Source organism: Sapajus apella, unplaced genomic scaffold (assembly GCF_009761245.1).
Source record: "Sapajus apella isolate SASKATOON/1434 unplaced genomic scaffold, GSC_monkey_1.0 scaffold155, whole genome shotgun sequence".
Lineage (NCBI taxonomy): Eukaryota > Metazoa > Chordata > Mammalia > Primates > Cebidae > Sapajus > Sapajus apella.
In genome coordinates this window covers 666,543-902,281 of record NW_022437095.1, presented here as the reverse complement: position 1 = coordinate 902,281, position 235,739 = coordinate 666,543, and the positions used below count along the sequence as shown (strand labels likewise).

Here is a 235,739-nt window from a genome sequence, read left to right as displayed (position 1 = left end):
TACGTGAGTGGACACTAACCCCTTTGGAACCCCTCACCCCTCTGAGAGTAGAATGACAGCTGTGGACTGTCCAGGCACAATGCATTTGGGCTATGCCAACATATTTTTGCAGATAATCTTGGGAGGTCACACACACCACACCTCTGATTTACCCTTTCTCCACTACAAATGAAAACCCTAATTTTGTGTGCCCAAGACCCCAGGCTTTACCTGGCCTTCCCAGACAGTGGCTGTGCATGGTTCTGCATGGCTGTTGCCAGGTTCTGTGGCAGCCAGGATCCACTGTTTAGCCTGGGGCAAGCGGCCTGACCTCTCTGAGCAGGCTTTCTTCATATGTGAATTGTCTTTCTTAATTGTTGAGTTGTCACTGGGATCACGATGACCTAATGAACCACGTAAAGCCCTTGCACAGTCCCTGGCAAGTGGAAAGCGCTGTGAGAGGCACCTCTCATGCCCCGGGCCCATGCGGGTTCCCTGTTTCCTTGTTCTGCCAGGCTGCAGCTAAGGATGCCAGTAGACACACATCCCCATGGTTTGGGAAGCCATATATTTGGAAACTTCAGTAACTGTTACAACTAGTTAATTTAGATGATGAGGGAAAAGCAATGGCTGAAATACAGAGAGAAAGTGACAGTTGTTAAGAAGACAATGTGATAAAAGTTAGATTGTGTCAACCAAGTGTGAACACAAAAAGGACCAAGCCTTAGAAATACAGTTGTGATGTGTTTATTTATACTCTTTAAGAAATGCATTGCATGCCTACAACATACCAGCCTCCTGTGGGGAGCCAAGCACAGGAACAGCATCCCCGCAAGATGCTCATGTCCTAAACCCTGAAGCCTATGGCTTTGTCATCTGACTCTGGCGGGTGCCTTAAGGCTCCCAATCGGCTGAGTGTCAGGTAGGGAGATGATCCTGCATTACGCATGGGCCAGTGTCACCAGGGGCCCCTTGTTGTGGAAGAGGGAGCTGGGAGGGCCAGCATCAGTGACGTCAGGTGAGAAGGACCCAGCCGCCATCACTGGCTTTGAGCTGCAGTAGCCGGGAGCCAAGGGTGCAAAGGCAGGAAGTGGACTCTTCCTTCATCCTCCAGAAGGAATGTGGCCCTGCCAGCCCCTGGGGAGCTCATTTTGGGTCTCCAGCTGAAGAGCTTTAAGATAAACACACATTGTTTCAGCCCAAGGTTGTGGTCCTCTGTTACAGCAGCAATTGGAAACTGATAAACTCACTGACTTATCAATTTAGCCAAACTCAGCCAGTGCTTATCCTGCTAAAGAAGCAGCAGACGAGACTCACGACCTGGAGAGACAAACGTGCTGACAGCCGGTCACACAGATAAGTGGCAGATGCACATCTGTACACACACAGGTTTATAAACGGAAGAGCCAAACACAAAAGGAAAATGAGTAAAGGCCACTGTCTGAGTCCGGATGTTTTCATCATTGTGAGTCCTCTGGGACCCTAGATGGTCTCTATGAGGGTTTTAGAAAGTGAATGGTTACAGGTCGCTGTCAGCCACAGGCCAGGGTGGCATCCGGCCCGTCTGCCCTTTGTCCACCCCCGGGGGTCCTCCTCACTGACCAGCAAATCCACAGGACAGAGTTCTTGCCGCAGAAGCCATGCACACTCCTGGCGAGTTGTCTGGGAGGTGGGAGTCAAGCAGCCACAGCCGCTGTGCGGGAAGCCCAGCGCCACTCACTGAACGCACCAGTGAAGGCTTGGCTGTCACCCTGGGACCCTAGAAGTCCCCACTTCACTTTGTTAACCTCTGCCAGGTTAGACAATGCCAGGCTGCAGCATTGCTGAAAACGTAAAAATTGTCATCACAGAAATCTGTCCCACACACTTTCAACTTCAAACAACTCCATTTCAAACCTAGTTTTGAAAATATGAATGAATATGGGGGACCCTCCTGGATTCAGAAAGAATCCACAAATTGGTCATATCCGGCTGGTTGCCCAGCTGGTTACCATCGCATCCAAATTCCACCTGGGGTCTTTGCTTCCACTCCTGTCACCTAAGACTCTGCTTGCAGTTTCTGGACATCCATGGACTGTTCCAGAACATCCTGTTTGCGAGATGCTGGGTGTTTGTAATTCCACTCCTTGCTCATTCTGAGAAAGCCTGACTTCAGAACCAGCAAGCATCTTCAGAGGCTCCAAGGACAGGAGCTTCCACGTGGCCGGGGAGGCCTCACAATCATGGTGGAAAGTGAAAGGCACGTCTCACATGGTGGCAGACAAGAAGAGAATGAGGAGGAAGTAAAAGGGAAACACCTTATAAAACCATCAGATCTCATGAGTCTTATTCACTACCACTAGAACAGTATGGAGGAAACCACCCTGTGATTCAATTGTCTCCCACCGGGTCCCTCCCATGATGTGAGAATTATGGGAGTACGATTCAAGATGAGACGTGTATGTGGACACAGCCAAACCAGATCAGAGGCCCAGCTGCTCCCAGCACCTGGGGTGCAGTTCACCCTCAGGGCCTCTGAGCCACTTCCCAGCAGAGCTGCAGCTGGAGCCAGTGCAGCACCTGGCCTGGAAAAGACAGGAAACTGAGACAATCTCCCACGGAGCTACTCCCAGGGAGCTGGAAGGAACTCGCCGCAGTAGGCACAGGAGCTTTTCAGGAGGTGGAAGTGTTGGAGGCTGGAGCAGAGGACCGAAATCCCTACCTGTGGGGGCCCTGCGAGGGTGGGCCGGAACATTCCTGCCTGTGGGTTTAGAGGCAGGGACAGGCAGTAAACAGTCCCTGCGAGTGTGTGGGCCCCCTGCCCAGCACAGTCGCTCAGTGTGCCTCACCTTCCCAGCAGGCTCTTTCTCTCTGCACTCCTAGAATGTCCTCAGCAAAAGCATGTTAGGGCCACAGGGTGAAGGCCCTCTGCTGTGAGACTCCCCATTGTTCCACACCCAACACCTGTTCATACCTGGGAATAAAAATGACACACAGTGTGCCCACCTGTGCATCTGACACCCGTTCATGCCTGTGTGTAGAAATGACACGTAGCAGATGTTTGAAACAAAAACAAAAATGTGTCCTGGGGTAGGCTGTGCACGTAAAAAGAATGTAAGAGAACATCTGTGAGTTAAATAAGAATGTCCTAGACAGAGCATGATGGGGCTCAGCAGAACAGGAGGCGTAGGTTGGGGAGATGGGAGAGGGAGCCCCGCTGTGCCCCGAGAAGGCTCTGTGATGCAGACGCAGCCCCAGCCCCAATGCCCAGCCCATGCCTACCTGATGGCTGAGGTTCCATGTCCAGGGGACAGTGCTGGTTATTCCTGACCCAGGCTAGAGCCATCTCCTCAGAGGCAGGTCTCTGCCTCCCTCCCCACTCTCTGTTCCCACCCACATCCACTCCCCACACGTCTGCCCGCCTCCCATCCCTCTGTCACCTGCAGCTTACCATCTCGTCACACCCGGCCGTGGAGCGCCACCTGCCTGCTGTTGCCCCCCCGTCTCAGCCTGGTGCACTGGGGGCCTGCCCTTCCCTCCATTCCATCTTGAGGACCCTGCCTTGCCCCATGGCACCCATCTCCCAGCCCACAGAGGCACTCATCCCCCAGCCCACAGAGGCACCCATCCCACAGCCCACAGAGGCACCCATCTCCCAGCCCACAGAGGCACCCATCCCCCAGCCCACAGAGGCACCCATCCCCCAGCCCACAGAGGCACCCATCCCCCAGCCCACAGAGGCACCCATCTCCCAGCCCACGGAGGCAGGCGCCTTTCTCCCCGCTGCGCCTCCGAGCCAGGCTCCCGCACGCACCCTCCTGGTGTGGTCATCCCCAGTGGCGCAGTGGCTGGGCAGCCTCTTCCCACTACACATTTTGCTCCTTGAGGGCAGGACTGTGGCTGATGACAGCATCATGCTGTGTGCTTTGTAGCTGTCAGGGACGTTACTGATGGAGGTGGCAAATGATGATTGACGCGGCTGCGAAGACCGTGTGGCGGCAGCTCCCTACTCTGCAGGATTTACTGGCATCACTCCGCTGTGGCTATGCCAGCCGGGTCAGGCACGTGCAGTTGGCGTTCTCACCAGGTGTGTCTTACACGGCTGTCTTCTCCCAGGGGCACCACACTCACCCATCACCAAGAGGTGATGTCACTGATGCTGTCTGTCACCGTGAGAGGCTCCCCTTGCAGGGTTTGCAGCCCACATGCTTGCTCAGGTGAGATAATCCTGTGCTGGGAAAGCAGAGCCAGAGATCCGGCATCTATCGGGCATTAAGGGGGAAGGCACTGAGGGGACAGAGGCAAAGCTGCCCTCTCCTCACCCCACACCCACACCTGCCTGGAGGAAGTTTACCTGCAGCCCATCCTTCAGCTCAGCATGCCCCAGCCACCACCACCCCACGCCCATCACTCAGGAGACAGCCCTTCTCGTGATGCAACTAACACGTCTGCTGTGACACATTTTACCCGCCGATGAACTGAAATCACAGGACAGTGGAACCCTGAGGACCGCAAGGTACAGGGGGCACCTGGAAGTGGCAGGCAGAGGCAGAAGGCAGGGCTGGAGGCATGAAGGTCAGACTTGGAGGCATTCTGTGAATGACCCCAGGCTGTAGTCTCCTAGATTCTGTGTGACCCGAGCCTGTAGTCTCTCCACCTCCTCTCTCCTGCCCGCCTCCGAGTACATAACTTCTATTTCTATCCAGGAATCACCCAGCAGATTCCAGCAAAGGAAGCTCCTAGAACTGGATCTGGTCGCACTCCACCCATTTGGTAGCTACAGAGCCTGGGCTGAGCTCTTCGCTTCGATAACAGCTCCCGTGGTGGGGAAGATAATGGCCCAAGATGTCCACATCCCAATCCTCAGAACCTATGAGTGTGACCTTGGTGGGAAAAGGGCTTAGATGCAATGAAGGTTACCGGCCCTCAAGATGTGGAGATCGTTCCGGATTATCTGACCCCAGTCTATTTCCACGAGTCCTTGAAAGTGGAGACTCTTTCTCAGCTGTGGTCAGAGAGAGATGTGACCGTGGCAGGTGCGAAGGGCAGGAGCCGAGGGATACAGGTGGCCTCTAGAAGCCGGAGGAGGCAGGAAACGGATTCTCCCCATGAGCCCCCAGAAAGAGCCAGCCCTGCTGAGCCTAGAAGTTAGCTCTGTGAGACCTGTTTTGGATATTGGACCTACAGAACTGTAAGATAATAAATCTGTGTTCTGTTAAGCTATGAAGTTTCTGGTAATTTCTTCAGCAGTAACAGGAAATGCATCCACTTACAATAGGATTATTGCATTATATGAGATAAATGTGCACAAGTGCCTAGAACAGTGCTTGGTAAACAGTGTTTGACATACACATACACACAAAAATACATGCACACACATACATGCACATGGGCTTCCCACCCTTGGCACGTTGGCCTCTTGGGCTCAGACGGGGAAGACGTGGTGATGGGGGAATAAAGAGCAGGTCTGGTGTCCTGTGTCAGTGAGGCACGAGGTGCCTTTGCAGAGAGGCGAGCAAACGTTGGCAAATTTCAACAAAATGGTATAATTCAAGAAAGCAAAGTAAAATCTTCTCTTTTTGTCCGTGATAGCTACATTCTGGCAAAATTTGGGATGTACTAAAACTCTGAAAAAAAACACTGTGTTTCTAAGTAAAATGAAGTTGGGTTCTGGACCCAGATGCCTATAATTTAAATCAGATTATTTCACCTACTGTGTCTCCTCTTGTGGCTGTACCTGACTGACCATCACATAAAAGACCCAGGCCACCCTTATTCTTGAAATGTGCTGAACCTGTCTAACTTGATGGAACTTGAATTTCAAACTGTGTCTCCAGCCCTGGGCAGCTGCTGCAGTGGCTACTCAGCTCTTCAGCTTTCCAGCTGCTGGTTTCTGTGGGTCCCTCGGAGTCTCATTCTGCACATGTATGAGACATGTTTTTATGCAAATTTAGGAGATCCTATTTTGTGGATCCTTCCCTTAGAGGATTTTCTCTTCAGTTTCCAGCCAGTCTGGCAGCCTCAATATCTTACTTTGTTTTCTGCTACTATAAGAGAATTCCACTGACTGGGTAATACATAAGCAACAAAAGTTTTTTTTGGCTCATGATTCTGGAGGCTGGGAAGTCCAAAGCATGGTGCCAGCATCTGGTGAGGGCCTTCACATGGTAGAAGTGGGTGCAAGAGACAGAGGCCGGGTACGGTGACTCACGCCTGTAATCCCAGCACTTTGGGAGGCTGAGGTGGGCGGATCACCTGAGATCAGGAGTTCAAGACCAGCCTGGCCAACATAGCAAAACCCCATCTCTACTAAAAATACAAAAATTAGGGCTGGGTGTGGTAGCTTATACCTATAATCCCAGCACTTTGGGAGGCCAAGGCAGGTGGATCATCTGAGATCAGGAGTTTGAGACCACCCCGGCCAACATAGTGAAAACCTTGTCTCTACTAAAAATACAAAAAAATTAGCCAGGTGTGGTGGTGGGCACCTGTAACCCCAGCTACTCAGGAGGCTGAGGCAGAATTGCTTGAACATGGGAGGCCGAGGTTTCAGTGAGCCAAGGTCACACCATTGCACCCCAGTCTGAGTGACAAGAGCAAAACTCCGGCTCAAAAAATATGTATATTTAAATGTAAATTAGCCAGGCGTGGTGACACATGCCTGTGGTCCCAGCTACTCAGGAGGCTGAGGCAGAAGAATCTCTTGAATCTGGGAGGCGGAGGTTGCAGTGAGCGGAGATTGCGTCACTACACTCCAGCCTGGGTGACAAGAGCAAAACTCCATCTCCAAAAAAAAAAAGAGAGAGAAATGGGGACAAACTTATCAGAAGACACGTCCTTAGAAAACAAATCCACTCCCAGCATATTCCATCCACAGGGGCAGAGCCCAGGCCTAACCACCTCTGAAAGGCCCTGTCTCCCAGCACTGTTATAAGAGCAACTCAGCTTCCACCACGTTCAGAACACTGCCACTTCTTGTTCAGACTCTAGCTTCACACACCGTGCATGAACTAACTGGGAGGTGCCCTCAGCACGGTCAGATTCACGTAGCTACACTAAGCTCGTTCAGTTTGCTTCCCTTATTTCAATGGTCTTGTCCTTCCAGTTTCTGTTAGCTTCTGGGTGATCTCTAGTGCCTTCGAACTGTTGTTTTGATATCTAACACAGAAGTTATCATGGTTGGTAGCAGGAGAGCTCCTCCAATAAGGGCAACTCTGCCGTGGCCTAAAACAGATTATGCAAAACAGTTTCACCACGTGGGTGTACATTCAGATTATGGAATGATACGTAATCAAAATCAGAAATCTTTACAAATTGAGAAAAATATTTTTTCCTTCTATTGTTTTAAAATAGTTTGGGCCACTTCTACTTCCCAGTATCCCTGGATCACGTAGCACTAACAGCTGCGACCCAGCTCCACAGTCTGCTCTAAGGAGCGAGGAGTCGGAGCCACGCCTTCCTCCCTTGCCTCTCCCCATCCTTGTGCCTAACCTTTGCAGCATTATATCATACTTGCTAATAATTCACCCAAGGGTGACAAAAATAATTTTCATAAGCATGTCAAAAAAGGAAGGAAAAGTTTCTTTTCCACACTTCGATATTTGAACCAAATGGAACTCTGGGAGCTTTCGATAAAATTTAAAAAATGATTTAAATTGGAGAAAAAAATTCTGTTCCGAAGCTTACCTAAATGACTGTTTCCTAAAACTGCGGCTGGGCTTGCAGAACTGCCAGAGAGACTGGGCACGAAGTGCCCTGGCGGCTCAGCGTGCCCATGTGCACTAATGCCAATTTAATTGGATTTTGCAAACACGGACGATGTCCTCTGACACGCAGCAGAGCAATCTCAGGGCGGTCGAGCCAAGGCCAACATTGGAGCCTTGACACATCCTGTCATAAAACACTCAGCTGGGCTGGGAAGCACCCTTGCAACGTTTCCACCTGCTCTCCCCAGGCTCTGCCTTCCATTTCCTTTGCCATTAATCCTCCAGCTGAACCTGCAGCGTGTACTTCCAATTTCTCTCTTTATGTTGAGTCCAGTCTTATAGTTACCATACGAAAAAAACACATTTGTTACACATCGAGAAAGGAAGAAAACAACATCTCTGACTTTGAGAACAATCAAAGCTGACACAGCTGTCTTTTCCCTGTTTGCTAATGAGTCCAGCCACCCATTCGAGGAGCCAGAGTGAAATAAACACTCAGCCATCACTCAGTGCAGAGTGTTATGGCACAGAAGTCCCAATGAGTGCTTTCAAAGGACTGCTGTGCAAATATTTACAAGCTCATAGAACCTCAGTCCAGTCCCACCTGTGAGCCAGGGATTCTGATAATTCATGGAATGACAGAACCCCAAATTTGGGAGGGATGGAAGATGCCGCTTAATCTAGTGTGTAACACCATCATGGAATTTTCCCACAAACACCCCTGAAAGGTGGATGTCAGTTTTCTGCCCTGTGGCTGGAGCTCTTGCTTCCAAAAGCACTCCCCTACTGCTGCGAGCAACAATGGTTAGAACTTTCTTTTTCCCACTAAATCTTCCTTCCAGAACCTTCTGCTCATTGGTCCTTGATCTGCCCTTAAGCTGTATAAATGTATAGTCATCTAATCCGTAAATATAGGCATGCAAGAAACTAATTTCTTCATTTAAGTCAATTTATATTCATGTCCAAGCCTCCTTCCATCAGTGCTGTGGTGACACTTCATCTCTGTCATTATGGGTTCCTGCTCACTGCCCAACGGCCTCAGGACGACAAAGAGGTCCCAGGATGCAGAGCCAGGCACCCAGGGACCACCTGCAGGCGTCAGTTCAGGATCATGGCTGCCGAAATGCTCGCAGTCCCTACCCTCCATGTGGGCGTGCAGGTCACGGACTCCCACTAAGCGGTACCTGAGGTCTTCAGTTCTGGACATCTCCATACAATGGGGGTCAGCCTTCTTCTAGTCTTGGGGTAGTTCCATTTCCTTCTTCCCAGAACAGTTCTTTTTCTCCTAATTTCTTTTGAGATGGAGTTCTACTCTATCGCCCAGGATGGAGTGCAATGGCTCAATGTCAGCTCACTGCAGCTTCCACCTCCTAGTTCAACCAATTCTCATGCCTCAGCCTTTTGAGTAACTGGTATAGGCATGCGCCACCATGCCTGGCTAATTTCTGTATTTTTAGTAGATACAGGATTTTGCCATGTTGGCCAAGCTGGTCTTGAACTCCTAGCCTCAAGTGATCCACTCACCTCTGCCTCCCAAAATGCTGGGACTGCAGGTGTGAACCACCACACCCAGCCTTTTCTCCTAATTCTTAAAATTGTCACTCCCCTCTCTATCCTACACTAAATTCTTCCGAGCTTTTTTAAGAGTCAGGAGGAGCCCTTGTCATCAAGCTGTCTGGAAAACACCCATAGCAGCTGAACTCAGAGTCTGAACCGACACCTGGAGTGGAGTTGAGGTGGGGGAACAAACCAGAAAGGGAAATGGAGGGCGGCAGATGCAGGTTGTAACTACCTACCTCCTAAAAGGAACCATTTTTTTCCTCCCAAATATTTGAAAAAATCTTTCGCCTGAAAACTTATCCAATCCAGAAATTATTCCTGTTTCCTTCCACTGTTGCTCATAGGACAGAGTTCCTGGTGTTTTCCCTATCTCAGTCTGCACTTTGCTGCCCAAGTCTCTCTTAAAACATGGTGCCGCCGGGCGCGGTGGCTCAAGCCTGTAATCCCAGCACTTTGGGAGGCCGAGGCGGGTGGATCACGAGGTCAAGAGATCGAGACCATCCTGGTCAACATGGTGAAACCCCGTCTCCACTAAAACTACAAAAAATTAGCTGGGCGTGGTGGCGCGTGCCTGTAATCCCAGCTACTCAGGAGGCTGAGGCAGGAGAATTGCCTGAACCTAGGAGGCAGAGGTTGCGGTGAGCCGAGATCGTGCCATTGCACTCCAGCCTGGGTAACAAGAGTGAGACTCCGTCTCAAAAAAAAAAAAAAAAAAAAAAAAAAAAAAACATGGTGCCAAGGCCGAAGCACAGCAGTGAAGCTGTGTTCTGCTGAAGCAGAAAGCCACAGGCTTACAGAATAGTTATTGTTCCGGGGGACGCACAATTAATAAAGCATAAGAGCCTACGGTTTTCTCCCCAGACACAGCATTCTGATGGTTTATATTGAGTTAGCAGGCAGATAGAACCGCCTGTTCTCTTTCTAGCCCTTTCTCCATGCTGTGTGTTCACTGTCACGCACGAAGCCATCATACACGAGGGAGCTCATGCCTGCAGCTACCAGACTCTGAGAGAACGATGTTCCCAGCACTTCATTCCATCAGCCAAGTTCTTTGTGGCTCAAGGAATTTTAGCTGTTTGAAATATCATCAACAAAGCACATGAAATTGTCAGAGGCTCCGCGCTCAGGAAAACCCATGTACAACAGCCAAATGGAAGCCAGTCTTCGTCCTCGGTGACCATGTTTGTGTTCCTTCATGAATGTCGTCTTCTTTCTGCAGCTGTAGTCAAGATGCCCATGTGGGGTAAAACCCTATCAATTTAGGCTAACTGGCGGAAAGGCCATGGAATGAAAGTCAAGTATATTCAGTAACCAAAAATATGCTAATACTGGGTTGCTAAGTAGAAAAACAATCTTTGGAAACTGTCTCTAAGAATTATTTTGATCATCACACAAACTGCTTGTATGGTACATTTATAAAGTTTGACCTCAGTTTGCTCTTCAGCGGCATTACTTGCTGAGAAAGCCTTTTTATTAGCTCAACGCTGCACTCCAGCTTGAGCTCAGTATGATTAGTACAAATTACAAATTACCAGGTTTCATGTTAACGAAGTTTTCATGCCATAAGGATTATAGGGTCTTGGAGACAGAAGGAATCTTAGTGGGAATTGAATCCAATCTTTTATCCATCTCTAGAAGCCTCTGCTTGACTATTTCCTGAGCCAGAACCACAGACATGAGGGGAGAACGCCGTCCATCAAAAACACTGCTCTAGAAAATAGCAAGCTGCCTGTCAAGAAACAAAGTTCATGTCATAAATACATGCTAAAAAGATGTGTGATTTAACACACAAAAAAAACGTTTAATTTGGCAAAACTGCTCAAAAGGAAGCTTTGCATAATATTTGAGCTGATAGACCCCTCCACATACAAAGGAAGTGAAATATGAGTGTTACTATCCTCATGCCCCCTGGAGCCATGCTCGCTGTTTCTGTGTTCATGACGGACACCGTGTGGACTCCAGCTGATGAAATGGGCATTTTCACTGAGGGTTGTGAATAGAGCATTGTCTGATTCACAGCATCTCACAAAAATGCTGTTCAGACAGAAACATAGACGAAACAGAAAGCAGTCACACAGAACGTCCTGGGAGCATCCCCAGAGATGGCTGACCCACTCTTTCTATCCCATTAGGGCAGGGAGAAGAGGCCCGGAGAGGGCAGAGGTCACAGGTGCAGAAGACTGGGGCTCCAGGGAAGCAACAGTGCCACCCACACCTGCCACATGGAGTGCTGAGGCCAGAGCCAGACACCCAGGGGGGCAGAATAGAGACAGACCCTCTTGGGCACCCAGGCACATGGCCCAGCCCCCTTGCTCCTCTCCCCCTGGCTGGAGGCAAGTGTCTCATTGCTGCATGCAGAGGGCCTGCTGCAGAGGGTTTGTGGGATGGCCTAAGGCAGGTGCACACATAGGCGGGCAGAGGCCAGCATACCCTCAGCAGGCAGATGCTTCTCCTCGTGATGCCAAGCCTGACCTGGGTCCATTTATGAACCAGCATCCAGGCACTTTCTCTGGGAACACCTGTGGCCACTCAGGTGAGCAGCAACAGCAAGTGCAGAACCTCGACCCTTCCCAGGTCCCCGACACCAACACCAAACTGCCTTTCCCCTTACCCACATAACTTTGTTTTACCATGAGCCACACATGCACACTTTGCTCCATGCCTATTAGGACAAACACTGGTTTTGATAACAAACTGTTGTTTAAAGGAGACCACATGCGTGTGAGTGAAGATGGCGGGACATGGTTCAGGTACCTCCATTAGCCTGATTCTCAGACACAGACTGCCCGGCCCTGATGTCCTGCTCTGCTTCCCAGAGGCATCGTTTTTCAGCATTTGCAGTTCATTTTTGGGTGGTGGGGATTACGAGAGTGCATTTGCCTCCATCTCTTCATGTAAAATGCATTTGTGCTACATCTTGAGCTTCATATTTCAGACACTGCCCACTGACCTTCATCTTGTGTGACAGGATTGGAGCTGCTCACTGCTGGCTGTTGCTTGTCACCAAATACACACATGCACGCAGGCATTCACACACACGTGCACACACACATGCACATACACACATGCATACACATGTGTACACACATTCACAAAATGGACACATTCATGCACACACATGCACCCACACACATTCATACATGTGCACACACATTCATATACATGCACCCACACACATTCATACACATGCATACACATGCACACACATTCATACATACAAATTCATACACCCATGCACACAGACATTCAGGTACATGTGTGCACACACACATTCATACAGATGCACACATATGCACACACATTCATGCACACACGCACACATTCATGCACACACGCACACATTCATGCACACACACGCACCCACACACATTTATGCACACACATGAACACATACACATGCACACACACATTCCTACACATGCACCTACACATGTGCACACACATTCATGCCCATATATGCACTCACACACATGTGCACACACATTCACACAATGCATACATTCATGCACATACATGCACACATACCCACACATGCACCCACCCAGCCATCATAGACTCAACGTGTTATGTCACCAGCATCTGATTATTTGACTTGATCTGTGCACACGCCATCCCTGTGATAAGCTATGATTCCAGTTCCCTTCCTGCACACCATTTCCCCTACAGTGAGTGACTGTCCTTGTTTTCTTCCCATTGCTACGACTCTGCGCACCTTTATGAGTCCAACCCAGACTCTGCATGAGCGTGACTCCCTCGACACACACAGACACGCCAGTGTCCTGACCGTCTCCTCTCCTTCCTGCTGATCTCTGGGAGCCTGGGCCCAGCTTCCCCTGGGCTGGCGCTACTCTGAGCCCACTGGACTAACCCTGGTCTAGTTTTCTTCTCTCCCCTTCTGTGTCTGGAGAAAATCTTTCCCTGTAACCCCATCAGATAATGTGACTGGGTAAGCAAGCTTAATAGGGACGGTGTGCCCATGGAATTCCTGGCATTCCTCCCCCTGTTCCCTCCTGAAGTCTGGGGTTGCCTCTGCCTTGTCCTGGTCCAGCGTCGGGCTGGCTTCCGTTCTAGCAGCGAGGGCTGTTCCTCCTCCTCCCTAGAGTTCTGGGTTTGGTGACGTGCCTTCTGGGTCTCGTTTCTTCTTTGCTTAGGCTGGAACTTGTTTCTTCTTTGCTCAGGCTGGAACTCGTTTCTTTTAAATGTTTTAGCTACTCACTGAACCAAAAATGTATCTTTATTCTTTATTTTTCATCTCTTTGTCTTTTGGTTTTACCTTCCGAGAGTTTTTAAAGATTTTATTTTCCAACGTTTCTATTGAGGTTGGCATTTCTGATCTCATACTTTAATTTTTTTGCACAAGTTTTTTTTCCTTTAATACATTCCTTTTTAAGGTGTTCTGTTCTTGTTTTATGGGGTCAATGTCTGCTTCTTTCTCTCTGCGGCTGTAAATTCTAGCATTTTTATTCCTTGAGGTGTTCTTGTCCTTCACTGTGCCCATGTCCTCTATATAGCTTTCTGTTTGTCCTATTTGTGTGCGAACTTGACCTTGGATACTTTGCTCAGGGGTCTGGAATGTCCACCCGGCAACTTGGGCACCTCCAGGCTGACAGCAGCTCTGGGCGTGGCCACATTGTCCTGTGATCCTGAGGGAGGCTCATCAGGGACTCTTTCCGTTAAAATCTTTGTGACTTTTCAAGTGGACAAATGAGATTCTCTAAAGGAAAGCGTTTGAACGCCTTGTCTGGGAGACGATAATCCTTTGGCTGCCAGTGTTCCAAGAGCCAAGTGGGGAAAAGGGGGTGGCCCCCCACTCTAACCATTCCAGGAGAGACCTTTCTCTGTGCAATGCAGAGAACATACCTCCAGGCATCAGCCACAGTAGGGGTCACGCAATTTCTGTGAGAGGTTCAGGAGCAGGCTTCTTGCCCCATCTCCAGCAAGACTTTTATTTCAGGCCTGCCTTCGCCGGACACCCAGGGATGCTGATGCTCCTGTCCTGTGCCTCTTGAGTTCAGGGTACAAACGTGCTTGCCTGCGGCTCCACCAGCCTTCAGCTTCCTCAGAAGGATGTGCAGACACCGCTTGCCCAGCTCCCACGGCTCCTCGCCTATGCCTCCTCTTCTGTTCCTTTTGTCCTCAAAGGCTTGTACCACGGGGTCTTGCTCTGTCACCCAGGCTGTAGTGCAGTGGTGCAATCACAGCTCACTGCAATCTCGACCTCCCGGGCTCAAGGGATCCTCCCACCTCAGCCTCCTGAGTAGCTGGGGCTACAGGTGTGTGCACTGTGCCTACAGGTGTGTGCACTGTGCCTGGCTAGTTTTTAAAATTTTTTATAGAGACAGGTCTCACTGTGTTACCCAGGCTGTTCTTAAACTCCTGGCCTCAATCATTTCTACCTCGGCCTCGCAATGTGCTGGGATTACAGAGCCACCACACCCAGCCTCCTCCTCCTTCGTTTTCTCCTTCTCTGTTTTCCTCGCCTCTACTGTCTTTTTAGAGAGATTTTAGATAGAAACAAAATAAAATCACACACACACACACGCAACAAAAAAACCCACTCATGTAAAAACCCACTGTGTATTCAGCTCATCTGCACCTAAGTTCCCTTCTGCTTTTTCAAACAATGTTATGCTCCAGACAGGGATAAATGAAAGCCGTGAGTGCGTCCAGCACTGACGCTCTCTCTCCTAAACAGCAAAGCCACCTCCAGGGAGGAGCCCAAGCCTGCTTCCATGGCTGCCTCCTTCGCTTGTTTGACATAAGCCAGTTGTTGATTCTAAACGAAAATTTCACCTATTTATTTATCATGTAAAACAGGAGACATAACTTCTCTCCCTGAAGGCAGTCACCTCCTCGACGTGGGGACGTCACCCTGTTTCCTTCACAGCGCCAGGTCTTGGCATCTAGTACATGCCAGTTAACAAACATCTGAACAACTGGGCGGTAAACAACCATTCATGGCTTATTTAACTAATCAGCAACTGGTTAATGTAGAAATGACATGTTTCCTTTCTTCTTTCATTTGTGTTTGCTTACACACAAATACCTATCAGTTGCTAATTCTTCCCCAGCATGTGCTGTGTTCTTGGTGTCTCCGACAAGACTGTGAGCTGCTTGAAAATACGGATTGCTTTCGAATTGTAGAATTGGGAACTGGGGAGGGGCAGGCACAGCATCTTTGAGATAACCCAGGAGCCATGACAGAGATGGGGAAATGAGGGCAGAGAGAGCAGCCCAAACCCGGGAGGCCTCAGAGTGCAGGCAGGACCATGGCCTCTGACGGTGCCGCAGAAGTGAATCAGCACCCCTGCCTTCTGTCCTTGGGATACTCCACTGAGCAAAACCATGGGACACACCGACAGCCAAGCGGGGCCCTCAGCCCAGCCTTGCCCTACAGGCACTCACGGCAGGACAGACACGGCTGGAAGGAGGCGTTCTCCGAAGGAAACTGGCGCTGTGCGGACACAGGCAGGTGGGTGCCGAGCCATGAGGACCTGGTTGGTACCTCCTCCACTCCCTACCTGACCCTGCCTGGCTCCCAGGCAGACCTCTGAGGCAGCCCCGGGTGGAGGCCCCGGCTGGGGTCATTTGTCTCAGCCTGAACGTCTACCCCAAGTGTGTTTCAGAGTTCCCTGGGCCTCACTCCCAGGGCTCCCGGTAAGGCCTCGCCTGGCGGTAGGCATTCGTCCTCTCCGAGCTGCCTGTCCTGAGCTGACAAACGCACGGTCAGTGAGGTCCCACTGTCCCTGCAGCTGTGGCCCGCACAGTCAGCATAGTCCTGGCTGCCGTGGCCTTTTCTTCACAAACACCTTCATTAGTTAGCTGGACCGACAGCATTATCCTTAGAGGGCTCTGGAAACCCAGCGTCACTCTGGGCTGACATTGGACCCTGCGTTTTGTGGCCCATGACCTTTAACTTTGACGTGGCCTTTGATGTCTGACATGTCCATTGAGCCAGCCCTCTGTTGACTTCAGCACCTTCTGTTTTTATGGAGCCCAAACTGATCATCTGTTGCAGCAACATTTGACATCTTGGTTTTAGGTTCCTTCATACACCCTTGGCCCTGACCCACAGAAAAAAACAGAGATGTAACTGATGTCACAAAAATGTTACTAAGATCATATTTTTAAAAAATGAATCTGGGCCAGGTGTGGTGACTCACACCTGTAATCCCAGCACTTTGGGAGGCCGAGGCGGGCGGATCACTTGAGGTCAGGAGTTCGAGAGCAGCCTGGCCAACATGGTGAAACCCCGTCTCCACTAAAAATACAAAAATTAGCCAGGTTTGGTGGCACATGCTTGTAATCCCAGCAACTCGGGAGGCTGAGCAGGAGAATAGCCTGAACCCAGAGGCGGAGGTTACAGTGAGCCGAGATCACACCATTGCACTCCAGCCTGGGAGACGGAGCAAGACTCAAAAAAACCGAATTGGATCACTCTCAACTCATATCCTTACCACATTCTCCCTGCTGTGGTTTGAATGTGTCCCCCAAAAAATATGTGTTGGAAACTTAATCCCCAAGGCAACAGCACTGGGAAGTGGGGCCGTACAGGAAGTGCTTGGGTCATGAGGGCTCTACCCTTGTGAAGAGATTAATGCTGATGACAAAAGGCCTGGAGACGGCAGCGCTGAGCCTGTGCCCTCTGCTCCTTCCTGCCTGTGTGACTGACGCCTTCCCCCATGTGATGACATGGCAGGAGGGACCCTCAACCTTGGACCTCCCAGCCTCTGGAACCATGAGCCAGGTAAACATCTACTGTTTCTTAATTACCCGGCCTGTGGTGTTCTGCTAGTGTTGCAAAATGAACTTAGACACTCCCCTGTATTGTCATTGAACGCTTCTTTTCCTCTTTATTAGGTTGAATTTGTAAACTCCTGGAAGATGAGGACCATGACCCACTCATCTTTCTATTTCCCACACTTGTGTTTAGACACCAGAGGAATGATGTTTTAATACATCCCAAAGCTCCCAGGAGAACAGGCAACGCCAGGACCTGTGCTGATCATTCGATTCTGCACGTTAGAGGCAGGGCCCCAGCTCCCCAAGTCATGTGAGACAGGTGGCCCTCAGAGTACATGTCAGGAAATAGCAGCTGCTGGATAAGAAGCATGTGGTGAAAATGAACCAAGAAAGAAAATTATGGGGTAAGAAAGATCCAGTCACTCACCTGTGAAGTCAGGGGCATTTTGGAATCAAGCTTCATGAACTTGATCCTATCCTATTTTAAATGTGTGGTTAAAAACAGCAGGTGACTGTGGTGCTCCTGGGGTGGCGGAGGATCAAGGCCTGGACTACCATGGAGTGTGGGGTACAGAGAGCAGGCACCTGGCCACAGGCCAGAGGAGGGACTGGAAGAAAGGAAGGCCATGGCCAGTGTGGAAGATGCAACTGCTGCACAATTCAGCACAAGCTTAGAGTGGAGAACAACATCCACCAATCATCTCGGCTCCTGTGGGTCAGAATTCTGTGCGCGTGAAACTCAGCCTTCCTCTCAGGGTCTTGGGGGGCTGCAGTCTCATCTGGAACGCAGCTGCTCTTCTGAACTCACGAAGGCTGTGGCGGAAGTCAGACCGTGTGGCCGTGTGAAGGAGGTCCCTGGCTTTGGCTGGCTGTTGGCCAGTGGGAGTTCAAAGCCTAGGTCTCTGCATTCTTTTTTGAGGCCAGCCAGAGGAGAACTTTGCTTTTCAAGAGCTCACGTGATTGGATCAGGCCTACTCAATGTTATTTTTCTTTTGATTAACTGGATCAACTGGCTCGGGACCTTGACTCCATCTCTAAGCCCCTTTGCCACATGACATAGCATAATCACAGGACTTGTATCACACCAAGCTAATAGGGTCATCCCATACCCAACAAGAGAAGGGTCACTCAGTACAGTCATCTCTGTGTCAAGGAAGCCAAATTCTTATTTTAAGCCCTGACCTCTCCCTTGGACTCTTATGGACTGAGATGTGTGTTGAAGTCCTAACCCCTCAAGTGACTGTATTTGCAGATACGGCCTCCATAAGGGTAATTAGGTTAAATGAAGTCATATGGTTGGACCATAATCCAAAAAGATTGTAATTCTTTTTTTTTTTTCTTATTTGAGACAGAGTTTCACTCCTGTTGCCGTGGCTGGAGTGCAATGGCGCGATCTCGGCTCACTACAACCTCGGCCTCCTGGGTTCAAGTGATTCTCATGCCTCCGCCTCCCGAGTAGCTGGGATTATAGGCATGAGCTACCATGCCCGGCTAATTTTTTTTGTATTTTTAGTAGAGATGGGTTTCACCATGTTGGCCAGGCTGGTCTCTAACTCCTAACCTCAGGTGACCCACCTACCTCGGTCTCCCAAAGTGCTGGGATTACAGGCACGAGCCACTGCACCCAGCCTAGGATTGGTATTCTTGTAAGAAGTGGAGATTAGGACACAGACATGCACAGAGGGAAGATGAAGGCAGAGGGAGAAGTCACCTGCTGCGGTTTGGATATTTGTCTCCCCAAACCTCATGTTGAAATGTCATCCCCAGCGTTGGAGGTGGGGCCTAGTGGGAGGTGTTGAGGTTATGGGGGTGGATCCCTTGTGAATGGCTTGCTGCTGATCTAGCAGGAAAGAGAGAGTTCTTGCTCTGTGAGTTCCCCCAAGAGCTGGTTGTTCAAAAGAGCCTGGTGACTTCCCCCTTCTCGTCTCCTCTCTGGCCATATGATCTCTGCACAAGCAGCTCCCCTTCACCTTCCGCCATGAGTGGAAGCTTCCTGAGGTCTCACCAGATGCAGATGCTGGCACCATGCTCCTTGTACAGCCTGCAGAACCATGAGCCAAAATTGTCCACCATGTTGGACAAGCTGGTCTCAAACTCCTGACCCCAAATGATCTGCCCTCCTTGGCCTCCTAAAGTGCTGGGATTACAGGAGCGAGCTGCGGCACCCGGCCCCTCTCCCGTTCTTAGTCCACAGTTTACACTGAGGTTTCGTCTTGCTCTTGTACATTCGATGGGTTTGGACAAATGTATGATGACATGGATCCATCACTGCAGAACCCTAGAGAATCATTTTACTGGCCTGGTAATCCATCCTCTATGCTCCTCCCCACCCACCCCTCCCCCTCAGCCAAGCCCAGGCAGTCACTCATCTTATTATCCACAGTTCTGCCTTTTCCAAATGTCCTGTCATTGGACTCACGGAGAATGTGGCCTTTTTCAATTGGCTTCTTCCACCTAGTGGCATGTGTTCAAGGTTCCTCCGTGCTTTTTCATGGCTCGACAGCTCATTCACTTTATCGTTGAACAGTATTGTTTCCAAGAACTGCAATACATTTTCCCAATGAAGAATGCACACGTGTGGATGATTCGTGCGGGTGCACAAGGAGGCGGCGTTGCTGACAGCAGGAATGCCTTCTTTACATCTTCCAACAACAAATGCTGCCAAACCTCACTTTCTCACCGTCAGATCACAAGGGGAGACCACGCCTATTTCCACACCCCAGCAGCCCAGCACATTGCGCATTCTCTTTTTGTGTTTTTTTTTTTTTTTAAGATGGGGTTTCACTATGTTGGTCAGGCTGGTCTTGAACTCCCGACCTCAGGTGATCCACCTGCCTTGGCTTCCAAAGTGCTTGGATTACAGGCGTGAGCCCCCGCGCCCGGCTGAACATTCTCAAAAATGAAGTTTCCAAACTTCTCTGAGGGCATCCTGGGACCACACACTCTATATTTAAACTCAGTCAGCACCCACTGTCAACCACACTTTGTCCACCTGCCCTGCCTTGCCATCTCCAGGGACTCAGCAGCCACCAGCGCAGGGCTGTCGCCTGCAGGGACCTCAGGCGGAGCGCCCTTCCTCTGCCCAGAGACTCCATTCTTCCCAATGCCACCCCTCCTGGCTAAGGTCACTCCTCCGGGCTCTTTGTCCTGCTCTAATGTATTTTGTTTGTGTTCTTTCAGAATTAATGTTCCATGTTCAACCTGAAGTCTCTGATAAGTCCTTAAGTGCAAGCTGGTGTCGTGGATATGTGGGCGGCAGGCCTGTGGCTCAGCGTGGCCCCCGGAACATTGTCAGTAGGCTACACGAAGCTGTGCCATTTACAGGAGAAGCACTGGGCGGTGAGACTCGGACGAGGTCAGCAGAAAAAGCAGCCAAACGGATTCACCTGTTCCCTCAGGTGACTGTAGAGTAATGAAGACCTGAGGTAGGTATTTCTGGGCTAACAAGGAAGGATGTTTATGATGTAATTTTAGGAGAAAACGTAAATTACATATGCACAAAATCACAGCTGTGGGGTGTGCACAGACCCCTGCCTTCCCAGCGTGGGGACAGCACCTGCACCGGCCTCCCTAGCAAGGCTGCACAGGTGCTTTTCTTGGCGGCCATCAAGAGACAGGTATCTGCCTTAGGCTGCGGGGTGCGTAAATATTTCAAAGGTCAATTGAAGGAAGAAGCAGAAAGAACACTCAGCAGAGGCAGTGGTGCGCACCAAGGTACGGGGCGTGAGGAACGAGGTGCTTTCATGGGTGTCTGCGCCCAGGTGCAGCCAGCGTCCCTGGGCCTGACAGTGGCCAAATAGGCGGGTCCCAGGAGGGGCCTGTTGGCAAGCACCAGCTGAGCGAGGAGCAGCTGACCAGCAAGACGGGCCAGTTCCACGGGCCCTTCAGCCCGAGGGCTTTGGGGAGCACTGCGTGGATTTTCAGCAGATCCAAGTGACAAAACCAATGGGCATTTTAGAAATATCACCACAGTTACACGGAGAAAATTAATTGGAGGCCAGGCACCATGGCTCACGCCTGTGATCCCAGCAATTTGGGAAGCTGAGGCAGACGAAGCGTTTGAGCCTAGGAGTTTGAGACCTGTCTGGGCAACATGGTGAAACCTCATCTCTACAAACAATACAAAAATTAGCCAGGTGTGGTGGCGCACACCTGTAGTCCCAGCTACTCAGGAGGCCGAAGAGGAGGAGGGCTTGGACCTGGGAGGCAGAGGCTGCAGTGTGCCGAGACCAACCACTGCACTCCCACTTGGGCAGCAGAGTTAGACCCAGAAAAAGAAGTAAAATTAATTGAAAAGGGTGAGATTACAGGCAAGACTATTTTATAAAATCTCTAAGCATGATTCAAAAGGCCAAAATCATACCCCCCGAAAGCTTGGATTTAACCTTATACAGCTTTTACTATATTTGAGTGTCATAAGACCACAATTAAGTCTACATATAACTTGAAAAACAATCCCATCACATATTAAAAAGCATTTATAGTTTTGGTATACAAAGTCCAACAACAAAATAAGAACAACAGCTCCAAAATCAACAAATAAGCAATTCATATAAGTATCTAAAAACATTCATCGTCAATCCTAAAATTGCCAATAGAATAGTGAACTACAGGCTGGGCGCGGTAGCTCACGTCTATAATCCCAGCACTTTGGGAGGCCGAGGTGGGTGGATCACTTGAGATCAGCAGTTCAAGACCAGCCTGACCAACATGGTGAAACCCTGTCTCTACTAAAAATAAGACAAAAACCAGCCTAGTATGGTGGTGGGTGCCGTAGTCTCAGCTACTCAGGAGGCGGAGGCTGGAGAACCGCTTGAACCCGGGAGGTAAAGGTTGCAGTGAGCTGAGATTGTGCCACTGCACTCCAGCCTGGGCGACAGAGCAGAACTCTGTGTCAAAAATAAAAATAAGAAGAGGGTCAGGAGAAGGACCAGCTTGCCCTCCGTCCCCATCACAGAAGTGCTTGTGAACAGTGAGCAGGGCTGCTGGTTTGGGATTTGAGGCTTTGTTGTATTCCCATTTGGAGTCCATCCTCGGCACAGAATGACGGAATCTAAAGGAGCAAACTGATGACCCCATCTCAGGCTGCAGACGAGGCCTCGGCGACATCAAGCTCTTTTTCAGTACCTGCCTACATTATACCTCATGCCTTCCTGCCCAACTTACAGCTCCTGTGGCATCTCCTCTTTACCCTTCTCCTGACCCCCTGGGCATGGCTCCAAGCCACCTCCCTCAGGCCTCGAGAGACTTCCCTTTCAGCTAACCAACCGTGGCCCTGGCAACAGGTGTGGGAGCCCACAGCCCACTCCAGGGAGCAGTGCAGTCAGAACCCGCCTAGCGCTTGTCTTTTAGACTGAGAATTTCTGAGTGAGACGGCACTGCATGAACCCCTTAGACACAGGTGTACTCCAGGGCACACAGTCCGATAACATAACTCTGCAGTTTGTGCTGTACAGCCAGTTCCAGGCTTCTGTCACACTCCGCCGTAGGGGTTGGCTTGTGTGTAATTTGATAGAATCTCTCAGGGCTCACGGAGTCATTGCCTTCTGAGTCAGCTCCCAGAGTTTCTATGCAAAAAGGTTGGTGGATTAGGCTGGAAACCTGGCAGGGGGCCCCCTGTCCTGCAGAGCCTGCGTCCCCACCGCCCCTACCTGTGCGGGGTGCCTGGCGGGCCCCAGGGTGGGAAGTGGGAGCCTTGAACTGTGGGGCCAGGGTGTGAGGGAGGGAGGCTCAGCAGCAGGGGCGGTCACTTCAGATGGGAGGAACAGGAGGAAGTCAAGCCCCAGGTTTCCGAATGGCCTTACCGTTTCCCTTCTGCCAGGATTTTCAAAGGATTATAGTTGGTTTGTTCTTAATTAACAGTGCAGCTTCAAGATATTCCAGTGGACAGGGCTGCCTTTACTTGTTTATTTCCTGCTACAACTTAAAGCAGAAAGAACACTAAGCTCTTGGATATTGAAGTCAGGCAGCCCGGAAAAGCTCCTTAGGACCCAGAGTGTCAGAAAACATAAACTCCCCGTTCTGGCAACAGGTGGAGATGCATGTGGAGGGGCCGTGGACTGTCTTATGAAGAGGCAACGACTGAATTGAAGGTCTTAGTGTCAGGAGTGATGGCACAGCCTGATCAGCAGCATTTGAGAGGCTTATCAATGACTGGTACCAACATCACAGAACGGGGAGTCATCTCAGGAAACATGGAAGTGCCAGAAACACTTCTAATCCCTTGGGAATGGGGGACAAGGAAGAATGACCTGGCAGTGTATCCAGGTACCTGCGTAAGCTGCCTTCCTGCAGCCTGCCTGGCGCCTGTGCTATGGGCCCCCACAGGCAACAGTCCTGGCCGGAGTGAGGGGACAGGGCAGACTGAAGTGAGGCAGGGGTGGGGCCCTCAGTTCAGAGGTAGGGGCATTACCTCCCCCAACCTCGGAAGCCCACTAGGGTGAAGAGGGAGGGAATGTGGACCTGCTGTTGGGAGGAGCATCAGAGCCGCCGGGAGAGTGTCCGTGGGTGGGAGCTGTCTCTGGGAAGTGTGGGGAGGAGGCACTTGCCACGCATGTGTTGACCCACCACCGAGCGAATGCGCCCAGCCTGTGCCCTGAATAGCTCTGCTCCCACTCATGCCACACATGTAAACAGCTAGGAGGTGTGAACACACAAGCAACGAGGAAGTGTGAACACACAAGCAATGAAGAGGTGTGAACATGTAACCAGCAAGGAGGTGTGAACATGTAACCAGCAAGGAGGTGTGAACATGTAACTGACGCAGAGGTGTGAACACACAACCAACGAGGAAGTGTGAACACACAAGCAATGAAGAGGTGTGAACATGTAACCAGCAAGGAGGTGTGAATGTGTAACTGACGCGGAGGTGTGAACACACAACCAACAAGGAAGTGTGAACACACAACCAACGAGGAGGTGTGAACATGTAACCAGTGAGGAGGTGTGAACACATAAATAGCAAGGAGACGTGAGCATGCGACCAACGAGGAGGTGTGGACACACAGTGAGGAGGTGTGAAGACACAGAAGGAAGAAATTGTGGGTGCACAGTCCTCTTGGGACTTGTTCTGTCCCGGTTGGGGTTGGGTACGCGGGCTGGATAGAGGCAGAGGGAAGATGGAAGATGGTCCATCATGGAGCCAAGTGCAGAGTCTTTAATAGCAGTGTTGCTAGTCTACAGCTGCAAACCCTAAAGGTAAATCCACTTATTTCCTTCAAGTGGCTCCCACTGACAGCAAAATTCCCACACACCTGCTCAGCATGAGTGTCTGGAGGCTGTGGTTTAGTGTTATGCTGTAATTAAGTGAAATGCTGCGCAGGAAAGGAGGCCGGACAGCTGTCACTCACATCCGGGGCTGCCAGGTCCCTGTCCTCTGGGAGCGGCCAGCCCCAGGCAGCCAGCTGTGCACAGCAGCCTCACACAGAAACACTTCCCGCAGGGTCCGACGCAGTCTCTTCCGAGCAGAAGGGACCTCAGTGATGCTTTGAGGCTTTCTCAGGGAGCTCACCACTGCAGCTTCTGTCTCTGGGGCAGGAATAGAAGGCCTGGGGCGCCCCTGCTTGACGTGGGCTAAGGAGCAGGGCTGCCCGTGGGTTCCCATAGAGAAACTGGAGTCCTGCTGTCTGTGATCCAGCCCCGTAGGAACACCTGGCAGGCAGGCAATGCTGATTTCTTTCTTTTTTTGGAGACGGAGTTTTGCTCTTGCCCAGACTGGAGTGCAGTGGCACAATCTCGGCTCACTGCAACTTCCGCCTCCCAGGTTCAAGCGATTCACCTGTCTCAGCCTCCCAAGTAGCTGGGATTACAGACATGCACCACCACACCTGGCTAATTTTTGTATTTTTAGTAGAGACAGGGTTTTACCACGTTGGCCAGGCTGGTCTTGGACTCCTGACCTCAGGTGACCTACCCGCCTCGGCCTCCCAAAGTGTTGGGATTACAGGCGTGAGCCACTGTGTCCGACCAGCAATGCTGATATCTAACAAAGCCTAGCGAGGTGCTGTTGTAAACAGAGGCCCGCGTTCTCTAAATTAAGCCGTAGGAGGTTGTGATGAGAGAGGGCGGTTTCCATTGCTCCCCTCTGGACCCCTGCAGCCCCTTGGAGCAGGACGGCGCTGGCAGCTGCCTTGCGGCTGCTCTCTGCAGTGATCTCTGTCCTGTCCTCAGCTGCTGCGTGTGTCCTCAGTAGGTATGTCACGTGGCCCTGGGATCACTTGCTTCTTTACCATGAATTTCTGTTGTGATGAAAGAGTATGAGGTGTTTACAGCCAGAATGTAAAAAGCAACAAGGTAAAACTGTGTGTCCATGTAGGTTGTTTCTGTGCATAATTATTCAGTATCAGTGCTCTCACACTGCAACCCGGGGCAAATTAAACCCACCACCCATCCAATTTCTGCAGTGCCACAGGTGCAGAGCAGCAAAGACCCTCAGCAAGTGTGGATCCCCCGGGGCTGCTGTTCAGAGTCCACACCGGGTGGTGTTGGGCCCAAACGCACCCCCAACCAGGCTGGCCTCACTGCCTGGTCCACACCCACCAGTACCTTGAGTCTGAAAGGCCGCACAGCCCTTTACCCTGATAACAAACCAGGCTGGGCACTGTGGCTCACGCCTGTCATCCCAGCACTTTGGGAGGCCGAGGCAGACAGATCACCTGAGGTCAGGAGTTTGAGACCAGCCTGGCCAACATGGTGAAACCCCGTCCCTACTAAAAATACAAAATTAGCCAGGCGTAGTGGCACATGCCTGTAATCCCAGCTGCTCAGGAGGCTGAGGCAGGAGACTCACTTGAACTCGGGAGGTGGAGGTTGCAGGGAGCCGAGATTGTACCACTGCACTCCAACCTGGGCAACAAGAGCAAATCTCTGTCTCAAAACAAAAAAAGTACAATGCCAGCACTCCCAAAGTCAGAAATTTTTTGTAAGGCGGGTCTTGGCTGAGCTCTCAAGCATTTATGACTAGTGTTCCATTATTGGAACGCTAAGCACATGGGAGTTATTTATATCTTACTGCCCAAGGTCATCACCAAGGTCTAATTGCAAAAATTCAAAAAATTGCAATCTCAGACAAATGGGTTAAAAAGAAGGCTTATATTTTAAAGTAAAAGATTCTATTGCAATGCAGTAAAAATCATTTTTGGTCAACTTTAAGGAGAGAGCTGGGGAAGGTGAGGGCTCGATGTGTGTCCTCGTGTGTACGTCTGTGTGAAGAGGAGATCTGAGCGTGAGCGGCTGTGTCAGATGTGTGTCCTCTTGTGCATGTGTGTGTGGAGAGGAGATCTGAGCGTGAGCGGCTGTGTCAGATGTGTGTCCTTGTGTGCATGTGTGTGTGGAGAGGAGATCTGAGCGTGAGCGGCTGCGTCAGATGTGTGTCCTCATGTGTACGTCTGTGTGGAGAGGAGAGCTGAGCGTCAACGGCTGTGTCAGATGTGTGTCCTCGTGTGCATGTGTGTGTGGAGAGGAGATCTGAGTGTGAGCGGCTGCGTCAGATGTGTGTCCTCGTGTGTACGTCTGTGTGGAGAGGAGATCTGAGCGTGAGCGGCTGTGTCACATGTGTGTCCTCGTGTGCATGTGTGTGTGGAGAGGAGATCTGAGCATGAGCGGCTGTGTCAGATGTGTGTCCTCATGTGTACGTCTGTGTGGAGAGGAGATCTGTGCGTGACTAGGCTGTCTGTGTCCTTGTGCTCTAAGATTCAGATTAGCACAATTTTTCCAAATCTTTCTGTCTAAATTCACTCCACAATTGTCCCTTACTTCAATCATATTCGTACATTCATTCAGCAAATCCAGAAAGAGGATGGACAGTGCTGTATGGACAGTGTCTATCAGAGACACTATGGGTGAAATGAAGCCTGTAAGATTCTCTGTGTCACTCAGAGATTAAAATACAGGAACAAAAACGGTACTTCAGGTAACAATGCCAACAGACCAGGGGCCATGTTAATGATATGTAGATGAACTTGGAGAAATGGCATGGTTTTACTCTCCATCGGAGTGCATGCTGGCTGCATTTCTGCAGGAGCTGCGGTGGTGAGGAGGTAAACAAGGGGATTCGGGTAGAGGAGGAGAGAACTGACCCAGACAATAGGGTTGATCCCTTGGGGAGGGATGCGCAGTCCTCAGACCTAATTTCAACAGAAATTCACTTCCTGGAAGAAGGCACAAGAAGGCGGCTCACAGTGGCAAAAGTGGACAACAGATAGCCTTTGAAGCTGCAGGAAGTAACAGTGCAGCTCCAGGAAGAGCATGAGGAGAGGAAGGCCCAGGGCCGGGGAGAGTGGGAGAGAGGCTGGCATGAGTGTGCAGGCATTAGCCAAAGAAGCCAGGCTTCTGCGCAAGACTGGGCTATTCAGGAAGCCTCGCCAGCACACAGGGTTCGCGTGGAGCACAGCCCGGCGGGATACAGATGCCTGCCATCCCCTGCACAGCCTCCTGACAGGTGCCGCACCTGCACTAGGAGCACAGCTAGTCGTGCCCATCCCAGCCCTTCCATTCATGCTGCTTTTCTTGTGTGTTTGTTTGTTTGTTTTTTGAGACAGAGCCTTGCTCCATCACCCAGTCTGGAGTGCAGTGGCACAATCTCAGCTCACTGCAACCTCCGTCTCCTGGGTTCAAGTGATTCTCCTGCCTCAGCCTCCTGAGTAACTGGGATTATTGGCACGAGCCACCAGCCTGGCTAATTTTTGCATTTTTAGTAGAGACAAGGTTTCACCATGTTGGCTAGGCTGGTCTCAAACTCCTGACCTCAGCTGATCCACCTGCCTCGGCCTCCCAAAGTGCTGGGATTACAGGTGTGAGCCACTGTGCCCAGCCTAAAAAACTGTTAAAAAATATAAATAAAGGGGAGCTTCCTCAACTTAATAAAGAACATCTATAAAACACCTGCAGCTAACAGGATACTTAATAGACAAGACTGAAAGCCCCAGGCTAAGATCAAGAACAAGGCAAGGATGTCCATTATCACCACTCTATTCAACGTGCTGCTGGGAGTCCTAGCTATTGCAATAAGGCAAAAAAAGGAAATAAAAGGAAAAGCAGAAAGGAGGAAAGAGAGAGAGAGAAGGAAGGCAGACAGGAAAAGGCAGGCAGGCAGGCAAAAAGGAAGGAAGGAAAGAAGGAAGGAAGGAAAGAAAGAAGGAGGGAGGGAGGGAGGGAAGGAAGGAAGAAAGGAAGGAAGGGAGTTCTGTTTGCAGATGACATGATTGTCCACACAGAAAATCCCAAGGAATCTCAAAAAAAAAACTCCTACAACTAACAAGTGAGTTCATCAGGATCACAGAATACATGACAAACATACAAAATTCAACAATATTTCTATATACTAGTAATGAATACAAAGACACTAAAAGTAATATACAATATTATTTACAGTCACTCAAAAAATACTTAGGTATAAATCTAAGACATGTACAGGATCTATATGCTGAACACTACAAAATGCCAATGAAAGAAATCAAAGAAAACCTAAGTAAATAGAGAGATGCAGATTCATGAATTAGAAGATTCACTGTAGCAAAAATATCAATTTTCCCCAACTGATATATAGATTTATGCAATTCCGATTGAAATGCGAGCAAATATGCAGATACAGAGATTATTCTAAAATCCATATGTACAGACAAAGGAACTAGTGTAGCTAAAGCAATTTTGAAGAAGAATAAAATGATAGACTCAATGTACTTAATTTCAAAATGGATCACAGACTTAAATGTGAAATGCAAAACTATAAACCTTTTAGAAAGTAAACAGAGAAAATATCTGGGATTGAAGACTGAGAAAAGATTTCTTAGACTTCATACCAGCATCATAATATATAAAAGGAAAAAATGAAAAATTGGACTTCACAAAAAATAAAAACCGTGGCTCTGCAAAAGACTATGTTAAGAAGATGAAGGCCGGGCGCGGTGGCTCAAGCCTGTAATCCCAGCACTTTGGGAGGCCGAGGCGGGTGGATCACGAGGTCAAGAGATCGAGACCATCCTGGTCAACATGGTGAAACCCCGTCTCTACTAAAAATACAAAAAATTAGCTGGGCATGGTGGTGCGTGCCTGTAATCCCAGCTACTCAGGAGGCTGAGGCAGGAGAATTGCCTGAACCCAGGAGGCGGAGGTTGCGGTGAGCCGAGATCGCGCCATTGCACTCCAGCCTGGGTAACAAGAACGAAAAAACCCTCTCAAAAAAAAAGGCAATTCTCAAAAAAAAATAAGAAGATGAAAAGACAATCTACAGAGAGAAAATATTCTGAATATATTCAAACTACACATCCAACAAAGACTAGTGCCCCAAATATACAAAGAACTCTCAAAACTTATGGAAAAAAAAAAAGCAAAGGCCAGTCACAGTGGCTCACTCCTGTAATTCCAGCACTTTGGAAGGCCAAGGAGGATGGATTGCTTGAGCTGTGGAGTTTGAGACCAGCATGGGCAACATGGCAAAACCTTGACTCTACGGAAAAAACAAGAGTTAGCTGGGCAGGGTGGCATGCACCTGTAGTGCCAGCTACTTGGAAGGCTGAGGATGCACAGAGCTACCACTGCACTCCAGCCTCAGCAACACAGGGAAACGCTGCGTCAAAAAAGAAAGTGCCGTCCAATTAGAAAAATGGGCAAAAGACAGGAAAAAACATTTCACCAAACAGAAGATGAATGGCAAATAAGCACAAGAAGAGATGTCGAGAGAATGATACCCAACATAATGGGACCTTAGGGAAATGCAAATGAAAACCAGCACGAGATAGCACTGCAGGTGCATCTGAACGACTGAAGGTGACAGTGACACTGCACGCTGCTGAGGATGCGGAGAACAGATCACTCATGCGTGGCTGGTGGGAATGGGAGATGCTACAGCCGCTCTGGAAGACAGTTCGGCAATTTAACTAAACATGCAACCACAGCAGGGCCCAGCAACTTGAGGCCAGGGCATTCATCTGGGAGGAAACGAGGAAAATTTGCACACAACTGTTCATAGTAGCTTTATTCATAATGGCCAAAACCTGGAAGCTACAAAGATGGCCATGAGTGAATGTGTGGTGACGCAGCCGGTGGTAAACCCACACTACGGAATATACTCTGCGGTGAAAAGGCACGAGCTGTGGGCACAGACGGCACGGCCTGAACAAACCATCTGAGGATTGCCCTGGTGAAGGCAGTCCAGACCAAAAGCTTCCATACCATGAGATTCCATTTGTGGAACGTTCTTGAAATGACAAAAGTATAGCAGCAAAGACCCTAGCAGGGCCGAGGAGGAGTCAGGGACGGGAGAGAGGTGCCGTGGCTTTAGAGGCTAAGGAGGCCCCGTGGAGATGGGCGGCTGTGCCCGGGCCATGTGTCAGGAGCCTGATGGTGTCCCCTAACTGTGCAACATGCAACCACTGAGGCCAGGCGCGGTGGCTCACGCCTGTCATCCCAGCACTTGGGGAGGCTGAGGTGAGTGAATCACCTGAGGTCAGGAGTTCAAGACCAGCCTGGCCAACATGGTGAAACCCTGTCTCTACTAAAAATACAAAAATTAGCCAGGCATGGTGGTGCACGCCTATAATCCCAGCTACTCAGAAGGCTGAGGCAGGAGAATCGCTGAACCCAGGAGGTGGAGGTTGCAGGGAGTCAAGATCATGTCACTGCACTCCAGCCTGGGTGACAGAGTGAGACTGTCTTTCATCAGTCAATAAAGAAAATCAGAGCCTCCTCAGCCTCCTCCTTCCAGGGCCACAGGATGTTTTGTTCTGTTGTAGCAGGCTGTCACGTCTTTCGTCCTTCCTGGTGCTGCGTGGTGTGTCCTGACTGCCTGGAGGAGGGCTGTGGTGGCCTCAGAATATGTGAGTCACTCACTGGCCGTCCTGCCCCGAGGTCCACAGCACGTTCGCTGTTTGTCTTTCTGAATGGAACTGTGCCTTATATCTTCCATGGCTGAAAGAAGCAGAACAGAACTTTGTTTGTTTGTTGGCGAGAACTGGCAAGGCACACAGGTGACGAAATGCTGCCTTGCTTCCTTGTCACTCTGAAATAGGTTTACTTCTGGAGATCAGCAGATAAAAGCGCTTCTGGCTGGGCACACTGGCTCACGCTTGCTAAAAAAAAAAGTGTTTCAGAGTGAAAAGTTTGAAACTTCTCATGGCTAGGCGCCTTTGATTCCAGTCCTCACTGAATGTGTTCTACAAAGAAGAGGGAGGATGGCAAGATGGAAGAGGGAGATGAACTTTTAAGATAAAAAAAATATATATAACTGCTCTGTTAGTCACAGTACAGTTTCTAGTTCAGTATTTCATTCGACAGATGGAAGGAACAAGCCCCCAGGAGGTTAAATACTTGCCAAGAGTTAGAGAGACAGAGATGGGCCCCAGCCCCAATCATGTCACCATACTGAGTTAGGAGACAGAGTTTAAAGGAAAGCCCTATTCCCCGACCTTATGAGATTCTTGCATAACTGGAGAGTAAGTGGAGAAACTGCTACTCTAATTGCCCTGAAAGTTAATCAGGAAAGTAACTTGCTTACCTTTCGACATCCTTTTGGACAAATGCCAGTTTAAAAATCGCAATTATTCCCTAATCAGACAATTTACGAATCTTTGTATTTTCACTTTACAGCCACCTGATGGAATGAAGAGCTGACACAGAACGTGCAGCCCCTGGAAAGTGTTTCCATAGACGGGAAAGGGGGGCGAAGGCCTCCCCAGACATTTTCAGACAGAATGCATAATGTTTAAAAGCCCATTTTTATGTTTACTAGTTGATTTTCAGTATTCTGTGATGTGGTATCAACCAGGAAATGATACATGTGAAGAAGTGGCAGCAAACAATATCCACAGAGAGAGCCTCCTTCCGGGATTCAGCCTGCTGTAACGGAGTTTTTCCTGGCTGGAAGTTAACTTCAATTCAAGATGTTCAGAAGGCTCATGGACACACCACCACGTGGGATATGCGTCTACTCCACCTGCCCTAACAAAACGCCACAGGCTGGGCTTATGTTCTTGCAGCTCTGGAGGCTGGGAGTCTGAGACCAGGACCCCATCAAGGCTGTTCCTGCTGAGGGCCTCTTCCTGGCACACAGATGACAGCTTCTTGCTGTGTCTTCTGATGACAGAGGGCTCTGCTGTCTCTTCTTATAAGGACACAATCCCATTGGATCAGGGCCTCACCCTCATGGCCTTAACTAACTATAATTACTTTCTTATTCAAGGGAGAGCCATGGTGGGGGTTAGGGCATGAACAAAGGAATTTGTGGAGGGACACATACATTCAGTTTATAGCAGATAGTAATGCTAAAACGCCTCTTTTTTTGAGACAGAGTCTCACTCTGTCACCCAAGCTGGAGTGCAGTGGCATGATCTCGGCTCACTGCAACCTCTGCCTCCTGGGTTCAAGAGATTCTCCTGCCTCAGCCTCCTGAGTAGCTGGGACTACAGGTGCCTGCCACCACACCCAGCTAATATTTGTAGTTTTAGTATAGATGGGGTGTCACCACCTTGGCTAGGCTGGTCTCGAACTCCTGACCCCAAGTGATCTGCCTACCTTGACCTCCCAAAGTGCTGGGATTACAGGCGTGAGCCACCATGCCCAGCCTTAAAATGTCTTTAAATTATGTTTAAAAATGTTTATAAAATATGAATTATAAACATGGTTATAATCTATACTTACTTATATTTTTTGCAATATATATAAAAAAGGAGACATTTTGAAATCCATAAACGTAAGTATCAACAAACATTGCTTGAATTCCAAATTGCTAACATTTATTAAAGACTATCAGCAGTTTCCTGGCCATTAATTGTATGTACAACTTGGACTGTAATGCACTCCCTAGCTTCAGAGTGTCAGAGAATTGGCCTTTAGATGCTGACTTTGACCACCCATTTATGGACTGGATTTAATTAGAAATCAAAGAACACCAGAAATGGAAACTGGAACTTGGGGCCAGGACTTTGAGATGGAAACAGGGACTCAAAACTGAAGGCAGCAGGAAAAGTGAGTCACAGGCGGAGACCAGGATGGGGCGGGGGCAGAGCCCCTACTCGCGTGGGGCTGAGAGCAGATGCCCATGGCCGGGGTTTGCCCGGCACCGGCGCTGGCAGAAAAGGAGTGCTGCTTCCTCAGCGCTGGCTGAGTGGCAGGCACGTAGGCCACGCTGTTCTTCACGCCGGCGGCTGCACGGCAACGCCAGGTCTGTCCCATGCAGATGGGGAAGCAGAGACCTGGGGGTGACAGGGAAAGGGCGAGCTGGGGGTTGAGATGCAAACCCAAATCTGCCAGTTCCAAGACCCCCCCAACCTTTTCTAAGAGCCATACCCCGGCTGATGATGTTGAACCAAGATGTCCAGGTTCTCCTTGTGGTGAAAACAGGAGACGGGCCTCACCAGCCAGGCCTTGCATACAACTGTCTTTAATAGGAATATTTAGACTTCCCCACCTACAATTTTGGTAACTATAGATACAAACATAGCCACTGTTCAGAGGTTGGTAGCAGGTGAATGGTGAAGTTTTAAAAAGTCCTTGGCTACATGGTAACAAGTGAGTAAATAATTAGTGCAGCCCGGCCTGGCATGGTGGCTCACGCCTATAATCCCAGCACTTCGGGAGGCGGAGGCAGACGATCTCCCGAGGTCAGGAGTTCGAGGACCAACCTGACCAACATGGAGAAACCCCATCTCTACTAATAATACAAAAACTAGCTGGGCATGGTGGTGCATGCCTGTAATCCCAGCTATTCGGGAGGCTGAGGCACAAGAATCTCTTGAACCCAGGAGGCGGAGGCTGCAGTGAGCCGAGATCGCGCCATTGCACTCCAGTCTGGGCAACGAGAGCGAGACTCCTTCTCAAAAAATAATTAGTGCAGCCAATCTTCAGTACTTTATTGAGAACTCTAAAGAAACAGACAAGTCTGACCTCAAAATTCAATGTTTCTTTGGTTCATTTCTTCCTAATTCCCTTTGTTATACACCAGTAAGACCTCTTTTTCTTTTTGAATCATGCTATTTGTGTTTGTCTGTATTTTCTGTGGCCCTGTAGGACTGCAGGGTACGTGTCCCACTGAGACTGCAGTGAGCTTTGATGGTGCCTGCATCAGGTGCAGGGGATAAAGCAGCGGCGCTGATGTCGTGGAGCTTACATGAACATCACGAAGAAGGCTGCGAAGTAGAAACAATTACGCCAGAAATGCCGCTGTGCTCCCCGGGCCCTCCTGACCTGGGCCCTCCTGCCCCAGACCCTCCTGCCCCGGCCCCTCCTGCCCTGGCCCTCCTGCTCCGGCCACTCCTGCCCTGGCTCCTCCTGCTCCGGCCCTCCTGACCAGACCCTCCTGCCCCAGGCCCTCCTGCCCCAGCCCTCCTGCCCCAGCCCCTCTGGCCCCGGCCCTCCTGACCCAGCCCCTCCTGAACCATCCCTCCACTCCACCACCCTTGCTGCCCACTGCCTTCTTCACAATCTGGCTTTAAAAATTCTTTGTAATGTCAGTCTCAGTTCACCCAATCACCTCTTGGGAAAAGAGTTCAACAGAAATCATAACCATTCAGAATGGAGGCCAAAAACTAGCCCCACGTGGTGGCACATGCCAGTGGTCCCAGCTACTCAGAAGGCTGAGGTGGGAGGATGCTCTGGACCCAGGAGGTCCAGGCTGCAGTGAGCCATGATGGCACGGCTGCACTCCCGCCTAGGTGACAGAGTGAGACCCTATCCTCAAAAGACAAAATGAAACAATCCCTGGCCCCAGGTCATCCTCTTGCATGTGTTCAAATGCTTGCTGTCCCGTAAAGACGCTCCACATGCATCAGGAGGAGGGAGGCTGGCTGAGTCCCAGAATAACACACAGCAGGCAAAGTGCCCATTTGTGGTTTCAGAAAGGACTCTCAAGGCCGGGCACAGTGGCTCACACCTGTAATCCCAGCACTTTGGGAGGCCAAGGCGGGCAGATCACCTGAGGTCAGGAGTTCAAGACCAGTTTGGCCAACATGTTGAAACCCCATCTCTACTAAAAATACAAAAATTAGCCAGGCATGGTGGTGGGTGCCAGTAATCCCAGCTACCTGGGAGGCTGAGGCAGGAGAATGGCTTGAACCTAGGAGGTGGAGGCTGCAGTGAGCCAAGATCACACCATTGCACTCCAGCCTGGGCAACAAGAGCAAAACTCCATCTCAAAATTAATTAATTAATCAATTAATTAAGTGACCTTCGGAGTTGGAAGCGGCAAGACTGGGCAGTTCTGACTCAGCGCATATCCTGAGGCTTCCATAAAAAAGTCAGCTTGGCACTGGGCACCATGGCTCACACCTGTGATCCCAGCACTTTGACGTTAGATAGGCCAAGCAGTGGAGGAAGAGGGGCACGCATTGTTGAAGAGCAGTCAAATAAGGCAAAGGTCAATTACATATGTACTTTTTTTTTTTGAGACAGAGTCTCACACTGTCACCCAGGCTGGAGTGCAGTGGTGTGATCTCAGCTCACTGCAGCCTCCACTTCCTGGGTTCAAGAGATTCTCCTGCCTTGGTCTCGCAAGTAGCTGGGACTACAGGTACACACCACCATGCCTGGCTAATTTTTGTATTTTTAGTAGAGACAGGGTTTTGCCATGTTGTCCAGACTGTTCTTGAACTCCTGATCCCAAGCAATCTGCCCAGCTCAGACACCGGGGCCTCCTCTGGGTAGGCACCCCCATCCCCACATCCCCAGCCCCCCAGTCCCCGCGCGCGCACACACACACACACACACACACAGACACACACACAGCATCCAGGCAGGTGCCCTGCGTACATACATATGCCCGGTCCCCTCTTCCTTGTGTTCCTTTGTTACAGGCCCCGCTGCGCTGCAGACAAGCCTGGGTTTACGTGTTATTTTAGCTCCTGCTTCATCACACTCTCTGAAGGCTGAAACTTTACCTTGGAGTTTGTATCCTCATCACCTTTCACAGTGACCGATGGCCTCCCACAGAGTTAGGATTACAGATGTGAGCCACTGCACCCCACCACTCATTTCTTAAGAAGTCAAGGCAGGGTGCGATGGCCCACATCTGTAATTCCAGCACTTTGGGAGGCTGAGGTGGGCTGATCACTTAAGGCCAGGAGTTCAAGACGAGCCTGGCTAACATGGCAAAACTCTTTCTCTACTAAAAATACAAAAATTAGCTGGGTGCAGTGGCTCACGCCTGTAATCCCAGCACTTTGGGAGGCCAAGGTGGGTGAATCACTTGAGGTCAGGAGTTAGAGACCAGCCTGGTCAACATGGTGAAACCCCATCTCTGCTAAAAATACAAAAATTGCTGGGCATGGTGTCATGCACCTGTAATCCCAGCTACTCAGGAGGCTGAGGAACCTAGAACCCCTTGAACCTGGGAGGCAGAGGTTGCAATGAACTGAGATCATGCCATGGCACTCCAGCCTGGGCAACAGAGCAATACTCTGTCTCAAAAAACAAAAGGTACAACCTCTAGAGATGTTGAATTAAAGTCCACTTTGCTAGTTCTCCAGGAGCTTATGAAGTCTGGTTCTCTCCTCTTCCTGAAACATCCAATCCTCAACTGGGGAGTCTTTCCCAAATCTTATGTCTCATCAACTCATTCCTCCTCTTTATGAGGGCTATGGCCAGGCAGGTCATCAAGGTGCAGGTGACGTCTCTCCTCAGACCTAGAAGATAATTTTATGCCTATGTGCAGACAGGTGCTATGTAAACACCCCAGCAGGTTTCTGTGAGAAATCACATGAATATAAGCTGCAGCCTCAGACATCTTAGGCCAGAGCGGTGTTAGTTTCAAGGGAAACACACATCCAGCTCCAAGAAGCTGTTTCAGGGCAGCCTAGGTCTTTAACGCGGGTTTCTGCAAAGGCTGTAGTCCCAGAGAGTTACAAAGCACTTCTCGGCAAAGTTTCTCAGCTCTGCCTAGAGAGGGTCTTTCCAAAATTCCACATTCATGCAGAACCCGTGTGGTATGTGGTTCTTTCGTCGCTGGCTGCTCCTTCCTGTGCCATCCCCTCCCACCGAGACTGCACCTTCCAGATCTGGGCTGGACTCACCCGCTCAACTCCAATCTAGCCTCCCTGGCTTCCCAGGCTGGGAGACTCCGAGCTCTTTCTTCCAGCCGGGAAGAGTGGAGTCTTCTCTGACTGCTTTTTAGCCATACGCTGTCATGGAATGTCTATGATGAATTAAAATCCTCCATCTCTTACTATATTTTTATTGTCATGGGGAATTTAAAACATGTAAAAGCAGGAAAAACAGTTTCAGGAACCCCGCCTGTACCCATCATACCCAGCTTCGACAATTTTCACCATACCAGCTTGTCCATTATTTTTTACCTGTCTCTACCAACTGCTTCCTCTTTAGATTATTTTGAAGAAAACCCTAAACATAATATCATGTCATTCTGCAGTATGTGTCTCTACAAGATAACTTTCTATTTTGAAGAATTACAAATTTACAGACAAATTGCAACCACTTATATATCCTACCCATAGATCCTACCAATTAAAGTTTTGATATGTTCTCTCAGAGAGAGAGAGAGATGTATATACACACACATATATACGGACACACACATTCATATGTGTGTGTATATTTCACTAAACTTTTTGACAGAAACTTGCAGATATCTTAGCCCCTCAGTCCTAAATAATTAATTGATATCTCCTAAGATCAAAGACATTCTCTTACATAACCATAAAACCACAAACCAATTTAAGAAATTTAGCCTTGGTTAGAAGACTGACATACACTTCATATTCAAATGCCAGACCGGGCATACTGTCCCATACCTGTAATCCCATCACTTTGGGAGGCTGAGGCAGGTGGATCACTTGAGGCCAGGAGTTCAAGAGCAGCCTGGACAACACAAAGAAACCCTGTCCCTACTGAAAATACAAAAGTTAGCCAGGTGTGGTGGTGTGCGCTTGTAGTCCCAGCTACTCTGGAGGCTGAGGCAGGAGAATCACTTGAACCCGAGAAGCAAAGGCTGCAGTGAGCTGAGCTCACACCAGTGCATTCCAGCCTGGGTGACAGAGCAAGACTGTCTCAAAAGAAAAAAAAAAAAGAAAAGAGAAAACTCCAGTAATGTTAATCACAGCGAACATTGACTCTGATCTCACAGCTGATCTGGGATTGCATTTGCCATGCTTTGAGTTGTCACCTTACTCTAATTTGGAAAACTTCCTCAACTATTCATTGTCTTTTATGGCCTTGACATTTTTAAACATTTGTTTCGCAGAATGTCCTTTGATTTGAGTTTGCCTGATTGTTCCTCATAAGTTTGTGAATTTTAGCTGGAATACTGCATAACTGAGGCAGGCACATAGTGGTGTGGGGACGAGGGGTCAGGCCACCATTATTAGTGAGGCTAACTTTGATTACTTGATTCAGAGGGCAGCCAAACATACTTTTTCACTGTAAAAATGCTCCTTTCCCTTTGAAATTAATAAGCAACAAGAAATTAATAAGCTTTGAGGTGGTGTACATAACCTATATCCTCCACAGAATCTCACCCAGTGATTTTAGCACTCATTTTGTGACTCCTGCCAGAATTCCGATAATTCTGGCCAGGTGTGGTGACTCACGCCTGTAATCCCAGCATTTTGGGAGGCTGAAGTAAGTGGATTGCCTCAGCCCAGGAGTTCGAGACCAGCCTGAGCAACATGATGAGATCTCATCTCTAGAAAAAATGCAAAAGTTAGCTGGGCATGGTGGTGCATGCCTATAGTCCTAGCTACTTGGGAAGCTGAGGCGGGAGGACCACTTGAGCTCAAGGCTGAGACTACAGTGAGCTTGGATTGCACCACTGCACTCCAGCCTGGGTGAGAGAGCAAGACTCTCTCCAAAAATAAAAATGAAAAAAATCTCTTCTTCATATATTAGTCAGCGTTTTACTGCAAAGAGCTTTCCTTTTCACTTCCTCATTGCTATTTTTTTTACTTACCCACTCATGCATATTTCTTAGTATCTGTAAAAGCTCATGCATTCTTTTTTACGCAAAGTACTCAAATGTATTACCATCGTTCTTCATTTTAAGACTACCACCTAATTTGCCTAGGCCAGTTCCTTATTGTGTTTCTATTTGAGTGGCTTTTGTGGCCGGAGATACTCTACAGCAAAACCTTCTGAGGGCCTCTCTTGCCTCATAGTAAATCTTTTTTCCTTTTTTTTTTTTTTTTTTTGAGACAGAGTTTCACTCCTGTTGCCTAGGCTGGAGTGCAATGGTGCGATCTTGGCTCACTGCAACCTCCACCTCCCAAGTTCAAGTGATTCTCCTGTCTCAGCCTCACAAGTAGCTGGGATTATAGGCACCCATCACCACACCCAGCTAATTTTTTTTGTATTGTTAGGAGAGACAGGGGTTTCACCATGTTGGCCAGGCTGGTCTTGAACTCCTGACCTAAGGTGATTCACCAGCCTCGGCCTCCCAAAGTGCTGGGATTACACGCGTGAGCCACCGCATCTGGCCTGCCTTACAGTAAATCTTGACTCACTGCCTCTTTCTTTCCACCTGTGTTCCTTCTCATGGATGGTTTGTCTCTGGCCCTAGCTTAGTCATTGTTTTTTGGTTCCTTCCCAAGTTGGCTTGGACCCCGCTTCTGAGCCGCCCGAGCACTCTGCATACCCTCACCCTCCCTCCCTCATAGCCTGGTCACCTGCTTCTCATCTGTGACTCTCCCCTGGTCTTTGCAGCATTAGCAGTCCCTGAGACCAAGTAGGTGCTCAGTGAATATTTGTTTAATTAATGGGCAAAGGAATCGTCCTAAATCATTAGAAATAATTTTTTTTTTTTTTTTTTTTTTGAGATGGAGTTTCGCTCTTGTTACCCAGACTGGAGTGCAATGGCGCGATCTCGGCTCACCGCAGCCTCCGCCTCCTGGGTTCAGGCAATTCTCCTGCCTCAGCCTCCTGAGTCGCTGGGATTACAGGCACGCGCCACCGTGCCCAGCTAATGTTTTGTATTTTTAGCAGAGACGGGGTTTCACCATGTTGACCAGGATGGTCTTGATCTCTTGACCTTGTGATCCACCCGCCTAGGCCTCCCAAAGTGCTGGGATTACAGGCTTGAGCCACCGCGCCCGGCCCTTAGAAATAAATTTTTGAGCAGTGTGGTTACACAATGGAGAAGTAGTGTTTATTTTTTCACAGAAAATGGTTGGGGATAAAAGAAAAGAATGTTCGCCTGTAATCCCAGTACTTTCGGAAGCCGAGGTGGGTGAATCATTTGAGGTTAGGAGTTCGAGACCAGCCTGACCAACATGGTGAAACTCTGTCTCTAATAAAACAAAAAAACACAAAAGTTAGCTGGGTGTCATGGTGCATGCCTATAATCCCAACTACTCAGGAGGCTGAGTCAGGAGAATTGCTTGAACCTGGTAGGCGCAGTTTGCAGTGAGCCGACATTGCGCCACTGCACTCCAGCCTGGAGACAGAGGGAGACTCAAAAAAACAGAGAAAAGAATGTTCTCAGCTACCGGTTGAAACGTAGGCCTTTGCTAGAGGAGTATTCACGCTGTATTCATTAGGTAGAGACTTTGTCCCAAGATCACTGTGCTCACCATCTCTGCCCTTGGGGCCCCGACCATTTATTTGAGATGGCGGTTGGCTGAAAATCATATGACATGATGACATTCAACAGACTGCTAATAATGGGACCCAGAAGGGAAATCAACTGCCTGTAAGTCCGCTTTCGACTCCCAGCGCAGCATCTGGAGCTGGGTCACCTCTTCATTTCTTTTGTATAGGACTTTCCACACGGTGAACTGTGGACTTATCTTTCTGTCAACTGTGCAGTCTAGAGTGTAAAGTCTGTATTTTATTCAAGTGTAGATTCATCTACTCCCTCAATGCCTCCAAAAATGCTTGGAAATTGTGATTGGAAGGTAAGGGTGTCTTAGGATAAGGCAAGAAAGGAAATGGGCTGGGGTGAAGACAGGCGGGGGACAGCCTGTGAAGGGCCTTCTTTCCACAGGCAGATCTTGGACTTGATCCTCTAGAGCAGGCAGCAGGGAGCTGGTGAAGGTCGCATTGCAGGATGGTAAGGAGGCTTTTTAAGGAAATGTGTGTTGGCACTGTGAATGATGAACTGCAGCACAGACCAACTGCAATGCTACCGAAACAAAGCAGGTGAGTGGTAATAACAGGCAAAACCACTGGGGGAGGGGGAGAAGAAAAGAGATTTCAGGTGGGATTGATAGAATCTGTAACTGCCTGACGTGGGGAATGAGGGAGTATCTGACCATAGTTTGAGAAATTTTGACTAAAATCTTTTTTTAAAATTGATCTTGTCTAAGTAGAAATGTCATGAACATGTGTATCATGTTCTAACCTCACATCCCAAGGTGAAAAATGGATGTTGCTTCTGAAACACAGGTTTGGATAAAAAAAAAAAAAGATCATGAGGAAACAAAATGCCCAGTGGTGATTGTTGGAAAGGATCACATGATATGAAGAGAAAGCAAAACATGTAGTCATTTTAGATTTTGTTTTTTTTCTTTTTCTGCTGTTGAGACAGGGTCTTGCTCTGTCATCCAGGCTGGAGTGCAGTGGCATAATCACAGCTCACTGTAGCCTCCTGAGTAGCTGGGACCACAGCCATGCACCACCATGCCCGGTTAATTTTTTGTACTTTTTTTTTTTTTGGAGAAATGGGGCTTGAACAAATTTCCCAGGCTGCCTTGGCCATCTGCCTGCCTTGGCCTCCTAAACTGCTGGGATTACAGGCATGGGCCAAGAAACCTGTCCCATTACTTTCTTTTGTAGTAGACATATATGTCTGCCAGATATAGACACAGACGAAAAAGATAGAAGTTTAACCTACCAATTTTTGGGCAGAATTCCTAGACTTATACCACATCAATGGGCCTAGCAATGTTATGGACCACAAGTAAGCTCTCTGCAGGTTACCTGTAGAGGTAAAGGAACCAGACACCTAAGCAGGTACACTATGGCCTACTGGGCAGGGCAGGTTGTCCAGGTAAGCAAGTTTTCTGAAGTATGTACATACTTTTAATATTAAAGGAAATTTCAGTCTTATGTGGTTAAATGTTTTTTAAAAACATTGCAATGAATATAGTTACTTAACTTGCAAATTCCCTTAAAGCTAGGATGCAACAAGGTTTCACAAAGAAGGCACCCAACCTTGATGGCAATACACAGTCTACCAACTATGGGAAGTCGGAGAGGCTTTCTTCCAAAATGCAGAATTGTCAGCATTTGAACACTGCCATTAGGAAAAATTATAAGCACAGGCTGGGCAGGGTGGCTCCCGTCCATAATCCCAGACTTGGGGACCCCAGGAGTCGGGAGGATGCAGTATGCTATGATTGTGCCAAGCCTGCATAGAGCTAGACCCTGTATCAAAAATAATAAAATAAAAAGCAGTTGTAAGCACAGGTACACAGTTACCCATGAACATAGTATCCCTGAAAACGCTTTTTAATGGGAGAAGAAACCTAAACTTTGAAATGACTGATATGTGTATGCGTAGTCAGTCAAGAGAAAGAATCAGGAAATCAGGCAGCAAGCTTAAGGGAAATGAGACTTTGCTTTCCTTTTCTTGGGTAAAATTGATCAGGGGTAGGGAAAGTGTACAGCTATAGTTTGGAGTCGTCACCATCCACAAGGAAATGGCAGGGAGTGTGAACGCCTCCCTGAGCATCTGACGCTTCCAGCGTGTGCCCGACCCCAGACAGACCCTCCAAACTCAGTGTCTCTGGGAAATGTGAGGCCGGGGCCTTGGTCACGGGTGTGGGGTTGGAGGTTCGGGACACTGTCGGGGCCTTGGTTACGGGTGTGTGGTGGGGGTCCCGGGCAGGGCCGGGGCCTTGGTCACGGGTGTGGGGTGGGGGTTCGGAACAGGGCCCGGGCCTTGATCCCGGGTGTGGGTAGGGAGTTCGGGGCAGAGCCGGGGTCTTGGTCACGGGGGTGGGGTGGGGGTCGGGGGTTAGGGACAGAGCCAGGGCCTTGATCCCGGGAGTGGGGTGGAGGATCGGGACAGGGCCAGCGCCTTGGTTATGGGTGTGCAGTGGGGGTTCGGGACAGGGCCGGGGCCTTGATCCCGGGTGTGGGTGGGGGGTTCGGGAGAGGGCGGGGGCCTTGATCCCGGGAGTGGGGGGGGGGTTCGGGACAGGGCCGGGGCCTTGATCCCGGGAGTGGGGTGGGGGTTCCGGGCAGGGCCGAGGTCTGGGTCCCGGGTGTGGGGTGGGGGGTCCGGGGCAGGGCCGAGGCCTTGGTCCCGGGCTGAGGGTGGGGCAGGGCTGGGGTCGCGTCCGTCCTGGGCGGCGGGCAGGGGTCTTGAAAGGGAGCACGCGGTGACGGAGGCCCAGGACCCAGCCCCCCGGAAGTCAGGGCCCGGACGGCCCCGCAGCGTCAGGCGCTCTGGTCACGCGGGGGACGGCGGGCGGGGCGGGACGTGCGGCGTGCGCGGGGCGGGGCGGGACGTGCGGCGTGCGCGGGGCGGGGCGATGTGCGCGCACGCGCCAATGGCAGGGCCGCGAGCAGGGTGCGCGCGCGGAGAGGCCAGGAAGGCGGAGGGGCGGGCGGGGCGCTGGGTGCGCCCAATCAGCGCGCCGCAACCCCATGACGCGAGGCTCTCCCGGGTGCCGAGCGCCAGTCCGCGATCCCGTAGGGTGAGTGCGCTGGGGCAGGGCGCGGGGCGCGGGTCCGCGCGGGGGCGGGACTTCCGTAGGGCCCCGGAAGTGGGATCTGTGTGTTCTCATGCGAACGGGAAGGAGCGTTGGGGATCTGGAGTCCCGAGGTTGAGACATTTTCAGGCCCGAAAGGGGAAGGATCTGTTGCCGCCGCCGTCAGCCCGCGCCCGTCCTCCCCCCGACCTCCGGCCCGGCCCGGCCGCGCCGCCTCTCGCTGCTGTCTCACTCCTCGCCGTCCCCGCGTGTGGCGCGGCCGCCGGGCCCCGGGGCTTAGGCGAGGAGCCCGCGGGCGGCCGGTCGGGCGGGGCGGCGGCGCTGACAGGTGAGGCACCCCGGGCCGCGGTGGGCGGCCCCTCCCGGCCCAGCTCGGACCCGCGCCGTGCCGCTTGTCACCGCGCCGCCATCTTCCCGCAGGACGCGGCCGCGGCGGGCAGGGCCGGGCCTGGGTCGGGGCAGGGGAAGGCCGGGGCCGGGGCTGAGGAGGACCGGGGCTGGGGCACGGGAAGGGCGGGGCTGAGGAGGACCGGGCCGGGGCAGGGGATGGCGGCGTCTGGGGAGGACCAGGGCCGGGGAAGGTGGGGGCCCGGGCTGAGGATCGGCTGAGGCGGGGCGGCAGACGACGGGGCTGGGTGCCCGGAAGACTGGGCCGGGGTCAGGGTCGGGCGGCCGGGGCAGGGCCGGGGCGGCGAGGACTGGGGTCGGGAAGGGCCTGGGCGGGGCCGGGGTCGCGGGCCGCGAGCGCCCCCAGGCCCGGCGGGCGCCGGCACCCGCAGTGCGGAGCCGGCCTCGCTCCTCGCCCCTCGCCCCTCGGTCCCGGGTAGGCGGCCGTGCGGGGCGGGACGGGTCATCAGGGCATCGCATTCCTTTAGAACCAGGAAGTTGGGATCCTGTTGCTCGGTGTGTGTTTGGAACGCTCCCGTCTTTCTCTTGATAGATTTGAGCAGAGGTAGATTCTGAAGGAGTTAAAAAAACAGCCGGATGCGGAGATTGCTGGTGTTGGTCTTGGGGCTGGGATACGCGGGCGGCGGAGGAGCGGGTCGGGAAGCTGCTGCACCTGCCTCTCGGGGTGCGCTCGGGAACGTCCGGAGCCATTCCGCCTCGGTGCCGTTGTGTGTTGAAACTTCATGCGAACATCATCTCGCTTTTCTCCTTATTTTAACCTAAAACGGTCTTAAAACTTGCCTGAGATGAAGCTTGAGAAAGCTAACTGTAGAAAACTACCTTTTATCTGGCTTTCGTTCGAGATTCTCTGAGTGTATGCGCAATAACTTAATCGAAAATTGGAAGTTTGAGGTTTTGAATAACTGAGGAAACAGGAAGGTTTTCCTTGACAGGGCAGCGGAGTTAGTCTGTAAGGTATAAACAGTATGCATGAGGCCTTTTTTAGAGATAAGAGCTACTCCAAGGTGAACACTGAAGTGAACATACAAGTTATTTTCACTTTCAAAAGTTTTTTCCTCTTAGTTTCAGTTGTTTGAATATTTAAAGACACTTGAAATAGGCGCTGAGTTGTAGTTTCTGAAGACCACAGTGGGGAAGACTGGTGTCCTCTTTTTCCTTGGTGGTCAGGTGGTGTGCGCAGTGTGCAATTTCCATACTTCCCCAACCTGCCTGGCGCCCCTCATTACAGCCAGGGTAATTTACAGAAGTTGAAATGGTTGTGGCTTTTCAGTTTTTTCCCCCTGTGCTTAATATGCTGAAAAGCAGTTTTGTAATCAAACCTTAAAAGAAATAGGTTGAGGTTTGCTAAGTGAAATACGTTCCGAAAGGCATCAGATTAACAAGCTTATTATTTAACCATAAATTTAATTTATATACTTCTCTTTGAAACTGGCGTTGGTTAGAAACAAATTTTATCCCATATTTTGAAAAGTTAGTGTAAGTTGAGTTGACTTATTTACATGAAACTGAGGTATGGCTTACTCATTAGAAGTTATCCTTGTGTTGCTTACATTTTCTCAACTGTAAAAAAAGTGGGATGATGATAATCTCATTTTCTTAGGACTATTGTACCACAAACATGAAAATGTTGGCTCTTTTTGCTATTACTGCTTTTTTTTTTCCCCTGCGATGGAGTCTTGCTGTGTCGCCCAGGCTGGAGTGTAGTGATGTGATCTCCACTCACTGCAGCCTCCACCTCCTAGGTTTAAGCGATTCTACTGCCTCAGCCTCCCGAGTAGCAGGGATTACAGGCACGTGCCAACCACACCCTGCTAATTTTTGTATTTTTAGTAGAGACAGGATTTCACCCTGTTGCCCAGGCTGGTCTCAAACTTCTGGCCTCCAGTGAGCCACCTTGCCCAGTTTACTGAATTTTTAAAATATTCTACCTTGTAGCTGTCAATTTATTAGCAGAAAGTTTTATGTTTGTTTGTTTGTTTTTTGTTTTTGGCTTGTTTGCATGTATCTTGGCAGAGAAAACAGGTTCTGAGCACAGAATGTGTATTTGGAGAAAGCAGTTCCACTATTTTTAAGTAGGAACCAGAGAGAAAAAAGATAACATGAGTACAGTTCTGTAGGTAGTTGGAATTAAGTGGCAGCAAATTCAAAGAGAAATGCAATTTGATTTAATATTTGGGAAGATTGCCCTTTTTATTTTTATTTTTTTTTTAAAGACAGGGCCTCACCATGTTGGCCAGGCTGGTCTTGAACTCCTGACCTCAGGTTATCTGTCCGCCTCGCCCTCCCCGAGTGCTCAGATTACAGGCGTGAGCCCCCACACCCGGCCAAGATTGCCCTTTTTAAAAGACTTAAAGAATTGATTGAGTTTAATCCAATTTCCGTAAGTAAGCACAAGTTTTGGCAAGTATACATTTAAGCTGTTTTTATGAAGCAGGCTTCAAATTATCTTAAAATGTTATTCTAAAATACATGCAGGCTTGGTGGGGTGGCTCATCCCTGTAATCCCAGCACTTTGGGAGGCCTAGGTGAGTTTATCTGGGAGACCAGGAGTTCACCAGCCTGGGCAACACGGAGAGATCTCATTTCTACAAAAAATCAAAATATTAGCCAGGCATGGTGGCTCATGCCTGGAGTCTCAGCTATTGGAGATGCTGAGGTGTGAGGATCACTTGAGCCTGGGAGGATGAGGCTGCAGTGATCCTGTCACTGCACTGCAGCCTGGACAAGGGAAACCTTGTCTCCCCCCACCCCCAAAATATTCAAATTAGAACATTAAATTGTTAATGGTGTTTACAATGAACTGTGCCTTCTGGTAGCTGCAGCTACTCTACATAGATTTGCAAATTTTTGTAGTGAGGTTGTGGTAGATGTTACCACGCCTTTCTCTGTTATTTCATTGTCATGTTAAAATTCTTGTTTTCCATAAAAATAGTGATAACTAGGATTATAATCTAGGTCTTCAATTTTACTAATGTGTTGTCTATGTTTTGGTCTCTTGAGGTTATAAAAAAGCTGTATAGCTGTGTTACCATCAGTTCCATATGCTCTTATCCTAGTGTTAAAGGTACAAGTTTTTTTTTTTTTGAAACTGAGTTTCACTCTTGTCACCCAGGCTGGTGTGCAATGGGGTGTTCTTGGCTCACTGCAACCTCTGCCTCTTGGGTTCAAGTGATTCTCATGCTTCAGCCTCCGGGAGTAGCTGGGATTATGGGCCCCTCCCACCACACCCGGCTGTGTGGTTTTTTTTTTTTTTTGTAGAGACAGAGTTCTACCATATTGGCCAGGCTGGTCTCAAATTCCTGACCTCAAGTGATCCACCTGCCTTGGCCTCCCGAAGTGCTGGGATTGTATGCTGAGATACTGCACTGGCCAAAGGTACAAGTTTTAAATATGCTTTTATCATTCATGCAGTAGTCTTACAGATTCTCTCAGATTTAGGGATATTCTTTTCAGATGGATAAATTGCACAAAAATCTTGGAGTGTATTCTTATAATTCTACAAAATTCTCAAAACCTTTTTCCAATGGAGAGAAGACATGAACACTGAAGTAATGTTTTTGGAAAATACCTTGTTAAAAACAGACACCACTATAAAGGTGTGCTTGCTTATACACTTGTAAAACTTACTGATGTGAAGAATTCTCCTTTTTCCTTAAAAGCTAATTTTAGAGAATGAAGTAAATGAAGCACTCAGGATTAACCTCGTCAGGCCTAAGTTTAGTTCAGTTTAAACTTTTTGCTCATACTTGTTGATATCTTTGGAACAACTCTACTTCTAGAGTTGTTTTGATTAGAAAATGAATTCCTTTTTTAGAACATGGAATTGCAAGGTAGTAAACTGCTAGGTTGTCAAAAGAAGGAAGATAAATTCCAACTTAGAAGTTTTTTCCCCTAACGTTCTAATGCTTTGTTTTTCCTGTGTGTAAATGTCTTCCTTAGGAACAGAGAAAATTATGAACTCAGCTGTGTTTCCTTTCCTCTTCTTTCTCATTGGCCTCCCCCTTAACCTCATGCCTAATACCTTTTGTCCCCTCAATGCCTTTATAAACTCTGTCTTTTCACAGTTTTTCTGGTGAAGTTGTCATGGCTTCTATTTCAACCATAAAGGATTTGCAGTTCAGTGATGCTGCTGGTTTTACATCTTCTTTCGTAGTCTTGTTATTTATTTCCCATCAGCCCCATTGCCCGGTTAGGAGACCTAAGCAATGGAGTATGTTGTAATATTGAATGAATTTCATGTTTAACACAATTTTTTTGAGACTGAATCTTGATCGTTTGCCCAGGCTGGAGCACACTGGCGTGATCTTGGCTCACTGCAATCTCTGCCTCCCGAGTTTAAGCGATTCCCCTGCCTCAGCCTCCTGAGGAGCTGGGACTACAGGTGCGCGCCACCATGCCCGGCTAATTTTTGTATTTTTAGTACAGATGGGATTTCACCATGTTGGCCAGGCTGGTCTTGAACCCCTGACCTCAAGTGATGGACCTGCCTTGGCTTCCCAGAGTGCTGGGAATACAGGTGTGAGCTACTGCACCCTGCCATGTTTAACACAAATTTGAAAGTATACTACTAAATTTTTTAGGGGGAGTATGAGAATCACAGAGATGAGACTTGATCTTTGCCAGAAATGTTCTTTATGAAGTCTGATGTGCATACATTTGCCTGATAAAATACTTTTATTTACACAAATCATTTTAGTCACAATGTAGCCAGAGGTTGCTTTAAGGGCATAGCCTGATGGCTGGCCTCTTTTCAGAAACTCATCAGGACTGCCCTGGGTCTTGCCCTGTGTGTGGTTCTACTTCTGCATCTTCCTTCTTGCTCTGCCCCACCTTTCAGGCAGGACCATCCCTCCCTGTCTTCCTAACTTGGTGTTGGAAACATTGTAGACATTGCTGTTGGTAGATTCTTTGCCTGAGATTGAATGTCCTCTAACTTTTAAAAAAAATTTTAAAATATTTACTTAGCTCCTTAACCCATCCTTAAAAAGATATTTTAGGAGTCCTCCAGGCTTCTTTGCCTTAACTTCTGAGGTTATATACTTCTCTGTTTCTGTAGCAACATAAGTGTATCTTTGTGTTGTTTAGCACATAATGTAAGCTCCCTGTGAGTGAGATTCTCTTTTTATACTTGTAACCTCTGCCCAGCCCATGGCCTGGTAAACCTGTAGATGTTTAGTGAAATTAATTCAAGTAAAGGGATAAGAATGCTTAAAGATATCTTCCACCTGTGTTCCAGAGAAATTGTTTGCTCATCGTATTCTTGGATGGTTCTGTAAACAAATAGGAAATCTTTACTCAAAAAGGATACATTAGAAAGTTGCTTATAATAGAGCATAAAAGCTGTATTTGCAAATTTTCAACTGACTTTTCGTAGCCACATACAGTGCACGAAGTATTTTAAGGTAGAGTAATTTAACCATGTGACCTCTAGATTATACTGTTTCTCAGTCTTTAAAAACATGTCCGCTTTGGCTCATACCTGTAATGCCAGCACTCTGAAGGGCTGGGGCGTGTGGATCACCTGAGGTCAGGAGTTGGAAACCAGCCTGGCCAATATGGTGAAACCCTGTCTTTACTGAAAATACAAAAATTAGCCAGGTGTGGTGGTGCATGCCTGTAATCCCAGCTGCTTGGGAGGCCGAGGCAGGTGAATTGCTTGAACCCAGGAGGCGGAGGTCGCAGTGACCCGAGATCATGCCAGTGCACTCCAGTCTGGGTGACAGAGCAAGACTGTCTCAAAAAAAAAAAAAAAAAAAAAGTCCCCTTGTGATAGCCATAAGAATTTCTTACTTTTATTTTGCTTTAAGGTGAAAACATTATATTAACCCAAAATAAAATAATTGCAATATTGAAAATGTATCTCTTAAACGTTAGTGGATGTTTTTCCATTTTTTAATTTTCTGTTAAGTATTGCTACAAGGCTTGGCAATAAAGGAGGGCCACTGAGAGGTAAGAAAAGGGTTTATTTTCTTACTGTGTGGCAAGTGTTCTGACCATTTGAACACCAGGGATGCAAAGATGAAAGGCAACAGGATTTTTCTGCAAGATCCATCATCCGGAAGCAATAGGAAAGTGCACTGTTCTGTGTAAAGCCATAGAGACTGGCTTTTGCAGGTGGGTGGCTCTCGGCTCTGTGCTGCTTTGGATAGTCTGCTACAACCGTCACATGTATTATGGTGTATCCTGCCCTGGACTCTCCATGCCTCCCTTCCTTGCTGTATTTTTCTTCACAGTACTTATGATACTGTATAACATGCCATATAATTTACTTATTTTATGTATGGCCCATCTTCTCATACTTGATATGAAGTAAAGATTTATATTTTGCTCCTCAGTATGAACCTAGGTCTTAAAACAATATCTGGTGTACATAGCATCCACTAAATAGTTGATGAGTAAATCCCGGGTAATGGGGAACAAAAGGGATAAATTGCCATCTCTTTTGGAGTTTGCTGTCCATTGAGACAGGTGGACAATCACATAATTCAGTAGGAAAGTGCAGTGCACTAAGAGCCAGCGTGGAGGGATCAGGAGGCTTCTCTAAGGACGTGGTGGTGGCACTGAGGCTGGAGGGATGGTGGTGGAGTGAGAGGTCAACAGAGAGAGTTGGCTGTGTGGTGCCCCAGGTGGGAAGGTGCAGAGTGCTCTGAAGGAACTAGTGTGAATAGGCCGAAGGAAAACAGTGAGGGTGGGGAGTAGGTGGAGGGCTTTATTTTACAGGGTCTGGGAGGTCCCCATGTAGGTTGATTATTTTGCCCTTTATCCTAAGACCAGGGGAAGCAGTTGGAGGGTTTTACAGGATAGAATTGTCTTTTTAAAATGATTCTGCTTTGTAGAGAGTGGTATGGAAGCAGGGAGTGGTGCATATGGTGGGTGTTACTGGGCGGCAAGGTAGGGAACCTCTTTCTTCTTGTGTATTATCTCTCTTCATAGTTGAAAAGGCCAAGCCCTAGTCTAAATGAGACCAGCTGCCTTAAAATCCCTTTAATTTGTATTACATATAATGGTATATTTAAAAAATATTTTTTGAGACAGTTTGTGCCACCTAGGCTGGAGTGCAGTGGCACACTCAGCTCTCTGCAGCCTCAACCTGCTGGGCTGAGCGATCTTGCCACCTCAGCCTCCCGAGTAGCTGGGACCCACGGTTGCATGCCACCACACCTGGCTAATTATTGTCCAGGCTGGTCTCGAATTCTTGGGTACAACTGGCCTAAAAATACTTTAAAAATTGTTTAGAAAATATGTCTTAAATTTGCTAATATTTGCCATTTGTTTAAAGTATATTTGTTATTTCAGGTAATTTCAAACTAACATTCCTTTTTTAGGAATGCCTCTAAAAAAGGAGAACATTTTGTTTTCACATTTCAGAGAACTTTTGTTGTCAGTGCTCAAAATATGGAGATATAAACCTAGTGATCAATTTGGTATAGATTCACAAAGTGCTTCAATGATTGTTCTCTCTCTCTCTTTTTTTTTTTTTTTTTGAGATGGAGTTTTACTCTTGTTACCCAGGCTGGAGTGCAGTGGCGCGATCTCAGCGCACCGCAGCCTCTGCCTCCTGGGTTCAGGCAATTCTCCTGCCTTAGCCTCCTGAGTAGCTGGGATTACAGGCACGTGCCACCATGCCCAGCTAATTTTTTGTATTTTTAGTAGAGACGGGGTTTCACCATGTTGTTGACCAGGATGATCTCAATCTCTTGACCTCGTGATCCGCCCATGTTGGCCTCCCAAAGTGCTGGGATTATAGGCGTGAGCCACGGCGACGGGCCTGTTACCTCTCTTAATATCTGAAACATTGTCTTTTTAAAAAAAATCAAGTCCTTTAACATTTTCTTTAAAGGCTTCATGCTTTTCTTAACATTCTTTTTCTTTCTCTTTGTTGATTACATCATTGTATTTCATTGTTGAGATTGTCATCTGTGTAATTTTTGCCTATCAGAGAATACAAGTAACCTTTAGGAGGCAAGCGCAGGCTTTTTTTTTTTTTTTTTTTTTTTTTTAAACTGGGTCCATAAAGAGGGAAAGGTTAGTCAGGTTAGGGAGCATTCACACTTCTTCCTGAGAGGTAAGGTTCTCCATCTGGGCGGGGTGGGGGTGGTCAGTAGATCACCTTTGCAAAGGAAAAGACGCCATAGTTGGTAGGATTCAGACCTGTGCTGGGAAATCTCAATGGATTTCTAGTTTATTGCCTTAACCACTCAGCCCTGACTTTAAAGGAAGTTGCCTTCTAAAAATCTAGACATTTGGAAGGATGAAAGCATTGTTTCTTGTGCTTTTAGAAGGTTAAAAACAGTCAAACCATTGATAGAGCACTGGTTGGCATTTAGTGTTTCTTGAGTACCTTAAATGCGGTAGCTTATTGTGAAAGTCTTTTGGGGTGGTTTTTTGCCTGGCATGATTTTGAGTTCTATGTTCCATATTCCTCTGTGGTTAATATTCATACCTCCAGTGATACTTGTTATTTATTTGTTTGAGAGACAGGATCTCACTCCATTGCCCAGGCTGCAAGAGTGGAGCACAGTGGCATGACCATTGCTTACTGCAGCCTCCAATTTCTGAGCTCCAGCAATCTTCCTGGCTATTTAATTTTTTTTTTTTTGAGACATGAGGTCTTGCCATGTTACCCAGGCTGGTCTCCATCTCCTGGCCTCAAGTGATCCTCTAGCCTCGTCCTCCCAAGTTGCTGGGAGTATGAGTGTGAGCCTCTGTGCCTTGCTCCAGTGACAATTGTTACCAGGCTAAAGTGCTAGTTCAGGTTGCCTTTCAGTGGGTCACTTGTAGCAGGGGTCCCCAACTCCCAGGCCATGGACCCATACCCATCCGTGGCCTGTTAGGAACTGGGCTGCACAGCAGGAGGTGGAGCAGCAGGGTGAGTGAGCATTACTGCCTGAGCTCCACCTCCTCTCAGATCAGCAGTTGCGCCAGATTCTCGCAGGAGCACGGACCCTATTGTGCACTGCACATGTGAGGAATCTAGGTTGCGTGCTCCTTATGAGAAAGCCTGATGATCTGAGGTGGAACAGTTTCATCCTGAAACCGTCCTCCTCACCATCCCCCACCACCTGACCTCTGCTCTGTGGAAAAATTGTCCTCCATGAAACCTGTTAGTCCCTGGTACCAAAAAGGTTAGGTATTGCTGACCTGGAGTACTGACGGTTGTGAAAATGAGTAACTGATGAATCAGCAATAGTTGCCTCTTCACACTGTCAGTGAAGACCAAAGATGGGAAGCAGTATTACCAGTGGTGCTGTATGTGCACAGGGTCTTCAGTTTTTCACACCTCTTCCCATTTCTTTGTATAAGCTGATGAATTTAATCTCTTCTGCTGAAATCATTATCTTTTAGGACTCAGTGCAGGAGGGTTAAACCTAAGCATGAAAGGACTGGAAATGGGACATAGAACTGCCAGATAAACTGTAGAAGCATAAAGGCACTTAAAAATCTCCATGACCTGGCAAAATTCCAGTTAAGAGTAAACTTTTGCAGTGTGCCTTGGGATTCTGAGTGACCACAAGTTTTAGTATCTTTCAGGCAAGGCCACACAGACTCTTGGCATCCTGTTTCCTATAAATTCAGAATGGTGGAAGTGTGTTTGTCACTGTGGTAGTCCCCCCAACCCCCTGCCAACCTTAAGGGAAAGAAACAAGTGTTAGTTTTAATCTGTTATTGAGAATAGGTTTTTCATGAAATCACATGAAGTTACAGCTCAACAAAAACAGCTATAGATCAGATGTTTTCCCAAAGTCATTATCTGGCCACGAATTGTATTAGATAATTATATGATCAAGGCAAATAAATGCTGGATCATTAACTTCCAGTTTTCAGTTTGATCTTGGGAGGTGTGATTAGGTAAATTTATTGTAAAGGCATATATTTACAAAATTTTTAGTAATAATAGTGAACATAACATTTAATCAGCCTTAACCCAGTTGCATGGAGTATTTTTTTTAATATATATGTATCAGTGCCATTGTTATCAGTCTGGAATTACAAGACGGGAGGAACCTTTAATTCTTTTCTTTTTTTTTTTTTCCTGGACACAGGAGTCTCACTTTGTCGCCCAGGCTGAAGTGCAGTGGCTGGATCTTGGCTCACTGCAACCTCTGCCTCCTGGGTTCAAGTGATTCTCGTGCTTCAACCTCCAGAGTAGCTGGGACTACAGGCACACTACCACACCCAGCTAATTTTTGAATTTTTAGTAGAGACAGGGTTTCTCCATGTTGGCCAGGCTGGTCTCGAACTCCTGGCCTCAAGTGATCCACCTGCCTCGCTCGGCCTCCCAAGGCACTAGGATTACAGGTCTGAGCCACTGTGCCTGGCCTGATTAATTCTTAATTCATACAGTATTAGGTGTGAATTAAGTAGTACTTTTGAAGTAGGACATTTATATTCTAAGACTTTGAGTTTTGTTCTACATTATTTTGTCAACTGAAATTTGGCAGCTAGTTTCTGAAAATAATTGTCAGAAAAGCAGTGGAATATTGCAGTTGCAGTCTTAGGATTTTAGATCTCTAAAGACTCTGAAACTGAAGCCCTTGAGGTAAAATTAATTAGAGATACAGCTGGCTAGTTGGTGACAGAGCTAGGACTGTAATGGGTTTCCATTCTAAGTCCAGCATCCCTTTGCACTGTAATTTTAGAGCTTACTGTGGTCACTATGAAGGCATATCCTCCACTGTGGTTATATCAGAATAAATTGGTGAAAGCATTAACTTTATATGAGAGAATTTAAATAAGTGTTTCAATTTTTTGAGGTCAATTTTTTTTTTTTTTGAGACGGAGTTTCGCTCTTGTTACCCAGGCTGGAGTGCAATGGCACGATCTTGGCTCACCGCAACCTCCGCCTCCTGGGCTCAGGCAGTTCTCCTGCCTCAACCTCCTGAGTAGCTGGGATTACAGGCACGCGCCACCATGCCCAGCTAATGTTTTGTATTTTTTTTTTAAATAGAGACGGGGTTTCACCATGTTGACCAGGATGGTCTCGATCTCTTGACCTCGTGATCCACCCGCCTCGGCCTCCCAAAGTGCTGGGATTACAGGCTTGAGCCACCGTGCCCAGCTGAGGTCAATTTTTTAAAGCAGTTATTAGACTATACTTTTTAAAAGATTGAAATATATTTACTCCAGGAAAATTAAATGTTTTGTAATTTTAGATAATCCATTAACCTTAATCCAGATAGGGAGGTGCTAATTGGTGTTCTAGGTAACACCTTCCAGTTTGTATCATGTAATCAGACTGCATCTTACTGTTCATCTTTGAGAAATAGTCTAAGAGAAATTCATGTCAGTTAAATGGTTTTCTTCCTAAAACATCCAGAGAGAGTTGTGTATTCTAGTGTCCATGCTGTTAACACAGGAGTCTGTTTTCAGGCTTGGATCCAGCTTCAACACCTGTGTTCATACCCATCATCTTTGTGTAGAGGAGCTCACCCTAGAGAGAATGTGACCTGCTGTGAGCTCTCCTGGCCTTTCGGTTACTGACCTCAGGTAACTTTGGTGTGTGTCAGGGTCTTTTATACAGCCTTCTCACACTCTAAGAAATGACTGCGAATTGCAACAGCTCCCACCCTCGGCAATGTATTTGACTTGTAATTCAGAGGATTGAAAGCCACCTCCCCCACTCCCGTTTTCCCACATTCATTCTTCAGAACACTTCTTTTACTGTTTTGGGGAACTGAGTCCTGGTGACAGTTTACTTTACATCATCCAATACAGGAAAAACAGAAAATGGGATCTTTCTAGCTTCTTGCTTCTAAGCCTGTTGCAAGTAACACCTGACTCTTAGAAAGGGTCAGCGTTCTGTGCAGCACCTTGGATCCAAATAACATGATGTATTTGGAGGTTTAAGTCATATATCATAGTTAAGCATCAGAGATACAGGCTCTGTATTTAATAATTTAATAAGTTAATTGTTTAAATATTTAATAATAGTTTAATAATTACTATTAAAGTATTAATAGTAATTTTCATCATGGTTATATTTGAAGACAGAGTTATCCTATACTTCAAGGTTGAGAAAAGTTATCTACCTTTCTGAACAGTAATTCAGAATCATTGGAACTGATTGGAATTTTCAATGGCGATTCTGATAGCTTGCCTGAAACTTTTTTTGTTTTTGCGGTCGAGACAGGGTCTCACTCTTGTCCAGGCTGGAGTACAGTGGCGTGATCTTGGCTTATTGTGTCTTTGACATCCCAGGCTCAAGTGATCCTCCCACCTCAGCCTCCCGAGTAGCTGGGACGACAGGCACGTGCTACCACACCTGGCTAGGTTTTGTTTTTTTTGTAGAGGTGGGTTTTCATCTTGTTGCCCAGGCTTGTCTCGAGCTCCTGGGCTCAAGCAGTCCTCCGGCCTTGGCCTCCAAAAGCACTGGGTTTACAGGCATGCACCATCATGCCTGGCTTGTCTGAAACATATTTTGTGATGTTAGTGTTGACCTAAAATGAAGAAGCTGAATAGAGAGTTTATGTGGGCCAAGCTTGATGACTGCAACCCAGGATCAGATTCAAGTTGCTCTGAATATGTATACATCTTGATTAGTGGCAGTTACAAGTGGATTTTTATGATGGAATGGTGTATGACGGTGCTGGGGAAGGCTCATTCTCAGTCCTCAGTCAAGTCACTGTTTGTTTTTCTTTTTTTTTTTTTTTTTGAGACGGAGTTTTACTCTGTCACCCAGGCTGGAGGGCAATGTCTCGATCTCAGCTCACTGCACCCCCCCCATCCTGGGTTCAAGTGATTCTCCTGCCTCAGCCTCCTCAGTAGCTGGGATTGTAGGCGTCTGCCACCATGCCCGGCTAATTTTTGTACATTTAGTACAGACAGGGTTTCACCATGTTGACCAAGCTCGTCTTGAACTTCTGACCTCAGGTGATCCACCCGCTTTAGCCTCCCAAAGTGCTGGGATTACAGACGTGAGCCACCATGCCCAGCCCAAGTCACTGATGTATGTAACTGTCATTGCTTGTTAAATCATCTGTAGTCTTCGAATTTCATGATTTTGGTTTTCTTAGAGGTAAAACAATAAGATACATAGTAAAAAACCTATTGGATTGGGGATTCAGTCCAAATTGTGGGAAAACAATAAAAACTCATAAAACAATGGTCAAGGCTGGGATCTAATAACGTGGGTACTATAGTTTTCTTATGAAGCATAATTTTTCTCTCTCCAGTCCCCATTTTTACCAAAGATACAGATATTAGGAGGACCAGCTTACTTGCAAAATAAGCTTCAGTATTATACTTGGGCTGATTATTTGCATAAAATACAACAAGAATAATGATTAGCCATATAGGTTCTTTTAAGTTGTTCTTTGCTGGAACTTTCATAGGGAATTTTGGATTGAACTATAAGGCCTTAAGGCTGGGAAGTCATGCCAAGGTCTATGCAGGTAATACTTACAAGTATTGGGTAAATTCCTTTCTTTCTTGAGGTCCCAAAATATCTTGAGGTTCCTGGGCATATCAGAAAGTAAGTGTCTTCAATTGTGTCCTGTTATAATAAACAAATTCTTATTGAACTTATGCATATAATTAGACTGTCATAAAATACAAATACTCATGAATAGTTTACACATTTTGGAGAAATCAGGTAGAGAGGCAAATGTTTCATTTTTGCTCATAAAGGTGTATTTTACCCATTTTCTGTAAGCTATAAAAAGCTTTTTCTTGACTCCGGAAAACAAAACATCAAAAGAATCAGCAATGTTTCAAACAAAAAGTTGTAAAAATCATTTCAGTCGTCTGTAATTTCAGTCCCTTGTACAGTTAGCAACCTTCATGAACACAGAAGTTTATTATTAGGGTTCTGAAAGATTTTTTTTTTTTTTGAGACGGAGTTTCACTCTTGTTACCCAGGCTGGAGTGCAATGGCGCGATCTTGGCTCACCGCAACCTCCGCCTCCTGGGTTCAGGCAATTCTCCTGCCTCAGCCTCCTGAGTAGCTGGGATTACAGGCATGTGCCACCATGCCCAGCTAATGTTTTGTATTTTTAGTAGAGACGGGTTTTCACCATGTTGACCAGAATGGTCTGGATCTCTTGACCTCGTGATCCACCCGCTTCGGCCTCCCAAAGTGCTGGGATTACAGGCTTGAGCCACCGCGCCCGGCTGAAAGATTTTTTTACTAAGTCCAATGATACGATCTCCAAAATTATCAGAAACTTGTATTCAAGAATGCTTAGTACTTACCACCAAGAGCAGCTCATGGTTGTACTCTTAGCACTTTAGGAGGCCAAGAAGGGAGGATCGCTTGAGGCCATGAGTTCAAGACCAACCTGGGCAAGACTTTAGCAAGACTCCCATCTCTACAAAAAATGGAAAAATTAGCCAGTTGTGGTGGTGCCTGCTTATAGTTGTAGCTACTCGGGAGACTGAAGTGGGAGGATCACTTAAGCCCAGGAGTTTGAGGCTGTAGTGAGCTAGGAGGAGGAGTTTGAGGCTGTAGTAAGCTAGGAGGAGGAGTTTGAGGCTGTAGTGAGCTAGAAGGAGGAGTTTGAGGCTGTAGTGAGCTAGGAGGAGGAGATTGAGGCTGTAGTGAGCTAGGAGGAGGAGTTTGAGGCTGTAGTGAGCTAGGAGGAGGAGTTTGAGGCTGTAGTGAGCTAGGAGGTGCCACTGCACTCAAGTCTGCACAATAGGGCGAGACTTTGTCTCTTCAAAAAAAAAAAATTTTTATCCCCCTGAATTCCCTTGAAGAAAAAGCTAACTTTCGACTGTAGCCAATTGTAAACTACTTTTTGAGAAGAGTTGAAGCAGAACAAAAATTGTGGATGCCAAAAGAGTTAGAGTAGCTACAGTTAAAGAGACAATTTACAGGGAAATTCGGTTATTTTTGTGGCACACAACAATTTAACATAATAACTGTAATTATGTCTGACAGATCAAGACATATCAGGATTTCAGAAATCTCGTGTAATTTTGGAACACGCATTAGTAACATTCATACAAATATAACCCAAAGTTAAACACCATTTCTTAGTTGACAAAGCTTCACATGTGATTTTAATGTGCCAATTAAGCCTAATAGGTCTCTTGGACTTCCAGGGGGTTTCTTTTAGAAAATACTTAATTTTAGAATTTGAATGTTGATTTTGGAAAATAGGTCAGATATTAAAGGTTTAAAACACTTGCTCAAAATAGGATTACAGGCCACTATAAAATAATAGTCATTTATTTAGCTAGATAATTGAAAGATTTCAAAAAATGAAAACCTTTACTCCTTGATACTCAGTTTTCTAAACAGTCAAAAGACCTAACAAAGATAGCATGAGACCAACATTTTGCAGCTTATTCAAAAAGTGAACAAAAGTCTTTTGTTATCCTCGTTAATATTATATGAACATCTTGTTCAAAAGAGAAAAATCAATTTTACCATTTCATCGTATATTATCAATGCTAGAGCCTTTTTTGTTGTTGTTGGAGATAGGGTCTGCTCTGTCACCCAGGCTGGAGTGTATTGGCGTGATCATAGCTCACTGCAGCCTCAAGCTCCTGGGCTCAAGTGATCTTCTCACCTCAGCCCCCTAAGTATAAAGCTATTTTAATAAAACTGTCAATCAGCTTTGACCATGCAAGACAAAATTTCCCTAAACTTCTTACAACTACTTAAAATTTTTTATTAAAGAGCAGATCAATGCTCGGGGCCCAGACTCTGGCCCTGCATTAGTGTGCATTGTATATTAATGCTCAATTTTAGCAAAACTAAATAATTCTTTTCTAATTTAGCCAACTTGATTACACACAACATTTTTTCCATAAGATTAATCTTCCATAAATGTTCTACAACTTGTTTAAGCCTTTGGTTTTGACCTATACCTTTCTTTTATATATTGACATTTTACCTTAAGAGAAAAACTTACTTTCCCTTCCCCCTTATCATTTTGACCACTTAAAGATCTATCGTGTAAAAGGGAAAAACAATTACTTTCTCTTTTCACCTTTCCTTACATCTTACTTTTAAAATATGCTCTGTATATAACATTATTTCTTATACCAAATAGTTTTAATTACATATAATAACTACAATTTTAACTCTTAGTAACTCTAATTTTTAGTGAAAAACCAAGGAAGTAACTTTGAACTGTTTTATTCCAGATGAAAACAATTTCTTAATTTTTCCTCAATTTTTTAATTTTTATTTTATTTTATTTTTTTTTTTTAGAGACAGGGTTTCACTATATTGGTCAGGCTGGTCTCGAACTCTGAACCTCAGGTGATCCGCCCACCTTGGCCTCCCAAAGTGCTGGGATTACAGGTGTGAGCCAAACTGCCTGGCAATTTTTCCTCAATTTTTGTTTATTAACAGACCTAAATATACTTTTCTCCTGTACCATATAAATGACATTTTATGATTATCTATTAACATAACTTTAAATTTTTGAAAAGGATTTGTGAAACTATGAAATGTTTGTTTATAAATATCTCATTTACATTCATGTAATTTATTCTTTTTTTTTTTTTTTTTTTCTTTTGAGATGCAGCCTCACTTTTGCTGAGGCTGGAGTGCAGTGGCGTCTTGGCTCACTGCAGTGTCTGCCTCCTGGGTTCAAGCTGTCCTCCCACCTCAGCCTCCTGAGTAGCTGGGACTACATGCGTGCCACCATGCCCAATTAATTTTTGTATTTTCAGTAGAGAGGGGTTTCACTGTATTGGCCAGGCTGGTCTCAAACTCTTGACCTTAAGTGATCAGCATGCCTTGGCCTCCCAAAGTGCTGGTATTACAGGTGTGAGCCACTGTACCGGGCCCTAATTTATTCATTCTCAACAGTTATACTTGAATAGTTCATTAAACAAAGCTACCCATCATAGTTATTTCTTTGTTTACCATTTCTATAGCCTTTGAAACCCTAGAGTTAAATGAATATTTGCTGATGAGAAGACACAGCTGCTTTCATTAAACTGACAAACTTGTCTTTATTTACCAAAGATTTACCCAAGTCATAAACTAAAAGACATTTGAGTTTCTATTTGATAAAATATTTGATTTAAGCACGTTTTTCTTTAAGCCAGTTAATTATAGCTCTTTCATATATTTTGGTAGTAAAATATTACATATACATGATACATAAAAGTAAAGACATGTAGATGCACTAACAGAGCAGATCTTAAAGTTTTTTAAATAAGATTTTTCATTTGCTAATGTTAAAATAATCCCCCCCTCCTTTAGACTGTCAGTCTCTTGATTGTCTGTTCCATTGCTCTAAACAATTTAGGTTGCTAGGCAGCCCTAAATTTTCACTTCCAAAGACATGAAACTCAGGTGAAAACTTGCATCCCAATGGCACAGAACTTAAGAGTTAAACACTATTATTTGTTAAATCAAAAAGGGATAGTTAGGAATTGCCAGGAAAAGCATTAAACAAATGTAAGGTTGGTTCTGTAAACTTTGAGGCGATGTTTTTCCCATTGTAAAAGTTTATAGTGGCTTGAGTGCAGGGAGGGAGATGCTCTTGCAAAAGGACATTTCCTCTACACATGTAAGTTTTTATAAAGATGTTCAGGATAGTTAGCTCAATGTCTGAAAGTTATATTTTGTGTTTTTGTTTTTGAGGGAGTCTCACTCTCAGCCAGGTTGGAGTGCAGTGGTGTGACCTCTGCAACCTCTGCCTCCCAGGCTCAAGTAATCCTTCCACTTTTGCCTCCGTAGTCACTGGGATCACAGGCGTGCATCACAATGGCCCGCTGATTTTTTTTTTTTTTTTTTTTTGTATTTTTTTGTTGTTGTTGAGACGAGGCTTCTTCATGTTGCCCAGGCTGGTCTTGACCTCTTGAGCTGAAGGAATCTGCCCACCTCAGCCTCCCAAAGTGCTAAGATTACAGATGTGAGGCAGTGCGCTTGGTCGTAGAAAGTGGTATATTGCAGAGCAGTCTGGTTAGGTAGGTGGTCTTCCAACCTACCTTGCTTCTTGATTAGATAACTGACTTTAATGAGTGGAAGAAGAAAGCATTTGCAGTTTCCAGGGGCCTAATATTTAAATTTGAAAAGCAGGAACAGATGAAAGAGCATCTAGACCAAGCTTGTCCTACCCTCAGCCGAGGAGGGCTTTGAATGTGGCCCAACACAAATTGGTAAATGTTCTGAAAACATTTTCTTACGAGATTATGGAGGCTTTTTTGTTTGTTTGTTTTTTTGGTGATTTCTTTCTTTTCCTTTGTTTTTTTTTTTTTTTTAAGCATCTCATCAGCTGTCGTTAGTGTTAGTGTATTTTATGAGTGGTCCAAGGTAATGCTTCTTCCAGTGTGGCCCAGGGAAGCCAAAGATTGGACACTCCTCATCTAGATCTTTAAAAATCAGGGACTCTACTTTTATTAATACACTGAATCTTGTGTCCCCCCAAAGGAGGAAAACGCTGTAACACCCGCCACTCAGAGCTTCCACAGTGCCTCTTACCGCAGGGATGTTCCCTCAAGGCTGACGAGTGACCAGTCAGCCCACCCTGACCAGCCCATCCCACATGGGAATCTTATCACTTGGTGGTGAGCACTCTTTTTTTTTTAATTTTAATTTTAACTTTTTATATTACCCCTCCATAACGTGAAGCAGGTGAGCACTCTTATAGCCTCTAAGTGTTAAAACTGCATTTATCTAAATGTATAAAGAAACAGTAGACATCCTGCAATAACAACCATTCACTGTCAGCCACTTCCCAAACTGCCGCTTTCACTAGTGAGCTGTCCACCATCTCACAAAAGTCAGGTTCTCTCCCATAAAGTAATCCCTAAAGCCCCCCAAAACCAATAAAATTGGACAGTGCAATGCAAAAGGGAACAGAGCACTTTAGACCTGAGAGGAAACTACTCACAACCCTTCAGACTTGGCAAGGAAAACAGAAGACCCCTCCCACCAAAGCGGGTGATTGTTGCCTCTTTCTGTGTTGCTAAGGGGGCCTCAGAATCATTAGAAGTCTCTTCTAGATTTCTTCATGTATCAAATATGGCAAAAGGAAGAAGGAGTAGAAGTGGAAGGAAACAGAACAAGTCTTAGAGGAGCCATTTTGGGGAGATACAAAGCTTTCCGAAAGGCGCTAATGAGGTTTTGTATTTTCCTCAGCAAAAATCATGCCAACAAGATAGGAAGCAAATAGGGATCAAGCACATTTTAAGATGAGTTTCAGTTGACTGAAAAAAATTCCCAGAAACAGGAACCAAAAGAGGAAAAAGCAGAAAGGCTTTTTTTTTCCTTCCAAAAAAACGATAGCCAAAATATCAGCTTTTTATACTTCTGAACATAGAACTCTGAAAAAGCATCTTTTCACATTTTACTGTCAGTTTTCAGCACAAACATAAAGTCGGTCTTCCATTTAGTTTCCCAACTAGGTATGCAAATGATTAAATTTAGACACTTCAGAGGATCCTCATTTTGGCTACTGCTGCTTACAACTGTCCTGTGTTAGGTGGGCCCACTTTCTAGGTATCTATAAGAGAGTGCCCCATAAGTGCACATAACTCCAGCTGATGTTTCTGCAAAGAGTGCCCAAATTGTAAAGTCTTGATTTTGTATAACTTTGTAACTTTTGAAAAGTGACAAAGGCTGGGAATGTGTTTAGCATTTAAGTGTGATGTGTCTGGAATTGTCCTTAACTGGCAGATGGCAGGGAATTGGTCAAGCAAGGTACAGGGGACCAGACCCTCATACCCATCTGGAGGAGCAAAAAGACTGCACTTTTCAGTTGGGAACTAACAGGAATTGGTCACAAATGAAAGGCTAAGTCAAGATTTTCAAACAATAGAAAACAGCTGTAGTCTTAAAAGCATGCTATGTAAAACGTAACCACCAGTATCTAACTGCCAGTCCTTCATCCCAAACCTCTGCTGTGTGACAGAGGTGGAAAAACCTTGGCTCAAAATCCTGGCCCTGAAGCAATGGCAGAAAGAAGGCAGTTGTCTGTGGAATTTTTTACCCAAATCTCTTGTCCAAAAACAGCAAAGCCCTCACCCTTAAAGGAAAGAGGGAGTTTGAAAAACAGTTCAGGTGAAGCCTAGACGTTCAGCCAAAATTGAGAGTTCCAGTTTCAGGAGACCTCACATAAAACACCACATGAGACCTATGAAGATGGAGTTTCACACTGGTTCCCAGCGCTGTTCTCAGAAAAACCCAGTGATTGAGGGGAGACATTCTGAATCCTGCTGTCTTACATCAGATATGTCAGTCTAAAAGGAAGAATCTGAGGCAAAATTAATGTAAGTAGAGAGTTGTTTTGGGCCAAGCCTGATGATTGCAGCCCAGGTGTATGGATTCAGGTTGCTCTGAGTATACACTCCATTAGCAGAAGTTGCGAGTACATTTTTAAAGGAAGAAAAGGCAGTTCCTGAGTTGTTTACAAAAAATTTACATCAAAATAACATAAGCTGTTGATTGGCTGTACGTTGTTTGTTACAGATTTCAGGAACATGAAGAAAAGGGTAAGGCAGCCAGTTGGGAACACAGTGACGTTAAACAATTAGTCCAGCATGGATCTGGGGCGGAGGCATGACAGAAGTCCCACACTCATGTCTCTCTGGGCTTGCACACCTCACTTAGCTCAACTGCTGTCAGTTATTTTTCTTTTCACATTGTCTATTGAAGTAGGCATGTAACCATAACTGGCCTATAGCTGTAATTCAGTTTACTTATAGAATGGAGATGATACTGCTATGTCAAAGCTACTTATCATTTGGAATAGTAAACCAAAGTAAGATTTTAAAAAGTTCTTAATCTTGGAATTTAAATTCTTTTTTTTCCCTTTTTTCTTTTTTTTTTGAGATGGAGTTTTGTTGTTGTTACCCAGGCTGGAGTGCAGTGGCGTGATCTCAGCTCACTGCAACCTCCACTTACTGGGTTCAAGCAATTCTCCAGCCTCAGCCTCTCGAGTAGCTGGAATTACAGGCACCAGCCACCATGTCTGGCTAATTTTTGTACTTTCAGTAGAGGTGGGGTTTCACCATGTTGTCCAGGCTAGTCTTGAACCCCTGACCTCAGATGAGGAGTTCTAAATCTACTGAAAGCTATGATGTAGAGTAAAATCTTCAAATATAAATTCAGAAGTTCCAGGACTACTCCAAGTCCATCTACAAACAAGAAACGGAAACGTCAGGAATGCAGGATGCAATATGGGGGGCCGCCCTTGCCAGGTGGTGTTGGCACCGACCCACCTCTCCTCCTTCCGGGGACACCAGAAGCAGACAGCACAATGCCTGCATACACCTCGGCTTCCCAGAGTGCTGGGACTACAGGCATGAGCCAGCACACACCCAGCCTGTTTTTAAAAAAGTAATACCAGCCGGGCGTGGTGGCTCACGCCTGTAATCCCAGCACTTTGGGAGGCCGAGGCGGGCGGATCACGAGGTCAAGAGATCGAGATCACCCTGGTCAACATAGTGAAACCCCGTCTCTACTAAAAATACAAAAAATCAGCTGGGCATGGTGGCACGTGCCTGTAATCCCAGCTACTCAGGAGGCTGAGGCAGGAGAATTGCCTGAACCCAGGAGGCGGAGGTTGCGGTGAGCCGAGATCGCGCCATTGCACTCCAGCCTGGGCAACAAGAGCGAAACTCCGTCTCAAAAAACAATAAAAATAAAAATAAATAAAAATAAAATTAAAAAGAATATAAAAAAAATAAAACAGTAATATCACTTTTGTAAGGGGACAATTCATTTTATTTTAATGTTTAACAGTTTGCCCTGTTATCTGGGAAACAATTCTTGTCTGCAGGTGTAATGCCTACTATTTGAAGATTCTGTGCCTGGAATCGGTGACTTTGACTATCTGAGCAACCTGGAATTTCATAGCTTTCGTGCCTGCCGTTTGGCTCTGGTAACACCCGTGAGTAGGTGTTGTAACACGTGCTGTATGCCAGGCGTTGTGCTTCTGGTGTCCCCGGAAGGAGGAGAGGTGGGTCAGCGCCATCGCCACCTGGCAAGGGAGGCCGCCCCCCATATTGCATACTGCATTCCTGACATTTCCATTTCTTGTTTGTAGATGGACTTGGAGGAGTCCTGGAACTTCTGATTTATATTTGAATATTTTAGTCTATATCGTAGCTTTCAGTAGATTTCGAAAATAATTTTTGACCTTTCCCTCCTGAAGAAAAACCGTTTTTTCTTTGCTCTCACATCACAGCGGACTGCTCGTCACCGAGGAGTGTGCAGGGATTTCTCCCCATGAGCAACTAGTCATTTTCTACAGCAGACACCAGTGGGGCATCCTCCCCTCAATCTCAGCACTACCTGGAGGTAGTGTCAGGTCCCACAGGTTGAGGGCTCAGTCCTAGAAGTTGCCCCTTCTGATGCCACTCCCATGCCACAAGTGGTTCACTCATGCTTCTAAGGGACCAGCTATACATCAGAATCTCCATGGCCGCCCCCTCTTTGGGTTCCATTACTTAGCTTGAGCGGCTCACAGAAGTAAGGAAAACATGTTTCCTGGTTTATTTTGAAGGATATTACAAAGGAGCAGATGAAGAAATGTGTAGGGCAAGGTGTAGGGGAAGGGCAAGGAGTTCCCATGCCCTCTTTGGCCTGCCGCTCTTTAGGAACTTCCATGTGTTCAGCTATCTTGAAGCTCCCCAAACTCATTCCTTTAGAGTTTTTATGGAAACTCCATTACATAGGCATGTAAATCATTGGCCATTGGTGATCAACGTAACCTTCTGCCACTTTCCCCTACCTGGAGATTGGGAGTGGGCTGAAAGTCCCAACTGTCTAATTGTGCCTTGGTCTTCATGGTGTGACTAGTCCCCATCCTGAAGCTACCTTAGGACTACCAGCCCAATGATCTCATTAGTGTACAGAAAGATGTTTATTACTTTGGAGATTCCGAGGAATTGTATGCCATGAAATGGAAGGAAGACCAAATACATATTTCGCAATCTCACATCCCCCAATACAAATAATTGTTTTAGGTTTTTTGGTTTGTTTTTTTGTACCAACTGAGATGTGTTTTGTATTCATGTGTTTTAGTATGTTTTTGCCACTTAGGAACTTCTTTAGTGATTTGTATTAAAAATAAAATTAAAGCTTTTAGTGTCATCAGTTTGTATTTAACTCTTGTATGTTTACAGTGCTGAGTGCCAGTTTAAATGTATAATTAAACAGCTACTCTGAGATTAGACTCATTTCTTTTATCCATCAGTATCTTTGAGTGACACATGTACTATAAGAACATGAAATGAAAAGAGTGGACTATATAGAGATACTGATTCTTGAAAAAACAAGACTAAAATAACAGCTTTGTTGGAAACAGCAGTCTGTTCTGTAAATGTTCTCACTATTCAAGCATACAGATTCATTTGAGTATGTAATCTATATAAGGTATATAATCTGCCTTAAGGTACTCTCGAATTATTCTGTTGTAAGTTAAGAATGTACATTTTAAAGATTATAGAGTGATGCTGGCAGCTGTGAGATAAACCATACCATCCAACCAACAGCACAAGGCAGATGAATGAGGAACTGTAATTTCTATTATATTTTATTTTCTGTATTTCTGTATTTAGAGATGGACATGTGGGAATCATAATAAATGTTTCTATTAAGAAATATATCCTTTTTAGCCGGGCTTTGTGGCGTGCACCTGTAGTTCTAGCTATCTGGGGAGCTTAGGCAGGAAGATCACTTGGACCCAGAAGGTTGGGGCTGCAGTGAGCTGAGATCCTGAGATCTTGCCACTGCCCTCCAGCATGGGCAAGAAGAGTGAAACTCCGTCTCAAAAAAAAAAAAAAAAAAAAAAGAGTTTTGTATTTTTTACTAGAGATGGGGTTTTACCATGTTGGCCAGGGTGGTCTCAAACTCCTGACCTCAGATGATCTGCCCGCCTCAGCTTCCCAGAGCCATGGGATTGTAAGCATGAGCCACTCTGCCCAGCCATGATTGTGCTTTTAATGATTTGATTTAGCTGCGCTGATTTTTTTTTTTTTTTTTTTTTCTGATGAATTTATGTAGCTTCAAAGGGATCAAAGTCTGGATGGTAAACTGTCTTTTCTACAAACTATATTTGGACATTGAAAGTAAGGCATTTTGCCAGGCGCAGTGGCTCATGCCTGTAATCCCAGCACTTTGGGAGGCCGAGGCGGGTGGATCACGAGGTCAAGATATCAAGACCATCCTGGTCAACATGGTGAAACCCCGTCTCTACTAAAACTTCAAAAAATTAGCTGGGCATGGTGGCACGTGCCTGTAGTCCCAGCTACTCAGGAGGCTGAGGCAGGAGAATTGCCTGAACCCAGGAGGCGGAGGTTGCGGTGAGCCGAGATCGCGCCATTGCACTCCAGCCTGGGTAACAAGAGCAAAACTCCGTCTCAAAAAAAAAAAAAAAGAAAGTAAGGCATTTTGACTTTAATTGATTCCTAATGAGATTATATAGTACTCAATTAGAGCAAATCTTAACAGCCTTGTTGCCTTATTTGGGATAATCTCTGTTTACTTATCTAGTTGGTTATTTGCTGATTTTTATAAAATGGTCTTAGTTATTTTGGAGTTCTTGGATCACATGTATGTCTAGGAGCATCTTGTGCTATCTCTGCTCATGCTCCATTCCTTAACTCATTGCTCCTAATCACAGACAATTAGAAGAGAACTTAGCAAACTTTACAAATAAAGGAATGGAGTACTTAGACAATCCTGTAGTAAAACCGTGTTATTTGGATTTACTAACAAAAGGAAGATCATTGAGGTAAGTTGTAATATACCATTGGTAGGATATGTATATCAGTCCTGTTCTCAGTATCACTGTGTGCTATAGATAAGAAGATTAAACACAGGGATACCTGTGTTCCAGGAAAGAGGAATAGAATGTGCAGAACATGGCAAATGGAACTGGAAGTAATCTATTGGGAGTAGGGAGTTCCTGATTTCAGAATAATGTTTTTAGATTCAGGAGAAAGGTTTTATATTTGGCCCCCATATAGTGCATTCTCATGTGAAATGTATATTCTAAGGTCAAGCTGTAATGTAAAAATTATCAATATACTTGAAGATCCCCAAGTAGGGTACAATATATTTAATATTATCACTGATACAATTGATCCAATACCAGTTTTATTCTGTCATTGAATCACATCAATGTTTTTGTGTATAAAAAGGTAAGTATTTAGCTTATATTTAAGCACCATATTAAAAAGGATGCTTTACGTGCCAAAATCATGATCTGTACATTGGTGCAGTGAATATCACAGTAAAAGGGAAGGAGTGAAGACCAGCTAAGGAAATTGTAGGAGTACTTCTCTGGGATCATGTTATGATAGAACATACACCTGCACACAGGAATTCATAGTGAATTGCCTATAGTACTTAAATGATAACCAAACGTATATAGTTGAATAATAGCAAAATTATGTGCATTGATTTAGCTTCACTGAACTTACTAGCTTTGTGACCTTAAGTCCTCCCTGATCTTAGTTGCCTGCTCTGCCAAATGGGCATGGAACCTAAGTAACAGAATTAAATTTATTTGCTAACATGTAAAGAAAGCACTTAGAATAATCCTTACCAAATCCTTACCAAATTCATTCTTTCTCTTTGCAGATTTCTGATTCAGATACAAATAATTTGTGTTTCCACATTACCCTTTCATACTAAGAAAATAATTATATGCTGTTCAGGAGAATCCTCTCTTTGATTTTCTTAGAAATTATCAAGGTCTGAAATTATGATTTTGCTATTTGAAAATCCAGTGAGTTATGATAGACACACATACAAAAGGGAGGCTCTTAATCTTAACCTAATAGTTTACTGTTTGGTTGTTTCTCCTTTTTGGCTGTTATGAATAATGTTGCTTTGAAAATTCACTTACAAGTTTTTGGGCAGATACGTGTTTTCAGTTCTCTGGGATATATTCCTAGAAGTAGAATTACTGGGTCATTTGGTAACTCTGTTTAACATAGTGAGAAACTGCCAGACTGCTTCCCATAGCGGCCGCTCTATTTTACATTTGCACCAGCAGTGCGTGGAGATTGCAGTTTCTGCATGTACTCGCCACTCTTGCTATTACCTGTCTTATGATTGTCATCCAAGTAGATGCAAAGTGGTATTTTTTTAAAATTTTCTGTATTTACTTCATTTTATTTAATTTCATTTCAAAGTGGCATTTTGGGTTTTGATTTGTATTTCCCTCATGACGAATGATGTGGAAGATCTTTTCATGTGCTTGCTGGGCCTTTGTATATCTTCTTTGGGAAAATGTTGATTCGGATGATTTACCAATTTTTTTTTTTTTGAGAGATTGTCTTGCCCTGTTGCTCAGGCTAGAGTGCAGTGGTGTGATCTTAATTGTTTTACTGCAGTCTCTGTGTCCTGGGTACAAGTAATTCTCTTGCCTCAGCTTCCCAAGTAGCTGAGATTACAGGCACCCACTACCATGCTGGGCTAATTTTTGTATTTTTAGTAGAGACAAGGTCTCGCCACGTTGGCCAGGTTGGTCTTGAACTCCTGATCTTAACCTGCCCACCTTGGCCTCCCAAAGTGCTGGGATTACAGGTGTGAGCCACCGTGCCTGGCCCTCATTTGCCAATTTTTAAGTTGGGTTATTTGTCTCATTGTTAACTGAGTTGTAGGAATTGTTTGTATATTTGTCCCTTATTGGATGTATGATTTGCAAATGTTTTTTCCTGTTCTTTGGGTTATCTTTTCACTTTCTTGATAGTGTGCTTTGAAGGGCAAACCCTGTCTCCACTAAAATAAATAAAAAATTCCCAGCTACTAGGGAGGCCGCGGCATGAGAATCGCCTGAACCCCGGAGGTAAAGGTTGCCGTGAGCTGAGATCGCACTAGGTATTAAGAGTTTATAATAGAGGAGTGGTTCTCAAGCTTTTAGTCTAAGGACCTGTTTGTGCTGTTAAACATTACAGAAGACACCTAAAAGCTTGAGTTCACATGATTTGTCTCCATCTATGGTTTATCTTTATCTGTATTTACTGTGTTAGATATCAAGAATCAATAATTTTAGAAATATACATTTTTAATAATAACAAACCCATTAGACAATGTAGATCACATTGTTTATGAAAGGTAGCAGTACTTTTCCACAACAAAAAATAATTTAGTGGGAGGAGTGGCATTGTTTTTTCATGTTTTGTAAAACTTTAATGTCTGACTTAATAGAATCTTGGCTGGATTCTTACCTGCTTTTGCATTTCATCTTTTAGTAGGGTGTTATTTTGGTTGAAGTGTGTGAAGGAAATCTGGCCTCACACAGGTAATTTATTTTATTTTAGTAGTAATTTCATATAAATGAATATTGAGTATTCTTTGATGCTATACCAAAACTTCACTGTGCTTTTGTCAGGAGAGAATGAGAATGAAAAAAGCAAAGAACATCTTTGGATTATTTTGAGAATAGTTTGACTTTGTAGCCCTGCTGGAAGGGCTTCTGGGACTCTGAACTATGCCTAGACCACATGTTGAGAACCTTTGTCTTACTGAACAGGATTGAGTGGTGTAGTTTCACAAGAAAATTTGCCCACTGAATTGCACTTGATTTATCTATTTTGAAAAACAACTGCAAATTGACTTAGATGTTTCTGCATTGGGCAGCAGTGCCCTTTCTGTAGGAAGGATGGCAGGGGACTCAGTGACTGGTGGAATCAGCAAGCTGGATGTTTTATTAAGATGTGTAATAAGAATAATACGTTATTTAAAAAACTGATACTGTGGGAGATGAAGTAAAAAACTTATCACACATTGTTAGTCTTTTGGTATATCTTCGTCTCGTTTCTTTTGTTTTTAAGTACTTGCAAAGTTTTTTGTGAATTTTTTATAAATATATTACAACTTTAGTATCGGCAGTTTTATGTCTTTTTTTTTAATCTTTATGCACTCTTTGTGAATATTTTAAGTAATTGTAACATATTGCATTAGTTTCTACTCTTTCTTTTTTTTTTTTTTTTGAGATGGAGTCTTGCTCTGTCCCAGGCTGGAGTGCAGTGGTGCCATCTCAGCTCACTGCAGCCTTTACCTCCTGGGTTCAAGCGATTCTCATGCCTCAGCCTCCCTAGTAGCTGGGAAATTTTTATTTATTTTAGTGGAGACAGGGTTTCACCAGCCTGGTTGGTCAGACTGATCTTGAACTCCTGACCTCATGTGACCTCCCCACCTTGGTCTCCCAAAGTGTTGGGATTACAGGCATGAGCCTACTTCCTGTGTTTTTATTTCCACCGTTTTTTTTTTTTTTTTTTTGCTAAGCTGCCATTAACATTGTTGATAAATTTGTTTCCACGGTTAGTATTATTTCATTAATACAAATTTTAAATAAAAATAAGCATATGAAGTCTTAAGTGTGTACCGATAATATATCCAAGTTAGGTTTTCTTTTACTTATTATTGTGGACAATTTTAAACACATAGAAGTAGAGCAGATGCTATAGTGATCCTCAATTTATCAGTAATCTAGTTTTAGCTACCGTCAGCTTGCCACCATTCATGTTTTTTGGTTTCTTCTTTCCCCTTAAACTTAAAAAAAATTATTGACGTATTCTAAAGCAAATTCCAGATGTGTATCTTTATTCATGAGCCTTTTAGTTTCTTTTTTTTAATGCATGTTTCTTTTTTTTTTTTAATTGCATTTTAGGTTTTGGGGTGCATGTGAAGAACATGCAAGATTGTTGCATAGGTACATACATGGCAACGTGATTTGTTGCCTTTCTCCCTTTCACCTATATCTGGCATTTCTCCCCATGCTATCTCTCCCCAACTCCCCACTCCCTGCTGTCCCTCCCCTATTTCCCCCCAGCTGACTCCAGTGTGTGATGCTCCCCTCCCTATATCCATGTGTTCTCATTGTTCAACACCTGGCTATGAGTGAGAACATGTGGTGTTTGATTTTCTGTTCTTGTGTCAGTGTGCTGAGAATGATGGTTTCCAGGTTCATCCATGTCCCTACAAAGGACACGAACTCATTGTTTGGATGGCTGCATAATATTCCATGGTGTATATGTGCCACCTTTTCCCTGTCCAGTCTATCATCGATAGGCATTTGGGTTGGTTCCAGGTCTTTGCTATTATAAACAGTGCTGCAATGAACATTCGTGTGCATGTGTCCTTATAGCAGAATGATTTATAATCCTTAGGATATCTACCCAGTAATGGGATTGCTGGGTCAAATGGAATTTCTATTTCTAGATCCTTAAGGAATTGCCACGCTGTCTTCCACAATGGTTGAACTAATTTGCACTCCCACCAACAGTGTAAAAGTGTTCCTATTTCTCCACATCGTCTCCAGCATCTGTTGTCTCCAGATTTTTTAATGATCACCATTCTAACTGGCGTGAGATGGTATCTCAATGTAGTTTTGATTTGTCTTTCTCTAATGACCAGTGATGAAGAGGATTTTTCATATGTTTGTTGGCCTCATCTATGTCTTCTTTTGTAAAGCATCTGTTCATATCCTTTGCCCACTTTTGAATGGGCTTGTTTGTTTTTTTCTTACAAATCCGTTTTAATTCTTAGTAAATTCTGGATATCAGCCCTTTGTCAGGTGGGTAGACTGCAAAATTTTTTTCCCATTCTGTTGGTTGCCAATTCACTCTAATGACTGTTTCTTTTGCTGTGCAGAAGCTCTGGAGTTTGGTTAGGTCCCATTTGTCTATTTTGACTTTTGTTGCCAATGCTTTTGGTGTTTTGGTTATTAAGTCCTTGCCTACGCCTATGTCCTGAATGGTTTTGCCTAGATTTTCTTCTATGGCTTTTACGGTGTTAGGCCTTGTGTTTAAGTCTTTAATCCACCTGGAGTTAATTTTACTGTAAGGTGTCAGGAAAGGGTCCAGGTTCTGCTTTCTGCACATGGCTAGCCAGTTTCCCCAACACCATTTATTAAACAGGGAATCCTTTCACCATTGCATGTTTTTGTCAGGTTTGTCAAAGATTGGATGGTTGTAGATGTGTGGCGTTGCCTCTAAGGCCTCTGTTCTGTTCTTTTGGTCTATATTTCTGTTTTGGTACCAGCACCATGCTGTTCTGATTACTGTAGCCTTGTAGTATAGTTTGAAGTCCGGTAGTGTGATGCCTCCCACTTTGTTCTTTTTGCTTAGAATTGACTTGGCTATGTGGGCTCTCTTTTGGTTCCATATGAAGTTTAAGGTGTTTTTTTCCAGCTCTGCGAAGAAGGTCATTGGTAGCTTGATGGGGATAGCGTTGAATCTGTAAATTACTTTGGACAGTATGGCCATTTTCATGATATTGATTCTTCCTAACCATGAACATGGAATGTTTCTCCATCTGTTTGTGTCCTCTCTTATTTCGTTGAGCAGTGGCTTGTAGTTCTCCTTGAAGAGGTCCTTTACGTTCCGTTAGTTGTATTCCTAGGTATGTTATTCTCTTTGTGGCAATTGTGAATGGCAGTTCCTTCTTGATTTGGCTCTCTTTAAGCCTGTTATTGGTGTATAGGAATGCATGTGATTTCTGCACATTGATTTTGTATCCTGAGACTTTGCTGAAGTTGCTTATCAGTTTCAGGAGATTTTGGGCTGAGACGATGGGGTCTTCTAGATATACAATCATGTCGTCTGCAAATAGAGACAATTTGACTTTCTCCTTTCCTAATTGAATACCCTTTATTTCTTTTTCTTGCCTGATTGCTCTGGCTAGAACTTCCGGTACTATATTGAATAGGAGTGGTGAGAGAGGGCATCCTTGTCTAGTGCCAGATTTCAAAGGGAATGCTTCCAGTTTTTGCCCATTCATTATGATATTGGCTGTTGGTTTGTCGTAAATAGCTTTTATTATTTTGAGAGGTTCCATCAATACCTAGTTTATTGAGGGTTTTTATCATAAAGGGCTGTTGAATTTTGTCAAAGGCCTTCTCTGCATCAGTTGAGATAATCGTGGTTTTTGTCTTTGGTTCTGTTTATGTGGTGAATTACGTTTATAGACTTACGTATGTTGAACCAGCCTTGCATCCCCGGGATGAATCCTACTTGATCATGGTGGATAAGCTTTTTGATGTGCTATTGCAATCGGCTTGCCAGTATTTTATTGAAGATTTTTGCATCTATGTTCATCATGGATATTGGCCTGAAGTTTTCTTTTCTTTCTGAGTCTCTGCCAGGTTCTGGTATCAGGATGATATTGGTCTCATAAAATGATTTGGGAAGGATTCCCTCTTTTTGGATTATTTGGAATAGTTTCAGAAGGAATGGTACCAGCTCCTCTTTGTATGTCTGGTAGAATCTGGCTGTGAACCCATCTGGGCCTGGGCTTTTTTTGGGTGGTAGGCTTCAACTTCAGCCCTTGTTATTGGTCTATTCAGGGTTTTGACTTCTTCCTGGTTTAGGCTTAGGAGGATGCAAGTGTCCAGGAATTCATCCATTTCTTCCAGGTTTACTAGTTTATGTGCATAGAGTTGTTTGTAATAATCTCTGATGATGGTTTGAATTTCTGTGGAATCTGTGGTAATATTTCCTTTATCATTTTTTATTGCGTCAATTTGATTATTCTCTCTTTTGTTTTTTATTAATCTGGCTAGTGGTCTGTTTTGTTGATCTTTTCGAAAAACCAGCTCCTGGATTTATTGATTTTTTTGAAGGTTTTTTCGTGTCTCTGTCTCCTTCAGTTCTGCTCTGATCTTAGTTATTTCTTGTCTTCTGCTAGGTTTTGAGTTTTTTTGATCTGCTCCTCTGGCTCTTTCAATTTTGCCGATAGGGTGTCAATTTTAGATCTCTCCTTGCTTCTCATGTAGTCATTTATTGCTATAAATTTTTCTCTAGAGACTGCTTTAAATATGTCCCAGAGATTCTCGTATGTTGTGTCTTCGTTCTCATTGGTTTCGAAGAACATCTTTATTTCTGCCTTCATTTCATTGTTTATCCAGTCAACATTCAAAAGCCAGTTGTTCAGTTTCCATGAAGCTGTGTGGTTCTGAGTGTTAGTTTCTGAATTCTGAGTTCTAACTTGATTGCACTGTGGTCTGAGAGACTGTTTGTTATTACTTCCGTTCTTTTGCATTTGCTGAGGAGTGATTTACTTCCAATTATGTGGTCAATTTTAGAGTAGGTGTGATGTGGTGCTGAGAAGAATGTATATTCTGTGGATTTGGGGTGGAGAGTTCTGTAAATGTCTATTACGTTTGCTTGTTCCAGGTCTGAGTTCAAGTCCTGGATGTCCTTGTTAATTTTCTGTCTCGTTGATCTGTCTAATATTGACAATGGGGTGTTAAAGTCTCCCACTATTATTGTGTGGGAGTCTAAGTCTCTTTGTAAGTCATTAAGAACTTGCCTTATGTATGTGGGTGCTCCTGTATTGGGTGCGTATATATTTAGGATCGTTAGCTCTTCTTGTTGGATTGATCCTTTTACCATTATATAGTGTCCTTCTTTGTCTCTTTTGATCTTTGTTGGTTTAAAGTCTATTTTATCAGAAGCCTGACAGAATCAGGCTTCAGAAGGTGGGTAATAAGAAACTTCTGTGAGCTAAAAGAACATATTCCAACCCAGTGCAAAGAAACTAAGAACCTTGAAGAAAGATTTGATGAAGTGCTAACGAGAATGGACAACTTAGAGAGGAATATAAGTGAATTGATGGAGCTGAAAAACACAACACGAGAACTTCGTGAAGGATGCACAAGTTTCAACAGCCTAATTGACCAAGCAGAAGAAAGGATATCAGAGGTCGAAGATCAACTCAATGAAATAAAACGGGAAGGAAGATTAGAGAAAAAAGGGTAAAAAGCAATGATCAACGTCTCCAAGAAATATGGGACTGTGTGAAAAGACCTAATCTACGTTTGATAGGCGTACCTGAATGTGACAGAGAGAATGAATCCAAGCTAGAGAATACTCTTCAGGATATCATCCAGGAAAACTTCCCCAGCCTGGCAAGGCAGGCCAATATTCAAGTCCAGGAAATACAGAGAACCCCACAAAAATATTCCTCATGAGGAGCAACCCCAAGGCACATAATCGTCAGATTCACCAGGGTTGAAATGAAGGAGAAAATACTAGGCAGCCAGAGAGAAAGGTCGGGTTACCCAGAAAGGGAAGCCCATCAGACTCACAGCAGATCTCTCAGCAGAAACTCTACAAGCCAGAAGAGAGTAGGGGCCCATATTCAACATCCTTAAAGAAAAGAACTTTCAACCCAGAATTTCCTATCCAGCCAAACTAAGCTTGATAAGTGAAGGAAAAATAAAATCCTTTGCGAACATGCAAGTGCTCAGAGATTTCGTCACCACCAGGCCTGCTTTACAAGAGCTCCTGAAAGAAGCAGTAAACACAGAAAGGAACAACCAGTACCAGCCACTCCAAAAACATACCAAATGGTAAACAGCATTGACACAATGAAGAAACTGCATCAACTAACGGGCAAAATAGATCTAACATCAAAATGGCAGGATCAAATTCACACATAACAATATTCACCCTAAATGTAAATGGGCTAAATGCCCCAATCAAAAGACACAGAGTGGCAAATTGGATAAAATGTCAAAACCCGTCGGTGTGCTGTATCCAGGAAGCCCATCTCACATGCAAGGATACACATAGGCTCAAAATAAAGGGATGGAGGAAGATTTATCAAGCAAATGGAGAGCCAAAAAAAGCAAGAGTTGGAATTCTCATCTCTGATAAAATAGTTTCTATCTCTTAAAGACAAGATCTTTTAAAATAAATATCACAATACTATGATTACAACTTAATAAAATTAATAGTAATTTTATCATGTTTTTATTACCTAGGCAACCTTCAAGTTTTCCTATGTAAAAAATGCCATTTTAAACCTCCTTTATTTGACTCAGGATCCAAACAAGTTGTTACATTACATTGGGTTATTTTGGTTAAGGGTTTTCAATTCTGTGGCAATAAAAATAACTCCTTTTAAATACCTTTTATTTGGTATAGAAATAAGGTTATCTCTCTTGCCCACATTTTGGATTTAGATGATGGCTTTGTGCTGGTATGATTTAACATGTATTTCCCTAGAATTCCCTTTAAATTGGGAGTAAGATGTAGAGGTGTGATTAAATATAGGCTCTTTTTTTGGCATAAGTGCTTTGTGGATGGTAGGCTTTGATTACGTCAAAAATATAATGCCTGGTGGCCCAGGTTTAATGATAATACTGAAAAATAGCTTCAGTCCGTGTCTCATTTAACCATTTGATAACCTTTCATCAGTTCTTGTTTAATTTTAGCAGACATCAATGATTATTGACTTCATTATTGTATTTGACATTGGGATATTTTGATTTTCTGATGCTGTCATTCACTCCGCATTGACTGTGGTTCTTGCCCTGATCAACTTTTTGGTTATTTGGAAATGCAGGTCATCCAGGAACAGCAGTTTGAATGATGGTTTTCCTTTAGTGATCTTTGGAATAATGAGTGGGTGTCCTACAATCCCAATGTGAGCAGTGTGGTGGTGCTGGTAGCTCTCATGATTGCTGCTGACTTGTTTTCTGTTCATATTTCTTGATCCTAATGTCCCTTGAATGGCTTTTGGGAACCCCTCGCTTACTTTGCTGTGGCCTCCGTGTCTTCATGGCTTCCTTGCTTCACGTTAAGATGTCCTAGGTTCATCTCAAATTGAGGTACACTCCCCAAAGTAATTAGTACTCTGGAAAAGTGTAGATGAATAAGGCAAGACTGAGGAACTGTTGCAATATAAAGGAGACTCAACAGAAGTACAGCTAAGTGCACCATGAGGTCCAGGATCGGAGCCTAGAATAGGAAAAAGGACATCAGTGGTAACAGTGGTGTATGTGTGATCATTACCCTAAATCTTATTACAGACTAAATCTGAAGGGATAACTTTCAGATTAGTTTTATTACAAACTAAATGCAAATACAAGAGCCAGAGGACTTTACAGTTTGGTTGCTAATCTATTAATATGTCTTTAGTTTCTGGATTTGATGGTTGTGTGAGAATTGATGTTTAATGACATGTAGGTTTCTTTTACAACGGGATCCATCTGTTCTCTTCTAGAAAACCACCTCAGGGAGTAGGAGCTACTCTTCCTGTGTGTTACTTCAACGTTGCCTGGAAGTATTTGCTCAGGTGTTTCAGAATCATCTGCATAGTTAAAAAAAAGACAAACGTCTGAACTATAAAACTGCAAAATTACAGTTTTCTCCAGGGATCCTTCATTGCATCTGAGGACTGAGAACCAAGCACCTAGAATCTCAGTCCAGATGTTCCCTAAATTTGTGTCTTCTAAAACTTAATTACATTCTGTTTTCAAGATTGTTTTGAGTCCTGATAGCATTTATACTAGTACTTAATATATTTCTTTAAATTGATTCGCTTTTTTCGTAGTTTAATAAGACGACGTTGGTACCACACAGACTTAAAAAAAAGATACATGTACGTTAAAATTAAGATGTATCTGTTAAAATTTAACATTTGTCATACATCCCATATTTGGGAAAACAGCAACCTATGTGAAACATTTACTTCAACCATTTCTTCTCTTGTAGCTTACATTTCCAGCTCTGTTTTATAGCATTTAGATGTTTTTGTGATTGATGATACAAATTGCACAATTGGATGAGATTGCCTTTGATCATCAGATTATTTCATTAACAAGGTTTTTGAGAATTTATCACAAGCAGATTATTGAGAATAGGGAGCACCACTATACTGTGAGACACCTGTAGGGTTACCTAGTAAGAGAAAAATAGTTTCACTTTTAAAGGTATTTTTCTGACAGTCTGATGTTTTCAGATGTTCCTAAAAAGATAATCTGGGTTAAATAAAAATTTTTATCTTGTTTATGAAGCGGCGTAGCTTGCAGTGAAAAGAAGAAATACCTTGAAGTCAGACCTAGATGTCTAGGAATCCTCATGATACAGAATTGTGAGAGTTAACTCCCTACTGATTCAGTTACTTCTTTATAGTGAGACAGAGTCTCACTCTGTCTCTTAGGCTAGAGTGTAATTAAGTGTGATTTTAGATCACTGCAACCTCCGCCTCCTGGGCTCAAGTGATTCTCCTGCCTCAGCCTCACGAGTAGCTGGGATTACAGGTGTGAGCCACCATGCCTGGCTAATTTTTGTATTTTTAGTAGATATGGGGTTTTACCACATTGGCCGGGCTGGTCTTGAACTCCTGACCTCAGGTGATCTGCCGCTTTGACCTCCCAAAGTACTGCTGATCCAGCTACTTCTTAGGTTGTTTGAGAAAATTGAATGAAATGTTATATGTGAAGTGTAGTGGCTAGACATTGGGTTGAGTAAATGCTTCATGAAAAACCACTTTGAAAAACATGATTTCTTTCAATGTCATTTCAACATTGTGAGAAAGAAGTCAATTCCTGGCCAGAACTACTGTCTGTTTGGAGTTTGCACGTTCTCCGCATGTCTATATGTTTTTTTGGGGTATTGCAGTTTCCTCCCACATTGCAAAGGTGTATATGTTGGGTGGATTTGTGTATCTGCCTGGTCGCAGTCTGAGTGTGGGTGTGTATGTGAGTGACCCTGTGTTGGGATGGCATCCTGTTGGGGCTGGTTCCCATCTTGCTCCTTGAGCTGCTGAGATAGGCCCTGGCCACCTGTCACACTGAACTGGAACAAGCAGGTTGGGAAATGAATGAATGCATATAAATTATTGTGAAACAAAAATTCATGAAGTCTACTATAATAATATAAATGCACAACAAATAAAGTGCTCAGCGAGCCTGCCCTATTTGTTATCATTTGTTTGTTTTTTAACTGCTTAATGGTAGGAATATTCTTTTTTTAAAATTTTTTATTTTTTTGAGACAGGGTCTTGTTCTGTCCCCCAGGTTTGGAGTGCAGCGGTGCGATCTTGGCTTACTGCAACCTCCACCTCCTGGGCTTAGGTAATCCTCCTATCCCATCCTCCCAAGTAGCTGGGACTACAGGCGCATGCCACCACACCCGGCTAATTTTTGTGTTTTGTATAGAGATGGATGTTGTCATGTTGCCCAGGCAGGTCTCAAACGCTTGGGCTCAAGCATTCCACCTGCCTTAGCCTCCCAAAGTTCTGGTATTATAGGTGTGAGCCACTGCTCTCTGCCGTAATATTCTTAGAATTTTTACTTTGCAAACATTTATTCCTTGATTGGTTAAATCCAGTGGTGGTTACACCACCACTATAACCACTGTCACTTTCCGACTCACCAGAAATTACATACATAATTGTCTTGTTAATCTCTTAAAAATGTGTATGTCTCACACAACAGAAATCAAAGCTTTCAGAAAACAATTACCTGCCCTGACAATGTAACACATTCCAAATTTTTGTGTTTGATTGTATTCCATCCAATTCTATTTTATTTTTTAAAAATTCTGGTTAATCTACGAAATCAATCTCATGACCCCTAATGGATCTTGACCTGCAGCTTAGAAAACTCTTTTAAAACTAATTTAGGCTGGGGCCGTGGCTCACGCCGGTAATATCGAGCACTTTGGGAGGCCGAGGCAGGCAGATCATGAGAGACCATCCTGGCCAACATGGTGAAACCCTGTCTCTACTAAAAATACAAAAAAATTAGCTGGGCATGGTGTTGCGTGCCTGTAGTCCCAGCTACTCAGGAGGCTGAGGCAGGAGAACCACTTGAACCCAGGAGGCAGAGGCTGCAGTGAGCAGAGATCATGCCACATTGCACTCCAGCCTAGGGGACAGAGCAAGACTTTGTCTCAAAAAACAAACAAACAAAACCTAATTTAATACATGTACACACAGACTCATACAAACCCCTTTGAGATAAAAACTATTATTGCACCCATTTTTCAGTAGAGGAAATTCTGGCACAAAGAGGTGAAATAACTTGCCTAAGCACACACTGCTAAGGATGAGGTAGGAGAAACAGGTTCCAACTCAGGGAGCTAGCTCCAAAATCTGTTCTTTGAACCATTCTCTCACAGGGGGTCTCAACCCATCAGCCACATGGTGATAATATCTGTTTGAGCCGGGTGCGGTGGCTCACACCTGTAATCCCAGCATTCTGGGAGGCTGAGGCAGGTGGATTACCTAAGGTCAGGAGTTTGAGACCAGCCTGGTCAACATTGTGAAACTCCGTCTCTACTAAAAATACAAAAAATTAGCTGGGCGTAGTGGCAGGCACCTGTAATCCCAGCACTTTGGGAGGCCAAAGTAGGTGAATCACCTGAGGCAGGAGTTTGAGACCAACCTGGCCAACAAGGTGAAACTCCATCTCTACTAAAAATATAAAAGTTGGCCGGGCATGGTGGCTCACGCCTATAATCTCAGCACTTTGGGAGGCTGAGGCGAGCAGATCACCTGAGGTCAGGAGTTCAAGACCAGCCTGGCCAACATGGCGAAACCCTGTCTTAAAAAGGAAAAAAAAAAAAAAAAAAAAAAAAATATATATATATATATATATATGTATAAATTATCGGGGTGTGGTGGCACATGTCTGTAACCCCAGCTACTCCGGAGGCTGAGGCAGGAGAATCACTTGAACCCAGGAGGCAGAGGTTGCAGTGAGCTTAGATTGCACCATTGCACTCCAGCCTGGGCAACAAGAGCAAAAACTCTGTCTCAAAAATAAAAAAAATAATAAATATCTGCTGATACATATTTGGCCCTCCAAAGGGGTGATGCGAGTAATATTCTGACAGCTCTGTTAAATTTATTGGAGTGTTCAAGTTACAGCAGATTTAGGGAGCAGAAGTCATATTTTCTTTCTTTCTTTTTTTTTTTTGAGACAGAGTCTGTCACCAGGTGCCAGGCTGGAGTGCAGTGGCGCATCTCGGCTCACTGCAACCTCTGCCTCCCGGGTTCAAGCAATTCTCCTGCCTCAGGCTCCCGAGTAGCTGGGACTACAGGCGTACGCCACCACGTCCAGCTAATTTTTGTATTTTTTTTTTTTAGTAGAGATGAGGTTTCACCATGTTGGCCAGGATTGTCTTGATCTGTTGACCTTGTTATCTGTACACCTCAGCCTCCCAAAGTGCTGGGATTACAGGCGTGAGCAACCGCGCCCGGCCAGAAGCCAGTTTTTAATCATGGTTTTGAAATAAGAATATGAGGTCGGGCGTGGTGGCTCACGCCTGTAATCCCAGCACTTTGGGAGGCCAAGATGGGTGGATCATCTGAGGTCAGGAGTTCGAGACCAGCCTGGCCAACATGATGATACGCCATCTCTATTTTTTTTAAAAGATTAAAAAAAAAAAAAGATATTAAAATAAAAAAAATAAAAATAAAGAACATAGTATGGAAAAAAAAAGTGTATGGCTCATATTTATTGCCATTTTAAATATTAGAAGGAGATTTGGGTCTTTATTTAGAAGTTTGGTGATGTTTTTGTGACTGAAAATATGCTCTAAGAACTTAACTTTTGTTTGTGCATATGGTAAAATTGATTTTGCTACACATCTTTGACTTGAAGTCAGTTTCCAAGAACCTATCGATGATGTTAAGTGAGGATAGTTAAATATATATAAATTTGGCATTCATCAACAACTTATTTCTGTAGTTCTATTAACTTTGTAGTGTGTGTGTGTGTGTGTGTCAGATGGAGTCTTGCTCTGTCACCCAGGCTAGAGTGCAGTGGTGTGATCTTCAGCTTACTGTAACCTCTGCCTCTCAAGTTCAAACAGTTCTACTGCCTCAGCCTCCTGAGTAGCTGGTACTATAGGCATGTGCCACCAGGCCCAGCTCATTGTTGTATTTTTAGTAGAGATGGGGTTTCACCATGTTGGCCAGCTGGTCTTGAACTCCTGGTCTCAGGTGATCTGCCTGCCTCGGCCTCCCAAAGTGCTGGGATTATAGGCATGAGCCAACTGCACGTGACCTGTTTTTTGTTAAGACAGAGTTTTGTTTTGTCGCCAAGGCAGGAGTGCAGTGATGTGATCTCAGCTCACTGCAACCTCTCTGCTTCCTGGTTCATGCGATTCTAGTTTCTCAGCCTTCCGAGTAGCTGGGATTATATAGTCGTATGCTACCATGCCTGGCTAATTTTTGTACTTTCAGTAGAGGTTGGGTTTCACAATGTTGACCGGGCTGGTCTCGGACTCCTGGTCTCAAAGGACTGGGATTACAGGTGTGAGCTGCCATGCCTGGCCAGTTTTCTGTTTGTTTGTTTTTAGATGGGGTTTATGTTGCCCCGGTTGGAGTGCAGTGGTGTGATCTCAGCTCACTGCAATCTCTGGGTTCAAGTGATTCTCCTGTCTCAGCCTCCTGAGTAGCTGGGATTACAGGTGCCTGCCACCATTTTCAGCTAATATTGAAATGTTTTGTAGAGATGGGGTTTCACCATGTTGGCTCTTGACCTCAGGTGATCTGCCTGCTTTGGCCTCTCAAGGTGCTGGCATTACAGGTGTGAGCCACTGTGCCCGGCTTTTTTTTTTTTTTTTTTTTTTTAAGTTGTGTATATATAAGTCATATAGCATGATGTTTTGATGTACGTAGTGAAGTGGTTACTGCAGTCCAGCCCATTAATATAGCCATCATTTGATATAGTTACCCTCCTTTTGTGTTGGTAAGAGCCCCTAAAATACACTCTCCGCAAGTTTCTGGTGTATAATGCAGTATTACAACTCTAGGCCTCACGTTGTACATTAGGTCTCTAGACTTACTCATCCAAAATATCTGTAACTTGGTAACCTTTGACATTGATATCCTCATTTCCTCCCTACCTTCTAACCTCCTGGTAGTCACCATTTTATTCTCTGTTTCTATGTATTTGACATTTTAAGATATTAGATTTCACATATGAGTGAGATCATGCAGTATTTGTTTCTGTACTGGCTTATTCACTTGGCATAATGTCCTTCAGGTTCTCCCATGTTATACTATACAATGGGGTTTTCTTCTTTTTAAAGACTGAATAATATTTCATTCCATAGTATATACAGACATACACACATCACAATTTCGATATCCGTTTGTACATTGATGGACAAGTAGGTGGTTTATAAATCTTGACTATTGTGAATAATACCGCAATCAACATGGGAGTGCAGATATTCTTATGAGGTAGTGATTTCATTGCCTTTGAATATATACTCAGAAAGGATCATATGGTAGTTTTATTTTTAGCAACCTCCATACTACTTTTATAATGGCTGTACCAATTTATATCCCCACCAACACTGCACAAAGGTTCTGTTTTTTTGACGACCTTGTTACCTCTTGTCTTACTGGTAATAGCCATTCTGACAGTTGTGAGGTGAAATATCATTGTGGTTTAGTTCTGCATTTTCCCAGTAATTAATGATGCTGGGCACCTTTTTCGTATTTCTATTGCCATTTTTATGTCGTCTTGGGAAAAATGCCTATTCATGCTTTTGGCCATTTTTTAATCAGGTTATCTTTTTTTTTTTTCTATCAAGTGGTGTGAGTTCCTTATAGATCTTAGATATTAATCCCTTAATTTTCTGTGTTTTAAAAGAATTGAGTTTCCAGGCACAGACGGGTTTTTTTTTTGTGTTAGTGCATGGTTTTCAAGTTTTCCAGTGTGGTCTCACCAAAATGGTGTGAGGAAGAAACTTATTTATTTAAAAAATTAAGTATCACTTCTTGGTGAGTAGAGTATACGTAGCGGCAGATTTCTTTAAACTTTTTTGAATTAAGAGGGATAAACATATGTCCTGGAAGACTTGAGGATTTTAATTTTGTTTAAAGAATCAATCATACTGTGCCCTTCAAATGACTAATGTCTTTGCCATTTTACAGCATCCTGAGGTTAGCGTTAAACTTGTCCCAGTGGAGCCCATGACTTCTGATCAGGACGCTAAGGTTGTGGCTGAACCGCAGACGCAGAGAGTCCAGGAGGGCAAGGACAGTGCTCATCTGGTGAGTGCTGTCGAATGGGGTGATGGGGGAGTCCATTGCTTTTTTCGATAAAGAATTTTATACTGGATTCAGTAAGAGGCTCTAAACAGAAACACTGGCACATCTTAGGATTTGCATATGGATATTAGAGTCTATAGGGGAGAACAGTTTTCTTACCCATCTGAGGATCATGGCTGAGACCCCTATAACAAAAGATAGATGAACAAGAGAAAAGCATACGCATTTATTTAATAATAAGTTGTCTATGACATGGGAACCTCCTTTGAAAGGAAGAATCAAAGAAATAGGGAAAACTGTATGTTTTTCTGCTAAGTCTGATTCAGATGTTAGTTGTTGAGAAGCAGGATTGGACAAAAGGGATGTGACCTAGAGGTAATAAACTGGAGGAGCTTAGCAAGCCTGTGTGTTCAGGTTTTTCTTGACATCCCTGTGTGATATTCCTCCTGGTCCAAAGCAAAGCCCTTCCGGAAGGGTCTTCAGGGGAATCTCAGCTGTTTTGTGTCCTGCTTCAAGGAAAAAGGGTGAGGAGAATTCTTTCTAGTTTCCATGTCCTGATTCTGCTGTTTCCTCAAATGTCAATGTGCCGTATTTTTGGGGGGCAAGTCCTGAGCCCCTTCAGTCTGAAAAATGTATAGGTAGCTTAGTAGAGGAAACTATAAGTAGTAGGTGATAACAACAAATTTGTTACAGCTGTAGATGCTTAAAGCCTTTTATTTTTTAAATCAAATAAATGCAGTGATTTGTAAATACTTTAATAACATTATAGTTATTATGGTAGAATGTATTTAAAGAGTCCGGTTTTAATGTAAATTTTTTTGACTCCTTTTGTTCATTTAAAAATTTTATATCAAGCAGTAATATTTAAAGTCCCAAAACAGCTTTGAGAAAAGTAGCTCTTCTTACTTTTCCCCATTGAAACTGCAAAGAACTTTACCTGTGATGTTCATTCAGAATTTAAAAATTTTAAGGCTCCTACATTCTGAATATCTTATGAATTCATGAATTTTCATGTAAAATGTGCTGCATTTCTTGGTGGGTTTAGTTTTGCCTAATTACTGTGGGTTGAAAATATGTTTGTTTGTTTTTTAAACATTGTACTGATGTTGTGTTTGTTTTCAATTTTACAGATGAATGGTCCTATATCTCAAACCACTTCTCAGACAAGTTCCATCCCACCTTTGAGTCAGGTAATTCAGTTTTGAGATTAATTAAAGATTGTTTAATCACAGTCAAAGCTCAGGTATAACTTCCTTAAGAAAAATGTGTATTGTAACAAAAATTAGAAAATGTAGATACTTCTCGAAAAGTTGTGGTAGGGGATCCATTCATCACCACACCCCCTGGGTACAGTAACTTTCAATACTGTATGTCTTTTCTAAATTCTATGTGCCTGTTTGGTGTGGACTTCTGCAGACAACAGTGTACCACATAGATTAATTTGTTGTCAAATATTCATCACAAAATTTTCATGTGTCATTGATAATCTGTTATATGTATATGGTTAGCTTTACATTTTGGTAGCTTGTGTTCCTTAAACCACATAAATTGAATAGTAAGCTTTTTTTTTGAGACGGAGTCTTGTTCTCTGTCACCCAGGCTGGAGTGCAGTGGCGCAGCCTCGGCTCACTGCTACCTCCGCCTCCTGGGTTCATACGATTCTCCCATCTCAGCCTCCCGAGTAGCTGGGATAACAGGTGCACACCATACATTCAGCTTTTTTTTTTTTTTTTGTATTTTTGGTAGAGATGGGGTTTCAACCTGTTGGCCAGGATGGTCTTGATCTCCTGACTTTGTGATCTGCCTACTTCGGCCTCCCTTACGGCACCCAGCCTGAATAGTAAGCTTTTACTCAGAAAATTTGTTTCATGTTTTAGCTGTGATGAATAAAGAAGCAGAAATTCATTGGTTTTTAAATCCTGCCTTTCATTATTTGCATATGTACAGTGCTTCAGAGAACTACTACTTGAAATTCAGTTTGATCTAAGGATCTTATAAATTGTATAAAATTTAAAAAGTAAAAAATTTTTAAGTAAAAAAATAAAAATTACAATAAATCTCATTTATTCCCCCCATTATAGGAGTTCATGTAGGAATTAAAGGAGGAGTTGGATTGTTTATCTAATTTTGTTTTTTAAATAGAATTGAGGTCTCACTGTTTTGCCCAGGCTAGTCTCCATCTCCTGAGTTCAAGTGGCATTCCCGCCTTTGCCTCCCAAAGTGCCAGGATGACAGCGTGAGCCACCATGCCCCGTCAGCTTTTAACAGAGAAGAATGTTTAAAAAACAAAAGATACCTTCCAAATTATTATATTTTATAATTTTATTATTTATGTAGTTTTTGTACATTCTGTTTTACATTGATTTTTAAAAAATGAATTTTATAATATTTTAAAGTCATTTTAAATCCAAATATGAGAACTTTGGTAGTCTAGGCTGCAAATTACATAAGACAAAATACATTAGATATCCCTTGAATATAAATCTTTAAGAGATGTTATTTGTTTCGACAAGTTCTATCCTCCCCATGGTTGACTCGCAGCACAATATAATATTCAGACATCTTAAGAAACCTGTTGCAGGCATTGCTATGAGTGTTTTCTAATTAGCATTGTTTGTAGTGCACCTAAAGGTGGGGACAGTTACATGCTTCATAGTTGTCCAGGAGTTTGCACTGGCTTAGTGATTAGGTGTCAGTGCCCAGTAGCCTCCAGTTGTTAGGATGGGCAGGTGAATATATTTAGCAGTCAGGGTTGAGGAACCAGGGGGCTGTTTACAGTTCAGCCTTTCCATTAGAGTTGAGTAGGAAGAGACTTGAAAGAGAGATACCCAAAGAAATACCTGAATAATTCAGGAGCAGGTTTGCATTTATCCACTGGTACTACTTAGTTGTATTTATTATACAGCTTCCTGTCCCCTTCACAAAAATTCATTGAGCTAGTAACTGTTTACAGGTTAGCCAAAGAACACAAAAAAGCAATCTTTATTAGACTGTAAGAATATAGTTTCCCTGTTTAGTATTAGAACAGTGTATTATAATGAGTGACGTGATTGTCAGAATCACTTACATTTGTGTACATATGTTTTCTCCACTAAACTTCTGGTTCTGTGTTCTGTTCATTAAAAGTAAAACTTTATTAAAGTGTAACTTGTATTCTGTAAAATTCACACATTTAAAGTATGCCATTGAATTATTTTTAGTAGACTTACTGAGTTGCGCAACCATCACCATAATGTAGTCTTAGAACTTTTCCCCCAGCCTTGGGCAGCCGCAGACATGCTCTATGTCTCTGAGTCTGTTCCCTTCTGTGGCCAGCTCAATGCATTCTGTCTGGTAGGCAGGCAGCTAGTATTGTCTGCATAAAATTTGAGTTAGCAGTTCAACAAAACTGAGTGCAAGTGATAATGGTGTGATCACTAAAACATTTCCTGTGGCGAGGCTGTTGGGATGAGCGTGGGATACACGTCTTCACACATGTCTTCAAGGAGCCCTAACACAGCATGACTACGTTGTGCATGAGCCTTAGGTAGAGGCTGAGCATACACCTGGAGGTGGGAGGCGCTGAGACCTAGGTGAGTCTAGAAGACGCGCTCTTTATCTTGCCCCTAGTCAAGGAAGGTCATTTTTGAATGTTCTCACCTTGATGTAATAAGGATCTACTGATTTTGAAGTATATTACACTAATAATTATAATCACAGTACTTTGCATTAAGTTTCCCTGAGTTCTAGGCAGGGACAGTGATGAAACGCTGTAGTCCCTCAATATTTCAGAAACTGGAAGGAAACTAGTACTGGGAGTGTCAGAGGGATGGTAGGAAAGCCAGAGGAGTGTGGGGTGGAGGCAGAGAGGCTGACTTACGTGAAGTGTAGTAAGGTGGATTCGGCACAGAGTGAGGGGTCAGTTGGGACCTTAGCAAGAGTATTTCCTGGGACGGATATGAGCAAAAGCCAGATTGCAGTGGGCAAGAGACAGCAGCGGTAGACACAACTTGGACAATGACATGCCTCCTAAGAACTTGGCTTTGAAGGTAAGGCAATGGATAGTGAACGGGGATTGAAAGGGTTTCAAGGGTGTGTATGATGAAGAGTGACTACTGGCAGTGGGCCACTGTGATGGGTTCTTCTGGAGGAAGAAAAAATATCTAACCACTGGCATTCAGCAATAGTGTTGCTTGGTTAAAGGTTCTTTACCTTCCCTGTTAGGGCCACAAACTTCATCTATAGCAAACCTCATTCTTGGTGTTTTTTTGCCCCTCTTAAAGCCCACTCAGAGACTCCAGTTCTTACTTCTGCATATGACCAGCCAAGCAGCTGCTTTTCCCTTGGAGACACTGCATCATCTGTGAATTCATTTTCTATCAGAATGATCCTGTTGTGTTTTTTATAAATCAGCAGCAGGTTTAAGAGAGGAATATGAATGAATGACGATGTTTAAGGGACAGGTAATATTACATAGAAGTGTTTATGTTAAATTACCTCCTTGGAAGAAAGATGTGAAGTCATATCAAGTCTTTTCTGTAATCATAGTGTGAAACTGGAAAGCTGAGATTGGGACTCTAACTCGCCCCCATACTAAATTCTATATACAGTTCAGCAAAACATCTGTGTCAGAATGATTTTTTTTTTTTTTTTTTTTGAGATAGTCTCACTCCATCATCCAGGCTGCCTGTAGTGCAGTGGCGCGATCTCTGCTCACTGCAGCCTCCACCTCCCGGGTTCAAGCAATTCTTGTGCCTCAGCCTCCTGAGTAGCCGGAATTATAGGCGTGCACCACCATGCTTGGCTAATTTTTGTATTTTTAGTAGAGATGGGGTTTCGCCATGTTGCCCAGACTGGCCTCAAACTCTGGCCTCAAGTGACCTGCCTGCCTCAGCCTTCCGAAGTGCTGGGATTACAGGCGTGAGCCACTGTGCCCATCCCAGAATCGTTTTTGGTTTTTTGTTTTTTTTTTTAAACTGCTTTACTGCCTCAACTGCCTCCTCTTCAGTCACCTTTGCCTGAAAATCACCTTTGCCTTTTGATGACACAGCTTCTGAATGAATAATTCTTAGCTATTCAAATTAATTATAGCAGGCCTATATTTTGAATAAGAGTAGGCTAGCAATCAGAAAACTTGAATTTCTATGAAAATATCCAACTCTTGTGTTTGTATGCAAATAACATGTGGCTGCTCTTAGCATGGTATCTTGCAGGTTAAGCCTTTTGGCAGATTGTTGCCACCTTGTCAGTGTGTTTTAAGGAAAGACTTGACTGGGTGCAGTGGCTCACACCTATAAATCCCAGCTCTTTGGGAGGCCAAGGTGGGAGGATTTCTTGAGCCCAGGAGTTCAAGACCCTGTATTTACAAAAAACAAAAAACAACAAAAAAAACCCAGGCATGGTGGTACTTGCCTGTTGTCTCGGCTACTCAGGCGGCTGATGGGGGAGGATTGCTTGAGCTTAGGAGGTCAGGGCTGCAGTGAGCTGTGATTGCACCACTGCACTCCAGCCTGAGTGACAGAGGGAGACCCCGTCTCTTAAAAAATAAATAAATAAAAACTAAAGACCTAGGAACTTTCCTTAAGGATGTTGATACATTTTCCTGTCTTAGAAATATGTTTGTTACTATACCAGAAAGTGTAAAGCTGCCTTTACATGGAATGATTTAGTTACAAAACAAACAGATTCTTCTCTAGTTACCCCCAGAGTGTATGCACGGTTCTTGGTCTCCTGGTAACTTCTTAGAACTTGCCCCAGGATGAGGGATACTCTTTGACCAGATGCCATCTTTTTTTTTTTTTTTTTTTTTTTTTTGGGGGGGGGTCTCTCTTGTTTTCCAGGCTGGAGTGCAATGGCGCGATCTCGGCTCACCGCAACCTCCGCCTCCTGGGTTCAGGCAGTTCTCCTGCCTCAGCCTCCTGAGTAGCTGGGATTACAGGCATGCGCCACCATGCCCAGCTAATTTTTTGTATTTTTAGTAGAGACGGGGTTTCACCATGTTGACCAGGATGGTCTCGATCTCTTGACCTTGTGATCCACCCGCCTCGGCCTCCCAAAGTGCTGGGATTACAGGCTTGAGCCACCGTGCCCGGCCGACCAGATGCCATCTTTTCCTCTTAGAATATATTCGTGCTGAGAAGGCTAGTAGATCCTTTTTAATGTAGAAAATTTCTTTCTGATTAGATAGCATTGTAGCATTTTGATTATAGTATTTTGGTCATTGGCAGAAGGAATGCTTTCTATAACACATACCCCTGATCTTTTTAGTCCCAAGGCATATTTAAAAATAGAGGGATTTCTTCATTCCCTGTTTGGCTTACTATTCTTAGTTTTATCCTTGAGTAAATGAGTTACATGCTGCTAAAACTTCTCTTGTTGTAGATGTATTGTAATAGCAGTCTTTCAAGACACAGGGATCAGTAAAAACATCTTTCAACTTAGAACATTTTGTAATTTCTTTAAAACGATTAGTAATTTTACTGCTTAGTATTTGCATCATTTAGAATATGACAAACTGTTTTGCAGATTCTTTCATTTTAGGATTCAGTTTAATTTCTATGAAGGCATTTTGTTCAATAGTAGATCTACAAATCAACTTTGTGTGGCAGTACTGTGTAAACTGTTGTACTGAGGGAATAGTCAAATCTCTGGGAGGAAGTGACAGATGTGTCAGAGTTCTCTGCCTGGCACCTGGCTACCTTCATAGGCACCAGTTTTCTTACATGTATAAATAGCTACATGCACACATCATAAAAGTACAACTCAAGTGTTTTTCTGCAAAATAAACACATGTAGGTAATCCACTGCCAAGATCCTGAAACAGTCCTGTGAGTTTTTGGCAGCAATTCGAAGACATGTCCCAATTATAGAAATTGCGACAATAGCAGAAATGTGTATCTTCAAATCAGGGAACTTTTGTAGATAAGATACTTGAGGCTGGGTGCGGTGGCTCACGCCTGTAATCCCAGCACTTTGGGAGGCCGAGGAGGGTAGATCACAAGGTCAGGAGATCAAGACTATCCTGGCCAACTTGGTGAAAACCCATCACTACTAAAAATACGACAAAATTAGCTGAATGTGGCGGCATGTGCCTGTAATCGCAGCTCAGGAGGCTGAGGCAGGAGAATTGCTGGAACCAGGGAGTTGGAGGTTGCAGTGAGCCAAGATCCCATTGTACGCCAGCCTGGAGACAGAGTGAGACTCCATCTCCCTCCCCCTGCAAAAGAAAAAAGAAAAAACGATACTCGAGAGAGTCATGTAGTGGTGTCAAAGCTTCTGAGATGATTGGGCTGTTGGATTCTTTGTTTGTAGCTCTGATCTCATGAAGCCAGTGCTTCTCACTAGACAGCTGCAGTCACTCCTCCCTGGTGTCCCCAACCCACCCTTCTGTTCTAACACAGTGGCCAGAGGATCCCTTCAAGAAGACCAACTCAGAACCTGCACTCCTGTGCTCGACATCAGAGTCAGCCTGAGTCCTGGCAGGGCCCTACTTGTCCTCTCTGACTCTGCCGCCTGCTGCCTCTCTCCTGGCACGCCGCCAGTCCCAGTGGGCTCTTGACCCTTGGATCATTCCAGCATCACCTCACCGCAGGGCTCTCTGCCTCGATTGGTCCTGCTGTGCCCCTTTCCCAGAAGTCTTCGAGGCTTATTCTCTTACCTCTCTCAGTCTCTGCCTCACCTTCTCAGTGAGCCCTGTCTATCCACATCCACCTCCTTCTGGCTTGCCTCAGACTCCTTACTTGTAGCAGTTAGCATCTTCTAACAATGTTAGCTATTTGTTAGGTTTAGTGTTTATCTCTCTAGACTAGAATGCAAGGGTTTTATTTTGTTTATTGATGTATCCCAGTGTCTTCCTGACAGATAGGTGCTTCATAAATGTCTCCAGTATAAAAGAATATATCACATATGGTGGTTATCACTGCAGACTATCATGGCTCTTACTATGCACTCACCTAACACTTAAGTTTACTCATTAATTCCTGTGAGCCCTACACCTGTCCTACCCCTAGGTACTGTTATCCCATTTTGCAAAGGAGGAAACTGAGGCACAAAGAGGCTTAAGTAATTTATCCCCAGGATTACTGAACTAAAAAGTGGTAGAACCAGGATTTGAACCCAGGCAGTCTGGCTTCAGAATCCAAACTTAAGAGGAACTACTTTCTATTTGGCACTGTTATTTCATTTAAAAAGAGAAACAAGAAGGAAATAATTAAAAACACCCAGCTGTTTGTTTTGTTTTGTTTGTTTGTTTTAAGAGACAGGGTCTTGCTCTGTCACCGAGGCTGGAGTGCAGTGGAACAATAATAGCTCATGGCAGCCTCAAACACTGGGCTCAAGTGATTCTCCTGTCTCAGCCTCCCAAGTAGCTAGGACTACAGACAAGTGCCCCCACACCCTGCTAACTTTTTATTTTTATTTGTAGAGATGGGGTCTTGCTGTGTTGGCGAGGCCATTTCAGAGATCTTTAAGGCTGTCCCCTCCTCAAAGGCACATCACATTTGCCCTCTAGGAGGGCAAAATGGCTTTGGTAGATGAGTACTGGGTACTCATCTTGTACAGGCTTGCTGCCCAGAGCTGCCTTGGACCTCTGCTCCCCACATCTGGTACATTGCTTCTCAGTCACCCAACTGTGACTCAGGTGGGCCCAGTGGTGGCTCAGGGCATGGCTCCAGAAGGTACAAATCATAAACCTTGGTGGCATCCACGTGATGCTAATTTTCAGGCAAGAAGACTGCTAGAGCTGTGGAACAGCCTTCACCTAGATTTCAAAAGCTGTCATGGACAGCCTGGGAGCCCAGGCAGAGACCTGTCACAGGAGCAGAACAACTGCAGAGAGCCTGTACTCGGGCAATGGCAAGCAGAAATTTGGGATTGAGCCTGCTGCAGAGAAATCCCAACAGGGCAGGCCTAGTGGAGTTGTGGGAGTGGTCTGAGAGCCTTCAACTGTGGAGCTGCCAGCTTGCACCATCAGCCTGGGAGAGCTGTGGGCAGGAGACTCCAGCCCCTGGCAGCTGAACTCCAGTGCCTATGAAAGTAGCCAGTTGCCAGGCAGAGAACTCTGACACATCTGTCACTTCCTCCCAGTGATTTGGCTATTCTCTCAGTACAACAGTTTACACAGTACTGCCACACAAAGTTGATTTGTAAATCTACTATTGAACAAAATGCCTTCATAGAAATTAAACTGAATAGCAAAGCCATGAGGTGGGCCTGCCTGAGGACCTTGGGACCCAGTCCTTTACCAGTGTGCCCAGATGGTTGGGACATGGAGTCAAAGGAGATTCTCTATAGAGGCTTAGTATTTAATATTTTCTGCCATGTTGGGTCTTGGACTTACCTGGAGCCTCTTGCCTCTTCTTGCCTATTTCTCCCTTTTGGAAAGAAAATTTTTTGTGTGTGTACCTGTCCCACCATTGTATTTTGGATACACATAACTTGTTAATTTCCACGCTCAGGGCTGGAGAGGAGTTGATCTTGGGGTGAATTGTGCCTTGAGTCTCACCCATATCTGATTCAGACGAGACTCTGGACTTTTAAATTGACGCTGAAATGAGTTAAGACAATTGGACTATTGGAGGTATTGGGATGGAATGAATGTTTTTTGCATTATAGAAGGAACGGAATTGTGGGAGCTGGGGTGGAATGCTGTGGTTTGCATATGTCCTCCAAAGTTCATGTGTTGGAAACTCAGTCCACCATGCAGCAGCATTGGGAGGTAGAGCTTTCTTTTTTTTTTTTTTGAGACGGAGTTTCGCTCTTGTTACCCAGGCTGGAGTGCAATGGCGCGATCTCGGCCCACCGCAACCTCTGCCTCCTGGGTTCAGGCAATTCTCCTGCCTCAGCCTCCTGAGTCGCTGGGATTACAGGTACGCGCCACCATGCCCAGCTAATTTTTTGTACTTTTAGTAGAGACAGGGTTTCACCATGTTGACCAGGATGGTCTCGATCTCTTGACCTCGTGATCCACCCGCCTCGGCCTCCCAAAGTGCTGGGATTACAGGCTTGAGCCACCGCGCCCGGCGGGAGGTAGAGCTTTCTAAGGGGTGATAAGGTCACCAGGCTCTGCCCTTGCAAGTGGATGAGTGGATAAGTGCCATCGTGGCGGGAATGACTCCATATCCTCATGTGTGCGTATGATGGTGCAGCACAAAGGCCTCTCCAGATGCAGCCTCTCAGCTTGAGACTCTCAGCCTCCAGAACTGTGCAAAATGATCTCTGTTCTTTATAAATTGCTCCAGTTCAGATATTTTGTTAAAGCAGCACAGAATGGTTTCACAAGGGACTTTACGGCTTGAAAAGTGCAGAGAGAGGCCGGGCGCGGTGGCTCAAGCCTGTAATCCCAGCACTTTGGGAGGCCGAGGCGGGTGGATCACGAGGTCAAGAGATCGAGACCATCCTGGTCAGCACGGTGAAACCCCGTCTCTACTAAAAATGCAAAAAATTAGCTGGGCATGGTGGTGCGTGCCTGTAATCCCAGCTACTCAGGAGGCTGAGGCAGGAGAATTGCCTGAACCCAGGAGGCGGAGGTTGCGGTGAGCCGAGATCGCGCCATTGCACTCCAGCCTGGGCAACAAGAGCAAAACTCCGTCTCAAAAAAAAAAAAAAAAAAAAAAAAAAAGAAAAGTGCAGAGAGGAGATTGGAGAATAAAACAGCATTGAGGCAGCGTGCTGGTGTTGGTTAGCTGATCTTTTCGCATGAGTTACAGGAGGTTGGGGGAATGGTATCTTAGAAGCCGAGATTGTAGAGGTAGGCTGGGGCCAGATTATGGGGACTTTGAAGTGATATTGGGATTCTATTCCAAGTACTTAAAGTCTGCACAACAGCTCCTTGAAATAGGTGTCAATGTTGGCTCCATTTTACAAATGAGAAAACTGAGACAAAGAGAGGTTGTATAATTTGCCAGAGATGACACATATAGTAAAAATGGAGCTGAGACTCAAGCCCAGGCAGGTGATCTCGTGAGCTTTTCTACTTTACTGTATGCTTTCACCATACAGCTGGTATGAATCGTTTGTATCCTTAGTGCAGAATGTTTTTCCCATGTAGATATTTAATTCTCTGAGTAGCGTAACACTGTGGTCAGTGTATGATCTGAGTTTTGTTTTGTCATCCGAAACTGTTAGTAAATCTCCTGGTGCCTAATTTCCCTTGTCTGTACAGTGGATTAGTAGTATCTACCTTGGAGGTTGTTAAGAGTACAAATTAACACTAGAAGCAAAGTGGATGCATATATGTAATTAATACTTTGTGGCATATAGTGCTATATAAAGTGTTTACTGCCGTTATCATAATCATTATTATTGTGATTTCAGTACCTGAATTTAAGTATATTCAGAAGTGTTCCTGTTACCTTTAAGTTTAATTCCTAAACTTTTTATGATAAAATTTAATAATATTTTAATGATAAAATTTATTTATTTATTTATTTAGACATGGAGTCGTGCTCTGTCTTCCAGGCTGGAGTGCAGTGGCACAATCTCTGCTCACTGCTACCTCTGACTCTTGGGTCAGGCAATTCTCCTGCCTCAGCCTCTGAGTAGCTGGGATTATAGGCGCCTGCCACCACGCCCAGCTAATTTTTTTTTGTATTCTTAGTAGAGACAAGGTTTCACCGTCTTGGCCAGGCTGGTCTTGAAATCCTGACCTCGTGATCCACCCACCTCACCCTCTGAAAGTGCCGGGATTACAGGTGTGAGCCACTGTGCCCAGCCAAAATATTGTTATTTAAAAAAAAAAAAAAAAAAAAAAAAAAACACATTAATCAGACACTGGTTATAACTTACAGGTTAAACAGCAGAATCTCTCTTGCAGAGGAATTAAAAGAATTACTTTGTTTTTCAGATAGCATGTCAGAAACATAATAAAAAAGAATTATTTCTATTAAGAGCAAAACATTACAGATGTCAACATAAGACATAAGGGTCTTGTCTTATGTTTCTTATTATGACATCTGTACCCATCATGTTAGTCCAGAGTCAGAGCCCAGACCACATAGTGCAGTAGCAATTTGTTTAGTTGTAGACACCTGTTTTTCACCAGATGGCAGACTGTATGTTCCTGCATCAAGTGCTTTCAAGAGACTTTCTAGTTTTGGTACCAGAGCTTGAGATCTATTTTCCTTTTTTCTTTTTATCCTTTCCATTTTCTTAATTGGAGTGCTCAGACATCTGCGGAAGTGGAGAGAATAATATAATGAACCGAATGTAGCATCATGAGCTTGAACAATTACCCATCCCCACATTAGACTGCTGTTTGTTTTTGTTTTTTGATATGGAGTCTCACTCTTGTCGCCCAGGCTGGAGTGCAGTGGTGCGATCTCGGCTCCCTGCGATCTCTGCCTCCCACGTTCAAGTGATCCTCTTGCCTCAGCCTCCCAAGTAGTTGAAACTACAGGCATGCACCCCTATGCCTGGCTAATTTTTTATATTTGCAGTAGAGACAGGGTTTCACCGTGTTGGCCAGGCTAGTCTTGAACTCCTGACCTCTGGTGGTCCACCTGCCTTGGCCTCACAAAGTCTTGGGATTACAGGCATATGCTATCATGTCTGGCATGGACTCCTGTTTTTAAGTCTTTTCCTCCCCCTATGCACACAACTGTTTTAACTTTTTTATGTGTGTGTATGTTTACTATATGTGCGAGGTTATTTTAAAGCAAATTGTAGATAACGTATCACTTTATCCCAAATACTTCAGCATGTATCTCTGACATCATTCCATTTTCACACCTGACACACTTTATCTACAGATGTTTTTTAAATTGCCTTTTTTTGGGGGTGTCTCCTTTGTTTTTTTCAGTTTTTAATTGCTGTTTATTTCAGACGTCATTTCTTAAAGCTAGAAAATTAGATACAACCGTAAGTACCTAGATATTTTAAGGAACAAAATTCTGATACTGTTTTCCTTTGGGGGAATTTGTGAACTATTTAGTTACCGCCATCCCATGAAATGTAATTTGGGAAATACTATGAAACACTATAGAAAAATCAGAAGCTGAAATCTTTCTGACTGGAATAATATTTTAAGTTACATTTTATTGAGTTTATGAGAATAAGAAAAAATACAATGCAGCATTCTTCTGTTACTGTTCTGAGTGTTTAGATTCACGGCCCTGTTTGGAATTGAGCACATGGAGTGTGCTAGTTGTCAGGTCAGGCTCTGTTGTCATTAGGATTTGGGTTTGAGTGGCAGGAACATGTGACCACTGTGCAAGGGGTTATTTTTGGTCTCTGGGTGTTGGCTTCTCCTCAGAAACCATAGCAAGTTAGTGTCAGGTACGTCTGTGGAGGCTTGGGATTGGCACCCGTGTTGTGTGCTTGTGCGCTCTCAAACATGGGCTGTTGCTTCAGCAAAGGACTAAGTAGTGACAATGACAGTGAAAAAATTGGCCTGTTACAAAAATCTGTGGAGGAGAAGGAACCAGAAAACAAGATAAGTAAAACTTTATCTTCATTCTTCGGTACCTCTGAAGGTGAGCCGCTTCACGGTGTTGGCGTTGGTGCCAGCAGTGCAGCTGCTGGCCTTAGTGCGTGGACAAGTATTTTTGCTGAGTCTGAGCACAAACGGGGTCGTAGACCTACGCGGTTGTTGAACCCTATTTCCTCTCTTGCATATACATTCTTAACAAGGTATGAAAACTTGGATGTAAGTCACAAGAATTCAGATACTGTCGTTAATGAGCAGAATTCTGAGGGATCCTGTGATCCACTGTGTGTGGGTAGTGGCAGCCGAGGCTGTTATGAAGAGGAACTTTTCTCATGTGTGCCAGTGTCTTCTGACCGAGGACTGCAGGAGGAAACCTTTGTGAGTGGCCATCTGCACTGTTACCCAGCTATTTGTAAAAACTCTTTAGTAGAGAAGGAAATGGTCAGCATTCACCCCAGTAGCGGTGATGAGAATAAGTCTTTAGACATACCCAATAAGGAGAAGAAAGATGGAAACCCTGTTTGTGTTGGTCATCAGCAATGTCAGGATTTAAGAAAGTGTGAGTTTCACAGCATTTGTGTTGCAGACTCTGCCTTCCCGAGTGTAGGAGAGGAGCTGGGCGCCTGGGCAGGCAGAGTAACTGCAAGAGGAGAGTGTCGCTCTGCTGTGCCTTCAGCCCTGCGTTCCGTGTCAGGGGCTGGCGAGCCAGAGCCACCACAGGAAGAGCTGTTGCCCCAGGACGCACTGGGTCCAGGTGAAAGGACAGGAAAATGCAGTGGGAAAACCCAGCCTTGCCCTGAACTTGTGGCATTCAGCCATGCACCTTGTGAAGCAAATGCTGATAACACACAGGTCGAGTCTTTACAGGCAGAAGCTTGCACTGAATTCCCTAAAAATTACACAGAAAGTAGTGCACTACATAATGTTGACCTACTCCCTGAAGTAAATAATAACATGGACAGTGACTCACTGAGATGCGCGTGTGTCCTTCTGGAAGAAACTGAGAGCCGTAACTCAGGAGTAGGAAGTGAGATGGATCATTCACCTGTTAGCTTCCTTACTGACACTGCGTGTGTTGCAGGGGGTAATGACCAGGAGGCTGGTGTCGACCAGAATTTACATTCTAAAAAGGAGGGAGAAAATAACTCTGTCAAACCACTAAGAGACAATGATTGTTTCTACCTGGATGTTAGCAAATCAGATAGCATCCTTCCCGTTGATCTAGATAGCATTGATTTAAGTCCCAAGAGGCCTGTCACTGCAGTGAGATTTGGAAGTGGGTGTCTCTCAGGTCACACTAATTCAAGAGAAGCACCCCCAAGCCAGCTTGATGACTGCTGGGAGCTGGAATCTGTTCCTGGGCCAGTGAGGAAGGCGCAGCGCAGAGGAGACTGTGGCCTGGAGGCCAGAAGTCCCTTGCTGGCAGACAGAAGAGAGCTGTCTCTGCAATCTGAAAATAGTGTCTTTTACCAAGAAGGGGACAGAATTGGCGTTTTGGGGGCTAAGGGTCATGGTATAAGGGCTTTTGAGTTGAAATCTTGGTGTCAAGCAGATGAGGCTTCGACACAGTCTTGTGACCTAACTTGTGTGGAGCGTGTGGTGGACATGGAGGGGACAGTGCAGAGGACAGACAACTCGAAGCTTAGCGTGACACGAGGAGTGCCCCCCAATGGCAAGTCTCACTGTCACTCGAGGTCTCTTCAGAGTAACTGTGTTTCCTCCGCATTGATTTTCACCTGCACAGAGGAAGAAGAGAGGGAAATAAGCCCAAGTGACAAAACAGAGGGTGAAATATGTGTGAAGAGTTTAGTCAGTGTGTCAGGAGACCAGCTGAGTGACCCCCAAATGTTAGAAAGTGATGAAAAAGAATCACAGAAAGCGGAGTATAGAGAGACCAGTGAAGATGACACAGAGACTGTCAAGTCAGATTCTCAAACAACCTGTGAGTGGGAAACAGGTGCACAAAGATGTGAGGCAGTGCCAAATCAAGATGTACTCTCCTGCATTAGTTTTAGTACAACAGAGAACCCTGATTTTGAGACTAATCAAATAGAAAAAAATTATGAAACACACCGAGTATATGCTGGCAAATACAATGGTCTTAATGTGTTACCACCTTTAAGTCAAAGTTTTAATCCAGTTATACAGAAGTCAGAAATTACAGTAGAGAAATCTGTTAGTAGTGGTGAAAGCCGAAAATGGAAGGGAATTTACTCTGAATCAATTGAAGAAGCTTCTGTTGTCTTTGGTACTAATACATCAGGGTTGAGTAAACCAAAACTAACATGTGAAGAAGAGGAAGAGAGACTTTATTTGGAGAAAGAAAGTATTGACCCCAAAATTATGGACTGCCTGGGTCCATGTGGGACAAATGAATGTGCATACCGTTTCAAAGAAGGAAATGCCAAGTCCACTCTTAAACAATCTACTTTAAATGGTGAAATGGGTTTTATGGGAAAAGCTAAGGTGATTTTTGAAAAAATAGAGTCACGTGACACTTCCGATGGGCAATTCTTTTTGGTTGGTGTTGATCCCACCCTCGTGGACAGATACACAGCTCTCCCCTGTGATGCAGCCCAGGGGATTCCTGCTGTCCCCATGGACAGCAAGGATGCTATCGTATCAAGTAGTGACCACATTTTATCACTCACAAAAGGTGTCCTAAATAGATCAGAACATCCCTCAAAAATGGATTGGCAGAGTTTCCCAGAAGGAGTCTCCCGTTTTTTGGGTGAATTTTCCTATTACCCAATGGGAGGGCTAGCAAATCCAGTATTTTCTGAAAGACTGGCCCGTGGTTGTGGTGGATATCAAGTGGACTATCTCTGGACTGATACAGTCACCAAAGATGTACTAGAAGTTGAAAAAATATTTAGTGAGGATCTATACCATCAGCCACAGGACTTGGAAATTGCTTCGTTTTCAGAAAACACTCCTCAGCTACCGGTGTCAGAGGACGGTGTTATTTGGGGATGGCATGATAGAGATGGACAGTTCGTAAGTATGTTTTATGTGTGTTTACTGTTGTGCTATGGTATGCTAGGCTATACATTTTAATTCTTTTTATTTTTTTTATTTTTATTTACTTATTTTTTGAGACGGAGTCTCTCTCTGTCACGCAGACTGGAGTGGCATGATCTTGGCTCACTGCAACCTCTGCCTCCTGGGTTCAAGTGATACCGGGTTCAAGTAATTCTCGTGCCACAGCCTCCCAAGGAGTTGGGATTACAGGCGTGTACTACTACACCCGGCTAATTTTTGTATTTTTAATAGAGATGGGATTTTGCCATGTTGGCCAGGCTGGTTTTGAACTCCTGACCTCAGGAGATCCACTCACCTCGGCCTCCCAAGGTGCTGGGATTACAGGCATGAGCTACCGGGCCTGGCCCATTTTAATTGTTTTTAGCTTAAAACTAATACAGATTTATTCTAAACACTGGGCAGTTGTTTGAATGCTTACATATGGCTGTGAATTGCTATACCATTAATGATTTCCAAATTGGAAAATATGAATTTCTTGTTTGGTGTATTAAGCCAGAGTTTGGGTACAAACTCTTGTTAGCACTAAGGCCTGCCCTGCTAGTTGTCCTGCACAGCTCTGTGTTGACTTTTTTCTGTCTGAATTTTGCCAGCTGTTCTGTCCTCCTGGCCGCAGTGTGGATCAGAGCCCTTTGAGGGCATCTTATCGTGTGGGCAGTGTAGTTGATGCAGTAAGCATGTGAGCCCATTGAAGGTATAAGTCACACTGCAGAAGACAAACTTAGATAAAAATCGGTGCTTCCTGATATCCTTGTCTGTATCTGAGGCAGATAGAATTTCCTGATTTTAACTGGCTATAAAATGTTGGTTCTGTCTTCTGGGAGTTAGAATCACCGTGGAGCTCTTTTAGAACCCCGAGATGGGGCTGCCCCTCTGGTTTGGAAGAATCTTAGCAAATGATTCTATGGGTAGCTAGTTTGATCATCTTTCCAGAAATTCTGTAATAAATGCCACCATCATTCAACAACAGGAAATTAGTTTTGCTCACAAAACAGACATTTATCAAAACAGTGTGATTAGAAGCATGTACTCAGAGTACCAAGATCTCATTATTCAACTGATGGTTTATTAGTAATTTTTTTGGGCAGTGAAGCAAGAAAAAGTATTGATTGTTAAGGAGATAGAGATGACTCAAGTGTCAACACTTCTGTATGGGAATAAAGAAGCAGAAATCCCATTCTACAGTGTAAGGAATGATCCGTCAACCTCTTTTATTTCCATGCCCACACTGGGAGTTTTTCCAGAAAGAGTTATGTTCAAATTCATGAGTTTTGCTTCTTAAATAGTTGTGGAGGCACAGCAGTATAAAACTAGATCTTTAAGATAATCTGCAGTTAATCTTTTACAGAAGTGACGTAATTTGCAGTTGTCTACCAGTGTCACTGCCTAGCCATCAACACAGAGCATGAACAATGCCTAAGTGAGAGGTTGCTTCCAGTTTTCAGTTAGCTTTTCCATTATGAGGTATTCGCAAAACAGTATTCTACTGTTGGCATTACCACATTTAACAGTGGTGCTTTGCCTTTCAGAACTTCAATTTTCAAAGTGCTGTTACAGGTGTTTTTTTTTTTTTTACTAAATCTTAGTATAGCAGCTGTTACTCCATTTCCTAAATAAAGAACTGGAGGGAGAGCCTTGTATGGTTCTGAAGTCAGCAAATTGCCTTGAGTTTCTGAGGTTTTTAGTGCAACTTGAGGAGTGGTTTGTGCTTGCATGGCATGTGTCTTTCCCTAGTCTCTCACCTCCTTTCTATTGCCTCACCTGCTACTACCCCTTTGCTGGCATCAGTCACTCCAGTTCCTACTCAGTAACTTGTCAGAGAGACCCTGTCTCATGTCCATAACGTACATACTTACTAATTGGTATGTTATTTTTCAAAGTGGAGCATAGTGTTTTGCCCGGGGTGGGGTGGGGTAGAAGAATTTATTTAAAGCATCAGGACTCAGGGATGTTCACTTAGGAATGTGGCTGTTAAGGTCAGCTTGCCTCAGTTTTAATAACCATTGCTTAGCCATACAATTTTAATGGAAAATAAGACTTATAGCCAAGCAGACACACTGCAGTTCTTCTTGTTTGTTATTTTTTTAGGGGGGGGGGGATGGGGGGGGTGGAGTCTTGATCTGTTGCCCAGGCTGGCGTGTATTGGTGCCATCGTGGCTTACTGCAACCTCTGCCTCCTGTGTTTAAATAATTTTCCTGCTTCAGCCTCCCAAATAGCTAGGATTACAGGTGTGCGCCACCACATCCAGCTAATTTTTGTATTTTTAGTAGAGATGGGGTTTCACCATGATGGCCAGGCTTGTCTTGAATTTCTGACCTCAAGTGATCTGCCAGTCTTGGCTTCCCAGAGTGCTGGAGTTACAGGTGTGCCCGCACCTGGCCAATGCTGGAGTTCTTGATGATCATTTAGAGTTCCATATGACTGCAAGAGGATTACCATATTTTATAGAAATAGTAGGAGATCCAGATCTTTGTTTAATACAAACTATTTCTCTTGTAAATTATAAGTTTAATGAACTCTTGATTAATGTTATATTTTGCTGAACACAATTACCATTGTTTTTATGGGCAAGTTACTTAACCTTTCTCTGCCTTGGTTTTTTTTATTTGTGAAATGAGTCTAGTTAATAACCACCTCCAAGACTTGTTCTGATTCAGTACAGGTAAGCGCACAGAATGTGCTCAGTACCTGGTAAATCCTTGTATGTTACTAAGCCTCAAAAGACATCTTCATTCTTTCTTTCCTGGTCATATCTCTTCTGTCACAGAATTTATTGAACATTTGCTAACTGCATACACTTGATTTGGACTTCTTCACTAAGAGGTAGTCATCGTTTAAGGGTAGAGTCGTATTAATTTGTGGCATAAAACCTTGCAGAAGTTGTCAGATAGTGGAAAATAGTGGAAAATTCCTGTTATTTATTAAACATTGATTCATTCATGATATATATATCTTGAGCACCTCCCTCCTGAATTCAGGACTGTGCTAGCTGTCAGCAATGCTGCAGTGAGCAAAGTGCCCATGGTGACACCACCCTGGAATGGAAGGAACACAGACACTATTCTAGCCACAAGAGCTGTGGGAGCCCAGCAGCCTTGCTGCCACTGCTTTCAAAGTGCTGTTGGTCTGTATTAATAAACTACAAAATGTATTTTGGTACTATAGGGCAGTCAACTGCAAAACGTACTAATAATAGAGAAGGTTACTGTTAGTTTGTGTTGGGAATTTAAAGCATGTGTAGTATGTGCCTGAGCTGAGGGCAGCCAGCTAAGTGGACGGAATGGAACCAAGGCCGGAAAACTGCACTGTGTGGTGGTGGTGAAGAGACTGGGTCTCATTAGGAAAGGCCGTGTGTGGAAGAGTTAGGGTAGGAAACAGAATAGAGAAATGAATTTACGAAGGCAATAGAACAGGCAGAAAGGCGGAAGTGCTGCCAGAGGCAGTGTCGTGGGTGACTTGTGGCTGTCATCTGCACCCTCACACAGCTCCATGAGCTCCTGTCTGCTTCATTAACCATCACACCTGCCTGCTCAGCATCGTGCCTGTCACAGCCGTGCTGGTGCAAGTGTCAAGGCACTTGTTGGAAAGATGGGTGGATGAGAGAGAAGAGAGCAAGAAACACCACAGAACCAGAGGCCAAACGCAAAGTTTAGATGTGACCCAAGAGGGAAAATTGAAGAATTGGTGTTTGTTGATTATAACATTCTTGAAGGAACCCAATTCTCTGCCCTATCACCAGTACTTAACAAAAATGTAAAGAATTTGGGATAGGTCCTCATTGAAACATTAAGAAAGCCTAGCTTGTGTCAGAAAAATCAGGGGTTTAGGGAGTTTCCACATGTTGGGGGACTGTTGTAGGTTTATATACTGTGTCAGGAAGGACTGCCAGTCCCGGGTCTCTGGTCAGGATGTTCTGGACAGACGGGAAGAGCACAAGTACCATTGTGCCTAGAGACAGCAAGGAGGTCAGTGTGCCTGCAAGTGGATGAGGCCAGGGAGCACTGAGCACAGGAGGGTGCTGTGGCCACAGTGGGAACTTTGTCTTATACTCCAAATGAGCCAAGCCGATGGGGGAGGGTTTTGGGTAGAGGGCTGCCCTGTTGGACTAACTTAGCATGCCTGACTGTCATGATGGCTGATGAGCTCAGGATGTAACGAGCGCTAGCCATCAGGTTGATGGTGGGAGGTGGTACTGTCAGCATCCCCATTAGAGGGGAACCAGGAATTTTGTCTTCCAGGTGAGGTTGAGCCCAGGTTACATAGCTGTCCATGGCAGCTTTGGCTTCAGCCCCAGCGATCTGAGAGCCCATGTCCAGAACGCTGGACTGGCAGCCTCCTGGTCACCTGTGGATTCTCTTTCAAGGTGATACTGAAGCTCTATCGGGAATGGGAACAGATAGTTCTGTGAAAAATGTGAGATATTTCTTCTTCTTTTTCAAAGGATGCTTGAGCTTTCTTATCCTATAGTACCCCTGACAGACCTATTAGAACACCGTCGTTCTTAGGAGCAATTTTCATTTTCTACACCTTTTGTTTGTGACTTTTTGAAGTTCTCTCTCTCTCTTTCTCCCTCTTTCCCTCCCTCCCTCCCTCCCTCCCTCTCTCCCTCTCTCTCTCTCTCTCTCTCTCTCTCTCTCTTTGGAGATGGAGTTTTCTCTGTCACCCAGGCTGGAGTGCAATGGTGTGATCTTGGCTCACTGCAACCCCCACCTCCTGGTTTCAAGTGATTCTTCCTGCCTCAGTAGCTGGGATTATAGGTGCACACTACCGCGCCTGGCTAATTCTGTGTTAGTAGAGATGGGGTTTCACCATGTTGGCCAGGCTGGTCTTGAACTTCTGACCTCAGGTGATTTGCCGGCCTTGGCCTCCCAAAGTACTGGAATTACAGGCGTTAACCACCATGTCTGGCTGACTTTTTGAAGCTTTCTAATTAGAATTGTGTTCATCTACATTGTATTCAAGTTTGTAAAACCGTGAATTGTGAGTTTATTAGGTAGAATAGGAAGTCACCAGCTCTTCCTCAGGTACACAGTTTGTGAAACACTGAATCTTTCTGACGGCAGGCCTGTCCTTCCCCCTGCAAGTCTTGGTGTTGGGAGGAGGAACTTAAACCTTGTGGGTAATTTAAAGGAATTTTGACTGCATTTTTTTTTTTTTTTTTTAATTCTGAACCTGATTTTACCCTGAAGGTGTGTGTAAACAGATTGGCTCAGCCTCTGGAGCCTAAATCAGATGTCTCTTAACTCTGCATTAATGAGCGAAATTGTATTTGGTTGACATTTGGATACAAATGTTTATCTCACATTTCTTCCTAGGTACCAGCAACTAAGGTTTCAGAGCTGAACCCTAATGCAGAAGTGTGGGGGGCTCCTGTGTTACATCTGGAAGCAAGCAGTGCAAATGTGAGTGCCGCGTGGGAGGAGGCGCGTGGCCACCACTCAGACTGTGGCCAGCAGGGTGAGTTGAGCGTGGCTGTGGTGCGCAGTGGCCCTGCTTTCAGGCCTGTGCTTTTGTTTCCACTTTAATCTGCCTTTAAGATGTTCGTTCACAACTGTGTCATGGTTGACAGTGCTTAAGAAGAGCCCACAAGTCTTTTATAATCCAGTTAAAAAAGTTGGGTAACTGCTAGAGTAAGCTTTGTTTTAAGAGAAAGTTATTCTTCTTACCCTGCCCTTTTGGGGTAAACTCCTCTAACTATAGGATCGGATGCCAGTGGTGATGGTGACCAGAGCCATGAGAATGCAGCATTGCCAGACCCACAGGAGTCGGACCCAGCAGACATGAATGCTCTCACTCTGGGTCCTGCGGAATATGACTCTCTTCCTGAAAGTAGTGAAACAGGTAAACATGTTTTATGGATTCATTTTCACAGAGAATATGGGCTGCTTTATTTTTTGTTTTTTATTTAGCTTCTTAACTTTCTCTAAACAATGTATCTTTCTTTGCCTCCTTTTAATGCTACTTTAAACTCACTCTTATATGGATGCAGAGAGGATGAGAGAGGCCCTGTTTAGGGAGGGTGCCATGGAGAATGTAAGGTCTCAAAAGATGAATCCTATTTAGTAGTGCGAAGTGTCAGTAAAAATGCAGAGATGGAACTTTAATGTTGGATTTGAGAGTAAGACAGTTTAGGTAAAGCGAGGGCGATAGAGAGGGAAGGCTGTGGTATTATAAGTCAGAGCAATTGAGGCTGCATTTGCGAGTCTTAGAAGCCATTCACGTTTGAACATGTTGATGAGGGAGTGAGTGACATGAAGAAAATAAGAGACTTGGGGAAGACAAATTTTGCAAGAGTGTGAGACAATGACTTGGAGGAAAAGCAAACCTCAGATCAGCTGGATAGAAGCTGTTATTCTCGTGCAGGGTTGTAAGGACCTCAGTATGGAGTAGTGGCTATAAAAATGGAAAGGGAGAGAGTAGTTGGGAAGAGATGCTCAGGCCCAGTTACGCAGCGTACCACACATTACTGGAAACGCCACTGTCAGAGCAAACCTCTGTGGGAATTTTCATGTTTTCATTTTTATTACCACAATTGTGTAATGGTCTCAGTGGTTCTTAACCAGCTCCTGTCCCCTCCCCCTCCCCACTTGCCTTGGACAGTTCGTTATCCCAGTGACCAGGGAATGCACTGGACAGGGCCAGAGAGGCCAGGCCTTGATGCTATAAGGTACAGCCATGTAGAATAATGTCATTGGCTTAAGGCTGTCAAAATCAGAAACTGTCACTTGAGAGGGAAAATGTGTAGAGGTTCTTTAACAGTTTTTTGTTTTTTTTTTTAAACTTCAGTGAAACATATTGCTTTAGTGAGTAAAATGAATCAAGTATTTATAAAGGCACAAAAATTAAGTCATGTTTGTTCCTTGTAAATATGAATTTGCTATCTTGAATTTGCTTAAAGTGTATTACCCATCTACATGAGCAGTTTTCTAAATCTGAGGCAGTAAGTGCCAGTATTCAGCAATGTAATTTGGTTACATCTCCCTTGTTCACCAATAACTGGTTAATGACTTGGGAATGGCAGAACATTGGGATAAATTAGAGTCATGTTAGAGTACATTGGAATTTAAGATGGCAAAGGAAAGGAATGCTAGTCATTAAAACAAATTTTTACAAAAGATAAAAAGGCATTATACATTGAGGGAGTGAGAATCTCATGGTGGGAAGTAAAATGGCTTCAAAATAAACAATTTAAGTTTCAAACTAAATTGAAATGGCCTAATCTTGAACTGGGGTCACAGTGTATTCAGAGGATGGAAGATAGATGAGAGTAAATAGATGTGAAGATTTGTCTTGAGGACGGAAGATGTTATCAACAGTGAAAGAGCAGGTGAAAATCCACCCGAAGATGGGTGATAGATAACTTTACCAAAAGTGAAATAACATGTGAGAATCTGTCTGAAGATACAAGATAGGGAACATTATCAAAAGTGAAATAGCAACATGTTCAACTATATTCTGGAAAGTTTAATTTCAAAAGAAGGTGATTCTTTTTAACAGGGGTATTTAAAAATATTTTCAAAAGAAGAGAAAGAATGCCCTCTGTTCTGTCTTCCTCCTTCATCTCCTTCCCTCTACTCTTTCCCCCGTTCCTGTAAAGCGTGAGTGAGGCATAACTGATGTACAATAAACATCACATAGTTCAGGTGTACTTCAGATTTTCCATAGCTTAAAGAGAATTGAGGAAATATTCAATACATTATTGATTTATTGCCTCTTTCATTCCTCATTGCTTTGTCCACCCAGTTTGATAAGTTTTTCTGCACCTGTAAAATCCTCATCACATTTGAGATTACAAACGTCCCAGTCACCAGTAAGAGCTTCCTGTGCCCTCTCCTTTCTCCAGGGAACCAGTGGTCTGCTTTCTATCAGTATACGTCAGTTTGCATTTGTAGATTTTTTTTCTCTTTAAAAAAAAAAAATTGAACTCCTGGGCTCAAGCTGTCCTCCTGCCTCAGACCCCAATTTGCTGGTCAGTGACGTGTGATGGAATTTGACAGTGTGTATTGTTTTTGTCTGACTTAGGTTAGGGATTTGTGTTGTAACATACATTACTCATTTTTATTGCTGAGAAGTATTTAATGGTATCGATATACCACAGTTTGTTTTTCCACTTACCCATTCATGGATTTTGGGATTGTTTTTAAAATGTAGCTTTATCAATAAATAAAATGTTTACAAAAGTGAACATTTATAAGCAAGATTTCATATAAACATATTTTCATTCCTCTTGGATAAATACCTTGGAATGGAGTAGCTTGATCTGCTGGTAGGCATGTTTATCCTTTTAAGAAATGGTTAAGTGGTTTTCCAAAGTGGTACCATTTTCTGTTCTCAACCAGTGGTGGATTAAAGCACCACATCCTTATCAACACTTAGGGTTAGTCTTTAATTTTAACTGTTGTGAAATGTAGACAGTAGAATCCTATTGTGGCTTATAAGCATAAGTTTGTGTTTCCCTAAGGACTAATGATGTCAAACATCTTTTTTAAGAAAATTACATTTTTTGACACTTAAGATTCACAGCAAATTTTAGTGGAAGGTATAGAGATCTTCCACATACTCCCCTCCGCCTAACCCCACACATGCATGGCCTCTTCCACTATCCACATCCCCACATCTGAGTCTGGGTTTGTTATAATTGATGATCCTATATTGGCACATCGTTATCACCTGGAGTCCACAGTTTACACGAAGGCTGACTCTGGGTGTGTACATTCTGTAGGTTTGAAGAAATGTGTAATGGCATGTATCCTCCATGGTAGTATCATAGAGAGTAGTTTCCCTGCCCTAAAAATCACCTGTGTTCTGCCTACTCACCCCTCCCTCCCCTAACCCCTGGCAGCCATTGGTTTTTTCACTGTCTCCGTCGTTTTGCCTTTTCCAGAGTGTCATAGGGCTGGAATCCTGCAGGATGTAGCCTTTGCAGGTTGGTTTCTTTCATTTAGTAACGTACATTTAAGTTTGCTCCGCCTTTTCATGACTTGATAGCTCCTTTCCTGTTAGCACTCAATAGCATTCCATCGTCTGGTATACTACAGATCATCCGTCCACCCACTGAAGGGCATCTTGGTGGTTTTCAGATTTTGACAATTACAGATAAAGATGCTGTTAACATTCATGTGCAGGTTTTTGTATGGATGGAAAGTTTTAACTTTCTTGGGTAAATACCCAGGAGTGTAATTGCGGGATCATATGGTCAGAGTATGTTTAGTTCTGTAGGAAACTGCCAAACTGCCTTCCAGAAGTAGAACTTGTGGATCATATGGTAATTCTTATGTTTAACTTTTTTACCATACTGTTTTCCACTCAGGCCATACTATTTTACTTCCCCCCTCACCCCATCAGTGTGCAAGGGTTTCAGTTTTACTAAATCCTTACCAGTACTTGTTATTTTCTGATTTTTTTTTTTTTTTTTTTTTTTTTTGAGATGGAGTCTCATTCTTTTGCCCAGGCTGGAGTGCAGTGGCGTGATCTCAGCTCACTTCAACTTCTACCTCCCGGGGTCGAGCGATTCTTCTGCCTCAGCCTCCCAAGTAGCTGGGATTATAGGCGTGTGCCACCACACCAGGCTAAGTTTTGTATTTTTCGTAGAGACAGTTTTCACCATGTAGGTCAGGCTGGTCTTGAACTCCTGACCTCAAGTGATTCGCCCATCTCAGCCTCCCAGAGTGCTGGGATTACAGGCATGAGTCACCACATCCAGCTAACTTTTGCATTTTTTGTAGAGACGAGGTTCAGCCATGTTGGCCAGGCTGGCCGTGAACTTTTGACCTCAGGTTATCTGCCCGCCTGGCCTACCAAGGTGCTGTGATTACAGGCAAGAACCACCACGCCCAGCCTATTTTCTGATTTTTCTTTTTCTTTTTCTTTTTTTTTTTTTTTATAATAGCCATTCTATTTTGGGTATGTCTTTGTAGTTTTGGCTTGCATTTCCCTAATGGTTAATGATGCCAAGCACCCTTTCATGTTCTTTTTGGCCATTTGTATGTTTTCTTTGGATAAATGTATCTATTCAAGTCCTTTGCCTTATTTTTCAATCAGGTTTTTGTTAATATCTTTAGTTCTCGATATATTCTGTATGTTAATTCCTGATCAGATATATCAGTTGCAAATATCTTTTTCCATTGTATGGGTTACCATTTTATTTTGTTCAAATAATTGTCTTTTGATGTACAAAATTTAAAATTTCATGTTCGTTCAGTTTATTTTTTGTTTGGTTGTCCGTGCCTTTGGTGTCATAGCTAAGATAACATTGTTGAATCCGATATCATGAAGGTTTTGTCTATGCTTTCATCTAAGTTTTATAGTTTCCTGTCTTACATTTAGATCTTTGATCCATTTTGAGTTAATTTTTGTCTGTGGTAAAAGTATGGATCCCACTTGGTTTTTACATGTCAATATCTAGTTGTCCTTGCACCATGCATTGAAAAGACTGTCCTTCCCCTATAGAACAATTGTGGTACTCCTATTAAAAAAAATTGGCCATACATTCAAGGATTTGTCTCTGGGCTCTCTATCCTGTTCCATTGCTCTATGTCTAACCAGGCCACCGTAGGGAAAGCCTAATATTTTAACTGTCAGCCTACAATAAGCTAGAGCAGCCTTCATTGTTATCCCAAAGGGGATCCAAAGTTGGCAGTTTAAGCTTTAAAAAAAATGGGCCAGGCACCGTGGCTCATGCCTGTAATCCCAGCATTTTGGGAGTCCAAGGCGGGCAGATCGCAAGATCAAGAGATCGAGACCATCCTGGCCAACATGGTGAAACCCCATCTCTAGTAAAAATACAAAAATTAGTTGAGTGCGGTGGTGGGTGCCTGTAATCCCAGCTACTTGGGAGGCTGAGGCAGGAGAATCGCTTAAACCAAGGAGGCGGAGGTTGCAGTGAGCAGAGATAACGCCACTGTACTCCATCCTGGCAAATAGAGTGAGACTGTCTCTAAAAAAAAAAAGACTTAAATTTTGTCGTAGGTCAGATTTTTGCTCCTTAATTTTAAAGAGAATTTTTAAGGCTAACCATAGCACCCTATTGGGTCTTTCTAGAAATTCCATGTTTTTATCAATTGTTTAGGATGAGATCTCTAAAATCCTTTTTCAATTTAGAATTCTCATTTAAAGGATCCATCTTTTTGCCATTGACAATTAGAATTTTCAGTGATGTATTTATTCCATTAGTGACTCAGTCGGATAGCCTCTTGATGGAAAGTCCAGGATAGATCCTGGAGAGGACATAGAAGAAGCAATTCCAAAGATACCTCATGCAAAACATTCACTCTCAGGAATGGGCTCGATTAGCAAAGACTCTTGTTCACACAGACTAACCAGGCAACAAAAGTTGAGATGACAAAAGCCCCTTATACATGGGACCTCTTATTAAGACGGACTCCCAAGTGCTTGACGTACGCAGAACAGAAAGTCTTGGGTTCCTGTTTTCAGACTGGTCACCTGACCTGATCTGAAAATTGTGCCTCCCCTGATGGTGGAGACCAAAGAGTGCTCCCATTTGGTCACAGTTCAAGCTCCCAAGGACATAAAACAAGACCCAAAACACTTTTGTTTCTAAGGCCTTCATTTTGGGGTATTGTTATTCTGAGTCCCAACAGAGGTTCCTGTTGATAGATCCCCAAGCTGATTGTTTTCCTCATCCCTGTCTAATCTCCCAATAAGCTCATGAAAGGCAGTCTATGTCTCTGTTAGAGTAGTTTGGATCTCTCACCCCTCTTTTTTTTCCCTTGGGATTTCCATCTCTGCTTGCATTGCGCATCTGCTCTTACCTGCTGTCTGTTATCCTTAAAATTCCCTGTCTCGTAGTTCTAACATCCCTGTCATGGCTGGTTCTGATGCTTGCTCTACTCTTGACACTGTGTTTTTTGCCTTTGTGTATGCCTTGTATCTTTCTTGTGAGCCAGCTGTGGCGTGCTGGTGAAAGGCACTGTTGTGGTGACTAGGCTTTCAGTGCTATGGGGTGAGGTGTGGGCAGCGGACGCCTTCTACAGGAGGCCTGGGAGTCTAAGTCTGTAGTGAGCCAGGGCCCTGGACTGTGAAGCTCACAGGAGCTTCTCTCTTTTCCTCCCCTCTTAGGTGGGGCAGGATGGCTGGAGGAGGCAGGAGCTGTGTATTTCCCTTCCTCTAAGTATGTTTTGCTCTGATTAAACCCCAGCTAGTTGGACTCTGGTTAAACTGTCTTTCCTGAGAGCAGACCTTGTCAAGAAGAGCGAGCACGCTGGTATTTTTCAGAATGGTTACTTTTCCCTACTATTGTCAGAAGCACAAGGGGGTTTTTCTCTAATATGCACTGTGAGGACCAGATCGAGCTCCAGCAAGTATAACTGACAAAAGTGCACGGCCCCCTCGCCCCCCAGTGACTGGGACTCCCTGCGGTTGTTAACTCTCAGACTTGTCCACCTTGAACCTCCAGGAATTCATCAGTTATACAGTGCAGTGTTTTCTATCCTGGCTCTGGTTCCTGCAATGGTTTCTGCTCCGTACGTTAACATTGTGATCGCTTCTGTATTCACGTTTGTCTCTTCATTTTGGCACCAGTTGTTTGCCTTGTGACCTTACTTATCTTAGGACCTAAGAAGAGTTGTTAATTTTTCTGTTTTCTAGATTTTTTTACTTGTCAGACCAGAGTGTTGACTTCCAAGCTTCTCACATACAGAACCTGAAGTTGCAGCATCTTTGTGTAACGCATGTGTCTTCTTTGGTGTTGTGCGTGTTTGTGTGTTTTCTTATTGGGTTGTTTTATTACTCAGTTTTGATAGTTTGTTATATGTTTTGGATGTAAGTCCTTATCAGATAATGTGATCTACAGATACGTTCTTGTCTTTTGTTCTCCTAAGAGTATTTTAAGAGCAGTTTAAATTATAACCAAGTTTATCATTTTTTTCTTTAATGCATCTTTCTTTTGGTTTATACCTATGAAATCTTTGTCAGGGTTACAAAAGACTCCTCCTATAAGTTTAATTGCTTTAGATTTTACATTTTTAGGTCCATTTTAGGTTAGTTTTTGTAAAAGTTATGAAATAAGGATCAAAGTTATTTTCAATTCGTGCGTATGAATCTGCAGCTATTCCAGCACCATGTGTTGAAAGTCTTCTCTGCACTGTGTTGCCTTTGCACCTTTGTCAGAAGTCATTTGTCTGTGTAGGTCTGGATTTATTTTTGGACTGTCTCTTCTGTTTCATTGATCCGCTAGCCCGCTTTGACTCCAATAATGCACTGCTTGGATTATCAGCATAGCTTGCTTTATTGTGCTAGGCTTCATTGTGCTTTGCAGCTACCACGTTTTTTATAAACTGAAGGTTTGTGGCAACCCTGCATCAAGCAAGTAATTGGCACCATTTTTCCAATAGCATGTATTCACTTCATGTCTCTGTGTCACATTTTCGTAATTCTCACCATATTTTAAGCCTTTTCATAATTATTCATGCTAACGGTGATCTGTGATCTTCGGTGTTTTGTACTGTTGTCATTGTTTTGGGGCGCCAGGAGCTATGCCATTTAAGATGGCGAACTTAATCTATAAATGATGTGTGTGTTGTTACTGCTCCACTGACCGGCTGTTCCCCTGTCTCTCTGTCTTTGCTTGGGCCTTCCTATTCCTTGAGACATGTCAGTATTGAAATTAGGCCAACTAATAACCCTACATTCCCTCCTCTAAGCATTCCAGGAAGAGTTGCTTGTATCTCACTTTTAATCAAAAACTAGAAATGATTAAGCTTGGTGAGCAAGGCATGTAAAAGGCCGAGATAGGCCAAAAACTAGGTCTCTGGAGCCAAACAGTTAGCCAAGTTGTCAATGCAAAGGAAGAGCTATTGTAGGAAATTAAGTGCTCCTCCAGTGAACCCAGAAATGATAAGAAAGCGAAACAGCCTTTTTGCAGAGGTGGAGAAAATTTGATCTGGATAGAAAAACCAGTCACAACATTCCCCTAAGCCAAAGCCCAATCCAGAGGAAGACCCTAACTCTCTTAAATTCTGGGAAGGCTGAGAGGTGAGGAAGCTGCAGAGGAAAAGTTTGAAGCTCACAGTGGTGAGTTCATGAGGTTAAAGAAAAGAAGCAGTCTCCATAACATAAAAATGCAAGGTGAAACAGCAAATTATGTATTAGATCTGGGTGAGATAATTGATGAAGATGGCTACAGTAAATGACAGATTTTTCAATGGAGACAAAATAGCCTTATATTAGAAGAAGTTATCTGGGACTTTCATAACTAAAGAAAAGAAGTTCATCCTGGTTTCAGCATTAGAAACCAACTCTCTTGTTAGGGGATAATGTAGCTGGTGACTTTAACTTGAAGTCAGTGCTCATTTACCATTCTGAAAATCCTAGAGCCCTTATGAATTAGACTAAATTTGCTTTGCCTATGTTCTGTAAGTGGACCAACATAGCCTGGGTGACAGGACATCTATTTACATCATGGTTTACTGAATATTTTAAGCTTACTGTTGAGACGTGCTAAGGAAAAAATAAAAAAAGATATTTTTCAGATTTTAATTTCTCATTGACAATGCACCTAGTCACCCAAGAGCTATGACAGAGCTATGCATAAGGAGATTAATAGTGATTTCATGCCTGCCAACCCAACATCCATTCTGCAGGCCATAGATAAAGGAGTCATTGTGAGTCTCAATATTTACAAAATACATTTCACAAGGCTCTAGCTACCATAAATCATGGTTCCTCTGATGGATTCTGGAAAGGATTCACCATTCTAGATGTCATTAAGAATATTTGTGATTCATGAGGCAAGGTCAGAATGTCAACATTAATGAGATGTTGATGCCAACCCTCGTGGATGACTTTGAGAGGTTCAGGACTTTAGTGGAGAAAGTAACTGCAAGTGTATCAGAAATAGCAAGAGAACTAGAATCAGAAATAGAGCCTGAAAACATGACTGAATTGCTGCAATCTCATGTACAACTTGATTGTGTAAAATTTGCTTCTTATTGGTATGCTACATCCAGATCCATCTCACATGCAAGGATACATAAAGACTCAAAACAAAGGGATGGTGAAAAATTTACCAACCAAATGGAGAGCTAAAATAAATAAATAGAAAGCAGGAGTTGCAATTTTTGCTGATAAAATAGATTTCAAAGCAACAAAGATCAAAAGAAGCAAAGAAAGATATTACATAAAGATAAAAGGATCAATGTAACAAGAAGAGCTAAAGATCCTAAACATATATGCACCCAATACAGAAATACCCAGATATATAAGACTTACAAAGAGACTTGGACCCCCACACAATAATAGCGGGAGACTTCAACATCAATATTAGATAGATCAATGAGACAGAATGTTAACATCGATATCCAGGACTTGAACTCAGATCTGGAACAAGTAGACTTAATTAACATTCATAGAACTCTCCACTTTAAATACACAAAATATACACTCTTATCAGTACTACATCACACGTATTTACAGGTTTAAATGAAATATTGGTTGGCTGCTTGTTCATTATTTTCTTCCCTCTTTTTTTTATGTCTCTATTATTAAACACAATTACAGGCATACCCAGTTTTAGACTGCATTCTAGCCCGGGCAATAAAGCAACACCCCTGTTCTCTCTCCCTCTTCCTCTTCCTCTTTCTTCCTTTCCTTTATTCTTTTTCTTTTTTTTCTTTTTTTTTAAATTCTTTTTCTTCCTTTCTCTCGTTCTTAAAAAAAAAAAAAATTTGCTTCTTATGGATGAGCATAAAAAATGGTTTGAGTTAGAATCTATTCCTGGTGAAGATGCTGTGAATATTGTTGAAATGACAACAGAGGATATAGAATATTCCATAATCCTAGTTGATAACGTAGCAGCATAATCCTAGTTTGAGAGGATTGGCTAATTTTGAAAGAAGTCGTGCTGTTGACAAAATGATACCAAATAGTGTCATATGCTGCAGAGAAATCTTTCATGAAAGGAAGGGTCAATCTACTTGGCATACTTTGCTGTTGTCTTATTATTTTAAGAAATTGCCACAGCCACTGAAGCTCCCAGTAACCACCATCCTGAACAATCAGCCCTCAACATCAAGTCAGGACTAGCAAAAATATTATTATTTATTTACTGAAGGCTGAGATAAAAATTAACATTTTCCAGCAATAGACTTTTTATTTTTATTTTTTTGAGACAGAATCTCACTCTGTAACTTAAGCTGGAGTGCAGTGGCACAATCCTTCACCTCCTGGGTTCAAGTGATTCTTGTGCCTCAGCCTCCCAAGTAGCTGGGACCACAGGCATGCGCCACCATGCCCAGCCTGCCTGCCTACCTGCCCACCCTCCGTCCCTCCCTCCCTCCCTTCCTCCCCTCCCTTCCCACCTTCCTTCCCTTCCTTCCCTTTCTTTTCTTTCCTTGGGTCTTACTCTGTCACCCCAGCTGGAGTGCAGTAGTATGATCATGGCTCACTCAGTCTCAACCTCCCAGTCTCAAGCAATTCTCCTGCCTTAGCCTCCCGAGTTGCTGGGACTGCAGGTGGACACCACCACGCCTGACTAATTTTTGTATTTTCTGTAGACACAGGGTTTCCCAGGCTGTGGAACTCCTGAGCTTAAGGGATCCGCTCACCTCAGCCTCTCAAGTGCTGAGATTACAACTGTGAGCCACTGCATCCTGCCTGGGCAGGAGTTTTCTTTGTGGGAAAGCTTTCAACTACAGTTTCCTTTTTCGTAGTGCTACTCATGTATTATCTTCTTCTGAGAGCTTTGGTTTATATATTTGCAAAGATTTGGTCTGTTTCATCTGAGTCGTGGGATTTCAGCACAGAGTTGCTCATAATGCTCTCTTATCACCTGTGGAATCTGTAGTCCTGTTACATCACTCATCCCTGTTAATTGGTAATTTGTGTCTTTATAACCCCAATCAATCTGGATAGAGGTTTTTTGGTTTTATTGACCTTATCAAAAAGTGTTTTCGGCCAGGCACAGTTGCTCAAGCCTGTAATCCCAGCACTTTGAGAGGCTGAGGCTGGTGGATCACCTGAGGTCAAGAGTTCAAGACCAGCCTCACCAACATGGTGAAACCCCATTTCTATTAAAAATACAAAAATTAGCCGGGCATGGTAGCAGACACCTGTAGTGCCCACTACTCAGGAGGCTGAGGCAAGAGAATTGCTTGAACCCAAGAGGCGGAGGTTGCAGCGAGCCTAGATGGCACCATTGCACTCCAGCATGGGGGACAGAGCAAAACTCTGTCTCCAAAAGAAAACCAAAAAAAAAGTTAGTGTTTCATTTTATTGATTTTTCTCATTTGTTTTACTCTTTCCTATTTCATTGTTTTTCTTCTGATCTTTGTAATATACTTTCTTCTGATTTCTTTGGGTTTACTTTACCCTTTTTCCTGTGTTCTAAGTTGGAAGCAGAGCTTGTTAATATGAGGCCTTTTTTATTTTCTGATATAGCCATTTAGTTTTATTATTTTCCCCATAAATAGTGCTTAAGCAGAATCTCTCAAATTTTGATGCATTGTTTTCATTTTCAGTTACTTCCAAATACTTTATTTCCTTGATTCTTAGGTAATTTAGAGATATTAAATTTAGTATCCAAATATTTTGGGATTTTCCAGGGATCTAGTTTTTATTAATTTCTAGTTTAATTTCATTGTAGTCAAAGTACATACTTTGTATGACTTGTATGACTTGAATTTCTTTAAATGTATTAATTCTTGTTTTATGGCTCCAGATATAGTCTGTCTTGTTAAATGTATGATTTGCCCTTGAGAAGAATGTGTGTGTTGCTGTTGCTATGGGGAATATTTTGTCAGTGTTAATGAGGTCAAGTTGAGTGATAGTGTTCAGGATTACTGTACTCCTTCTGATTTCTTCATACGTGTTCTGTCAGCCGTTGAAAGAAGGGTTCTATTAGTTTTTGCGTTTGTCTATCCTTTTAGTTTTATCAGTTCTTCCTTTTGAAGCCTTGTTAAGATTCCCGGCCTCTTGATTAATTGACCCCTCTGTATCTTTAGTAGTAGTTTTTTGCTCTCAATTTACTTTGTCTCACATTAATATAATCACTCCAGGTTTCTTTTGACTCATCTTAACATGGTATATCTTCTTCTGTCCTTTGGCTTTTAACCTATTTGTGAATTTAATAAAGTGTGTTAAAAAATTTTTTTTTAATGGATGAGAGATTTCTATGTTGCCCAGGCTGGCCTCAAACATGTAGCCTTGCCTCCTCATGTGCCAGGACAAGTGGCCTCAGCTACTGTGGCTCCCACATTTTTTATGGATAACATTTGGGCTTTGCTTTTTTGTCTCCTAATTCTAGTGTTTAGAATGTTAACATTTAGTGTGGTAATTGCTTTGGTTAGGTTTAGATCTCTCATCTTGCTATTTGTTTTAGAATAGCTTTAGACTTACAGAAAAATTGAGACGATTGAGCACACAGTGTTCCCATATAGCTGGCACTCAGTTTTTCCTACTCTTCACACCTTTTATTAATATGGTACATTTGTCCCAATCACTGAACCAGTAGTGATACATTTTGACCTAAATGTCCTTTTTCTATTGCAGGATCCCAGCTAGGAACCATATTTTATTTAATCTTATGTCTCCTTAGGCTCCTCTTGGCTGTAACAGTTTCCCAGGCTTTCCTTGTTTTTGGTAATTTTGATATCATAGTTCTGAAGAGTACTAGTCAAGTATTTTGCAACATTCTCTTCTCTTAGGATATGCTTTTCTCGTTATGATATTACAGTGTTAGTGGGTTTGAGAAGGTAAAACACCATTTCTATCACATATATCAAGGGTGCACACTGTCAGCGTGACTTACCACTGTTGGTATGATCTTGATCACTTGGCTGTTTACTGGGTTTCTCACTCTGAAGTTACCCTTTCCCTCCCTGTTTCCATGTTGTACTGTTTGGAAAGAAGTCGCTGCATACAGTCCAAACATAAGGAATAGGGATTTATGGTCCCCCTCCATGAGGACACAAATATTTGTAAATTATTTAAAATTCTTATGTATGGGAGATTCGTCTCTTCTCCTTTATTTATTTACTTATTCAACTATTTATGGCAGTATGGGTTCGAGAATGTTTGTTTTATACTTTTGGTTATAATCCAGTACTGCTTTATTTTGTTGTTCAAATTATTGTTCTTGCTTTGGCCATTAGGAGTTCTTCTGGTTGGCTCCCTTTGACATACCCCATCAACGGAGGCTTTTTGTGGTTATTTGGTTTGGTTTGGTTTTTTTTCTCCTTGCTTCAGCCCTAGATTCAGCCATTTCTCCAAGGAGCGCTGGCTCCTTCATTGGAGAGTGATATCAGAACTCAAGATTGAGTACGAGGTGTGTTCTGTTTATTTTTGTCCCATCTGTTCTTTGTTCCTCTTTCGCTCTTTCTCTGTTTTTCTTTGGAGTAGGCTTCTTTTTCCTTGTTTTGCTGTTTTAATGGTTTCTTTGCGTTTTACTCCACTTCTTTCGGTTAACACAGTCTACCTTCAGATGGCTGCGTGCTGCTTCACGTAGAGCGCAGCATCAGGGCAGTCTGCTGTCATTTTTCATGGCTTGGATGCTTTGGTCATCATGCATTTTGCAGTTATGCTAAAACTGACAATATATTGTTTTTATTTTTATTTAAGTCAGTTATTTTTAAAAGAGATGTAAGTTATAATAAGCAAAAAAAGCATACATATTTATCCATGTCGTGGTAGTTTCTGGTGCTCTCTGTTCCTTTGTGTAGATTTTCTGTGTGTTGGGGGCTGACTGTGGCAGGGTCTCCTGTTACACTTGAGCTGAGCTACTTGATGTTGTCCGAAGCTTACTGATCCTCTGTGCTGGTTGGTCATACTTCTCATTTCTGTGTTTCATTTTGGGAAGTTTCTGTTACTGTATCTTTCTGTATCTTTAGGTTCCTGAGTCTGTCATAATGCCCACCCTGTTAATCTCATCAAGTATTTTTAGTACCAGACATTGGAGTTTCATCTCTAGCAGTTTTTTCTTTTCTTTCTTTCTTTTTTATTTTTTTGGTAAGTTTCATGTCCTTACCTGACTTTAAACATATGGAATACAGTTATGGTAACTTTCAGTGTGTCCTTATCAGTTAATTTTAACATCTTTGTCAGTTCTGGATTGATTTCTGTTGGTTGACATTTCTCAATGTCATGTGTCAGATATTCTTGCTTCTTTCTTTGCATGCATGCTAATTTTTAGTTAGATCGAATTTTACTTTATTCAGGGCTTAGTATTTTTGTAGTTCTTTAAATATTTGATTTTTGTTCTGGGATGCAGCTAAGTTTCTTAGAAACAGTGTGATCCTTTCATATCTTGTTTTTAAAGATGTGTTAGGCGTGCTGTGTGGGGCCTGTTTTCTACCGCGGAGGCAGGGCTCTGGGAATCACAAGATTTTCTTTTGGGGACAGTTACCATTTGAGGCCCTGCGCATGAATGACATGTATTGTTATACGTGGGGTAGTTTCATCACATCCTTGCTTTGCAAAGAACCTGTCTGACTACTTGGTGGGGCCTGGGCCCCTGCAGTTCTCTGGAGTCCTCTTGCTGTCCTGTACATTCAGCCTCTCCATCTCCTGCATTCTCTTGATCTCTTCATCACAGCCATACGCTGGGTTCCCACCTGACTTCCTACTCCCTGGGCACAGCCTGGGGCTTTCCCCAAGGGAGTGGGCTGAACGTGTGGGGGTTACTTTAGTGTCTCATGTTACATAGGAATCCATGTCCTTTGTTGCCCTATGTCCCACATCTGGAAAACCATCGTTTCATCTATCTTACTTGGTTTCTTAGTGATTTTAAAAGGAAAGCTATCCTAGTCCCTGTGATCCTATCTTGCCTAGGGGCAGATTGCCTCTGTCTTACTGATACCACATGCCCAACCTCCAATCTCCCTGAGAGCCCGCCTCACTTCCTTGTCATTGACTTTGCTTCCCGGTCTCCTCTGCAGTGCCAGGCGTTACTTCCATGGTTGGGTCATTCCCCATCTTTCTAAGGTGGTATTATTGCCCACCTTAGGTGAAACTACCCTGGGCAGCCTGTCTTTCACAGCAGAACACTTCAGCTATCTGCTTGCTGTCCCCATCTCCTTGCTTCCATTCTCTCTTGAATCCAATCCAGGTAGACAGTTGTCCTAAGTGACATTTGTCGAGCTCTTTAATGATGCTGGTGCAGCAAGATCTAGTAGTTAGTTCCAACTTCTTAACCTACCTGCCTTTACTGTGTTATCTTATTGTGGATGATTCTCTTGGCTCCTAACTACGCAGTACCCTAATGGTGTTCCCACCTTGCTGACTGTGAACCTGTGTCCTTTGGCCCTCATGCGCTTGCCTCCTGCTGAAGGTGGGAGTGTCCTGGGTTCATTCGTGGACTGCTTCTCTTTATTCCCTCGTGGCTTCATCACCACCTGTCACTTGGAGAGTCCTGTCTAGTGGTCTGTCCTCGATGATTGCATTACCTTGTGGCTGGTGTCTGTCTATACCATGGGACCAGAGATCTTTTCATTTTTTTTTTTCATTCAAGAATTTTCTTCCTAGACCACAGAGATCTTTTCAAAATGTCAGCCCTGAATTGGTGTTCTATTAAGTTTAGGTTATTCTAGTGTTCTACTTGATCTGTTCACATACATCAGCCTCTGTGACCCCATTTCTTACTGTGTCCGTCACCCCTCTTCTCAGCTGTGCCGGGCTCCTACTGCTGGACTTGACCCCTGTGCTTGAAGCACCCCACTTAGAACACACTTCCCACCTTCCTGCATGTCCCACCCCTCCCCCATCAGGTCCCATGGCACTTCCTGTCCAGAGGGCACCAGGCCTAGTCTCCCCTCATTCTGGGTTGTTTCTTCAGTGTCAGTTTCTCTCTGACATGATGTTTATAGTTGCTGATTAACCGTCTGTCATCTGCCTCTCCCATTAGAGTGTGGGCTTCATGAGAGCAGAGGCTTTGCCTTATTCAGGCTGAATTCACAGAGCCTGCAATAGTGCCTGGCACATAGAAATACTTGGTAAATACCTATTAAATATGGGGACGTGGAGTGTGAATTTAAATGAGTGATCTGGAGATGCCTTCTAGATGGACAGTGGCATCAGGTTGTGTTTTCAGTTTTTGGTCTCATTAAGACCCATGGTTTGGTTTTGTGTTGTGATTGCTTTAGCAGTTTTTTGTTTGTTTGTTTTTGCTGATGGGGTGGATTTTACTAAGCTCATTGCATAACACTGTGCAAACTCTCTGTCCCTCTTATTTGTCTTGAACTCTCCACTTTGTCTTTGTCTTTTTGTGGTCTTTAACTTTGACTTTTAATATACCAGTCTGTCTTGTGTTAGAATGGCTCATGTATGATTGTACCATGCTAATTTGTATAGGAACGTAGGAAAAAACTTAGTTCTTAGCATTTCAATGCCTGTCATCTCAACATGATCAAAATACCTGTTTACTCAGTGTCCAGAGTTCAGCTCCATCTTCTAGAGCTCCTACGTCCACAGCCCTGTCCTCCCTGTGACCACACACACCATGCCCTCTGGCGTCCTCTCAGAAATTTCTTCCAGGATTTAGAACCAGCTTTTGTTTCCTCTTGAAGATCTGGTTTATTTATCATTCTCTTATAAGAACTGTATAACACAACAATTCCTCAGTTCCTTTGACTATCTGGAAGTTTTAAAGGCAAATTTAAGCCTCTGTTGTAGAAACTGTCTAGTCCTAGGAACTGTGTGTTTATGATCTCCAGCCTGGGGTTTTTTGTTGTTGCTGTTATTTGTTTGGTTTTGCCTGTTATCCTTTTTGTTGTTGTTTCAATTTTTTCCTCTATATTTTATTATTGTTCAGTGTCTGTGTGTGTGTAGGTTACTTGAAAATTCCTTTTGAGACAAGACTTTAACTAAGCTTACAATTGTGATTCCTGGTTAGAAAAAAAAAGCCCTTGTTAAACTGCTTATGAGACTTAGATTATTTTTCTAAACTGTGCTGTTTTGTTTTGGGGAATAAAGGGGTAGATTTTTTTTTTTTTTTTTACATGATTTACTTTTTGATAGGTAAAATAGCATTTTTCATCCTCAATATGCACTTATGTAGTTGTGTTAGAATTTGAAAGCATTACAACTGCTGTACTGAATTGTCTGCTTCCTAAATTTTAAGCCATTTTTCCTAAGTTGATCGTTACTTTTCTGTAGGAGGAAATGAGTCTCAACCAGAAAGCCAGGAAGACCCCCGAGAAGTACTTAAAAAAACATTGGAATTCTGCTTATCTAGGTGAGGCTGGTGATGGTTTTTCTAGTACCTGATATTTCTGATACTGTACAAATAGTTAAGTTACATACAAATATAAGATTTTGTGAAAGAGTATGTATCTACTCATATCCATATAAATGTGTATATATATATATATATATATATATATATATATATATATGATGTGGAGTATTGAGTAATAGCTATCTTTTGACATTTGAGAATGGAAGGTAACCCTCATGTCAGTGGTCCCCAGAGTTGAGGCCACAGTGATCTTGGCAGTCACCGTCTGAAGTGCTGTCTGAAATGCCGTGCCTGGCCTGGCCTGGCCTGTGCTGCTGAATCAGACTCTTCATCACACTGAAATTTGAGAACAAAGGTGCTATGTTGTTTCTGAAAACACACCTCATACTGAGATAGCAGCTTGTTTTACTTATGTAACACTCAATTTTAATAATTTTTCCCTTGAATAATACCTTTTTCTTAGTAAAACCTTTAAAGTTCCAATGGCAGAACTGGACATAAAGGAAAATGGGATTGGGTTTGATGTAATTTCTCCAAGTATGACGATAAACCAGTTGGGCTTGTGTAAGATTTTCTGTCAGTGATGATGATTTTCCACGTGTTTTCTCTGGAGCCCTGAGGATTCCACACAGGTGTCTGCTAGGGGCTCCTTGAAGCTGGTGTGGCCGTGTGAGGTGGAGGTGTGAGGGGCTTTGCTGGCCTTCTCCCCATGCCCATGCTGTTCCACATTTGGAGCCTGAGCGAACCCGGACCATGACACAGTAGACACAAAAGGTGCTGGGGTACCAGTTGAGCACCCTAGTGGAGCACAAGTGTGAGCTCTCTGCCACTCACGCCTGTCTGTAGTCCCACGGGGCCAGAATCAGCTACACCTGGAAGGCCCCAGAGATGAGGGTGGAACAGGGCCTCTTTCTGCATGTCCTTCGTTTGATTGGCAGTCATGGGCCTTCACCGAGGGACACTGAGCAGAGGCTCCAGGAACCCAGCACTATGCTCAGTTTTGAAATGTTTTTTGGGCCTTCTTCAGTACATTACACAATGTCTTTTCTTGAGAAATCACAGGAAACATTGATCTTTGGCCAAAACACCAGAAAATAGCTCATCTTGGCCCAAACTGCTGATTATTTATGGCTCACCTTTGGATTTTTTGGGTAAAGCTACTGATTCTGTTTCCTTCTTTTGAATTCTGGCTGCTAGGAAGCCAGGACTGGATATAACCTCTCTAGTGAGTGCTCCAGAGTCTACAGGAAGAATTTTGGGAATGACCTTATCCTGGCCCATCCTGTTCCACATGGCTTTTTATGTTTTCCCTTCTTGTTCATTCAGCTGGATTTCTTTACTTAAAAAAATTTTTTTATTTTTTTTGAGACAGAGTTTTACTCTTGTCTCCCAGGCTGAAGTGCAATGGCACAGTCTTGGCTCATTGCAACCTCCACCTCCCAGGCTCAAGTGATTCTCCTGCCTCAGCCTCCCGAGTAGCCGGGAGACTCCAGGTGATCTGCCTGCTTAGGCTTCCCAAGTGCTGGGATTACAGGCAAAGGCTACCATGGCTGGCCTGACAAAATTGTATGTGTTTTTAGTAAACTCCTCAAATACTTTTCAGGACAAAAATGAGAGCTATCAATAGTTACATCTTATGTAAAAATAATCATCATCTCATGAATTTTGATTGTAGAAAGTGCAGTATACTTTTACTTGTGCTCTCCCAGCCTCTCCAAGGCAGAGATTCTGAAAAAATTTACCTGAGGCCAGAGAGACAGCAAATAACAGATGGACCCTGGGCTCAGATTTACCTCCAAAGCGATACCATGCCACACTCACGGCTCTTGTGAAACTGGAATTGCTGTAGGTGAAACTTCCTTTTAAAGAAATATTGATTAAAGGAGATTGTTTTCTTTCAACAGGGAGAACCTTGCTAGTGACATGTATCTTATATCACAGATGGATAGTGACCAGTATGTGCCAATCACAACGGTGGCTAACCTTGACCACATCAAGAAGCTCAGCACTGATGTCGACTTGATTGTGGAAGTGCTAAGATGTAAGTAAATGACAAGGTTAAATTAATAATGCTTATCTTTAGATTATTTGTCTTATCAGTATGAACCTTTAAACCTATAGCTATCAAATGTTAAGGTTCTTGATGGCAAATCACATCCTTCTCTGGACTTTCATTCCTTCCTGCCCAGGTCCAGTAATTCTGGAATAGTGCCTGATAGTCCCAGGGAGTGCCAATTGAATCCATCATGAAACCTCAAACAAGTTTTTGGTCATATGAAATAGAAAAGGAATATTTTTAATGGGGATTTTAAAGACAGATGTTTCATTCATAAAAAAGAAAATAAAAATAACATTTATAGTTAAAGTAAAATACATTTTAATTACAGTTTTGCCACTAAAGGAGTTTCTTTCAAATTGCAACTTCCTGTTAATGTTTTGATGAAATATTTTTGCATTTTTCTTAAAATTATGTTTTGGATGAAGTTGTTTCTTTGAAGTTTGGCAATATCAAACAGTGTTTAAGCATTAAGTGCAGGTGGTGCCTACTACTTAGTTTTGAGTGATTGGACATCACTAAGCCTGACTTAAAGTATCATTTAAGTCCACTCCTACACTAACACAGAAGGTTTTCACCTTGTCCCTGGCTTAGCAGCTCTGCTGAAGACTGCAGATTTTTTTTTCTTGTGTGGATATGACTTTACAAGTAGTATAAAAAGATGAGCATCTTACCTTAAAACTTAGTTGGATTTTTTTTTATCACAAATAAAAGTCTTCTATTTTTCTGTTTTTAGACAAATGTCATGGGTTATTAGATTATCGGAGACAGTGAGGAAACTGACAAACATAATTACCATTGACTGTGAATTCTGAGAGTGGCACTGCCATCTCCCAGGATGGCGCTCTTCTCCCTGGTGTCACCATGCAGAACAGAAGCTGTTGTCTATGCCAGCTGAATTTCGCTCCGTCTTTGAAAGGCCAGCAGCATTTTTATCCCTGTTTATACTCTGAAGTCTTTTTGGTTATGATTAGGAGTTCCAGGTTTAGTTATTCCTTTTAGGACAGACCTTGCAAACACTGCTACCCTACTGAGATGATTTCTCAGTTGTTAGTGGCAAGGGGTGTTTCCACCAACCATGAAGATATTAAATTGCTCTCTGTGGTTGCTTAAGAGAGCCCATCTTCCCATGGGCGATCCAGAGCAGCCTCATCACCTATTTTACCCCAGCTGCTCCCACCTTCTTTATGACTGTTAACCTTTTATCCATTTGCACTTAGCCCTTTAGTTTCTCATTTTGTCTTTTTTCACTCAATTTTTGGACAGAACTGTACATGCCTTTGTAAGAACCTGAGTGATAAGAATTATAGTTAGCAAGTTTATCACATTAATTGTAGTTCTGAAGAGGATGAAGATGTCATCAGTAGGTCCACAGGAGCAAAGTTCTCATCATATTTTTTTTTAATTAAATTAAATCAATGAATTTATTTATTTTTGAGATGGAATCACACTCTGTCACCCAGGCTGGAGTGCAGTGGTGCCGTCTCAGCTCACTGCAACCTCTGCCTCCCGTGTTTAAGTGATTCTTGTGCCTCAGCCTCCCAAGTAGCTGGGGATTATAAGTGTACCCTAGCATGCCCAGCTAATTTTTTGTATTTTTAGTAGAGACAACGTTTCACCATGTAGTATTGCCAGTCTAAAACTCCTGACCTCAAGTGATCTGCCTGTCTCAGTCTCCCAAAGTGCTGAGAGCCACTGTGCCTGATCTCATCTTATGTTTAAATCTTGTGCCCAAAATACCTAGCAAAGACTCAGACACATAGCAGATGCTTGATGAGTATTTAATTTTATCTTTTTAAAAATGAAACTCAAGATTGTCTGAATGATTTTACTTTAATTTGAATACTGCAGCTCTTGTATTAAGTTGTGTAAGTTACATTTCTAGATTATTTTTAATATCATAATGCACATACAGTGTGTGTCCCAGTATGTCTGATTCAAGTACTGTTTTTACCCTTAATATAACTGAAACTGCCAATTAAAAAGACATGCTAAAATATTTGTCACCAGAATAAATACATTATGTTACATTCACACAGTGAGTACCAGAGCTGTTACAGTGAGCTAGAACTACATATTCCAACAAGAATAAATTTTAAAATGAGAATGTTTATAAAAGCATGTTTCCAAATTTGTGCAAGATGATACCATATATATAAAGCTTGGGGTTGTGTAAAGCTGAAGCACAGGGATTTTTGTGGGTTCAGAGGAGCACAGAGGTGGTGTGAAAGCATAATGGGATTCATTGTCGCATCATGGGGGGAGGTGAGTTGGGCAAGGAGTGAAGTGCAGAGGGTATCACCCCTGCTGTATGGAGGTAGAATTTACATACCATAAACTATACATTCTAAGTGTGCATATTTATACACCCATGAAACTACCACAATCACAATACCAAACATAGCCACCATAGCCTGCCCCCGCCAAGCTTCCTCTCTACTCCCTCTCCCGGCAACCACTGATTTGCTTCCTGTCACTACAGATTAGTTTGTAGTGTTTACAAATTTGATGTGAATGGAGTCGATTATGCAATATCACTTTCTTTTGGTCAGGCATAACTATTTTTTTGTTTACTGGATTAGTAGGTGATTACTTCTTTTTGCTGGGAAGTATCCTCTAGAGTGGATAGTCCCAGTTGGTTTATGCACCTACTAGTTATAGTCATTTAGGTTATTGCCAGGTTTTGACCACTACAAATTGCTGTGAACACTTGTGTAAAAGTCTTTGTGTGACCATGTGCTTCCCTCTGTCTCGGGTAAATAACCAGAAGCGGAATGTCTGGATTGCGTGGTTAGCTGTATGATTAACTTTGAAACTGCCCATCTGTTTTCCAAAGTGGTTGGACCATTTTACAGTTGGCCACCACCAGCAGGGATGAGAGCTCCAGTTGCCCCATATACTTCTGATGCTTGGTATGTAGTCATGTTAATTTTATGTTTTCTAATAACTGGATAGTGGTATCTTATTGAGGTTTTCACTTCCGTTTCTCTAATGGTTAATGAAGGTGAGCATTTTTTTAATGTGCTTATTTACCTTCCTTTTTCTTCTTTGCAGAAGTGTCTGTTAAGAAGTCCCACACATACTTTATTAGTTTTAGTAACAATTGAGTCCTTTCTTTAGAAGTCGACTTTATTTTTTAAAACAGTTTTAGACTCACAGCAAAACTGAGCAAAGTAGAGACATCTCCCATATAGTACCTGCACACATGTATGGCCTCTTCCCTTATGAACATTCCCCACCAGAGGAACATTTACAACTGATGAAACTACACTGACACATCATTATCACCTGGAGTCCACAGTTTGCATAAGGGTTCACTTCGTGTTGTGTATTCTGTAGATTCGGACAACTGTATTGTGACATGTGTCTACCATTACAGTATTATATAGGATAATTTTGCTGACCTAAACATCCTCTGAGCACCACCTGTTCATCCCTCCCTCCCCCTAATCACTGGAAACCACTGATCCCTTCCAGAATGTCGTAGAGTTGGAATCCTATAGGACATAGTCTTTTCAGATTGGCTTCTTTCACTTAGCAATATACGTTGAAGGTTCCTCCATGTCTTCATGGCTTGATAGAGCATTTCCTTTAGTGTTGAATAATAGTTAATTGTCTGGATGTCCCACAGTTTGTTTATCCATCTACCCACTGAAGGACATCTTGATTACTTCCAAGTTTTGGCAGTTATGAGTAAAGTTGCTATAAACTCTGTGTGCAGAGTTTTGCATGGACCTAATTTTTTTAGCACCTTTGGATAAATACCAAGGAGCACAATTGCCAGATCATACGCTAAAAATATGATTTGTTTAATAAGAAACCACCAAATTGTCTTCCAAAGTGGATGTACCACTTTGCATTCCCATCAGCAGTGAATGAGAGTTCCTATTGCTCTACATCCTTGCCAGCATTTGTTGGTATCATTGTTTTGGATTTTTGCCGTTCTAATAGTTATGCAGTGGCATCTCATTGATGTTTTAATTTGCATATTCTTTCTCTCTCTCTCTCTCTCTCTCTCTCTCCCTCTCCCCCCCCCTCTCTGTATCTCTCTCTCTCTCTGTATCTCTCTCTCTCTCTCTCTCTCTCAAGTTTTGCTCTTCTTACCCAGGCTGGAGTACAATGACGCCATCTCAGCTCACGTCAACCTCTACCCCCCGAGTTCAAGCGCTTCTCCTGCCTCAGCCTCCTGAGTAGCTGGGACTACAGTTGTGTTCTACCACGCCCAGCTAATTTTTGTATTTTTAGTAGAGATGGGGTTTCATCATGTTGGCTAGGATGGTCTCAGTCTCTTGACCTCGTGATCTGCCCACCTTGGCCTTCTAAAGTGCTGGGATTACAGGCATGAGCCACCACGCCCAGCCAAGTTTGTTCATTTTCTTATTGTTGAGGTTTTTAGATTTTTTTGTATTTTGATGTTAACAGTCCTTTATCAGATGTATCTTTTGCAACTATCCATCTGTCAATGGCTTGTCTTCTCATCCAGTTGACATTGCCTTTCACAGAACAGAAGTATTAAATGTTAATGAAGTTTTTCATGGATGAAGCCTTTGGTGTTGTATCTAAAAAGTTATTGTCAGACCCAAGGTCTTCTAGATTTTCTCCTGTGTTTTGTACGACTTATGGTTTTGCATTTTACACTTAGGTTCATGATTCCTTTTGTGTTAATTTTTATGAATGGTGGCGCCAGGTCTGCATCTGGACTAATTTTCTGCATATGGATGTCGAGTAGTTCAGCACCACTCATTGAAAAAGATGCTGCTTTGCTCCTTGATCACATTGTCAACGATGTATGTGTGTGCACGTTAATATGTATTTCAGGTATTCTGGATACAAGTCCTTATCACACACGTGTTTAACAAATATGCTCTCTCAGTCTACAACTGTTTTGTTGTTGTTGTTGTTCTATCAGTGTTTTTCAAGAAGCAGAAGTAGTAATTCTTTATATAGTCTAATTTGTTAATTTTTTTCCTGTTACAGATCTTGCTTTTGGTGTTGCACATAAGAAATCTTTGCTTGGCCCAAGGTTATGATAGTTTTCCTTATATTAGTTTTATGTTTTACATTTGAACATTGGAGTCTGTGATCTGTGTTGTGCTGATGTTTGTACATGGTATGGGGTGTGGATCCTGAGTGCATCTGTTACAGCACCACGAGTGTCTGGGCCCTTGTATTGACTGCCCGTGCACCTGGGTGTTGATCTCTGGAACATGTGTTCTATTCCCTTGATTACTTTTCTGATTTAGTAAAGACATTGTAGTATCGTGATCGCTGTAATGTTATACTAAGTCTTAAAGTAGGACGGATCCTCCAGCTTTGTTGTGGTTTGCCTACATGTTTTGCTTTTGTGTATAAATTTTAGAATAATTGTGACAGTTTTTCAAAAAGTTCTGTTTGTGTTTCTATTGGGATTGCATTGATTCTGTAAATTTACTTGAGAAGAAGTTACCGATTCTACCAATGTTAAGTTTTACAACCAACAAGCACAGAGTATGTCGTTATTTTGGTCTTTAAAATGTTCTCTTGGCAGTGTTTTGCACTTTTCAGCATACAAGTCTTTGGTATCTTTTGTCAGATTAAGATATAAAAACTAAGTTATAGTCATGCACCAGTTACCTTTCTTGTAGAGTAAGCTTTGGTGTTTTGTGTCTTTAAAGAAATGTTTCTATTTCATGTAATTTATTAGTGTGAACTTTTTTATAATATTCCATTGTTATCTTTTTCCTGTTGATAGAACCTGTAATGATGTTGCCCATTTCCATTCCTGATGCTGTTAGTTTGCGTCTTTGCAACAGTGGGCACCTCTGAGCCCTAATTATGATCATTACGTGCCGTGACTCGAATCTGTGCATTGCATAATTTCATAGATGTGATACCAGAACACAATAAAAGTTTATGTAAAAACTGCAAAATCTAAACTAGGCCTATTGCTGCAGCCACGTGAGCACCCTAGTGTGAACAATGCCTGGCCGTTGGGTAAGAGAGCATCATCAGCGAGCCAGCAAAGGGCTTACCGAATCAGTTATAAGAAGACAAGATTATTTCATCTTAGGTACTTGTGGAAAGGAGAAAGCCATTAACCCTGTATTTTAATCTGCCTTTAGTACTTGACCGGTTTAGAACCTTTGTTTCATACTCTTGCATACATTATAGCTCTTGTAGGATTTTTAAATGTCCATAGTTTTGAAAAATTTAACAGGTGAGATTGGTTTAAACCTTTTGTGTTAGGCTAGCAAAATTTTTGACAGTTTGCCCAGTGTTTGCAGATTTCTTTAGCTTATTTAGTATACTATACAGTGTAACACATTCCACTGGCATATCACATTTTAGTATTTTTGTTTTACCATTGATTTTTCTTTTCTTTATAGCTTTGCCTTTAGTCCAAGTGGATGAAAAGGGAGAAAAAGTAAGGCCAAATCAAAATCGCTGCATAGTAATATTGCGTGAAATCTCTGAATCTACCCCTGTGGAAGTAAGTAATTTCTCCACTGAAGGTTACTTGGATGTTTTCCTGAAGGTCTTTGTTGGTTTTTATTTTTATTTTTACTTTTATGTTTTTTTGGGGCTGTGTATTTTGTAGACTGAATTCTTATTAATACTGTTTTCCCAGGATTTACACACACTGAGAGTTACAGAGTAGGAGGCAACGACTCCCAAACCTTTTGATCCCAGGACTCCTTTATACTAAAGATAGTGAGGGTTTATCCATTACTATAGCAATTAAAAATAACACATTTAAATATTTAGAAAATAAGATTAGCCGGGCACAGTGGCTCAAGCCTGTAATCCCAGCACTTTGGGAGGCCGAGGCGGGTGGATCACGAGGTCAAGATATCGAGACCATCCTGGTCAACATGGTGAAACCCCGTCTCTACTAAAAATACAAAACATTAGCTGGGCATGGCACTCCAGCCTGGGTAACATGAGTGAAACTCTGTCTCAAAAAAAAAAAAAGATTAGTAAACGCACAAATCACGATAAAGAGCACTTTTGTGATCAATAACTTTCAAAACAAGTATTTTTATGACAGAGGGACATTGTGAATAACTCTGAGCCACCAGTGTGGCCTAGTCCAAGCCAGCACAGCCACTCTTAGAGAACCAGTAACTTGGGCAGTAATTTTAGGGAACCATGGTATTTGATAGCTTAAAAGTAATGAAAAGCAATCTACTGTTATATGTTGCTGTAAAATCTGCTATTTGCCCAAATGCCTAAACTAAGTTGCTTTGTGTAGTAAACACACTGATGGTTACGCTTGAGATCATAAAGTCCAGTCTTCATGTCAGGTGCTGGGAACGTAGTTTATTCTGCCTCAGAAAAGGGAATCTGCCGTCTCGGGACTCGCAGAACACAGGAATCCTGGTTTGTTATTCGTCTGACATCTCACATGATTTCAGCCTCAGTCATTCATGCTGCATCTTCCCACACACCTTCTCTGTAGAGCAAATCGACATTGCTGCTCAGGCTTCCAAGATTTAGTTTTTCGGTACAAGTGGGTTAGTGTGTGTGAGGGTTTTTTTTTTTTTTTAAGGAAAACAGTTCTCGCATGTGACAAAGGTTAGGATTCCAACCACGTTGTCTGCCTAGCATAAGAAATTCTATAACTCTCATATAAGTATGGTCTTTTTCTAGCAAGTTTTACCTTCTTTTCAACACAGGCTGTCTTCACTAGTTCTAATATGTGGAAAAAAAGAATTCAGGATAATATATATATATATAAAAATATAAAAATATATATATACATATTTTATTAAGGGTCTGAATATGACGGACAAGCATATTTCTTATGGCTAATTTGGACATCTGTATTAATTCAAAGTAATATTTAAAACATAGATCCTAATTTTTAAGACTTGAAATGTTTATAAAACTTTAACCAAGAAGAATTTTTTGCATTTAACAGTGGACATTGATTTTGGAGTTCTGTTATTCAAAACTGCTGACCTTAATGTCTGTTGCAAAACTTGAGCAATGAAAGTCTTGAGAAGGCTTAAAGAAAACTCTTCAATAAAAATTAAAAGTTGTGGACAAAAGGGAAGGAAAATAAGTAGGCCAAAACAATCCACATAAGAAAAAAAATAAGTTCCCAAAGACTCTATAACACCCTTCTACTGGGTCTTAGAAGTGTAGGCCAGGAGTTTCCAGAAGATTCTTCCTTAGATGTAACTAGGTGCTTGTCAGTGATTAGTACATTTTAAATACTGATTCTGAGTTTCTTAAAAGTAGGATTTTCCCAGAGGCAGAGGAGTAAACCATTTTTGCCACCAGTAGATTGATAGTCTAGTGGCCTTAAAGTATTATTGGTTGAGTTTAAAAGTCATAATCCTAATTTACCATTAGTCAAGTATGACTTTTGCATTGATGTGTGTGTGTGTGTGTGTGTGTGTGTGTGTGTTTTATCTTTTAACAAGTAAGCATTTGCCAGAGATGAGACAACAACATAAGGTATTAGAATCCCTGGAAATCATTTTTGTAGTTCATTTTGGTTGTTCAATTCCTTTTGTACTTTTTGAAGTGTACCTGGCTAGTAATTTTTTATGGGATGGCCCTTCTTTTCCTGGTGCTGTTTTTCCTCTGAAATCTGGTATGAATATAGCCACTCTTGCTCCTTTTGTTTGGGATTAAATGTATATTTTTATCTTCTTTTTTTTTTTTTTTGGCTTATTAGGTATAACTCTTTGTTTTTTGTTATTTAATGGTGCTTTAGGGCATGCCTCTCCAACCCTATGCGGCCCAACACAACTCATCCGCTTTCTTAAAACATTGTGAGATTTTTTTTTTTTTTTTTTTAAAGCTCATCAGTTATCATTAGTATATTTTATGTGTGGCCCAAGACAGTTCTTCTACTTACAATGTGGCCTAGGGAAGCCAAAAGATTGGACGCCCCTGCTTTAGGGTTTTTAGCTGACCCCCTAATTTGACTAGACTCTGTGTAATTCACAGAGCACCTTGCCTCTTTACCGTCCAGCCATGCGCTCCCATTCTCCACTTCTGACCTATGCTGTTGTCATACATTCTAATTCTATCTAGTCATAAGCCTCACAATACATCGTTGTTATGTTTGCTTTAAACAAGTCATTTCTTAGATTAAAAATAAGAAAAACGTGTTTTATATTTATTCAATATTTACCATTTACAGTGCTTTATGTCCATCTGGACTTTCCTTCTGCCTGGTTATTCCTTTAGCATGTCTTGGACAGGTCTGCCGGTGATGAATTTTTTTTTCAGCTTTACTATGTTTGGAAAACCTTTATTTCACCCTTATTTATGAAAGATATTTTTGCTGCATATGGATTTCTGGATTGATGGGGTTTTTTCCTCCCTTTCTGTGTTTTAAAGATATTCTCTATTCTGGTATAAGTTTTCTGTGGTGGTTGTTATCTCCATCCTTCTGTATGTGATAAGTCTTCTCTGGCTGCTGTGAAGATTTTATTACTGGTTTTAAGCAAATTGATTGCAATACGCTTTGGTATAGTTTTCAAGCTTCTGGTACTTGAAATTTATCGAGCCATTATTTTGTTAAATGTTCTCCCTTTTGTCTTTTCTTCAGAAAGTGTTTAGTCAGCTGTTGATCTTACTTAGTGTAGTTTTAATTTCAGACATTGTGTTTTTCATCTCCAGTGAAGTTACTTTGGGTCTTTTATAAAAAAAAAATCTCCCATATATATTTAATATGCTTAGTCTTTCCTTTTATGGACTATGAAATGTATATATAGTAAGTGTTTTACTTTATGGAATATTTTGCATTTTAATAAACATTCTTGATAAACATTCTTGAGCTTTGTTTTGAAATGTAGTTAAATTAATTGGAACCAACATGTTAGGTAGAATCAGAACAGCCTTTTCTCTAGGGCTCTTTTTCCCCACTGCTGAAGCAGTGCTCTTCTGAGTACTGTCCCTGCTATCCTGTGGATTTAGGAGAATTTTCCATTTTGGCTACTGGGAAAACAAACCGTTCCTCTCTGGGTGAGCCTGCTCTGGGCTTGCTCCCTCTCATCCTCCAGGCTGAAGATGTGGGGAAGGCCATCTGCAGGTTCACCCTGCCGTCTCTGCAGCCCAGGCACTGAGGGCCACCCGCCTTGTTCTTGTTCATGTCCCTCTCGGGGATCACACTCAGGTACTGCCTGGGGTTCAGGGCCTGAAACCGTTACTTCATGTATTTTTTCTTTGGTTTTTAAATTGACGCATCTGGGAGAGTGAATCTAGCTCATCGTGGTTAGAAACAAAAGTCCAAGCAATTTTTTTTTCTTAAATTACCTTTTATTTTTTTTAAGTCATACAATTAGCCCAGAAAATGATGTGATGGTTTTCACATTAATTTGCTCAACGGTGTCTTGAGAGTAGGAGAAGCTGTAGGTTGTGTAACTGTTTTTCTCTATGGCATTGTGATTCTGATTCTGGAAGCCCCACTGAATCCTCATCCTTTTCGGAAGACAGATTTACTAGGCATCATGGTATGTTAGACTTTGTGTAAGAATAGCTCCTTAAGAGAATGCATTTGTTAAGAAAATTTTTGGTGAGGATGAAAAGTGGCATTGTTGAAAATTAATTTCTAACATCTCTATTTCCCTTAGGAAGTAGAAGCACTATTTAAAGGAGATAATTTACCGAAATTTATAAACTGTGAATTTGCCTATAATGATAATTGGTTTATTACATTTGAAACAGAAGCTGATGCACAACAGGTAAGTTCTTTCTACCGTCACCGTATGAAGTGCATAGTTCACCTGTCTTTGGTATTGGTACCTGTGGGGACTACTTGCCATTGAGTTGACTTGTGATGGGAAGTTGCAATATAATCGGCAGAGGAAACCAAGTTGTAGAAACTTAAATGAATGTCTTTGTATAGACAGTTTTTATAGTAATATAAAAAGCATGTGACTTTCTAAGAACATTGTAAGCAAAGCAACCTTGGAAAATCAGTTTTGTTCTTCTGTCTGGGCAGAGAAAAGTTTCACTAATTGCAAAGTGTTTGCGGGGAAATTTGAACTTAATCTTCATCTTCCAGCGGACATCATTGTATGCTGGAAGATGCTTTTAATGGTATTGAGAAGTAAGCTCTGTAAGGAGATGTAAGGGGTTAGTAGTTTTCCTCCCCTTAAGGGAAGCGTCTTATTTGTGGGGAAACTAACACATATATTATATAAAGTATTAAATGGTATAAACAATGTCTGGGGTTCCGAAAAGAAAACACAGAAACCTGAAAGATGGGTTTTAATTGGATGGAAGGGGGAAAGGGGAATGGAAGATAACCATGTTTGTGGAGCAGAGTGTGAGCTCTGCTAGTCTGCATGGCAAATGTGGTCAGACGAGATTGCATCAGAGATGCAGAGCCTTCACAGTTTTATAGGGGTTTAATGTAGAATTAATGTGGAGAAGAACAAGGAGATATGTAAAGAATGACTTCTGAATGTTATGATCATAACCCTTTTCCTTCCTGTCTGGTATTTCCTGAACTGCATACTCCTAACCTGAAATTGGGATTCATGCCAGGAACTAAGTATTCATCATTTTCCGCCAGATCAAGATTCTTAGCCAGTGGTCTTTGGGAGACTTCTGTGGTATCCATTAATACTTAGAAAATTGTATATAATCTTGTTTGTGAGAATTTGGGGTATACATTACATAGCTCTTATACCGTTATTTTAAGGGATCTGTGACCCAGGGAGTGTCAAGAATCGTTATTCTAGGTTCTGTTCACCGTAATTTAATTATATATTTCCCTGTTTGAGCTACTGAGTGAATTATTCGTGCATCTTATTCATAAGGTTAATTGAATGGAACTTTGCACTTTATTTTGCCGTTAGGCTTATAAATACCTTCGAGAAGAAGTCAAAACTTTTCAAGGAAAACCAATTAAGGTAAGCAAGACCATTGGTTATACTTGGTTTATTTGCAAATTGGTGTTCTTAAGTATTCGAATAGAAACTTGCATATTTTCAAACAGGCGCGGATTAAAGCAAAGGCGATAGCTATAAACACATTTTTGCCAAAGAATGGATTTAGACCCCTGGACGTGAGCCTGTACGCCCAGCAGCGCTACGCGACATCGTTCTACTTCCCTCCCATGTACAGCCCCCAGCAACAGTTCCCTCTGTACAGCCTGATCACGCCCCAGACGTGGTCAGCAACACACAGCTATCTCGACCCACCCTTGGTAAGTCTTTTCGTTACTTGGAATTTATGTTGTAGACACTATGCTAGATACTTGAATCCTCATCTAATAGGAAGCCGGACACGTGTGCAGTCTGACATAGTAAAAGAGACCTTCAAGTTATGTGGGGGATTTTAAATTTAGCTGAGAACAGAGCTTGTACATAAAGAACGTTGGATTGCTGGGCTCACAGTCCTTGCCCAGCCCTTCTCCCCTCTTGACGCACCTCTTAGCAAGACACAGAATTCGCTAAGAGCTGTAATGTACCCTGTGTCCGCCACACGGAGGACAGTGCAAGGGGGACTGACTGAGGTGGAAGAGGGGTTGAATAGGCTTTTGACAGCAAGGACAAGAAGGCCTGCTGTCTCACCAGCCTTATTTTACTCACTTCTCAACAGCCTTAGAGTTGGTTGACATGATTAATTTTTTATAGATTTTGGCCTTTGTGAAGGCCCGTGGTTGGCATTCCTGAGTCTGTACTGGGTCTAGACATTTTCTCTGTGTGTGCTGCTATAGATGCTTGAAAGATCAGGCGGGTCTTTGGTGGGAATTAGCATGAGTTTGGTGGCTCTGGATGTATGAGAGTCAGCAGTACACTGATAAGCATGTCCTTGAAACTGAAGTCTAGGTTAAGAAGTGAAGATGGTTTATGGACTAGTGGTTTGCATGAGGTAGCAATGCAGGTTAGTTGCAATTAGAGAGATCGAAGGGTAGAATACATAGAAGGTTATGGTCAGAAAGCAGAAATTGAGTTACTAGCTTTGAAAAGAGTTCGTGTCCAGGGTTTTGCTGTAGACTAAGTCAGGAAAAGACTTGGTGGTCCCTCAGGATCATCCGGTGGTTGGGAGTCAGGCACCCAGATGTGCAGGGACATCACTGCTGACAGGCGGGAAAGGAGGGTAGGTTCAGAGCAGAGAGAACTTGAGAAAACAGCGCCTGTGTACACTGGAGAGTAAAAATAAGGGTCCATGAAACAACTCAGGCTGGAAAATCAAGCATGCCAGGGAGGCACAGGTACAGAATACCAGAAACCGACAGTGTCGTCAGGGATCGTGTTGTAATCCAGGTCGAGCTTTTCAGGTTGAGTTTTTTCAGAAGGAATCAAAGAGAAGTTGCATGAACAGAAGATGGTCATGGATTTGTGGGCGTCTGAGCTGAAGCGTAGATAGGTGGCAGGGAGTTCGGGAGCCAGCTGGATGTTTCCAGGCCTAACTGTGCAGGTGCTTAGCTATTCTGAGGCATGTGTGCTTTGGCCTGGTGCTGTGGGAAGTTGTCTAAGGTTTCTAAGCAGAGAAATGAAACCATACTCCATTTAGAAAATAGGTCCTGGCCTGGCGCAGTGGCTTACACCTGTAATCCTAACACCTTGGGAGGCTGAGGCAGGCGGATCACCTGAGGTCAGGAGTTCAAGACCAGCCTGGCGAACATGGTGAAACCCCGCTTCTTATAAAAGAAAAAAAAAATAGAAAATAGGTCCTACGGCCATGTGAAGGGCAGGCAGGGACAGGATGTGTCAAGAGAGATTTTCAGAGGTTCCCCGTCTCCTCCTGAGTCTGGAACAACTGTAGTAGAAGAACCTTTGGCAAAGTTCCTTCTGTCTCTTTTGAGTAAATCCTAATGGTAAGAAAAGTTTCTGGTTTTTTGAAGTAGTACATTCTGTAAAAGTGAACACATAGCTGAATACTTCTTTTTCCCAAAAACATATCACGAGAGAACCTCAGAGGGACTTGAGTCCGTAGGCTCTGGCAGTTGAAGAATCATCCCCGCACGTGGCTTGCCATGCTTGTCCTATTTCATTCTTCCTGCAGCAGGTGCTTCTCTCATTTCTTTAATCATGATTGACGCTGACTGGGATTTCGTGGGGTCCTGGATCAGTTTACGGCCTTGTCTTGTCTTGTGCGTTGTCCTTGTGGCGTGTGACAGCCGCCTGGTCCTGCTCTGGGTCTGTGAAACTGGGTTCTCCATCGCAGCCTTTCACTTGCTCTAAAACGTGTGTCCCTTGTTCTGCAGCCGAAGAGATCATGCCTATTAATCCCCAACAAGTTATAATAGGAAGTTATTGTGTTAATAATCAACTTTTTTTTATATATGACCAATTTTATTTTTTAGCTTGAGCAAAATTACTTGAATATCAGGGCTCTGCCTGTAAAATGCCTTTCATGAAATGATTAGTCTTCACTGCTCTTGCCATGATTTACAGCCTGATATCTAAGTCTACATTAAGGACTCTTCTTGTGTGATTTATTTTTAAATAGCTTGATTCTTACAGAATATAGAGTTTCTCAAGTAGCAAATTGGAGATTCTAATGAAGTTTTAAGTGTTCCCCTTTTGTATGATGTTATTTTGGTCCTAAACTATCTCTAATACTCTTTTTCTGTTCTATCTTCCAGTTAGCTCTAATTAAGGAGAATTACTTGCTTTTTTCCTTTTGTATTTCTTTTTCTTTTTTTTTTCCCATACAAGAAGGGGGTCTATGTGTATCTCTGTTACTTTAGTGACATGGAAGGTGTGGACTGGAAGGCCCTCAGGAACTAAGTGCCCTGCGTCAGGAGCATTAGGAGCAAAATGTCAGTGATTCAGAACGTACTGGAAACCATGGGTCCAGAAGCCAGAGAATTAGAGTGATTGATCTCTTTTTTTTTTTTTTTTTTTAAAGGAACTGTTTTAACACTAAGTTTTATTTCATTTTTGTATGTGTCTAGATTTTAGAAATAGTTCACCAATACTTAAAATTCTATGCTTAATATTTTTAACTACTTAAGATCTTTTAGAGGTTCTGTGATCTTTCTAACGCTCTTCTGAATCTTATGTCAGTATATTTGCATGCCATACTTACCTTGTGACTTAGGGAATAATGATGATCTGAAAATACCCTGATCTGCAGAGCAGGACTTGTGTCGAGGCAAAGGTAAAAGCGCTGTCCAAGGCTGTGGGTATATGAAGCTGAATGAGCAGCAGTAAGTGTGCAGGTGTCCCTGAGCTTCAGGACGTTGAGAAGTTGTATTAAAGCCATCAGGAATCAAGAACTGTTGACTTCCTGCCAGTAATGGAGATAGTACAGCCTTTGGACTTTTTCAGACTGATGTGTCAAAGGTCACAACACCTGTTGGAGCCCACGCAGTCTTGACCACGACTCTCCTCTCAGTGCCAGCTTCCGTGTGTGTCGTTCCTCCTCCTCACTGGATTTTTGCAACGATTGGCTGAAAGGATGTAGAAAAGCTCTAGCCTACTTCTAAACAACACCCATTGGTTGTTCTAAACAACATCCATTAAAATTATAAGATACATGTCTCAACGTGGGTCATGACCCTGACAAGATCAAGAAATGTACTCGGTTTCCACAGATTTGTTGGTATTAATCAAATTGAAGTCTGTTTTTTAGTTTATTTACTTGTCTGTTTTCAAATGAATCTAGGTAACTCCATTTCCAAATACTGGATTTATAAATGGATTTACGTCTCCAACGTTCAAGCCTGCAGCGTCTCCTCTGACTTCCCTCAGACAGTATCCTCCTCGAAGCAGGCAAGTTCCGAGGTAGTCCTAGCGATTTTGGGCTTTACCCTACTGCCCTTCCAGAGCTGGGATGAGAGAGCTTTGATCACTAGTCCTGCTCCTTGCAGACAGAGCTGCCAAAAGCACACAGCTATATTCTGTAAAGACTGAGCACCACAGTCTGCCATGGGTGCCTGCTCAAAGGATAGATTCTCTCAGAGGAGGCTTTGGGGCAACTTGTACACATTAAATGTGCCTGCCTTCAGTTTGGGCCTGGACTGAAAATCAGCTAAGCAGGATGGTGGCACATTGTTAATAGATTTGCATTATCCTATACGTTATGGGTTAACCATTCCAAAGCCTGTTTTTATTAAACGGCAGATTTCAGCTTAAATAGTCCATGTCAGTATGCGTGTTATATAATACCTTGATCGTTTTATAACTGAACACATGAAACCATTTTTATTTACAGGAATCCTAGTAAATCTCATTTGCGCCATGCGATTCCTAGTGCAGAGAGAGGACCTGGGTTATTAGAAAGTCCTTCAATATTTAACTTCACTGCAGATCGATTAATTAATGGTGTCCGGAGTCCACAAACAAGGCAAGCAGGTCAAACTAGAACACGGATACAAAACCCTTCAGCATACGCCAAGAGAGAGGCTGCACCTGGGCGTGTGGAGCCAAGCAGTCTTGAATCCTCTCCTGGTTTAGGGAGGGGAAGGTGAGTTGTTGAGCAGCTACTGTGTACCATCATAAACTACTAATATTTTAGAAATTCTTTAATTTAGATATGTTTTATAATTGTCTTTAAATATTGCTAAATCTAACAGAAGGCTATAAACATAAAGGGATTTATGTAATTGCTGAGACTTAAATGGCTTCACCTTTTTTGTATTATAAAGTAGCTCAGTGAGAACTGTAGATATTTTAGATATTGTAGATATCGTAGACTCCACCCTGTGTGCCTGCAGTCTTCCCTTAGCAGTGTCCCTGGCTCACCAGGCCCCTCTGTGAGGGCGGCGTCCAGGCTCTGCCCCATGGCTCCTGGCCTGGCGCCCTCCAGCCGAGTGTGCAGCAGCACTGCAGGTGGAGACTGGAGCAGGTAACCAAGTCCCATCTCATCCACGTTGAGACCAGCCAGGATGGGTCGTGGCTGTGCTCTCTGCCCACTGTTTTTGGTTTTGTTTAATTTTGGGGGGGGCATCAAGACTGTAGCAGGTTTTTGATTTTGTTTTTTTGACAGGGTCTTGCTCTGTTGCCCAGACTGGGGTACAGTGGTGTGATCATGACTCACTGCAGCCTTGAACTCCTAGGTTCAAGCAATCCTGTTGCCTCAGCATGCTGAGTAGCTAGGACTTCAGATCCACAACACCATGCCTGGCTTTTTTTGTTTGTGTGTTTGACCCCCCCCCCCACCCTGAGTCTTTTTTATTTTTTTATCTTATTTTATTTTTTTTTTGCCTGGCTGTTTTTAAAGTTTTTTGTAGATGCAGGGTCTCACTGTGCTGCCCAGGCTGGTCTCAAACTCCTGGCCTAGAGCCATTCTCCCGCCTTCATCTTCCATAGTGCTGGCATAACAGGTGTGAGCCACTTCACGTGACCATTGTTGATCAGGCCAGTTAGTCTTCTCAGTCCTTGCCTTGATAAGGACCATCAGGAGTTTCCTCTCATAAGTGACAAGCAAGTGACTCGACTTCCTGAGCTTTGCTAAGTTTTCTGTACACAAAGTGCACAGCGCCATGCCTCATGCGCAAGCTCCTCTTCCCACCTGCTACAGTGCGCGTGCCCTGTGCAGTGAGAATTCAACATAAAGAGGCATGAGAAGCATCTCATTTCCTGCCTGTGGTGATTAAATGAGCACATGGGAGGCCCTGCAGGGATTGCGCAGTGGCGTAGGAAGGTGCCGTGGTTGGGGAGAGCCAGCACTGGGCTGTGTCTCACAGGAAACACGGCGTCAGATTGGCTTAACAGGCCTTGGAGATGCAAAGCCAAAAGGGGCCTACTGTGTCATGCAGAGTCAGCGACTTCAGGGAGCAGCTCTTATCCCTGGGGCTTAGTTTGGGGTTCTTAGGGCCCAGAAGCTTGGAGAAAGGGGGCCTGTAGAGCTGCGTCTCAGAGTTCGGGCAGAGCCCCACTCATCAAAGCCATCCGGCTCCCTATGAGGGGCATCAGTTTTGGGCATGGTGTGAAAGGAAGCAGACTAGTCGGACAAGGTCCTTGGCCTCAGCCTCCTGCGCCCTTCAGCATGCCCTGTTCATAAGAGCATCACTAGAAGCTTCCTGGCAAATGAGAGTGGGGTTTGTTGAATTTCAGCCACCTCACAAAGTGTATACAGGTGGCTTTGAAGGTGAGGGGCCAAACCTTGCTAACGAATGTGGTCTGCCTTTCAATAAGACTTGCACTTCCAAATGCAATTGTAACAGGTTTATGCTTTTGCCTAACAGATGCAGATTTTGTACCAGTGGAGACCCTCTGTCTCCCCACCAAATGAGGATGACTGTTCTCCCACCCGAAACCTAAGCACTGCAGCAGGGAGTGGTTTAGGAAGCATACATCACATGGACACCATAGGCGGGGAAAGTGCATGCGGCTCCCACAGCCTGTTTCTGCAATGGGTCGTGAAGCCAGAGCTGACTTGTAACCTCCTCCTTCCCTCTGTCTTTAGAAGGAGCTTGTGCTGCTTCGCAGGGAGGTGCTCCAGGCCTTGCTTCCCCTGAGAAACCTGATCCACAGTAGCTGTGCCTCAACCTCCCCCTTTTGGGAGGCTTTGTTTTTTTTCCATTAACTTCCTCTATTGGACCAAAGTGCTAAGATGCCCTGGTGAACCTCTTAGAGTCCAGACACACTTCCCTACCCTTGTGTGGGAGCCATGGCGGGGCACGGCTCAGCCTCAGAGTCCAGACACACTTCCCTACCCTTGTGTGGGAGCTGGATTGAATGGCATGAGGAGCCCCAGGCGCAAAGTGTCTTGCTTCCTTGGTGGAGCTACCGTTAGGTTCAGCTGGGGGAAGCATGCCTCTTCAGGGTCTCAGGCCTTCACAGCACCACGTTCAGAGTCGCGGGTGTCACAGTAATGTTTCCTCAGTGGTGCCAGGTACACCCTGGCTCCCTTGCTGCCCCTTATGAGCTGGAACCCCCTATGACCCTGTTGCTGAGCCTTGGCTTGGCCAGCCTGTTCTCTGCACGAATGGGCACTGACAGCTGACAGTGTTTTGAGGCCGAAGGTGGGCTTCTGGGTCTGACACGGGTTACGTGGAGCCCAGCGAGGGTGTGGGAGTGTTGGCTGGGCCCACTGATGGTGACTGGGATAGGACCCTATGGCAGGTAGGTGTGTGTCCTGGACACCACTGTGTTCCAAGGGATGGTGCTCCTGCGTTCCAGCCAGTAGTGATGAGCAAGCTGCCCTTGGCAGAGGCATGCCCTGTGCCGAGCCCTGCAGGACATCCTTCTCCCATGTTACTGATATCCTTCCATTTGGCACTCGGGGTGATGACTCTGGACAAGCAGGTGCTGGCACCATCCATCTCACACCCCTACCAGGTCCCCATGACCAGCTGAGTCCTGTCCCACTCGAGACTCTCATCCCGCTGTTACCCTAGCTCTGGTCATGAGCCAGTGTCACCCCACCTTTCCGCTACTTCTGAGTCCTGGCACAGCGGAGTGGGAGTTCAGCTCCCTGGGTTTTGGGAGCACCTTCAATTAGGGAGTGGTGCTGAGCTAGGTGTGTACTGCGGTAGCTGTCCATAATGCAGGCCAGGACAAGGAGCACCAAGCTACCTATTCCTACAGGAGGGAGGGTTGCCAGGATTTGTGCCCCGCCTGTGGCTCAGTGCCCATCCATATCCCATACTCTAGCCTGCGGTCTCCTCAGGCCCAGTAGAGAGCCAGAGCTATTTCTATAATGTTTCCTGTAGGAGATAACGTGGGTTTGCTCTAGAACCCTAAAGGTTTGTGCTTCCTTCCCCCAGAGGGGCTATCCTCAGGGTCCACGGAGTATTCCAATGTTTGGCCATCTTAGGCAAGACTACTTTTTGGTTTTCTGTAAATGAAGGAATTAGTTAAGACTGTTTCTTAACTCCTTTCCAGGTTATGTAACACAAGGCCTTTGGGGGAGTCTTTGCATTCTATTAAATTATAAAGTGAAATTAATGTGTGTCATGTGACTTGTTAGATTACATAAGCCTGTCCAGGGAAATGAGAATGTCTTGGCCATCCTAGTGTCTCAGGGTTTCATGTGAAGTCACCACTAGTCAGTGTCTGTCCATCTGGTTATCAGCTGTGTGTGTGGTGTGGCCTTGCTGCCTGCAGGGGCAATCCAGAACAAGATTGCCGAGGCTCGTGGGTGGGGACAGGAAGTCTTTGGGGCACAGAGGTCCTTGCATGCCTTTCGTGGAAGGGATCAGCCATTGAGGTAGTGGTGGTGGAAGCTGAGAGGGCAAAGGATATTTAAATCTAAAGGGATGGGACAGGGTGTTTGGGGCCTTTTAAATTCTGATGTAAAGCAAATCTGCATTGGAGAAATTCTCACCATTTTAAACAACTCACTGATGGTGCTCAGGCTCGTATTTTATGTATCTTTGTCATTTCGACCCAGTAGATCTTCAGTACTCATGTCTCAACAGACATCCCAAAGAGGCACTAGGGAGATGGCTTCAGTCAGTGTTTTCCTTTTTTGTTACTTCTGGACTCCTGCATTATTCCGTTGCTGTAAACTTTGTGTTGTTATGCTTATGCTTCTTAAAGTTGGGATTTTAGAATCAAAAGTCATCTTTGATAGTGTTAAAGACTGAATTAATGTGTACTTTGGTTATGTGAGCGCAAACACGCTCAACAATAAATTCTCCCAAGTGGGGGAAAAAAATAACAATCTTTCACTTTTCACTCCTCTAGGAAGAATTCCTTTGGCTACCGGAAGAAAAGGGAGGAGAAGTTTACAGTGAGTACATAAAGCATATGCTTCTTTACAAGATATTTAAATCTAATTTATACCAAACAAACCTGGTAAGGTAGTTTTTATCAGTTAATTCCGGTTGGAATTAGTGAATTCCTGTAACCATTTGGACTAACAGGGCGAGCATCTAAACATTGATTATGAAACGCAGGGGCACTGTTGTTCCTGATGTGATGTTTTCCCACAGCCGTTTCTGTTTCGTTTTGTTTTGCTTTGCTTTGCTGATGCGTGTGTTCATGACTGTGACCTGCTTAGAAGCTTCAGCATGTGGCCCCGTGTTGTACTGATGACAGAGTGTACGCTCATTGTCTTCAGTGCATGTGTTCAGGACCTCAGAAAGGTACAGATGCTGAAAAGTGTGTGAGCCTTGGGTCTAACCATGCTCATGGGACCTGACCAGTACTCGGACCTCACCAAGAGGCGCTCAGATCCTAGAGAATTTTAACACTGCCTTCCAAGTGAAGCCCCATCTGTTGTAACTCCAACATCAGGACGGTTGTTGCCGGCCCATTTTGCTTCTACAAGTTGAGATTTAAATACATTTTTGGGGAAGGTTGTCTGTAATAATGCTTATCTTCTGAAAAGCTATGGTCACCTCGGCAACATGCCGAGGGTGTTTAAAACTGCTTTGCCATCATAGTGGCCATGTGTAACTTACAGCTTTGCAGGATTACTTTGAGCATCGTGTTCGCAATACTAGGTTATAGAGAGCCAGTTGACAGCTACTTAGTAGGCACAAGCTTACTTCCAAGGGCACCTAACTGGGAAAAGCCAAGCTAAAATTAGGCGCCTGTACCATGGAGCAGAGAAACAAGAGGAATGCCCAGCACAGACTGGGATTCGGATCAGCCTGAATTCATTTTCGTCCTTTGACCTGCTTTCACTTGAGTTCTGGCATGCATATTTTCTCTAGAATCTACTGATGTAGGGAATCACCTGCCTGTGGTATAAGTTAGGTGAATTCTAAGAGAGCTTTGCATTCTAGTCGAAGTAGCTCATTTTTCCAACCAAAAATACTTGTATTCTTTAGTTACCATAAACTCATTTCTAAACTAAATAGAAACTCATTTCCGCTTTCTGTGCCATGTGTCCTTCAGCCAAGGAACTGTTTACTCACAAAATGACTGCCAACTTGTTAAAGCAGGTCGATAGATCATTTTCCAATAAAAAGGTATCATTGCCTTTCTCCTGAGATTTGGGCTTGCAAAGTATACTCACTTCTTGTTATACTGAGTTTGCTTTCTTGAAGTCAAAGAATCTGATCAGAATTTGTTATCAAATACTGTGTTTTTAATTATTTAAAAATAAAACCTTTAAGTTGATTTTCAGAGAATTCAAGCTCCCCTTTTGTTAAACCACTTTTTTGATATGAATATGTGTAACATTTCTTACACAGGTTGTGGAGAGTGGAGAAAGTGTCATATTTTGTTTTTTACAATTATCTTTGTGACTTACATGAAAAACTATGTGTAATCACAATACTTGTCTGGAAATGGGAAAGTTTAATGTCTAGACCCAGGCTGCCCTGCTTTCCATCTGATGGGCTGGAGTCACTCCAGAGCGCCTCTCTTGCCTTTAGCTGCCCTGCCGTTCGTGAGTGCTGGTAGCCATGGGTGAATGGCTCTTTGGATGGCACCTTAGCCTTACTGTGTCCTTTTTGACATGTTTCTTGGGCGGCAGCAGCCTTGAGATTTCAGTTTCACAGCTCTGCTCTAGGCGGTTGAAGCTGCTTGGGAGAGGACCTTCGATTGGGTGAGGAAGCCCTTGTCTGGGTTGAATGATCTGCGTGTTGTTTTTACAGATATTTTCCCAACAGGTGTGGAAATGAGAAGTTGCCTGGCCTTCTATTTCCATACCATGACCCTGGGGTGTCATTCTGTTGCAGAGCAGCCAGACGCAGTCTCCAACGCCACCAAAGCCTCCGTCGCCAAGCTTCGAGCTGGGGCTATCCAACTTCCCTCCGTTACCTGGAGCTGCGGGCAATTTGAAGACAGAGGACTTGTTTGAAAACAGGCTATCTGGCTTGATAATAGGATCATCCAAAGAAAGGGTAAGGGATCCGTTACATGTCTAATGGTTGTCAGCACTGTCTAGGTACGGGTTCCATGTCAGGCTCTTTACCGAGCTCTTTATACATGTTTGTTTTTAATACTCAGGAGAGGCTTGGAGGCCAGGTGATTGCAGAGGTCACACAGATTTGGAGTAAGGCCAGCCTTGAACCCAGGGCTGGGCCTTCTACTGAACCTTGCTGTCTGATGAAGTCCAAGGTAGAAAGCTGTGCCATGACATGCCGTATAGACCCTTTCTCTCACCCAGAAACTTAGATTGACCTCAGTGTAGTGTTGGTGGTTTCTGGTAAGGTCTGGGCTGCCCCACGGGGTGCTCCCCCCAGGGCAGTGAACATCATCCCAGGAGCCATTCCGAGCTGCAGATGCCAGAGGACACTCAGCCCAGAGCTCTGGTCTCTAATGTGCTTAGCGAGGTAAAGGGACTGGTCCAGTTGCCACACCTGGCGTTTGAAGGCTCTGGAAGGTGCAGAGAAACTTTCTGCCCAGTTACTTACTGTGCACAGGAAGAGCCTGCCAATTACTCGTGGTTGCCTTCGTCTCCTGTCCCAGGGGCCCTTTCCCCAGCTGTGCCTCAGAGTCACTGCGGGTCTATTCCATGCCACATGACCATGCCACCTGCTACCCCACTCAGGTCTGCAGAGTCAGCATCTCTTCCTCCCCAGGCTTTCGGGAAGGCACCGTAGTAGATAGAACAGTTCCTCAGTTTCTAGGGCAGAATTTAAGGTGGATTTTGAGGTAGTATCCTTAGGCTAAAGCGAGGTGACGTGTCTCTTCCTTTTCATATTGGTACATGGTCACACTCCTGTTTTCAACCTTGGAGGTTGAGTGCATTCCAGAATTCTGTCACATAGCCTTAAATTGCCACCCCATAATTTCTGAGGTATTCGTGCCCTGAGAAGAAATGCACTTGAAAGACCATGAATTCCAGTTTTCAAACTGTGGCCTATACCCCTTGGTACTGAGTGGAGGAGAAGAGACAGGCCTGCTTCAGAAACAGCAGCTACTGCCGCGCCCATTTTGAGTTTCTGTGTAACGTTTCTCTTGAAAAAAGAATTGCTGCTTTGAAAAGCCTGCCCCTGAGCCTCATGCCACCAGCCAGGTGCAGCAGACTCCATTGCTGCTGCTGCTTGGGAGCTTCTTAAGTCGACAGCATGGCCTGTGAGTTTCAAAGTAGGGTGGAGACTCCAGAAATGATGGGGTTCAGCCCTTCCCCTATTGACATGGAGCTTGTGATGGTCACTCTGACTTGCTTCATGAGTGCAGTTGTGGATCTGCATTTCATTGCATTGGGACGGAACATAGCCTGAATTTTTTTATTTTTATTTTTTGAGATGGAATCTTGCTCTGTCACCCAAGCTGGAGTGCAGTGGCATGACCTTGGCTCACTGCAACCTCTGCCTGCCAGATTTAAGCAATTCTCCTGCCTCACCTCAGCCTCCCGAGTGGCTGGGATTATAGGCAGGCACCACCATACCAGGCTAATTTTTGTGTTGTTAGTAGAGAGTAGGTTTCACCTTGTTGGAACAGGCTGGTCTGGAATCTCTAACCTCAGGTGATCCGCCTACCTTGGCCTCCCAAAGTGCTAGGATTATAGGTATGAACCACCGCGCCACCCGGCCCTTACACTGAGTTTAAAATGAGCTTTTGCAAAAGGAGTCCTTTGCCATCCTGTTTGCACCAAGCTGGATTCCTGCTGCTCAAGCACAGGAGTCGCAGCAGGTACTGGTTCTCGGGCTAGAAGGGCTCTCAGTCTGTTGTCCGCCTTCATTTAAGGGCAGAAGTTTGAAGACCACCTGCCCTCCTGCCTTTTTTAAGTTGCATGACAAGTGTGTCATGATGTCCCATGTGAATAAGATCAAGCACAGATAAAATAGCCACTGCACAGGGAGGGGCTTGCTGGCTGGAGTAAGGAGGGAATAAGTTTCGCTCAGTCCTTAGCTTTCTAACCTTGGACAGATTAACTTAGATGTATTGGGCCTCAGTTTCCCCATCTGTTGAGATGGAGGCATTAGCCCACCTGCTTCCTGGGGTTGTTGTGAATTCAGGGACAGCTGCTGTCAGTGCCTGCCATCTGCCTCAGGGAGCCCACATTTATACAGATGTGGAGGCACTGATCATTTTTGATCAGCTGTGTGAATGAGTCATGTTGAACTGTGTTAGGACTCAACACCCAGGAGATGTGTGTGTGGTTTTGTGCCACACCATGCTGGGCCCAAAGTGCCAGGTGGGTAAGATGTGTTTGATGACTGTTCGGTTAAGAAATAAGCCATAAAAAAACAATGAGTTCGTGTCATTTGTAGGGACATGGATGAATCTGGAAACCATTCTCAGCAACCTGACACAAGAACAGAAAATCAAACACCACATGTTCTCACTCATAGGCGGGTGTTGAACAGTGAGAACACATGGACACAGGGAGGGGAGCATCACACACTGGGGTCTATTGAGGGGGAACAGGAGAGGGACAGTGGCGGGTAGGGAGGTTGGGGTGGGAAAATGCGAGGTATAGGTGATGGGGGGATGGAGGCAGCAAACCACATTGCCATGTATGTACCCATGCAACAATCCTGCATGTTCTGCACGTGTACACCAGAACCTAAAGTGCAATTATTTATTTATATATATATATATAAGAAATAAGCTTGTAGATCATCATTGCAGGAGAGCAGATAAGGGCCCGTGACGGAAGAGCAATGGGGCATTTGCCAAGAAAGAGAAGGGTGAGTGGTCTGTGGGGCAGAGGACAGTCCCAGGCTCTTTGTGACATTTTTGCTGTAGAAGACTCTCTTTCCCTATGTCCTTGTGCCTCTCTCCCAAGGCTGTTCTCAGGTGGGGTGAATGGGCACTGGTACCAGCTCCACTTAGTGCCGGCAGAACTCTGATGAACACTCTCGACCCTGTTTCAGACCCTCAGTGCAGATTCGAGCATGAATACTCTTCCTGTAGTGGTCTCCAGAGAGCCCTCGGTGCCGGCGTCTTGTGCTGTATCAGCAACATACGAGAGATCCCCCTCCCCAGCTCATTTACCCGAGTGAGTATTGGTGTTCTACTGGCGCCTTGGTGTTTACTGACTTGAGTGGCCTGTGATGTTGCATGAGATTCAAATATTGGGTGGCATTTTTACAGTGATCCCAAGGTGGCGGAGAAACAGAGGGAAGCCCACAGTGTGGACAGACTTCCTCCCGCCCTCACTGCGACAGCATGTAAATCGGTGCAGGTGAACGGAGCCGCCACGGTACGTACCTCGTGCCTGCCTTCCTGCACGACAGCCGCGAGGCTCTGGTGTGAACAGACGCTGCGCACTCCTGCACCTGCTCGTTTTTTAATCACATCTAATTTGGTGGGTTTTTATTTGGATCTGTGTTGTGTTTCCTGTACCAAATACCTTTAATATTTGCTAGTAATTTCCCACTACTCCAGTTCTTTCTTGGACCACGACATAGTCCTTAATTTCATTGTTGGTCAGTAGAGGTTTCTTGAGTAGTCACAAGACCCTAGCTCCTGTTTCTGTGTGTGTGTCTGTGTGTGTGCGTGCACACATGTTGTGTGTCTGATGAAGAGAAAGGAAGAGTAAGATGGTGGCCTAACCACCCGCCGATCCCTGTGGGCCCAGCAGGCCTGAACCCCAGCGACTTCTTTTCTGCTGGTTTCCCTACTGGGTGAACCATGGCCTCACTTACTCTGAATTGTGTCTTCTGTAGTTTAATCTTGGGTGAGCTTTTTCCTTGATTTGGTAGATTAATCCATTATTGTCCCCTGGGCTGAGTCTTAAAAAGAATTTTTTAATAAGCTAAAGTTATTAAAGGCCGGGCCGGGTGCGGTGGCTCAGGCCTGTAATCTCAGCACTTTGGGAGGCTGAGGCAGGGGGATCACAAGGTCAGGAGATCAAGACTATCCTGGCTAACGCGGTGAAACCCCATCTCTACTAAAAATATGAAAAATTTGCCAGTCGTGGTGGTATGCATCTGTAGTCCCAGCTACTTGGGCGGGCGAGGCAGGAGAATCGCTTGTACCTGGGAGGCAGTGAGCTGAGACCATGCCACTGCACTCCAGCCTAGGAGGCAGAGCGAGACTCTGTTGTTCCCGCCCTCCCTAAAATACTATGAAGGCGATAGTTTTGTAGGTGAGTGAAATATTTTAGTTTAGCCTTTACGCTTCCACTTATCTGAAAACCCTCTTATACATTTCTGTGAAGATTTTAGCTGCCTTCATCATTCTTACACATTTCCAGTTCTTTGTAGTTTGAAATGTGCAGACCATTTTTATTTAAAGACTGTTTTTAGAGTTTACCTTTCAACGTTGGGTACCATGTGAGAGTCCATTGCTCGCTGTGGGCACTCGGGACACCCCTCTGTTGTCCTGAGGTGGGGTGGTGAGCACAGGCAGCATCAGGACTCCTCCTAGGCTTCCACATTGCTCAAGCAGGCATAGGGCTGGATGGGGCATGGTGTTCAGTCAGCCCTTTTCTTCTCATGCCTTTTCTAATTTTATCCATTTTTTAGGCATTATTAGAGTAGCACAGAGGGAACGTTATACTGCAGAGGAAACCAAATCATTGAATTTTATGAACTTTCTAGAAGTTAAAAACACTAGTGAAGATGGAAACTTAGTTACAATTGAAAACTCTTTTATCTTAAGTGAACTTGATTTCCTGTCTTGTCCCTTGAGGCACGGTTTCACACAGGTAACCCGGAATTGTCTGTTTTCAGGAATTGCGAAAGCCCAGCTACGCAGAGATTTGTCAGAGAACGAGTAAAGAGCCTCCTTCTTCCCCATTGCAACCCCAAAAAGAACAAAAGCCAAACACTGCTAGTTGTGGGAAGGAGGAAAAGAAGCTGGCAGACCCTGTGGAGAGATACCGGGAGCCCCCAGCCCTCAAGTCCACACCTGGAGCCCCCAGAGACCAGAGGCGGCCGGCAGGGGGCCGACCCTCGCCCTCAGCCATGGGGAAGCGTCTCAGCCGAGAGCAGAGCACTCCCCCCAAGTCTCCTCAGTGAAAACCGTACGTCTGGGAGGGGTCGCAGAGCGCTGTGTTAACCACAAATGAGACACTCTTCCCACTCAGTGCGAGGGCGAGCCGCTGGTTAGGAGCTTGCAGTGTCTGAGGCCCGTGGGATCCTCAAGTTGGTTTTCTTCTGTGAGTTGGATTCTCCCCTCTTGAAAAAAAATCAATTTTTCAGGATTTAATTAATACAAACCTTATTTTAGGTTGGTGCTTAACTGGAGGTGATGCATAAGTCTGATTTTTTTTTTTTTCCCAAGATAGAAAATGCATTTATCCTAACAAATTGGTATTTTTTATTAAGCCTCCATGTGGCTCTGAACTTCAGCAAGCTATATATAGTGAGTTTTTCTAAATTAAGGGAACTATACTACTTTTTTTTTTTTTTTTTTTTGGTAACTAGTCTGCAAGTGCGTATCTCTAGAATGTCCCCACAGATGAATGAGGGCCAGTGGCCCTGGCAGAGGCAGGTGTGGCCTCATGGAGGCAGTGCTGGCCACGCCAGGGTATCAGTGCTGATGTGGGAGCTGTGCTTCCACCTAAGCCGTTAGTAGGGGACTCTGGCATTTAAGAATGTAGAGAGCGCATCCGTTTTGATCTTGTGGGCAGAGTGAACCTGCAGGGGCCACCCCAGGGAGACACGGAACCTTGGTTCTGACGCACTGCAAGCAAGTAACCAGCTTCTCACTCCAGTTTCAAGTGGTTATTATGTAATATAAATTCAAAGCACATTGTGAATAGAACCTAAATGAAAACATAAACTGTTGCCCACTGACATGTTACCGGAAGTTGCACCATGATGTTATTTTGACCCCTATGAGCTGACGGCTCCGGCCCTGCTCTGTGCACATTTCTGTCTGTATTCCCCAGCACTCTGGTTGGAGAGAGTCCACATCTTGGTCAGCTCCATGTGGACGTCTTCCTGTACTTCTGCATCAGCACATGGATTTAAGAGTTATGTGATTGTGAGAGAATGGTGTTTGTGGTTTTTCCCCTCTTTGGCTGGTGGAGGTTAACGATCCTGCTCTTTTTCCTCCGAGACGAGGGCCTCATTGGTTCACTTACGGAAGTGCTGCACTTCAAGAACCAGGATGCACTAAAGTTAGCAAGTTTATGATAAAGTTAAATATAAATTATTTTGTTTTAAAATGCCTAAAATTTTTCTTTAAGTATTCTAAGCAGCAAACATTAAAATAAGAATATTTCCTGCTAAATGTAACCATACACTTTATTCCACAAAATGTTATTTAACAAGACTGAGGGTTTTTTTTAAGAAAAAATTATTTCCATCCAATATTTAAAGACTTGAATTTTATTTAAACTTGAAAATGACTTTGCCTTAACTTTTGTATAAGACAGCTTAGAGTCCATGGAGCCCGGCCCTGGGTTGGCGTGAGTGGGTCAGAGTTACTCAGTTACTGTGTGGATCTCCTGTCGCTAGTTTTACTGAGTAAGCATACTGTAGTACAAGAGCTAGCAGTAGTTTTTGTAATATACCTTAAAGATCTTAATAAACAGTTGATCTTTTTTTCAGAATGTTGGAAAATCCTGTAAATGCAAATAGTCAATACTGTATTAAATATGTGCACTTGGGAGTGTGCTTTGCCTGTACAGTTGTAAATAATCAGAACATATTAAAAAGGTACCCTACAGAGAAAATTCTGATAAAAATTATTGATATATTATAAATGTTGCTGTTGAGCTGGATGTAGATAAACTAAGTGTTGTGGTTTGAATATTATTTTTGATTTGTTGAGATTTTTTTTCTCTTACATCGGTGTGTTGAACTGATTCTGCCTCTTTGCTGCAAAAGGGAATTGGAAAGTCTTATTAAAAGCCTCCAGATGTTTTCATAAAGTATGAAATGCATACTAATCATATCTAATGTGAAAGAGTTTTAAAGTATAGAGAGCAAACCTGGCAGGATCATAAACGAAGGTAAAAAGTAATCTAGTTAACATCACCTGCAGCTAAGCATGATCTACCCGCCAGAGGAAAACATGCCTGACATACGTGACCATTTCCTTTAAAGCAATTGCATTATTCAGATGCAGAGAAATAGCCACAGGGCTAGTGTTTTTCAAATGCATTTGAAAGAAACACGGGGATTTATTTTTTTGTAGTTGTCAGTTCACTGACCCCCCACCCGCCAAAAAAAATCAGAAATAATTAATCTCTGAAACCCAAACTCAATACTCTAAAAGCTGGGAGGCAACCCTGAGGCCTGGGCCTTTGAGGTGCATCTTTGCTAGGGAAGGGCCAGGGCGCCATCAGCCATTCCCAGATCACAACCCCCCCCATCCCCAGTGAATCCTTGGTTTTTAGTAATGAGAAGTCCTTTCCCCCAAGGTGTGAGCATTGCAGCGCAGTGTGTGTGGTTAGAGCCAGCGCAGTCCTTCACTTTGTTTGTCAGCTGAAGTGTGAGCTCACCAGCTGCGTGAGGAGGGCGGCGTGTTCAACAGCCAGTCACCGCTGGAGGGCTCTGCTGCCATCTGGTCAATACACTGTAGTACTGCCCAGCCAGCAACAGTCTTTGCATCAAGAACTGAAACCTTGCTCGGGTGTGATTTTTATAGCATCCTTTTTAATTAAGCAAAGGTGAAATACCAGATAGCTATATAATCTCCAAAAAAAAACCTGATATTACTTTGAGCGTTTCCACTCAGAAGAAAATGGGAATTACAGTACGAAGCTGTGATGGTGCATGCGGGCCATCAAAAAGCGATGAGAGTGTCTTTCATACTTTTTTTTTTTTTTAAAGTTAACGCCTTCCTTTATCCCTAGTGGTATCTCAGGTTATAGAATCAGAGATGCAGCAATGACAAATGGCATTTTAACTTGTAAAATCGTGTGATGATGCTTATCATTTTGAAATAGAAGAATAAAAACCTGGCCATTTCTCCAAACATGAATTTCAAATGGAGTAGTTGTTCTCTGAGAGTTAGTGTCTTGACATTTCCACCCAGGCTGTCTGTCATCACATCACTGCTGTCACTGGCGGTGGCAGTAAACGTCTTGCATTGCTGTGTTAGTCAGGATCTCTGCAGTTCAGGCTTAAAACCAGTTTAGTGTGCCTGGGCGATGGGTAGTGGTGGTGCATGCCTGTCAGCGTGCCCCGCTGGCGAGCTGTAGTTGCGGCTTGCATGCCTCACGGCCCACTAGAGGCCTGCAGACAATCCAGGCAAGGGCGCTGACCACTGGCAGTTCACAGCGCAGGGGTGCTGCGAAGACACTCTTTGAGGGTTTTGTTTTTGTTCTGCTTCTTTTCATTAAGACTGGAATCAAGCTTACATGTAAACTATTGGTAATTTAAGTTTCCTTTTGTGTCATTCAGTGTAAAACTGTCTTAATTTGAAAAAAAAAATGTAGGTTATGAAAATAAAGATTTAGGCACTGTTCAATTTTTCTTTTCATTTTTTTTTTAATTAAAATTTCTTCAAGAATGCATCTTTTCTAAACATAGTTTTTCGTCTGTTCCCATAAGCATGAGAAAGAAAGATGGGCCTCATATATTATTGGATCCTAAAGGCTTCTCTCACCCACGTTGGGGCTGGCTGCGGCACATGGGGCTCACACTTTGTGTTTTCGTGGTTCAGAGTTGGCGTTAACATCAAGTGCTCATGGGGAGACAGTCATTACCCTGACCGCCAGGATTTACCACAAAAATAGATGTTCCTGTATCAGGGCTTTCATTTGTTTTGTGAAAATGGCACTCTCTCTAAAGCTGTGTTCCCGAAGCTGTTTGGAACTGAGCTTGGGTCCTCTTGGTGACAGACTCACCCTCAGGCAGCAGTGATGCCTGCACTAGGAAGAGGCTGGCAGGAGGCAGGCCCCTCCTGTGCCAGGCACTGAGTGGATGGGGGTCTGATGAAGAGGCTGGCAGGAGGCGGGCCCCTCCTGTGCCAGGCACTGAGTGGATGGGGGTCTGATGAAGATGTTGGTGGACTGACCTTCCTCCTCTGTGCATTGCCTTTTCATGTCGTCTTCCCATTTTCAGTCTTTTTGTGATAGAATTCATTATCTGTTCAGGCTATTAATCCTTTGTTATATATGTTACAAGTACTTTCTTTCAACCTACCAGTTGTCTTGACTCTTAACATTATTTATAATAGTATCTTTAATGGTGTTTAATTTTTTTTTTGAGACGGAGTTTTGCTCTTGTTACCCAGGCTGGAGTGCAATGGCGCGATCTCGGCTCACCGCAACCTCTGCCTCCTGGGTTCAAGCAATTCTCCTGCCTCAGCCTCCCAAGTAGCTGGGACTACAGACGTGCGCCACCATGCCCAGCTAATTTTTGTATTTTTTAGTAGAGACGGGGTTTTACCATGTTGACCAGGATGGTCTTGATCTCTTGACCTCGTGATCCACCCGCCTCGGCCTCCCAAAGGGCTGGGATTACAGGCGTGAGCCACTGCGCCCAGCCATATGGTGTTTAATTATTATGTAGTAAAATTTATCAGTCTTCTCCTTTATTGTTTGAGTGTCTTGGACTTGCTTAAGAAGGCTTTCCCTACTCCAGAGTCATAAAGATAATTTGTGTGTGTGTGTGTGTGTGTGTGTGTGTGTGTGTGTGTGTGTGTGCGCGCCTTTAATCTGGCTGGGCTTGATCGTGTGTGTGGTGTGTGCTTAGACAGGAACCCAGTTTTATTTTCTGCCATGTGGAAAGATTCTCTCTCCAGTATCACTTACCAGTGAGCTCACTTCTCTCCACTGGTCTGCAGTGCCACCCTTGTTACTTACAGACTTCCCATGTGTGTGTGGGTCTCTACCTGGGCTCTCCGTTCTACACTGCCTCTCGCTTTCCCTTTCTGTCCTAGCACCAGAGCATTTAACTCACCTGTCATCCTGTGTTGCAGAGAAATTCCTTCATAGAACTCATCACAGTGTGATTGTGCTCCCTGAGGGCAGGAATTATGCCATCTGGATCACCAGCCTCCCCTGCCCTTAGCACGCGTCTGAAAATCAGCAGATACACGGTAAATGTGTGTTAATGAAGTATACTTTGTGTCTTCTCTGTGCACAGCACTGCCCTGGGAAGAAATAGGATGAGGTATTGAGTCGCTGTCACCACATTAACAGATCCTCCCCCCCACCCCCCGAACTCCCTGGCTGGTGGTGATCACCATGTATCTGTGGATTGGCTGCAGGGCTCTGCTGGAGTCAGCAGGTCCCACAAAAGAGCCAGGGCTTAGTCTCCTCATGGCTGTCGGAGATGTATAAGACCCAAACCCTAAAGGTTTACATACTTCATGCCACCCCTCTCCACCAAGTTTGGAATTGTATTCCATTCCTTGCTCTAGCCACATCTTTTAATAGTGCTAAAATCCTGTGTTCCTCTAAAAGTGGATTGAACTAACAACTGAGTAAGGACCACGTGTGTGGCTGGACCTGCTTGGGCACAGGCCATTTCCCATCTGAGTAAACTGCTGGTCTCTTGGATGAAGGTGCATGTGGGCGTTTCCACCATGGAGAGGAAGGATAGTAGGTGAAGCCGAAGGCCAGGAAGGAAGGACGTAGCCTAAGCTGCAGTGGCTTAGCCAGAGGCCCTTCAGGTGTGTATGGAACTTACAACACAGGCCATAGCCAAGCGCGTGATGCCTTGGAGCATATACATGGCCAGAGAAGCTAAGCGCTGCCCTGGTGGAGCTGGAGGGCCGCACGGCCCAGGATGGCGTAGGAGATTGTGAAGAGGATCCTGATGCAGGCTGAGTCACCCTCTAGGCTTGAGCCCAGGAGCAAGGGATAAGCAGCTTCACCCAGAGGGGCTTGTGGGACCAAGTGGGGACAGGCTGTCTGGTGGGGGGAGAGCAACCACCAGGCCCCTGGGCAGATCAGTGAGCTTCCAGGAGATGGAGTTGCAGAGGAGAGCGGGTTTCCCCTCTGCCTTTCATCTGAGACCAGGATCTCCTTGGCTGGAGCAGCCGCTTTTCCCAGCTGAAGCTCACTATGTGTTCACTACACAGGATGGGAGTGTAAACACGTTCAGTGTAGGAAAGGCTCTGACGTTAGATGCGAGTGCAGAAACGGGGCGTTTACAGGTGCAGCTGGCCACCTCCGAGGGCCGCCGCAGTCTTCCTCACCCCCCTCCTAACGGGACTTGTTCCACGCATGCGCACTGAGGACCACGTGTCGTCGGACTGATCTGCCTTTAGGACCCTAGACTCTAGTTAATGTCTTTGCTCCGAAGTGTTGCTTGGATACTAACAAAGCCCGGCTCTTCTTCCCTGACGTCTGTGTGGCGTGCCGTCTTTCATCCTCCTCCTTTCGGCCCGCCTGTGTCCTATCTGAAGGGAGTTGCTTGCGGACAGCACGGAGTGGCAGGTGTTTGTGATCTACTCCGCCAGCCTCAGTCTTGTAACTGTTGCTTACGGACCAATTGCACCACCCCTTTTGCTGTTTCCTGCTGCCCTATTTCTTTTTTCCCTTGCCTTCCTGGGGATTATAATTTGCCATTTCTCAGTTCTCACGCTGTCAGCTCCTAGCTGACCTCCTGCTGTTGCGTCTCCCCTTTCCTGAGGCCAGCGGGGGCAGCGCCCTCTGCAGTGTCTGTGCTTTCCCACTGGGTGTTTCTTCCAGGCCCACACCTTTCTCCCTCCTGCAATGCGGTGCCTTCCATACCAGCTGAATTACATCAGCCTGGGCCCGGGGGCCTGTGTGATGCGCTGTCCCCTGTGGAGAAAGGCGGGGCTCCAGGCTGCTGTCAGGCCAGCCCACCGTGGCGGCAGTTTGGGGTATTGCAACCAGACATCTTAACCTCGGGGTGGGGGGGTGGGGGTGGGGAGGGAAGAGTTCCTTGTGTGACTTTGGGAATAAGGGAAAAGTTGCCAGTAAATTTTACATCTTATTGGCCAGATTTAGGACCTAAACACCATCACAGGGAAGAGGCTTTCATGCAAGTGAAGTCCATCCTGGGCTCTGGGGTGGGGCCAGGTCCCCCAAGGTGCATGGTGACGGAGAGGTGGGTCCCTGAACAAAACCGGGGCCATTGAGAAAAAAGGGGTAACTAAGAGTCTACTAACAGTCTACCCCGTACATTTGAGCTCCTCAGCCCTGGCCTGCTCAGCCTCCTGTGTCCTTGGCGTGGCCACCTGCATGCAGTCAGTGCATGTCTCTGATGGGACTACCCACTGTCCGGCCTCGATCCTCCTGCTCCTCACAGGAGCCCCATCTCCACGGGCAGCCCCGACGCAGACAGGCAACCCAAATCTTTTGCCAGCCTTGGTTCTTCCCTGTGTCCCTCCAAGAGTCCCACTCACTCCTGCCTTTGCCTTGTCCAGCCCAGCCATCTCGTCGCCAGTGTCCCTGCCGCTGTACTCCACCCAGCCCGAGGGTTCCTTTGTGGTAGTGACCGTGCCCTGTTCCCTTACATTGAACGCTCCGATGGTTTCCCGCAGGAAGGAATAAGGTTTAGACATACGCACCTTCAGGTCCCTCCCGGGAGCCCTCCGTAACCCACCTGCAACTTCAACTCTGAGCACACACCCTCCGCCCACACTGCCAGGGACCTGCTGGCCCCTTCCCTCGGAATTTCTCCCACTTTTCGCAAGATATTTGCCCTTCTCAGAGATGCCTGGCACCATCTCCAACAGCCGCCCGTCACCTGCCTCTGTCCCCGTCTTCCTCTGCAGCACTCAGCACTGTTTGCAGTCTTCTGAGGAGTCTGCTTCTGGCCTGAGCCCCGAGGGCTTGGCAGCCGTGGAGGCTCTTCCCCTGGGTACCTGCAGCACCTGTGCAGGGGATGCTCCTGGGTCCATCCCTAGCCCGGTGTCCAGATGCTGTGGACAGGCACCAGAGGTAGCTCTGCAGAGGCCATCAGGACCTGCACGGACTCCCGAGGCTGCGTCCATGACTCAGCCCGTGCAGGTACACGCCTCGGCTTGCACGCTTCTCCCCTCCCTGCGCGGGCAGCCTCGGCATGCACACCTGCCACGTCTGTGCCCGCCTCTTTCTTGGTCCCTGCTTGCTTGCTGGATTCCTGTCTGCCCTTCTCCGTGCAGCAGCCTAGGGGTCCTTCCATCCCAGCTCAAAAGCCCAGAGGTACCCACGTGCCTGGTTCAGAGCAGAGACCAGAGGCCAAGGGGCTGGCCGGAGGCTAGGCCCTGCACCCTCAGCGTCCCCTGCAACCTCGGGGCCCCCTGCGTGTCTTCCGGCCTCCAGACGCCCCTTTGAGGCCCAGAAGCTGCCTGGTAGGAACTAACCTGGAGGGAGAGGTCAGGAGGGAGGGGAAGAGCCTGGGCCACCTGCTGCTAGATGGGGGAGGGCTAGAAAGAAACCGTCAGCACCGTGAGCCCAGGGTGGAGCTCACATGGGTTCGTGGTGTAGACACTAAGCTGGGGAAGTGGGGAGAGAGGAGCCCCAGAGAGGAGAGGCAGGCACCGTCTTTTAGCCAGAGGAGCCCAGAGTGGCAGGAGGACGTGGCCTCAGCCAGGACTTAGGCTCCAGCCGTGCCGCACGCTGGGGATGTCACCAGCACCCACTTAGGGCGTGGAAAGCCATCAGCCCTCCCCATGCCCTTAACAAGAGCAGTTGTAAAGCAGCCTTTAAATAAGGATTTTCCCCAGGTGAGGAGAATCGGCACAGCTTGAGGTGTGAGGCACTCGTACCCCTGTGCAAAACCCACCCTGTGGACAGCGGGTTTGTGGTATCCCAAGGCTGGGAAGGTATCTTGGACTTTTCGCCTTGCCACTGTCCAGGATACATGTTTTGGCCTCATCCTTCCTATTAGAAACTCAGGTGGTCCCATCTCGTTGGCAGCCAGAGACCTCAGGGTGGCGCCTGATGGAGGGGCCTTCCAGGGAGGCCACCCCTCCTCAGGCCGCCCACCGTCCCCAGCACAGGTCTCCAAGGTCCTCCCTGAGGAGCCAGGGCCAGGCTCATCGGCATCACATTGCCCCTGCTGTGCTGCTGGCACACAGGAGTGGCGCAGGCAGAGCCCGCCCAGCCCTGGCAGCTCTGTGGGACCTTGGCTGTGCCCTCCCGGGCGGGTGGTCCTGCCACAGGAGAGCCCTGAGTGACTGCCGCCAGCTGCACCCTGCAAAGCTTCATCTTGCTTCCCCTGTGGCTTGGAGAGCGCGGTCAGCTTTGCTTGTAAGCATGTGTGTTACTTAGAGTCGTATTTGGTCATGCCAGGTGAAATTGCTGTTTTTAGAGGTCAAAGTGATCAAGTGGCAACTTTATATGGTTCCAGCTAATATTTAGGTTACATTTATGTTCTGATGAAACAGTTTTATGCTAATGACCCATGTTTGTGGATGACTGCAGAAAATATACTGAAGCTTAATGGTGACAATGAAAACTTCAAACCTAAATGTAAAATTTTTAAAAAATATGAAAAAATGTTGGCAGAGCTCACCCAAAGAAAACAGCCAACCCAGTTATTGTCATAGAGGCACAATGTTTAAGGTAAAATGCTTGAACAGCATTTCTGTAAAAATCACAATTTTTACATTTCAAGTTTGTTGAATTTTTTGCTTTTTCCTCCTAAACTACAGGCAGCTCACCCACCCACCCCACGTTCCCTCCCACTGGCCACAAATGGTTGGAAACATGACGCGGCCCCTCAGCACAGGACTGGCCAGTGCTGAGACTGCAGAGGGCACAGAGTGAGCTGAGAGGTTCCCTGCCAGTGACTCAAGTCGGGAGGGCCCTGAGTGTCGCAGAATCTAAGGGGCCACCTCTCCTAGAAGCACAGGCCTCTCACCTGTGCTGTCAGTGGGGAGTCCCGAGGAGCTTGTCCAGGGAGCGATGCTTCAAGGTGAGAAAGGCCAGAACGTCACCCAGCCCAGGACCGCCTCGAGGTGCCCACACCTCCCATCTGTGCACAGCCAGGACTGGGCAGGACCGCCGATGGGAGGTGTGGAGAGGCGGGGGTCATGGGCCCTGTCTGGCCAGACAGCAGGAACCCAGGTGGCACGAGTGTGGGCCCTCATGTCTCCAGGAGAAGCCGCCTTCCTTTCCTGGAGCAGATGGCCCCACCCTCATGTCATTGGCCCGCCTGACCTCTGGTTTGGCAGGAAAGAGGCATTTCCCACCCTGTTTAGGATGTCATTCGAGCCTGAAGACCAGACTTGGAGAGACAGGGCTCTGGGAGGGCTGGGTCGGGGCAGGGACAGGGGGACAAGCTGCACTGTGTCCTGGCCGTTCCATGGGAGGAAAACTGCTAACTCCCTCTGGGACAGCCATATGGGCTGCAAAATGGCTGCAGCCTGGACGCCAGGCTGGGCCTGTGGGAGCCAGCCTCACCCAGGTCAGTGACCGGCCAGTGAGTGCCAGGCAGACACCCCCACAGGCAAGAACCCTGGGCCGCTTCTCAGTAAACCCAGAGAAGCTCCCAGCCCTGCTCTGAGGGGCTCCTGCAGTGTGAATGGGAGCATCCTGCCACCCCCAGAAAAGCCCAGCAGGAGACAGGGGAAGTTATTTTTGAAATATTTTATTTGACTATGCCCAAAATAGGACCATTTCAACACAATCTACATGAAACACGATGAAGGAGACAGTTTGTGTTGTGTGGCCGTGACTGTGTCACATGGCACGAGGCTGAAGGGTGGCCCTGGCTGCTGCAGCCAGAGCTCTATCCTGGGGTCTCCTGAGACCTGGGACAGCACATGGGGGTCATGCCCCTCGAGGACTGAAGCTCGTTGTCCTCGTCCTTGGCTTGCAGGCAGGAGGGTGTGGGTTGAGTGGCTACGTGGCGGTGATTCCACGCTTCTGCCCTGGGGACATCAGAGCATTGCTGGCTTACTTTGCACAGCTGATCCAAAGGATTCTGATGCGTGCAGCCATGTGGGGCAGGCGGGAGGACCAGGACTGCAGGACCCACATTTCCACCAACAGTGTATCAGCATTCTCTTTTCTCTGCAGCTTCGCCAGCATCTATTATTTTTTGACTTTAGTAATAGCCATTCTGGCTGGGCACAATGGCTCACATCTGTAATCCTGGCACTTTGGGAGGCTAAGGCAGGAGGGTTGCTTGAGCCCAGGAGTTTGAGGCCAACCTAGGCAACACAGCAAGACCTCGTCCCTACAAAAAATAAAAGTAGCTGGGTGTGGTGGCACACACCTGTAGTCCCAGCCATTTTGGGGGGCTGAGGTGAAAGCATCCTTTAAGCCCAGGAGTTGAAGGCTGCGGTGTGCTGTGATCATGCCACTGCACTCCAGCCTGGTCAACAGACCAAGACCCTGTCCTAAAAAAACACAAAAATCCTAAATAATAATAGCCATTCTGACTGGAGTGAGATAGTGTCTAATTGTGGTTTTGACTTGCATTTCTCTGATGTTTAGCAATACGGAGCATTTTTTCACATTTGTTGGTCACTTGTGCTTTCTTTTGAGAAGCGTCTGTTCATGTCTTTTGCCTGCTTTTAAATTGGGTTATGTGTTTTTTGCTTGTTGATTTCTTTAAGTTTTTTATAGATTCTGGATATTACATCTTGGTAGAATGCATAGTTTACAAATATTTTCCCCTAGTCTGTAGTTCATCTGTTTACTCTGTTGATAGTTTCTTTTGCTGTTCAGAAGCTTTTTAGTTTAGGTCTGTGTCAAGTTTTGTTTTTTGTTGTGATTGCTTCTGAGGATTTAGTCATAAATTCTTTGCCAAGGCTGATTTCCAAAATGGTGATTCCTAAGACTTTTTCTAGGATGTGTATAATTTGAGGTTTTACATTTAAATCTTTAATGTATCTTGAGTTAATTTTTGTATGTGGTGAGAGGTAGGGATCCAGTGTCATTCTGTGTATGGCTAGCCAGTTATCCCCGCACCAGTTATTGAATAGGGAGTCCTTTCTTCATTGCTTATTTTTGTCGACTTTGACCAAGATCAGATGGCTGTAGATGTGTGGCTTTATTTCTGTGTTCTCTATTCTGTCCTATTGGTCTTTGGGACTGTTTTGGTATCAGTATCATGCTGTTTTGGTTACTGTAGCCTCATAGTATAGTTCGAAGTCAGGTAATGTGAGGTTTCCAACTTTATTTATTTGTTTTTTTTGCTTAGGATTGCTTTGGCTATTCAGGCTCTTTTTTGTTCAATATGAATTTTGGAATAGTTCTAAAATTTTTCATAATTTTTCTGGTTCAGTGAAAAATGATGGTGATTTGATAGGCATGCATTGAATCTGTAGATTGCTTTGGGCAGTATGGCCATTTTAGCTACATTGATTCTTCGAATCTATGAGCATGGAATGTTTTTTCATTTATTAGTGTCATGTGTGATTTCTTTCATTAGTATGTTTTAGCTCTCGTAGAGATCTTTCACCTTCTTCGTTAGATGTATTCCTAGGTATTTTAATTTTTTTCTGGTTATTGTAAATATGTGTTCTTGATTTGGCTCTCAGCTTGAGTGTTATTGGTGCATAGAAAAGCTACTGATTTGTATATATTGATTTTGTATTCTGAAATTTTACTGAAGTCATTTGTCAAGTCTAAGAGCCTTTTTGGCCATCTTTAGGGTTCTCTAGGTACAGATTCATATCATCTGCAAAGAAAGATAGTTTGACTTCTTTTCCAATTTGAATGCCTTTTTCTTTCTTTTCCGTGACTGCTCTGGCTGGTACTTCCAGTACTATGTGGACTAGGAGTGGTGAGAATGGGCATCCTTGTCTTTTCCAGTTTTCAAGGGGACTGCTTCCAGTTTTTACCATTCAGGATGATGTTGGCTGTTGGTTTGTCATAGATGGCTCTTATTATTTTGAGGTTTGTTCCTTTGACGATTTTCATGTTCCTTTGATAGTTCCTTGAGGATTTTTTCATTAAGGGATGTGGGATTTTATCAAAAGCTTTTTTCTGCATTTATTAAAATGCTTATGTCTGGGACCAGTGGCTCACACCTGTAATCCCAGCACTTTGGGAGGCCAAGGCGGGCATATCACTTGCCATCAGGAGTTCAAAAACCAGCCTGGCCAACGTGGTGGGCGCCTGTAATCCCAGCTGCTCAGGAGACTGAGACAGGAGAATTGCTTGAGCCCATGAGGCGGAAGTTGCAGTGAGCAAAGACTGTGCCATTGCACTCTAGCCTGGGTGACTGAGTGAGACTCTGCCTCAAAAAAAAAAAAAAGATATTATATGGTTTGTGTGTTTAATTTTGTTTAAGTGGTAAATCATATTTATTGATTTGTGTATGTTAAACCAACCTTGTATCCCAGGAATGAAGCCTACTTGATCATGGTGAATTCTTCTTGATGTGCTGTTGAATTCGGTTTGCTAGTATTTTGTTGAGGATTTTTATATCTGTGTTCATCAGGGATATTGGCTTGTAGTTTGCTTTTTTCATCTTGTTTTTGCCAGGTTTTGGTAAAAGGATGATGTTGACTTCATAGAAGAAGTTAGAGAGGAGTCCCTTCTCAATTTTTTTGGAATGATTCATTGGAATTGGTACCAGCTCTTCTTGATAAATCTGGTAGACTTTGGCTGTGAATCCATCTATTCCATGGCTTTTTTTGATTGGTAGGTTTATTACTGCTTCAATTTCATAACTCAGTATTGGTCTGTTCAAGCTTGGTTGGTTTGCTTGTTTGTTTCCTGCACAATCTTGGGAGATTCTGTGTTTCCTTTGTTAATCTAGCTAGCAGTATAACAATCTTGTCTAGTCTTTCAAATAACCAACTATTAGTTTCATCGATCTTTTGTGTGGATTTTTGCATTTCAGTTTCATTCCGTTCTGCTCTGATTTTGGTTATTTCTTTCCTTCTGCTAGATTTGGGGTTTGTTCTTGTTTTTCTAGTTTCACTAGGTGTGATGTTAGATTGCTAATTTGAGATCTTCATAACTTTTTGAGATAGGTGTTTATCACTACAAACTTTGCTCTTATTACTGCTTTTGTTGCATCCCAGATATTTTAGTATATTGTGTCTCTGTTTTCATTTCTTTTAAAGAAATTTTTGACTTCTGCCTTAATTTTGTTGTTTACTCAAAAGTTATTCAGGAGCAAAGTTGCTTAATTTTCATGTAGCTGTATGGTTTTCAGAGATTTTCTTGGTACTGATTTCTATTTTTATTCCACTATGGTCTGAGAGTATGGTTGGTATCATTTCAATTTTGTTTGAATTTATTGAGACTTGCTTTATGGCCAATCTTGGAGTATATTCCATGTGCAGATGAGAAGACTGTATGTTCTGTGGTTGATAGGTGAAGGGTTCTGTAGGTATCTGTTAGGTCCAATTGGTCGTGTTAAATTTAAGTCCAGAATTTCTTATTCTTTCATGATCTGTCTAATGCTGTCAGTGGCGTATTGAAATCCCCCACTATTATTGTATGATCATCTAAGTCTTTTTGTAAGTGTAGGAGTACTTGTTTTATGAATCTGATGGTCTAATGTTGGATGCATATATATTTAGGATAGTTTTCTTGTTGAATTGAAGCCTTATCATTATGTAATACCCTTCTTTGTCCTTTTTTAAATTTTTTAACTGTTGTTAGTTTAATATCTAAGCATAGTAACCCCTGCTCTTTTTTGTTTTCCATTCCTCTGACCCTTTACTTTGAGCCTATGGGTGTTGTTACATGTGAAGTGGGTCTCTTGAAGATAGCAGAGAGATGGGTTTTGCTTTTTTATTCAACTTGCCACTCTGTACCTTTTAAGTGGGGTGTTTAGACCATTTACATTCAAGGTTAATATTGATATGTGAGGTGTTGATCCTATCGTGAAGTTGTTAGCTGGTTGCTTAGTTTCTATTGTATGGATGCTTTATAAGGTCCATAATACGCTGTACTTATGTGTATTTTTGTGGCAGTAGGTATCATTATTTTGTTTCCATGTTCAGAGTTCCCTTAAGGGTGTCTTGTAAGGCTGGTCTAGCAGCAGTGAATTCCCTTAGCATTTGCTTGCCTGAAAAAGATTTTATTTCTCTATTACTTACGAAGCTTAGTTCAGCGAGATATGAAATTCTTGGTTGGAATTTTTTTTCCTTAAGGATGCTGATAATAGGTCCCCAATCTCTCCTGGCTTGTGAGGTTTCTGCTGAGACGTCTGCTGTTAGCCTGATCGGGTTCTCTTTGTACATAAATGACCTTTTTCTCTAGCAGCTGTTATGATTTTTTTAAGTGTTGACCTTGGACTGTCTGGTGACGATATGCCTTGGTGATACTCCTTTTGAATAGATCTCAGAGGCTGATATGGTTTGGCTGTGTCCCTACCCAAATCTCATCTTGAATTGTAGCTCGCAAAATCCCCATGTGTCATAGGAGTGACCCAATGGAGGTGATTAAATCATAGGGATGGCTTTTTTCTATGCTGTTTTGGTAAAGTGAAGAAGTCTCATGAGATCTGATGGTTTTATAAAGGGCCCCTGCATACGCTGTCTTGCCACCATGTAAGATATGCCTTTGCTCCTCCTTTGTCTTCTGCTATGATTGTGAGGCCTCCCCAGCCATGTGGAACTGTGAGTCCATTAAACCTCTTTTTTTTTTTTTTTTAAGTAAATTACTCAGTCTTGGATTTTTTTTTTTTTTTTTATATTCTTCAACATGGAAAGGAGAACATGGGTATTTCTTTATAGCAGTGTGAAAATGGACTAATACAGTAAATTGGTACTGGTAGAGTGAGGCTCACGCCTATAATCCCAGCACTTTGGGAGGCTAAGGCAGGTGGATCACCTGAGGTCAGGAGTTTGAGACCAGCCTGGCCACAATGGCAAAATCCTGTCTCTACTAAAAATACAAAAATTAGCTGGGCATGGTGGTGAGCACCTGCAATCCCTGCTACTTGGGAGGCTGAAGAAGGAGAATCACTTGAACCCAGGAGGCAGAGGTTACAGTGAGCTGAGATCATGCCAATGCACTCCAGCTTGGGTGAAAAGAGTGAGACTCTGTCTCAAAAAAAAAAAAAAAAGATACCCGAAAATGTGGAAGCAACTTTGTAACTGGGTAACAGGCAAAGGTTGGAACAGTTTGGAGGACTCAGAAGGAGACAAGAAGGTATGGGAAAGTTTGGAACTTCCTAGAGACTTGTTGAATGGTTTTCACCAAAAAGCCCAGGTTGAGGTAGTCTCAGACGAAGATGAGGAACTTATTGGGAACTGGAGCAAAGGTGATTCTTGTTATGCTTTAGCAAAGAGACTGGCAGCCTTTTGCCCTTAGCCTGGATATCTGTGGAACTTTGAGCTTGAGAGAGATAATTTGGGGCATCTGGTGGAAGAAATTTCTAAGCAGCAAAGTGTTCAAGAGGTGACTTGGGTGCTCTTAAAAGCATTCAGTTTTTATTCTTTCATACAGATATGGTTTGGAATTGGAACTTATGTTTAAAAGGGAAGCACAGCATCAAAGTTCAGAAAGTTTGCAGCCTGACAGTGCAATAGAAAAGAAAAAACAATTTTCTGACAAGGAATTCAGGCCAGATCAAGGAGCCAAATGTTAATTCTCAAGACAATGGGCAAAATGTCTCTAGGGCATGTCAGAGGTCTTCACAGCAGCTCCTTATATCACAAGTTGGGAGGCCTGGGAGGAAAAATGGTTTCATGGGCTGGGCTCAGGGTCTTGCTGCTTTGTGCAGTCTAAGGACTTGGTGCCCTCTGCACCTGCAGCCACACCTGTGTATGGACATCCAGGCATTTCCATACATCCTCTGAAATCTAGGTGGAGGTTTCCAAGCCTCAGTTCTTGTATTCTGTGCACCTACAGGACCAACACCATGTGGAAGCTGGCACGCCTTGGGGCTTTCACTCTCTGAAGTCATGGCCAGAGCTGTACCTTGGCCCCTTTTTGTCATGGCTGGAGTGGCTAGGACACAGGGAATCAAGTTCCTAGGCTGTACACAGCAGGTGGGCCCTGGATCCAGTCCACAAAACCATTTTTTCCTCCTAAGCTGTCTTGAAGGTCTCTGATATGCTCTAGAGACATTTTCCCCATTGGCTTGGTGACTAACATTTGGCTCCTTGTTACTTATGCAAATTGTTGCAGCAGGCTGGAATTTCTCTCCAGAAAATGGGTTTTTCTTGTCTATTGCATTGTCTGGCTGCAAATTTTCCAAACTGTTATCCTCTGCTTCCTCTTGAACACTGCCGCTTAGAAATTTCTAAGATACCCTGAATCATCTCTCTCAAGTTCAACGTTCCACAGATGTCTAGGGCAGGGGCAAAATGCTGCCAGTCTCTTTGCTAAAGCATAACAAGAGTCACCTTTGCTCCAGTTCCCACTAAGTTCCTCATCTCCATCTGAGACTACATCAGCCTGCACTTTATTATCCATTTCACTGGCAGCATTTAGGTCAAAGCCATTCAGCAGATCTCTAGGAAGTTCCAAACTTTTCCACGTCTTCCTGTCTCCGGAGGCCTCCAAGTCTCTAGTAAGCTCCAAACTTTCCCACATTTTCCTGTCTTCTTCTGAGTCCTCCAAACTGTTTCAACCTCTGCCTGTTGCCCAGTTCCAAAGTTGCTTTCACATTTTGGGAATCTTTACTCACTCCCAGTATCAATATACTGTATTAGTCTGTTCTCTCACTGCTGATAAAGACATACCCGTGACTAGGTAATTTATAAAGGAAAGGAGTTTTAATGGACTCACGGTTCTACATGGCTGGGGAGGCCTCACAATCATGGCAGAAGGCAAAGGAGGAGTAAAGGCATGTTTTACATGGTGGCAGGCAAGAGAGCCTGTGCAGGAGAACTGCCCTTTACAAAAACATCATCTCATGAGACATACTGACTATCATGAGAACAGCATGGAAAAACCTACCCCCATGATTCAATTATCTCCCACCAGGTCACTCCCACAACACGTGGGGATTATGGGAGCTACAATTCAAGATGAGATGTAGGTGGGGACACAGCCAAACCATACCAGAGGTGCTCTCTGGATTTCTTCTGTCTGGATGTCTACCTCTCTAGCAAGATTAGGAAAATTTTCTGGAGCTATTCCCTCTAATATATTTTTCAGGTTTTTTACTTTTCCTCCTTTTTTCTCAGGAATGCCAGTAATTTATAGGTTTGATCACTTTACATAGTTCTGTATTTCTTGAAGATTTTGTTCATTTAAAACTTCTTTTCTATATTTTTGTCTGGGTTAATTCAAAAGACTGGTCTTCAAGCTCTGTAATTCTTTCTTCTATTTGGTCCAGTCTATTGGTAAAGTTGCAATTGTCGTTTGAAACTCCATGAGTTTTTCAATTCCAGAAGCTCTGATTGATTTATTTTTAATATGTTTATCTCTTCCTTCGTTTCCTGGGTGGCTTAAGAAGTTTCTCTGTGCTGATTTTCAACCCTGTCTTGCATCTTGTTGATCTTCCTTGAAATCCATGCCTACATTTCTTATCTGTCATTTCTGAGTTTCCGTTTTGGTCAGGGACCATTGCTGGAGAGCTCCTGGGCTCCTTTGGCGGTGTCAGTACATTCCAGTTTTTCATGGCACCAAAATTCTTCCGCTGGCTCCTTCTCATCTGGAGATGCAGGCACTTCTAACTTTTGTAATCATTTTCTTGCAGGTAGGATTTTTCTCTTTATTTCTCCATATCATTATCTTTTAGTTCCTCCCCCACCGCCCCCCAGAGGCAGGCGTGTGACTGTAGCGAGTACTGCTAAGGTCTTGTGGCTTTGCCTCTAGAGCCCTTGGCCCTTCTGTTGGCAGGTTTTACATCGAGCTGTGCAGTTTGACCCATGAGCCAGTAGATGGTGTGTATGGGTAGGAGTGGCTGTGGCCAGTGGGGCTGGGTATATCCTGGATCCTGGTTTACTGGGAGAAGCTTTCTGTTGCCTTAGGCAGTGGGCTGATACTTAGCGAACAGAGGTCTGAGCTCCCTGCTGAGCCCCAGGTGGGGTAGGGAGGAGGGCGCTGGGGGGGGGTGTAGGGTTGGCCCGGGCGGGTCTACCCACAGGTCCCCGACGGCAGGCACAAGCACCAGCACCAAGGAAGAACCCAGGGGGCGGCCACCAGGTGCACAGAGGTGGGCCCAGGTGAGGAGCTGGGAAACCTTGGCCCCAAGCGCAACTGTGCTCTCAATTTTCAAGGTAATTTTGGCTATCCTAGGTCTTTTGTATTTCCATGTTTTAGTGGCAGCTTGTCATTTCTACAAGAAAGCCTGCCAGGATTTTATTGGGATTGCATAGAATCTGCACATCCATTGGGTGGGACTGACATCTTGACAGTATGGGGTCCTCTGAGCCTCTATTTAGGTCTTAATGCCACTGTTTGACTTAATTTCAGTGTTTGGTAGTCAGCATTCTCGGGCCTTACACATCTTTTGTTAAATTTATCTGTAGAGAGTTCATATTTTGATGCGATTTTTTTCTATTGCTTACTGTTCATTGCAAGCATATGGAAGTACAGTGTTGTTGTTCTTTTTTTAATATTGAATTTATTTTCCTTCAACTCTCAGAGCTGGCTCCAAACCTGACGTTTACTCACTCTGAACACCTGGGGTGAGTCTTCTTATCTCTGCATCCTTTGAACTTGTCTTTAAAACGTGCATGAGCAGCTCTCTCCTGCCCATTTTACGGTGTAGTAAAGGTCAAAGGAGCCCTTTGAAAAGGAAGAACCCTAGGGCTAATGTACTAAATTGTCTGCACAAATATCATAGATCCCACTCTGCCCAGGCCCTAGTGCTGGGCCAGCATTTGGTCCCGTGATGGAGCTGAGCACCAGGGGAAAGTTGGAAGGACTGTTTAAAAATGTTCATGTAATCCCAGCACTTTGGGAAGCTGAAGTGGGCAGATCACAAGGTCAGGAGTTTGAGACCAGCCTGGCCACCATAGTGAAACCCCGTCTCTACTAAAAAAAATACATAAAATTAGCTGGGCTTGGTGGAGGATGCCTGTAATCCCAGCTGCTCAGGAGGCTGAGGCAGCAGAATGGCTTGAACCCAAGAGGCAGAGGTTGCAGTGAGCAGAGATCGCACCACTGCACTCCAGCCTCGGCGACAGGTGTGAGATTCCATCCTAAAAAAAAAAAAAGAATTGCTCAAAAGCATGGTTTAATGTCTTGTGCCATTTTATGCTCAGACTCGTTTATGTTAAGGAGGCAAAGCTGTAGAGAGTGAGTGATGCCAAGCAGAAGCACTAGGTCGGAAACCCATGGCTGTGCCTCCATTTTAAGTGTCTGCAGCACATTACCCCATTTCTCCTGGTTTCCAGGCGCACCTCATCCCATTATGTTTTATTTGGAGTGTTTTTGATACACCTGAAATGGGTGACAGCAACAGACAGCTGTCATCCAGCAGCTCTGACTTAATTTGACACAGCAGCGACTTAGAGTGTGGTCTTTCAATGCAGCTGTCTCCAACAATAAGCATGAAAAGAAACAGTAGAGAACTTTAAAAACTTTTATTTTTAAGGTTTTTTTTTTTTTAAGACGGGTCTCGTTCCATCGCCCAGGCTGCAGTGCGGTGGTACCATCACAACTCACTGCCGCCTCCATCTCCTGGGCTCAGTGGGTCCTCCCACCTTAGCCTTCCAAGTACCCGGAAGTGCAGGGGTGCACCATTACACCTGGCTAAAAATTTTACATATTTTGGGAGTATCCTGTTTTCTAATTCATGTTATTCCTGTGTGCGGCCCAGCCCCGAGGGCCACCCTGCCCAGGCAGCTCAAGGCTTCACCAGACCAGGCCCCTCCCCCATGAACGCTGACCATGCTGGCGGTGAGCGTTCAACAGCAACACAACCTGTTCACATGTGGTGAGTGGCCTGTGACCTATGCTTACAAGGGAAGACTGAGCCACTGGGTCTCTGTTAAAAGGTGAACACCTGGAGAGGCACACACCCCCCCTGTGAGCGGAGGTCCTGGTGGGAGAGGAGGGGCCCCACACAGCCGCCCTGCGCCCACAACCCTGAGGGGCAAGCCGTGTCTACCTTTTCCGGAGGACCGATGCCCTGCAGTCTCGTCAACACTTGCGGCTCTTGACCGTTAGTCTGCGTCAGAGTTGCCTGGAGGCTTGGCCCCTAGATTTCTGATGAAGAACTGACTTTAAGAACCACTGCTCTACGAAGATGACAATCCAGTTTTGTTGTTGGCAAGTCACTGTCTAGTGAGTTGGCATGATCTGTTTGGCAACTGACTGCACACAGGCTCAGATACATATGAGCACACCCAGGTAGATGCACACACAGGCACAGACATGTACATACAGGCACAGACATGTACACACCCAGGTAGATGTGCACACAGGCACAGACTGGTACACATAGGCACAGACATACACACAGGCACACGTGCACACCCAGGTAGATGCACACACAGGCACAGACATGTACACACAGGCACAGACATGTACACACCCAGGTAGATGTGCACACAGGCACAGACGTACACACAGGCACACATGTGCACACCCAGGTAGATGCACACACAGGCACAGACATGTACACACAGGCACAGACATGTACACACCCAGGTAGATGTGCACACAGGCACAGACATGTACACACAGGCACACATGTGCACACCCAGGTAGATGTGCACACAGGCACAGACATGTACACACAGGCACACATGTGCACACCCAGGTAGATGCGCACACAGGCACAGACATGTACACACAGGCACACGTGCACACCCAGGTAGATGTGTACACAGGCACAGACATGTGCACACAGGTACATGTGCACAACCAGGTAGATGTGCATACAGGTTCAGACATACACACAGGCAGACAGGCACACATGCACACACTCATACATGTACACAGATACACAGGTAAATATGTGCACACACAGGCAGAGACACGTACACACAGGCATACATGTGCACACCCAGGTAGATGTGCACACAGGCACCGACATGTACACACAGGCACACATGTGCACACCCAGGTAGATGTGCACACAGGCACAGACATGTACACACAGGCACACGTGCACACCCAGGTAGATGTGCACACAGGCACAGACATGTGCACACAGGTACATGTGCACAACCAGGTAGATGTGCATACAGGTTCAGACGTACACACAGGCAGACATGCACACACTCATACATGTACACAGATACACAGGTAAATATGTGCACACACAGGCAGAGACACGTACACACAGGCATACATGTGCACACCCAGGTAGATGTGCACATACATGTACACACATGCATGCACACAAGCATGCGTGCACACGCTCATACATGTACACATGTGCACACACAGGTGAACACATGCACACTCAGCAGGCCGGGCCGGGGAGCGGGTGTGGGCTTCAGTGCAGATGCTCCTGGCTCCAGACTTGCCTGTGGCTCAGTGACTCAGAACCAGCTGGGAGAACTGTAAAGCTGGTGCTCGGCCCCGCTCCCAGGGGGTCCGGCCCCGCTCCCAGGGGGTCTGGCCCAGCTGGTCTGGTGGCGGGGCCGGCGTGCACTGGCAGCTCTGCGGCAGACCCCAGACAACTCCGTGACTTGCTGGTGACAGGCTTGCCTTGCCTCGACTCGTCCCTGTCCTTCCTTCCTCTGTGAAATGCATGTCACGGTCCAGTCCTCCTCAAAGTGTGGCCCAATCCCATACCCTGGGCTGTCAGAGCCATAGACCAGGCCCGGCCCTGTGCTCTGGCAAGCCCCCAGACAGGAATGTGCAGTTGAGAGGCCGACAGATGGATCTCTTGGAGGATCTCTTTGAGAGCCAATGGCCATGGGGGTAGAGGAGAGGAAGTGCAGCTGAAGCGGACACAGATGGTGCTCCAGGTAAGAACTGTCGCCCAAGAGCGCTCAGGGGACCGCTCAGGGATGCCTGCTGCAGGCCACCTTTCCTAGGAGGTCCCCCTGAAAGATTTCTTTTTAGACAAGCTCTGTTGCCTAGGCTGGAATGCAGTGGCATGATCTTGGCTCACTGCAGCCTCAAACTCCTGGACTCAAGCGATCCTCCCATCTCTGCCTCCCAAGTTGCTGGGACCACAGGTGCACACCACCATGCCTGGCTAATTTTTTTTTTTAGTACAGGGTCTTCTGTGTTGCCCAGACTGGCCTGAAACTCCTAGCCACCCAAAGCACTGGGATTACAGGTGTGAGCCACCACGCCCAGCCCTGAACAGTTTTTAAATACTGCACACACGGGGTCTAAGAGCCGGATTTTCCAAAGCTGGCTGTTTCCGCCCTGCCTCACAGGCTTCTGAGTCAGCTCCCTTGGACTATGGGTCTGTGGCTGCCAGAAACAGGTTGGGGGGCCAGGATGTGACCTCCTGCTGAGGGCTGAGCAGCTTGCTTGGGAGAGACAGGCGGGGAGAGAGACTCACTGGACCTGCAGCTGGGCCTGGTACAAAACAGCCGAGACCTCAGCCTCACAGCCCACATCCCCGCCCCCTCTGTGACTGCTGCCCTGAATGGGGCCGACTCGTGGCCTCTTCCTGCCTCGCCAGCGCCTGCTGGAGGTTGGGGGGCTGGCTGGGGACCTGGCCACGTGAGAGGCAGAGTGGCTGTGCCCATTTGGGTGTGTGCCCATTGGGAGTGGGCAGCGCAGCACCCAAGCAGGCAAGGAACGTGGGGCTGGCATTTGTCCTGGGAGGCGAGGCCCGTCTTCCTGCCCTCCTCGCCTGTGCTATGCTCCCTAGCCATGTTGAGCTTCAGGATAAACTGAGGACATTTTGGGAAATTCTTGGTGTCACATATTGGAAAGGCAAAGGGGTCTGAGGCTCCATCCTCAGATGCTGCGACCTGGACTGTGGAGCTCAGACCTCCCTGCGCCCCAGTTGCGTCGTGCAGACAATTGGGCCAGGAGGGGGTTCCGTCTGCCGCAGTTCCAGCCACAGCCAGGGCACCCAGGACCATGCTGGGTGGTCAGTGTCAGTGACAGAGAAGCCTGGCCCAGCCATCCCCATCCTGTGGGTGTGGCTTCAGCAGACCAGTGGCCAGTGTGGCCTCATAAGGGCGTCTTAGGCCAGGCTCACCAGAGACTGGGAGTTTCCCCGAGGACAGGGGCACAGACACCAACCAGCTGGAGGTGGTCCTCCTATGGCGAGGGGCCTCCACCATCCAGTAGCAGCTCCTTGCTGTTCTTACTGTCATCATCCCCAAATCCCAAGAGAATTCCACATCAGGAAAGAAAAGGAAATCCACACCTGCGGCAAAGGACCCGGCTCCACATGTCCCAAATAGACGACCATCAGTGTGGGGCAGAGACCCCAGAGGTGCCCCCTTGCCATCTGCGTCCACACTGGGTGAACCTGCAGTGCCGGGCAGAATGCCATGGACAGGGTCTGAACCCAGAACCCCTGGCCAGGAAATGCAGCCGCAACATCTCCCTGTGCGGCCTGTGGTGGGTGCTGGTGTCACAGGGCACATGGGCCTTGCAGAGGGGCCCTGGCCAGCCCCCCCCGTGGCGCTGGAGCAGCGCTCTGCGAGGTGGGACTTCCCCGCAGCCTCCCATGGCCACGTTTGGTTTTGATGCTATTTTGGGACGGCCGTGTGCCTCGTAGTTGCGCTCTGGGCTGAGTCCGTCTTCCTGACCCGTCACAGCAGCCGCAGCACTTTAATTCAGTCCCCCAGGAGGGCCATTTGAGCCCCGCAGGGCCAAGCATGTCCCTAGCCGGAGCGCAGAGAGGGCAGCCAGGAGTGCCCTGCCCCGGAGTGGACCCTGCGCTGGCGCTGTCTCCACAAAGCGCCGCCCGCTGGGTTATGTTCTTGTCGGTTTTTAGCTACATCTGTTTTATTTGTGGCCATTTGGCTTTACGGTGGAATATAAGTCAGCAGGAGCTTGTGCCCAGTTTAAGTGCCATTAAATCAAAACCCTGGAATCGGGAAAACCTTTTTTGTTTCTGTTAAGGAGGCTCTTGTGTTATTTCAGTCTGAGAAACACTGGGTCCCCTGCTCCACAGTGGCCACCTGCCGCATGTGGATGGTTTGGCGAGAGAAGCCACGTGGCTTGGAAGCCCCCCAGGCCCACCGGCTCAGTGAGCGCGCCTCCGTTGTCTTTCCACCTAGTCCACACCGGGATGACGGCGTGTTAGCAATATGTGGTGAAAGGATGCGTCACCGTCAGAATTAACAGTGCCCATCTCACGCTGCTCTCTAACGTGACTGCTGGGAAGCCTGGGACCCCCCTGCAGCGCATTCTGTGGGGCAGCAGCAGGGGCTGAGGCTCTGCTTCGGGTGCTTCCCCAGCCTCCCTGCAGCCGCTGCGGCCCTGGGCACTGACCCTGCAGCCAGGGGTCTCGGCTTGTGCCCTGTCACCAGCGGGCCTCTGCACCCAGCCGCAGCAGCTCCTTCGGCCATACCCTCCGAGGATGGCGAGGGGCTGTGGGCAGCTCCAGGCCGTCTTCTGCCATGTACCTGGTTTCTAACCCAGCTGGAGCCATCCCACGCGCTAAGCTCTCTCTAGCGCTCAATGTCTGGCCCAGCCTGGGATGAGGAATTCGGCAGGGACATGAGGTCAGTGTGGGCGAGTGAGGGGCCGCCTGTCCTGGCATGCAGCCTCCCTGCCTGAGCTCCCGCAGGGCAAGTCTGAGTTTGGGCACACACTTCTGCCTGCTCCTGCCTCTTTATCTTTCAACCACAGGCATCTATGAAGAACAAAACCAAAACCCAACTCTCACCAGATGTGGTGGCTCACACCTGTAATCCCAGCACTTTGGGAGACTGAGGTGGCAGTCACTTGAGGTCAGGAGTTTGAGACCAGCCTGGCCAACGTGGTGAAACCCCATCTCTACCAAAAATATAAAAAAGTAGCTGGATGTGGTGGCTCACACCTGTAATCCCAGCTAGTTGGGAGGCTGAGGCCGGAGAATTGCTTGAACCCAGGAGGTGGAGGTGGCACTGAGCTGAGACCACCTGGGCAACAGAGCGAGACTCCATCCCAAAAATAAATAAAAAGAGAAAACCCAACTCTCTCAGCAGCTTCTGTCTGGAAGTATCACTTGACATACTCCATTTCAAAGACCATCGGTAAAATCAAGGGCAATGGGGTTCGGGGGGCACTGCTGTCATTAGCTGAGTTCACTGCAGTCCCAGGGGTTTTGTTAAATTATCCTGAGCAGGGAGCAGCACAGTGAAGACATGGGATAGAAGCCGTTCACATGAACCATCATTCTCAGCAAACTGACACAAGAAAGAAAGCCAAGCACCACGTTTTCACTCATAGGCGAATGATGAACAGTGAGAAGACTTGGGCAGAGGGAAGGGAACGACACTCACAGGGCTAGGGTGGGAGGTGGAGGGGAGGGGAGGGGAGGGACAGCAGGGGGCGGGGTGGAGGGGGAGGGATAACACCAGGAGAAATGCTTGATGTAGGTGATGGGGGTGGGGGGCGGGGGGATAGAGACAGCAAACACCACCGCACGGATGTACCTACGCAACAATCTTGCAGGATGCAGGTCGTGCACATGTACCCCAGAGCCCAAATACAATTAAAAAAAAAAAGAAAAAAATGTGACTAAATGTTAACAGTTGTGATAATGGTTGGCAATAGGTATATGGAAGTTCAATATATTGTGCTTTCTATTTTTCTGTATGTTTTAAATTTGCCATAATAAAACTCTAAAAATAAAAAAAAAAATTTTTTTTTAAAAGAAGCACTTCACATGGACGCAGGGGCAAGACCTGGACCCAAGATGCTCGCTCCCCTGCTGGCTGGTGGCCAGGGACCCAGGGCTGGCGTCCGAAGGGCCTGCAGGACGGGCAGAGGCAGCTGAGGTCCAACCCTGGCTACGGGCGGCCCGGCTCAAGGGCCTCCTGAGTGACTCATTCATTGTGCCCGCATGTCTTGAACAGGCAGGAAAAAGCCTGAAGGAACAGCCCCACCAGCCGCTGATAACACGCCACTCAGTTCCCCGAGCTGATGCAGGGAAGTCCCCCCTCCACCCGGTATCCCCCACCCTTGGAGCCCAGGGCACCCGCAGCCCCTCGGCACCAGCCTGGCATGGCCTGCCTGAGGGCCCCCACTCACTGAGCAGAGGGGAGCCCGCATGCCCTCGTGCCCTGGAGCCAGGAGAATGCCCCAAAGGCGAGTCTAGTCTCAGGGACTGGTCCTGCCTTGAAGCTTTAGCTTGGCCTGCGCTCTGTCTGGCCAAAGACGGTCAGGACTCCAGGTTAGAAGCAGAAGATTCTCGAGGCGAGTTCACTCAACGTCTTGGAATTTAAAAAGCATTGGTAGGGGCTGCCGCCAGAGGCTCACATTCAGTTCTCAAAGGACCCGAGAGCTCTGCAGCAATGGCCGTGATTTCCTGTGTGGCTGCAGGTCGGCCGGAGTCAGACACTGCCTCAGTGCCTGAAGCTGGGCTCACAAGCTGCTTTCCCTGCAGTCTGTGCTGCTCCCCAGGGATCTGGGAATGGCCGGCACCATCCCTGCCTGCAGAGGACCCTGGCAGAGCGTGTGTCCACCCCAACACCACAGACACGGAGATTTATGTCTCAGGGTCTGGAGGCTGGAAGCTCTGGTCATGGTGCCAGCAGATCTGGCTCCCGGAGCCACCTGGTGCCTTCCCTCTGCACAGCAGACAGCGCTCGGTGTCTCTTCTCCCGGAGGCCACGGCCCCTGGGATCAGGACCCCACACGCATGGCCTTGGTTATGCTAACTGCCTCTGGAAAGCTGTGTCTCCAAATATCACACATTGAAGCTGAGGCTTCAGCGAATGGATCTGGGGGACGTGGTTCTGCCCACAGCAGCGCCTGTGATGACAAGGACGGTACAGGTCTGGGGACAGAGGAGGGCAGATGGCCCTGCAGAAACTGGGGAGGAAGAGGCAGTGCATTCAGCTGGGCCTCGAGGAGTGGGTGGAATCGCCCGTGGACGTGGCGAAGTCATCAGCAAACATGGAACAGTGTCGCATGTGACGAAGGGGCCCTGGGAGCCCAAGGCCTGAGAGCTGGCTGGCGGCGGCCGTGGGGCATCCACTCCAATGGCTGCACTGAGGGTCTGAGCTGAGCCTGAGGGCAGTGACGTCAGATTTACATTCAAGGGTGCTCACCTGAGAGAAGAGAAAGCCCCACCCTGTGCTGGCCACATCCTTACCCTAGACAAGGACCCTCCCCCAACAGGAGCCCCTGGGAGTCCGCAGAGACTGACAGTTACGGTTGTCTTTGAGCAGGGGGAGGAGGGACGGGAGGAGGGGCCGTGCTTCCCCTGCATACTTTGGGTTCTTGGTGCTGTGTACAGTTTTTGCCCATGAAAAGAGTAAAATTAGTTAGCTGGATGCAGTGGCTCACACCTGCAATCCCAGCACCTTGGGAGGCTGAGGCTACAGAGGGCCATGATCACGCCACTGCGCTCCAGCCTGGGTCACAGAGCAAGACCCCATCTCAAAAACAAATTTTTTTCCAGAAAAGTAAAACAAATTAATTGCATTTCTGAGAAATGGCATCCAGTGGTGAGGACCGAACCTGCCCCTTGGAGGAGCTCCCGCTGCTCTTTAGTCGGGAGAGCTCTTGGAAGGCTGCCTTCTGAGGGCGGAACCCCCGCTGAGGCCGGCACCCTCCCTGGTCTGTGTGGCTGGAGGCCTCGCCCGCCCGGGTGCCTTCCCCAGCCCTCCCTCAGTCCTGTCCTGACCTCAGAGACAAGGCGTGTCTGCACCCCGGATTTCTCCCCCAGTCAGCTCCATCCTGCAGGACGCTCATGCATTTAAACCTGGGGACTGGTCTTCAGGGTCCTTCTTACCTCTAGGTCATTCTGCAGCTTAACATTCACGGTTGGCTGCAAGTACCCCCCAAGGACCTCCCCTAAACACTGAAGGCTGGTCTCGAGGCTGGGATCCTAGCTGCACAGTGTGTTCTCTGTGGCGAACCGCCCCCCGCAGACATTCACGGTTGGCTGCAGGTACCCCCCAAGGACCTCCCCTAAACACTGAAGGCTGGTCTCGAGGCTGGGATCCTAGCTGCACAGTGTGTTCTCTGTGGCGAACCGCCCCCCCCAGCAGCCTCCTCTGCTTCTCACGTTTTTATCAGTTACACCCCCCACCCCCCCAGTCACTTGCACACTGGTAAGGAGCACCTCTGGGCCAGAGACCCCACGCGCTCACGAAGCTGCCACAGGGTGTGGGGCAGGGCCAGGTATCTTGCTCAAACAATAAAACCGGGCGGAAGTGACAGTGTCACCTGTGGGGGCACCTCAGGCTCCTCCCAGGGCTGTTCGGGGACAGCTTCTGAGACAGGACAGAGGGCAGTGCCCTGGGGGCTGAAGGACCCCTCCGACCAGCATGCCAGCAAGGAAGGCGCTTTTGCCTGCCATGGCCCGGCCTTGGGGGTGCCTGCTCCACAGCCCCTCGGCCTGTGCTGACACCCGGCAGCTTCCTTTGCAGCCCACCACAGTGCCAGATGCTGATCGGCCAGGAGAAGGGGCTGGAGGGGCAGGGGAGGAAGCAACAGCCGCTCTGCTCTTCTGTGCAGAAAGCTTATTGATGTCGGTGGCAGAGATTGGTGAGGGCACCGCCTGCTCCACGGAAGAGGATGAGGGCCGCTTGTGGGCCAGAGTGGCAGTCTTGGTGAAGACTGGGGCCAGTTGGGGGTCGGAGGAGCACTGGCCACTGGGTGGGAAGAGGCTGGGGCCCTCTGGTCACGGCTGCATGGCCCAGGGTGGACGATGGCGCAGGTGCCCGGCCCCTCCTGCATCCCAGCCCAAGCACTCCCCGGAGGAACAGGCAGGGCCTCCCCCGAGGGCCACGCTCTGGTTCAGGAATCCTGTGTCTTCTTGTGGAGAGGAGGAACCCTGTGTTTCCTGGAGGTCTCCGCAGTGTGGTCTGACGGAAGCAGGATGCCACCCACATTCAAAAAAGGAGAAACAGGCCAAGCTCACATCAGTTCATTCACCCAGTACATCCAGAATGCTGCCACTGCATGCCATCAGCATCAGAGATTGCAATGTGGTCTTCGTGCCATTTTCCACACTGGACCTTTGGCCTCTCATATGACATTGGCTGCATCTCAGGAGCCCAGCTGTGCGGGGCCAGGCCCACTCCTGACTGTGCAGGTCTCCACTGGGCAACCCCCCCGACTGTGCAGGTCTCCACTGGGCACCCCCCCCCGTGCGGGCCTCCACCCGGCGGCCCCCCCCCCGACTGTGCAGGACTCCACTGGGTACCCCCCCGACTGTGCAGGACTCCACTGGGCATCCCCCGCTCTGTGGGAGGCCTTGGTCTTACCACACAGGCTCCATCCCTCCAGGTTCTGCTGGAAATGAGGGCTTCTCTGAATTCTCACTCAGTATCAGAAATTCTGATTCCTGGACTGTGAGACTTAGCAAGCTTCTGAAATGCGCTTCCCAGCATTCCTCAGTGGCGCCTTAGCTCCGTGGTTAATGGTTCACGGAGCCTCATGTTGTGCTCAGTCTCAGGGAGTGGGAAGGAGTGACTCACCCTCATGCCTGCATCAAAGGTCCTTAGACAACAACCCAGGCACCTGAGGCCAGGTCCCGCTGTCCTCACTGAGGGGTCATTGACTCTGGATGGAGGGTTGCTGCCTCCCCAGGATGGGACCCACTCACCTCTCCCCAGGTAGGAGCTGCTCCCGTGGCCAAAGGCTAGCGAAGTCGCTGGGCCAGCTCCCACAGGTCCCTCTGCCCCGCTGCAAAGCTGACGCCCTCACCTGCCCCTCACTCACGGGCATGGTGGCCTCTGGAGACTGGTGCCTTCCACCAAACTGCCAGGCCAGGTCCTCGGCCCCAGCACAAAACACAATTGGGCTTTGCGGCTGCCCACTCTGCGGCTCTTATCTCTGCCTTTCCTCCCGGTTGGACCGCAGCATCTCCCAAGAGGCCGAGTTCAGATGAAGACCCTCCCTCCTCCCTCTCTCCTGCGAGGCTTCTGCCCACCAATCCGTCCCAGATAAACCCTTCAGCTCCCAGAGCTGGCCTCATCCCTGCAGGCCAGGGAATCGGGGAGTCAGGTAGAGGCCCCTACCACAGGAAGCACTGAGGGTGGCATTTGAGAACAATTGGTTTATTTGGTATGTGGCCCCAGGAAGGGGAAGGCCCCTTGCCCTGCAGTTTGACCTCGTGCGCAGCTGGTGCTGGTCCTGTGGGGCCTCCAGGGATGTGATTATCCCAAGGGAGGAATCTGCTGTGTTTATCTACCTGCTCCGGCTTGGTGGGGCATTTGTGGTTTCTACTCCCAAGGAGCCCCCGCAGGCAGATGAGATGTCTGGTTGGCACCTTCCAGCCCCCTGCACAGCTCCGGGGTGGCCCTCAGCTCCTCTTCCCATCCTGGCAACAAGAAGGGGACGTGGCGGAAAACACCCTGCATGGCCATCAGCCCCAGGTCGATGTGGACAGTGCCAGGGCCCACGCTGGGGAAGGAGGTTCTGGAGTCAGGGTTTCCCACTGACACGTTTCCGCATCACAGATTCGCCCACATATAGGTGCCAGGCGTCCTGGTTCCACAGTGGCACAGCCTGGAAAACCACCTTTCTAAAATGGGAGTGGTTTTCCTGGCCTCTCACCCCCTCTGAGCGGCGGGTGGGGGACAGAGGGTCTTTCAGTGCATCCCTGGCTGCCTCCAGGCCTCAAAAGGGGAGCAGACAGCTTAGACGGGCTGGACTGGACCCAACTCACAAATAATCCAGGAGCTGTGAGCTGCCTCCTGGGCTGGGGCTGCAGCGGCCTTGCCCAGGGAATATCTGCGAGAGGCTTGGCCAAGTGAGATTGCTTTGGTTTCTTGGGGAATCAGATGGGCTTCTTGGGCCCCAGGACACCTGGAGAGAGCTCGTGCGGGTATCCTGAACTGATCACTCCTGCCTCAGAATCAAATCGGGGGCAGAAAAGCCAAATCCAGACCTCAAACGAAAATCCCCCAGAAAACTTGTTAAAATGGAGGTTCCTGGGCCCCTTCCAGAAAGCCAGTCCCCAGGTGAAGCCGCCCAGGGCACTGGACTGGGCCGCGGCCATGCCCTGAGATGCAAAGTATGGTGGCGCCTTTAGAATTGACAGGCTGCGCTGAGGGGAATGCATTTTACAGAGCGGCACCTAGAAAGCGCTGTGGCTCACACCTGTAATCCCAGCACTTTGGGAGGCCAAGGAGGGCGGATTACCTAAGGTCAAGAGATTGAGACCAGTCTGGCCAAGAAGAGAAGCCTCTATCTCTACTGAAAATACAAAAATTAGCCAGGCATGGCAGTGCATGCCTGTAATCCCAGCTACTCGGGAGGCTGAGGCAGGAGAATCGCTTGAACCCAGGAGTTGAAGGTTGCATTGAGCCGAGATCACGCCACTGCACTCCAGCCTGGGCAACAGGAGTGAAACTCCATCTCAAGAAAGTACGGCTTGTGGGGAGATCTTGACATAGGCGCCTTCTGCTCCGGCCTCTCCTCTTGGGCTGGCCTTGCCCTGTGGAGTTCAGGGGCCTTGTCCAGCCACGCAGGACCTGCTGCCAGGATCAGGGCTCAGCCAAATGCACAGATGTCGAGGGCTAAGAATGGATACACCCCGTGCCGTTAGAGACCCAAGGCATCCACCAGGTGACCAGAAGGGCCTCTGATCTGACGGAGAATGATTACCTGAGGCCAGAGGGGCACTGAGGCCAGGGCCACCCCTTTGGGCCTGGATATGGAGGCCTGGGTTGGGCCCGGACGCTCACAGGATGTCTGTGCACCTGCACCAGCTGCCGGCCCCCGGTGACCCCCCTTCGCTGCACTGACCCCAGCCCCCACCCGCCCCGCCCTCCTGCTGCTCCCTCCTGGTTTCGCTCCCTGCTTCCTCCCTGGCTGCCCGCCCTTCTGAGACTCATGACTCATCTGACATTTCTCGGGAGGCTTCTCTGTGCCAGGCAGGCACACCAAGGCTCTTTTCCAATAATATCTCGGAGGGCTTTTGGCACTGGTGCTGCCAGTGGCTGGTGCTCCAAACACAGCATGCGATCCGTCTCAACAGCCAGCAGCCCTCACACCGGACACGGGGCCCAACGCCAGGCACTGAAGGCACGTGGAAAGCTGGCCACAGGCCCCTAAGGACACTCGGACTTCCTCTCCTCCTCTTTGTGGGTGGCGATGGCAGTCCAGAACTGGAGACTTTGGAGGAATGGGACCCTGGCAGGCGGTGCTGGGGGTTCTGGGGTGAAGGTGCGTCCAGCACGGCTGACTGCTCCTGTGAGTTCCTGCATCGGTCACTGAGGCTGTGGCAGGAGCCCTGCCCATCGGGGGATGGGAGAGCATGAGCGCCTGTATCTTCATCTCTGGCTTAGAGGAACTGCTCAGTGCACTTCTCCCAGGTGAAGGCCATGACTCAGTTTCTACTGGTTCTTTTGTGAAGTGACGTGAGCAAATTCAAAAGACTAAATAGCTTAGTGTCTGTGACACCCATGTCTTACCATTGTCTTTAACCACACAGGGAGGACTGCTCCTGCCCACGGGCTGGTCTCAGCGATCTGGAGAGGCCGGTGGTTAGGACAGGGAGCGGGTGACCCTAACCCTAACGCAGTGCTATGGACTGTCTCCAGAGCTGGCTGCACCTGCCGAAGCGGCGGCAGAGTGTATGTGGGGGTCTCGAGCAAACCTTTCAGAAAGAGCTTCCATGTTAGACTCTACTCCCAACCTCCAGTCGGGGCCACAATTAGGGCCAGTGGCCAGAATTTGCCCTGGGACACAAAAGCATCTTGAGGGGAAAAAATAAGATAACACAAAACTTCCAGCCCCTCGCTCTTCAGCAAACCTGGCTGCAGCCTCCAGCATCTCAGCGCCCCACGAGCCCCTAGAGAGGAAGCTGTACGCAGCGAGCTCTCAGGTGATTTGCCGCACGGGGGGTGTGGGGCCTGGCCCTCCGTGGGGCGGGCTCACCACTGACCCCTTCCTGAGCGGGTGGGCAGCGCAGGCCTCTGCCTCCTGCTAGGGGCAAATGGGTGATGCCTACACTTGCATTTCTGGGGTACGGCTCCACGCACTCATCTTCCAAACTCCATCTCTCATACCTGGTATTTTCAGCGCTGACGCTGCCTGCCTCCCGGTTCTACTTTGCTAAAATGAGTGGGATTGCTGCATCCCTGCAGCAGCCAGAGGCTGGTTTCCCTGCAGAACGAGTGACCCCATCATGTTCCTGCTCACGTGCCCCAGCTAGTGCCTGCCCCTCTCAGAACAAACCCAGAGTTCTCAGGGTGCCCCAGGAGGTTCTGGGGACCCGGCTTTTCCTGCCAGGGAAAGGGCCTCTGAGTCGGCTCCTGGCTTATTCACAGCCCGTCCCTCCCTGTGAGTCATCTGTCCCAGAGCTAGGCACAGAGGCACACTGGGGTCACTTGTGAAATGTGTGAATATTAAGTATCCCACTTCAGTGACTGACAAAGTAATCGGACTCCGGATTCCACATGGTCTCCCCCCCCCCAACAGCCTTCAGGTGCTGCGTCTTCCTCCCCACGGCTGGGAAGTCTGGTGTTAGTTCAGTGCAAAAACTTATTTACCAATAAAATAAAGTCTCGCCAGGCTGGGTGCGATGGCACACACCTGTAATCCCAGCACTTTTGGAGGCCAGGATGAGCACATCACCTGAGGTCAGGAGTTCGAGACCAGCCTGGCCAACATGGTGAAATTCCGTCTCTACTAAAAATACAAAAATTAGCCAGGCACGGTGGCAGGTGCCTGTAATACCAACTACTCGGAAGGCTGAGGCAGGAGAATCACTTGAACCTGGGAGGTGGAGGTTGCGGTGAGCCGAGATTGCACCATTGCATTCCAGCCTGAGCAACAAGAGTGAAACTCCATCTCAAGAAAAAAACATCTCGCCAGAGGTGGTGGCTCTACCTTGTCAGGAGCTTTTCAGAGACCGAGTCACCCACAGCTGGTGGTCCCGCCTCGAGTGCCTGTGGGAATTCGATGGGGTATCCTCACCCCACCCACTGAGTCGCTGTGCCACGAACGCCACGGAGCAGGTGTCCCAGTGACCCCCTTAAATCCATGGTGGGAGCAGGCATCCGAGTGACCCCAGCCTTAAATCCATGGTGGGAGCAGGTGTCCCAGTGACCCCCTTAAATCCATGGTGGGAGCAGGCGTCCCAGTGACCCCAGCCTTAAATCCATGGTGGCTCTGTTACACCAGTCTTCCCATCTGGCCACCATCGCACACGACAAACGGAACAAGAAGATACACACCTGTGTCATTTTAAACTCCTATTAGCCATGGCTAAGAAGTAAAAGAGAAGCAGATAAAATTCTGATAAAATATTTTACTTAAACTGCTATATCTGTAATATTATTTCAGCATGCAACCAATATAAAGATTATTCGTGGGGGTTTTGGTGCGAAGCCTTGGAAATCTGACGTGTTTTATGCTGACAGCCTGGCGTGGATCCAGCCCCTGTCCCTCTCATTCACCCCCCTCAGCCCCCATCTGCACGGCGAGCTGGTCCCAGTGTCTGCCACCCCCAGGGCCCCACCAGGCCTGCTGCCCTCTTCCCTCCCAGTCGCACCTGCGGGGCCTCAGGGCTGTTTCCGTGACTCTGGCCTGTAACCCAGGTGGGCCGGGGAAGTCCCCCTCTGGAGGCGGGGCAGAGGCCAAGCCCTAGCCAACCGTTTGCCTCAGGCAGCCCCAGCAGGGAGAGAGGCGGAGTCTGAGGGTGGCCTTGGCCTGCAGGAGGTAAGCAGGTGACCCTCCCCAGCAAGCAGCCCAGCGCCGGGCCGGCCGCAGGGAGGGGCAGCCCCTCCTCCATTTCCCCACCTCCCAAGCACCTTCCCTTTGCAGCGGATGGCTTCGTGGCAGCAGTATTGCCAATGATGCCTTCATCATTATCTTGAAAGCCGTCAAAGGTAAAGGTTTGATTGGTCTCTGGCATGACGGAAAACACAGACCATAGAGGAATTATTCTAGTTGCTTCAGAACTAGGGAGATGCGTGTGTTTGTGTGCTCAAGTCAAGATCCCATCAAGAACCGTTCGCTCTGTTTGGTGTTGTCTCTGAAGTCTCTGTTATTTAGTTCTGGGATGTGTGCAGGATGTGTAGGTTCGTTACACAGGGAAACGTGTGCCATGGTGGGTTGCTGCATCCGTCAACCCATCACCTGGTATTAAGCCCCGTGTGCATTCAATATTTCTCCTGATACTCTGCCTGCCCCACCCCACCCCTGTCATCGCCCGGCGTGTGGTGTTTCCCTCCCTGTGTCCACGTGTTCTCATTGTTCAGCACCCACTTATAAGAGAGGACATGCGGTGCTTGGTTTTCTGTTCATGTGTTAGTCGGCTGAGGATAACGGCGTCCAGCTTCAACTATGTCCCTGCAAAGGACATGATTCTGGAGTCTCTTCTCATCGGGAGTCGTCCTAGCCGTCGCTCCTCTGCTCCACAGTTTGTTTCTGGTCTTTGACTTGAAGGAACTGGGTCGATTGTCCTGCGGAACGTTCCACCTTCTGGATTTATCTCCTGATGAGATATGCAGGATATTTTTTAGCAAGTAGTTCTCTCCCTGCCCTCAGGCTCTGTAGGAGAAGGACGGCCCCAGCGTGGCTGGTTGGGTGGTGACTCCCATTGGCCTAGTGTGGGCGGAGGTGCTTCCCTCCCTGCCGCCCCTGCCCTCCATAGCTCAGAACCGAGACTGACACAGGCGTGGGGCCCACCTCCTTCCTGCGGGGCTGAGAGCTGAGAATCACGACCAGAGCCGCTTGTTATGCTGCGTGACTGTGTCCACAGCTGGCTAACACTGGGGACTGGGCCATGCTGTCTGGCGGGCTTCCACACACCCCCGTCTCCTCTAAGCTGGACGGCAGCGTGAAGGTTTGGTCAGACTCAAATGCAGCGCAGCTGAGCAGGAGTATCTCACAGGCGGTGCAGCGTTCTCTCCCTCGCCTCACGTGAGGATGCACAGACGCCAGCCAGCTTCAGTGGTGAGTCTAAGGCTGACTAGTGAGAAGATGCCCCTGTGACGGGGCGCTTCACAGCTCCCGTTCAGCCGTTCATTCCCTTACTCTGTGCTGGTGATGTTTGCATAGATCAGTTCTTTCAACAGGGGTTGCAAACTGGTGATGTTCTCATTCTCCAGTCTTTCTGTATTTATTAGCTGGGATTCCTCTTTAAAAAGAATATTCTCTTGATGTTAAATTAGGATTGTTCAGAAAGAAAGTTTGGTGGTTTTTTTTTTTTTTTTTTTTTTTTTTTTGAGACAGCCTCTCTCTGTAGCCCAGGCTGGAGTGCACAGGTGTGATCTCGGCTCACTGCAACCTCCTCCTCCCAGGTTCAAGCGATTCTCCTGCCTCAGTCTCCTGAATAGCTGGGATTACAGGTGCGCACCACCATACCCAGCTAATTTTTGTATTTTTAGTAGACATGAGGTTTCACCATACTGGTCAGGCTGGTCTCAAACTCCTGACCTTGTGATCCACCCACCTCAGCCTCCCAAAGTGCTGGGATTACCAGTGTGAGCCACCATGCCTGGCTTACAAAGTTTTAACATTTTTCCTTTTAATTGCCAATTTTCTGAGTATAATAAATTGGTGTCCAACTTACCTCCAAGGGTAACAAATGAGATTTTTTCATCTTTGTGTTTTGCTTTTTATTTTTAAACTGATTTTGTGAACTCATGTTTTACCATATTAAATATGTCTCAGTGAATACATTCATGATTCCTTTTGACCTGAACCCTTCCCATCATTGGCTGCGGAGCCCACGTCCTGGGGGTCCCTCTGTTCTTCGTCTTGCTAATCTTTGCAGCTTCTTTGATTTCCAGGACACAAAGGCGTCTTTGGGCTCATATTGTGTCTCTCCTGCCCCAGTCCTGGGCTGGCCTTCCTCCTCTGAGCTCTGGCTCCTTCCGAGGGGTTGGTGTCAGCAATCGGAGCCTGAGTGTGGGGCGGCCGCCACTGCCCTGTCACTGCTTCTAGGCCTTTCACTGGCCAGAATTAAGGAAAAAGATGATATGTGTATGCTGATATTTCCAACCCAAACTTAACATTCTAGGGTGTTTACTTTTTAAATGTTATATTTATATCTTTGTGTGAGTCCATTCTGGCCGCTAAGGTAGACTGGCTGACTTGTAAACAACAGATATTGACTTCCCACAGTGCTGGAGTCTGGAAGCCAAGGCACCTGCAGAATCAGTGTCTGGTGGGGACCCACTCCTGGTTCATAGACAACACTTCTTGAGTCACGTGTCCTCACATGGTGGAAGGGGAGAGGGAGATCTCTGGGGCGTCTTTCATAAGGGCAGTTATCCCATTCACAAGGGCTCCACCCTCATGACCTAATTACTTCCCAAAGGACCCACCTTCAAACACCACCCCCTTCGGGGTGAGGATTTCAGCATATGCATTTTGAGGAGACACAAACATTCTGTCTGTGGCTGTCTCTTTTTTTCTTTTTTTTTTTAAGACGGAGTCTCACTCTGTCACCCAGACATGATCAAGGCTCACTGCAACCTCTGCCTCTCATGTTCAAGTGATTCTCGTGCCTGAGCCTCCTGAGTTGGTGGGATTACAGGTGCCCACCACCACGCCTGGCTAATATTTGTATTTTTGGTAGAGATGGGGTTTTGCCATGTTGGTGAGGCTAGTCTTGAACTCATGACCTCAGGCGATCCACCCGCCTCAGCCTCCTAAAGCACTGGGATTACAGGTGTGAGCCACTGCACCTGGCTCTTTTTTTCCTGTCTTTTATATCCTGCATTTCTCTCTTCATTATATTCTTGAGTTATTGAACAAATTTATAATAACTATTTTAGATCTTTGTGTGATAACTCCACAATCTCTGTCACTTCTAGGCCTGTTTCTATTGACTGATTAGGTTTCACATCTTCTTGCTTTGTTGCATGTCTAGTAATTTTGTTTTAGATGCCAGCCAATGTGAATTTTAGATTTTCAAACTCTAGATTTTCTTGTATTTCTTTAAAAAGTATTAAAGTTATTTTCAGTCTGGCGTGATCCTTTCAAGTCTTGTTTTTAAGCTGTTTTAAGGCCGGTCTGAGTCAGTCTTTCCCATAGAACTAGTTTAGGCTCACTACTGAAGCAGTTTGCTGGCAGCCAATGGACTCAACACAGCCTTTCTCTCTCCTAGCCTTGGAGGACATAAACGATTCCTCACCTGTGGGCTCTGGATGTTGCTTCCCTTGTAGCTCCCCAGTGCTTTTTCTTTCCCTGGAATTTGCTGTTTGCAAACTAAGGAGTTTTGCCTTGGTCATAAGCAAATGGTTTCTAGCTGAAGACTCAGGAGAACCCTTACGAATATTTCCGAGCTCTTTGCCTGAGTGATTTTCTCCTCTCTAGTACTCTGCCTCGCTTGTTCTAGCTGCCTCTGCCTCTTCGTCTCAATGAAACCACCTGGCATTGTTTCCCCACCTTTGCCAAGATCACAGTCAGTCCTCAGGAGCCATTCTAGGCTGCTTGGAGGACTGACATCTCTACTGTTTCCCACTTCCTAAGGATGACAGTCCTGCACCGTCTGTTGTCTAGTGCCTGTAAACAGTGTTATGTACTAGGGTTATTTTGCAGATAGATTGTTAAATACATGTTGCTTAATTTTCTAGCTGTTTTACTTAGAAGTGGAAGCCTCAATTTTATGTTTAATGAGATCTTTTTCTTAATTATAAAAATATGTGTTCATTTTAGAACACTTGGAAATCACACATAGACATAAAAAAAAAGAAAATAAAAATCACACACAACACAAAAAGTAACCACTAACCTTTTGGTGTGTATCTTTCTGGTAGAGTCCCTGTGAGTATGTGTATGGGTGTAAATGTGTATATATACATACACTGTTTGCTTTTTAAATTCTTTTTGATATATTTGTACCTATTTATGGGGTACATGTAAAATTTTGTTAGACTCATAAAACTTTCTGGTATGGTCCCTATGAGTATATGTGCATATATAATGATCAAGTCGGGATATGTACAGTATCAGTCACTTGAGTGTTTATCATTTCTATATGTTGAATACATCTGAAGTCCTCTCCTCTAGCTATTTAAAATATACAATACATAAGGCCACGTGCAGTGGCTCACGCCTACAATCCCAGCACTTTGGGAGACTGAGGCAGGTGGATCACCTGAGGTCAGGAGTTCGAGACCAGCCTGACCAACATGGTAAAATCCGGTCTCTACTGAAATACAAAAGTGAGCTGGGCATGGTGATATGCACCTATAGTCCCAGCTACTAGGGAGACTGAAGTAGGAGAATCACTTGAGCCTGAGTGGCAGAGGTTGCAGTGAGCCGAGATCACACCACTGCACTCCAGCCTGGGCAAGAGAGCAAGACTCTGTCTCAAAAAAAAAAAAATACAATATGTAATTGTTACCTGCAGTCTCCCTACTCTGCTGTTGAACATTAGACATGTTTTCTAATTGTGCACTTGTACTGTCTTCCTTCGTAAGATTAACTTTTTTAGTTTCCACATATGAGACCGTATGATGTTTGCTGTTCTGTGCCTGGCTTATTTTACTTAATGACTTTCAGTTTCATCATGTTGCTGTAAATTACATGATTTTATTCTTTTTTATGGACAAATAGTTTTCCATTTGTGTGTGTGTGTGTGTGTGTGTGTGTGTGTGTGTGTATCACATTTTCTTTATCCATATCTGTTGATGAATACTTAGACTGGTTCCATGTCTTTGCTACCGTGAATAGTGATGCAATAAACCTGGGAGTGCCATGTATTTCTTTGATATATTGATTTCTTTCCACTTTGGATAACTACCCAGTAGTGGGATTGCTGGATCGTATGGTATTTCTATTTTTAGGTGTTTTAGAAATCTCCGTGCTGTTCTCTGTAGTTCCTATACTAACTTACATTCCCATCAACAGTGTGCAAGAATTCCCCTTTCTCCATATACTCACTAACATAGGCTATTTTTTTTTCTTTTTTCTTTTTTGAGATGAAGTCTCACTCTTGTCACCCAGACTGGAGCACAGTGGCGCAATCTTGGCTCACTGCAACCTCCGCCTCTTGGGTTCAAGCGATTCTCCTGCCTCAGCCTCCAAAGTAGCTGGGATTGCAGGTGCCTGCCACCACTCCTGGCTAATTTTTGTATTTTTAGTAGAGATGGGGTTTCACCATGTTGGCCAGGCTGGTCTGGAACTCCTGACCTCAGGCGATTCACCCGCCTCGGCCTCCCAAAGTGCTGAGATTACAGGTGTGAGCCACCGCGCCTGGCCATTTTTTTCTTTTTAGTAATAGTCATTATAAGTGAGGTAAGATGATATCTTACTGTGGGTTTGATCTACATTTCCCTGGTAGTAAGTGATGTGGAACATTTTTTCATATATGTCTTGGCCAGTTGTATGTCTTCTTTTGAGAAATGCCTGTTCTCCTTTGAGCTTTATTTTTTTTTTAATGGAATTACTTGTGCTTTTACTGTTGAGTTGTTTGAATTCCTTCCTTGTATATTCTGGATGTTAGTCCCCTGTTGGATGAGTAATTTGCTAATATTTTCTCCCATTCAACAGGCTGTCTCTTCACTCTGTGGATTGTTTCCTTTGCTGTGCAGAAGCTTTTTATTTAATGCAGTCCTATTTGTCTATTTTTGTTTTTGTTGCCTGTGCTTTAAGGTCTTCACCATAAAATCTGTGCGTAGATCAATGTCCTGAAGTGTTTTCCCTATGTTTTCTTCTGGGAGTTTTATAGTTTCAGATCTTATTTTGAGTCTTTATCTTGAGTTGATTTTTGTATATGATGAGAGATAGAGGTCCAGTGTCATTTTTCTTATGGTCATCCAGTTTTCCCAGGACCATTTATTGGAGAGGGCATTCTTTCCCCAGTGTATCTTCTTGATGACATTGTCAAAGATCAGTTGGTTGTAAGTAGGTGCATTTATTTCTGGGTTATCTATTCTGTTTCATTGGTCTACATATCTACTTTTATACCAATACCATTCTGTTTTGGTTACTATATTCTTATAATATATTTTGAAGTCAGGTAATGTGATGCCTCCAGCTTTGCTCCTTTCACTAGGATTACCTTAGCAATTCTGGATCTTTTTTAGTTTCATATAAATTTTAGGATTTTTTTTTCTATTTCTGTGAAAAATGACATTGGTATTTTGACAGGGATTATGTGGAATCTGTAGATCAGGGAATCCTGGTTATTTTAATGATATTCTTTCAATTCATGAGCATGGGATGGCTTTCCAATTTTTGTGTCCTCTTCAATTTCTTTCATCATTATTTAGTAGCTTTCCTTAGAGAGATCTTTTACCTCCTTGATTAAATGTATTCCTAGGTATTTTATTATTTTTTGTAGCTATCACAAATGGTATTGCCTTCTGGATTTCTTGTTTGGCTATATTGTTATTGGTGTATAGAAATGCTACTGATTTTTTATGTTGATTTTTGTATGCTACAACTTAACTTCATTTGTTCATCAATTCTAAGAGTTTTTTGGTGGAGTCTCTTGGTTTTTATAGATATGAGGTCATGTCTCCAGAAAGGGGCAATTTGATTTCCTTCTTTCCAATTTGGATTTTTTTTTTTTTTTTTTTTTTTTTGAGATGGAATCTCAGTCTATTGCCCAGGCTGGAGTGCAGCGGCGCAATCCCAGCTCACTGCAACCACTACCTCCTCGTTTCAAGTGATTCTCCTGTCTAAGCACCCCGTATAGCTGGGATTACAGGTGCATATCATCATGACTGGCTAATTTTTGTATTTTTAATAGAGACAGTGTTTCACCATGCTGGCCAGGCTGGTCACAAACTCCTGATCTCAAGTGACTCACCCACCTTGGCCTCCCAAAGTGCTGGGATTATAGGCATGAGCCACTGCGCCTGGCCACTCAATTGGGATATCTTTTATTTCTTTCTCTTGCCTGATTCCTCTAGCTAGGAATTCCAGTACTATATTGAATAGAAGTGATGAAAGTGGGCATCCTTGTCTTGTTCCAGTTCTAGAGGAAAGGCTTTCATTTTTTTCCATTCAGTATGATGTTAACTGTGGGCTGGTCACATATGGCCTTTTAATTTTGAGATATGTTCCTTCTATGCCTAATTGTTAACAGTTTTTATCACAAAGGAATGTTGAATTTTATCCAATACTTTTTTTGCATCTGTTGAGATGATCATGTGTTTTTTATGTTCCATTCTTCTGATTTGATGCATCACATTTTATTGACTTGTGTATGTTGAACCATCCTTGCATCCCTGGGTTAAATCCTACTTGATGATTGTATATAATCTTTTTGATGTATTGATGAATTCAGTTTGATAGTATTTAGTGGAGGATTTTTACATCTATGTTCATCAGGAATATTGGCCTGTATTTTTCTTTTTTAAATTGTGTCCTTGTCTGTTTTGTTACCAGGGTAATGCTAGCCTTGTAGAATAAGTTAGGGAGAATTCCCTTCTCTTCAGTTTTTCGGAATCATTTGAGGAGTATTGGCATTAGTTCTTCTTTACACATTTGGTAGATCTGGCAGTGAATCCATCTGGTGTGGTCCTGGGCTTTTCACTACTCATTATTGACCTGTTCAAGTTTTGTTTTTTCCTGATTCAATCTTTGTAGGTTGTACGTGTCCAGGAATTTATTCTTCTAGATTTTTCAGTTTGTTCATATAGTTGTTCACAATAGTCTCTGATCTTTTGTATATCTGTCATATATAAGTTGTAATGTCACCTTTTTTACTTCTGATTTTGTTTACTTTGGTCTTCTGTCTTTTTTTTGGTTAGTTTAGCTAGTGGCATATCAATTTTGTTTATCTTTTTGAAGAAACAACTTTTCATTTCGTTTCTCCTTAATATTATTTCGTCTCTATTTTGTGAAGTTCTGCTCTGATCTTTATTATTTTTCCTTCTGCTAATTTGGGGTTTGGAATGTTTTTGCCTTTCCAGTTGCTTGCGGTTTATTGTTAGGTTGTTTATTTGAAATCTTTCTGATTTTCTAATGTTGGAGTTTATTGCATTTAGCTTCCCTGAGCACTGATTTTGCTGTATCCCACAGACTTGGGTAGGTTGTATTTCCATTTCCATTTGTTTCAGTAAGTTATTTAAATGTTCATCTTAACTTCTTTATTGGCCCAGTGGTTGTTCAGGAGCATGTTGTTTAATTTCTCTGTATTTTTACAGTTTCTAAACTTCCTCTTTGTATTGAGTTTTAATTTTATTCCATTTTGGTCTGAGAAAATACTTGATATTATTTTAATTTTTTAAACAATTCATTGATACTTGTTTTGTAGCCTAACATATGGTCTGTCCTGAAAAATGTTCCATGTGCTGGTGAGAAGATGAGTATTGTAGTTGTTGAATAAAATGTTCTATAGATGTTTCTTAGGTCCCATTTGGTCACAAGTTCAGCTGAAATCCAATGCTTCTTTGTTGACTTTCTGTCTAGAGGGTCTGTCTAATGCTGACTAAGGTATTGAAATCCCCCACTATTACTGTATTGGATTCTCTGTAGATCTAGTAATATTTGCTTTATAAATTTGGGTGCTCCAGTGTTGAGTGCTTATGTATTTAGCCTTATTATATCCTCTTGCTGGACTGATTTTTTTTTTTATCATTGTATAATGACCTTCTTCGTCCTTTTTTTTACTGTTTTTGACTTAAAGTCTTCTGTTTTATCTGACATAAGTGTAGCTATTCCTGCTTCTTTTGGGTTTCTGTTTGCATAGAATATCTTTTACATTCCTTTACTTTCAGTCTATCTGTTTAAAGCACAGTCTAGTCCGGATGCAGTGGCTCACACCTGTAATCCCAGCACTTTGGGAGGCCAAGGTGGGTGGATCACAAGGTCAGGAGTTCAAGACGAGTCTGACTAACATGGTGAAAGCCCGTCTTTACTAAAAATACAAAAAATTAGCCGGCCATGGTGGTGCATGCCTGTAATCCCAGCTACTTGGGAGGCTGAGGCAGGAGAATCACTTAAACCTGGGAGGCGCAGATTGTGGTGAGATTGCGCCATTGCACTCTAGCCTGGGCTGCAAGAGCAAAACTTTGTTTAAAAAAAAAAGTGCAGTCTATATGTGCAATATCTGTAAAGCATATTTCTTTTTTCTTTTCTTTTTTTTTTTTTTTAAGACAGAGTCTCACTCTGTTGCCCAGGCTGCAGTGCTATGGTGCAATTTGGCTCACTACAGCCTCCACCTCCTGGATTCAAGTGATTCTCCTGCTTCAGCCTCCTGAGTAGCTGGGACTACAGGTGCGAGCCACCACACTCAACTAACTTTTTGTATTTTTAGTAGAGACAGGTTTTTACCGTGTTGGCCAGGATGGTCTCCAACTCCTGACCTTGTGATCCACCCGCCTCGGCCTCCAAAAGTGCTGGGATTACAGGAGTGAGCCACCGCACCTGGCCAAAGTGCATTTCTTATAAATAGCATATAGTTGGATCAAGCTTTTTATCTATCCAACCAGTCTATGACTGTTAATCAGAGAATTTAATCCATTTAGGCTGGTCCGAAGGTAGTGAGTTATCTCAATTGATTATTCACAGTCAGTTACAGATTGAACTCCTTGTTCTACTCTTCCCCAATTCTCACCACTGCACTTGATTAGTCTTAAAAAAAAAAAAAGAAAGAAAAAAAAAGAGAATTTAATCCATTTATTATTGATATGTGAGGTTTTGTTCCTGTCATATTGTTAATTGTTTTATGGTTTGTATTCATTTTTTCCTTTCTTTTTATCTCAGGGGTTGTCATCGTTTGGTGGTTTTCTGTAGTGGTACCGCTTGATTTTTTTCTCTTCCTCATTTATGTGTTGCTTTTATATTTTCCTGTAGTCTTTATATTTTCCAGTAAGTCTTATATTTTCCTGTGTTTTTATAATGGTAAATGTCCTCTTTTCACTTCTAGGTAGGACTCCTTTGAAAATTTCTTGTAGGGCTGTTCTAGTGGTGATGAATTCCCTCAGCTTTTATTTTTCTAGGAAAGACTTTATTTCTCTTTTACTTATTGAGGATAATTTTGCTGGGTATACTATCCTTAGATAGCAGATTTTTTTTTCTTTTAGTACTTTGAATATGAATATAGAGTCTCATTCTCTCCTGGCCTGTAAAGTTTCTACTGAGAAACCCACTGTTAGTCTACTGGGGTTCCTTTGTAGGTGACTAGTTTCTATTCTCTTGTTCTTTTAGAGTTTACACTTTTTCTTTGGACGATTTGACTATAATGTACCACAGAGAAGACCTTTATGCATTGTATCTGTTGGGGGATGTCTGAGCTTCCTATATCTGGATGTCTAAACTCTTGCTAGGCTTGGGAAGTTCTCATTTTCTATTTCATTAAATAGGTTTTCTAAACCTTTTGTTCTCTCTTTGCCTCTGGGATACTGATAAATATTTGGTCACTTCATGTGTCCATATGTCACAAAGTCTCTGCTCATTCTTTTAAAATCTTTTTTCTTTATTTTTGTCTACCTGGGTTATTTCAAAAGACTTGTCTTCAAGTTCTGAGATTCTATTGCTTTATCTAGTTAATTGTTGAAGCTTTCAAATGTGTTTTGTATTTCATTCAGTATGTTCTTCACTTTCATAATTTCTGTTTGGTTCTTTTTCATGATGTTATCTCTTTGATAAATTTCTCATTCATATACTGGATTGTTTTTCTGATGTCTTTTCATTGTTTGTCAGTATTCTCTTGTATCTCACTGAACCATTTTAAAAAACTATATTTTAAATTCTTTTTCCAGGAGTTTATAAATTTTTTTTTATTGAGGTCTATTGCTGGAGAATTGTTACGTTTCTTTGGAGGTGTCATATTTCCTTCCTTTATTATGTTTCATGTTACCTTATGTTGATATCTGCAAATCTAGTGTAATAGTCATTTCCTCCAATTCTTTGAATTTGCTTTCAAAAATTCAAAGGGGAGGATTTTTTTCCTGAAAATGCAACTATGGTTCTGGTTGGGTAGCGCCCTTTGGCTTTGATTCTGGATGCATGTGGTAGTTTAAGAAGAAAGTCTTCTTCTTAGTTGTAAACAACATCAGTGGTATCTGTGATTTCTTTGTGGCTTAGGGTGTGGTTATTAGTTAGGGCTGTGGTGAGGCTTTGCTGGGGACGGCAATGCCAGGTGGGCCAGTCTTCAGGCCCAGTGGTGGCAGTGAGGGACTAAACATGTCTGTCCTTGAGCTCCAAGGTGGCACATCCTGGCACTGATGTTAGCAGGTCCAGGTGGGCAATTTTGGGGCTTCTAGGTACTTTACTTGGATGCCAGTGGTGGTGGTAGTGGGCCAGGTGAGTGGGTGGTTCTTGGACCCCTGGTCAGCCAGCATAGCATGGGTGATGACAGTGGCAGGACAGCCCTCTGGGGTGCTGGTGGTGGCTGCAATGGGCTGGGAAGGCCAGTCTCTAGGTCCCAGGGCAGCAGGTGGCCTTTCTGCCTCTCTTCCTTGCTTTAGGAGTTTCCTGCCACTTTTCTGTTGAATTCCAGCATTCTCTCTTAGATGATCTACTCGAAATGTGATTATTTCCTATTTTGGTTCTTCTTAGTGAAGGAGGCAAGTAACTAGTGCCTCTAGTTAGCCCTCTTGAAGCCCTCTCCCCATACGATTTTTTTTTAATAAAAATAAGATGATATTGCTCATACTATCTTCTTAGTTTCCACATCACTGATATTTCTTTTATCAGTTTCCACATCACTAAAGTCTGAGACCACCTCTCTCAGCTCTTCGCTGACGAACCCCTTCATCTGCTGTCCTTCCCACTTCAGTCTTTCCTACCCTAATTCTTTTGCAAAGCTTCTCTGTGGAATCAATTCCACTCCTAAACCCCGCCAGACATTGCCTTGTACACAAAGGAAAGAGGCCGTGGCCTCTGTGCTTGAGGAGTTTGGGATCTCTCTGGGAGAAGACAGGAGCGCATGGCTCCCTGGAAGGCAGCAATGTGCAGGCTGGCACCTGACTGGCGGGGATTAGCCGAAGACACAGAATGGACACCAGAGTGGGGAGAGTTGTTTAAAAAATAAGGTAGAGTCACAGACCGAAACAATTAACTGGACTGTCACAGATTTCACCGTTTAATAATTTTACAGCAATTTAAAGATTTGACTGATGTGCTGGACAGTTTCTCTCTCATTTTAGAAAGCACTGTTTTGCCTGCCTTGAGCTGTAAAACCTGCCACTACCCTGTGAATAAGGTCAGCCACACATATTCATAATGCTGCTAACAAGGTGTCCACTCAAAATGCAAAGTGGAAGATCACCCATCCTGTGGGCTGCAGTATTTTGGTAACATGCAGTTACTGGGACTCCCAGAGGCGTGAAAGGGAGAATTTCACGTGTGGGATAGTCGTCACGAGGGGAAAGTCACTGTGATAAAAATCAACCTCCCTATTATGTGAGAGGTGAAATAACGTAAATGGCTAATATTGAGAAGTCTCCTCTTTTTTGGGGGGGCGGGTACATTCTTTAATATGCCAATTACATTTCTGTATTTTTTATTACTCAGATGACTTCACAGTTTTATCCTGTTCATCAGCAGATATTTATATGTACAAATCACAAACATTTAAATTTACAAATATGCCTGGGTCTGTTTCTGGGCTCTTTCTGTCCCCTTGGCCTGTCCTGAACCAGCACCACACTGGTGGTCTTATAACTTTACAAATCTAGATAGTGGGCAGGTCCCCACCACACTCACCTTCAGGAGTGTCTTAGCTACTCTTGGTTCTTTGCCTTTCAACAGAAATTTTAGGATTCATCAAATTCCACAAAATCCCCCTTGTGATTCTGATTACAATCACACTGGATCCATGTATCAATCCGGGAGAAAACAACATGTTTGTGATCTTCAATCTTCCTGGCCATGAATGTATTTATTTTAGGGTATTCTTTAGTGGTCTTCAAAAAGGTTCACAATTTTCTCTGTACTCATCTTGCAAATAATTTGTTAGATATATTCAGAGCTGCTGGAAGTACATCTGCATATTCTTTTTCAGCTTTTGCTAAATACCAAATGGTCAGGGGGCTAAAGAGATGTTTGGCCAAAGCTGTCACCCATGCTGGATATCAGAAAATTAAATAAATGTCTGAAACACAAGATTTAATATTAACTTTTATTAGAATTTTTATTATTTTATTTATCTATTTATTTTTGAGACAGAGTCTCGCTCTGTCACCCAGGCTGGAGTGCAATGGCGCATTCTCGGCTCACCACAACCTCTGCCTCCTGGGTTCAAGCAATTCTCCTGCCTCAGCCTCCCAAGTAGCTGGGATTACAGGTGTGCACCACCACACCTGGCTAATTTTTGTATTTTTAAGTAGAGACCAGGTTTCACCATGTTGGTCAGGCTTGTCTTGAACCCCTGACCTGGTGATCCACCCACCTCTGCTTCCCAAAGTGCTGGAATTACAGGCATGAGCCACCGCGCCCGGCTAGAATTTTTATTTTATGCAAAATATTTCAATTTTGTTACTAAAATTTTAGTATCACAATTTTGCTTGATGTTATCACGTAGGAATGATCAGTTCCCTGAAGGGACAGTTGCTTGTGGCCTTGCAGTTACCAAACTGCACATTTGCAACGCCTTTACTTTCAAATCAGGTAAAAAAAGGAAAAGCAAGATGTTCTTGTGGTGCATCTTCTTTTCTCTAAAACTTTCATCTTCACATTTTTTTTTTTTTTGAGACAGAGTTTTGCTCTTGTTACCCAGGCTGGAGTGCAATGGCGCGATCTCGGCTCACCGCAACCTCCGCCTCCTGGGTTCAGGCAGTTCTCCTGCCTCAGCCTCCTGAGTAGCTGGGATTACAGGCACGCGCCACCATGCCCAGCTAATGTTTTGTATTTTTAGTAGAGACGGGGTTTCACCATGTTGACCAGGATGGTCTCGATCTCTTGACCTCGTGATCCACCCGCCTCGGCCTCCCACAGTGCTGGAATTACAGGCGTGAGCTACCACGCCCGGCTCATCTTCACATTTTTAATGTATTTTCAAGTTGTTTGTATTTAAAGTCAGACTGTTGCTCTGTCATCCAGACTGGAGTGCAGTGGCATGATGACAGCTCAATGCAGCCTTGAACGTTCAAGCTCGTGGGCTCAAGCAATGCTCCACCTCAGCCTCCCAAGCATCCAGAACTACAGGCATGCAGCACCACACCTGGCTTATTATTATTATTATTGAGACAGGGTCAATATGTTGCCCAGGCTTGTTTTGAACCCCTGGCTTCAAATAATCCTCCTACTTTGGCCTGCCAAAATGCTGGGATTTGAGCCACAATTCCGAGACTTATTTATCTATTTTTAATTGACAAATAATAATTGTGTATGTTTATGGGGTACAGTGTGATGGTTTGATCTATGTATACATTGTAGAAAGAGTCAGTGAAGCCGGGCGCGGTGGCTCAAGCCTGTAATCCTAGCACTTTGGGAGGCCGAGGCGGGTGGATCACACGGTCAAGAGATCGAGACCATCCTGGTCAACATGGCGAAACCCCGTCTCTACTAAAAATACAAAAAATCAGCTGGGCATGGTGGCGCGTGCCTGTAATCCCAGCTACTCGGGAGGCTGAGGCAGGAGAATTGCCTGCACCCAGGAGGAGGAGGTTGCGGTGAGCCGAGATCGCGCCATTGCACTCCAGCCTGGGTAACGAGAGCGAAACTCCGTCTCAAAAAAAAAAAAAAGAAAGAGTCAGTGAAGCTAATTAACATATCCACCACCTCAGCAACTCATCATTCTTTTTTACTATGAGAATGTGTTGTTGTTGTGTGTTTTTTTCTTTTCTTTTTTCTTTTTGAGACAAAGTCTCGCTCTGTCACCCAAGCTGGAGTGCAGTGGCTTAATCTCAGCTCACTGCAACCTCCGCCTCCTGGGTTCAAGCAATTCTCCTGCCTCAGCCTCCCAAGTAGCTGGGACTACAGGCACCTGCCACCACACCTGGCTAATTTTTGTATTTTCAGTAGATGGGATTTCACTATGTTGGCCAGGCTGGTCTCAAACTCCTGACCTCGTGATCCGTCCGCCTCCGCCTCCCAAAGTGTTGGGATTACAGGCATGAGCCACCGTGCCCAGCCTACTGTAAGAATGTTAAAAACCTATTCTTTTAGAAATTTTGAAACATACATCATTATTAACTGTGGTCGCCGTTCAGTGCAGTGATCACTAAGACTCACTCTTCCTGCCTAACTGAAACGTCGCACCCTTTGATTAGCATTTCCCTGTTCCCCATCTTTCTCCTTCCCCACCTCACCCCCCGGCCTCGGGAACCACCATGACACTGTGTTTCTCTGTAGGATTGACTTTTTAAGATTCCATATATAAGTGAGATCATGCAGTATTTTTCTTTCTGTGCCTAGCTTATTCAAAGTAGCATAATGTACTCCAGATCCATCTATGTTTTTTAGCACGACAGAATTTCCTTCTCTATTAAAGGCTGAGTTGTATTCCATTGTGCATGTTCACCATATTTTCTTTATCTATTTATCTGTCAATGGGTGCTGAGGTTGCTTCCGTATTTTGGCTACTGTGAGCAGTGCTATGGATGAACGTGGGAGTGCAGATATCTCTTTGACATGCTGATTTCAATTCCTGTGGCTCTGCAGATGGCTCCCGACTTACAATCTTTCAACATTGTGATGTTGCAGAAGTGATACACATGGAGTATGCTTATAGACGTACAATGGGCTCTGTCCCAATAATGCCATCATACATAGAGGTGCAACTGTATACCCAGAGGTGGGATTGCTGGATCATATGGTAGTTCTATTTTCAGTTTTTTGAAGAACATCCTTTCTCTTCTCCACAGAGGGTTCACTAATTTACAGTTCCCCCAACAGTGTACAAGGGTTCCCTTCCTACATGTCTTCACCAACACTTGTTATCATTCATCTTTTTAAAATAATAGCCATTCAAATAAGTGTGAGGTGATACCTCATTGTAGTTTTATTTTTTATTTCCCTGTTGCTTAGAAATGTTGAGCATTTAAAAACATTCTGTTGGCCATTTGTATATCTTTTTGGGTTTTTTTTTGAGACATAGTCTTGCTCTGTCACCCATGCTGGAGTGCAATGGTGCAATATTGGCTCACTTCAATCTCTGCCTCCCAGGTTCAAGCAATTCTCCTGCCTCAGTCTCCTGAGTAGCTGGGATTACAGGCATCTGCCACCATGTGCATCTAATTTTTGTATTTTTAGTAGAGATGTGATTTCACCATATTGGTCAGGCTGCTCTTGAACTCGAGCTCAAGTAATACATTTGCCTCAGCCTCCCAAAGTGCTGGGATGAGCCACTGCATCTGGCCTTGTATGTCTTCTTTTGAGAAATGTCTGTTAATGCCCTTTGCTCATTTCACAATCAGGTTATTTGTTTTCTTGGTATTGAGTTGTTTGAGCTCCTTATACGTTTTGGGTATTAAGCCCTTATCAGACATATGGTTTGCAAATATTTTATTCTCATTTGTAGGTTGTCCCTTCATTTTATTGTTTCTTTTATAAATGACATTTTATTTTTTATTTTTTATTTATTTATTTTTTTGAGACGGAGTTTCACTCATGTTACCCAGGCTGGAGTGCAATGGCGCGATCTCGGCTCACCGCAACCTCCGCCTCCTGGGTTCAGGCAATTCTCCTACCTCAGCCTCCTGAGTAGCTGGGATTACAGGCACGCACCACCATGCCCAGCTAACGTTTTGTATTTTTAGTAGAGACGGGGTTTCACCATGTTGACCAGGATGGTCTCGATCTCTTGACCTCGTGATCCACCCGCCTCGGCCTCCCAAAGTGCTGGGATTACAGGCTTGAGCCACCGCGCCCAGCCTTAAATGACATTTTAAACAAATTACATTTTCTATTCATTGTTAGTATATAGATATCCAATTGAATTTTGCATATTTGTTTTATACCTAGCAAACTTGACAATTTTTAAAAATTTTGACAATTTGTCTATGTATTTTGGAGAATCTTTATGAAACTACCATAACAGCTGTAAATGACAATTTTGTCTTTTCTTTCACAGAATTATACTCTGTATGGCTTTTTCTAATTTTAGTGCAATGGCAAGGGTCTCAACAATGTTGAACAGAAGCCTAGCTACCAGGCATCTTAGTCTTGCTTCTGACTTTTAAAGAGATTGCTTTTTAACGTTACTTCATTCATTACTCAGTTTGCTGAGTTTTGCACAGATAGCATGGGAACAGAAAATTGCAAACCCCATATTTCTTGATTCAATGAGTCCTATATACTATTATTCAGCCTGCCTCCAAAAAAATCAAGTACATGCCAGAGATTAGGGGCCTCTTATTAGCATTTGATATACAAAATCTTGGGAAGGTGGAGTTTTTTGACTCAGATAGGATAAGAAATCAAGGATAAAGCTTGGAAATATTTCTGAGACATCTGAAGATATGGAGACTATGAATATTTATTTTTAATTAAACTGTGGTGAAATGCATATAACATAAAATTTACCACGTTAACCACAGTTTTGTGGCTTTAAATGCATCCATTGTTGTGCAACCATCACCAATAGTCATCTCCACAACTCTTTTGAATCTTGTAAAACTGAAACTCTATACCTATCAAACAACAACTTCCCATTCCTCTATGTCCCCAGCCCCTAGCTACCACCATCCTGCCTTCTGTGCCTGTTAATTTGACTACTTTAGGTGCCTCATCTAAGTGGAATCATAACTATTTGTCTTTTTGTGACTGGTTTATTTTGGTTGGCAAAATGTCTTCAAGGTTCATCCATGTTGTTAGTGCATGTCCAAATTGCCTTCCTTTTTATGCATATTAGGGTCATCCTGGGAAACATAACCAGGAGGATAGCTATCCATATCTACACCTACATCTACAGAGAGTGATTTATTATGGGAATTGGCTCCTGTGCCTATGGAGGCTGAGAAGTCCCACCATTTGCAAGTTGGAGAACCAGGAAAGCTGGTGATATAGGAGGGCAGCCTGAGTCTGAGGTTCCCACAGTGTTGGTTCTTCTACTTTCTCCTGGGTTTTTAGTGCTTCCTGGGGCAGCCAGTGCTTGGAGCTACCTACTCCACCAGCTTGCTGGTGCTACTTCCATGCTTTCTTTTGGTTAGAATTTGCATGATGTATCTTTTCTCACCCCTTTGCCTTTTAACTGCCTATGTCACTACATTCAAAGTCAATGTATTGTCGGTAGAGCACGATTAGGCATTTTCAGGTATTTTGATGATCCTCTTTTCATTGGTGTACTTAGATGATCTACATTTGATGTAATTATTGGCGTGTGTAGATTCAAGACCATGATTTCATTAGTCGTTTTCTACTTGTTCCTCTGTTCTCTATTCACCTGTTTCCCCTTTTCCTCTTTCTTGTTATTCGAACATTTAAAATTTTCCATTTTAATTTGTGATTTTTAAACTATCTCTTTGTACAATCTTTTTAAGGAATACTCTGGGGACTAGAATGTTCACATTTAGCTTTTCACAGTCAAGTTACAATCACCATTTTAACACTTTAAATGGAATATAGAAAGCTCATTACTACATAGGGTACTTTATTCCTTCTCCTTTATGTTATATTTATCTTATATGTTACATCTGCATACTTTGAAAAAACAAATCAGACAATGTTGTAATTTTTGCTTTCAACTGCCAAACAGTTTAGAGAACAGGAGAGAAGACTAGTCTTTAGTAGACCCCCTCATCCATGGTTTTGCTTTCTGTGGTTTTAGTTACCTGACGTCAACCATGGTCCAAAAATATTAAATAGAAAATTCTAGAAATAAAGAATTCACAAGCTTTAAATCACATGCCTTTCTGAGTGTGTGATCAAATTTCATACCATTTTGCTTCATCCCGCCTGGGATGTGAACCATCCTCTTGTCCACTCTATCCATGCTGTATGTGCTGCCCATCCGTTAGTCCCTCAGTTGCCATCTTGGTTATCAGATCAGCTATTGCATATCACAGTGCTTGTGTTCCCATAACCCTTGTTTTATTTCATCATGGCCCCAGAGCACAAGAGCAGTGATGATGGAAATTCAGATAGACACACCAAAGAGAAGTAAAATGCTTCCTGTCAGTGAAAAAGTAAACATATTTTACTTAATAAGGCAAGAAAAAACTTATTGCTGAGATTCCTAAGACCTAATGGTAAGAACAAATCTATCCATGAAATTATGAAGATGAAAAGAGAAATTCAAGTTAGTTTTGCTGTTGCACTTCAAGTTGCAAAAGTTACAGCGAGGCTGGGCGCAGTGGCTCATGCCTGTAGTCCCAGCACTTTGGGAGGCCGAGGTGAGTGGATCACTTGAGGTCAGGAGTTCAAGACCGGCCTGGCCAACATGGCAAAACCCCAGCTCTACTAAAAAATACAAAAATTAAGGCCAGGCGCAGTGGCGCTAATGCTTGTAATCCTAGCACTTTGAGAGGCTAAGGTGGGAGGATCTTGAGGTCAGGAGTTTGAGACCAGCCTGGCCAATATGGTGAAACCCATCGCTACTAAAAATATAAAAATTAACTAGGCATGGTGGTGTGAACCTGTAATTCCAGCTACTTGGCGGCTGAAGTGGAAGAATTGCTTGAACCCAGGAGGCAGAGGTTGCAGTGAGCCAAGATCATACCACTGCAGTACAGCCTGGGCGACAGAGTGAGACTCCATCTTAAAAAAAAAAAAAAATTAGCCGGGTGTGGTGGTGCTCACCTGTAATCCCAGCTACTCGGGAGGGTGAAGTGGAAGAATTGCTTGAACCTGGGAGGCAGTGGTTGCAGTGAGCCAGTAAGTGCTTAGTTAAGATGGAAAAGGCATTACATTTGTGGATGGAAGACATGAACAAAAACGTGTTCCCATGGATGGCAACCAGTTTCAGTGCCATCCATGGTCCCAGACATCCACTGGGGGTCTTGGAATGTATTCCTTGCAGGTAAATGGGACAACTGTGTTATATTTACCCAGACGGTCCAAATTTCTGTCTAATGCTATTTCCTTCTGCTTCAGAAACTCCCATCATAACTTATTCAGGGACAGTTTTGTTGGCAATGAATTCTCTCAGTTTTGCTTCATCTGGGAATGTCTTTATTTCATCTTAATTTCTGACAGATACATGTCACTGGATATAGAATTCTAGGATGGCAGCCCTTTTCTTTCAGCACTTTAAAAATGTCCATTTCCTTCTGGCTTCCATGGTTTCTGAGGATAAATTGACAGTCATTTGAAAGCTTGTTACCCTGTAAGTAATATGTCATTTCACTCTGGTTGCTTTCACATGTTTTGTCTTTAGTTTTTAGCTGCTTGATATGATGTATCTGAGTGTACATTTCTTTAGGTTTATCATATTTTGAGTTCACTGCACTTTTTAAACCTCAAAAGACACTGAGATTTAGGCTTTGGTCACATGGAATTTTTCAGCCATCAGTTCTTCAAATACTTCTTTTTGCATCACACCCTTTCTTTGCTTCTTCTGGGACTCTGGTAGCATGAATGTTACACATTTTGATATTGTCCTACGAGTCCCTGAAACTGTCATTTTTAAAATCTTTTTCCCTCTGTTATTTAGATTGGATAATTTCTACTGGTCCTTCTTCAGGTTTACTGTCTCTTTCCTCTGTCATTTCCATTCTTCTTTTGAGACTATCCATTGAGTTTTAACATTTTCCATGATTGTATTTTGTTATCATTTTTCTCCATTTGGTGTTTGTTGGGAAAGGCAGTCACATGCACGGAGTCTTTTGACCCCCTTCAGGCTGCATGAAAATGGGCATTGGGCCTAGAAAACTTCCTTACCAAGAAATAAAGAGCCTATGCAGCCTGTGTTGGGCTCTTCACATTGGGTGGGGATGTCTTTCCCTGTTTCAAGTTCCATGTGTGCTTTTTAATTTAATTAATTTATTTTTTTGAGATGGAGATTTGCTCTTGTCACCCAGGCTAGAGTGCAGTGGCACGATCTTGGCTCACTGCAGCCTCTCCTTCCCAGGCTCAAGTGATTCTCCCACCTCAGCCTCCCGAGTAGCTGGGATTACAGGTATGTGCCACCACACCAGGCAAATTTTTGTATTTTTAGTAAAGACAGAGTTTCACCATGTTGGCCAGGCTGGTCTTGAACTCCTGACCTCAGGTGATCCAACCACTTCAGCCTCCCAAAGTATTGGGATTACAGGTGTGAGTCACTGTGCCTGGCCCATGTGTGTTCTTTTGTTCAGCCTAAATGTATAACATCAATAAGCCTCAGACATGGCCCAGCTTTCAGTGTTTCACACTCCACAGGGGAGAAGAAGGGACCCTCTTCTGCAGCCTGAGAGGGGTGCATGAAAGCCGATTACCCTCATTGGCTGCCAGAGTGGTCCACAAGCCAGGGGACGGTACACACTGCTAGAGCTGGTCTCACTCCATCTCTGTTCTGCTATGAATTAAGATGTTTTCCTACCTCATGCTTGACTGTTTTATATTACCTTTGGTGACCCTGATACCAAGATATAGTGGGCAGAAGAGTTTGGATTTCTTTCTGGCGGTCAGCATTGCGATGATCTTTGCTATTCTCTATGTGGTTGGAGTCCTCCCTGGTATTGATAATTGGTGTGTGGTGTCTGCTCAGCAGTTTTTATTCACATCTTCTGTGTCTTTGCTGTGATGTTCCATATTTCCATTCATTCCAAGAGTGCTTGGAGCATTTTTATAAGAGCTGATTTAAAGTCTTGTCAGGTGGTTCCAACATCTGTGTTATCTCAGCATTACCACCTGTTGATTGTCTTTTTCCATGTAAGTTAACATATTTACTGGTTCTTTTTATATATATATGCTTTTTTGAGACGGAGTCACGCTCTGTTACCAAGGCTGGAGGGCAGTGGCACGATCTCAGCTCACTGCAGCCTCTGCCTCTCGAGTTCCAGCGATTCTGCTGCCTCTGCCTCCTGGGTTGCTGGGATTACAGGCACGCAACACCCCTCCCAGCTAATTTTTGTATTTTTAATAGAAATGAAGTTTCAGTATGTTGGCCAGGCTGCTCTTGAACTCCTGATCTCAGGTGATCCGCCTGCCTTGGCCTCCCAAAGTGCTAGGATTACAGGCAAGAGCCACCATGCCTGGCCTTATGTTAAGTAATTTTGGATTGTGTTTTGGATAATTTGAATATTATACAGTATTCTAGGTCTTGTTTGAATTTTATGGTGTGATCTCAGCTTACTGCAACCTCCGCCTGCTGTGCTCAAGCAATTCTCCTGCCTCAGCCTCCCAAGTAGCTGGGATTACAGGCGCATGCCACCATGACCGACTAATTTTTTCTGTATTTCTAGTAGAGACGTGGCTTCACCATATTGGTCAGGCTGGTCTTGAACTCCTGACCTTGTGATCCACCCACCTTGGCCTCCCAAAGTTCTGGGATTACAGGCGTGAGCCAAGGTGCCCAGCCATGAAAATCATACACATGTTTCAAATCAGATCTATGCATGTGTAGTTCAGGGGTCAGCCCAGATGTTCATAAACAGCTTCATGGATTCAGTGTTCTAAGCTGTTTTTCTCCACGATGCCCTAGCACTTTTCAAGTGTCCTGGAGGAAATTCGAGCTTTCCTCTCCTTGTCCTGCTGTCCAGGGCCAACCAGAGAAGAGAGGAAAGGAAGCTGACATGTGCCCCACCCACCCCAGTGTCCCAGCTCTCCACGTGCAGAGGAAGGTCTGGCTGCCAGCACAGCTCAGGCTCCTGGGGGTGGGTCCTTCTGGCTCCTGCTGCCACTGCTGCCACCAAAGAATTACTTAGGAGTTAGGACGTAAGTAAATATATACGTATTTTTAACGGGAAATTTCTGAGTGTTAGGAGACCTTTTTCCGATCAATGACTCAACCCAGAACTTGAGGGTCTCTGAGGCCATCTGTATTCATACCCTCCAGTCTGGATTTTAGGCTGATTGAGTCTAGGCTGAATGACGCTGAAGGAAAGCATGGGAAACTCACTGCCGCTTCAGTGGAATTTAAAATGCTGTTCTTCTTCCCAATGTAACTGTTACTATTTACTTTTTAGAGACTTCCATTAGCTGCTCCATGCATCATAGTCAGGTTTTAAAATAGCTGCCTTTAGTGGGAAAGACAGGAAGGCGAGTTCCGTTACAGCAGGAGCCTGGGTTTGACGCCCTTTACTCTCACGTGGCTGCTCTAATACGTCACGTGAAATGTGGCAGCTCTGCGATCACGCAGGTCCGTATTCCTCCCATCCACACCCTTTATGCTATTGTTGTTAGACGTACTTTATTTACACTTATTATGAACTCCACAAGGTAATGTTGTCGCATTTGCTTTAAACCGTCGCATGCAGCATAAAAGAATTAAAGGCAATAAAGCAGAAAACATCTTTCGTATGTAGCCAGATATTTACCATTTCTTATGCCCTTCATTCACTTCTGAGGATCCACATTTTCATCTGATATCAAATCCTTTCATTCTGAAAGAAATTCTTTTAGCGTTTCATTTTGTGAGAGTTTGCTGGTGACAAATTGTTTTCTTTGACATGAAAATGCCTTTCTTTTTTTTTTCCGAATAGGAAAACATGGTAAGCTCACTGCCACTTCAGTGATTTTTATTATTATTATTGTTTATATGGAGTCTTACTCTGCCCAGGCTGGAGTGCAGTGGTGTGATCTCGGCTCATTGCAACCTCCACTTCCTGGGTTCAGGCAATTTTCTGGCCTCGGCAGTCTGAGTAGCTGGAATGACGGGCGCTCACCACCACGCCTGGCTAATTTTTGTATTTTTAGTAGAGACGGGGTTTGACCATGTTGGCCAGGCTAGTCTTGAACTCCTGACCTCAAGTGATCTGGCCACGCCGGCCTCCCAGAGTGCTGGGATTACAGGTTGAGCCACCATGCACAGCCTGCTATTCATCTCTTGAATTAAATTTTCAAAGCTGGTTTATATTTTTAGATCCTGTCAAGGGTGGTGGTGTTCTTCCTCTCTCTCCTTATTTTCTAGGCAGACACGCTGCTGGTGTACAGGTGTACTGTCGCGTCTTAAAGATTCCTCCTTCTGTTTATGCTGCCACTTGGCTAAAAATCTATTTTAATTCTCTTCATTTGGTTTCTTTTTCATTTTTACAGAGAAAAGTGTACCTGCTGTAAATAAGGACTGAATCTTCTATTATTTTCGTTTCCCTTCTTGTTGGAATATTCCATCTTTTGCTGTTTACTCTTTACTGGAAGCCCCCTCCTCCAGCACCGACCCCCTAAGCCTCTGCAGACCATGCCTTGGCCTCCTCAAGGTGGCTGTGTGGCTCAGTAGGGGCTGTTTAGCACACAGCAGGGTGGTCTCATTTATTTCTTCTCCAACTTGACCAGTTCAGAAGAACACACCCTAACAACAAAGCTCTGGAAGAGGTTTTTAGGTAAAAGCAGAAAGAAAGGCTTTGTCAGAGACTCTTGCTGGAAGTAGATGAAGTGGAACTAATCTCTAGTGCTAGATTTTTGGTTGTGGTAAGAACGAAGTTGAACAGAGTTTTATTTTTAAATTATTCAGTAAAAGTACAATAAAAATAAGTTTTCTTGGCTAACATGGAAAAATAAGGAATTAAAATAATTAGATGGATGATTCAAATCAAAATTTGCACTTAGAACATCTGGATAATTAAGTACAAAATGAAGGTTTTCTTGAATTACCTGCAAAATTGTTTAATCTTCCATTTCACCTTTATGTATGTAACAGTGGTCTAGGCAAGAATATTTTTAAAAAGAAACTGGTAGAGAAATAGGAAAAGTATCTAAAAAGGTAATTCACAGAAGAAATTTACATAGCCAATATACATATGGAAATAAGCTATACCTCAGTATTAGCCTGGGAAATCAAAGTGAAAGAAATGATTTTTTAAATGTATCAGATTAGCAAACATTTAAAAAATTGATAATATCCAATGTTGATAAGCCTATGGTGAAGCAAATGTTCTTATCTAACGTTGGAGGGACCGTACGTTAATTCCCGCGATTTGGAGTGTGGGGTAGATGGCAAAATGGTCCACATCGACAGCCTGAGCCTGGCAATCCGTGGCACTCTCCCATGTGACTGTGGCTCATGTATAGACAATGGGATATTATTTAGACTTAAAAAGAGCATATTTTGCAAGAAAATATTGAGGTGAGAATTCTGTAGGTACTCTTAAATAATAGTATATATGTTCAATAGTTAGTTTTTTCCCCCAGTTAATGATTTCTTTTCCTGTGCACATTAAAGTGTGTGGGATGTATGGGTGAGTTGAAATGTGTGTCTAGCATTAATATATAGACAGGTTCACTGTTATATAGTTGTGATGAATGGGTCATTGAAATATGAGTCTTCTGGGCCGGGCGCGGTGGCTCAAGCCTGTAATCCCAGCACTTTGGGAGGCCGAGGCGGGTGGATCACAAGGTCAAGAGATCGAGACCATCCTGGTCAACACGGTGAAACCCCATCTCTACTAAAACTACAAAAAAAAAAAAAAATTAGCTGGGCATGGTGGCGCGTGTCTGTAATCCCAGCTACTCAGGAGGCTGAGGCAGGAGAATTGCCTGAACTCAGGAGGCGGAGGTTGTGGTGAGCCGAGATCACGCCATTGCACTCCAGCCTGGGTAACAAGAGCGAAACTCCGTCTCAAAAAAAAAAAAGAAATATGAGTCTTCGTTAGTTGTTGGGATCTTCTCACGGCCTTTGTGGCAGGTCCTGGGTGTCCTCTTCGTGATGTTTGTATTCTGCCTCTTACTTTTATGGTCATACTGTGTTTCTGTGTAAAAATCTTTCAGCTGGGCGTGGTGGCTCACACCTATAATCACCATTACTGAGGCTGAGGTGGGAGGATCACTTGAGCTCAGGGGGTCAAGGTTGCAGTGATCTGTGATCAGCATCAGTGCTCTCTGGCCTGGGCAGCAGAGTAAGACCCTGCCTCAAAATATAAAAAAAAAAGTCAATTTTATTCTCTTTGCTACTGAAGCATCAGAGTCAATTGATGTCTGCCAAGTTTGTCATATGGATTATTATTTCCATCTGTCACCCTTTTATCATTATTTCTGGCTGTTTTCACAGTTCACCTTGAATTAAGGAGGGACACCTGTGAGGGGACAGTAAGTCTGTTTGAGCTGAGGGAGAGATAATTCAGTCTCAACATCAAGTACAGTGTCAGCTGTGGGCTTTGCCTTAAAGAGGCTGGGAAGAAGGAAGGGTATTCCAACACAGGCTACGACACAGGTGAGCCCTGAGGACGTCATGCTGAGGTGGATTAAGCCAGACACAGAAAGGCAAACGCTGCGTGATTCCACCCACAGGAGGTCCCTGGAGTTGCATGAGATGCACAGAGACAGAGGTGGAAGGGTGGGTGCCAGGGGCTGGGGAGGCGGGCGGGAAGGGGTGTTTAATGGGTCGGAGCTTCTGTTTGGGAAGACAGAGTTCTGGGGATCATGGTGGTGATGGCGGCAGCATGAGTGTGCTTGGTGCCACTGAGCTGTTCACCTAAAAGTAGTTACAACAGGGCTGGGTGCGGTGGCTCACACCTGTAATCCCAGCACTTTGGGAGGCCAAGGCAGGTGGATCACCTAGGGTCAGTTAGAGACCAGCCCGGCCAATATGACAAAACCCCGTCTCTGCTAAAAATACAAAAAAAATTAGCCAGGCGTGGTGGTGGGTGCCTGTGTTCCCAGCTACTCGGGAGGCTGAGGCAGGAGAGTCACTTGAACCCGGGAAGCAGAAGTTGCATGAGCCGAGAATGTGCCACTGCACTCCAGCCTGGGCAACAAGAGTGAAATTCTGTCTCAAAAAAAAAAAAAAAGTGTTCACAATGGTAAATTTTATACTATATGTGTTTTGTTTTCCATTTATGAGGTAGAGTCTCACTCTGTCAACCAGGCTGGAATGCAGTGGCACATTCTTGGCTCACACAACTTCTGCCTCCCGGGTTCAAGTGATTCTCCTGTCTCAGCCTCCTGAGTAGCTGGGATTACAGGCATGAGCTACCATGCCCAGCTAATTTTTGTATTTTTAGTAGAGATGGGGTTTGGCCACACCGGCCGGGCTGGTCTTGAACCCCTGACCTCGGGTTATCTGCCCACCTCGGCCTCCCAAAGTGCTGGGATTATAGGCATGAGCCACCATGCCTGGCCTGTTTTATGTATTTTATCACAATAAAAATAAATGAAAAACTAATGGAAATAAGAGTAATAAATCCTCAGCGTAAAATAAATTCAAACAATATAAAAAGTGTAAAGTGACAAGTGAGACGCTCCAGTTCTCCCATCCTTCCTGCCGTGTCTCACTAGCACGCATGATCAGTTAGATGTGAACCCCTTCAGACTTCTCCTGTGTGCTCATATGCACATGCACACACACACGCACAGAGACACATACAGACATGCACAGACACACACACACATCCTTTTTTTGTTTAAAAATGAGGTTATATTATATATTATTCCGCCGCTTGTTTCTTTACTTCATAACACACCACAGATACTTCTTCCTGTCTCAACCTAGGTATCTTTTAACATTATTTCCTGAGCAAGACACTTGTGGGACCTCAGCCTCAGAACGCCACCTCCTCATGGCCACCTCTCAAAGCTTTAGAATTGTGCCTGGCACACAACAGACACGTGTGAGACGCTTGATACATGGACACAACGCCAAGAGTCACATGTGCCTTGAAGGACCTTACAGCGAGTTGTGGCTTATGAATCAGGTGACCCAGGCTGTAATGCAGTGTGTCCTTAGTGGCAAAATTAAAACCCAGATATACTTCAGGTGCTTTTAGAAAACCTTAATTGAAAGATATTCCCTTAAAACACACAGTTGACACACACCATGCTTAGAGTTCGGAAGTAAAATTCAGATCCTATTTTGGATGGATTCATTAGACTCTTTCCCTCATGCACCCCCAGTGGTTTCCTTGTGTTGGTCTGTGGATGTTCAAGAGAAAGTGGCTTAGTGGCAGCTGATCTGGAGAGCCTCACTCGATCCTGGGCCTGGGTGCTGGTAAGGTTTTCAAGTTCAGGGAAATTGCTGTGCTTAATTTTATTTCTTTTCCTTTAGTTTTTTTTTTTTTTTTAAACTTTGTTTCATTTTAGGTGCAAGATACACATGCATGTTTGTATATATTGCATGTTTTAGGTGCAATATTTATATTTTAGGTGCAAGATACACATGCATGTTTGGGTATATTGCACACTGGTGGAGACTGAGCTCTAGAGTACCCATTACCCAAATAGTGAACATTGTACCTGACAGGTAGTTTTTCATCCTTCCCCCATTCTTTCCTCCCACTTTCAGGCCTCCGGTGTCTGTTATTTCCATCCCCATGTCCGTGTGTACCCATTGTGTAGCTCCCACTCATAAGCAAGAACATGCAGTATTTGCTTTTCTGTTTCTGAGTTAGTTCATTTAGGATAATGGTCTCCAGCTCCACCCATGTTGCTGCAAAGGATGTGGTTTCATTCTTTTCTATAACTGCATAATATTCCATAGTTTGGATATACCACATTTTTTATCCAGTCAACCCTTAATGGACACTTAGGTTGGTTTCATGACTTTGCTGTTGTGAGTGGCGCTGTGATAAACATACACCTATGGGTCGTTTTTGTATAATGATTTCTTTTCCTTTGGGTAGATACCCAAAAGTGGGATTGCTGGGTAGGATAGTAGCTCTTTTTTTAGTTATTTGAGAAATCTCCAAGCTGTTTTCCATAGAGGTTGAAGTAATTTATATTCTCACCAACAGCGTATAAGCATTCCCTTTTCACCACACCCATGCCAACATTTGTTTTTTGACATTTTAATAATAGCCATTCTGACTGATATAAGATGTGGTTTTAATTTGCATTTTTCTAATGATCTGTGATATTATTTTTTTAATGTGTTTGTGCGCCATATGTATTTATTCTTTTGAGAAATGTCTGTTCATGCCCTTTGCCCAGTTTTTAATGGGGTTATTTTTTCTTGTTGAGGTGTTTCAATTCCTTGTCATTTCTGGTTATTAGTCCTTTGTTGGAGGCATAATTTGTAAATATTTTCTACTATTCTATTTCTTGTCAGTTTACTCTGTTGATGATTTCTTTTCCTGCACATTTAAGTCTTTCATCCATCTTGATACAATTTTTGTTTATGATGAGAGTTAGGAGTCCAGTTTCATTCTTCTTGATATGGATAACCAATTTTCTCAGCACCATTTATTGACAGGATATCCTTTTCCTGTGGTTTATTTTGGTCAACTTTGCTGAAGATCAGTTAGTTGCAGGTATGTGGCTTTATTTCCGGATTCTCTGCTCTATTCCATTGACCCACATTTTTCTATTTTTGTACCAGTGCCATGTTGTTGTTACGATAGACTTGTAGTATATTTAAAGTCAGGCAATGGGATGCATCTCGATCTGCTCTTTATGCCAGGACTGCTTTGGCTATTCAGGCTCTTTTTTGGCTCCATATGAACTTTAGGATTGTTTTTTCTAAACCTGTGAAAAATGACATTGGTATTTTGATAGGGATTACATTGAATCTGTAGATTGCCCCAGGCGGTATGGTCATTTTAATGATATTGATTCTTCCAATTCATGAGCATGGAATGTTTTTCCATTTTTTTGGTGTCATCTACGATTTCTTTCATCAGTGTTTTGTAGCTCTTCTTGTAGAGGTCTTTCATCTCCTTGGTTAAACGTATTCCGAGGTACTGTATTGTTTTTGTGACTATTGTAAATGGAATTGAGTTTTTACACCCCTCCCTGCCTAGCCTCACTGCACACTCAGACATGCTCAGAAATACGCATACACACACACTCACGCTCACACTGAACTCACATACTCAGACATGAGTGTATGATGACGTTGCTGTAACCGAGCGAGAGCGAAATCACCACTGAGACAAAGACTAGGCTAAATTACGGGGTCTTTATTGCCGGTGGCCACAGAGGACTTATGTCTCTCTAACCCATGGCCCCGAAAGGAGGGTGTCAAGACCCTTTATGCCTGTAAAACCACCTCCCGGGCGGGGGTGAGGGTGAGGGGCTTTGGACCTTCTGACTGTTACTTACGTGGTTCACAGAAGTCAAGATAAGCGTTACTGTACACATCGTCTGGGTAGGGTGGAAAATTACAGACCTTGGTTACTTATTACAAGTCTTAGTTTTTCTTAAAATGGAGCGGGGGCCAAGATGGCCTTGTTTCGGACTGCTTGCCTGTCACATTAGGGTTACAGAGAGCAGTTTCAACAGAAAGCCAAGGTATGGTGGAGGTATGCAGTTTATGGGCAGTTACCATGTTACAACGTGAGTCTTTAACACACTCTCACGCGCACACACTTACAAACACACGTACACACACACAAAAACACATGCACATTAACACTCGAACACTCACACAGTCGCACACACTCACCCTCTGACACACACAGTACCTCTGGGATATAAAAACAACGCCCATGTCACTCCTCGTGGAAGAAAAACTGGTCTCAGATGAGACTGGGAGAAAATTCAGCCACAGGACATCAGAGCAAACCAAGCTGCCAACTGCCCACGAGCTTGAGGGAGGAAGAGGAGCATGGTACGAGGAGGGAGGGAGGGGGATGGAAGGAAGGAGGAGGAAGAAAGGAGGGAGAGAGGAGGGGGAAAGACAACAGGAAAGAAGGAGGGAGGGAGGGAAAAGAACCCTGTCAGGAAAACACGAAGAACCTAGGCTAGAAGAAATATCACAAAAGGAACAGAAGTAAATTCCCTTCGGGGCTTCCCGCTTGCTGTGGAAAATACGATTATATGAACAAAATGAAACAGCAGTTCAGAGACAAAACGGTGAGACAGCAGAAAGCAATGGAGAGCTACGGAAACAGTAACATCCACAAAACAAAAGCTTCCCAGTTAATTTCATTTAATTACAAACAAGGGAAGAATAGGCATGACTGCGAAGTCAAGTTAAAGGAAGGCGGGAAACTTGAGATGATGAAAGAGACACAGCGGGAAACGCTCAGGAGCCTGAAGGAGTGGGTGTGTGTGACCCAAGGAGGGTGCGTCCTGGAGAGTGACTTCAGAGCCCGAGCAGAACACCTGGTTCAGAGATAGAAGACAGGAAATTTTCTTTTCTGGAGACGTCGTGAATAATGTTCACCCAATGTTGACAGTGTTTATTTCTGAATGGTGGAATTTGGGATGACATTTTTTTTTTTTTTTAATGAGACTTTCTGGTATTGCTGCAAGTTTTAAATGTACACATATCATTATTTAAAAGAACAACAAATTCATTCCTAAAATATATGTGCCAGTGGAGATAAACAACTGACTTCAGACAATGAGGGAAGCTTTTTGCTTTTTATTTATCCTAAAAATTTGAGCAGACAACGTTTTGAAATGTTCATCTCCACCAAATGTTGCTTAAAGAACATAAGAAAGTGAGTGAAATGATCAGCATATTTCGTGGAATCTAAGGCAGTTTCAACTATTAGGAATGCCGTTATTTTATGAGTTACCAAGAAAGAAAAAGTGCCGCCAAATGAACTACTTGAAATGACAAACTGACATTTTAAGACACGCTGAGGCCGGGTGTGGTGGCTCATGCCTATAATCCCAGCACTTTGGGAGGCCAAGGTGGGTGGATCACAAGGTCAGGAGTTTGAGACCAGCCTGGCCAACATGGTGAAACCCCATCTCTACTAAAAATACAAAAATTAAGCAGGAGTGGTGGTGGGTGCTTGTAATCCCAGGAGGCTGGAGCAGGAGGATCGCTTGAAGCTGGGAGGCAGAGTTGCAGGAAGCCGATATCGTGCCACTGCACCCCAGCCTGGGCAAGAGAGGGAGACTCTGTCAAAAAAAAAAAAAAAAAAAAAAAAAAAAACACGCTGTATTTCAGAGAAGTTAAAATATGGAAAAATGTGCATAAAATCAGATAAATAGGGTATCCAATTTGTGGATCTGAGTAACACTTGCTCTGCCCATCCTTGTGTTCCCTTTTTGCAGAGCATATAACCTCGTGTGAACAGGCTTCACAAGTGTCTGGTACATCAAGCAGTTTGCCGAACTTGTGGGAACAATCCCTTAAAATGCAACTGTGGTCAACAATTAGGTATTGAATAGCATCTAATAACTTTAACAACTGGAGGAACAGCGTGTATGGGCAGAAACGTTCATGACGGTTTCTCTCATGAATGTGTTTTCTAGTTTCAAATCTAGAGTTCAGCTTCTGTCCACCTGTCTCCCGATCGCCTCTCTTCCTGCCTCCCCCTCCATCCGTCTATGTATCCTGTCTCTAGAATGTAAACAATGGAAGCTGGGCACAATGGCTCACACCTGTAATCCCAGCACTTTGGGAGGTCAAGACAGGCAAATTACCTGAAGTCAGGAATTCGAGACCAGCCTGGCCAACATGGCAAAACTCCTCTCTACTAAAAATACAAAAATTGAGCTGGGCATGGTGGCGGGCACCTGTAATCCCAGCTACCTGGGAGGCTGAGGGCAGGAGAATCACTTGAACCTGGGAGGCAGAGGTTGTAGTGAGCTGAGATCACACCACTGCACTCCAGCCTGGGTGACAGAGCAAGACTCCGTCTCAAAATAAACAAACAAAAACCATGAAGAAATAAATCTTCTATAATATTTATTTCCACTTTCTCTGTTTTTTCCATTTTTTTCTTTCAACTTTTATTTCAGATCTGGGGGTTTGTGTGCAGGTTTGTTGCTGGGGTGTGTGTTAGGAATGACCCTGTCGCCCAGGCACTGTGCACAGTACCTGAGAGTTAGTTTTTGGCTCTCACCCCCCACTTCCTATCTGGTGCCTCCAGTGTCGGTGGTTCTTATCTTCATGACCATGTGTGCTTAATGTGCAGCTCCCACATAAACATGAGAACATGCCGTGTTTGCTTTTCTGTTCCTGTGTTCATTTGCTAAGGATAATAACCTCTAGCTCCATCCCACAGAAGATGTGATCTTGTTCTTTTTATGGCTGCATAGTATTCCATGGTATGTATGGACCCCATTTTCTGTACCCCATCCACCACTGATGGGTATCTAGGTTGAGTCCAAGTCTTTGCTATTGTGAACAGTGCTTCAATGAATATGCAAGCGCAGGTGTCTTTTTGGTAGAAAGATTTGTTTTCTTTTGGATCTGTACCCAGTAACGAGACTCCTGGTTGAGAAATCTCCAAGCTGCTTTCCACAATGGCTGAACTAACTTACATTCCCACCAACAGTATATATATATGTGTTCCTGTTTCTCTGCAACCTCACCAACAACTGTTATTTTTTCTTTCTTCTTCTTCTTTTTTTTTTTTAGATAGGGTCTTATTCTGTTGCCCAGGCTAGAGTACAGTGGCACAATCTCAAACTCCTGGGCTCAAGTGATCCTCCTGTCTCAGCTTCTCAAGAATTGAAGAGCACAGGCACATGCCACCATTCCCAGCTAGCCAGTATTTTTTGTAGAGATGGGGTCTCACTATGTTGCCCAGGCTGGTCTCAAACTCCTGGCCTTGAGCTATCTTCCTGCCTCAGCCTCCCAAAGTGCTGGGATTCACAGGTGTGAGTCACTGCACCTGGCCAGAAAAAGTGTTTTTTGAAAAGTTTATAGCTAACCCTCACTTTAATAATGGGTAAAATAAGCTCTATAGGCCCCCTTAGCACTCGGGTCCCAGTTGGGTGCCATCACTGAGGAACGGCCTCATGTTATCCAGTAAAGTTGAAGAAAATCACACCAGCTCTCCCCCTAGAAGCATACATCAGAGATCTGAGTGTGACTCTGTGTGTGTCTAAAGATCTATGTACCAGCCTGCTCAAAGTGTCATATTATTACTGTTAATAGCCCCGAATTGCAAGCCACCCAAATGCCCATCAATAATAGAATGGACGGCTGGGCATGGTGGCTTACACCTGTAATCCCAGCACTTTGGGAGGCCAAGGTGGGTGGATCATGAGGTCAGGAGATTGAGACCATCCTGGCCAACACGGTGAAACCCCATCTCTACTTAAAATACAAAAATTAGCCAGGCATGGTGGCACATACCTGTAGTTCCAGCTACTCAGGAGGCTGAGGCAGGAAAATCGTTTGAACCTGGGAGGTGGAGGTGAGCCAAGATTGGGTACTGCACTCCAGCCTAGGCGACAGAGTGAGACTCCGTCTCAGAGAAAAACAATGGAATGAATAAACAATGGAATGAAATAAATGAATACATTTATTCTATGCGATTCTGTTCTGCAATGAAGATGAGAGAATGGCAGTTACAGATAACAGCACAGATGAATTTTACAAATGTAACGATGAGGGGGAAGAGCGGTCCCAGAAGAACGCAAAGCATGGTCTGGGCACTGTGGCTCCCACCTGCAATCCCAGAGCTTTGGGAGTCTGAGGCAGGAGGATCACTTGAGGCCAGGAGTTTGAGTCCAGCCTGGGCAGCATAGTGAGACCCCATCTCTAAAATTTTTTTTTAATAATACATAATAGATTCCACTTACATGAAATTCAATAACATGTAAAACCAAACTGAATATTCTAGGGAGGTACACACACATTGTAAAACTGTAAAGCAAAGCAAAGCAATGACCACTAAAAATGTCAGATGCCTGTTTGGGGCGTTGTGATTGGCAAGGGAAGCATGGAGACTTGTAATGTTCTCTTTCTTGGTCTGGATGGTGGCCACAAGTGTTAGATTTACCAACCTTGACTAAATTGCATATAAAAGTCTGTACATATTTGTGAATGTCAACATTACAAATATGAGAGAGAGATGACTATGTTGTAGTGTTAAAATGAGCAAAAGCAAACCTGTGAAGCATCTAGTTTAAAGGGATGGCACAAGAAATGCCGCTGCAAGCTCCTCTTTCTCCTCCATGGAGCCTGGAAAACTAAAACTGACCATCAGACACCACACCAACCATCCAGATAGGGGTGGATGTCCCTGGGGGACAAAGGGACTTTGTCCCTTTGCAAGGGATTTCCTTGCAAGAACAAGTCCAAGCCTCGTAGGAAAATGTTTCTTTCCCCCCTTGCACTTCTCTTCTCTCTCTAGCCACAAGAATGGGGCAATGCGGAGAGGGGAGGGTCTGGTTCGCAGTGGCAGGGCTGAGCTACTGTGTAGCTGTGTGCATCTAGCTCAGGGCATCCTATTGGGTCAGAGAGAGGAGTGGTGTTGTTTGAATGTTGTTGAGTTTTCTTAGAGGAAGAGCTGTTACTGAGACCATGGCCTGGAATGGAGAGGACACATTCTAGTTGAATTTCTGCAATTTAACACTGCAGATTGAATGTGGGCAAGTCACTTAACCTTGAGAATTCTTCTGTTTCTTTTAAAAAATCAATTGATTTGTTGGTTCAGAAAATCTCCAAGGATCCTTCCAGTGTATGAGTCTCTGATTGTGTAACCATGCTCACTTTTCCGCATTCCCTGGGAAGTGAGCTTAGGCAGTAGGTTAGGAGATTTAGTAATAAGCAGTGCAGGGACTGTGCTGTCTAAACTTCTATTCCGATTCCATGAACTATTTAAAAATAGAGCAATAAAAACCACCTAGGATCTGGAGGCCTATAAAACAATATTTTTCAATTTTCTAAGAACATTCATTCAAGGAAAAGAGTATATTTTAATAGTGATTGAACTGGATTCTTGCAAGCCCAACCTAATCTCCTGGTAATGTTAGGCATTTTTAGAAACTTCATTAACTCCTCTGGTCCACAATCCAGAGAACACTGAAGTAGTGACTCAGAACTTCCACCTTTTGTTTTGAGACAGAGCCTCACTCTGTCGCCCAGAGAGAGTGGAGTGCAGTGGTACAGTCACAACTCACTGCAACCTCTGCCTCTTGGGAACAGTGATCCTCCCACCTCAGCCTCCTAAGTAGTTGGGACTACAAGTGCACACTATCACACTATGTTAGTCTGTTCTCACACTGCTAATAAAGACACACCCAACCCTGGGTAATTTATAAAGGAAAGGAGGTTTGATGGACTCACATTCCATGTGGCTGGGGAGGCCTCACAATCATGGCGGAAGGTGAAGGAGAAGCGAAGGCAGGTCTTCCATGGCGGCAGGCAGGAAAGCGTATGCAGGGGAACTGCCCTTTATAAAACCACCAGATCTCATGAGACGTATTCACTGTCGTGAGAACAGCACTGGAAAAACTTCCCACCAGGTCCCTCCAGTGGGGGTTATGGGAGCTACAATTCAAGATGAGATTTGGGTGGGACACAGCCAAACCATATCACACACCCAGCTAATTTTTATACTTTTTTTGTAGAGAAGGGTCTTACTATGTTGCCCAAGCTGGTCTCAAACTGCTGGGCTCAGGCTATTCTCCTGCCTCAGTCTCCCCAAGTGCTAGATTGCAGGTGTGAGCACCATGCCTAGCCTATATATATTTTTTAAAACTTCAAAAATATGAGAAGACATCAGGAACTCCAAATTATGATGCAAAAGTCTGTAGTGAATTTCCGAGCGTGTGTGTACATTAAATATTGGAAAGGGTCTGTGACCATCAAAGCAGGGTCATACCCTGAGGGTGCCTGCTGGGCCTGTACTAGGTTTTGGTTTCTCAGCCACACAGGACGAGAGGAGGAGAAATCAGTCCCTGTACCCAGAGTCATAAAGAAGAGGCTCCTGGTGCTAGGCTGGGACCCCAAAGGGAATCACACACAGAGCAGAGGTGAGCCATATCTAAACAACCCTCCACACACCCACAGGGGATTTTAAAGAAAGCTGCTTTGGAAATGAACAGACTAGGAAAGAAAATAGGGGAAAAATTTCCAGAGAATTTATCTGGGACCAAAGCCCAGCTCCTGCATAGACTGGTACCAGGTACATGTGATCTATGGCTTGGGGGCCAAGAAAAATCCAGCCATGGAGTTGACTTGAGATGGTCGAGCCTGTTAGCATCCTAACATTCCTACAAGGAACCAAGAAAGCTTGTAAATGAGGGTGTATATATCCAGGACCTCAGGTAACCAACAGCAGTAACTTCCAAGGTCGGTGGCCAGCAGACGGCCATTTAATAACATCTGTTGGACACTATAACCACAATAACATCTATTGCACACTATTGCAGAAAACACATTTCTAGTAGGGATTGCAAGAAACCCTATGTAATGGCGGTGGGGTGGTGCGGAGACATGAGTGAGAATCAGGAGAAACAAAAATAATGGAAGCAGAACTGGACAGATTTTAAAGAGTGAAATTATCAGATATGCATTTTGAAACAACTAAACATAGCATGTTTAAAGAAATGAAATACACATTTGAAATGTATGCAGAGAAAGTTGAAACTATAAACAGTAATAAGGTCCACTTAAAAACAGAACTTCTAGGCTAGGTGTGGCGGCTCATACCTGTAACCCCAGCTTTTTGGGAGGCTGTGGTAGGAGGGTCGCTTGAGGCCAAGAGGCCAACACCAGCCTAGGCAGCAGAGCGAGATACCATACCTACAAAAAACTTTTTGAACTTAGCCGGGTGTGGTGACAGAAGGCCAAGGCTGGGGGATCGCTGGAGCCCGGGAGGTTGACGCTTCAGACTGAGCAACAGAGAGAAACGATAGAACTTGTAAAAATAAATACAACAACCAAAATTTAAAGCTCAGTGGATACACTCTAAGACAAGAAAAAAATCTTAAGGTCAGCCAATGAAAAAAGATCATGTAGAAATGATTAGCAATGATGTACAACTTTTGTACTTGCAAAAGGTATTCTGGTGTAAACAGATTAATGTCATGCAAAATGGGCTGCAAGGCAGAAAGCACTGGGTGGGATAAGAGGGATGCTTTGTAGTAAGAACATTCAATTAGGAAGATACGATTTGCTAAATGTGGATTACCTCATAAAGATAACACCAAAATATATAACGCAAAAACCTGATAGCCCTATAAGGAAAAATAGACAAATTCACAATTATAGAGGTAAATTTTGGTGCACCCCTCTCCGTGATCAATGGAAGTTATCAGACCAGATACAAAAGGATGAATAATATAAGTAACCAACTACATTTAAAAGCAGGTTTTGGACACTATAACCAATTGCAGAAAACATATATTTTCTAGTATACACAGAGAATTTGCAAACATGATTATAAAGCAAGATTTAAAACATTTCAAATGATTTACATACTCCCCAAATATTCTGATCATAATGTAATTAAGGGAGAACTCAATAGCAAAAACATAACAGAAAGATAGCTTTGGAAATTAGAAACATTATTCTAAATCAATCATGTGCTATAATTAATCATAATGAAAATTAAATTTTGAATTGAATAATGAAAATGCTACATATTAAGACTATAAAAAAAGCCAAAGCTTTGACTGGAAGAAAATTTATAGCTTCATATTCATATATTAGAAGTGAAGAAATGCTGAAAAGTAAGAAGGTTAATATCCATCAAAGAAGTTTAAAAAAGCAAATGCAAAATTATCCCCAAAAAAGAATAAAATCAATTATAAAGATAGGATCAGTCATCACAGGAAACGAAAGCAAATATACAATAGGAAGGATGGAGATATATAAAAGTTTATTCTTCGATAACATGAATAACATTGACAAAACCTCATGATATTCACCAAAAATAAAGAGAAGGTACAAACGCCAATGTTGGAGTAAAACAGGACATATCACTATAGGTGCCACGCACACAAACCTGGAGAAATAAGATACGACTAACAACTTCATGCCAACGCATTTGAAAATATTGATGAATGGGGAAATGTTTAGGGAAGTATGTTAAGACTGACTTCAGAAGAAATGAAGACCAAAACCTTTAAATACTTACATCAGTAGTACAGTTCTTCCCTTGAAAGAAAACTCCGGGCCCCGCTGCCTCACAAGGTAGCTATTCCAAACACTCAAGGAGAAAGCAATTCCATTCTTACGTAAACTCTTCCAGACAACAGAAAAAGAAGGGATATTTTGCAACTTATTTTAAGATATAACAAACCTTGATACCAAGGACAAATAAGGAATATTTCAGGCCAATTTCACTTATGAACAGAAATACAAAAATTTTAAAATATAGTAATATAGTAAGCCCCAGAATATGATCATGAAATCAATGGATTAAATACGTGCCCCACTGTTTTGAAGTTCATGAACAGTCAAGTCCAACTGGCACAGCTCATTCATTGCAGTTTTAGGGTGAGAGCCGCAGAATTCCAACTATGCTGCAGTTCCTCTTGTTTTATATGTATGGATTTTTCCTTCTTTTTTCTTTTCTTTTTCTCTCTTCATTCCTTTCTTTTTTTCTTTTGGTTGGGGGCAATTTTTGGCTTAAGTATCAGTGGGGAAAATTCTTGTTCTTGTGGCTGACTTGTTTTTCAAAGACACTGGCATAGATTTCAGAAATCTGATTATTTGGAGTTCTTTTATCAGCCTATCTGTGGCTATTAGGCTGGGAGAATATTGGGATGCAGAGACCTATCCTTTACTTTGTCACCTCTCAAGATACCCTTTACTAGTGCTGTGGTTTGAGTGTGTCCCCCAAGGTTCGTGTGTTAGAAACTGGGCCCCTCCATGCAACAATGTGGGGAGCTGAGGCCTATCATAAGAGGTGATGGGGTGATGAGGGCTCTGCCCTCATGAACGGATGAATGCCATTGTTGCAGGAGTGTGTTAGTTATAAAGGCAAGTTCAGCCCTCTCTTACTCTCTTGCATTTTCTGCCCTGAGATGACACAGCACAAAAGGCCTCACAAGATGCCAGCACCTTGATGTAGGACTTCCCAGCCTCCAGAACTCTGAACCAAATAAATTTCTGTTCATTATGAATGATCCAGTCTGTGGTATTCTATTCTAGAAACACAAGACAGACTAAGAGAGAAAACTGGTAGTGAGAAATCAGGCTGTTGCTATAGCAAATATGTAGAAGTGACTTTGGATTGGGAAATGGGTAGAGGCTGGAAGAATTTGGAGGTATGTGCTAGCAACAGCCTGGATAGCCAGGAATGGGGCGTTCAGGGAAATTCTGGTGAGGGCGTTGAAGAAAATGAGATCTGTGGGGAAAGTTAGAACCTTCCGGGAGATTCCTTACATGGTTGTGACTAGAGTGTTGGTGGAGATATGGACAGGACATTCTGATGAGTTGTCAGGCAGAAATGAGGAGCAAGGTATTAGAAACTAGAGGAAAGGCCATCCTTGTCGTGAAGATGCGAAGAGCTCCTCTGAATTGTATCAGTGCCTCAGGGCTTTGTGGGAGGTGGAACATGAGAGCAATGAACCAGGATATTTGGCAGAAGAAATGTCTAAGCAAAATGATGAAAAAGTTCTGTGGCTACCTTAAACCACATGCAGTCAGATATGAGATAAATGACTTAGAGATGGAATTCATCATTAAAAGAGAAGCAAAATGGAAGGATTTTGAAATGTTTCAGCCTGACCATGTAAAGAACAAAAATGTGAGTTTGGGAGAGCAAACCAAGGGTGTGGCCAAGTAACTGTTGAGTGAGGAGATGACTGAGGAAAGAAGGAATCATCAGGACAATGGGAGAACGGCCCTGAAGGCACCTCTGAGATCCTCAAGGCTGCTCCTGTCACCGGCCGGGAGCTCGAGGGGGACCCACATCCAGTGCACTGCAGCAGTGGCTGGAGACATGGCTCTGGAAAGTGCAGCTGTAAAGCTTGGTGGCGTCCGTGTGGTTCTAATTTTTAGGCAAGAAGAATGCTGGAGCTATGGGGCAGCCTCCACCTGGATTTCAAAAGGTGCCGTGGACAACCTCGGGCCCAGGCAGAGACTTGTCACAAGAGCAGAGAGCGTGTGCTTGGGCAATGCCAAGCAGAAGTTCAGGGCTGAACCCATTGCAAGGAGGCCCCACCTGAGCAATGCTGAGGGAAGGAACAAACTAAGCAATCTATTCTTTGTACATAAAACAATAGTATCTGCAATAAATTAAAAAAATATTTTGGCCGGTCACGGTGGCTCACGCCTATAATCCCAGCACTTTGGGAGGCCGAGGCGGGTGGATCACGAGGTCAAGAGATCGAGACCATCCTGGTCAACATGGTGAAATCCCGTCTCTACTAAAAATACAAAAATTAGCTGGGCATGGTGGCGCGTGCCTGTAATCCCAGCTACTCGGGAGGCCGAAGCAGGAGAATTGCTTGAACCCAGGAGGCAGAGGTTGCAGTGAGCCGAGATCGCGCCATTGCACTCTAGCCTGGGTAACAAGAGTGAGCGAAACTCCGTCTCAATCAATAAATCAATAAATAAATTTTACGGATAACTTATTGGAATTAGTAAGAAAGTTTATAGGGGGGTTACCAAAACAATATCAGTATAAAAATTCAGTTGTATTCTATATAAAAGCAACAAATAGAAAATGTAATTTAAAAATATACCATTTACAAATAGCATCACCAATAGCAATTATAATAGATAAAGAAGAATGGTACAAAAACCCTTTATGAGAAAAATTATAAAAGTTTCCTGAAAGACGTGACTGAAAAACAAATGGAGAAATGTGCCGTTGTGGAGAATCAAAATACAGACAGGTGGTTGATCTCTAAACTGATTTCTAGATTCAATGCACTCCCATTCAGAATCCCAGGAGGCATTTGGGGTGAGGTAGAGGCACATGACAAGGTAATTCAAAACATGCCAAAATTCCAGGGACAGGAAGAGCCACGGCATTGAGGGAGAAGAAGGGAGGAGGGGAGGAAGGCACAAGAGATCTGGTCGTCCATCAGATGTGAAGATATTATTGGCTGTATTAATCAATACCGTGTGGTAATGGTTCAGGAACGAACAGATAGCTGAGTGGAACAGGACAGAGAACTGAAAATGCTTGGCAGCCCACGACACAGAAAGCAATGCAGAGTGGCGGGGAAAAGGTGCATTTATGTTCACCAGGACAGCATATATATGATGCTACATAACCATGTATTGTACTGCTTATAAAATTATAACATATTTGTCCTATATTTGGTGTTTCCAAATCTGGAAACAACCCAAATGTCCATCAACAGTAGAATGGTAGAATGAATCAATATATTCTAATATTTTCAAAAAATATTTACTTAGAGGAAAAAAAATATAGGCTTCATGAAACAGCATGGATGAATCTACCAACCTAAAGGAGAGTGGAAAAAATATGTAAAAATTATACTTACAGTATAATTCTATTTATTCAAAGTTCAAAAGTAAGCAAAATGAAACCGTATTTTACAGCAATGCATGCAGTGATTGTGAAGAAAAGCAAGAATTACTGTGCAAGTTGGGAGAATGGTCTGTCTTGGTAGGAACAAGGGAACTGTGTCAGGAAGTGATGCATGGAGGGCTTTTAGGATGAAAATCATGTTCAGTTTCTTGACTTGGCTCATGGTTAGTTGGATTTTTAATTATTTAAGTGCTCCCTATAGCATTTATTCACATTTCTATATATTTTGTAAAATAAATGAAAATCAATTTTATAACCTGGTTGAGAATTAGTTGGCTTTCTACTTATTTGTTAAATATCAAAATATTTATGCACATTTCTGTATGTTATTTTTCACAATGAAGAATGTCTACTTGCATAATTAGACTTCCAATGAAGCAATTTCCAGACCGATTCCCTTCCATTTTCTACAGGCAAGTACAATTTACTTTTCTGATGTTTCCTTTGGTGTTTACTTCATATTTCTAAATAGTAAGCTCATAGTGCTGGACTTGGCTATCCTTTTTTTTTTTGAAACAGGGTCTCACTATGTTGCCCAGGCTGGTCTTAAACTCCTGGGTTCAAGTGATCCGCTCACCTCGGCCTTCCAAAGTGCTGGGATTATAGGCGTGAGCCACCTCACCTGGCCCAGTCAGACTTGGCTTTCTAATTTACCTCTTACTCTTTGTGCTCACGCACAAACATTTCCGTTTCTGTTCCTCTCTAAGTATTTTGTTTATGGCAATTCTCAGAATTTACATTATTATGACTACGTAAATATCACTTATCCCCAAAATAATTCAACCTCAATCTCTTCTCAATGTGCCAATTCTATCAGTTTCATTATTTTTGTTGGAGACTTCCTTCCAGAAATCATTATCCTTTTCGTCCAATCTGGACTGGTATTTACATTACATGCACATGAAAATATTTTCACAGGCTTCTACTGCCAGGCATGACACAGTATGTGATTCCAGACTTGCCACTGGAAACAACTACAATGTGGGCAACACAGGAGACAAGGTGTGGTAGGCATTGTAAGTGTCATCTGGCATTGTAATGTCACCTCGACCATGAGCTCACCCACTTAATTTTAACAATACAAGAAAATGTGCATCACAGGGGAAGAGAAACTCATGAGGTGAGCCTGTGCTGTCTGCCATTGTTCTGGCTCCTGCTGCAGGGGATGGAGGCAGACCCAAGCAGGATGGTGGTCTGGAGCTGAGAAGGAGAAGACTGAAGTTCAAGTTTTTGAAAGGGTTGGATTTATTTGGTGGGGTTTCTCAGAAGGGGAAACTACACAGAGAGGAGCCCCCAGAAATATGCACGGAGCTTCACCATGGCCCCTTGGCTCAAATCTGGGTTGCATGGGCGAAGGGCAGAACTCTGTGGGGCTTAGCAGGGATTGCCTACTGCAGGCCATGAGCTAAATAGTGACACAAGGAAGCATGCAGTTTTGGGAGACATTGGAGTTACAGCCTCAGCAGTGGAGAAATCTCGCTGAGCATTTTAGAATAGAGTTAAGATCCCGGAAAGGCCAAGCCTTAAGAGTGAGTCCCACACTCTAGAGTTAGGATCATATCATAAAAATACTTTCTTTTTTTTTTTTTTTAAATTTTTTTATAGAGATGGGGTTTCACCATGTTGTCCAGAATGGTTTCCATCTCTTGACCTTGTAATCCACCTGCCTCGGCCTCCCAAAGTGCTGGGATTACAGGTGTGAGCCACCGTGCCCGGCTTTCTAAACCAAACAGACTCACTCTAGCAAAGAATAGAATGAAGGCTGAGAAGACCAAAAATAAGTACTACTAATTCTACTGTCTGCCAGAACAAACTCAACACCCTATAAAGAGAGAAGACATGATCTTCTCTGTCTGCAACATATTGTACACAATGTGTAGCATACAACAAAAAATTACTAGATATGGATAACAGTATGGAGGTTTTTCAAAAAATTAAAAATATAACTACCACATGATCCAGCAATCCCACTGCTAGATATATACCCCAAAGAGAGGAAAACAACATATAGAAGAGATGTCTGCACTCTCACGTTATAGCTGCACTATTCAAAATAGCTAAGTTTTGGAAGCAGTCCACCAACAGATTAATGGATAAAGGGAATGTGGTACACATACACAATGAGAACTCTTCAGCCCTGCCAGAGAATGAGATCCATTTGTAACAACATTGAAGGAACTGGAGGATATTGTGCTAAGTCAAATAAGCCAGGCCCAGAAAGACAAACTTTGCATGTTCTTATTCGTTTGTGGGAACTAAAAATTAAAACAACCAAACTCATGAAGATAGAGAGTAGAATAATGGTTACCAGAGGCCGAGAAGAATAGTGGGGAGTGCAGAGGAAAGTGGGGATGGTTAATGGGTACAAAAATACAGTTAGACAGAATGAACAAAATGTAGTAATTGACAGCAGACTGACTGAAGTCAACAATAATTTAGTACATTTAAAAGTAACTTAGAAACCAGCATGGTGGCTCATGCTGGTAATCCCAGCACTTTGGGAGGCCGAGGTGGGCAGATCTCCTGAGGTCAGAAGTTCAAGACCAGCCTGGCTAACATGGTGAAACCCTATCTCTACTAAAAATAGAAAAATTAGCCGAACGTGATGGTGGGCACCTGTAATCCCAGCTACCCAGGAGGCTGAGACAGAAGGATCACTTGAACCCGGGAGGTGGAGGTTGCAATAAGCCAAGACCGCGCTATTGCACTCCAGCCTGGGTGACAAGAGTGAAACGCCATTTCACCACCCACGGTGCACATTCAGGCACACACCACACACGGCGTATGCTCATCACGCACACTATGCATGGTGCATGCTTATACACACACAGACCACACACGGTACACTCTCATGCACACGCCACACACAGGGCATGCTCATGCACACACACCATGCATGGTGCACTGTCATGCATACACCATGCATGGTGCACGTTCATACGAAGATACTGCCCAGGAGAGTGATGTGTGTTCATGTGCATACATCATGCACGGTGCATGCTCTTATGCACACCATGCACGGTGCACTGTCATGCACACACCACCCACAGTGCACTCTTGTGGGCACACACCACACACAGTGCACTCTCATGCACACACCACCCACGGTGCACTCTCATGCACACACCACCCACGGTG

The 235,739-nt window shown here is 44.7% G+C and overlaps 1 protein-coding gene across 10 annotated transcripts; it reads left to right on the top strand.

Moving 5' to 3' along the window:
* Positions 1-43,599: 43,599 nt before the first annotated feature.
* LARP4B (La ribonucleoprotein 4B) lies at positions 43,600-158,393 on the top strand. Of its 10 annotated transcripts, XM_032266110.1 has the most exons (19): positions 70,655-71,133; positions 78,186-78,266; positions 85,524-85,643; positions 86,771-86,830; positions 107,398-107,539; positions 107,783-107,923; positions 125,186-125,264; positions 127,172-127,308; positions 133,689-133,792; positions 137,895-138,005; positions 139,128-139,181; positions 139,268-139,477; positions 142,891-142,997; positions 143,440-143,691; positions 147,861-147,906; positions 149,807-149,971; positions 152,897-153,021; positions 153,117-153,330; positions 154,700-154,987. In XM_032266110.1, exons 3-19 carry the CDS (start codon positions 85,563-85,565, stop codon positions 154,985-154,987), a joined length of 2,316 nt encoding a protein of 771 aa, XP_032122001.1. In that variant the 5' UTR covers positions 70,655-71,133; positions 78,186-78,266; positions 85,524-85,562. The 10 variants fall into 10 exon arrangements, with proteins under 10 accessions (XP_032121999.1, XP_032122005.1, XP_032122002.1 ...); XM_032266108.1 differs by lacking the exons at positions 70,655-71,133; positions 78,186-78,266 and adding an exon at positions 43,600-43,886; XM_032266114.1 differs by lacking the exons at positions 70,655-71,133; positions 78,186-78,266 and adding an exon at positions 43,617-43,886 and having other exon boundaries at positions 153,117-153,225; positions 154,700-158,393.
* The last annotated feature ends 77,346 nt before the right edge of the window (positions 158,394-235,739 follow it).

What these genes read in the sequence shown, in the direction of transcription:
- LARP4B (XM_032266107.1), top strand. Translation starts at nt 85,497, where the DNA reads ATGACTAATGTCTTTGCCATTTTACAGCATCCTGAGGTTAGCGTTAAA. An exon ending in CTGAATCTACCCCTGTGGAA is followed by an intron (nt 133,793 to 137,894) that starts GTAAGTAATTTC and finishes TATTTCCCTTAG; the next exon opens with GAAGTAGAAGCACTATTTAA. An exon ending in TAGGATCATCCAAAGAAAGG is followed by an intron (nt 149,972 to 152,896) that starts GTAAGGGATCCG and finishes ACCCTGTTTCAG; the next exon opens with ACCCTCAGTGCAGATTCGAG.